The sequence below is a fragment of the Thermobia domestica genome, chromosome 16, assembly GCF_964235325.1.
Source record: "Thermobia domestica chromosome 16, izTheDome1.hap1.1, whole genome shotgun sequence".
Lineage (NCBI taxonomy): Eukaryota > Metazoa > Arthropoda > Insecta > Zygentoma > Lepismatidae > Thermobia > Thermobia domestica.
In genome coordinates this window covers 103,212,308-103,500,665 of record NC_137469.1, presented here as the reverse complement: position 1 = coordinate 103,500,665, position 288,358 = coordinate 103,212,308, and the positions used below count along the sequence as shown (strand labels likewise).

The window sequence follows — 288,358 nt, the reverse complement described above, 5'->3', positions numbered from 1 at the left end:
AATTACTTGTAGATTATATAACTAAGACCCCCCCCCCCCAAAAAAAAGCAGTTTTCTTTTTATAAAACAGAACAGCTTGCATTTTTCTTGGGATGCCAGACGAATTTCTGGAAAAAGGGACAATACCGTTAAAAAATGGAATGTCTTGTCACCTTAACATAACGTGACACTTGTCGCAAGGGGTGTACCGAGTTTTACAGCCAATGCAGAAAAAGTTCGTCGCAGTGAATCGTGATTGTTACAGACATGGTTAAGAGAAGTAACTTGGAAGTACGTAAGGTGTACTAAAACGTAAAGGTGAATACTGGCTTTTCCGTCAATCCATTATGACCCTAATCCCTCATTTGTACGAAGCCAACAAGAATAAGGTGCGGATTCACATGGAAAAGCGTCCACCCATCCTCTGTTTTTATCCTACATTAACCAGGAAACGGGAATCCGTGTTATTCCCTTTCATAACATTTCTGTCAAAAGCTCTGACGGAATCTTTGACTTCTGCGCATCTATACTGTTAAAATGACGTCTAGAGAAGGTTGTTCGCTGAATATCCGACTATTTTCGATTCGGTGCTGCCACCTGGCGTATCATGCTGGAACTATGGGTTTGCTGGCGGGAGCAGTGTTGTTTGACCTTGTGGGTACATGAGTATTATCGAATGGCGCCGAAAATCAACCGGTACTGGGAGGGTTACGTAATGGTCCTTTTCCATGTTAAGTTTTCGTACGGACGCATTGTGAAAACAGTATCTGGAGAATGGGTTAACACTCGGGGTGACTACAGTGAAAGATGATGTGGCCCGTTACACAAAACAGGCTCCCCTTGCAAAACATTCACTCATGAAAACCTCCAAGAGAAAGGCTGCAAGCAAAGTAACACCCGTAGTGCTAAAAGGGAATCCTTGGATTGGCGTGCCAAGAAAATTCTCCGACACATGGTGATAATAGCCACAGATTCCACCTCGCACCGTCAGCTGTGAACAAAACAATTCGCAAGCGCTTCAGATTGAAATGTGTGCGGAAGGCCCGTGTACACCACCTGCTACTGCGTCAAATTGCCGAACGTAAGACGAATTGCAGGAAACTACATGAAACCTACCTGAGAGGTTCCAAATGGAAGAAAGTTGTCACAGAATCGTATGCCCATCTACTGCTGGTGGTCACATTTGGGCGATCATATCGTGACATTGACGGCAAGTTCAGCAGCTTTGCTCGTCAGTCCAGGGAAAGTTTCCCTCCTGCCTTTATAGTTGTTACGGGATTCGGATATGAGGGTAAGTTGTTGATACGCAAGGTGGACAAAAACATAAAAATATTTCCAAGAATCCATTCTGACATTATCCATCAGATAAACATCCCACAATTGCATGGAATGGACGCGAACCAGATGATGAACCACAGGGGCCGCCGAACATCACTACGTTTTTATCAGGAAACGACATAAAAATTGGGAATTGTGTAATTCCGTTTGAAGACATTTCTGTGAAAAGCCCAGATGCAAGTCCAATTGATTTTAGCGCATTTGGACTGTTGAAACGATGTCTTCAATATCGCCGCCCGCGCACCCTGGATGTCTATGGAAAGCGTGCAGAGAGGAGGGGGACAGAATTACCATGCCTGTCCTGCGTCGGAGTTTGGATGGAAACTGCGATGCCATGTGATAGTCCACAATGCTGGGGGTCTAATAAAACATGAACGTGGCGGCGGCGCCGTATCTCTTAAGATGAGTACCTGTCAAAAAAAAATTAGACATTAAGCGAACAACCTTCTGTACAACATCGTTCCCACAGGCCTACGGAAAACTTGTAGGGAGGAATTCCTGTGTCTGTGCTCCAACGTAGTTTGTTACAGGCCAGGCGTTAATCCACAGTGCTGGGGGTCCAATAAAATACCATCAGTGGTGGCAGTGAAATTTCTCGTAAGGTGAGTACTGTTCAAAATCGGTCCGATATAAACCGAACAGCCTTCTTTATTATACACACACTGTTTTGACTCAAAATGTGACACAGTAGCGTGACGGAGCGTCCTTTTTCTTCTATACGTCATCTCTCTTCTTTGTATTCCGATACAAGACTTGAAAATTAAGTTTACAGCCCTCAGCGTGTAAATTTAGAGGGCTTTAGTCCACTTTTGCATGAAACAGGATATGCAGAATACAACAGTTAGAAAATGTAAGCCTTATACACACTCAGCGAACTGTCGCCTCAAGGATGGGAGGAGGAGGAAAGCAAGAAAAATGGGACTCCGTTATGGTATTTATTGTGTTTTGGCCTGCAGTCCATTAAAATTGGCTATCATTGCTCTAAACCAGCCTTTCCCGACCTGGGGTCTGCGGATCCCCACAGGTCCGCAAGACTGTCTCAGGGGGGTGCGCAAACCAATGAGAAAGACATACACAGTGGTGAGGAATACACCATTTTAAGTTAAATGATCAAATTAATAATGACATGTCAATTTGCATGAGAAATGATATTCGACCTACAAGAAGTTGCCTATACTCGAACGGCATTTTGTTTTTCTGACAGAGCCAAAAAAAAAAAAAAAAAAAGCGTGTAGAGATTCATGTACGTGTTTGTAAAATACGTTCAAACGAAAATCATCTTTGACATTAGAGGAAAGGAAAGGCGAATGAGAAACTTTGCTCTGCATCCTTTTATTTGTCAAAACCCCTTAACTATTATGATTTAGTTTTGTTTACGTACTGGATGTATTTATATAATTGCAACACCTTAGTCATGGTGTCGGACCCCAAGTTTGAAACCCAGGACCACCGAGTTACGGAGTAGGGATCATATCACTCTAACATGATTATACCAGTGAAAAAAAAAAATCCGTGTGTGTATATATACAGGGATTGGACAAAAAAATCTAAAACATTTGCAAAAGTGTGAAAATCATATCTAGTATTGTGTGGGGCTTCCTTTTGCGTCCAAAACAGCTTGGATCCGACGTGGAATGGAAGTATACAGCTCCTGAATCGTGGTGTGTGGAATTTTGTACCATTGTTCCTCCAAAACATGCTCCAGTTCCTTAAGGGATGCTGGTGGAGAGTAATGAGACCGAACACGCCTTTCTAACTCAGACCACAATGGCTCAATGATGTTCAGAACCGGTGATTGTGGGACCCAGGGGAGGTGTGATGGCTCCTGGTCATGCTCCTCAAACCATGATTTCACAGTTTTTGCAGCGCGACAGGATGCCAAATCATCTTGGTAGATGCCATAACCATCAGGGAACGATATTTGGGTCATGGGTAGAACCTGATCCCCCAAAATGGTCTCATACACCTTAGCATTCATCATTCCATGCAGGGCTATGATGGGACCTGCGGAAGACCACGATATCACTGCCCATACTGTAACAGAACCACCCCCATGCTTTACAGTTGGGAGCAGACAGTCTGTATCATAGGCCTGCGATGGTGTTCTCCATACGTAAACACGACCGGTTGTTGGAAACAAAGGGAAGGTCGATTCATCGGATCACATTACGTGTTTCCAGTGCTCATGAGTTCACGCCTTGTGGTCCTTGCACCACTGGATACGCCTCTTCGCATTTACTACTGTGACCATGGGTTTGGCGATAGCTGCCCTGCCATGAATTTTCATTTTATGAAGTTCCCGTCACACTGTTTTCGATGAAACCGGGTTCTGTAGGTCGGAATGAGTTCAGACGTAATTTTCATTGCAGTGGTCTTCTTTTTCGCTGCTACAACCCGTTTTAATGCCCTCCGGTCCCTATCTGACAGTTGCAGACGTCGTTTGCCCACGAATTGTATATGTCCTCGTGACATTGGACACAGTGCCTTTCCGATACCCCCACAATGTTCGCCACTGTTGCCACTGAAACTCCAACCAGATGGGCACCAGCAATCATGCCTCTTTGGAAGTCTGTCAGGTCGCCCATTTTACTGCACCATTTTCACACCACGACACTCAACAGGTGAACTGGTTACTGCTGACGAAAGAGAAAGGTCCACATGACACATTGAAGAAAGAAAAAAAAAAGATCGGCAACCGCAACACGCCGTTGTACAGTGGAGGGCCAAACTTACGTGTCCTGTATAAAGTGTTACATATATATATACTATGTGATCAAAAGTATCCGGACACCTGGCTGAAAATAACTTACAAGTTCGTGGCGCCCTCCAGCGGCGCTGCTGGAATTCAATATGGTACTGGCCCACCCTTATCCTTGATGACAGCTTCCACTCTCGCAGGCAACTGGGGAATGACAGCCCATTCTTCACGGACTGCTGAACTGAGGAGAGGTATCGATGTAGGTCGGTGAGGCCTGGCACGAAGTCGGCGTTCCAAAACATGCCAAAGGTGTTCTATAGGATTCAAGTCAGGACTCTGTGCAGGCCAGTCCATTACAGGGATGTTATGGTCGTATAACCACTCCGCCACAGGCCGTGCAGTATGAACAGTTGCTCGATCGTGTTGAAAGATCCAATCGCCATCTCCGAGTTGCTCTTCAACAGTGGGAAGCAAGATGGTGCTTAAAACATTAATCCAGGCCTGCGCTGTGAGAGTGCCACGCAAAACAACAAGGGCTGCAAGTCCCCTCCAAGAAAAACACGACCACATCATAACACCACCACCTCCGAATTTTAGTGTTGGCAGTACACACGCTGACAAATGACGTTCACCGTGCATTCGCCATACTCACACCTTGCCATCGGATCGTCACATTGTGTACCGTGATTCGTCACTCCACTGTTTAATCGTCCAATGTTTACGCTCCTTACACCAAGCAAGGCGTTGTTTGGCATTTACCTGCGTGATGTGTGGCTTGTGAGCAGCCGCTCGACCATGAAATCCCTAAGTTTTCTCACCTCATGCCTAACTGTCATAGTACTTGGAGTGGATCCTGATGCAATTTGGAATTCCTGTGTGATAGTCTGGATAGATGTCTGCCTATTACACTTTACGATCCTCTTCAACTGTCGACGGTCTCTGTTAGTCAACAGACGGGGTCGGCCTCTACGCTTTTGTGCTGTACGTATCCCTTCACGTTTCCACTTCACTATCACATCAGACACAGTGGATCTAGGAATGTTTAGGAGTGTGTAAATCTCGTGCACAAACTTCTGACACAAGTGACACCCAATCACCTGACCACGTTCGAAGTCCGTGAGTTCCGCAGAGCGCCCCATTCTGCTTTCTCATGATGTTTAATGACTACAGAGGTCGCTGGTAATGAGTACCTGGTAGTAGGTGGCAGCACAATGCACCTAATATGAAAAACGTATGTTTTTGGGGGTGTCTGGATACTTTTGATGGGGAAGAAATATAAATACTAACCATATATATTGCAAGGGGTCCTTCACACGTATTGAGACTAAAGGGGGCTGTAGTGTGGAAAAGGTTGGGAAAGGCTGCTCTAAACAATTATGTCGATTTTATGTTCATACTGAGATTCCTTTATTCTAACCACGTATAAGTTGTTAAAAGTAGAAATTTAAATTATTACTGTTTTCACTTTGTGTTTAAGTCTCTTTCCTAATTGTGCTTTTTCTTATTCTTATTTGCAGTTAATAACGAAGTTAAGAAGAAGCAGTACCTTTGTAAGAGATAAAGAAAATGTAGAACCAAGATTTTGAGACAGCTCCTCAGTAGAGTAATCAGAAAACTATAACCAATAACGTTATTGCTGTAGTCTAAAACTCCGTCCACGCGGCACCAAATGCAGCTTTATACACCTAGTAACGTATACACAAAAGTAGCGCCATTTATCTGCGTTAATGAATGAAGATATAGTATCTTCATATATTGATGCAGAAGAAACGCGCGTAATATGCTGATTCTTGATGATGATATATTTTTTTTTAACAGTATTAATCATAAAACAGTTATCAAATCATTTATATTATTTTAACATGGTATCCGTTGTTATGTTACTTCTGTGTATACGTTACTAGGTGTATAAAACTATATTTGGTGCCGCGTGGACGGAGTTTTAGACTACATCAATAACGTTATTGGTTATAGTTTTTCTGATTACTATATCCAGGACCTGTTTCGAAATTTTATTGTTTTTTTAACTTGTACAACTAATACAGAAACTGAACGTCAGTAATTAAAACTGGTAAAGGAATTTTTAATGAAAGGTATTATGGCATATTTTTATCATCTAAAATGATTTTTTCAAAAGGGTCCAAGCCGTTTAGTGTCAAGTAACTAGGGATTAGATATATGGTGGTGCATGACAAATTTTTTTGTTAAAAAAAGAAATGTAAGTTCTGTACTCGTTATCCTTTCCCTGTTTTAAAACATTAAGTAGCAGTTAACAGAATGAATTCTTGTTCATGTAAAATTTTTGGATGTTTTTTATAAATGTAATTTCTTGATTTTAACATTTATACATTTTTGTACGCTGGTAAATTCATAACATGTAAAAACATATTGAAAACAAATAAATTAATATATTAAAACGCATTTTTAAATTATTATTTCGGTTTTAGATTATTGTTTGTGATTTTGTAGCGCATTTTCCTCTAATGGGCGACAATTTTTGACGAAAAACTAACCAACAAAAAGATGTATACACACACACTGTTGTTTTTGTCAATATTCCCCAAACGAATTGATCAAATGGAATACTCTATAGAGAATTGCACACTCATTGTGTTAAAAAAAAAAAAAAAAAAATCAAAATTGACCGACCCCTTTTGGGTAGTTACTGTACGAACATACCCGTCTGAGTTATAAATTAGTTCGTTTTCTATTCCATCTGAATCTCTCTATTGTTCCTGTTATAGGGATGCTATATTTGAAACGTGAAAATCCGGAACACAGTTCTTTCATCTTTAATATGAGCGAAATAGAAGGGGCAAAGTTCCATTCACTCCCTGTAGTAAACATAAAAACCTAAAACCAAGTATTTAACCCCTATAAAATCATGATATGTTGATAAAAATACATAAAATCTCTCATTGATATGTTCCTGCTCCTCGTTCATTTATCTCGCTCTGGGTGCGAGTGTATGAGAACTTGCTTGAATCATGCAATTGTTTAAGTAATACCTTATCTAAGTATTTCCTGGTAAAACTGTACACATGACAAATCGATAAAACGGATCTCACACTCTTCAATGCTGTCGATGTCCGAGCATTCGGGAGGATCAAGAGCGAATTCTACCAGACGAAAATGCTAACATCGATTCCTACCTCATGAAATAGTCTTAGAAATTAATGGTAATTTATCTTCCATGAACAAATCATTTTAACTAAGGTTCCATAGATGTCTTTTGAGGTCAAAGAAAAGATTACGGTGTTGAGACCCACTTTTCAATATAACCTATCAGAAATACAAAGGAAATTAGTGCAAAACACTATTGTAATAAAACAAGCTTTAAATAATAACTTCTGTTCTTTAGACGAACGCAAAGAGAAATACTGATATTATTACAATAGATGATGTTATGAGTTTGTAAATAAAGGTGTTAAACTGAAGAGAATTTTTAAAAAATATTGAGAAAAAAACTTTTTTCTCTTCGACGAAAACCAGAACATTTACGCATCCCGAAATTTATTTTAAAGACGTCGGGACGCAGATGTCTATTCCGGTACGATCTCGGAAATTTCGGGACATACAGTAGATCTATCCTGTTAAGTGAGCGTAACCAGTGGTACTATGTGAATTTTGTAACAACCGGTTCAGTATATACTGGTATATGTATGTTTACTACAGAAATCAGTACCGTATGAAGCATACGTTATCCATATGCTACATAGAAAAATACATACTACCTTGTTTTCAGCTCAGATGTTGCATCATGCCGTTGCAGGATGTCTGAAATCTAACTGTCTTCCGTACATTACACACGTATACATATGTTACGTACGTAAGCTATATGTTACATACGTCCATCTGTATGTGAGGTCCTGACCGCCTATAGACAGGTCTTTCGTTCGTATGGAAAGTACGTTTATTCGGAACACTTATAGTGAAAGTATGTATAAAATATACTTCCTCAGTTATACGTTTGTTGTACGTTAAGTCCAAAAACTACAGTATTTACACATGTAACCTACGTTTTTACGTACGGCACATACTTTTTATCTCGGTGCAGCATACGAATACAAGGGAGAGTGATGAAATTATGAAGCACTTTGAGTATGTCGGGAAAGATTTCTCCAAGATAATTATTGTTTGAAAGTATTGGAAAGACCTTCATTCGGCAATGAATCGACAATTGTTAATGGTCTGTAGGTGTGTCAAATACGAATAAACAACTCGCACCACTTCACTAAAATGATCCCAGTTCTCATTCTTGATAACTGAGCATTTGAGATTAAAGAATAAACGCCTGTGCGTTGTTCTGAGATCTTGTATATTTAACCCTGTAGCGATAAGAATTTCTAAGAAGGAAGATACTTAAAATTTACAGTTTCCCCCATTCTCCATTAATCTTCGGGTATGTGCAAAGCAAAATAATGTTCTTTAAATATGTCAGTTGTTTTCTGCTGTGAAAATTTTGTATTCTAAAAGCTCTGAAATTTGCAATACACACACTTTCTATGCTAATAGAAATACAAAAGAAATAGAAATTTTATCTGCATAGTTTATTTTCCATTCCCGAAAGTGGGTTCTGCTACGTGAAGTTCGCACTGGTCAATTCGTTTTTGATATACATTGTTTAGAAATCGTGAACAATCAAATTTTATGAAAACATTCATGAACAAGCGATGAACAAAAGATGTGCATTGTTTATTTTCGATTTCCGAAAATGAGAGAGCTGCCAGGTTCACGCATATAGTTTGTTTGGTTTCTTTCTTTCACTCTTGGCTAAGTCATGTGTGTGTGTGTGTGTGTTTATGTCTAGGTATGACAGAAGGTTCTGTGAACTCGAAATAACAGCATAGGAATAGCACCACCGAGCGTAACCATTAGGAACGCATGTCATTCTCTTATCGGTACGCGGGACAGCACCTGTTCTCTCATCAAACTCGGAGCTTAAGTGGCTATTCCTATGCTGTTAAAACATTATTGGAAGAAGGAAGCTGTGGAGGATATCTGCTGGGAAGAGGAGAAAACTATGAATACTCAGACAGTTGAAAAATGATTTATGCGATTCAGGTCAAGCGACACAATCATTGAAGACAAATCTCGGCAGGGTGACCAACTGCCTTGAACTGGAACCTCCTGGAGTAGATGAGATCATCCTAAAACAACGTGTGAGGTTAAGTGGAGTTTGTCTGAAAACAGCCTCGACTTGTTCCGAATGAGCCGACACCACGAAACGACGTACACTGGATCAACAATTGCTACAGAAACATTATAACAAGTTTTGGCGTTATTATCGTCACAGGTGATAAAAATATATTTCTGTTATATTCTGCCGTGGTCATCAATAGATATGACCAGGCCAAGAAGCTCTAGCTAGTGTCGACAATCAGAAGTTTGGAACAAAGGTCAAGTTGTGCATATGATGGAAATCTATGATCCAGTGTTCTGGAAACTAGCTCTAGACTGCTAAGCTGTGGATGGGATCTTTTAGACTGAACGATACACAATTTTAAAGATAATTCTGCTTCATGTCAATAAGTTACGTCCCGTTCCACTCTTCTCGAGTACTTATCCAGGAACTCCAGGAATTGCTTGGATTTAGACTGGTACATCATCCTGCATAGAGCTCAGACGATTTTGTTTTGCTCCTATGCGCATTTCATCCAAAGACGACGTTTTCAAACACTTGACAATGTGGAAGACGGGGTGCGCAAGAATTTTGGCTTTCCAAATCCGCTGAATGGTATCACCGTAAGAATCTAGCTCTTGTGGAACAACGATAGAGGACTATCCAACACAATGGACTTTTAATTTGCACAATTAATATTAGGCAGACCTTCACGCTTTTTATATAGTACCAATGTTTCATACCAAAAACGAACGAATTTGTGACTCACCGTGGTAGTTGAGAAATACATTCAACTAAAATGACGAATTCATTTCTAGTAAGATTTATCTTTCTCTGTCTGACACACACAAAAGATTAATCTGATGGTTTTAATATTTTGTATTGTCAAGAAATAAACTCCAGCTTACTTCACACATCTTCCAACTTCTTTGCAGTATATTGTAAACTTCTGCGGAAAGCAGGTTGGCAGAGACAAATGATAGTACGTGGGATTGAACTTATAAAACTTCACTATGATACAGTATAGTACAATTCTAATGGTGATTCGAAGACCAATAGAGTCCCTTAATTTGGTGGTAGGTGATTAGGATTGTCCTAGGCCCAGTCGTAGCCAAGAGGTCGGTTTGCGGTCTCTCTCAGCAAGATGTCGGTTTGTGGTCTCTCAGAGCCCATATGTAGCCAAGAGAGAGGTAGAGAGGTTACGCTCTCACGGCCCAGTCGCAGCCAATAAGTCAGTGTATGGTGTCTCTCAGGTCCCCGTCTCAGCCAAGAAATTATGGTAAGGAGCTCTCAGGCCCTGAGGTAACCAAGAGAAAGAAAGGCAGTTCTCAAGGCCCAGTGCAGCCATACGGTAAGGAAGTGATCACTCTGATAAAACTGATGCCTTTGAAGATGCTGCAGCGTCTTTTATATCCTATCCTTAAGAGTCCTTATAGATACTCGTTGGTGATGTTACTCCTCTTCGGGTCACATGTTGAACAGTGGTGTTCATCCTCTTCAAGGGTGGATGTGTTTGAACACGTGGAGTGTCGTCGTATGCAGAGTGTAAAAAGCCACAGGATTTTTTAAAACGCACTGGAGTGGAGCGATATGCTCCATAAAGAAGCACTGTAATAGTATTGCAGGGTTGCAACTGAAAACACTTTTACACTGGATATGCACAAGGAACGTGCAGATGAAGTAAAATTAAAGTGAGTTTGACAGTTTTTCCTCTGTTCAAGGTATATTCAGTGGTCTACATTTTCTCCCTCAAGAGAGGCTGAAGGAACTTGGGCGTGTATAATTAATATTTATATATCAAACCACTGATGCTGACGGGTGTAGCATAAGGAGATAAAGTTTGGAATTTAGTGAATGTATTGGAAAGACACAATTCCAGTTGGCTTTGTCTAGATATTTTTGCGTCTTTTGCAGAGTCGTTTTGACATATGATTAGCGTCATACTAAATGCCTAACTACTGCAGGAAATGTATGTTAGTCGAACTCTTTAGTACGGTATTGATCACGCGTCAGAATGACTCTGCAAGTTTGAGATGATCTTTTGCCTGTCGTAAGGATAGTAGATGATACATTACGCACAAAAACAAAAAAACAGGATAACGATGAAGACCGCCAAAGCGATGGATACGATCAGTTTGTACATACTGGAAGAAATAGTCACTATTTACTATCACTAGTCGGCATCACTGTTTTAGGCACTATTATTAACCCGGGAAAGCCCGGTGTCCCCTACAGGGGACAGCAGTTTAAATGTCAATTATTATTCACCTGAAGGGAGTATTTCAGTTATGTTTGGAGTTTTGGAAAGTATCTAGTCTAAAGATCACCTGGCACTACTGTGCGATTTCAGATTCACCTAGCGGCAGAGATATGAAGTACAGAATTGTGCATTCTGCGGCGTGAGTGGCAGTTTGCCCACTTCACTGCATGAAAATGGCTGCCAAGAAAGGAAACAGATAACTATATTTTTTAAAACTCTTGATTCATTATCTTGAAACATTCATGTTCACATATAAAATATAAGGTTTGGTTACAAATGAATAAAAGTACTTATAATTTTGCAAAAAGAAGAAGGTGTCCCCTGTAGGGGACACTGGGCACTGTACGTACATAATCTCTTTCTTTGTATAATTTCCGATTTTGAGACCATAGTTTGAATATATTATGTCGTAGATTTCTGACATTGTATACAAAATAGATACTGATACTTTGCTTATTATATACTAAGTTTGATTTACGTCCAGTTTTCTTCGAAGGCGAAAAAGGCCTTTGAGAACGGTTCTTGTGTACAGAAAGGTTTTCAAGATGAATTTATCTAACTACTACATAACAATAATAATGATTGTTGTAAGTAAAGTAAAAAGTAAACAAAAATTATAAAAATTCAATTGTATTGTTGAAGTTTACATAATCAAACCAAAACCTAATAAAATCTCCCTAGCCCAATCTGTTTGATTACGTTTTCTATGTGTAAGTTAGTTGTGGTTTGTAATAATTTACGTGAAGCTAATTCTTTTTCAGCCTAAAACTCCATGAAATTGTAGAAATCCACTCAGATTTGACTATAAACTGTGGTCTCTGCCACCCGAACAGATTATTTGATTGCTTTTGAACCCTAGCACGGAGCGTAGTAGCGCAAGCTACCGTATCAAGAGATCTGGGTCTAGGTCCAATTCTTGTTTTAGATATGGAGTCTAGGTTACCGCAAAGCCTTGAAGCTTACAATTTTTATTTCGATAACATTTTCACAACATTGCCACTTATTGAAAATTTGTCAGCGCATTCAATAAATATATAGGGGAGTCGAGAGATTAGATGAAAATGCACACTAAATGCGAATTGCTTTCCAAGGAAACAAATGGTGGTTCCCTCTCTTCACGTTTAGTGTGGATGCCATTCTAATAATGCATGGCTAATGCTAAAATAATTGGCCAATAACTTACTTATCAATTTCGTAGAATGATTGTTAAACTTTACTGCGGTATTTATAGGAAACCACCTGTGAAGAGTGTCACTTGTAGTGCACCATTAGATCAACGAGTTCCGAATGGCGTTCGCCTCAACTCTCAACAGAAGTGCGCACAAAAGAGGTGTCGTTTGTGCCAAAAACACACAAGATTCATGTGTGAAAACTATGAGATTGGGTTACATGTTCGTTGTTTGTATGACTTTCACAGCCAAAAGTAAATATTGGAGGTCACTGTTGTAATTTGCGTTCTGTAATGCTATTGTTTTACTTTGCTTTTGGGTAGCGTATTGAAATGTTATAACCAGAATATCCGTATTTAATATTTTGCATTTTGTATAGTTATTCTATGTATAAGTGATATTTGTGTTCATTTATATTTTATTTACAATAAAACCTGTATCTTTTAAGTCAATAGTCGTTTCAATATATGCCCATTGTATTTCTAATGCCCAGTGTCCCCTACAGGGGACACCCCTATTTCTCCGCATTGGGTACACGTATGGAATTATTTTCCTCATAATCTCGATTTAGTGTTTATAAAGGACGCAAAAACACGAAAATTATTCAATACCCACTTTGTAGTAAGTATGGGCTTTCCCGGGTTAATAACACGTTTATGTAAATAGTACAGATATATGCCAATTCCGGTTAGCAGTAAAATAATCAGTATGATAGCAATTGCGATCACAGTCCAAAGGAATTTTTTAGAATACATTTCATAGTCTGTTTCTAAAATTTCGAATTTTGTTGGCAATCTTTGGTGAGATGCTGATATGTTCTCATGGCACGCAAAATCTAGCACATTAAATTCATTATAGAGTAGGTGTGTGTCTTCTTTGGGCTGGCTCTTGAATCAGGTTTTCTAAGACGTTGAAATAGAAGTTATAAAGGCGAAATTTGTTGTTTCCAATCATGCAATCCAATTACAAGGTCATCTGCAAACGAAATTATTCTGTCTAATAATTCTTCCAAAATTATTCGTGTTGCGATTGATAATGCTTGCGCCGAGGTGGAATGGCCCATTACACAACGTAAAAAACAATGGACATTATACAGAGTCGTTTTGATGCATGATTAGTGCCATACTAGAGAGTTCGACTAACATGTTTCCTGCAGTAGTCAGGCTTTCAGTATGACGCTAATCATACGTCAAAAGAACTCTGCATAGGGTCCAATATGATTTCCTTGTTTGATTAAGTGGAAAAGTCATGTACTTAGTACTGTTTGGATGGAATAATATTTGAAAATAGGATTGTAAACGTCGATAGTTGAAATTACGGACTTTTAACATATACAACACATCCTTCGTGGATTGAAACGGAATGATGAAATATTTCATGTATGAATTATATTTTTGAAGATTTAAAATGATGAAGTTAGAAATTTGGTTTCTTCATTGTAAATAAAGAAGAGTAGAATGAGCCATCATTTGTTTCTTCGATTATCTTCGTGTGTCTTTTATCCACTGAATCAATATCAACATGGCCTTTGGTGCAATCAGGCCGACAGTTCTATTAACAATTGTCTTTAACGATTTACAGGAAATAAATGCTCCTTATTCCCTTTCAGTACAGAAAAATACTCAACCTTCTTTTGAAGTACAATAAAAAATCCTTCAAAGCATTATAGATGTTATATCTACGCCTCTCTTACTTAGAAGTTCATCCAGAAACCGTTTTTAATGCGGCTTATTTTCTGTTTCAAGCGAAAAGGTGCTTACAGTAATGCTCATTGAACGCCAATGAGAAAAAAAAAAGTCAAACTTTATACGGGCAAATTTTTGTGATAGCAAACATAATAATGTCTTATTTTTTATTCGGTCTTAAGCTGCATTTTGGATTCGAATTTTTCAACAGTCGGTAAAATTATCTGTCAAGTTTGTCAAAAACAACAGCTGAAAAAAAAAAAAAAAAAAAAAAAAAAACACGTAAGAAATGTATCATTCATAGAAACAATGCCACAAGAAATAAAAGAAAATAGTCAATTCAGCCGTTTAATGCATCTATGAGAAGTCCTACGACAGATACTTTCAAATTGAAGCTGAGCGAAATATTTGTAACAGCAAATGTTCCTCGGAATGTACTGAAGAACGAGAATCTCAAGAAATTTCTCGAAGATTATACTATTCACAGAGTCCTGCATGAGTCTCCTTTGTGTAAGAAGTATTTGCAGCCTCTCTAGAAAAGAAGCTTCATATAATACAAACTGACATAACAATTATATATGGTTATGTGTAGACGAAACTCCAGATGGTTGCAACCGTTATATTGCCAATGTTGTGGTTGGGAAACTGGATCTAGTTCTTTGTAAAGAATTAAAGAAAACAAACAACAGCATAATTGCTTCCGTCGTTAGAGAAGCTCTACATATCTTGTGGCCTACAAAGAGAGATGAAAAGTTTTCTTCTTATGCTTACTGATAGTGTAGCCTACATGTTAACAGCAGGAGAGGTCCTAAGTTTCTGCAAACTTGTTCATGTACTGTATTTGGCACATAGTTTACATCAGTTGGTGGAAGAAGAAATAACTTCCCAGGAGTATATGATTTTTCTTTCAAGAAAGCTTTTCTAAAATCAACCAGTGGAATTCAGTCATTCAGAAAGATGATGCTAGCTGTACCTCCAGAATCAATCACTCGTTGGGGAATCGTTCATGGCATTTTATTACGCCGATCATGAGATAAAAAGCGTCGTGGAAAAATTAAACAACACTAAAGCTGCTTGTGTTTTCAAGGCAAATAATGCTTTTCAGGATAAGAGAAACATGTCTAATCTTGCATTCATCAAAGCCACTTCGCTGAGTTATCTGCTTCCATTGAACGCCTGAACGGTTAGCTCTTACTAGACGAAACAATGAATATAACTGAAGCAGTTTGTACCTGAGATAGCTTTCTCAAGTTTGTTATGACAGAATCTGCTATAGTTTTGGTTCACATGCTTTCTTTAAAAGAAAGAAAAAAAAGTAGAAGTTTGTGGAACATAGTTTGTAATAGAAGATGTGGTCTTGAAATTAGTTTTATACTGATAGTTTCTTGTGACACTGATTAATAGTTAAATATATACAAAAAGTATAACGCTGTTTAGTCAATATTATATAATTAATTTTTAGTATTGCTGTAGTTTAACAAAGTTCTGGAATGAAATTCGGAATAATCGAAATTGAAGGAAGTAAGGAAGTAACAGCAGCCCTTTAAATAGTAGTAGTACGTGGGAACCGAAAGGTGGCACCTACAAAGTATGCTGTAACTTCATGTAGTGTGGAGCGACAGTTTCTCGGTACAAAAATGTTTTAAGGAACAGTCTTTCACAGTAGGTAGTTTGAACACGTATATGGTTGTGTATGATATTGCGTTCTGAGTTTTGCATAAGTACTTCTGAATTAAACACATTAAAAATACAAACTTTGGTTCAAATTATGTTGTATAGATGCATTTTTTTTTTTTTTTTTTTTTTTAATGCAACAATTTCAGTGAAAGTAACAATATCGAGGAAATTGTGCAGATTTTTGTGTATGTGATTGAATACAATTTTGTAATGTCAGATTAACATTAAAAAAGAAAAAGCTAAACTGTTTAAAAAGGGTAATATGATCTTTATAAAAACAAAAATCCGGCCCTAGAATGAGTTTTCCGATTGCGGGAAAATATTCGTCCTTCATTGATCTTTTAATAACGACTTGGTTAGTACACATTCCATTTACTTAACGTTTAGCCCTAAATAGCAGTTTTTTATTTATTTTTCCTCGAATAGTTGAGCAAGTCCAAAATCCAACTTTAATGGCCAATAACTCGGAAACTAAAGATGTGCACAATAATATTCCATCTGCGAACTAAACAAATCCAAATTTTATGATATTTATGTCTTATATACGTTGTACCGTTACAACTTGTTTACGAGAATTAGATTTTTATTGTATCCAAAAGCTAGGTTTAAATTGCTTTCATTGTTGCGCCTGTATTATCGTGCATTTATTAATTATTTAAGGATTTAAAATTTAACATTAGTTTCGATGGAAATGTTTTGATACGGAGAGGTTTATTTTCTTTCTAACATTGTTGCCACTATAAAGAAGATCCTCATATAATATCAACACTTGATAGGAAGATTAATTACAATTTTTGTAAAGTATGAAGTGGACTTTTTTTTTTTTTTTTTTTCGAGAAAGCAGATGCACAAACTTATTCAAAATAATGCAGTATATTCTAGCTATACCAGTCAGTAATGCACATATCGAACGAGTGTTGAGTATACTGAAAGCTGTGTGGTCAGATGGAAGAAAAAGAATGTCGACTGAACTTATGATGTCCGAAATTCGCATCGAGATGAATCTGAAACTGGTATGTGAAGACTTCCACAAAAGGTTCTAGAAAATAAAACTTCTTGATTTAGCGAGCAACTCCAAAACGTATGAATAACAAGCTGGTATGTTATCAGTAATGTTTTGTCTTATTTTCATTTGCAAAGATTTGTCATAAGTTTTGCAATATTCTGGTACACAACGTATCTCTATTGATTACACTACAGTGAAAGCAGGCTAACATTCAAAGTATTTGTCCTTGTGTTGATTTGTTTGCAGCTATCTTCCTAACAGTTCCTCGATTCCACGTTCGATACCACACCCTGTCCTTAGAGGCAACAAAAGTCAGTGACTGCTGTTTCCACCTCCTGCTGGTTGATAAAGCATCGTGATTTCAGAAAGTAGGCCAGACCGAAACAGGTAGTAATCCAAAGGGGCAAGGACAGGACTATATGCCAGATGCGACATCAATTTGATGTCATGAAATTCCTGGTTTTTTGTTGCGTTTTTCGAGTCGATTGTGGTTTTGCATTATCCTATGGCAGCAGGGCGAGCTTTCGGTTCGCCAATGTAAGATATTTTTGATGCAGTGCAGCATTCATCCGCTCCAACTGTTCTAAATAAAGGTCGCCATTGTGGTACGACCATTAGGAACGAACTCGGAAGTGAATTAGCCCCTCGCGCACACATAACATGCTTGAAACGATCCTGTTTAATGAGCGGTTTTGGAAGCTGTCCCTGGCTCAACTACTGCTTTTACACATTTGGATTTCGGGAAAACACGAACTGTTCGTCCCATGTGACAATCCACTTCAGGAAACGCACATTACATGAATTTTAAAGCGGTTGTCGGCACACATCTACTGTCTCCTCTGACTGAGATGTGGTCAACTCATGTGACACTGCGACAACTCCTGGTGATTTTCCTAAATTCGTGAAGGATTGCAGTGGACTGGGACATACCGAGGTGGTGTGACAATCTTCGTGTGCTGGTGGATCGATTTTCTCCAATGGTCTGTTACCCAGGGGCGGCCGGACCTAGGCTGATCTGCAACATTTTCACAACTTGTACGAAATTTTTGGAACCAACAACTGCTGTGTTGTGGTTCACTGCACCTTCCCCTTTCGCAAGACAAATGTTTTGGGTTCCTGCCGCAGCGTTACGCCCGATTTTGAACTTTCACAATAACAGTTCACGTATCAGACATTGCTGAATACTCATCGTCACTGCCACTAAAAACTGACTGAAGATACTGACGGAGTGTCGGCCTCCGCGTTAAACTGTCTGCTTACTACGTGCTTACTATTGATCACGGCGTCTGATGTTGGGGTTCTGGACATATTGCAAGACTATGGCTCATCCTTGTAATTTGGTACACTATATGTTTGGTTAGTCGTAATGATAGTTGGTAGTTAGCAATAATTGTTATAAATATTTGAAGTAGCGGCGGTAATAACATGCAAAAATCTATTTCAAATTTGTCCCCCCAATTACGTAATTGCCGCTGCTCTGCGGGTTTTCTTTGAATTCAATTACGCAACCCGAACTGGAGTTCATAATTATGATTTTATATTCTTTAAGCCTGTTAAGAATTACGCAAAAATTTTAGGAGGTCTGACTTCGATAAATTACCAACTACATGCAAATAAAAGTAACAAACAATTTATAAGCCACATTTTTATTCTTTCAGTATTATGCAGATACAATTGTTGGTATCACCCCAACACTGTCCATACTGGCTTTTCTTACCACAACAAGTTCATTTTGTTTTATTTATGCAATATATATATATTTTACTGGTGAAGACGTTAGCTGGGGGATCACCATTTGTACTTTTAATATTAGCAAATGAATATAAAGTTAATTCTTTGGAAAGAACTGACAGTACATTGGAAATAACCAGTTGGTGACTCGTTCTTATCGGTTTTTTTATAAATAATACCTTAACACTTGATCACTTTATCAATTCTCGTTTACAGGCAGAGATATAAACGATTTGCTTTATGTAGTGCAACATCTAACATTCTGGCTTTCACAGCTACAACTAAGTAAAATGATTTCATGATAGTCAATGTTCAAACTTTGTTTTGCAACGTTTAACTACTAAGTTTCCGTGATTACTGTATATTGTATTGTTTATTTTATAACAATTTCATTGATAATCTTTAATATTCGTTTTAGATCGAAGGGTTACATTTATATTGGTAAGTTGTTCATTATGCTCCAACAAACAAAAAAGTACATTAACAGTAAATATAAATAAACTACGTATACGCACTTCGTCATCTGTACTACAGGACAAAAGAAAAATCCACACCATATTTTCAATTATTATAACTTATTAACTAAGATCCCAAGGCACTATGAGCTTAGAAAACCAAACTTTTTTTTTTTTTTTTTAATTTGGTGCGGAGCGCTTAAGCATTGGCTTCCATCACCACTGTGTATTCATTTTAGGTTGGATTTCCTAAAGTGAATTCCAAAGTGCTACTACGACACCGAATTTTTAAATAAGACCTGGAGTTTTCCTCGTATTCTGATGAAAAAGTTGCTGTAAGGACAGTAACCACATGAAACGCACGCTGTCTAACGTTTCAAAACACAACAATGTTCTCATCATCAGAGTACGGTAAGAAAGAATCAACAGAAATAAATTCATGTATAAGAATGGTTGGTTGTTTATCTTAACCCGTTCCCTAATAACAAGAACAATATCGTCAGTTCTCGAAACGTTGGACAGCTATATTTCACCTGACTATCATCCCGAGAACAACTATATTCAATACCGTATTTTGTTATCTCAACAGGAATTGAACCTGGGACCACGCACACGTTATAACTGAACAGAAAAATCTTATTTTACATTTAAAGACAAGTGTCTAGCTACCAAGTACCATGTTTTTATTCAAATATCAATTCAATGGAAGATTGCACAGTTTCAATAGATATCTGCGACAATTTGAGTACAACTCCCAGAGAGTTTTTGAATATTTTCAAAATATAATTCTACTTGTAAACAACCTTCTGCTTCACCTCTGCACCAAAAGATGGACAATAAACGGATTATTTCGTTGATTCTTAACGATATGAAACAAAACAGAAAAAAAAAGGGAAAATTACTGAGCCATGGTCCACTGGTATTATTCAATATAATGGCTCTTCCGAACCGTTAATAGTAGCTAAATTTGATAGCTAGCATAACTAATATTCACCTATCGTGTGTCCTGGACATCAATCAGAACCGACTTACTGTAATCTTAACATTTCGGCAATCAATTCTGTTATATTTGACAGTCAAACACGAATGAAGAGCTTCGGCTTATTTTTTTTTAAAACACTTTATTCAACTTTCCACAGAAATCAGCAATACATTTTTGTGTTGAATAAAATGTAAAATGATTTGTGATTTTATTAGGGTCTGGCTATTGAAGGCAACAGAACTGGTTGCCGAAATGATACCAGGAACACAATAATCCGATTCATATTGATTTTCAGGACACACTGTAAGTGAATGTTAGTTAATCTTAACAAAATATGCCAGATTGTATATGTGTTAAAAAGGGCTTCCGTAGTTTGTTATATATATCTTCTAATTTGAAAACAGGTAAAGAGTTTTCAGTCATCCCGTAACACAGATAGTGAGCTATCACATAGTAACTACTGCTTTATTCTGGTGGCGAATGCGAGTAACTACCACTTAACAGGGAAACTTAATGTATAGATGTAATAGATGAGTGTCCCCAGTTTTTTTTAAACTATTATATAATGTGTTGTAATTACAAGTTATATGTGAATACATACTGCTTTATCACCGTAAAGTAAGGTAATTTATTTAGTCGCGACGAGAAGATTGAGGAAACACTCATTAACAACATAGTTGTAAAACGGAATTTTAGAACCAAAGATATGCGACAAATGACAGTATAGATCCTTGCGATACTGCGTTATTAGTTTGGATAGTACCATGTGTTAAATTCACTAACACACTTTATATTTCACTAACCACATAAATATGACATACAAAAATTCAATATAAGAAATTATTCGACACTGATTATTATGTTGGTCAGTAGAAACCACAATAAAAGTACAGGGCCCGTCAAAAAAGATATACACACACTTCCAACAAATGACAACAAACGATACTCAGATATGAGAAACATTCCACATACACGTGCAACTCTCAATCGTATAAAAGGTTGTGTTGCAAACTCACGCCTCCGTTTGACAATGAATTTCAATAACATTCTTTAACTTTGAAATTCTACTTTACAATGCTCTTATCCTCCTCAAACGATAACTGTATGGCAGCCATTTTGATTCACTGCATTATATTACATCTTCATTATACAGCATCTGAGTACCATCTGTTGAGAGGAATCATATTCCATGCTGCTACCACTATTCGACACCCCCTTCCCCCCCAAAAAAAAGTATACAGATACCACCTGCTGAAAAGTGTGTACATTTTTTTACGGCATAGACATCATACGAATATACACATAAAACCAATATTGACAAAAGAAACTCATAGACATTTGAAACGGAGAAAATATTAAATTATAGGAAATACTCTTCCGAACTCACTCATACATAGAAATAAGTTTTAACGCAAGCATACCTCAAAACCCTATTTCATTTTTTCTTACTTTTTTTCTTTCTTTTTCAAAGTAGAATCACATTTTGTACAGAAAGTTTCGGCACCTGTTTAAATATTCTTTCAAATTTCTAGTTTTGATTACACCAAACGGAAAACTGCATCTTACAAAGCTACAAAACAATCACTCAATCAGCAACACATTTTTAGATTCTGACGCGCAATAAGAATGAAAATATTACAATACTTTTTAGATACGATACTGCAGTTCACTGAGATATAGATGTTCAACACTGACCTAGCTAAATACTTCCACACATTACCGTATTATGAAATTACAATATTTACCGTATTATGAAATAACTTCACATTACATTTTGTATTTTTGTTTTGGTCATTTGATTTTGCCTATAAATAATCTGAATCTGTTATAGGATTCTGTGATTCCAATTGAAATCCTAGTTTTCTATCATATCTAATCTAATGTATTCTTTCAAACTCGAAAATCGACAGAGTCAAAATACACACATTTTTGCAGGTTCTAGTACAGTCGCCAATAAAAACGTACACTACCCATGTTTGCAAACAACATCAAAGTGAATTAACTGATCTGAGTACATTATTCTCGATGGGGAAAGAACAGAATTCCCTAATCAACAATCATACTCTGATTCATTCGTTTTGTAGTTACTGGCAAAAGAAGGTAAGTGGTGTGAGTACACCATTACATTTAGATTCTAAGTAACAACTTTACTTAACATACAATGAATGCTCTCCATCAGATATAGTCACGTTCCAATAAGTAAACTGGAAAAATGTCATAAAAATATAATAAAAGTGCGAAGTAATTTTTTGTTTCTTTCTTCTCATAGTTCGACTTGTATCCTTCTCACTTCATCTTTATGCGGTGCCTTTTACTAAGGAGAAATCTCAAACTACTCTTGTACCGTAAATGAATGTTCTAACTTACCTTTGTATCTCTTGAAATGTTTATATATATATATCTATATCAGTATGTAATTCGGTTATCGTTGTGAGCTTCGTCAGCATCTATTCCTTCTTGATTCATTACATAACCGTTGAAAATGTTTTTTACCCTGAAATTTTTTTTTTTTGTGTGTGTGTGTGTGTGTAAACGAACAGCTGAACCACCTTTTAAAAGTTTCGCCTCTGTTCACACACTATTCGCTTCTTTTTGGAACATTTTTTTTTTTTTTTTAAATGAAAGTTTGTTTGCTTTTTTTGTAATTCCTCCTACCCAAATGCAGAAAAAGGTGGACGTCCCTCTTACCGAATCCTATGAATTGTATTTGATACACAAACCACTGTTCTTTTTGCCTATAAGTGTTACGTATTCTACAACATTCACTAATAAAGGCTCTATCACATTTCTTTCTTGCTCTTTATGCAGATGAGTAATAATACTATATTTTTGTTACTCGCCTGCATAAGAGAGAAAAAAAAAAAAGTGGCGCAAGAGCGATTCGAGATTTCTTAGAAAAAGGCATGTAATGAATATTTCAGGATGCAAGTCTAAATATTAGAGTGAAATGAAAATAATAACGCACAGAAAGATACAAACTTTAATGGTAGTGCGTAAGAAATAGAAATGAAAATTTTACAGACTTCTCAGTTCTGTATCCTCGTTATTAATACAACATGAAACAAGCTGAATATTCTTAGTCTCTTTGAAGCTGCTTTTACAATCTTATAAAGTGTGAAATTTACTTTATTATTATTATTATTCCTTTCTTTTAAAGCGTGACTATCCATGCCATGGGGCGAGGTTTACATATTGGTCTTGTCACCTTCCCCATTCTTTGATCACACATATATATCAAATATAAATTACACTGTGGTAGAGAAATATAGTACTGAAGGCACTTATGGTCGACAAGGTAAGTGATCAGTAAATAAAAGAGCATTCTCACTCTTATATGATATGAAAAAAATTCGGTCTTCGTTTATAATAGTACACACAAGTTTTGCTTTTAAAAGCAGCATCACATGTATTTTACAATGAAGACATACAGTACGTGCAAATGTATGTACATGGTAAGTAGAACATAAATAATAATCTGTAAATTACTCCAAAAAGAAAAGAAGTTCCGAAACAGTGCACATTTGAGATGCTAGAAGGATTTACTGGCACTAAGGCATTTCTAAACACTTTTTAGATTTTTTTGCAGTCATATTCTAATGCTTATAAAACATGGTTGGTAAAGAAACAAGCAATTTCAACATGGATTTCATACAGACAAACGCATTCGTACATCATTTAGAGATAAGACAATGAACTGCACTGATTTCACTATTCATCAATATTTATCATAATAATTTTCAATTGTTTGTGAGATCTCTGAGAAGATAATTCAAGCTTATTTTTCTTTTAGACAGGGATTTTCCCCTTAATTCAGTAAGGGATATTTGCTTTTGCTAAATAAATAGCCTCTTTATATATACTAGTGTATCATTTATCTTGATACAGACTTGTACTTCTAAACTAATGGTCAAAAAACGCTGAGATATTGTACTATGGAAATATCGGCAAGGGAACATTGTTCGGCATACTCTGTGAAATCACACGGTTATCAGTGTTGTCAATCTAACTTAAAAGTTGTATTTTTTTAAATGGCACTACGTGAGGTTATTACATATTTCCAATTTATATTTTAACGAAAACTTAAAATGTTACATTTATTATCCAATGTTGCAAACTAACGACACTACAGTCTCACAAACATCCAAATTCTGGTTGCCTCTACAGCAGTAGTAACACAAATACGTCAGAAGAGGGGAATACACATTCAAAGTACTTTAGTGTCTAATTCTATGATCATGAAATGAAGGATTTCTAATATACACGAAGAAAGTTACAAGGGATTGCGAAATCTAACTTTTTTCAAAATCCTTTATTTCGGAAAACTGCTTTGATAACTACCCCATCTAGTTGATGGTTTTCAATAAATGTGAAGATCATAATGCCGTTTGCAGCAATTTGTTATCTCAAACCGTTCTGGGAGATATGCTAAAAACTGTTAGAAAATTTGCAACATTGCTTAAAATTATGCAACTCCGAGAACTTATTGTAATTATATCTTACCAAAAAGTACTGTAATGTTGCAGAATCAAAGCAAATCAAAAATTGTTGTAAAAAGTTCCCACAAATGCGCCATTTTAAGCAATATACTACATTTTACATTTTTCGTCATATCTCCCGAATGGTTTTGAGATATCAAAACGGCATTATGATGTTTGTCTATACTCGCCGCGACCTTATCCTGATAGCCGAGATACGCAGCTTCAATGCGGGTCACTCCGCGCACGTTACATAGTTCTTCACGTTACACACAAAAAACATTACTTAGGAGATCAATTCAAAGAGCTAATCCAGAGTAAGTATATAAAAATGTCAATACTGGAACAATATTTAAAATAAAGGATACTAGATTTATTAGTAACGGGTTATAAAAATGACATCACGATTCAGAATCGGAAAGAGAGAAGGAAAGAAACGAGTGAAAAATCGACAGCTAAGTTGCGAGTCTCTTGCAAGTGTTGCAAGATTATAAACTTGAAAATCTTACAACAGTAAAATTAGTTGATTGATCAGTTGGAAATCTTCCATAATGGATAGAAAATGGCTTAATATTTTTTATATATAAATTAAATAGAATATCTATCCCGTAAGATACTTCTTTGCCTGCTGGTAAATAAAACAAAAGAAAGAACGGAACTCACGTGTAACTTCTGCAATTTTTGTGAAGATAGTAACACTACTCAGCCAAATATCGTCTGCTCGCGTGCGTTAGTGTGAGTACATGGGTGTATGAAACTAAAACCATGGAGAGTGTTGAGTGCAACATTGAAAATATGAATGAATCCGAATTATCACTTTCTCGGTATTATCGCAAACACGAGAAAGAAAACCTCTTCAAAGTCAAGCAAAGCAAATTGTCATCAATGTGTATGCTCGACTAAGAGAAAAATATGCAGACAAAACTATTGAGGAAATTGTTGAATTTATTATATGGGAGGGTGGCTGCTCGTGTGTTCCTGTTTATGATTGATCTTTTCCAGGTAGACATATGAAAGAAGATAACTTCACTTCTTCTCGTCTCTTAATCTTATTAATCTTACTTTAATGAATCGAAATGAATAAACAAAATAGTGTTCATGTTCTCGTGTTTTAATTGTAAGGATTCCAAAAAAAAAAATCACGTGCGAATTTCTAATGTATTTATTCCTGTTGTCGTGTCTTCATGAATTATTATAAACAAATGGGCCAATAAACATATTATTTTCGTTAGCGGCAAGAAATGGACGGAAAATCACCGCTCCGCGTTCTATCAGCTGAGACCCAGAGCAGCGTCAGTAGAAACAATTACTAGCGATTGGGAACCAACCAAGAAGAGGGTGCAAACCAAAACACACACACACAACACAAAGTCTTCCCTGTGAAAAGGTTCGCGCGCCACCATGTAGTAATGCGTTTGTGATCCGGCTTTCAGGATAACATTGCATTTAGTATAATGAAAACCATCTACGTTATTCGCTATGATACTTACCTAAACAATTTTCCGAAACTAAAATCCTTTGAAGAAAGTAAAATTTTCAATTCTTTTTAACTTTGTTTTGGCTTGTTTCAAATACATCATATGATAAGCGTAATATTAGACATTGAGCGTAATATTATACATTAAAGTACTTTGAAAGTGCATTACCCCATCCGTTTCACTTGCATTATTACTGTTGTAATATCCTCCAAAATGATGACGATGTTTGTGATACTGCAGCGTCCTTAGTTCGCAACACTGATTGACAAGTGTAATATTCTATGTTTTAGTTTTACATGTACATTTGAAGTATCTAATACCCTGACATAGTGTTAATTGAAACCATACAACTTTATGTTGAGCTGGCAACAATATTAATTTTGTGGTATCACAAAGTATACCAACAATGTTCCCTGCCAATATTTGCATAGTACAAAATTTCAGTGATTCTTTGTCTATTAATTTAAAAGTTACAAGGGCGTATCAAGATAAATGGTCCACTCTATATACGTATAAAACCATTTCGATATTTCAACTATATCCCGTGTCTCCAAATTTATATTTCACGAGTAAGCTTTTCAGTGTCACTGTATTTTCCAAATGAAACATCTACGTTGTGCTCCTCTTTTCGTAAAATTCCTGTTTTTCTGAAGAAAACGGTTCTCTGATTTTTATTTTTTTAAATCGAATTTCTCGGGGCGTAATAACGTGAACATTAAAAATGAGAACTCTTCTAATTCTGAACAACACCAAATGTATACGGGAGGCAGCGGTGATTCAGTGGCATTCAACTCTGGTGCGTGAGGTCTCGGGTTCGATCTCAGCCCACGACAAGGTTTGTGGTGGACAAACACCAAGTACAGGGTTCTCTCCTCCCCCCCCCCTCCTTTACTTCACCAATCAAACCCATAGCCTCGGTACATGATCGTGGAACGTTAGACTAAAATAATAATAATACGTGCGTAAATAAATACAATTAAACCGAAGACGTATATATATACAGATTTTCTGCCTCTTTTTCCCTTTTTGTTTCTCATCTATTCTTTATTCAAGAAATCAGTTTCTTTTCTGTGCGAAAATGCATTTATTCATATCATTTAAATTCATTCCTCCAGGGAAAGGTGTTCCTTTCACTGGATAAGCGTTTTTCTAATTAAAAAAAAAAAAAAAAACTTGTATCCCTATTGGACACAAAAGGTATTAGGTGAGTACTAAAAATATGTCGTCATTACAACTTTTAAGTGCTAGGCAGTATTCTAGTAGTACGGATCGGATATCACACGCATACGGCGAAGCAAGGAACATACGTTAAATCAACGAAGCATACGTTGATTAAAAATCTTAAACGGAATTCGGTTTAGTTAAGAAAGTAGAAACAGTATAATTGTACACAACAATAATGATCTCATATTTCATTCACACAGTTTACTCGTCATTTCATACATTTTTTACAATACAGACAAACTGAGCCATTAAACATTGGCACTGACCTAGAATAGTTTAACTCATACAATGAAGGCGGGCGAGAGACATTTCATTTTTACATGCAGATGATTTTAAAATCATCTTGTAATAATCAAGAATTACGTTTCAATATAGATGCTCCATCTACAACAGTCAACTTCTCAGAAACTACCAAGATTTGATCTCTGGTAAATTTACATACTAACAAGGGAGGGCACACAGATGTCCCAGGCCTTAACGATCAAACTCGTTGGGTAGGTAGACCTTGACCCCAAAAATCATAATCCGTTGAAATTGCAACTTTTGTGTGGACTAGGAGTTATAGGATTTTTGAAGTTTTGGTTTTTGTACCCTTATTAGGGAGATAAGTGGTCGTTTCTATATGTCACTAGATAGTACTCAATAAGTACTTTAATTTGATATCTCATATAACCTTATAGTACTCACGATATAGGCGTAAAACAATGAAATCTCCCAAATTTGGAACATCGGGTCTTGAGGGATGGGTATTCAAAATTACAAATACATTTAAAAGCTATTGCAATTATACACCTACAGATGATTTTTGGTGACCCTAGTGTCAACGGTTCTTAAAAAAACAGAATTTCAACTAGGTATCATAGGATATTGGGCTTTTATGCTCTAACTACAGACTTTCTCGAGCTGTATCTATAAACTATAGGTCATTCTACTCAGCTCAACATTCTGCGTATCTATCTATCTAATATATATAGGTTCTAATATATCTATCTATCTAATATATAAATAATAGGTCATTGTTTTTCTGCAAAGAATCATTTGTTCACGAGTCAGTAATCATCACGTATCTAAGTTTCAAATTGTTTCGTATTTGAGAAACATGTTTTACTTCACGTTACATAGCTACATGTCGAGTGACTTATAACTGTTATATTCCACAGGATTCATTTAAGTGGCAAGGGCTGACATGTTCAGTTATACAATTATTCCACGTAGTTTTTTATACTTGCATAGGAATGGATTAAGGTCTTTGAACCTTTGGACTTCGTGTGCTTATTTCTTACGAGTCGTGATTTTTGTAATTTTTCGGAAGTAATATCTTATGAATTCTTAAACTGATAGATCCATCTTTTGGGTGCTTGAAAGCGGGAAATACCATCAAATTCTTTCGCTTTCGTCAGTGCCTGGAGACGAATCTTAATATCATGAACAATTTCATTATTATCTCTTGCTTTCAAGAACGTGTTTATACACAGCTTTCAACTTCTCTTCACGATTTTCACCTTGCTTATTGTCTTTGATCCAGTAGTTTATTGTATGACGAGTGTTATCATGGTCATTTCCAAGACGACAATCCCTTATCATCACTTGTCTCAAATTTTTCCATGTACTTTTTTCGGGGTTATGTCATCTGTGTAATCTCAGATTGTTTTAATCCTCTTTTCAGAATCGATACCTTTACCCCAAGACCTACGACGCTTGGTTGAAAGCGCCTTCTATGACGAACTTTTAGGACAAGCAGTAAATTCATCTTTATCAAAAGTGATTTCAACTGTTTCTTTCGAATCACGACCACTGGGCTCAATATCCAATGTTTCTATGATGTCTACGGTGAACAAGTCACTAAAGTGCGCTGCTGAAATTGTATCCCAGATGTGATTGGCTAATTCCATTTCGATCGCATTTATTATCGTATTCCGGATATTTTCAAGTGTTCGAAGCCGCTTCTGGAGAAGCTTGACAATCTTTGCAGAATTGATGTTATCATCACCTTGAGTACGCATTTCGATTGGGCAGGGCCCTGTACAAGTCTAACAGAAAACGATAGTAGTTGTTTCCCGGCCAAAATCAAACGGAACACTGACTTTGAAGAGGCACTTTCCGAAAAACTCTAACAAAGTACGACATGATGTCCCATTACACTTTTTGCGTGAGGTTCAGGCATCTTCTCCACACACTCACAGACCTTTGAATCTAATTTGAAAAGTCCAACTACAAATAATACTGTATGCACACGGTTTACTCACAAACGTTAACAGTATAGAATATAATTAGTGGAAATGTTGAACAGCGACACACTATAATGGCAAAGAAGATAAACTAGTGCTATCCACTTTTGTTTCCTATAATGCCAGGGAGACTGCTGTGCGCGATGATACTTACAGAAGGTGAAAGTCAATAACTTCATTCACCAAGAACATTTACTCGATACGCCTAGAGTAAAGCCGAGTACGACTTTGGTACGGTTGGTAAATTCCTAACACCGAAGCAATTCTTTTCCAACTTGACTGGTGACGATTGTGCATTGTATGAAACACCGCAATTCACTATCTGTGTTGCTGGTGCGAGAAAAGCCTTTGCTTTAAACATTTTTATCGTGATTTTCATTTCCATGCAGATGTAAATGACTACATGCAATAATTGTGTAACTGAACATATCAATCCTTGTCATGTGAATGAATCTTGTGGAATATAACAATTATAAGTCGCTCAACACGTAGCTATATTACGTGAAATAAAATATGTTTCTCAAATACAGAACACTTTGAAACTTACATACGTGCTGATTACTGACTCATGAACAAATGATTCGTTGCAGATTTAAAAAAGGTATGACATATTATATATTTAACTATGCAAAACGCTGAGTTGAATAGAATGAGCTATAGTTCATAGATATAGCTTTAGAAGGTTAGTAATTAGAGTATAAAAATCCAATATCCTATAATAACTTTAAATTCAATATTGACCGTTGACCCTAGGGTCACCAAAAATCTCCTGCAAGCAGACGACCACAATAGCTCCTAAATGCATTTGCGATTTTTAATATTCATCCCTCAAGACCAGAGATATATATAGGTTCCAAATTTGAGACCTTCATTGTTTTACGCATATAACGTGAGTGCTATAGGGTCATATGGAGTATCAAATTAAAGTACTTACTGAGTGTTATCTACTGATATATAGAAACGACCCCTTATCTCTCTCAGAGGGTACAAAAAACAAAATTTTAAAAATCTTATAACTCCTACCCCACGCAAAAATTGGAAACAATTTCAACGAATTATAATTTTTGGGGCCAAAGTCTACCTACTCACTGAGTCTGATTGCGATAGGGCTTGAACACCTGCGTCCCCCTCTTTGTAAGTGAATTCAAATAAATCGAAAGCGTGGCTGCAAAGCAGAGTTTTCTTTTTTGACAATAATACACAGTAATTCGCACTTGTGTACAGTCGAGTAGTTCGGCGAAATAGAAAAGAAGAAATGAAATGAAATCTTTAAGTTTTACGTCCCACGGTTATGCCGGTTAGGCTAAGGGAGACGGTGATGATGAGAGATGAGTGAAATGGTGGAATGAAGAAAGTGGGAGGAAACGAGAGAACCCCGAGAAAACCCACGAGCACGTCCTTTGTCCACTACAAAGTCCACACGGCGCGAGCTGGGATCGAACCAGGGATCCCAAGCACTGGAGGTGAACACTCTACGAAATAGAAAAGAGGATCTCATTACTGTACAAATTGACAAGAGAACTGAAATACTGTACGCTGAAATGAAGTTAAGCCCTCCTATGCCAGTACTCCCGAATCGTATGTTCTAAGATGATAAGTTGTTGTGACAACACCTACCTAGGTAACATACCACTTTACGTTCATCATTGTTATTGTTTCGGCATTTAATATTCCATTTCGGCACCGAGGATACTACAAACATGGTTCTGCAGCTCACTGTGAGATCCAAACTACATAAGCAACCACCACGAATCGAAAGCGAGCCTGCGTCGGTACCCACAACCAATCTCTCTACTATTTAACGTTATTTTGTTCGACTTACATTTATCAGTGTTGCAAGTGAAGTTGCCCAGAAGGATATTAAAACTTTATTTTTAAACTGTACATTCTGCCGAACTACTTTGTTAAGCACAAGATCGACTCATTTGGCATAAAACTTGTCATCGTCAATTGAAAAATACAGCGAAGTTTATCAACATGAGATGTTTTAAATACACACTGAGTTATACAATAACAATACTACAGAAAATTCTATAACTACAGCAGAGATATGGTTTTAATGGCAGTGTCAAGTTTATGTTATGATGATAGGAAAATTACACTAACAAAATATTACAACCACCAACTGAAACCTACTCACTGTTAAAATAATTTATTTCCAACGAAAGTTGTGTTTCTAACATAAAAGAGCCTCAATTTATCAAACTATTCCAATACTTTTATCTCCTTCTTTACATAAACTATTTAAATATTGCACTCATCAGGAAAGAAAGTGAAAGAAAAAAAAAGCTAGTTCACTATAAACCACTCGACTATTCACCCAATTATTTAATTATTCTCATTATGTGCTATTACTATATTCACAGCTGTCGAAAGAAAGAAAGAAAGAAAAGAAACGAAAAACTGACATGCATTAGCAGAAACTGAACTCTGGTCTCCTGTTTGTTGAACAACTACCAATGATACGTTTCGTCTTGTATATTATTATTTACAAGTACCCCAATAGTTGAGTGTACACTCGGCATGTTGCGGAAGGGGGAGGGGGGAAACAGTAGGAATCGATTTTTTTTTGACAGTCCAGAGTAAAGTTCTTCAGTATTTTCCCAACAGTTTCAAACACACTGGCACAAGCATTAACACGACTTTGACGCGGGAGACCCGGATTCGATTCCTAGTGGGAGCTCTTGTGGTTTAGATCCCACATTGGGCTGTAGATTTGAGTCTCATATAGCTTCGGCTCTGAAATGGACGATAAACTCCAATTATAATAAAAACTTTACCAATGATGTAGTAATACGAATAGTAATACATATGAGTATTATTTCATAACTTTGTGCATAACTGTGCGTTTGTTTCAATGACTAGGTCAACATATCTGCCCTAATCGCTTCTACTTCTGGCTTTCTACGCCTCTTAATTCGAATAGCTCGCTGGCTGCTTCACCGAACCTGGGACCACGAACACTACAGAATACAGGCGTAACCTATCTGGTTACATGCGATATAAGCTAAGAAAAAACATAAGCAATGCAAAGACTGCTGGTCATCGTATATGAATACGCAAAATACATACCGATAAAATTAATATACGTAATGAACAGAAGCATATAAAATGTAATTATACATTCGCCTGTGACAAACTTAACATCTACCTCTCTTTCAGGCGCTTTATAAATTATTATTCTTATAAAGCTGCAACAAACATAGGTGTATATTATTAGCTCCTTGGAAGCCTTTCTTGTAGGGGAATGAATTAAAAATATGTTACCTACAGGCAAGTAGAACTTCAATAATGAAGCTTCTGAAATACACCTCATTCACTAATTATTGTATATGGATAAACTATATTACGCTTAAATAATAAAACTATATACAAATCAATGAGGAGATAAATCGATCAAACTCACATGAAATATTGGTAGTAATGACTTTTCCAGTGAATATTACAATTTCAACATGCATTTGTAATTTATTTAATCTGAAAGAGTACTACTAGTACAATATTTAATGTAAAATACACGTAGCTTCTCATTTCTTCATTTGGCAATTAATACATCAATAAACTAATGGTCATAAGTTGAAATGATTAATAAAAATGGATTTCATATATGAAGTTTCTTTTGTTACCTATAATGAGACAAAGGCAAATGTATGAATTCAACAATTTCAAGTTAAAATGATAAATGGAATGGATAAATGACCATTTTTTCCTCTTACATCGTATCCTCTATATATGCGAATTTTAACTACAGATGATATGCTGCGAAAAAAAATCACTTGTTCCCTCCATTTATCATATAACATCTAATTCGTCCGTCAGAGGTATTCTGTAGCATAGACATTAGGTTATCTGGGCCCAACAGGAGTTGTGGTACAGTCCATGTGGTCTGAATGGTTGACCTAAAATCTCAGAAGTGAGAAGATACGTGGCTGATGGGAGAGTGGGAAAGTAACGGTACGGTAAGCTGGAGATCAAGATTATATTTCCGGTCCAGTTGTACGTTATACTTTCATGTAAACTACTGTATATGCAAACTGCATATTTTCATGAAAAGCTATAGAATATACCTTTAAAAGAATGAATTCTTTAATTTAACGTTCCATGTGTACGCCCTTTAGACTAAAGAAATGATGATTAATGAAAGTGAATGATTATAAAAGAATTGGTAGAATGAAATATAGAAAACGGGAAAACACACGGACATGATGTAGTCCACCACAAACCCATATAGCCTGGGATAGAACCAAGGATCTGTCACACAAGAGGCGAGTACTCTACGACTGAGCCACAGCGCTCCCTAATACAATGAATTGTAAATGTGAGAGACCAAATGGCGAACAATAAAACACACGTGGGAAGTGAATGCGTCGTTTATTCTTAGCGAAAAAAGAAGAAAAAAAAATGAATTTTCACCCATTCTGTATTGATGCATAATATCGTTTTAATTTGCTGAAGTTTAATATCCATTTTCAGCACCATTGTTATATAAGACGTAGACTCAACAGCTTAATGTGAATTTAAGAATATATACTTCCCCCACTCGGAATCGAATCTAACTTTCCCGCATAAACAGCATAACAATATATCTGGAAAAAAATGTAATATTCATACTAGTCCCGTTAATTAGTTAATGAACTAATGGGTAAACAATAGGATAATAATTTGATATATTATCTGTAATCCTTACATCCGTTACCATGATAAATTTACATATCCGTTAACTGCTTAAAAACTGTTGTTCGCACATAACCATCACTACAACTTGTGGGGATTGATTTCCTATTTTTTAATTTTTTTTTCTTTCTTTGTGCTCACTTAGCAATGTATTGTTACAATCAACATAATAGTAAATCTGAGGTCTGTATACGGTGAAACTATTTCAACCCCTCGTAAAGCTTAAAAATATAGTATTCCAGGGTGTCTACTAAAATTCCAAAATGAAATTTCGTGACCTTTTCTTTCCCAAACCGGTAAAATTTAGTAACATTCTCAAGACCGAATTTGGGCGTGAATTGGGCCGAATCTTCATGCATGCGCTAGAAGAGTGCTTTACTTACGATTTATAGCGTCTAAAGCTGACCATAGACATTTTTGGTTGTGAATTTTGACGTTTTATAGAACAAAATTTTCCTGTCTATACTTATATTTGTACAGATAAAAAAAATCGTGATCCAAAAGCTAAATTTCGTGACTTTTTCTTGACTTTCATGACGGTTTTCTGATTTCGTGACTTTTCATGACTTTCATGACCGATAAGACATCTGTATTCTCAATACTGCACCATAAAGGGCTTCTCAAACTAAAAGAAACAGAAATGCTCAAATGAATGTCGCGATTACAGTGAAATTAATTAACAGTATTGACTAGAAAATTTAATTAGATTACTCATTAAAACGCTCTCAGAGCAAAACTTATTAACTTGTTGTATAATGATTATATTTAAAGTGCTTGCGCTTTTAGAACAAATTATATTTAATTTAGACACGTTTAATTAATAATCAGACATTATCAGCATTATATGCTAGATAAATAATAATTCCAATTTTGATGTATAACTTCGTTGCAAACACTTATTTTTGATACACCCATAATCTGGTGACGAGTTAGTATGTAAGAAAAATGTGTTAAAACGTGTAATTTAGGACTTAATGTAGAATTAAATCTGACAGATTGTCCTTGGGTTCGAACTCACCATTATTGACAGAAGATGTACAGTAACAGTGAATGCCCAAAGTTTTTGTCGTTCTGAGTCGGAATTCATGAGGAATAAGGAATTACTGGAAGCCCTTGAAGGCCAATACTCTGTGTTTTGAAAGTAAATAAGGAATTCCATTGTTTTTATTGATTTATTCGAATATTTCTTATTGAAGTGTTACGATTATACAGTATGTTTAGAAATTCGATCACCGAACTCAGGAAGGTGATTCGTTATATCAAATGAATGGAAAACAGTTTTAATAAACATGCGTTGAAAACGAATACTTTTAGAGTAATAAACAGAACAAAATGCGAAACATCACGTTCTAAAATGCTCTGGCTTGAAAACTACGGAACCTACCGCAAGGAATTACACAAAAATCATTAGGCTTTATCTAAATATCCATGTTTCACGATCCTCTGGTACTGGCGAAATGAACTATATGAAGGAAGTTGGAGTATGGGGAATACACTTCTAAGTACTAACTGAGCATTTGTTTCGCTGGTACGGAAAATTCTAAAACATGGTTATTTATAAAGTTTTACCATAGTATGCAGTCTTGTTTATAAAACATAGAGTGCACACAAGTTCTTTGTAATACCGTGAACCGCTTGCGATGGGTTCCAGTTTTTAAGCTTGGTAGTTTCAAGAAGTGATGTTTGGCATTTTCGGCGGTTTGTTAACTCTGAAAAAGGGTTGGCATTTTCGGCGGTTTGTTAACTCTGAAAAAGGGTGTTGTAAGACCCACGTTTATAAGAACTTTTTCCTTTTATCTGATTGAAGAAACCCTCTCAAAGTTTGATAACCGAATCTGTAAACATATGTACGAAAACAGCAAAGATGATAAATTATGAACATTTAATAGTCATTCATGAATAACCAACACGAACTTACCATCGATAAAACCTTTACTTTTTATTTATTTATTTAAAAGAATAAGGTTGTAAATACTAAATAATAAGGTTGTAATATACTAAAACGGTGCTCTTCATTCGAGATAGACAACAGTAGCTCCAAAGGATATGTGAAGGTAAGGCTCAACACTTTCTAGACTTAGACTGCGGCACATATGGGAGATGATGTACTCAGCCATCACGCTCCGACGCATTTTGCCACAAGGTTTCCCCTATATACCCATTTGACAGGGGTGGATATACCAATGAGCCGCATTGGAAGCAAGGTAGAAAGAGAGATAACAAGTCTCCCCAGCAAAGACTGAACCCAGGCCGCTAATTGGTAGGTACATGCCTTACTGACCACCATCATAGTTCGTGTGATATTACGTTAGTAACGTTTCGTATCTAAAAATTAAAACATGCTAAAATCGTTTTCGCGGTCCAGGAAGTATGTAGATGTAAAGATTTAATTAAAGAAAAAATATGTTCCTATACGTAAAAAGACGTTAAAAACACATCTCTTAATAGTATGTGACTATGGAACAGAAACGTGGGGAAATGTTTAAAATAAATAAATTATATGTAAAAACAATAAATTTCTCAGGACTCTTTTCCTTTCCTTAAACTGTAAGTGTACTTAGCTTTGAATATTTTCCAAAGCCCAATCACAATACCTATCTTATAGATACTCTACGTTCTTTCATGTGTACAAAAGATGACTTTCTGTCACCTTTTGTGGAAGCTACATTTTAAACAATTCCAAAAAGATTAAAAATATACTTGACTACTATAATACAGAAAATAAAATTTGACTGTTTAAGTCCACAATGACATTACAAAATATAACTCCTTTTAGTTTAATATACAGGTATGTATTTACACCTCAGTCCGTTCCCTTTTCATAATAACCTCAGCAGAAAATTTTGACTGATAAATTTGGTTTTCGAACGGATATACGACTTACAAACCTACATACATATATAGTTTGGTTACTTATGCTTAAATAAATTAAACTGATTCGTCATAAGGCCAACTGATTTTATCGTATTCATTCAATTAATCATAAAGCTCTGCTTAAGTGAACGCGAAATTTCTATTTCACGTAAAAATATATACTTTTAATCTAGACTAGTTCTTATTGCACTTTGATCAGGAGATCTGTATATTGCGTAGTATTAGTTGGAGTTAAGTTTAGTACGCCTTTCCGGAGCGAGGCTACATAAGACTTGGACATACAGCTTTTAAAGGTGGGAATAGACCACACTAAACTCCCACCGGGAATCGAACTCAGTCCTCCTGCGCCACAGGCGCGTACACTAACCATACAATTACCAGGAAGCTTAAATTGCATAGTATTCTACCAAGAACTGAAGCTAGTTTACGCTTAAAAAATTGTATCCTCTTTTAATCAAACCTTTTGAACTAAGTACACCTTTAACGTTAATACATATTTAATTAAATATTTAAGTTACAAATGTGTATTTTCAATAGAAAAAAAGAAGCATATAAACACAAGTATCAAAACAGTGTTAAAATATATTCTAATATTTCCATTATTCATCTCTATATTTCTTTGATGCCTATGCTTAATCTATTCATTTTCACAGTCAAGAAAATAAAAATGATTGCAAATTTCACTTGCTAAAGTAATCCTGATGATTATAAAATTATTTAAAATACATCAAAAAATTCAACTGTTTGACAATTTACATATCTGCTGATTTTATATTGTAAAGAACTACAGAATTTAAATCATAAATCCCGAGGGGTTAACTAAATTATTAACAAACCACAGGCGTCACAAGGAATAAGATGGTGTTAATTTTAGTATAATCAGGTATGGTTTAAATACAATACTTAATTTCTCGAATTACTCAAGGCAAATGAAACACACAATTTCAATCATAAAATATCGCTAAAAGATAAAATAATTAATAGAGAACTATAGACGTATTAAGAGGCAGCGAAGGATTAGATCACTATGTAATGGGTAAAAAAATTAAAAAGTAAATTTAACCATTATTTACTGATCCGATTCAATTGTCTTAAGCCTTGAGTAACAGCACTTCATGTCCAGAGCTGTGAATTCTCAGGATATGAGGGTTTGCAACACACTTCAATCATCTCGTAAAACGAACAATGACTGTGGTAAAATATCATGTCTCGTTATCGGTCATAACCCAAAATAGATATTATAACAGTATGTCATAACAATAAAGAAAAAGAGCGGAGGGAGGAGAAATGCTTAATTAAATAATAAGCACGCATTAGAAATATGATACATATACATAAATATTCTTAAATAATTTAAGGCACTCGAAATAATTCACCCCTCTCTCTTGATTAGTAAAACAAAAAACTTAAAGTGATAGAACATAGCATCCAAAGACTCAGATGGTATATAAAATACAGCAGTAAGATTCCCTGTAATATTTTAAAAATTGAATCATGTCATACTGAACAGATAATCGTTTCAGACTTATGGTTAACAAATTCGATCGCTACGTGAACACGTCTGAGAACTTATCGCGGGGAATTCGAGAGTGATGTGTGCTGACTTGTAGGGGAGATAGCTCTTATGAATATGAGTTGCCATATGTCTCCGAAAATTATGGGTTCTTAGGTGGGCTTCATTTGTGCCTTTTCCAGCACTGGATATAATTCTAGTCAACTAAACAGTGTATGATAAAAGATTTCCGTTTTTGAAACAAAGGAATCCAACACTGTGTTGAATCGCAAGAAAACAGCATCCCCACTGCTGCTGGGGCCTCCAATATTACGCATCGCAGGTATCAGAGGCTCGGGCATACCCCCGATGTGACGCAAATGTTGCAACGTGAGAAACCACTGTCTCAAAGAACAATATAGCGTTCAGCTGCGACCGTAAATCGCGTAACTGCACAATATTTACATTTGGTACAAAACAAAGTATAAGACCCGAGTTCACATGCTCCGCCCGTCACATAAAATGGAGATGAAAAAAAAAAAAAAAATCCGACTTATGAACGCTATCTTGCAAGAAGACAGGTTTGGACTAATTATGGGTGTATCTATCCGAATGTGATAATAAGAGGGTCATCTTTAATTGTTCCCGTGGTACCAGAGGACGTACTCACTGAAAACATGTGACAAGTACCCACCACGTTTTCACTGTTGTTGGTTACTGATATAATGGTAAACTTATGCTAAATAGAATGGACGAAAAAATTAAAATCAATGCATCTTATTACTAGGCGAACATCTGGGAGCCACTGTATTCCCAATGATATTCCATCCCTATATAGCAGCAACACATTTTGCATTGACATTCACCAAGAGAAGGCATCCAGTCATACGGCTAAGTTAATTGTCACATACGTGAAACGAGAATTTACGCAATCAATTTTTATATACATTCCTGTGTGAAATCCACTGATGCATCCTCCACAGATTTTTGTGGGTTCCCATAGTTGGAACGTGTGTTGGCCAGTCATCACACTTGACGGCGTTCGGAAGTTTGTATTTAAAAAAAAAAAAAGAAAAGAAAAAGAACAGGCTTGATCAAACTGTGCTTCAACCCTATCTCCTTTAGTCGAAACTGAGATGCAGGGCCATAGTTCACTAAAGACCTTGCACATCGAACAAAACCGTTGGTGGTGTCGCGGTATATCTTAAGGTGGTAAGGATGTCAAATTTGTAACCTAAAACGACTAACTGTAGTAACATCCTCGTAACATACTCTCAATCGTAATCATGATCTAAAGGGAACTAATCACTGCAATTAGTAGTACTACAGTCTCCAAACTATATTTTTGCCTTTATTTTACAATATAAAAAAAAAAGTAAGACTATCCATGGCTTTGGATTGATTATTTTGACAAAAGAAACACTGACCAAAGCTTAAAACACACTTTATTTTAAATTATAATAACGGTTTCGGATATCTAAGATATAATTTAAAATAAAGCGTGTTTTAAGCTTTAGTCAGTGTTTCTTTTGATTAAAAAAAAAAAAAAAAAAAAAACTATAATGGAACAAATTTATTTCTAATAACTCTTAACTTACTTTCAAGGTATCTTTGGTTTAATATTTCACTTAAACCAAGCTAAAATCTACAACTAGATCTGTAGCAAGAATGGAATTCACCAATTAATCTGTAACAACTTCATAGAACCATTTGGGTATCGAAGTCCTCACAAATTTCTTTCCTTGCAACAACTGTATCTCCGCATATTTTACAGTAGGACAAATAAACGTGAAATGAAAATATAAGGCTTTTGTAAGTCCAATTTGTACTTATTAGATTCCTAAAAGGATACTAAACTCCCTGGAACAAAGTTCGAAGGGTCTAAACCTACCGATGTGTGATTTTACGTTACGGGATGGGTAATCAAAGATCGCTTATCCCATCGTCGTAACCGAAGTTGGCTACCTCTTTCATTCTACTAATTCCTAAACTATCCTCACGTCCCGAGCGAACGCCGCGCTGTCAACATTATTGGGGGGTTTTCCAAGTACTGGCTAAGATCCAGAACTGACTTTTATGGTCTCCCGGGAATTGGTAGACCGCAACTATGGTGCTGACATTAAGCATTAACAAGGCGGAAGAAGATAAGATATTTAGATAAGTTACAAATCCCAACATATACATGTGTTATGTACTTCTTAGTAGCTTCTTCACGATATCGAAGGTAAACAGCTGAAACGAGTCCTCCATTTGAGACAGGCCACTTGAGGTTCAAAGACTGGGTGGAGGTAAGGTTGTTTCAAATACCTATTTCATAGGGATTAGTTGAACTGAGCTGCATTAGAACGAGAGAAAATTCCGGTCCCAACTGGGAATCCTACCCAGTTCGCCAGTTGATAAGTAGAAACCTTTCCGACTATGCCTCCGCGGCTTGTCCTTGGAAGTAGATCATATATCAACTTTTAACACTAGGAATACTAATTGCGTTAGTTGATTTAGAGTTTACTGTCCTGTTCTACACCGAGGCTATATGGGACGTGGACCTACAGCTTAACGTGGAATCCAAACCACAGGAATTCCCACTGAGAATCGAACTCCATGTCACACGCCGAAAGCTCGTAAGCTAACCATATAGCCACAATGAGGTTCTACACTAATAGGGATTTGTCACTCCATCATAATTGTGAAGTTAAACACATTCGCCAAGTAAACTACGCCATAAAAAGCTGTAGCGTATATCTATTGAATCCACCTAGTTGGCCACCACATTGACTTTCACCACCCTTTTTACCCCACACTTCGCTATTATTCCGCCTTACTTCTAGATTTGTACACTGTACACCTTAAATTCAAATAACTTCGTAAGTGTTTGACGATGTGAGATAACTTAGCTGGCAATCGAGTCCAGGATTATTGACATCAATCGGCTACACAGATTTCCATTATTTCGAAGAAAGAAAAAAAAGACTTCAAAGGTTACACTTTCTCTATAACCAGCGATATATAGGTATTAAGATTTTGAACCGGTATTAAGATATATAGGTATATGTACTGTGTTGCCTTAAGTTGTAGACTACAGTTCGAATCACAAGTTTACCGGAATGTATCTTCTGACAGGTTTAACGTCTGAGATGTAGCAGAAGTGTCATACTGTAATGATTTAAATGTTTTCTTTCCTACTGGCTGAAGTTATGAAATGGCGATGTCCTGGCGTCATGGTCTAGGGAGGTGTTAGGTATCAAGATGTCATTGGCCCCTCTACTTTGAAGATTGTGTCAATGGTGGGAATTACCTGAAGCTCATTATGAACTCTAACATAGAGATCACTTTGATCAATTGTGGTGGAAGCAGGATGGAGATCCCCCTCATTATGCCACAACAATAAGGAAATGGTTGGATTAGGCACTCCTGGACGTTGAATCGGACGTCACGGCTCAATTGAATGGCCGATATTCAGATTCTCTACTGTCGATATTTAGAAATGGCATGCAAATCGGAGAAAATAAATGTATAGTTACGACAATTTATTATTTCTCATGTTGATGTCTTAAATAAATAGATCGATTACGATAAAAGTTAATTTCAAAACGTTCACCAAACTCGATGTCTACTGTTTGAACTAGTAATTATAGCACGGCAATAAATACTTCATAAATTAACAGTGAATATGGTGCTACAGCACGGCTGGTTTTATTTTCTGGTTTTTACAGCAACATAAGTTTGTGTAATATTCAACTAATAACGTCTGAGTTCAAAATATTTGCCACTGAGCGGAGCACAAGTATCAGATCTTGAATTCTGTATTAAAAGTTGCCGTCAGACACAATAACGCTGCTTAAGAAAATATACAGTGATAAGGGAATTAAAAGCATATATGCTCAAATAAAACTAGAACAATGAAAACAGGATCACAAACGCGAAGAAACAGCTGAACAATTACCCTCAGAATAAATTCTGCAACAAATTAACGAATATTGTTGAAAGTGCTGTTTGCTGAAGGGTAACTATTTGTGTTTGAAGTAAAAATATTGTGCCATAAGTTACAGTGTTTAGTTAGGTACTAACAGTTTTCCGGTTTATGCAATGAACTCATTTGCAAATGAAATTAATATTAAAAAATAGGTGTTTGGATTGTGATTTAACACCGAGATTGCATGAGATATGAACCTACTGCTTAATGTGGAATCCGAAACGCATGAGCTTTAACCAAGAATCGAATCAAGGCCTCCAGGGCTGAAGGCAGAGAATGAAATGAAATCATTGAGTTTTACGTCCCACGGTTATGCCGGTTAGGCTAAAGGAGACGGTGATGATGAGTAATGAATGAAATGATGGAATGAAGAAAGTGGGAGGAAACGGGAGAACCCCGAGAAAACCCACGCACACGGTGTTTGTCCACCACAAAGTTCACTTGGCGGGGGCTGGGATAGAACCCGGGACCCCAAGCACCAGAGGTGAACGCTCTACCACTGAGCCGCCGCGGCCCCTAGGGCTGAAGGCAGGTATGCTACCCATATAATCCGGGAGGAGCTAGAAAATAAATCTTTACTTTGATGTTTCCAATAATGAAATAGTCAGTGGCGAAACTTGACTTTATACAGCAAGAGAGAGCCCTAGTAAAAAGAAAGAAAAAAGGCCTCAAAAGAACAATATCAGGAATATAAATATATCCTCTTTCCTGCATTTTTTTACTCCCATTCCGGCATCAGACAAAACAGACATGTTTCTGCTAAGCTTTTTCAATATGAGAGGTAACTACGATAAGATTTTTATTTTAATTTGTTTCCTGGGAATATTTTTTGACGATTCCTCATATGATATTCATCTTCAAGAAACATTATGTTTCCTTTAGACTATAAAATACAATTTCAACTAAGACCATTATCTGCTTTCTTCTTTCCTGACGATGAAACATTTAAAGTTTGAAATTCACATGTTTGATAGCAGTAAAAAACAAGGTGTTGTTATACTTCTTACGAGTGGGTCTCGATGGGATTCAATACTAAAGAGAAGGAAGTCTGAAGAATGCTCACATAAATAAAATACACTCGACAATAGGGTAAACACAACTATGATGGGCACTGTCTACTGATGGGCACACTGGTAGCGTTTGCCTCAATAACAAGCATTGTGTAAATGGCAACTTACTGAAAATCACTCTCGATTGTTGGTAGCCATGTCATCTTTTTGCGTTCAAAGTGTGGTAAGCCTTCTTGTTGGCGCGAACGCTCAGTATGCGATAAGGAGACATGAAGATTGACTGAATTTTCTTCGAATTCTAAAGAAATTGATAAGACTTAAGGTTTCTTAAGTTCATTTCAACTAGGCATACTTGGTCAGTGGAATTGTATTGGCAAAGTTTAGGCAACCATGGCTTAGTCCGTGACGGTGTAAAATGGAAATTGAATAGAGCAGTCGGAGCTTAAATTTCCGGAACTCGCCTGACAAAATTCCTAGAAAAATTCAAGACAAAACAATTTCCATTCTACGTATGTAATTTGGACCCCTTTTTGGAATATAATTTTTGCTTTTGAACATATTTTTGTCTTTGTGAAACTGACACATTTCGTGTAACTAAGCGTGCTTTATCATATATTTTTCAAATTAAACTCCGATGCCCAACAAGGAGAAAGTCATCTACACCAAGCAACAGCTTCAGAACGCTATTAGTGCAGTTCCTAAAGAAAAAAACGTTAAAACTGCTGCTCGAACATATAATGTACGTAGGTCAACAATGCAGCAGCACTTCAAGGGTCAAGAGAAGACTACAATTGGCCCCAGTCCCGTTTTGACAAAAGATGAAAAGTGGCTATTAACTTCAAGCAAGGAAGGTTTTCCTCGGCGTAAGGAAGATGTTCAAGTTAGTCTTCAGTCGTATGTTAGTCTACATGAAAGACCTAATCCGTTCACGAACAATTTACCAGGATCAGGGTGGTATAAATCGTTTCTACGCAGGCATCCAATATTATCTCAAATAGCCTCCGAAAGCGTTATACTAGCTAGTGCTAACGTGAGTGAATGTGATATCCGGAAATGGTTTCAAGAAATTAAAACATATTTAAAATCGGAGAATTTGTTTCAAGTCCAGGAAGATACTTCAAGAGTATATAATGCAGACGAAACAAGTGTTCAACTTTGCCCAAAAAGTCAGAGGGTTATTGCTCCAAAGGATACCCGGAATGTTTATGAGATGTCTATGGGTAATGAAAATGAAGCTCTTACAGTTTTATTCACCTTTGGAGCAAATGGTGTTACATGTCCACCAATGCTTGTTTATAATATAAAAGACTGCCGAGTGAAATAGTGGAATCTGTTTTCGATGGTTGCGGTGTTGGGTGTAGTGATTCCGAGTGGATGAAATCAGAATTTTTTTATGAGTACATTTCTAATATTTTCCATCCATATTTAGTTAAAAGAAATGTCAAATGTCCAGTAATCCTCTTTGTGGATGGACATAAAACCCACCTTACTTTAGAATTAAGTGAATGATATTCTGAGCTTCAGATTGTGTTAACTGCCCTGTGTCCAAATACAATCAGAATATTGCAACCCTCTGATGTTAGGGCTTTTCGCCCAATTAAAGCTGGATGGAATGATATTATGCATTAGCGTCGCGAACACCCATTCTCAGTTGTTACTAAAAAGAAGTTTGCTGAGTTATTACAAAACACAATTAAAAATTGCGTAAAGTCAGAAAGTCTGGTAAATAGCTTCAAAGCATGTGGTTTGTATCCTTGGAATCCTAATTCTATTGATTTATGTAAGTTTCCTGGTAAAATAGAAAGCAGACTTCCTCCAGGAGAATCAAACAGCAATTTTGAACACACTAGTGTCGGTAGCATTTTAAACCTCGAAATGTTTTCAAATTTGGTGGGGATTAGGAAATGTAAACAACTCAAACGTTTAATAGGTTGATAGACCATAAAACAAAGAGTGAAGATTTTCATATTCTACCCACATTTATGAGAAATTGACACAAACTTCCCCAATGGTCACGGACACACAAATAATGCAAACATCGCCTCAAGATAATGAGGAAGCTGCAAATGAACACCCGTAGTGGAAGACACAATTGAAAGCGGAAAGGAAAAGTCTAGTGAAGGAAATTCGGAAAGAGAGCCTAGTGTTGCTGTGCGTAGTAAACAGAGTTCAATAAGAAATGAAAAGAGAAGTCAGCTTACGCGTTCCACTACTTCAACATTGTTTGATTTGGCCTCAAACGTCTAAAAGAGAAAGTAAGAGAATCCCGAGAAGTGGAAGCTACTTTGTAAAGAAAAAGCTGAAAAGAAGAAACCAAAGGAAACAAGAAAAAAGAGAAAAGAAAACGACTCGAAAAGAAAGCTGCAGTGGAAGCTAGGAAGAAAATCAACGTTGTAGGTATCACAAACGAAGGAAGAATCCGTAAGAGAAATTGTCAGATTAAATATGGAGAACCATCGACAAGTGAAATAGTGAAACGACAGCTATTTGGAAATGATCAAGATCTTTATATGAAGAAAAGCGTCAGTTTGTACAGTGTGGCAGACCTAAATCAACAAATAGGCCAAACATTTTATTCCAAATTTCTACTATCTTCAGTCTTGTGCCATCAATGCGGACAGTCTCTGGGGCCTTACTTACCGTGTACAACTTGCAGTCTATGCAGTTTGCAGTTTCATGAGAAATGTCTTTTGCCCTTGAAGTCTACCAACGTCAAAGATGAAGACTGAATGTGACAGTAATGCCACAAGCATATATTATTGTATTCAGTGTCCGCAAATTGTGGAAGCTAGCGACAATGCAAGTGAGTAATATCAACTTTGTTGAACAATTACTGATTTCAACCGATGTTCTTAAAATAGGGATTATTTATGTACTTAATACACAGTGTTTTAAATGTCAAACACATTATATAAAACATATTTTTTGGTTATAGTTACTGGGTTAGCTTGAGGTGCCCATCACTGTAACTAAAAGTGTCCAAGTTAGAATTCTCGGTGCCCATCACTATATAGTCACACATCGTGACACTTTATATTTTAAGAAGTTGTAATTGAGTTTTATATTAGAAACATTGTACAATTAACGGTGAAAACACAATTTTGAAATATACAAAACTAATTGGTCTCTATTGTAATTACTAAAAAAATAGTCCTTAAGGTGCCCATCACTATATAGTTTACCCTATGAAGATTTAAAAAAAAAAAGTGACGACGCACGATCCAATGAACTGTGTTTCATATTTAACGACACATCCTCTCAAGGCAAATTAGCCCTCCCCCCCCCTTTTTTTTTAAAAAAATTCCATTCAATGAAATCATTATATCACTCCTTGTGGTTCTAATGTTGAGCAAGTTTTAATGTGTGTTCGATTTTCCACAATGAATACCTTCGATTCGCTGTGTATTTAAAATTAGTATTTTTTCTTCTTCTTTTTAAATTTCTTTTGACCTCAGCTTTCATTTGTTGAATTATATTGTAAATATAAACTATGAAATATAAATACTCAATTACGAACACACACACACATACATACACACATGTACGTACATACATACGAACGTACCACTTATACTGGTCCTCATACGTATCAGCTGAGATCTTCTGTATATACTAAACTTTATATTCTACTTAATTTTCTCAGTTTCACACGAACAGCAGTAATCAGTTTACTAACAACCGCACATCTGCCGCAAATAGTACAACAATATGTATTATGTTTATGCATTTCAATTGTCTTAATTAAAATTCAATGTAAAAATCACATATAAAGAAAATAATGTTTCGCGACGTATTCAACAATCTTTGCATTATGTTCTTCACAATCATATTTTGTTGTAAAATGATTCGTTTCCAAGTTACAGCGATGTCACAAGCAGTGATTACAGTGATATATATATTTTTAATATCTTCCAACTTAATTTTGGAGCAATCTTCTCGAGTTAAATTGTTTGAAATTTATTTGAAATTCATGGGTAAACTTTTACGTCTTACATGAAAACCAAACGATAATCTCAATTTAAAAAAATATCATTTCATTTTGCTTGTATACCGACTGCACGTCACAGTTAGATTTCGCTGGGTGGGAAATCATTTAAATGACAAGGACTTTTTCTATTAAATTTTTACCCTAATAAGTTACTTACTTTTTACACATATCAGTGTGGGAAAAATACGTTTCAATTGGTGATATGGAGTTTAACACCAAGGCTATATGAGCTGAGTTGAGTTAATTTTGAGTTTAACGTCCTTTCCAGCAGCGAAGCTATATGAGACAGGACCCACTGATTAACGTGGAATCCGAACCACATGATCTCCCGCCAGGAATCGAACCCGGGTCTCCTGCAATGAAGACATGTGCGCTAACCATATAACCAGGAGGGAGATCTTTTACGTTTAAATGTTTTCTGTATTATACACTTTATTTTCGATGATAAACTTCCATCGGGGGTCACTTTATTTCCTAAGTATTTACCAGTAAAGTAAAGACATCACCCATCTTATTCGTACATGAATAATCAATACGCAAAGTTTATTGAATAAGCCGTGAAGTGGCCTGTATATACAGTATACTTGCATTAGACTTTAAGTAGGATATATGATTAGGCAAAATATTAGTAGATTAAGTAACATTATGTTCATTACGATTATGTTTCATAAATCCACAATTTTTCTTCTAAGAACTGAAAATCAATTATGCAAAACTTTTCCTTTCTTGCCGAGGTACAAGGATACATATGGCCTCTTACAATACAAAACCTCTGATGTGTTGTTTAAATCACAATCTGTTATAAAAGATGAATATAACTCTGCTGTTAAATAACAAACGTTTTGCATACGGATTATGCAAACATTAACCTAGAATACGAGTCACCACTGGTTCCAATGAAAATTGTCCTCACAAATGGCCAAAGAAAAGACTCTGGTGACCTCTTCCATTCTAGCACCATTAGAGAAACATCATTCCAAATATCATATCTTAAGATTTTAACTATGTATTCCATACTGTAAGCGTAATTAAAACTCGAGATTATGTTCAAACTGTGTTCATGATTGTGTGCCGTCAAATTTTTCCTGTTGTTTGGAATTTACTCCAAGAACGAATGCATTGGACGAAACTGATTTGTAACTTTTCAACATTTTTTTTTTGTAAATCCATAATTCTTCCGAACTACGTTCGAGCATACCTTTATATCACATTCACTCTCAGCATTCATTCATCTTTACATACATTGCGATATCACACAAATTACTGTATCATCATATTTTAATCTAAAAGTTACGAAATCTTTCTAGAAGATGCATTCGTCTTGGAAAAACAAACAAACTACTAAGGACAATTACATAAGGAGGGCTAGTCGCGGTCTACATTTCTCATGTTTTCCAAACAAATACAATAAATTAAAAAAAAAAAAAAAAAAAAAAAAAACACTATCGCAATTTTGACTTTAAAACACTTTACCGTAGTACTTATAATATAAAATATATTAAGTTTTTGAATAGTCTAGAAGAGACGAAAACAATTCTCAACAATTAGAAATAATCCGAAAACTTCTCTTTGTTCTACGATAATCCGTAAGAAAAAAAAAAAGCTAAAAATCAAATCTGTAATTTTTTCAATGTTGCGTAACTTTGAAAACTGTTAAAATAAAAATTATTGCGAACTCTTTGCTGTATGCCTCGTCCTTTTCCCTTTATATTATTCAAGTATAAATGCAATTAGCTTATAGACATCTTGCCACATTTATAGCTTTTTCATTTCCCAGCTACGAAAAACCATCCCTATCAGTATTTTAGTTTATTCCAAACAATCGTCTTCATGAATGTAGCCTTTCTTTGTTCAAAACAGAATACACGTCACTCTTGTCAAATTTTAGAATGCTCTCGTTTAACAAATCTTTGTGTTATCAAGTTCAAAAATTGATGCTGAGAGCACTGAAAGATATATGTGACATCTTATTTCTCTACTTCTCGTTTTACCTTTTAGTTGACACAAATGTTAGAAACATTCGAATATTTTAGAAGATTGATTTGTTAAGTTCTGAATTTGAGAGACTGAAATGGTGATTCCTTTTCGCTTTTCTCTGTTCAAATAACTTTGCTTTCCAATGAAAAGAAAAATCACATGAAATAAACTAAACTAAACTAAAATAATATTTTTTAAAAAAATCAACGTTTTGCACAAACCGAATATCACTCAGACATCCAATAATTAAGTGGTAAATGGAAGTAGGATACTGGTAAGTTATGGACGTATTATTTCAAGTTTCTGGTGCTGATTATTTCTACCACACGTGTGATTAAATACCATTATATACTTAACCAAACGTTTTGTTTGAGTCAAATCATCTTTTTGACAGTTAACCAAATGCAGTGGTGTACCTTACGTTAACAACTCTACGTCCACCTTTTTCCAGAGCAATATTTCACGACTTTCAGCAACACTTTGAAAATTTCTCTACTTTATTCAAATTTCTTTTTCAAAATACTGAAATTAACATTTCATATTTGGTATAATCTGACTGTGTTAAGTGGTATTCAACTTCTACAATATTGCACATAGACTACTCGCATTTATAGCTAACTTACTATATGTTCAAAGAGCGCTCGTCATAATTTGCAGCAAATGTGAAAATGGCAGACAGTTTGTGAGGACCCTGGTTGACATATTTCACAATGCAATCTGAAGGAATAGAAATGTATGCAGTTGTGCAGAGAAACCGATATCGAAGTAGCGGTGCTACCCGAAAAAAAGGCTTATCCAATAAAAATATTTCCAAAATTGCAGTAATGGTTTGAAAATTCATCTTCTAAAAATTTCAATCAAAAAATTTGAAAATTAATTTTCTTGGCAAACTAATACAAAATTATTTCAATATTTCCAGTAGAGCGTAACAGACAATCGTTTGGATCATACAGCGATGCATTAATCCCTCCGACGATGCGGTAAAAGCAAAACTTAGCAGGCAGAAATTACTGAAATACTTCTGTAAAGTGTACTGTGACGAAAGTTACCTCTGAAAAAATAAATTTCGTTACGCCATTGATCAGAAGGATTAATGAAGAATACTTTGGTCAAAGTAAACATATTTTTAGTAGTTTCTCTATATTTATACTTGAACATAAAAAGAAAAATTCGATGGGCATAAGAACTACATGGTTCAAGGCTTAATCTATCTTTAAACGACCGAGACAGAGTTAGCACGATTTCTGATTTCCTTTTTGGAATGATGGTTTCATGGCACCAGAATCTTTCCAACAGATCAATGAGCTTAACAGTCTTTTTCTCTCTCTCTCTCTCTTTCATCCTCATTCTTACTTTGATGGTCTCAAGTGTTTCTTTTTTAAAAAAAAAAAGTTACAAGTAATTTTATCCTATTTTCTTTCTCCCTAGAACTTGCATTCGATAACATTTTTTTTTAAATACTACCTTAATGGAACACATACGCCATTTTAAGTTATTTCTGAATATATATATTTTCGTAATCACAACAATATATATATATATATAAAGTTCCAGAAATTAGAATGATTCACGCCAGTAATAAACAAATAACTACTCGTACGTTCATCATCTTCATTCTCTCTCTCTCTTTCATTTTCATTATTATATTTTGTTTCAATTAACATTGATTGTTTTAGTTTAAACCTTTGGCATGGAAGCATGGCACATCACACACATTCATACACAAACACACACACGCACACTTAAAATAATATTAACAGTAATAATAACGTAATTTAAAAAACAGTACGTCTGCACCTGTTTGTAAACACAGTGCTACAAACACACTGCTATCAATGGCATTATTTCCTTCGGGCTGCAAGTTACATAAGACTCCTACCCTTACCTTCTCATCCGTTCATAGCTTTGGATGCGATGAAACTGCCTTTCCCATGCTATTTCTCACTTATTCTTCAGCCTGGTCAGGTGGCAATTTTGTGATAAAGCATAACTTACTTTGTATTTTACTGCTGATGAACCATCACGATTGTTTGCAAGTGGAAAATTTCTTGACGCTAATGCATGAAATCGGCCTTCGCCACCGGCGCTTAGACTGACTGTGAATTCGCTTAGAATCTTCAGCCTCTGCAATGGCATACGCTTCCATTTCCTGAAGTTTTCTTTCTTCTACAAAAAAATAATAGAAAAAATAATATTTCAAAAAATATGATACACAAAGATAATACTATTTTAGTCCAAATATGATATGACTCCAAGTTTTTGAAATAATATTAATGAGAAAATACCCACTATAAAATATTGCATACTTTGGAAATACTGTAATGGAAAACTTACTAATTTAATAAAGAAATCAAATCAAATTAACATATCTTGTATATTCTTCATATTTATTATCAGGATGCGATAATTTCGATACCTTTAATACCCCTCTCGTGTTCATTTCAGTTGTTGAATTAGTAAGTAAACCTATTATTTGCTCCACAAATGACCGATATGAGTTCGTTTCTATTTCCACATTTTTAACCCCACACAAACTTATCGATTTATATTTTTAGATTTAAAACTTGTTTCGACGGCCACAACCTGGCATGGGAATTACCCTATCCCTGTAATTTCTACTGATGATAATTAGTATAAACCTTTATGTGTAAACTGACTGCAAGTAGGATTAGCCATTAAGCATTTTAATACGATCATTAATATAAGTACTTACCATTAAGCTGACGCTCCGTGAAGTACTGGCGTGCCTCAACGTCACTGTCTTCTCCATAATGGAAGTCCTGAAGGTAAGGGAGAACTGTCATGGAGTGCAGCTCATCACCTCGAAGCGGTGGGACTGGAACATACTCAAGAGTCCGAGGGGGCTTTTTGGTAAACCACCTATAACAATTCACACTTTTTTTATTACTATTCATAAAAAATAGAAAAAAAATAACACTTTCAAGTATACACGATTAAAATAGACTGTAGGTAATGCAAATAAAAAATAATTTGAAAACTAATATAATATTAATGATAATAAGAATCATATACAAATTCTTTATTATTAGCGTGTAATAAAAAAGAAAATCCAAAGATAAGACATATCGTCGCTGCGTCCTCAGCAACTGCTGTGTGTAAAATACAAAATTTTATAGGAGAGAGAAAAAACGAACGCGTTTTTTGTTAGGTTTCTGGAAGAAAATCAGATACGTGCCGCCGCTGGGCGAACATTATTGTTACCATTTTAACATAAAATCAGCTTATGTGTGTCTTTAAGAACATTTACCGAAAATGATGGGAGCAATTTGATCGCGACACCACATAGTGGATTTCGTTTTATTCATAATTATCTCTTATATGAACGATATGATATCAGGGTCTTTAAAGGTATATTCTCTACCAAACAGCTTCTATATGTGTTAAAAAAAATAAAATAAATAAATAAAAAAAAAAAAACTGAGCAGAAACTACATAGCGGTTTTTCAAGGCGCAACAACGATATGCTAATCGATGGATCTCATTAAGGTAAACGAAATTATATGAATGAGTGTAAATCCTTATGCGTAGTTTTCAACAAAATCGAGGAAAATTGATTTTGTATACTTAAATATATATATATATATATATATATATATATATATATATATATATATATATATATATATATATATATATATATATAATTACTAAAGGAACGTGAGGAACACTTATTGAAATTTTTCACACACACACGTTCGTTTTGTGCACAAGCTTCTTTGAGATTTCAAAAACTGTTTTTCTTCTTCCGCCTGTGCTCTTATTTTTTTCATTTCGTATTTACTACATTATTTATTTATTTTTGAGAAACCGTACAACATAATTGATATAACTACGCCTATAAAATTCACTTAAGCTCTTTATTGATATTAACTGACTGGCATTCAAATTTCAACACTTTTGTTTCTTTTTCAGATGCACTAAAATAACTTTATTTATGTATTTATACACATTTCTGGATATCACCAGCATCTATGGGCTTAAGTCCGTCACATTTGAAGGGTGACGTCCCTCCGCGAATACACTATCCAGGAGGGGAAAAGGAAGGAAGCGGCCTGGGATCTGTATGTTAGGTACCATCCCGACATTTGCCTAATATGAATGAGGAAAACCGAGGAAAAGCCTCACACAGGATCGCTGGCCTGAAAACGCTATTACATCTTTTGGACCCAGTTTCCCACCGGAAAGTACTCAAATAAGTAACCACCCATTTTTACACTTAGAAAACTTTATATTTTAGAAAATCCTTGCTTGAGCTCTTTTACGAGGTATTGTAGTTCCAATGCCTTTATATTTAAGCACGTAATCATCCATTTGATTTTACGTTCGCCATCTTCCATTTATGCAGTTTATACATATTATCTGTTTTCAGGAAACATAGATGTAAAAAAATGATACATACGATAACCTCGTCAAAATGAAACTGATATTTAAGTATACCCCAATCAAGCTTCTCATTACCACATTAGAACAAATAATACATACAACCAGTTAGGTTAACGAGGTATAGCCCAAATTATGGATACACCCTTAACCTTTAATTTCTGTTCAACTATAATATTGTGCAAAGTTAAGACATACAAGGAGTAATTAGGAAGTAAGATTACAAAGCCTGCAGAGAAACGTGTATATATTATATATTATATAGTATTTCATATAACCAACACAGCTAACAGATAGGACATGCATTAGGTTATTCTTTGACAGTCTCCATATCGGCTGAGGCACTTGTCGTATCGTTGGATGAATTTGAAGATTCCGTCCTGGTAAAAATCCTGTCCTCGTGTGTTCAGACATGTTGTCATGAAATGTTCCACCTCCTTGTCTGAAGCGAAGCGACGGCCTCTTAGGTGCGGAAACAGGTGAAAGTCGCTTAGAGCACGGTCCGTCTGTAGGGAGGAAGGTCGATGACGTCCCAGCGAAACTGTTTCAACAGCGTGGTGATCGGCCACTGCACACCTCGTCGGTGACGGTTTCTCTACCAGCCGCAAACTTCCGACACCACTCTGCGACATGCTGACGACACATTACGTCTCTCCATAAACCTCTACCAGTTGCTGGTGAATTTCAGCCGCGGTTACATGTTTCTCCCACAGAAATCGTGTAACTGAACGGAGACCAGTTTTCCAAACGACTCGCCATTTGTGTTTACCTACAAATAGCACCGTAGGTGATGGGTGACTGAAACTCTGCACAGTTGCCAACTCCATGTATTGAAACTATTGCACTCTCCTCATTCCTCCATAGCAGACGAAACTCCCAAAAATATCGGCCTTGGAACCTTAGTTTCTGATCCTCCCTCGTACATCAATTGATTACGATTTTGAGCTCAACTAAATGACATGGTTGAGGGGGGAAGGAAGAAAGGAAATGGTTTTTGGCATTTGGATGGTGTGAATGAGGAAAACTCAGGAAAAGCCTCAACACAGGGTTACTGGCCTGAAAATGATGTTATGCCTTTTTGACCGAGTGTGCCCACCGGGAAGCAATTAAATAAGTAACATTTTTTTTATACTTTGAACACACTATATTTTATAAGTACTAATGCATACTTTTCGAGAAAAATTAACTTTTATGGCTCTAAAAGGTACGCTATTCGTTACCAGTATTGATTGATAGTTTTCATTCTGCTGAAGCAGATTGATTATTTGCGAACTCTGTATCTATTATTATTTTTGTCTTCTAACAGTTACGCACATATTACTTGTAAGCAACAAAATACGAAAATATTTATTTAGTTTAATTACACAAAGAAGAGGTAAAGTAAAGAAGAAGAAAAAGGGAGAGCTCATGAGAAAATCGAGGATTTTTTTTTTTGTTGGTTCACTGGATTGGAATTCCCAACTTTGTAGTCTACAAAGAATATCATCTTCCAGGAGATCTTCCAGCAATAATAATAATAATAATAATAATAATAATAATAATAATAATAATAATAATAATAATAATAATAATAATAATAATAATAATAATAATAATAATACAACCGAAAGTATTCATCTTTCAGTTTAACGTCCTACGTTATGTCCTTGAGGTTAAGGGAGACGGTGATTAAAACACGGTATGATTATGGGAAAATTGGTGGAATGAGAAACTGGAAAGAAATGGAAATATCTCGAGAAAACCTACGGGCATGATGTTGCCCACCATAAACTTACTTGGCCGAGGATCGAACAAGGGACCCCACGCACCAGAAGTAAGCGTTCTACAACTGAGCCACCATGTTCCCCTCCGAAAGTATTCAGATTATCTGCATATACCTAGAGAGCTCTAAGTAATTCAATTTCCCTCTCTAATTTTCAGACGTTTTTAACAGTATGCAAGTCATCCAGAAAAAAGGGCGTTTAGGTATATATGATGTGTGCAAAAGATTATTAATAACAAAGCATTTTATTTAGTATTTATTAGTTTTTAAACCTCCTCCCTTTCCCTTGCCAATGTTCTAAAAAAAATAATGGAGTTCCTTTATATGAAATTATGCTTAAAATCTGTTGCAGTACATTTCCTCCTAGAAGATATCAAATAGGACTATTCATTTCTACAAATGATTTTTACTGGAGCATCAGATATAAATATCCGTTCAATTTTTATCAACAGAAAGTGAGACGAAAACAAGGAGCTGGAATTACGAAGTGTAAAAATCCATATCCGCTTAGAACGAGGAATTTTAGAACTTCATCGTGACTAACTTGTTAACGTTAATTTCGTCAGTATGGATGGTTCAAATTAGGCTTATATAGTTCGGATCCCATATTAAACTCAAATTATACTCTTAACTTTATCCAAATCTCTACGCGCCGAAAAGAAAATCACAAGGAAAGAACTAATCAAATATATCAGATAATAGCGGAAGTATTGTGTAAGTATTAGTTGATGTGAACGCGAAATAAACAGAAATGAATACAAAAGTTCAGCCTCTTTTTGTATACTTGAGAATTTCCGCTGTTGTGGATATAAAATTCTAAATCTTCGAACTTCAAAAGTGATACAAATTTCTCCGTGCGTTCTACAATAAATATGGCACAATGCTTTTTAAAGAAATGTACTTACGCGTGTTGTCTAATTTGCTGGACGGAGAACCTCTGTTCTGGATCCCTTTGCAACATTCCCTCAAGCAAACTATGAAGAAGATTGTCTACTTCGCTGGGAATGGTGAACTCTCCTTTCCCAATGTTTTCAAATAAAAGATATATGTTATCACCTTCAAATGGATAGGCTCCAGTTGTAATATTATACCTGAAATAATTGTAACAGTAATTACAGGATCATCACTACTATCATGAACAACTAGTTAACTTGTACAAGGATGGAGTTGGAATGCTGGTATATCCAACTCCTTCCTCGCATGATCTAGCACTTGCAGACTTGACTGCTTTCTGCTTTCAAAATAAAGATTCAATGCTCAAAGTTTTCAATACTTCCAGGCATCAAATCTACCGAAGCCTCATGTTAAAGTAGTTGGAACATGAAAAGACGTATTGTTGGGCGAGGAGCTTATGGAGTACTTGAATGATAGCGTATACGGGTGTTATATAATTACACAGCTACACAAACAAAAAACAAAAAAATAAATAAATAAATAAAATAAAATAAAATAAATAAATATAATAATAATAATAATAATAAAATAAAAAAATTAAAAAAATAAAAATAATATAAAATAAAACAAAAGTAATGTGCAGCAAACCTTAGGATATTAATTTCATGTACTTTCTTACACAATCCAAATTTCGAAACCCCAGGACGATTGACGGTTTTTTTTTTTTTTATGCGCGATTCTGGATAGGGAGGATACACGTAACACAGCCAAACATATTATAATATATATATATATATATATATATATATATATATATATATATATATATATATATACAAAAAAGTTCTATATAGCGGACCCCAACGTACGGATTAGGTGTATTTTGTTACGCCTAATCCAAATTTCAAACCCCCAGGATAATTGAGCCTGTCATTTTTTTTTATGGGCGAACAACTTGATCGATTTTGGATAAGAAGGACACACGCTTTTCGCCCATAAAACAAAACTGACACGGTCAATTGCCCTAGGGATTCGAAATTTGGAACAAAATACGTCATTGGCGTAACGAAATACATCAAATCCATATCCTGTGTTCGCTGCACAGAACTTTTGTTTTCTGTGTGGCTGTATTATGTGTATCCTCCTTATCCAAAATCGCTCACGTTTTTTCGCCCATAAAAAAATGACACGATCAATCGTCCTGGGGTTTCGAAATTTGCATTCTATGTAACATAATACATCGAATCCATGTCTCGGAGTCCACTGCACAGGTAGGTAAGTAGGTGTGAGGAAGGGGGAGGGGCTGTGTTATCTATACAACTTCAATTTGTAATAATAGCCGAATGAGATACAATCCTTTTTCTTTTTCTTTTTCTTTAATATTTTGTACATCATTCGTTACACGTAATAAATGAATAGAAAATTAGATTTCCTGCCATATTTATATAAGATTTCCACCTTATTTGTTGCAATGGTTGCAGTTATCCATCACTTCGTGTTTCCTAAACTCTAAACCTCAGTACCCAATATGTTTATTGTATCACCAAACGAAAATACTCAGAAGAATTATGGTGCGTACGAGCAAATGAATGCAACCTACTGCCAATAATGATAGAGTATCCCCTAAGCCGTATGAGTGCCCTACGTCACAATCCATTTAAAAGGATCGTGAATACTCAGTAGACACGTATACCAGTGACAGAGACAGCTATCAAAATAGACGGACGAAACAAGTTTAATGCGGAAGAACGGGACATTATTATTAGCGTCCACGGATTCAGGATTTAGGATTTTAGATTTCTGGGCTTTCGGCATCTATGACCATTTAGCCTGTCACGTACGAGGGATGACGTCCCTCGGCGAGCACACTATCCAGGGAAAGGGAAGGAAGAAGCGGCCTGGAACCTGTATCTGGGTACTATCCTGGCATTTGCCTGGTGTGAATGAGGAAAACCCAGGAAAACCTCATTCAGGATGGCTGGCCTGAAAAAGCTTTTTACATTTTCTCGACCGAGTGCCCCCATCGGGAATCGAATCCGGGACCGTCCACCGATTCAGTCATTCCATTCGGGAGACTTGGGATAAGATCCAGATATCAAACCTAACAGTCAGTGATGTAGTGGTAACAATTCCCTCGCGTTTCCTCTCACCAACTACTAGCGAAGTCAACAAAACACCTTTGACTTCGGTGACTTTCATGGTAAACGGTACTTCTTTTTTCACTATACGGCATCTATGTAATTACCTAGTTCGTCACTTATGGAACTCGGAAACTCGTATTAAAATTGCTTATTTTTAAGAAATTTTACTATATTCCCTACTTAACTTTAATTACAGGGTCATTTCACGTCATTTCAACCAAGGCTTTTAACCCACAATCTCAGATTTGGATGAAATTTGGTAGTGTTATAAAACCTTTTATGCTGATTAAAATGTGTAAATTTTATTGCAGTAGCATCAGTGGTTCAGAAGTTATTGCTTTTCAAAAATGAGGGAAAAAAAAAATCAATTTTTAACAGTCGCGACACGATATTTCCCCGTTTTGGAAGAACACTAAAACAATCATATTTCGGCTCCTATTAATGCCAGAAACATGATTCTTTTTTTAAATTCAAATTGTCTTGAAGTTGTTTAAGATTAAAAACATGAAAACTCCTTAGGGCTGATAGAAAATTTATAGAGTCATTTGAAAGGTAACATTTTGAGAAAAAAACTAGAACGCCATTTTGTAAATTTCAAACCTTTATTTCTCAAAATCCCATCATGGATTTCAATGAATTTGTTTTTGTTTGAAAGCTTATTACATCTAGTTTCACATACACAAAAATTGTGATGGGTCATTCAAGCATTGAGGAGATATCCCAGTCAGTGTTGCCAACTGATTGAGAAATAAACATTTTCCAATAACTTGCATACGATTTAACATATCCCCTCCCAAAAAAATATTGGTATAAGCAATCTTCGGTATCCTAGAAACACGCCTGTGACCATTACCACTTCTCCCAAGCAACCCAGTTGTCTGGGTTGCCAACCAATTTCAGGCTTGCCTGTCACCACGTTAGACGTACCTGTGCCACATTTTGCAGTAACCTTATTACTCTATTTTCACTATATTGTATTGTATTTTTGTATTTTTCCCATACCTATAAATTTTCGACACTCCCTATTTCTCCTCCGTGTTTGGATGGCCCATCACAATTTTTGTATAGTGAAAATAGATGTAATAAGGTTACTGCAAAATGTGGCACAGACACGTCTAACGCTGTGACAGGCAAGACTGAAACTGGATGGCAACCCTGATAACTGGGTTGCTTGGGAGGAGTGGTAATGCTTACAGGCATAATTCCAGGATACCGAAGAGTGTTTATACCAATATTTTTTGGGAGGGGATATGTTAAATCGTATGGAAGTTATTGGAAAATGTTTATTTCTCAATCAGTTGGCAACACTGACGGATGTCTCATCAATGCTTGAATGACCCTTCACATTTTTTTGTGTATGTGAAACTAGATGTAATAAGTTTCACTAGATGTAATAAGCTTTTGTGTATGTGAATTTGTTTTTCAAACAAAAACAAATTCATTGAAATCCATGATGGGATTTTGAGAAATAAAGGTTTGAAATTTACAGAATGGCGTTCTAGTTTTTTTTTTTCTCGAAATGTTACCTTTCAAATGACTTTATAAATTTTTTATCAGCTCTAAGGCAAGTTTTCATGTTTTTAATGGTAAACAACTTCAAGACAATCTGAATAAAAAAAATTTAAAAAAGAATCATGTTTCTGGCATTAATAGGAACCGAAATATGATTGTTTTAGTGTTCTTCCAAACGGGGAAAATATCATGTCGCGACCGTTAAACATGGATTTCTTCTAAAACGCTGATGCTATTTCAATAAAATTTACATACTTGCAATTAGCATAAAAAGTTTTATAACTGCCAAATTTCATCCAACTTTGAGATAGTGGGTTAAATTTCCCCAAAATTTTGGTTGAATTGACGTGGAATAGACCCTACAGCAATCAAGAATTTATGCTTTTGTTCTTTTAATGCTTTATATTTTGTAACCTACCACTATAAACAAAATTACAATAGTTACATTAATTTTTTTTCTTTTGGACTATAGAAGTACACAATAATAATAATAATAATAATAATAATAATAATAATAATAATAATAATAATAATAATAATAATAATAATAATAATAATAATAACAAATATGAAAAATATGACCGTTGTAATGGTGAGTAGTTAATGGTGTCAACATAAAAATGAACAAAACTTCTGCATTTTTTGTTTGGAAGAAATAATTTTACGCTCTGCTACAGTTGCAAGATGCCATTTCACCGAAACCAACTCCTATCACATTTACAACTAGTATCCAATGCGTTTTCCCTTGTTCTTACATTCTTTGCTACCAGTTACTATTTTATTTTATTTTATTTTTCTCAGAAGACATCACATTGTTTGTCAAATAGCAATGGTAAAAATAGTTTGGACTGAAAATTTATCAGAAAATGTTTCCCTTTAAATATTGCTAACCGCAGACATGAGTTTTGTTGGAAAAAGTTTGCTCCTCCCCCCCCCCCAAAAAAAAAACTGCAGAATGTAGACATTTTGTTTGTATGTAAGTGACAAATTTCATCAAGGAAGGGAAGACTTCACTCGTCCTTTGAATGACGTTTGGATTTATTACATTAACGACACTACATATTATTAAAAGAAATACTGATAAACGATATGAGACACACAAAATCTTCGCGAATAAAAATATTTAGGATTTTTTTTTCTTAAAGAGAGTAAAGTGGACTTCATTTTTGAAAACCATTATAAATTTCAAAGAAGAAAACCTTGATTTTTTGAAAGTATGCTGACTACCATTTCCTTTTTTTTTTTTTTTTTTTTTTTTTTAATTGATATGAATGAAATGTCCATGTTGACGGTGAGGAACTCATTTCAGCAACAATACAGGGGTGGACTAATGTCACGCATTTAACATCACATACTATGTACAAGGCAGGCTGGGGTATGCAGATAGGAAATAGTACGTTGCTGAACAGGGTCGTATGAAAGTGCACAATACAGAGGACAATTATGAGCGCTTTTTCTTTACGAACTCAAACTGGGGAATTATGCACAGCAAGCCGCAGAAAAACATTAACAGTAAATGCATTTGAGTCAAGAATAGCCAATGAACAAATCATTCGCCGTTGGTTTGGCAAATTTCGTTCCGCTGATATAGTATTGCAAAATGAGTCCTGTGGGTACTAACAAACATCATGTTTGGATGAGTTCCTCAGGAAGTGGACCATCGGAAAAGAGTTTGTGCTACTACGGTCGAGTCACGCATACACCATACCATACCACTGTAGTTCGGCAGCTCTGTGCAATCGGTAAGGTAAAACAGTTGGACTCTTGGACGCCATATGAGTTGACACCGACAAACAAGGATCGCCGTCTGGATGTTTGCAGTTCTCTGAGCGTAAGAAAGAACCGGAAAAGTTTTCTGAATCGGATTGTCACTTCAGATGAAAAATGGATCTGCTATGATAATAGTAAAATTTCAGAACAATGGTTAGATCGTGATCTACGTCCTGGTAAAACGGTTTCTAAACTATCTCTCCACCCACAAAAATGGTATTGCTAGTATGATGGTGCATGGTGGGATTAATGCATCATGTCTTTTTCGAGCGAAGTGAAACCATCAGTGCTACCACTACAATGCTGAATTCCATGAAATACATCGCAACTTGTCCGCATATATCCAACAATAGTCAACCAATATAGTGTTCTCATGTTGGCCGATAATGCTCACCCATATGTCGCACAAAGGACGGTGCAAACTTTCCATGAAATAGTTGCAATTTGCAACCCTTCCTCACTTTCTGTATTTCTCCCATTGACCACCGCCGTTTCCGGTATCTCGATTATTTCTTGGGAGGGAAAAAGTTCCCTGATGATCGAGCGGTGCAATGTGCGGTTGAGAAATTCTTCGCATCGCAAACTTCAGGTTTCTTTCGCCATGAAATTCTATCGTTGGCTGAGAGACGGAAAAAGTGTGTGACTACAGACGGCAATTATTCTGATTCGCTATGCAATCTTTTTTCTTTGCTTTTGTAAATGACGCATCTGGAGTGTATATTTCATTCGAACCTAATATTCCCTCAAAAACATGTGGTGTAGATACGATGTTCCCCTCAGAAACATGTGTAAACTTGAACATAGCTAATGCACCACTGTTTTATAGGCCGTACTTAGCCGTTTACAATGTATTGGTACAGTTTTGAGGAAAAAGCGAAAAATCTGGGCCAACCGGCAGAATGTTAATCAAGGTTAACAGTTATCTTTCTCACCAGTAAAATTACAACGTAATGGCACGACACCATATTGTATAAATCAATAGAAAGAAAGAAAGAAAAGATTGGTAATATATTTTTATCAAGTTTAAACGCTATATAAACTTAAGTGTATTTTCTAAAATCAAACCCAAGGAGAACACGGTTTAGTACTTACAACGTGACACCACTGCTCCAGACATCAACTTTAAAACCTGAGAATTTTTCTAACCCATTTGCTATTTCCGGCGGTTGGAATGCAGGAGATCCTTGACTTGTGTGGCACGTATCATCCTCTGCAAACATGTCTAATGCCTAAGAAGAAGAATATAACAATAGTATATTTCGAAATCATTTGTTAATTTGTTCATCTTATTTAAATACAATGAACATTTTTGATAAATTCTACTCTTACTTACCCATTCTTTAATATATACAGAATATTGTTCTGTTTATATTTGACCAATTTAGCACTGCTGCTGTCATCTGTGTAGCTGCGTCAGGAACATGAAACAGATGTCGCTATTATTGTACTGTCTTTCGTTGCTGGTGCCGAACTGTCGTGTAGGTGTTACTGAAATGTTGCCCAAAGTCAGCCGTTAATGCAAAGGTAAACGTTTAACCATTGGAATTACCATCCTGAAGATATCATGGCCAGACAAACATACAAATGGGGACCCATGCACAAACATTTAAATACAAAAACGGCCCGTTAGAGAGTACCAGTGATGTTGCCAAATGTGTTTTGTGAAATTTGTTGACTGGACGGCGTGAAGAATCCACCACCCTAATGTGACATACTCCAAAGACTGAATCCGGCGCAGCCCTCAGTTGCCACATTGCTGAACATAAAGCAAACTGTAAGAAAGACACCACCGTGACCCTCTACCAAAGGACGTATCGAGTTTTAACGCCACTGCAGAGAAGAGTTCTCGCACAGAATCATGATTGTCAATAGATCACAAAGGGAAGTTGAAAGTATGTAAAGTGGAGGATCAAAACGTAAAAGTGAATGCTGCCTACTTCCAGGAATCCATCATGACTCAAATCTATCAGACATAACAACTACGAGAACTCGATGTGGATCCATATGGACAAAGCATCCAACAATTCCCTCCGGTCTCATCACAACCTGTAGCAGAAAACGGGAATCTGCTATACCTTTTCAAAACATTCTTGTCAAAACCAGACACCCTGACCTGCAGCCCAATGGATTTCTTTATATCTGGACTGCTAAAACGACAAACATCACCGTCGGTACCTATGTACAACTTGCAGAGAGGAATGAGATGGAATTCCATTGGCTGTGCTCCAACGTAGTTCGAGTACAATCGAAGTACTGCAGTGACAATTGAAGTACTGCATAATGATGGTGGTCCGATAGAATACAATCGGTAGTGGTGGCATGGCTTTTCATACAATAGGTACACATCGAAAGTTGGTCGGATATAAACCGAACAGCCTTCTGTACAGGGTGTACGACTTGGAAGAACTACTGCATTATACAGATCAAGCTTTATTTCAGAAGTATACGACATAAACTACGACATGAGTTACAATTGTCCTCTTTGCTCCTTCCCTTATATAAGAAAAATACAACCTATAACTTAATTCATACTTTAAGACCTCTTAATCCTAAAATACATCACAACTGTTCGATTATTACAAAAAAGTACACCAAACACTATCATCACTGAAACATTCAAAAAAAAAAAAATAAAATAAAATATATATATATATATATATATATATATATATATATATATATATATATATATATATATATATATATAATCTATAATTTATATACCTAAAATGAAACGTTTTCGAATCCAAACAGCTCTTATCAGAACTAGTTTGGTCAATTTCACCACAGAAATTCTCTATTTCAGTTTGAACAATATTTTTTAAAACATCCTGCACACACACACACCTTTAAGATTTCCACTTTATATACACCTATAACAACTGCTATTTTTGGCAATATTATTTTCTGTCTTGATATGAACACTAATTATCCACTGCTTCATTTTCTCTAATAACTTTTTTTAAAGAGGTAATTAGTTTTAAATCAACACCTTTTACAATGAGATCGCATTTATCAATAAAAAGAAGTTCTACATATCTAAAACACTTTCAGTCTCCTATTAATCTTTCGCACCTCATGTTTAAAAAAGATCCTGCACATGCACCTCTTTTTCGCATATTTACCTACAACACTAACTATAATATTTTAAATACTTTGTTACGATCCTACTAAAAGTCTAACACACGGCATGAAAATATACTTCTGCTTGATTTAGTTCTACAAAGGAATAACAGAACACAATACTTCAGAAAGCAATATTCAGGTTGACTGAACATGACGGTGATCACTTTGAAATAACATAATACAACAGAATTTGACCTATATTAAATAGGTTTTGATCTACGCAAGTGATCCACAATTTGAGACCCTACAATTTGAGGAGGAGGAGGAGGAGGAGGAGGAGGAGGAGGAGGAGGAGGAGGAGGAGGAGGAGGAGGAGGAGGATGATGATGATGATGATGATGATGATGATGATGATGATGATGATGATGATGATGATGATGATGATGATGATGATGATGATGATGATGATGATGATGATGATGATGATGATGATGATGATGATGATGATGATGATGATGATGATGATGATGATGATGATGATGATGATGATGATGATGATGATGATGATGATGATAATAATAATAATAATAATAATAATAATAATAATAATAATAATAATAATAATAATAAAGTGTTTAAAATGGGAATTTATTGGATTAATATAAAATGGAGCTATAATATTTGGTCTAGGAATTAATTCGTGCGGTTGGTACGCACACATTGAAGCTGTAGTACAAACACAAAATACATAAATACCTTAAGAAAAATATTGTCCATCGCTAGCCACCACTTTCGCCCATCTGTCAGGCAATGTACGGATTCCGTGGCGAAAGAAGTCCTCATCCTTGGAAGCGTCCAGTCAGAGACCCATGTTTCGATATCTTCTGAAGAAGTAAACCGCTGTCCAATCAAATCGTTGTTCATGCAATCGAACAAGTAGTAGTCCGAAGGAGCAACGTCTGGTGAATACGGCAGGTGGGGTAAAACTTCCCATCCGACATTTTCTAAATAGGTTTTGACCGGTTTTGCAACATGTGGGCGAGCGTTATCATGTTGAACAATAAGTTTATCATGTCTGTTCTCCCATTCTGGTCGTGTTCTGGCCAGAGCTTGCTTCAAACGCATTAATTGTCGTCGATAACGTTCTCCATTCATAGTTTCACCCGGTTGCAGCAGCTCATAGTACACCACACCTTTCATATCCCACCATATGCACAGCATAACCTTTGCACAGTGAATATCTCGTTTTGGTTGTGATGGACCTGGTTCACCTGGTTTCACCCAGGCCTTTTTTCGTTTAGGGTTCTCGTAATGGATCCACTTCTCATCACCCGTAATAATTCGATGCAGAAACCCCTTTCTGCTCTGTCGTTGAAGCAGCAATTCGCAAATGGTTTTTCGTCTTTCAACGTCTCTGTCTTTCAATTCATGTGGAACCCAATGTGACATCTTTTGAATCATTCCCATGGCTTTCAAGCGTTTGGAGACTGTTGTTTGATCAACGCCTAATGCTGCTGCAAGTTGTTCCTGCGTTTGACACGAATCCTGCTCGAGCAATGCTGTCAATTCTTCGTCTTGAATTTTTTTTTGGCTGTCCAGCTCGCTCTTGGTCTGCCAAGCCGAAATCACCACTTCTAAACCGTGCAAACCACTTCTGACACGTTCGCTCAGCTAGAGCATAGTCAACATACACTTCCACCAAAATACGATGACTTTCAGTCGCACTTTTCTGCATGTTAAAGTAATGCAGCAGGACACCCCGCAAAAACACTTTATCAGGCACAAATTGCGCCATGTTCACTTAACTACAAACTGGTGTTGTTGACGCTTTAATCCACTGCCCTATACTACGAACGATACGCGATGACAGGGGTTTGCAACACATGTGTGGATACACGGAACTGTGGGACGCTCCGTTCGTTGCGCCATCTCTTGTCCACCCGCACGAATTAATTCCTAGACCAAATATTTTACCTTAAAGTTGCATGTTCTTTTTCTATTCTGACTTCAATTTGTACTTCTAATATTTTATTCACTGACATTTCTGGAAAAAACTTCCGGACGACGTAGTTTCAAACCAGATGCGTGCGATTCTTTTTAATTTTGTTTTAATATTTTAATACCCAAAATTACCATCAAAACTGTTAAAACACTAAAATTGTTTGTTCAAACTTCGATACTTTAACGCACTTAACATTCTAATTGAAAATTGCAGTTTTTATTTTTAATGTTTTCAGAATTTTGGTATGGATTTCAGATATTTAAGAAAGAAGACCTACTAAAATGATATTTAAGAATTCGCACGGACTGCTATTTGAAGTATCTTGCCCAGAAGAAATTTGCAGATCTCAGAAACAAAATACTGGAAGTACAAATTTAAGTCTGAATACGAAAGCGACATGCAGCTTTAAGGTAAAATTCATTTTATACTTGTTGTGTAAAATAAGTGAAATCATCTTGTAAAATAAATGAAATCATCATTTTATTAAAATACATGTGAAATTTTGAATTGAATTAACTGTATTACTCGGTTTTGGGTTTTAATATTCCTTTCACTACCGAAGCTCCAAGACGTGAATATAAGCTTACGGTGGGATCCGAACCACGAGCTCCCACCAGAAATCGAGCCCACAGCTCGTGCACGAAAGGTACATATACTAACCATTTAACCAGAAGGAAATTTTAAAAATTGCTACTATAACATATTAGGTAATAAGAAAATTCTAAATGCGGCTTTGTGTAAACCTAGCTACACGGAATGAATCTTAACTGGTTCAATTGAGATACATTTAGAAAAAAGAACAACACATATAACTAACAACTTACCTCTGCTACTCCGAGATCCGATATCTTTAAAGTTCCGTCTAGAGTAAGGAGTAAATTGCCAGGTTTGATATCTTTATGTATGATTCCCTGACTATGGAGATATTCTAACCCATCAATAAGTTGACAAAAATACCTACAAAGAGTATTAACGTATTTTTGAATCTGTAACAAGATTAAAATATTTGTAGAAAACAGGAAAAAATATTTTTTTTTACCCAAATTGGCAACTGAAAACTAGCAGTAGTTTTTACTATTTACACCCTCAAATTCTTTTATCTCAAAATACGGAAGAAATAAATAAATGCACTTTGAATACCAAAAGTTGAACGCAAACTTCCAAGTGTGAACATTACTCGAGCAGTCCATGTTAGCGTACTACGAAGAGCAACTGAATGCAGATGAAATACTTATACTTTACATAGTAAATTCAAGAGTTCGGAAATGTTTCACTACACAGCTTGTATTGTTCGCAGCAGTTTCTTTAACAAATACCGTAACTCATTACAGTTAGTTATCGACTTACGACTACTCAGTCTTAAGTCGATCAGGTGGTAACCTACAATACAGCGTAGTATATTTTGATTAATCGCCAGTCAATGATTAAGACTGCTATTACACTCGATCACATTTCGATCGATTAATCGTACAAAGTTTGGTTGTACAAACTCTCACGATTTAAACAAATTAACTGATGTTTACAGAACATCTCCAGAATAAATGGTAAAAGATAGCGCTGCTGCATTGAATGGTGAACGTAGACTGGAAGTTTGCGAGTCGATACAATAAGAGACCGAGAAATGGAGAGCCGAAAATTAGATGGTGGAGACTGAAAAAGCAGAAATTAAAAAGAAATGTTAAGGAAGAGGTAAACCTGGAAGAGAAAGATACGTAAAAATCGTGAAGTGTAAACAGTAGGACCATGCTAATGGGAGCAGAGAAGACTTTAAGTAAAACTTCAAGAAAAAAGCCCTCCCTGCAGGAAGAGAGACATGATGGAGAAACGAGGAAGCAAGTGCAAGAACCAATTAATGCAAAGAGAGAAGCAAAGAAAAAGCGGCATGCTCATGGAACAGAAAAGGAAAAATGTGGCTTCAGGCTGACTAATAAAGCAGCAAAAAGGGCAGTAGGCAGAGCATAGCAGAAGCCTGGAATGAAATGTATAAGGAGCATGAAACATCGGGTGGGGTGAAGAAGCAAAACAGGTTAGTCAAAACAAGGTTAGGATTAGGAATTAAGATTTTTGGGCTTTCGGCATCTATGGCCAAGTTAGGCCGTCACGTATGAGGGATGACGTCCCTCGGCGATCACACTGTCTGAGAAAAGGGAAGGAAGGAAGTAGCCTGGGACCTGAATGTTAGGTACCATCCCGCATCTGCGTTATGCAAATGAGGAAAACCCAGGAAATTCTCACTTAAGATGGTTGGCCTGAAAAGCTTTTACTTTTTTCGATCAAATGTCCCCACCGGGAATCGAAACCGGTACCGCTCGCACTGATGACGAGAGCACTAGAGACTACGCTACGCGGAACCATAGCAAAACAAGAGATAAAAGAACAAAGGATTTTATTCATATTACAAAGGTGAGTTGTAACTAGAGCTGGGACTTTTGGTGGAATGAAAAATATCTCAATTAATAATTATACTAGATCGCAAACAAAATTTTAATATTTCTGTACCAAATTCTATACATCTACATGATTTGTCACTTGAAAACTATGTCTTCAACTGAATATCGAAAAATATTTATGAATATCAGAATTTCACGACGACTGCGTGGACGAGTGAAATAGAAATGAACTGAATTTTACTATTTCATAATCTCAAGATTGGAAAATGACAGACTCTCTGAGTATGCCAGGAGTATTTTATACTGTGAGAAGGACCGTTCAATGTATACGGACACCAAGGAAGCAAAATTTGTTTTTACAACAAACTCGAGATCCGTCACATTAGTTGGATCTCCAACTTCTAAGATTCGGAGTTCTACGTCAAACTACTTTCAAGTCTGAATTTTGCTTATCCCTGCAGACTATCCTTTGCAGCTTGAAGTATGTTCAATTGTTCCTACTTGGAAATGCACTGTGCCTCCAACTTAGTTATGCCGTCGGCAAGAATTTTGTAACCATGAACCTGACACAGTTCCTAAATTGCCTTCAGCAAATATATTTCTGAGGACTGTTCACAGACTCTGCCTCTGACGGATAAGGTCTTCCAAGGAAGACTTTTTTATTATTATTTTCAAAATTTTCATAATAGAATACATATTTCTCAATCTAAGAGAAACCGAGAAACATTTTTTTTTCTTATTTTCCTGCGCTTATGTTTCGATATTTTTCTATGTTGCGACATTTTAAAATAAAATTACGCACATTGTTGTGGATAACATAAGTACTAAATAATTTTACATTAATACTGGCAGGAAACGAGAAAGATACATCCTACATCGTTACAATACGTACTAACGGATGAAAACTTGAAATGAATGTGGTAAAAAATCCTTAACTGGGTAGAGAAGGTTCCTTTTGATGGAATGTAGTGGACATAAATTTCGAGCTTGGAATCCGAAAAGTCACGTGCTAATTTGAAAACCATCCCCATCAAATTCTATGATTTGGTGGAACACCAAAAATCCGAGCCCTAGCCATAATTCTTACAATATTTCCACAACCTAAAGAGTAGGTGCGTGTATATTCGTGTGATCGAACGTAAGTAGAAAACCAAACTGGCCCAAGAGGTAGTGTGGCAAGTGGACTGTTTAACACGGAGGCCGCCATTACGTCAGTATCTTCAGTCAGTGTTTTGTGGCAGTGCGATGAGTGCTCAATAATGTATGATACATAAACTATTACTGTAAGTATGAGTTCGAACTTGGGCATAACGTGCGGCAGTAACCTGAAACATCTATCATGTGAAAGGGGAAGGAGCAGTGAATCACAGCAGAGCTACTAGCTGTTCTGCGTGCAGGTTGAAAATAAATCCCCCTCCCCCCTTACATTTCCACATTTTGATAACGCACATGATATTGGCCAATCCACGAAAACGTCAAAGTGCAAAAAGTTGAAACCTTCATGTGAAAATATTCGAAACTTGGATTTCTAATTCACGAAAGTAAATACATCACTTACAAGAAGCTAAGTTACTTTAACGATTCAGGAAGGACAATTTTTGCAATCTGCAATGGACATTTCTACTGATTTTCTTTTTATTGCTTAAAAAAACCTTCAGATCTAGCTGATTACGGAGAACACTTCTTTTCACTCATGCGACGATTCTAACCAGTCGAAGAGCTCCTTTGTGGCTAAGTGGTTAGCGTACGTGCCTTTGGCATGGGAGACCCGGGTTCAATTCCCGGTGGGAGCTCATGTGGTTCGGATTCTACGTTAATCAGTAGGTTCACGTCTCATATAGCCTCGCTGCTGAACGGGACGTTAAACTCAAAATCAACTCAACTCAACTAACCAGTCGAAATTTGCGACTGAATACTCGTGCGCTTAAGACAACGACCACCATGTTTGTACGTCACAGGTCGGTACAGGGGAAAAGGTCTGAACCGCCACTAGGGAAAGGGATTAGCGAAAGATACGATGTATGTTTTTCAAATGTGTACGACATTGCTAATAACACAAAGAATAAGAAAAGTAAGAGAATTTAAGGTTTATTTAAAAAGCAAGCTAATTATTTATTTATTTATTACCAACTATTTGAATATACTTAAATATTTTAGGACAAAGTTGAAGTGCACTAATTTGCTATATTATTGACAATGTTTGCAGCCTGACGTAAGAAACTAATTAACATTCTCATGTTTCGGTCACCCACCGACTTCACGAAGCAGATTTTATTCATTCTTAAGAAAAAATCAACAATATAAAAGCATAGTCATTTGATAGTAGAATGCTAATTTCTTATATGCAAGTTCATCGTAGATTCAACAGTTATGCACTCAGGGGGAAACTAAGGAAATTAATACATGAAAAAACATTTCTCCAAGTAAAAATAATCTAAATTCTTTACTGAGTTCAACACAAGGACGCACAAACTTACGATGATAATTACGTTCATGAGCATTCTGATAATTTACCAGTGCTATAATCGAATTACTTTACACATTAGCAATATTATTTCATCATAATATCTTCGCGCTTACTGTCGATTTCTTTAGCCCACGGAACATACTCGTAAATTGTTTATATTAGTCCATGTGAACATTTACAAATTGGCGGAAGTGCTTTGAGCACATGAGTTAACATTTAAACCAACAAATAACTAGATGTGGTCTCACAGTAATAACAAACTAGTTACAGAGGCTTATTACTGAATAAAATAAAATGAAATTTCTACTATTACGTTCTACGAATATGTCCTGTAGGCAAAGGGAGACGGATGGTCCTGTGGGAGGAAACGTCTGAATCGCAAGAAAACTCACGGACACAATGTTGTCCACTACAAATTCATACGGCTTGAATTCGAACCAGGGACCCTCACAACAGAAGTGAGCGCTCTACTATTGATCCACTGTGTCCTTTGATAAATGTTTGTGATATGTCATGACGAGTAATGAACACAATATTCTGTTCCAGTGAGTGGAATGATATAAGGGAAATCAATCTACTGGACGAAACTTAAAGGCTGAACTCTTCAAACGTTTGCTTTTTTTTTTTTTTAAATGGATTTCAGAACATGAAAAGCAATACTTTTACGATATAATCTTTTGCAAATATACTAAACATTAATCATCTAAGAACTGAGGGCAGGCTTGTAGCCACCCCAAAAATGTAGGGGGGCCCGGTAGAAGTTGGGGTGGGGGTAATCCAACCATATTATAGTTCATCACCATATTATAGTTTATTTGCAAGACTACCTCGAACATTTTAGAGGGCCAGTAAAAATTTGGGGGAGCTGCCTCCCGTGGATACGGGCCTGGCTGAAGGGGAGAAAGAATATAAATAAACTTTATGTTTGTATACTTAGAACACTTTTTCGTGTGAAGTGATTGAAAAGAAAAAGCTGAAGTTTCAAAGTAACAACATAAGTAACACATAATGAACTTCTGTCAATATCCCTCTTGTTCAGGCTCGAAAAATCCTGGACGCCAGGTAATCAAGGAGATTGGAAATAGAAGTCTGGCTCCTAAATAAGTTAAATCAAAAATAAAATTATGAAGGCCCATGTATGAAATTGTATGTATTGTATTGTATTGTATGTATTATGTATTTGAGAACCGGCGCAACAAAAATTCTCGAGCACTTATCTTGTTTATGATGGTCTTTCGGCAGCCTAACCATCTGTCTGCATTTATTCGCTACAGCTTTTTCAGCTTCAAACCATTGGGATTGCCACAAAAGCATTTCCCTTGTAGAAATATAGTAAGAAAGTAAAGCGCTATATAATACGATTCTTGTCGCATTAAGATCAGAATGGTTGTAGCAATTGTGGGGGGTGACCAATTGCTAATATGCAGAGTAAATAGTAGATAAAATGAAAGGACGTAATAGGATATGAATATTTTTGAAGGGGTTAAGAGCTTTTGGGTGCAGAAAGTGCTTATTTGCAGCCGTAGTATAATAGCATGGAGATTCACAAATCTTCAAAATAAAGGAAAGCTTTAATATGGTGGCCTAGATATTGTCAATCTGCACATGACTTAATGGATCTGATATAGTGCTTAGACTCTAATGTTTTTGGGATAATACTATAGTAAAGTAATCTTGCTTAAGTGTACAAATATCTAAAATATTTATAATGATAGATCATTACAAATAACCATTAATGTATTTCAAGCTAGGAAAATAGGTCTTATTAACACGTTACGTTTATATACACTACGCGTATTGCTTATTTTGCCCTTTTTCATTTAACTATTCTACTAAATTTATTTGCAGTTTGCAATAAGAAACTGTAATATGAAAAGATTCCCTGAAGCTTCCAATGCGACTCACAGGGCGATACGGACCTGTGACGTCACCCAAAACCCGTGTCATATTGCCGTGACGTAAGCAGCTCATTTTCCATTGTTTGAAGCGTTGCTCTCCGTAACGAAGAAGTATTTTTCTGAGATTTTTGGTATGTGGTATGATGAAGACTAGTTCTACACGATGGTGTCTTTAAATTACAATCTTTGGTCAAAAAGGAAATATGCATTCTAAATGGGAAACTGACTCTTTGAACTGTTCAGCTGCTAGTGTAAAATAGTTATTATTCCATCAGAAGATGTAAAGCAAATTTGCGGTAGGAATTTCTAATTCGCTGGCAAAGACAAGAGGTCCTGTCGAAACTTTTTTTTTAATCCACATGTATTAAAAGTTTTTGTTAAATATTGAACTCGACATTATTGTTTCTAGATCCCGGATTTATATGCACAATCAAACAACAAAATAAGCATATGCAAATACGCACAATAAATTGAAGAAAATCAACATACGCAAAAACAAATACATCAAAATAAAACGAAATATCTGTTTGGCTGAAATCGTAAATTATTCGACGAAGTTATGAAGCTCTTGCATCTGTAACTTGAAAAATGATTTCTACAGGCAAAATGTTTTCTGCGTCGCGTGACTAAAGTTGTCGATCACAATTTTAGTTAACATGATTAGTCTCTGAAGATAATGCGACTGAAATTTTTTCTATCGGAAAAAGTGAACGTTCTAAGGAATAATTTTAAACTTCAAACTGTTTTGTAAAATTGGATAGTTTGGAGAAGTCGTTATACAGGGTTATTATAAATGATTGAAGCGATTTCATAAATTTACTGAAGCTCTAGTAATTGAGATATTATAACAAAACTAAACAGCAAGGTAAAAAAAAAAAAAAAAAAATAAATAAATAAAACCACCTCAAAGTTTTGTTTGTTGCAGGTGTACTTCAGATTTCTTCCACGAGAACGCAGCAGTGAGGTAAGATGGCGACAGACGTCGAGAAAGCATTTCATGTCATGGCCTCCACGCTCTCCTGACCTAACCCTATGCGCAGACCTTTATTATTTTGTGTGGGGTTATGTGAAAGATTCAGTGTTTATACTTCCTCTACCAGCTCACCAGCCAGAACTGCGAGCCCGCATCAACAATGCTTTTGAAATCATTGATAAGAACACGCTGTGCCGAGCAGAGATGTTCACCCTCGCGAGGGTGGCCCTCTCGAGGATATCCTCACCCTCAAGTTTCCTCGCCCACAGTGACGCGAGGGCGAGAACAAGTTTTGGCCGCGAGGGCGAGGACAAGCTTCGATGGCGAGGACAAGTTTTGGCCGCGAGGGTGAGGGTGCGCGAGGGCGAGGACAAGCTTCGATGGCGAGGGTGAGTGTGCGCGAGGGCGAGGAAAAGCTTCGACGAAGAGGGCGAGGGTGCGCGAGGGCGAGGACAAGTTTCGGCAGCGAGGGTGAGGATGCGCGAGGGCGAGGAAAAGCTTCGACGAAGAGGGCGAGGGTGAACGAGGGTGAGGGCCAAGTGTTACTGCGGGAGCGAGGGTGCACGATGACTAGAGACAACTTCCTTCAGTAGAACGAGGGCACGCGAGGGAGGAGGACAAGCTTCCTTAAAAGCAACTGTTTTGGAGTTTGCTGTATGACAAAATTTAAAATATCATCTGCCATGTCCCCTAGATGAAAAGTTAGTGTCATAGCAAGGTTATACATTAATCGTATTTTTCCTTTCAATTAATTGCAGTAGACAATTTCTCGTGTGTACGTACATAATTATTAAAAATAATAATGCAAATAAGAATAATATTTGATTTTTCCCATGAAAGTTTCCGGGTAGAAATAGCGCTACATTAAGAAGTAAGTGTGCCTCATTGTTGCCCTCCCTGTGCTGGAGACGTTTTAAATAAGAAGTGTCTACTACACTGTCATGTTTAAAGAGTGTTGGTAGACAGACAGACAGTCACTCACGTCATCCTCACGTGCCTCCTGGAGGCGCTAAGCTCTGAGCGTGCCATTTAGGGAGGAATGGTGGCTCAGCGATAGAGAAATTACCTTTGTTCGAAGGGTCGCATATTCGATTCCCGTCCATGTAAGTTCGTGGTGGAGGACATCGTGTTCGTGGGTTTTCTGGAGATTCTCCAGTTTCCTACCACATTCTCATTCAACTATTTCTTTCATCATTCACTTCTGTCTCCTTTAGCATTTAGCTTGCATAATCGTGGGATCTTAAAGATTTCATTTTTCATTTGCCTTTACGTATTTGTAGTGTAAAGAATCCTTGAGACAACGTTTGAAAGATATCATTTCATAATTGTGGGAATTACTGAAAATAAACTTTCCAACAATGATAACTGCCAAAAATGAACCAAGACCAAAGTGATAAAGTGCACAAATTGGCCCCTAGGGTAGTTTCTTAAGACAAAGTTTCATATTTATGGCAATTATTGAAAAAAATTAAAAATTTTAACATTGTTAAGGTAGGACAAGTGTATCTCTATTAGTGGTGAATATTAACAATATTTGAGCATCGAAATTAACCTTACAAACACATTGACACATTTCAGTTTATATTTTAAAATACCAATTAACTTAGATTCACATTCAAATCAATGAAGTCATTCATGTTATAGGTTAGAGTGGGTATATAGTATTTCCGAGTGATAATTCAACAATAGTGTTCTGAAGTATTTTATTTGTTTGCTGACGGAGTTTCAAAATTAAGCTCTTTAGATCTTTCCCTTTGAATTTGTTCAAATTCCTCAGTTACGCTACGTACATCAGGGATGGCCAACGTGTTGACTGTCAAATTCTGACAGGTAGTCCGCGGCAGTCACTCTACCGCCACTCATCAAACCTTGATTTCACCCTCACCCTCATGAGAGCCGCTCTTGTGTGGCTGAATACTTATGCTTGCATCGTAGTTCAAGGAACATTTTGAACTAAAGGCATTGGATACTGTTGATAAATGATGTAAACGTCACTATCGACCGAGATCTCAATTGCAACAGTTGTTCCATTTTAGGTGTTCCACAGTAAGTTATACGATGATATGTTTAGTTTCCATTCTTTAGGACGTATGTTAAGCAAGGGCGGATCCAGGACGGACTTCTGGTGGGGCTGGTGGGTTGTAATACTGCTACTTAGAGCTACTTTTAAGAGCTCCAAACTCTGGGATACGTTTTATTTGTATATATAAAATAATCCCGCCCCCTGGATCCGCTACTGACGATAAGGAAATAATTCAACAAATAGGTTGAATAATTGATGCTCTGATCCTCACGAAGGAGGCCCTCTCGAGGCCTCCTCACCCTCAATTACCCTCGCCCTCAATGATATGTGAGGGTGCGCGAGGGCGAGGAAAAGCTTCGACAAAAGGGCGAGGATGTGCGAGGGCAAGGACACGCTTCAACAGCGAGGGTGAGGGTGCGCGAGGGCGAGGACAAGCTTCGATGGCGAGGGTGAGAGTGCGAGGACAAGTTTCGGCAGCGAGGGCGAGGGTGCGCGAGGACGAGGACAAGCTTCGATGGCGAGGGTGAGGGTGCGCGAGGGCGAGGACAAGCTTCAATGGCGAGGGTGAGGGTGCGCGAGGGCGAGGACAAGTTTTGGCCGCGAGGGCGATGGACAATTCCATTCGCGAGGGCGAGGGTGAACGAGGGCGAGGGCCAACTGCTACTGCGAGGGCGAGGGTGAGTGAGGTCGAAGTAAAATGAACATCTATGGTGCCGAGTATGGGAAGAACTTGATTTTCGGCTTAATGTCTGTCGAATCACTAAGGGGGCACATATCGAACACTTGTAATTGTTAACAAAAACTTTTTTGAGTTTCTCTACGTGTGTGAAAAAAAATATCACAATATATACAGTAATAGAGATATTATAGAGCTGTGAAATCGCTCCAATCCTTTATAATAACCCTGTAGATGTACTGAGGAAAATATGGAATCACTGGGAATAACGGCAGTGCATTATATAAAGTGATATTTTTGAGTAAAATATACTATTTTAATTGCAAATCGTAAAATAAGTACGCAAAATAATATTTTACCAGAATAAGCATTTGAATCACTATCAACCATGATTAAAATTCATTGTTAAGGTGTGTACTACGATGTACAATATTTCTGCATACCTTTAGAAGTGCTGGAAGAAACAAGCATTTTACTTAAAAATCTTAGTTCTATTACTAACTGGAATACTACCGTCAATATTGTCTCAAAGTGTCATCAGGTAGTTAACCTTATCTACATTCTAAATAGTAAGGATGCATACAGACTCATTCTTTACACGAAAATTCTGAGAATCCAGTATTACATTGTTCTTCCAATATCAATACTCTAAATAATAAATTGCAGAATATAATTGAAATGGAACTTTATTGCAACTCCAATTTACACAACGATATCGTACAGGTTTATAAATTTGTTTTAGTTTCTCTGTAACTTACCCGTGTGCCTGCCAAATAGGGAACTTCTTTTGAGGCGTACTTTCAAGCATATCTTGAAGACCTCCCACGCAATATTCTAAAATCATGTACATCTTTTGTTTCTCTTCATTGTACAGAACATCGATTAGACTGATAACATTTTTGTGCCTTAAGCGTTTCAGCAATCGTATCTCCCTGCAACGACAGTAGTAAATAATACACTTTGTTGGCTGAAATTAAAATTCATTAGATTACATCATCATCCTTAATCTCACATCAGCTATATTTTTACTACTCATCAAATCTATTAATAAAGGAAAATATATCTTCAATCCCTACGGATGATACTTTAAAGTGCGAACACAGTATTTTTCGATATTAAGTTAGTCGTAAGTCGACGACTAACTGCACTGTCAAAGTTCTACACATCTATGACAGGTGGTAAGAACGCAATACGCAAGATTATATCTCATTTTTAATTTTTTTCAACATTATTTGTTGTGTAACAATTATGATTTGCTAATTTAACGGTGTTTTTGTATTAAAAGCTACATTATAACGCCTTTTATATTAGAGTAACAAAATAATTTATCTTTACAAGTGCTGTATTAATTTTAATCCACAACATTTAATTTTTTACCTTGCTGGTACGTATATTTGGAATGATATGTGGATTGATTTTATTTTTCATCCTACAAGTATTTGCAAAATAAAAATTTCCACTTTTCACTTTGAAACATACTAAATAAAGGCAACGAACTGTAATATATTGATAAAAGTGAGAAGACAGAACCACTAACGTCATTCGTACAGCATACGGCAAAACAAACATGAAATCACAACGTTGACATTTATTTATTTGTTTGTTGTACAACATAATGAAACATAAGAAATGTTGTCAAATGGATGTCAACTAAATAGTGAGACTCAACATATATTATACATGTAAGAGGAATCGCGCCTGTACATCATGAGTTCAAAATTTTGAACACCGCTGCTAGAACGACAAAACAAATGACCGAATCTTCTCTCTTAACTCCGGTATAGTGGTAAGGGTTATCTGTTCAGAAAATTTAGAATCGTGAGATCAGGAGAATGGGAAAGTGTGTATATATATATATATATATATATATATATATATATATATATATATATATATATATATATATATATATATATATATATATATATATATACACAATAACACACCGAGCAAGGCTATGTGATAATATGTATAAAAAAAAAACTATCAACACTATCACGTAACAGTTTCAACACAGTAACTGTGTCTTCATCAGACTTCCACTCTATATATATATATATATATATAAATGTTCCACTGGAAACCAAGTGATCTCCAAACTCTCGTAGGTAGAAGGGCAAGTAACTCACTTGCAGTGTGGGCAATAGCTCCCTCTTGCTGCATCCATTGTTGTTGTAAGAACAGATTTTTGGTGCCGCAAAAACAGCGCGAATTATGCAAGCATGGGTCAATAATCAACTGTCGAACGATGTAGCGATTAAGGTACACATGGTATTCATCACTGTACTATATGTTGCTGATGAAATCATCATAATCGTAACTAACATTCCAAAGCAATACAGTAGACGTGAGCGTTCATCTTCTGCAATGAGATGTTGCCCTACACCGTATGAGCGGAAATATTGCTCTACAATAAACAAAAACAACTTTGCTGTAACATTATCTTCGCACCAACTGCACACTACGCTAGCTCACACATAACTGAGCGTGCATGTAGTGCTTACAGCTCGTACCACATGTCACCTGCTCGTCAATATATGCGCGCACGCGAATTTAAGTACAGCTTGTTTTGTCGCATACTGTGGTAGCCTCCCATTGGAGAAACTATCACTGTATGTCATGACTGTAAGTCTGTGTACCATTTAATTTTTACCTGCAGAGGAATTATCATTGTATGTCATATAAACTCTTTGTATAAAATTGTATTCTTACTCACAGAGGAATTAGTGTGATATAATATCGGTTATTTCCTCCAATTATCACATCTAATTCAACAATCAGAGGTGTTCTGTAATGCGGACATTGGATTGTATAAGCTCAGAAGTTGTGATACATTCCAAGTGGTTAAGCACCGACCTCAGGTGTCTATCAGGATTGTGGTTTTCCTTAGCCCAAAAATACTCGCTGGGTTTTTTTTGGGTAAAACCTACATAAAAAATCAACAATACTGAAAAAACACTCCACAAATATACCTCAAAACTTGGATTGTAATAACAACTTTAATGTGATTATAATCATTTTTCTTCAGTCATGTTTCTCAGTACACGCCTAATATCAGAACTGGCTTAAAATATGTATTTATCAAGAGATCTCCAGAGAATTCCACTAAAAATAGGGGGGGAGGGATCATGCATAACAAATTTTGTTCGCGCTCGAAAAAAATCGCTGTAACGATGTTCAATCGTAATCTGGAACGCAAAGAAATGCGACTACATTTCCTTTATTCGTGTAGTATATACTCGCGTATTACCACAAACAAGTAATAAAATGTCTTTTTCTATGTGTCAGTTAATTCAGTTAAAATGGGAAATTACTAGATATGGATAATTACACGCATACTAACGAAAAAGTTTCATTACAAAGAAAACCAAATTTCGTATTACAGCTGCAAATGCAAAATTAGACTTTTCCTTAACGTATACCTCTCAATAACGGACAACTCCTATAATACGGACAAACTCTTTTGTTGTGGCAAAAATATATGTATTATTATGGGAAACAATCCTCCCTTTTACGGACACGGACAGTCTTCTTTTCCCTCCAACGTTCTAGTAACCTCTTAATAACTGACAGGAATTATTCTCAACTCATTTGTATTTAACAGAGAAAATACTTAACGCAATTTGAAGAAAGAAAAAAAAAATCTTAAGATTGATTCTTTCAACTGATCTATCAATTACAAGCAGATTTCGTTCAGAAACTAGTGTCTACAGGATTATACGGCAGGAAACTACTAGATTTTTGTCCAAGAAATTCATAAATCGCTATGATTGGTTAATACGTATATTACGTATATTAATGACATGGGATACGTATATTAATGAAAGGCGGAAACAACCATTTAAACCTGTTTTTACACACTAGATCCTCCGTAGGTGCAAATTCACCAACACACGAAGTGAAAAATTAGAGCGAAAAAGTGAATGACTGGACCGCGAAATGAACCCAGAATCTCTGGCATAAGCTGCTAATGCGTTAACCGCTGCGCGACCCAGCCTGCTTCCCACAACAGCAGGGTTTGAAAAAAACCAACCCACCTGGGCCCATGTGAGTTTTTCGGGTATTTTCGGGTTTAATTGTTTTTTTTTTCGAAATATTTCAATGTTTTTTGGGCTAAAAATGTTAAAATATGATTTACATTTCAAGATTATCATTGTCACAACTTGCAACAATTTTCACTGCTTGTTTGAAAAAATGGCCGTCATTTTGAAATTTTATATTGGATAGCCGAAAAATTCTATACAGCAAATTTAGAATGTCTTGTGCTTCTACCCTCAAAATTTCAACTTAAAAAGTCCTAAAATTGCACCCTGTAGCATGGATACCTGCTATTTTGAATAATGGCCGCAATTTTAAAATTTTATGCCGCCAAAATATATACAGCTAATTTAATCTCTCGTGCTTCTACTTTGAAAATTTTAACTTGAAAGACCGAAAACTGCCCTTTGTAGCGTGGGTATCCGCTATTTTGGAAAAAAAAAAAAAAAGCGCCATTTTGTAATTTTACGTTGGTATGCCGAAAAATCTATACAGAAAATTTAGAGTGTCTCCAGCTTGTATCCTGAAATTTAAAAGACCAAAAGTTGAACACTGTGGTACAGACACACAAACGAACAAATGTAGATCGAGTCATCCCAGGAGCCTGTGACGTTCGCCAAATATGAATACCAAATAGCTATATTAATTTAAGACATAATTCATCAAAATGTCTTATATGAAATAAATATTTTTTAACGTAAAATAAATGGTTTTATTGTTGAAGTTCACTTTCGATGCTTTGTGCGTTTAATTACGGGAATTTCCCGAGCACTTGTTGCTAGACGCTTTCCTGAAAATTAATTTAAAACAATTAACAAAGATAGAAATGATTTATATTTTATTAAAGTAAATGTTTCAAAATGTCATAAATGAAATTAAATATCTTCCAGCGTAAAATAAATAGTTTTATTGTTGAAGTATTCCCTTCCGATGCCTTGTGGATTCAATTGCGGGAATTTCCCGAACACTTCTTTCACGACGGGTTTACCTTGAAAATGCAGCTTGCTTTACTGTACTTTGAAACTTCTATTAATAATAAAGTTTGAATTCAGCACTTAAAATAGTAAGCGTTACGTAGTCTTGGGAGCTCCGAGCATTAAGCTTCTTAATTTTGACAAGAATTTTTACGCTATTGCTGGTGTTGATTCTACAGAATGCTTATTTGAAGAGTAGCAACAAATGACTGAACTGTTGTTGGAAAACCAAATTTTACTGAATACTTTTGTTACCGTGAAAGGTAAGAAATAATACTAATAGTTTTACTAATGTATTGACATATTTATTGACATCAGGGGGGGGGGGGGGGCAAGGTAGGGCGCTCGTCTCACCCTTGAGGAAATTGTACTTCGGAATATCGAAAACCCAATATAATTTTTAGAACAGTTTCATCAAAAGTTGAAACTATATTTGAAATATCGCTTATACTTGTCCCCCTTGGAAACCACAACATGGGCGCCATTGTTTACTGCTAGTACCGGCACCTATGATCTTAAACGTGTCAACGTATGAGGGATAACGTCTCTCGGCGGTGCCGAGTCAGGAGGCACACTATTCACGGAAAGTATTTTCTAAAATACAAAATTGCTTACTTTACTTCAAATAGGCTATAATCATAATCCACACATTAATTTGTTCTATAATTATCTCAAGCTGAGGTTGTTTTTTTTTTTTTTTTTTTTTTTTTTTTTTTTTTTTTTTTTTTAAATTCATTCATTCAGTGCATTCAGAATCTTATAAAGATCTTATATTGAATATTGTTGTATACCTTAACGTGAAGACATCAAATTCGCCCAAAGAGTGTTCAAAATCTGATAAAAAATAACTTTTAATGTGATCACCTTAGTTGTACCAATAATATACTAACAGAAAGGTCAAAAACCCAGGTGGGTTTTTTCAGGTGGGTTCAACCCTGCACAACAGCCACACAGTCTCTCAGTTCTGAAGTCGGTATTCTCCGGATTCGGAGTTCGAGATCCGGTCCATCATTCACGTTTTCATTTTTTGTGTGTTATAGGATACAGTACTTCAATATTAGCCCATATTTACATTCATAATTACTTAAATTATTAATTATATACTGCAAACAATTATCAATGAACTGTGAGTAATATAACTTCTCACTTATGAACAAATAATCATGTGCCATCGGTGTCCGTTATTTAAAGGTTTTACAGTACAATTTGAATCAAAGACACTACAAAAACTAAAAATGTTATTACATTGGTTTTGCTAGTTTCATTATTTCAAAGCCCGAGTCACAGTCTTTTTTCCTGAATCAGTGCATCTTTGCTAATTTTAGTGCTGTGTCCATACATAATTTCCTTCGACTTCTGGACCATATCAGCCGATTATAGTAGATTACAAGGTCCTTTAATCTATTGTAAAAAAGAAAATTGATAACTGGAGATGTGAGTTTTTAAAATAGTTTTTCAAGATATCATTTTATCCAGAAAAGCCGAATTTTTATTTTAAAAGCCCCATTTAATAAACTATTTTTTTTTCCCTTTTTGTCTGGCTCATGACCTTCAGGTGCTATCCCAGTATTTACTTGACGGTATGAAGGAAACTAAATGAATTTTCAGTCATGTGGTTTCTCTTTTACATTCAGTGTCCTTCATTCTATGTCTTTCTGCTCTGCCTTCCATGCATTACTTCAGTTGCTTAAGTCTCTCCGCTGATCTAATGGCTACCGCGTGCGTCCAGACCGGAAATAATCTCTCTTTCTCTCTCTCTCTCTCTATATATATATATATATATATATATATATATTATATACATATATATATATATACAGGAGTTGGACAAAAAAATCTAAAACGTTTGCAAAAGTGTGAAAATCATACCTAGTATGATGTGGGGCCTCCTTTTGCATCCAAAACAGCTTGGATCCGACTTGGAATGGACATATACAGCTTCTGAATCGTGGTGCGTGGAATTTTGTACCATTGTTCCTCCAAAACATGCTCCAGTTCCTTAAGGGATGTTGGTGGAGGGTAATGAGACCGAACACGCCTTTCTAACTCAGACCACAATGGCTCAATGATGTTGAGATCTGGTGATTATGGGACCCAGGGAAGGTGTGATAGCTCCTGGTCATGCTCCTCAAACCATGATTTCACCGTTTTTGCAGCGTGACAGTGTGCCAAATCATCTTGGTAGATGCCATCACCATCAGGGAACAATATTTGGGCCATGGGTAGAACCTGGTCCCCCAAAATGACCTCATACGCCTTAGCATTCATCATTCCATGCAGAGCTATGATGGGACCTGCGGAAGGCCACGATATCACTGCCCATACTGTAACAGAACTACCCCCATGCTTTACAGTTGGGAGCAGACAGTCTGTATCATAGGCCTGCGTAGATGTTCTCCATACGTAACCACGACCGGTTGTTGGAAACAAGGTGAAGGTCGATTCATCGGACCACATTACGTGTTTCCACTGCTCATGAGTCCACGCATTGTGGTCCTTGCACCACTGGATACGCCTCTTCGCATTTACTGCTGTGACCAGGGGTTTGGCAATAGCGACCCTGCCATGAATTTTCAATTTCATGAAGTTCCCATCGCACGATTTTCGATGAAACCGGGTTCTGTAGGCCGGAATTGAGTTCAGACGTAATTTTCATTGCAGAGGTCTTCTTTTTACCTGCTACAATCCGTTTTAATGCTCTCCAGTCTCTATCTGACAGGACTGTCTTTCGACCACTGTTGTGCTTTGCAGACGTCGTTTACCCATGAATTGTGTATGTCCTCGTGACATTGGACACAGTGCCTTTCAATACCCCTATAATGTTCGCCACTGTTGCTACTGAAGCTCCAACCAGACGGGCACCAATGATAATGCCTCTTTGGAAGTCTGTCAGGTTGCCCATTTAACCGCACCACTTTCACATCACGACACTCACAGGTGAACTGATTACTGCTGACGGAAGAGGAAAATCCACATGACACATCGAGAAAAAAAAAAAAAGCAACCGCAACACATATTGTACAGTGGAGGCCAAACTTACGTGTTCTGTATGAAGTGTTTTTAGATTATTTTGTCTACCCCATATATATATAGTATTCTTTACAAATTCTCTGAAAGCCTCAGATACTCGTGGGCTGTTAGTGCTTCACATATTTACTAGGTACCGGTTTGCTTGCACAGGGTTTTTTTTTTTTTTTTTTTTTGTTTTGTTTTGTTTTGTTTCTTCATCCGACCTTTGAATTCAAAAACAGCATAAACAGGTATGTAGGAAATGAAATGAAATCTTTAAGTTTTATGTCTCACGATTGAATATATGTGGAAAATAAGGCAGACCACGAGAGAAATTAAAGGGGGTTCTAACTGAAACCAATAATTGCATAGAGCGCGGCTGATGTTTAGTATTCCCCCCCGCCAATCATGCACATATAAGATCTCCAGCGTTACTTCATAAAATATAGCTGAGCGAGCGAATGGGGTTGGGTTAGAAGCCCCGCAAGTCCCGTTTTTCTCTACCTTTATCACAATTTAGACAAAAACAAGGTACTCGATTCTGCAGCCCTGAAACGAATTCTGGGATGCCATCCCAGAGCGCGACTGAGTTTTCACGTTACGACGTTATTGGCGATAGAAAGAGCTCCCAGTGTAATCCATTTATTTTGTTCTGTACGCCACGCCCCATTGCTGGTGGGTCAATTTAAGTGAACGCGGCTAATTTGTTGCTGTAATGAATTCGAACAAATAGAGGGGAGAGATCCTAAAATTTTATTGGGCTTAAGGGTGTAAAATGCATGATTCTGCTTATATCATAATCTCTGGTGGTTATATGTATCTTTGCTTGTTATACCACAAGAAGTTAATATAAAATGACTGATCAGAAGCTTGACTTCCTTCTGAGGTATTTCTAGTTTGATTTCATGACTTGGTTATTCTCGATCTACACTCACATACATAAAAGGCCTTATGCAGAGTCGATCTGAAGCGTGATTAGTGCCATACAGGGTTGGCAAAAACCATGGTTTTTATTGAAAAAACACACAAAAAAGTTATTTTGTTTAAACCATTTTTTTTTCTTTTAAATAATTTGCTCTATGTATTTATATCGCATATGAACAGAAATAAGTTTGTTTTGCCTTGGTGTTCTTTTGCAACATCCGGGTTATGCTGAAAGGGGTCACATAAGCTTAAAGCGGAATCCAAACCGCTTCTCGACTTATATCCGAAAGAAATTGTCTTCCATTTGAACTCGAAACCGGGACTAACTGGCCACAAATGCGATACGTCTGCCAACTCACTCACGAAGGACTCCTGATAAAAATACATTCTACTTATCTTCACATACTTGTTAATATAGCTGTCTAATTGTCAAGAGTCATTACAAAAGGACAAAAAGATAAACTACTGCACAAGTAAAACCATAGTACAGAAGAACTAATTCAGTCCAAGTGGGTTAACTTTACAACGCCCGCTCCAGCAGGTATTCTCACTCAGAAACGAAAAATTACACACTAATAATTTTATGAAAATGGATCAAAACTTACTTAACCTTAAGCTAACCCGTTACTCTACTCTACTGTACTTTTTAAAAGGGTCCTACTTATCGATGCGCAGCTGGAGCGTGTCTTGTAAAGTTTACCCGAAAAGTGAATAAAGATACGAATTATTTGAGTCCGTTTTGGCTCTGACCCATTTATACATAAATAAATACAAAAGATACTTCTGATTTCAATAAATGCTTCTCGTCGGGTTTGTATGACCCCCACACCCAAAAAAGTACGGCATTTCAATGTATTTTATCAATAGTAAACTAAACATTATTAAAATGACACAATATTTAGAATTTTTCTTTGATTGCAGTTGCACAAAAATAATAACAAACTATAAAAAAATCACAAAAGAAACATTCATAAACTTTTATATAAAAAAAGTTGCTTTTGTACTATAATCTCTATAATGAATGAGGAATTTAGGTCTGAATATAATACGATAATTATACGGGAGTGAAACATGATAACCCACAAATGTGTATTCATCAAGATTTTACGAACATTTCTCGTTTTTGGTTTAAACCAGCCAACCCTGGTGCCATACAAAGAGTTCGACTAACTGTTTCTTGTAGCAGTTAGGCCTTTAGAATGACACTAATCATACGTCGACACGACTCTGCATAAGGCGGAAAGTGTCCTTGATAATTAATTAACATCCGGTTACCTACTACATTTTGCGATAAAGTACAAACCTGATTATGGTTTCTTCTTGGATAAAACGCTACTTTAGAAAAAGTTCTCGTTTGATTATGAAGGTTCGGAATAATTTTGTGATTCCTTCGGACTACAGTGATTAAATAATTCCCTTTTTGAAAAAGACTATTTCCGGTTTCATTCTTTCACTGATTACTATCACCGTCAATAGTCAACTTTGAAAAAAATGAAATGAAATCTTTTAGTTTTACGTCCTGCGGTTATGCCGATTAGGCTAAAGGAGACGGTGATGATGAGTAATGAATGAAAATGGTGATATGAAGAAAGTGGGTGGAAACGGGAGAGCCCCGAGAAAACCCACGAGCACGGTGTGACGATACAATAGACGTGAACAATGTGAGGCAATGGGTACGGCATTTTCAAGATGAAAAGGGTGTTCATGACAAGCCATGGCCCGGTCGAACCCCGAAAAAACCCACGCACACGGTGTTTGTCCACCACAAAGTTCATTTGGCGGGGGCTAGGATCGAACCCGGGACTCCAAGCACCAGAGGTGAACGCTCTACCACTGAGCCACCGCGGCCCCAATAGTCAACTTTGAAAGAAAAAGAGTATTTAGTCTTCTGCTTTTCAAGTTTTAATATATGCCTGAAATAAGCGTATATGCAGACTTCTACCAACGCATAAATGCACAATGCTTTTAAAAGAGCCCTAGATATTAAGGTTCCTTCGAACATTAATTATAGAAATTTCACATTTACATACCTTTCAGGATACCTGCAATCATCACATTTGAGCTTAGATCTAACTACCGGCAGCTTACGGACTCATATCTACGTTTATTCCAACAAGTATCTACATTATTATTACAACTTTAATTTGACAAAGGCTTATACTAAATGTTTCCTTTTAAATACGCACTTCGCCGGTTAATTTTAGATTGTTGAACATGTGTCTCATAATGTTGTATATATGCATATGATAACTGTAAAGTTATCGATATGCCTCCGCCAAAATGTTATAAGATCAAAAAACTACAGTTACAATTAATTCTCTTCAATTACTGTACCACATTTAACGATAAAAGCTTTACAAATAAACATCAAATGACACCAGAGAATAGCGAATGCTTATCACCTTTGAACATTTTGTTCCCCATTTGGAATTTTTCTGAGCTTCTTTTTCTTTAATATTTTTACTGCTCTTCTACATAAAGTTTCTGAGTCCAACATTTCTTTCACTTTACCATAGCTACCTTCCCCTAAGAGATCTCCCATTACGTATTTTCCTATCATCTTGCATTTTTTCTTCTTGGCTTGATAAATGATTTGATCTGAATCAACCCTCCGAAAAATCATTCCTTCCGGGTCTTCTGTTAACCATGTCACTGGTTCTAAATCACTGAAAATATTAGTACTAAAGTCGTCCTCTAACCGAAAATCATCACCTAATTCCATTTCTTCGTCCATTTTTTATATTAATTCTTGTACGATTACCCTATCCAAAAACCGACGTATATACCACCATCTTGATTTCACCCATCATTCTGCTGTACACAAATAAAAGATTACGAGAAACATGGCGGATGCAGAGAATACAGCTGTGTTAGAGGTTTCGTCTGAATGTAAACCTCCTGTGAATAAACAGGATAGTCGTGATAATGATGTTATTTCAAACTATAGTACGTCATTAGAGGGTTCCGTTGTAAGTATTTAAAATAATTTTCCTTTTTCTTAAATGTGAAACATGCACTGTCGAAATTGACGTTACTGCGGAGTATGAGACTTCAAAAACATTCAGAAACAATATATTTTGATATTGTGTTTAGCAATGTTTCGATATGTATATAATGTAGATAACGGATATAGTATATGTAAGACCGTCTGAGTTCCAGAAGAAGCTGGACGCTCATACTTTTAGGGATTATTCATTGAGTATCTACGAACTTACAAAGGGGGTAACAAACCCACTTTCATTTACTTATCCACTGATACGAAAATAAAAAAGAACGTACCTATTTGCCCTTGTACTTTATATGCTATAGCGCATTACATTATATGCAACAAGGATTTTGGTCTGCATCATGATATAAATTTAAAAATATTTAACATTTTTCGAATCGAAATCAACAAAATTTATTCTAGAAAGTAAAAATAGAATGTTAAGCACATATAATGTAGTGTATATACGAACCTTGATGAAGACAACGCAGTGATTTAATTTGGTAACGTATAAATATATAATATGAAGTATCCTCGCGCACGGAAGACAGGGGGTTCTCATATATACTATTACCTTTTGTTCCGGTTATTTCAATAACAAGTAAATGTCGAAGAATTTTAATTTGAGTTTAAAACGAAAGTTATTCAGATTATGACTAAAGAGAAGTGGGCGCAAGAGGTGAAACCTAAGCATGAGTAAGATTTATAATTTAAAGTCTGTGTTGCAAAGTTCGCCCAGAATTTTGAGCCTTAAAAACGTTAAACATTTTCTGAATTATCAGGAAATTGGTACAATTTTACTATACGGATCCACAGATTGTAAAATGCACGGAAAAATGTGTGAAATGTATAATTTGCCCATTTTATGTCGAGAACAGAACCCAACGAACCCCTGCGGAGCTTCTAAGCCGTTCCTACTATTGCTATCCCTACTCCTACTTCTTTTACTACTTATACTATAGATCCGTATAGTAAAACTACAGAAGGAAATTTAGTGTTAGTACGTTAGTATTTGCTGATGTAGTTTTGACGCACCAAATTGTGCAAGATTTACAGGTAAAATTGAATACTTCGTGTGAAAAGACAGATTTATAAGGAACACATTTCTGCAGGCGACAAAATTTTATACCAAGTAATACAGCTGTAGTTTAGGTTTACAAGTGTAGGGTTACTAGTGAAAAATCATTACGAGTTCTTTACGATGGATGAAATAAGTGAGTGCATATGAAAGATGGCTGTTAGTTATTTTTCAACGACAGTGTATTCGTGCACAGTGTGCAGAAGCTGTATTTTATGTTTACAAGTGGAGTGTTTCTAGTGTGAAACCATGACAAGTGCTATTGAAACCTGTATCTTTGCCAAAATCCATTTGTTTTCACTGATCATCGCTTATGCGTGTACCCACCATCGCTGATGCGCGTGCTTCTTTCCGACGCATCCCCGCGTCTGTCCACCAGCTTCAGCCTGCACTGACTTGATTGTATAGTATTAGTGTTTTTTATTGGTCACCTATCGCAGGTAGATTTGTGCTTTTGCACTGAAGTTGTTATGCCACACTACCAGAAGCCGTATTTGTAAGCAAATCGAAAAAGAATTCTAATATTTCAACAATTCTGGTGGCTTCATTGAATTTTATCTATGCCAAATGACATATTTTCATGTTTTCCAGTGGAAATCTTTTAGGAGCCAATAAGAAGGAAATTAATAAAAATATTATTTTTCAACAATTATTTCGTGTGGTGCGCCAAAAGTAGACCTGCACGCGGAAATATGTCAAAAACTAACTCTTCCTCCATTTCTTTGTTTATAATGTCTTCCTACATTTGCCACAGTTTCTGCGCAATTTCAGTAATCTCTGTTGCTCGTCAAAACGTAATACTCTTCACCAACATACGTTCTAATGAAACTCAAAAATTAAAATGTCTTTTCCGTCAACTGCCATCTTTCAATACGGGGAACTAATTTCCTAATTTCATAATGTTACACTGTTATGTCTGCCGCCATCATGCCTCCACTCAAAATACTACCAACAAAACGCAGCTTTTCACATTTTAAAATACTTCATTAAACATGTCAAACATGGTTGAATTTCATGAAAAACAACTAATTCAACATTTCTTTCCTGTAAATTTGAGGTATTTTTCATTTTTCTGGACTACTTCGCGGCACTTAACCCGAAAAATGTTATGAACAGTACTGTTGTGCTGAAACTTTTTAAGTGCAAGGAAGATTAAGTTCATTCTTTGCTATGGCAGACTAATTCGATTTCTGTGATAGTATACGTGGCTAGAACACCATTTTACGTACAAAAGTACAAGTAAAGTTTAGGTTTACCACTTGAAATAATTTTTCAAAAAGTATAATTCTTCCATTAACTTTATTCTTCTACTCATCCAAAACATGTACGCTGGGTGACATGACAACACCTGACTTAGCATAGGTGAAATTCAAGGAGCCACGTGAAATAATTGTTGAAAAATTACAATAATTGCACGATTTGCATATAAATACGGTGTCCAAAAATGTGCCACAAAATCTGTAGTAAAAGAAACACAAACAGCCACTAAAAAGCACGAATGCTATCAAACCGAATCAGAGCAGTGTGAAGCTAGTGGTTTCGTGCGGGGGTTTGTCCTAAGGGAGCATGCGCGTCAGCGACGGTGGGTCTACCCGTAAGCTTAGGGTAGTGAGAACACGTGGGTTTTCGCATTGATTCGAGTTTGTATAGTTCTTTTAATGGTTTCACACTAGTAATACTTGGAGACATACTACACCGGCGGAAAATTGTACCCAATACAATCATCTTTTATGTGCACTTGCCTATTTCAACTGTCGTATAAATTTTTTTATGATTTTACACTATTAACCTTAGATTTGTAAACATAAAATACAGCTGCATTACTTGCTTTTTAATTCTCTCGTCTGCAGAAATTTATTCCTTATATATGTGTCTTTGCATGCCGAGTGTTGAATTTTAGCTGTAAATTTTGAAAAATGTGGTGTGCCTAAATTTGATCAGCACCCTAGTTTAGACCATAGGACCCTGTTTCATATAGGCTTAGTTTTGAAAAGATGTGTACACCTACAAGAAAACAAATGCGAGAAGTTACAACTCGGTGACATCGAAATTTGTAACCAAATTTATGTGTATATTTATATATGTATAGCCCTAGTTTAACCTTACCTGGTTATGCACCAACACAAAGGGAAACGGTGATGATGAGATAGATGATAACAATGGAATGATGAAAGTGAGGGGGCGGGAGAATTGAGAGTAACCACGCTTGTTCACTACTAATCTGACTTGGAAAAAACTGGGATCGAACAAGCGACCCCACGCGCCAGAGGTGATCACTGAGTCACTGCGGCTTTCATTTTTTGTACAATTAAAACAAGGTAACGGGCGTTCAATGAATAAGACTTTTGATATTCCGTTCGTGGTTATTTTATCTGACTGTCGTTTCAAGCGCATTTACTGTATATATCTTCAGAGCTACCGAAAAATCAACAATCTTATTAGGCCTAATTGAATTACAGAATGTCCGTGAAAACTGTGGAACATATAGGTCTAAGGTAACGGGCAGTTGACCTGAAAGGGAGGTTGATTATGTCTATGGTTTATTTTACTCTAAAATTCTTGCAGTGAGTATGCTACTTGTCACTGACAACTTTTCCAAAACGACTTAGTAAATGACGCTGAAGGCATTATCTTAACAAAATACACTAACAAGATCTTGCTTATTTATAAGTAGTCAGCAGTGTAACTCCATTTATTCTTTGCTTTAAGGATGTATCGGATGCCATTTTCAATATATTTATTAATAATTCTGTAGCTCTCTCTTTATGTGTTTGAACAAAAGTTTATTAATCAGTTCGGCACTTAAACCAGATAAATTATTCATTGAAAAGTATAAAACTTGTAGTTTAACACCTTCATAAATTTGTGAATGTTTAAGAGAAAGATAAAAAATATATGTATATTTAGAATCTAGATTTAATAATAATATTTATGGAATTGATTGCCCTATATGTGAAGTAATTTAATTGTTTTTCAAGTTACACAACGATATGCTTATTAATATGAAAATCTACTCTATCACTCAATTTTGTTAAGTGTACACGTATTATCTAATTGATTCTTGTATTTCAGCAACAAGTAGTATAACTATGAATATGCTATACATTTTCATAGGATGTCCTACCTATTTAGTCTGAATATCTGGGAGCTCTAGACCTGTGGCTGTCAATCTTTGCGAGCCAAGTATTCCTTGAGCGAATGTGAATGTCCTGAACTCCCGCCATCATCTTAACTCAATCCACCCATACATAAGGCTGAACGTAAGACTTCGACGATGCAATCAAAGTACCAGAAAAAAAAATACTTCAATTCTTAAAATTAGACTTGAATATATATATATATATATATATATATATACCTAGGTATATATAGCGTGAGACAGCTAAAAGTACCACCTGAAATAGCGAAGGGCCGCGGTGGCTCAGTGGTAGAGCGTTCACCTCTGGTGCTTGGGGTCCCGGGTTCGATCCTAGCCCCCGCCAAGTGAACTTTGTGGTGGACAAACACCGTGTGCGTGGGTTTTCTCGGGGTTCTCCCGTTTCCTCCCACTTTCTTCATTCCACCATTTCATTCATTACTCATCATCACCGTCTCCTTTAACCTAACCGGCATAACCGTGGGACGTAAAACTCAAAGATTTCATTTTCTGAAATAGCTAAGAAACTAGAAACACGAGCGATGTAAGGTTTGTGAGAAACAATAATAGCAGTAGGGGTTCGTAAAATGGAGGTATGGGGTAGTTCGAAAAGAGCGACAAATCTGGAGCAAAGTTATATTTTGTTTAATGGAACGATATACATTAATATGCATAATATAAAAGAGCACACACAGAGACGCACAACGCCGTTGGTCCCATGTGTGTACTGCACATAGGAACGAAGATATGGCCATGTAAATAGGTGTAAACAAAATAATAAGTGGCCCACTTGACCGTCAGTACCACGGCATGTATGTATGAGCTGTCAGAACAAATAGAACAAGATGAAAAAAGGGCGTGTTAACAGGGAAGAAAAAACAGAGGAGATATCATCCTCACCATTTATGTGACAGTGTTATAGCATAATGACAATGACCATTACAGTATGTGGCAGAACCACTGTGTAATAAGCGAAAACCTGTCAAAGTGTATGTTCAAAATGATGGTCATCAGCTGCGATACAGGTATCGAGGCGCCCACGCAAAGATCGTTGCTCAGAATGTAGCATCGCAGAGGGAATGTCCCTACAGGCGGCAGTAATGCTGTGTTGCATATCTTCTGGTGTTGGCACATCCCGGTAGACAATGTCCTTCAGCGTTTCTCACAGGAAAAAGTCTAACGGTGTTAAATCTGGGGAACGAGCCGGCCATTTGACAGGCCCGGCACGTCCAATCTTCCGATTGTGAAACATTTTCCACACATGCTGTAGCGCGTCGTGCACTGTGAGCTGAGCACCCGTCATGTTGGTACCACATTTCCCTCCTTGTCTGAGGTGGTATATCCTCTAATAGTACAGGCAGTTCATGTTGTAAAAACTGCATGTATTGGTCAACATTCAGTGTTCCTTGTATGAAAAAAAGGCCAATGACATGTTCACCCACCATACCACACCAGACGTTCACACTCCATGGGCGCTATCGTTCCACTGGCGAGGCCAATGTGGATTTGTCACAGACCAATAGTGCATGTTCCTTAGGTTGACCTTTCCATGATTGGTAAAAGTTGCCTCGTCGGTGAACGGGATACTTGACAAATCTGGTGCGTCGTGTCGTAATATCCATGTATAAAACTGAACACAGTCCACAAAATCATTCCCGTGCAGTTGCTGATGGAGGGAGATATGGATGAAACTTGTGTGTGTGCAGAATGCATAATACACTTCGCTGACTCATACCAACATCCCTAGCAATTTCACGGGAGCTAATGTGCGGATTCACAGCAACAGCGGCGAGAACATTTGTTGCACCTGTCTCACCTGTAATTGGCTTGTTCCGCACACGTTGTCATGGTGTTACACTTCCAGTTTCTCTTAATTTACTAAATAACTTACCAAACAGACGTCGAGATGGATGTCGTCTGTCCGGATATCTCTCTGCGTACACACGGTAGGTTTCTGAGGCATTTTTTCGGCATTTCCCATAAATCAGGATGATGTCCGCTTTTTCTATGTTCGTAAACACCATACTCCTCGCTCTTACCACCACCACTGCCTGCTATGAACTAACACGATCTCGTGGCTCTGCAATCAAAACTTGCTCTGCGTCAAGACTGTTCTGTCAGGCACCTGAGACGTCTTACATGCCGTGGTACTGACGTTCAAGTGGGCCACTTCTTATTTTGTTTACACCTATTTTACATTTAGTTGCCTCACGCTGTATATATATATATATATATATATATATATATATATATATATATATATATGCAACATTGTCTCCTTCCAAGAAATTGCTTTGGGAAGCCACACAGCGTTGAAGATGGTTCTTCCACTCCTCATAGCAGTGCACATGTTGGAATAGCACTGGTCGGTTACATCCTTTTAATGCTGTCCACATCCCTAAACCGACGTCCCTTTAGGTGTGCAATCTTGGGAACAGGAAAAAAGTGACAAGGACTCAAGTCGGACAATTGAATAAGAAGGCTGAGGAGCCATAGAAATGTTCTTACTGGTCAAAAAAAGTGTTTACTGAAATATCTGTGTGACAAGGGGCATTGTCGTAATGCAACACTCAGTTCATTTTGATGTTTGGTCGCACACGCATGATCCTTTTTCGCAGTCTTCCGAAAACCTCGTGGTAAAGGTGTTGATTAATCCCTTGACCTGGAGGCAAAAGCTATTTGTTAATGATTACCTGGCTATTAAAGAAGCAAGCCAACATGCTTTTGATCTTTTGAATTGATCGTTCTTGCCTTTTTTGGACCTTGGAGAGTTTGGAGTGTTCCATTTCAAGCTCTGGCGCTTGGTTTCCGGGTCGTATTGGAACACCAAAATCTCGTCACCCATAATGAAACGTTCCAGAAAATTGGGATCATTTAAAGTCGAATCCAAAAAAATTAATACACTTGTTCTGCATGTTCTTTTTTCCTGCGTGAGGAATTCCGGAACTAGTTTGGATCAGATTTTTCACATCCTCAATTCATTCGTCAACAGCTGATGAACGATGGTGTGACTCAAATTTAATTCTGCTCTGATAATTCTGACTGTCAACTAATGATCAGAACGCACAAGCTCCCGAACTCTTTCGACAATGGAGTTAATTCTTGAACTGAAGTCCTTTTATAAGTGCCTTAAACCAACAAAACATCTGGACATTTGACAAAAGTCTCCGTAGGCCTCTCGAAGTTTTGCAGATGTTTCCGTTGCACTTTGTCCAGATCTGAAGCAAAACCTGGATTGTATACCGTTGCTCGATATTCGTGTCAGAACGCACAAGTAATCTGTTCCACTAAAACAACCGCTACAGACAACCAACATGACGCTAGTGAATTCTCACTTACAATGGTAGTGTATCACATGTTCATCCACCTCCCCTCCAAGTCCCACGTCACCAGATTTGCCGGTTCGGGCGCTGTGTTGCCAGTCTCATTACTTTATCTACATATACTTTATCTACATATCTTTTCAGTATATGTATGTGTAAAGTGAATGGACATTTTGTTTCTTTAATATGGCTTAAATTAGCAGTTTTTCCCCGAAAAATGCCAGTTTTTCGATTATTTTTTTAACACTTTTGCCCTTCTTACTTTTACAAAGAAATAGATAAATAAGCATTTCATTTGACTGATTTTTTAAAGCTTTAATAACCGTATTTTTATGTCTGTTAGATATTTTTCATCATTACAAAAATGATATAAAACTCAGAATAAAATCAAATTACCCCCAAATAGTCTACCCATTCCTTTTTGTTTCAGGGCCCCCTTTGAAAACGCGAATGTCCGTTGGGGGGCGTTAACGCTCACGTTAAGAACCATTGTTCTAGATAAACCTATGAGGAACAAATAAGATTAGTTTTTTTTGTTAAGAGAGGGATGGAAAAGAAACTATTATTTTATGAGTAGACTTTTTTTTTATTTTTTTTCCTAAAAAATTCTTACGTTGCTTCCAGTAAAGTAGAGCTTAATTCAAGTTCTTTCAGTATTCACAAACACATTTTTCAGTTACTCCTCTACGATTCTAGATCGGTGGCATGTGTGGAGGTTTTTGTCTTCTACTAGAACCCTGTCCAGAGAAAAAGGAATGAAATCTGTTCTCAAAACTGTGTTGGACTTGGCCTTTTAAAAAATATCCATTACATAGTTGGTAGGTATTACATTGTATGGAAGTAGTTGTATTCTTCCTAACATGTTTATTTATTTGTTTCTTGATGACATTGATTCACTTTTCTGCCAACTGAAGATGTGTATATATAAATTTAAATACTGTACATAAAATTAAAGTGATTTCATTGTTGTTCATCTGTTTATTTCAGGTTGCCTCTCCATCGATCGAAAGTTTCTCGACATTACCTGAGCATGAAAGTTCAGATTTTGGTTTAGATACAAGAGATCTCCAAGTACGGGTAGATAATCCTCAAAAGCATGTAACTACGTTAGAAACTTACATTACTTTCAGGATTACAACAAGGGTAAGTGTTCACAGAAATGAGAGTGTAATGGAAGTGAATACATTCATGTAAGCGTAATAGCAACAATAGGCACGAAACCTACGAGAATATCAAGTGCAGATTAATGACCGGTGGGACTGCGGAGTGCATCTTGTTGCTCCACACAAAATCTTTCATCATTACAGTTAGTACCAAGGAAATTAGAAATAATAATTTTCAAAGGAATGATTTTGACCTTGCATAATGATGAAAGGGCTCTTTTAAATTCGAGAAGTTACACAATTTAAAGGACTGTTTCAAATATATCGATACAATATAGGAGTAAAGAATAATGTAACTACCTATGTTTCTAGGTTTATAATCAATTCAAAATGAAAGTTAATTTCTTTAATTTTGCTTGCGAAACCCACATTTAGTCTTGAAACAAAATGTGTGAAGCTCATTGAGGAGTGTCTCTTGAGCTAAGGATATGATGTAGACATACGCAGTGCGGGAAGAAGGAAATGAGACCTTTTTATCTGCGAATTTAGTTTTTACATGAAAGATCTCAATAGTGACGAATCTTGGGTGTGACCTTGGAAACACACCCAGAATTTCCAACTCAGCCGGTTGCCAGTGTGGCGCCTGACACGGCTATGTCTAAACTGGTACTGTGCTATCTCGCCGTCATCGTTTCAACAATGAAACAAAGAGTAAATGTCAAGAGTGAGTGGGATGAATCAAGCCCTTCTACTCAACACTGCCGCATAGTTTTCGGATGGTAGTTAAAAACTCATTTTTCATCCTCTATAATTTTCAACAGTGGTCATCATTTCCTTACAACGATATACTCTTTGCAAATTTTGCTTCTCTGTTAAACAATGGAACACGAAAGGTGCTCGCAGCTTCTGTTTCTTACATCAACGTACTTTTCTTTGACGAACAGTCGCTTTATTCATCCCGAGAGATTTAATATTCATCTGATACTTCAGTTACCGGCACTCAAAATGGTATTCCGAACTTTGTCAATGATTTCAGTTTTCTGACAGATCTGCTTGGGCATGAGCGCTCGCCACCTTCCACAGACACAATCACTATAAAAAGCTTCCATGGAAAAACTAAATTGACAGAAAAAAATATCAGTGCCGTTTCCTAGTTGTCGCACGTAGTGTTTACTGTTGGATGTTGTAGAATGCATATTTAATATCTAGAAAGAAAAGAAAACATCTTACCGTACATCTTTGTAATAAATTGTAACACATATTACAAATAGTCAGTTTTTTTTTTTTTTTTTCATCATTGGATTGTGTGATTAGGAAAGTTTGTCGCTCACTTGCAGGGAGGGTGAAATTTTCGAAAATATTTTTAAAAAAATTTAAAATTTAATACGTGGAGAGAATTAATTGCTAAATTTACAAAATGCACAATTTCACGAGAGACGTGTCAGTGGGTATTTTCATATAACAAGCTCGAGATACATAAACTAACACAACTGAAGAAGAATATGGTGTGTATAGAGTTCCGGTTTAAAAGCCTGGAGAAAAAACCTCTTGGGGATCCAAAATAATGGTAGGGTAATGGAAAGATAGATTTTATGGATTGGATTGTGTTGGGACATGATGGAATCTGGCGACAGGCTTTTTATTTTGATGTCTTTCAATCTTGGATTATCTTTAAGCTATAGAGTTAGTTAATATAAAAATTGCGAATAATTGTAAATACAATTATTGGCAATAGTATTTTCCGTATCGACTCTGTATTAATAATCTAAATTGCTTAAACGTTCACAAGCACAACATATACACAATACGGCAGTTAGGAAATGAGATTAGGTCTGTGAAAAATAATTGAATAACAACTACCTCGATTTATTCAAAGTAGAGACTTCTTTTGCCCGCATACCATTTTGGTCGAAAATTTCACGAACTACAATGATGCACTCTTTCTAGTTTCTGCTCCACCGTTATGGAATGGGGTACGAAACGTGCACAGAGCTTTCATTTATTTAAATATTCCGTTATTTGGCGAACAGTTTCGTTATTCACCCCATGAGATCCAGTATTACCCTGAGTCTTACATTTTGGTCATTCGAATCGATATCCCGAACTTGATTATTTCAGTTGTTCTAACAGACCTGCTTGGAGCTGAGCGTTCGTCATCTTACACATAATCCTGTCCAACACTGAACCTCTTATGCCATTCGAAAACACAGTGACGAGAAAGATAGCTACGCACCTGCTTTTTGCTGAAATGTCAGAATTAACTAAATAATAGGTGAACACTTACCAAAGCAAGGACAGAGGAGATTTTTCCTATTAGTTGAATACCGATGACTAATAAAAGTGGGATTTAAAAAAAAAATATATCGCACGAATAATAATAACTTACGTTTTGGAGAAAAAACGGGACATTTGGAGTATTGATCAATTTTGGGAGAGAGGGAAAAGATGATGTAAATTTGGGATTATTTCGGCTAAACTTGATAGTCTGGGAGCCCTGCTTATGTATCTTCTTGTCCATTAATGGAGAAAGCAATTAATATAAATAAAATTAAGTGGACCTACTACCTCTTTCCCCTCAGGACAGCACAGAAACGACCACAAATAACCGTGAATCATGAGATGAGCAAATTTACAAGCACAGTAAAATCTTGAGGTATATATGTAGGTAACAAATTATCATGTCAAGAATACGCAGACAAACTAAGAAAGAAAATATATCAGATTATGTGCATAATGCAAAATCGAGACTTCCATAAGCGTTTTCCACATTTCAAATGTTTCCGTTGGAATTTTCCTTAAGGACTTGATACTCATTCTTTGTTCCATTGATGATACAGTGGCGAGATACCACAACGCCTGTCTATACTTAGCCGTGTCACGCGCCGCATTGGCGACCGACCAATCAAGGTGGAAATCACTGCAAATGTACACAAGCTAACATGTAAAATTCACCCTATGAAAAACTGCCATGCCACACCCAATTTTGCAGAAAGAAAGAAAAAATATATACAGGGTGTTAATGAACTATACCGACAAACTATAGGATGTGATTCTTCACATCAAAATAAGAGAAAAAGTTCATATGGACCTATGGCGAAAAGTGCATAGTTTCAGAGTTAAGGCTGTCCAAAATCACGAAAAAGCTAAATTTGTAGAGGCCCTAGTGTGAATTCTAGAAGAAGTGGATGGTGGTCCTTATCAGCATAAAGGAAGTGGTCCTTATCCGCACATACAATCCAAAAGTGTATATTTTATCCATTTTCAATAGGTGTACAGGGTATTCCCCACAGGGTGTAATTCTCTAATATACTCTCAATAGAGTTTTCAGATATACCCTGATTTCAAGGAGGGTCCAAAGTAGACAGGAGATAAGCCTTAACAACAATGGACACCCAGTACTTCGGAGGGAAGTCGGAAGTGTTAGGAACCCGCAGTTCCATGTATTTTTGTGTTCGGAATAATGTGTGCTGCGATGTATTTCTTCACGGTATATTTCACGTTTTTTTCACTAATAAGCGTGAAAGAAAACATCACACCATGCGTTTTTCCGATTACGAGAGACCGTGCTGCTGACGATCCTTAACATTTCCAACATTCTACCAAAGGATTGCGTGTTCATTGCTGTCAAGGCTTTATTATTTGCCTACTTTGGACCTATCATAAAGTCAGAGCATATCTCGAAATTCGGTTGATGGCATGTCTGGGAATTTCAGCCTGCAGAGAATACTCAGTACTCATTGAACATTAATGAAATATGCATTTTTGGATTGCGCATGAGAGACTTTCTTTGCGCTGATAAGGACCACCATCCATAGTTTCTCGAATTCGAACTAGGGCCTCTTGAAATTTGGATTTTTCGCGATTTTGGAAAGCCCTAGCTCTGAAACTGCATTTTTCCCTACAGGTCGATATGAACTTTTCCTCTTATTTTGATGTAAGGAATCACCTCTTACAGTTTGTCGGTATAGTTCATTAACACCCTGTGTATATGTATATATATATCCTAATTGCCGCATTGTGTATCTTCGGATATTGATAGGTCAGGGATGCAAATAAGCAACAAAATTTTACTAGCCCAAGAAAAAAAGCTACTAGCTCACATCCCCCAATAGAAATCATTTACTTATCTTCGGTATGATATTATTTACTCGCCCGCACCGATGAACCACTCAACTCGGGAGAGTAGTTATTTGCATCCCTGTAATGGGTGATCTTGTGTAGTAATAGTGCCACTTTTTGATTTGCAGACTTCACGAGCAGAATTTGATGAGACTGAATACGTTGTTAGAAGACGTTATAATGATTTTATTTGGCTACGTCAAAAGTTAGTTGAAGCCTTTCCTACTCACTTGATTCCAGTAAGTACTGTATTTTATGGTTTGTAGTTTCATGTTTCCGTTTTGTGTCTCCAGTATTAATTTGACATTTTACTGTCTCTTGAACTTTTATATATATTTGTTTGTTTTATATATATATATATACTAGCAGCGTTCCCCCCGCTTCGCTGGGGTCACCCCGGAACGCAATAAACTTTGTTACTTAGATAATTTTTACTTTTTCGCTTTCAAGTGATATGATAAAAACCATAGTAGATTGCAGTAAATGTTAACATTATATCGCCTGTCATTTATGTTAACCCGCCGAGTGACACGGTCATGCGGGTTGCATATAAATACGTTTATTTTTACCTATGATGAACTAACAAAGGATTTGTACGTTATGGACACTTGAATGGTCAATTATCTCAAGACACTGGTAATTGAAAATTAAAGTGATATGATAAAAACCATCTAGGGTCCAAATCCTAATAACCCCCCAAAAATGAAAGAAATTGGTTCAGCCGTATTAGCGTGATGAGGGAACAAAGGATTTGTGCGTTCTCTTTTATATATAAGATATATATATATATATATATATATATGCCTTTGTAACTTTTAAACTAACAAATAAAAAAAAATGATGTAATTTTGTACTATACAGATTGATATAGGGAAATTATCCCTCATTTTTATTTATTATCTCTTGTTTTCAATTTAACAAAGAGATAAGACAATAAAAAATGAGTACGAGAAATAATGTAAATATTCATAATATAAATTGACGAAGATTTAAAAAAAAATATGCGGGAAACGAAATGAGTGTACTGAAACAAGATGTTACACATGGTTATGACCGAATGGTTGGTTTGCTGACAGAATGGTAATCCGTAAGAGGGGAAGGATTTTGAGGATACTTATGTGGAAGTGTGGTCAATACATTCTTATTATGAGCTGTGTTCTGGAAGTATCTGTGATTGTTGATCGGAATCGAAATTGTGAAGTTTTGCTGATATAAGAGACTAGTATAGTAGGTACATTAAACTCGTAATCGAAGTAGGAGAAATCACATCTACCGGAATGGTGGGAAGTAGGTTGTCTGTGTGATGAGGTGTTGGAAGGTCAAATTGCTATTTGATATCGAACAAGTTTTCTATCTGAGTTTCTGGTGTTTTTTCGGTGAAAGGACCAGTTCTCGTTATGAGAATGTGATTGTTGGAGTGTCCTCAATAAAGATTTTTAGGACGAGTAGAGAACGTCTTCCGTTTTAAGTGGGGTGGTTAGTATAGAGTAAACAAGATTTATTATTTTCTGTTGGATTAGAGGCTGGAATAGTATTGAATAAGGAAGTTGGAAGTAGAGTATTTTACAACGACTGGTTTTCTGTTTTCGGTAGGGTTTCTGCGTGGCTGGATTGTTTGCTGATGAGGTTGGAGGGTTATTTTTTTCTGCTTATAAGTACACACGAGACGATTTTCAGATAAATTTTATGGAACGATATGATGGAACAGACACAGGTTTGCATAAACTAGGGAATGTTTTATGTGAGAGTAGATCTTGGAGCGGAAATATTTTTTACGGTTGGTGGGTTTGATATCTACGCCTCGAGTCCTCCCCATCCAGAAGACTTACTGTGTAGTTGGAGAAAGATCAGATTAATTTGACTGAACGCTTGCTGCTGTAGTAGTGTAGGAATTAGTGTTGTAAAAAAACGTTTTTTTTTTTCTGTGAAGTTTTTTTTCAATAAAAAACATCGTTCTTTTTCATGTTTTTTTTCAAATGTCTGTTTTTTTCTGGCAACTATTATTTATTGATTTACGTTGCAGATTATTGAAATAATCAACAGAACTTGAGTCGAAGCCCTCGTAACTTACAAATCTTTTGTTTCTTTATACGTATATACTAGCAAAATTGTGTGATTATTCCTTTCGGCCCCAGGTCATTTTTGGCGTTTTCCTACATTTCCAGTTAGTGACTTATTGCTCAAAAACCATTCATTCGATTGATATGGTTAAGGCCTTGTTTTTTAGAAAATAGATGTGACTATTTTTTGGTGTAAGTTGCATTGCAGTGTTGCTAATGGGTAGGAAATTATTGAGGAAAATGTAGGGGTGAAAATTTACAAAAAAATTCCTAACCGAATTTCAATTTTTTTGTATCTAGTACCACTCCTGCTATATGGGTTCAAATCACCAAAAAGAATCTTTGGTGTGTTGACAAGGTACAGTGAAATCCTGTAGTCGCTTGCTTTCATCCAAAGAGAGAAAGAAAAAATTCTGTCATACACATGAAATTTTGACACTTTTTACGCCTCACAAGCAAAAATCAAATATGCCGGGGCTACAACTTCTCTAATTATCCTATTGAAACTTTTTATCATGCGTTCTGTAGGGCAAAGAGGAAGCTTTCAGGTAGTGGTACGCTTGTTTCAATGTAGCCAGTAAGAGGGTAATATTAGAGGGGAAAAGGGAATTTTTTCCGAATTTTTCACCTAAAAGCGGGAATTAATTGTTTTGGCTGGAAACACTGCCATCAGAAAGACGAAAACTATCTAAAAATAAACCTTAGTACTCCAAGAATATATCCTACAAGTATCATGGCGATATATAACAAAGTAAGCATGAAATTTAAAAAAAATCTCATTCTACCTCAGAAATTCACCATTTTCTTACCACTTACAGAACATGGTTTATTATAAACCTCAACTGTACTTTCCCTAATTATTCTAGTGAAACTTTTTATGGTGCACTGCTTAGGCTAAGAATGAGGCTCCTAGACACTGCTACGTTTGTTCGAATGTAGCCAACAAGAAGGAAATAATAGAAATAAAAAAGGGAATTTTTTCCAAAATTTGCCCCTAAAATCTGGAATTAAAATTTTCTGTATCTGGCAACACTGCTATCAGACACACACACAAACTATCTTAAAATAAGATTTGGTATCCCTCTAATATATCCTACAAGTAGTATGACATCTAATAAAGTAAGCATGTCAATAAAAAAATATCTCATTCTACCTTTAAAAAAATCACATCTTCCCAATTAGAGAACAAGGTCTACTGTAAACCTCAACTGTACTTCCCCTAATTACCCTATTGAAACTTTCTATAGTGCGTTGTGTAGAGCAAAGACGAGACTTCCAGATACTGGTACGTTTGGTCCGATATAGCCAACAAGAGGGAAATAATAGAGACAAAACAGATATTTTTTCCAAAATTTCCCCCTAAAATCTGGAATTAAAATTTTCTGTATCTGGTAATACTGCTACCAGACAGACGTAAACTATCTTAAATTAAACATTGGTACACCACTAATATATTCTACAAGTGTTATGACGATATTTAAGGAACAAAACTTGTAATTACCAAAAATATATTACGGTAAACAGAAAAGTAGGGAAAAATTAGAAAAATCAAGGGTTAGAACCTAAATATGAATTCTTCGTGCGTTCCCTAATTATCCCATTGTAACGATCTGAACTTGCGTTTCTTAAGTAAGGACAAATGTTCGATTGGCGTAAGTTGACTTGCACTCGGACGTATAGGTACGGATTTATAAATAAAAATTTCTAATTTTTGCCCAAATTTAGGAAAATTTTAATTTCCCTAATTGGCAACACTGCGCGCTGGCCCATCCAATTGATGTCATCAGTTAGGTATCCATCCGAGGTAACTACTTGGCAAGTCTTAAGGAGGTTTTTCTACAACGAAGGAAGCTACAGGGAAAAAAGTAGTAAAGGAAATTTGTAATCAGAAAATTCTCGCATTTTTGACTGGGGTGAAATTTGAGAAGGAAATTCGACACCAGAAGAAAAAAATTAATATAATAAACTATAGTCCAACCATATTTTGCAAGAATAATATCCCGATATCTTAATTAGTGTCCACACAGGAGTGGATTAAACAAATGACACACCCGTGTGTGCCACTTTGGCCACCTGGGCCACTGAGTATACATTTGATTACATTTTGTTTTACTACTAACTCGTGTTGTTGTTGTAGTTATAGTCTCGACTAATAATACTATCGTAGTTGTAAACAATAACTTTATAAGGAAAATTTTCTCCTTTTTACATCTTAGTTCCAACACTGTTGGTGAGAAATGCAGGGTGTTTCAAAATGAATTTTGGGGTTTTAAGTCTTCGTAGTACTTATTACATTTTACGTACAATTATAAACAATGCATCAAGTAAAAGAGCACCTCAAACAGTCTTTGCTACAAGTGTTCAATGTGAGATTCATTCGTCACACGGCACACATCTAGTCGATAGGCGAGAAAGGCCCATAAACTTTCCGCCATATGGCACAAAACACATTCAATTTAGGAGAGTCTCGTTTCAGGTGTACCATCTCCTGAGGATTTGCTGACGGCCAGATACAAACATTATGAGTGTTCACATTAGCTCTTAGGTCAAATGTCGATTTACCACTGAAGACGACACGATCCAGAAAATCTTCATTGTTATGCAGCAATATTTCACTTGCGAAATTGGCATGTAAACCGTAGTCTGTAGACTTTAGACCTGTAGCAACTGCAAACGATAAGGATGTAGTTGCAAGCGTCTCCTTAATATTCTTCACACAGACCGTTGCACTGTACAGATTCAGTCTTTATTAAAACACAAAAAAACTTTCTGCTCTCCAGTTTACATCTTTGCTGCTTGAAGTTTCTAACGGCAGACAGAAGAAACAATGCATGTACATGCGTGCGTACAAAACTGTTTGAGTTGCTCTTTCATTTTATATAATATTTATAATTGTAAGTTAATTGTAATAGATACTACAAAGTTTCAAAACCCTAATATTAATTTTGAAACATCCTGCATTGCTTCAATTTGAGTCATCCTATATTCGTGTCTTTTATATACATATCATCAGGGCCGGTCCTAGTCAATTTGTCGCCTCATGCAATGGCATAATTTGCCACCTCCCCCTTTCTCCAGAAAGAACAAATCTTAAAAGTCATGATTTTAAGTATGCTACTCCAGCATGAACAACAAAGGTGAGGGTAAGTGCAGTTGCACTCAGAAAGGCTTAACCCTTATCCGGGCAAGACATTTTTGTAACGTAAACGGGCAACCGGGGCCTGTGAGGCCCAGTATATATTTTAAGTGCAGAATACACAAAATCAATGCCTATTGTCACTTACTGTTCAGACTAGTCTAGAATGTACCGGTATATATTTTTGTCAAGTAGCGAAACTTCGTGTCACGCTTTTGTAAGCCGACCAAACAGAATAGCAAATCCGGTCCAGACATTTTTGTAACGTAAACGGGCAACCGGGCCCTGTCTGGCCCAGTATATATTTTAAGTGCAGAACACTCAAAATTCAATGTCTGTTGCCGCATACTGTTCCGACTAAAGGTTACAATAGTCACGTGTTCAATATATAATTATGTGACAATTTGATCTAATATTTGACAGGAATTTCACTAAAGTTATACGGGGCCTCCTAGGCGCCGGTTGCCCGGTTACGTCAGAAAAAGATTTTCAAATTAAAAAAAAAAAAAAAGCTTTACCAACTCGATATGTTCATGATTTTAACTTCAATGAAAGATAGAAGAATTCAGTATTTTATGTCTTCTAAATATGTATGGTTATTGAGAAATTTTAGAAAAATGAAGCTACTGGGCCTGGGAGGCCCCGGTTGCCCGGATAAGGGTTAAATATCACTAAAAATGCAATCCCGTTGTGTGTGTGTTTTTTTTTAAATATTACTCTATTATGTTAGCGAAACATAAAGCAAACACACCTGCAGAGGATAGATGGTAATCCTTTTTATAGAATTCACTATCGAGCTTCAATCTCAATGTAACAGTTTGCAATTCCAGTGCAACTGGTTCTTTTATCTTTATTTCTTGATTTCTCTTCTATATCTGTTAACATTTTCTAAAAAAACTTGTTTCTATCTTCAATGATAAGGAACTTGTTTCTGACAAAAACAAGACTAGTTGTCATATCAAAACTGTGATAACTTACTAAATGGAACAGATATTCACTACTATTCGAGAATTGAATTCTTGCATTTGGCAACAATCAAGCAATTTGTGCTCGGATTTATTCGACTATTTGCTTTAGCATTGTCCATGTGGCCTTAAACTAATGCATCCTAAACAATTTATGAATGTAGTATTCAAATAGAAGGTCAGCTTAGTAAATGTAACTACCATCATCATAAAGTCTGTTTCCAACAAGAAATATTTAATTTAAATAATATACTTATGACAAATTTTGCCGGACCATCCAAACTTGCTACTCCATGCAAATGCACGTTTTGCATATATGGTAGAGCCGGCTCTGCATATCATATGTATCTAGTCGACAAATTATTTATATATGACATTTAGAAAAATACTATTAGGCAAATTAGTATTAGTTTTTATCTTTAGACAAGTTATATGAATTTTATACTGTTCGTGACATTATTTTCGTACTTATTAAAGACCTGCTTTCACGAAAAAACAAAATTTCATTTCTACTTTTATTTCTTAGTTGATATTGATGAAAACTGCTGAAACCCGAATTGTTAATAGGTATGGTATTCATGTAAATTGTAAAATATTTGTAGCGTATCAGTATCTAGCGTTTAATTTATGTTGCATTTTACGGTGATTATACCTACATAAAAATATTTAATACTTAAATAGACATAAGATGCATTAGAAATGACTATTTGAAAAAAAACGAAATTTAGAAAAAAAACGAGAGGCAATGTTATTTTTTCTAAAAAAAAACGTACATTTCTGAAAAAAAAACGAACGGTTTTTTTTCTATTTACAACACTAGTAGGAATTGTTCCAGTGCTGATTGGCTGTAGATTCGTGTTAGAAATTTGTCGTCTATGAAACAAAGCTAAAGAGAGGTTGAAGTGGTAAGTGAATATTTGTTGTTCCATGCGTCCTTTCAATAGGCTGGTGTGTGAGAAGGCTATGCAAGCGTCTGTGACAATATCCTTAATTTAAAGATAGTAATAGTTTTCATTTTCATTGTTAGAACTGAGTAAGTGTTCTTGATTGTTGAGTTTCGAGGCGTGTGTTTAGGTAATTGTTCAAGAGCGTTAAAATCGTGTGAAAGTGGGATATCAGGAAAGTTTGTATAGGACGGGAATTGCAGCAGGAATTAGTTGTTTATTTTTACAAATATTTTAATTATTGTACAAGGTATCAGTAAAGTTACAGTGCACGTATGCATACATGCTTGTATGTCTTGTAATGTATGACCTATAAACTAAATTGCGTTTATGTATGAAGCGTTCTGGATCTAAGGGCAAACTCAACAAAATGTTCTACCTCTATCAATTAGTTGTTAGTAATGTTGCTATTATTATTATTATTATTATTATTATTATTATTATTATTATTATTATTATTATTATTATTATTATTATTATTATTATTATTATAGTGGTAGTAGTTGTTGTTGTTCTTCTTCTTCTTTGGGTAAATAAAAATCATTGATCTGAATTTGAGTTGGCCCCTCATATATCTACGAAAGATCGTCGTTACACTTATGCAGACACGTTTGTACGTTCGAAGAGATCTGTTTTAACATATTTATACATAGTTTAGTACTTAAATGTGACAACATCGGTATAGAGCAGTGTTGGAATAATACAGAAAAAAACGTACCGTTGCATCTTACTCAATGAGTACATGAGAAAAAAACATCAGGATTCGAGTCCCGGCCAATGCAGTGATCAGATTGTTCAGTATATTATTATAAGATTTATGGTTGGTTTACGTGTAAATTCTCATTCGGCTATGTGATGGTTCCTGACTGATTTTGCTAATGATGTATATGCTATACGAAAGTGTTGGAAAGCTAGTAATGAACATAACAAGTGCAGGCTATAAAACTCATATAATTAAATCCATTCGACTACTGAAAAGCACGTGTTATATTTCAGCCTCTGCCAGAGAAGCATACTCTGTTAGGACAGCTGGATCGTTATTCTAAGGACTTCATTGTGGCTCGGATGGCTCTTTTGCATCGATTTCTTAATCGAGTAGCTGATCATCCAGTGTTAAGTTGCAATGCTAGTGTTAAGGTGTTTCTCACAGCTAAACCATCTGTAAGTATAACAGTTGTTGAATTTTGTAGTTATTTTACAGTACTTATACTTTTATTTAGAGCTACATTGGCTGCGGACACACCAAAGCATGAAATAACTTCACTATCTGTTAGGTTGCACAGAGTACATATGTTACTTACTATATTTTCTTCTTCAAACGTGTTCCAGTGTATTTTCGGCAAATCGTATGAGCTTAATAAGTAGATTAAAGTTCAGAAAAATTAAACGACGTTCGTCCAGAAAGTAAAGAACGTTTTGGCATAGTTAAATAAAAATAAAGGATATCAGCATCAAACTTTATTTACTACTTCAAAGCCACGGGACCTTATTCTACTTAAGCGCCATAGTTGTCAAGACATTTGTTAATAACGTGGGACCAGTTTTTCAATACCGATGGCATACTCATCTGCCGCCAAAGATTTGAGCCAGGCTGTCATTGCTTGCTTGAGTTTCTCATCGTTTGCGAACTGTTTTCCACCTAAAATTTCGGGAATAAGTGAAACGTCAGTTTTCCTGAATTTTTTCTTCGACATTTTCTTCAGTTCTTCCGTAGTAAGTGATGGCCTCCCACTCCGATCTTCTTACCATGCACGCTGGTCCGTTCTTAATTAACATAATGCACCATTTCCTCACTGATGACTCATTCATTGCAATAGAACTTTTATTTGTTTATAAACATCAATAGGCTTAACTTTTTGCGCGTTCATAAAACGAATGACACTCAGTACTTCACATTTGGCGGGATTTTCGATTGGCGCCGCCATCTTGAAACGCTGCAAAAACAAGTAGCGTGACCGTACAGCATTGACACTCGGCTCACACTGAGGTGAAAAAAGGAGCTAACCGCCGCGTACGCGATCGCAGTGGTGGGGTTTGGCGCCGCGCGCGATGCGCAATCATTCTTATTCTTTACATTCTAGACGGCCCTCGTAAAAAAATTGTGGAAAGACTATACATATTATTACGGTCTCTAGGTTCGGGCGCTATCAAGTTAATAAAATGAGGTTTTGTCGTATACCCACCGTCGCTGACAAGCCAATCGTACCGCAAAAGTAGGGTTAGAACTTTTCTCGTCAACAGTCTCATATAAATTATATTTGTGTTTTTGAACGTCTCTTATAGCCTCAGGAAGGAAATTCATGAGAAACATAAGGCGTAAAGTTGAGCACCAGATGATTGTACAGAGTAACTAATGTACCCTTGCACTGTGCTACGTTAACTGCATTATCACTATGACAAGAATACAATATTAAAACATGCATGCAATATACGACATTACTTATCCTGTTAAAGAAAATATTACTTACGATAAACACACAATTATACTACGTATTAGCATGTTGTCACTTGACACAGAGATTAACACTCACGATGAATATTTTCAATGCATATATTTTAATCTTTAGGAAATCACAAGCACATTCGTTTTACACAAAATAATATATTCTTGTAAAGGAAATATTGGCCCAAGACGACAATTTGTGGACAAACGCGCACGTAACTGTACCAATTAAAACGCACGAATATCACGATTTCGGTAGTTCATTCATTGAAACACGCAATCATCCTTCGATGCAAGATATATTCGTCTTCTACGACCATTTGGGAAATTAATTCCTTCAGGAGGGTCCTTGGATGCTCTTCCATTGTTCCATAGCTTTTGACGTCGCTGGGAGAAAAAGTTTATCCACTATTTCTTTCAACTGGCTGGTAATTCCGCAATCACATTTTGAGTATTCAGTTGTTAAAACGTTACGATCCTTTTAAGTTTTACATTTTATGAACTGCTTTTGACTTCAAATCACTTCCCTAATTGAGGTATTTAGGCGTTACATATCCACTATTCATAGAAGCATGTTCTGCTTTTCTCGGATCTCACTCCTCGCGTCTCTCCTGCGCGTCACCATTCTTTGTCACCCTGAAGGCGTATGAATACAGTAGTGGAACAAAAGATAGTTCCCACACAACACTTAGTTTTTAAGTAGTTTCTTCCCTGATAAAAGTTGATTAACTGATTATTGTCTTATTGGGAACACATTAACCACATTTAAACACATAATAATGTAAATAATAAAAGATTATTATTAAAAATGCACATTATAACGTATAGTCCAACGCTGCCTTTTAGTTTAGGAATTCAGCTTTGGGTAGGAGGGAGAAGAGAGTTAAGCTGAGTTGAATTTTTTGTCCGTATTTGGTCGTACGAAGAGAAGAGTAGGTGGGCAGACGCACACACACGCATAGAAACTTGTGAGGAAGAGAGTTCGCAGTATTTCGAATTCTTAGAATTTTGTCCTGGTGTGCACTAATTCCAAGAAATCCTCTTCCGTATACGAGGGTTGATTAAGAGATATATAACGATAGTGTTATAATATGTAAAGAAATTATTACATAAGTTATGTAAGTAATGGCAGTTATTCAGCAAGAGATCACAATATACTGAAATAATTAGGGAGCTTTGTGCGTATTTGGTCAATGTACACACCTTTAGCGCAGGAGACCCAAGTTTGATTGCCCATGGGAATTCAAAGGATTCTGATCCCGCTTTTTACGTTCAGCAGTAGGTCCGCGTCTGATATAGCCTTGGTGCTCAAAGAGACCTAAACTCCAATCTAACAAACTGCAATAATTAGGAGGATTTAGTAATGCCATTGAATTCACTTTGTGTTTTGTTAATAAACAAGCTTAAATATTATAAATACATGATCTCTCATGTCCCATAATATAATGTATTTCGAATATCAAGTTGGAAAATTGCTGCAAACGGTGGCGCAGTCCTGTAATAAAGGCGAGATAGTGTGGTGGGAAACTGCTGATACTCTTAGGATTGGTCTACATGTTGTTATCTGCACCAGGTTCAAGCCTCGGCCGTGGTTTGATTTTCACGTTAAATAGTAGGTCCCGTCCTTCTTAACCTTGGTATTGGTTAAGGACAAAGAACATAAAAACTCGTTACAAATTGGCCAAATGGCTGCCAGCATTTAAAAGTAGAGTTGTTAATAATAGCTATGAATTTTAAATAAAAATACTGTCTGTTTAATTTTGTACACGCTATCTTGATTTAGAAATAATAAATTCTCAGAAAATATACAACTGCTATAGGTGTGTTTAGATACCAGATATTTTTATTTGAGTAACAAGTATACATATTCGAAGATTTGATCATTTGGAGTCTCTTGAATTCCCTTAGTAGAAAATACGGCAGTTTGAAAGGGAAATCTTAAAATCAAACGAATTATAAAACACAAAATTCCATCTGTTCTTGGAAGTTCAGATTATTTACACATCATTGTTTATTATATTATCCAAGTTTAGCATAAAACTATGTCTGTTAGTTGGTATTTCTACAAACATGCAGCGCACTTGGCTTTACATATATATATATATATATATATATATATATATATATATATATATAGGTAGATAGATAGATATAGATATAGATATAGATATATATAAAGTTTGGAAAAAATCTTTAAAAGATATTACATTTATATCACAAAAATTCAAAGTGTAACTTTGCAAATAAATCTTCAGTAATCTTCCAGATGAGCAATAAAAAAAAGTCTTACAGAAGAAATCTCTCGTAGTTTCCAAGTGTTTCACTCTTTAAACTTCTAATCGATGTCAAAAGGTTATTGACGCTTTGTAAAAATCATGTCACACGTGAGTGTAGTGGCATTTATATAGAAAAATGATTAACAGAAACATAAAATGTAGAATGATCAGAACATACACAAAATTCTAGAGACGTTGATATCTGAATTGCAGGGCTCTCGAAGCATTAGTTTGAAAATATCCATATTTCAAATTTTGCATCAATTAAAATCCCCAATTAAAAGAAATACAAATCATGTCACATACGTATTAGAAATCCGTGTAAAAGTAATCTGAGGAGGATATTGAATTATTTAGGTATGATGATTCGTCTCATAATTTTAAAGGTATTAGTTATTCGTATTTTAAAAATATTCTGACGAATTTTTGTTCCATTTATTTGTCTTCCACCGTGTTCCCACTACGGACCATGAAAGTTTGTCTGAAACAGGATCCATTGTTTGCCACCAATTTGAAAAAGATTCCCCATATTGTTTCTTGCCACAGTTGTTCCGCTTTCCAAGATGTATTAAAGGAGGTATCACTCGACCTACGTTGGCATTTGAAATTGGCCCCCGGACCCTTCTCAGAGAGGTCCCTTGAAGTCCCCACAATACTACATTTCGATGTGCCGTATTCAATGTGCCTACTCCAGTTTTTGTTTCATTGATTTTTTTCTCCCACCGTGTTGCTACTACGGATCATATAAGTTTATTCGAAACAGGACCCTTTTTTGACATCTATTTTGGAAAGTGTTCCCCAGATTGATGCGTGTTTCCTTTCCAAGTTGTTTCGTTTTACCACAGTGTCTTGAACAAGGTATCAGTTGACTCAGTGGCCATTTAAAATTTTCAAGTGAGCCCCAGGGCACTTGCTTTTCACAGACTTTTATCGGCCTCTCTGTGCTATTCATTTTTCGTCCTTATTACTTTGCTCTTCCGATGCATACTTCACGGGAAATTGGCTTGTAACACTAAATTTGACCTACCCTTTGAATAAAATACGTTAATGTGCAGACACTTATTATTTGTTTATGTAATATGTTTTAGAGAGATAAGTTTAGCTTTAACTTGAAAATTTCTAGTTAAAGAAAACCCACTCCTTATTAAATATGGAATAGAATGTGATTTGTTTTTTCTCTTTGTCTTTGTATGTAGGAGTTTTCAATTCATCGTAAATCTCGTCAGGGACTTCTTGGGAGGATGTCAGATTCTTTCCATAACCTGGCAGCTGTTTACATGATGCGTAACAGAACAGCCGAATTCGAACAAGTTCACGAGTATGTGTCTGCCCTTGGGGATAAGCTGGCTAATGTTGAGAAAATCAGTCAGCGAATCCAAAAGGAAAGGCAAGGTAAGACTATTGAGTGCATTCAAACATTTCTGTTTCTAATCTTCGCTTTGTGTTTCTCTGCTTTTTTGCTGTTAAATTAGAATAACTAGAGTTGTAAAACAGTATTTGCTTTAATTATTTGACTGCTTTGTTTTCATTTATCTTATTTGCGTACTATTTAGTCGTACACGAACGCTAGTGTAATGCCACAAAGTTTTGCTTGTAGAAAAGTCAAAACGTACAATCTATTGTAGCTCGGTAATGGTAAACTTTAGAAATTTTGTGGATAGAATCATTGGTCTTTTGGGAATATCACTTAATATATGATCCGTTTTCCTTACTGCACTACAACTATCTTTGTTTCGGTGACACGAATGCACGTTCTTAAAAGTCATGACATTCGTCATTACACTAGTTTTTCACTTCGTGGCGGAGATCCTGAATGCTTCCGTTCCATCGATTGCCTTGTGCTCTGAGGATCGAAATGAAACAGACAGGTTTCATAACGTGAAGACTCAATGAAAGCATTCTGGACAGTTCCTGGAAAAACTTTGCAGAGATCATCACACACAGTTTTACTTATTTGCATCACTTCCCTTGTCAAGAGCCATGAAACTCAAGCGAGCATAGGTGTTACACATTCCAGTCCTTGAATTAGCATTAACACAGATCCTTTTGTAATACTTATGTGCTCCATGATCTGTCTCGTGGTCATGCATGTCTTTTTGGATGAGTTCCTCAACGACTCTTGTACTTTTATCGGTTGTGACGGTCTACCTGACCGTAGCTGGTCTGAATGCTACAATTACTAGGCCGAAACCTCTGAACCCATCGACAAACATTACTCTTATTCATTGTGTTCTCCCAATAGACTGACAACAGCTTACTGTGGATCAGTGTTGCTGAATTATTTCCTGATTTGTAGAGGAAATCGACTACTGCACATTGAAGTAGTAGGGCTTCACGTTGATCATCCATGGTGGCTTATCAGCAAAAACAAAATGAAATTAGGTATGCGTTAGGGGGTAAAGGACCAATGCTTCTACGTACAATATTTCATTTCTCTTGTGCTTACCAGTATCAAACTACAGTGGTATCCTGCATTACTTTTTGACCGACTTTTGAGTAGTCAATAATGTACTCATCATTATAGGTATTCTGCCCTTACTGGCAGGTCACTTGCAGCAGCTGAAAAGCTTCCATGCTCCACGGTCCTCTGCTAACCTCTTCGTCTCCACGTATGATCTTTCTGTTTTTATATCATCCATTAATTGTAGTCTCCTTCGCCTTCTGCCTCTCTTTCCCGCCTCCATACCCTCTATGACGTCCCTCATGATACAATTTCTTCTTAGGCAATGCCCCAACCAGTTTCTCTTCCTCTTCTTAACAATATCTAAAAGTGTTCTTTTCTCCCCCACTATTTCTAACATCCACTCATTCGTTTTCCGCTCGACCGAACTAATTCTTTCCATCCTTCTCCACACCCACATTTCGAATGCTTCCAGTCTTTTTTCATCACTTTTACGTAATGTCCACGTTTCCGCCCCAAACATTACAACACTCCACACGAAGCATTTTATGAGTCTTTTTCTCAACTCTCTATACAAGGTCCCACAAAACAGACTTTTCTTCCTCTTAAAGGCTTCTTTCGCCATTCCTATTCTTGCTTTCATTTCACGTTCTTACTTCATGTCATTACTAAGAATACTACCCAGATATCGAAAACTATTCTCTTGTTCTATTTGCTCCCCTCATACTTTTATATTTGACATAGATCCCATCGTTCCAATCACCATTTTTTTTTTCTTGTCTTTCTAACATTTATTTTCATCCTATATTCTTCAAAACCCATCCTCAGGTTTTCTAACGTTTTATTGATTTCCTTTTCAGATTCTGCAACAAGCGCCATATTGTCTGCAAATCTTATGCTTCTAATCATTCTACCTCCTACCGAAATGCCATCATCATTATGTAAACTCTTTTTCATATCTCTTCTAGATAGACATTAAATAGTGTTGGCAAGAGGCAGCATCCGTGTCGAACTCCCCTTCCAATTGCACTCTCTTCCGTCAGATCTTCCCCTATCCTAACACTTACTTGTTGGTTCATGTATAAGTTCCTTATGAGTCTTCGATCTTTCCATTCCAACCCTATCTTCTTTAGAACTGCCAACAATAATTCCCAATTCACGTGGTCAATAGCCTTTTCTAGATCGATAAATACAACATACACCTCTTTCCCTTTTTCTATAAATCTTTCACCGATCGCCCTTAATAATCCAATAGTTGATATCAATAATGTACTGGATATTGAAATAGTTGATAAAATGAAGAGAAAAAACGCAGAAAATGATGTCGTTGACTGGAATTTATATGGCGTAAAATTTTCAAAATTCGTGCAAATTGAGTGAAATGTTTGTATTCTGTGTATCAAGAAACCAATATACCAGATTTCATACTTATATTTCCAGCTGTTCGACAAGGACCCCTCTTCTCTTCTGTACCGTCATTGCGAATGATGTACATATTCCTATTCTGTAAGCCAAAAAATGTCCTTATATAACCATTAGACAAAGGAAGGGATTGGAGGTACAATGGCTCATGGTAGAGTGCTCCCCTCTGGTGCAGGGATTCCTGGATCGATCCCCGACCACGCGAATTTATAGTAGACAATATTGTCTGTTCTCGATATTCTTCAGTTTCCTTCTACATTCTTATTCTCTACGTCTTTCATAATTATTCACTTCCATTATTCACTCTGTCCCCTTTACCGTAAAGGTCATAATCGTGGAACGTAAGACAAGAACTTCATTTAGTTTTGAAAGGACAAATTGTAATTGGGAAATTTCTTTTTTATGGAATAGGAATATGTAATTTACTCTGGAGGCGGTTACAGAGGAGTCGCGAAGATTTATTTTTGGAAGCCAGAATAGTGAATGAAGCTCCGAACGCCTTTCTTACACCTTCAGGAGCACTTAATTTCATAAAACCTCGCCTTAGCTATAGTCTTGGGTTTGAAGAGAGCTCTTATACAACATTCCAAGCCCCTGGTTGCACCAGTTTCGGAGTTATGGTGATAAGTAAGTTATTGGATTTACTCTTAAAAACATTTGAAAAACTGAAATGAAATCTTTCAGTTTAACGTCCCACGTTTATGCCCTTTAGGCTAAGGGAGACAATGATTAATGTAAGTGAATGATGATGGAAGAATTGGTGGAATGAAATGTGGGAGGAAACGGGAATACCCCAAGAAAACCCACGGACACGATATGGTCCACCACAAGTGTACTTAACTGGGGATCGAATCAGGGACTCCACGTACCAGAGGTAAGCGCTGTACCACTGAGCCACCGCGCCCTCCTTTAGAAACATTGAAAACACTGTGTGTCTTTATCATGATAAGTCCTGAGATCGTTAACATACTTGTAGCGAAAAATGACTTTTTGCTTCAACCTTGAATAGTCGTATCTTTTCTTGTATTGAAAACGTGCACTGCTCCATTTCTTCCTCGAATTCGTCTCATCTTTTAACTTCCGACTTCTAAGGTTTCTTATGCTGATCTATTCTGCTAGCTATTTCTTTAAGATCGACTCAAATATGAGTAGTTGTCCATATTACCATGCTGTAGTTTCGGTCGAATACCCAGCTTTTGAAAATAAAGTAGAAAGCAAGCACACTTTCTGATTTTTTTTTAAACCTTATTTAACCAGAACTTCTAGAGAAGATGGCGCGGAGCCAACTGATACATTTGGGGGTAAAAAAGCAATACAGTCTATAAATATGTCTAAGTGCACTTGTAATTGCCTACAAGCTACTTTCTTTCTTTCTTTCTTTCTTTCCTTTATTTATTAATTTATTTTTTTTAATATATCAGGCAGATAACCTTCGTTTACATTAGTGTTTTGTTTTAAGCATGTTTGAAAGTTGCCGTACACGCTGGATATCAATTGTCCAGATCATTGTCTTCGGTTATACAAGTAGAATACTACTATTGGCTAATCAAATAACTGCCGTAATATGATTGGCTCATGTTCCAAAGTTGAAATTTCGAGATTATACTACTTTGAGTCAAAGATATATTACATTACTACAAAGGAATAATGCGTACACACAAAGGCGTAATAATAATAATAGCTATTACGTCCTAAGTAAGAAAATTATCTTTCATTTCATCACTCTCCGTCCCAATCTCATTACATAAGTATATTTTAGTTGAACGGTAAATAATAAAAATGAAATGAGTGAAACCATAAAAGATATGACTATGCCTTCAGTTACTGTGAAGGCATTGAATAGCTCACTACGTGACGATGTCCTTCGTCCTTTATATTTTGAATTTGTAATACTCTTGATTTCTCCATGTCAGTTTTTAGTGTAAAATTCAATTTGAGTTTGAATTATGTCAGCAATTAAATAATTTGACAGAATGATTTTGAGCCAGGATGCAAAATTATGGGGAGGTCGGAAATTCCTCCTATGCAATATTTATGAAATAAAATCTCCCTCCCCCTCACAACTAGCTTCCTGGAGTGGTGAATGAAGCTACACTATTGTCAGAACTTTACAAATTAACTACATCAATTCATAGTAATTAATATGTATCTCATATATAATTAATGAGTAAACTAGTGATACCTCTAATCTTCCGTAGCTTAATAACTGTGGATATTCAAACATGTGAACTATGTTGAAACACACTAGCAGTATAAAGTTTTTTTTTTCACTCTTTCTTTCTCCCCTTCACACACTTCGACTGTTATCATTTGTACCCTGGTCCTGGCATCCAGTTCTTATTTATATAATTTTAGTATACTTTGTAATGAGTATACTTGCCATTATCAAGGTTCTGATTCTTAGATCTTTCAAAGTGTCAATGATCTATAAAACAAATGAAGAGTACCGTCAGTTCTTATATTCGTAGCATCCTAATTTTCAATGTCCCTTCAATCTAGTTCTCTGATTTCCGATTTTCCTCTTATTGTTTAGAACCAAATGAGAAATGAACTGTCTGCTGGCTTAAGGCGGGCGCATATTGACCAGAGAAAGACCAGCTAAGCCAAGACATGGAAGCATGAGAGGATGGGGGCAGGGAGAGACCTGAGTGCAGTAAGTGTGTGTCATAACGTTGAAGAGACCTTTGTCTAGCACGTGTTCGAATGAATATGCGATGGAGACTTCGTTGCATTAATCACAATACTGAACTTCGGCTTAGCTGTCATGTTCTCTGGTCAATGTGCGACCGGCCTAACTACAGTATAGGGAAAAGGGCCTTTGAATAGAACATTTAGACGCAAATATATATTATGAGAAATGAAGAACCAACCGATTGTTCATTTCGCCATATCTTCTAAAGGTACGAATTAAATAAATAAATGAATTAAGAGTATGACTGGCCGAATCTGTGTTAATTTACCTAGTTTTGTAACTCCTGATAAATATTATAGGATACATAATACCAGTCTTACCTGACATTATCACGAAGTAGTTAAAATTTAGTCAGACAGTTTCATTTTGCACTGACATCTTTTTCGATGACTACTAAATATTGCTAAACTGAAGACATATGCTGAAGACTGGTGACACAAAGGTTCGTGCATCTTGTGGAACTTTTCTGGGACAAACGGTAAATCTCACTTCCCAAAACTCTAACAGACTGGAGTTTTTGGAAAAAGTAGTGTACAGTTTATAGACTTAAGTGATAAACCGATCCATTGTACTTTTTCCAAGAAGATTAGTATGTTACAGTTTTTATTATTATTATTATTATTATTATTATTATTATTATTATTATTTTCTCTCTCACAAAAGTTCCGCAAAAGTGCGCGAATCTTTGTGTCTCCGGGATTCAGCATATGTTACTTTGTCTTACACAAAAGTTCCACAAGAATACGCGAATCCATGTTTTCGGTTTTCAGTATATGTCTAGTTTACCAATATTTAGAAGTAATCGAAAATGTGTCAGCACATATTGAAACTGATTATAGTTCAACTACTTTGTGATATAAGATACGACTGTTTATATTTGAATTATCTAGTTTTGATTTGTGTTGGTGTTTGTTACAGAGTATTTGACAGAGTTACATCAAATGCATCCCATTTTCACTTTGTGGTCAGCTTCGGAGCCAGAGTTGAGCCCGTCACTGTTGGCCATAGCGTCTGCTGTGGAACGTTGTGCTCAGACGCAACAAGATGTTGTGGATACTTATCCTCAAAATGTCGCTCAGGTAATTCTTGTTTGCTTCTGTGTAGATATGACAAGATAGGTTAGCTGCTTCATATAAGGAAGAATGCCGTAGAATTTGTACGTACAAGTGGATTCTTTCTGGGAAAGAGTCTACTAATAAAGTGAAAGTTCAGTTCAAATGTACTTGAATGAAAAATGTCTGTACCCCCATTTGTAGTTAACATGCTTTGACAACCACATAATTCAAAGGAAAATAAAATACTCATCTGTTTTTGAGAAGATTTTTTTCTTTTTTTTTAATTATTGTCTTCGAGTGGACCAAGAAGTTAAGATTATAATACTGTGTTAAGCAAAATTTGAGATGAAGAACCATAGGGGTTCAGTGAAAGAGCGCTCTGGTGCATACGGTTATTGGTTCGATTTCAGGCGTACAAAGTGGGCTTTGTGGTAGACAAACATCGCGTGCATGAGTTTTCTCGTGATTCGCCCGTTTCTTCCATTTTCTTCATTCCACCAGTATCATCGATCTTATCACCTCATCACCACCTCTCCCTTAGCTTCGGTACATAATTGTGACAAAAAAAAAAAAAAGTGTAGTAATCCAAATTTGTTTGGCTCGATAGAGAATAGAATCCAATGATATGTTTTTCTCTCTGTTGCGATTAATCGTGTCATAATTTTAGGTCGTTAGTTTTTAAGAGGCAGTGAACTCTGCACTACTCATTGAGTAATGTTACAAATTGTGGATATTACGTGACACAAACGTTCCTTTGGACCGATAGAAATGACACACATGACGTAAAATGTTCAGCATTTTGTTTCTCACTTTATGAATATTGATCAAGCATTGTAGTGTTGAACTGTTTTCTTACCTGACTCCAGCTGCACGAAATACTGAAGTACTAATTTGAAAGATGAACAGAACATCTTTCTATATTGATTTCTGTTCAAGAGTACATAAAAAGAAGGAGTTGTGAGTTTGTTTATATAAAATATGTATGTTGTTATCTATTATATTACGTAAGTATATAGTACATACTATGTCACTTTTTTTTTTAATTGTTACGTTCAAAACAGTAAAAAAAAAAAAAAAAAAAAAATACTTTCATATTCTAAATTCAGGCATTCAAAATAATAAAATGAGCTCCTTTCTAAATACCGTATTTACGCGAATCTAAGACGCCCTCAAATGTAAGATGCATCCTTGGCGAAAATGGAAAAATCTTGAAAACTGCACCTGCAAATCTTCGGGGAAGCAGGTTGTTATTTCCAAACAATGACTCTCTCACCCGCGCCACCCCTTCCATTGCAAACTTGTTTGTGCCTCCAACTTCCTAATTTGCAGCATTTTAAACTCCTTATTTTGTTATCAGTTGTCGAACTTCAAGATGTGTGACTCACTCGTTTGAACTCTTGAAACGGAGCAAGGCACCAGCCACAGTATGTGGGAGGGGAAGGAAGACTTCGCTGTTGTAAATTGACAAGAATGATTCATCTCTTTCATTTGCCACTGGTTTGCGGACTGATTTTAAAAGGTTTATATTTCGCATAAAATGCACAATTTTAGTTCTGCATTCTGTTCGTACATGCAAAATACACATTCTTTACAGAATCGTAACAATTTTTGGCAAAACTCCCATCTAATCTGGCCTAAATTTGCATAACTCAAATCTAAGACGCACCTTGATTTTGGAGGCAAAAAATCGACAAAAAAGTGTGTCTTTCAATCGCGTAAATACGGTAGTTACTTTCTCTTTTCTATCTTTGGGTTCGATTCCTAGTGAAAATATATGAAATTCGGATCCCATATTAAAGTGTATATAGCCTCAGTTTTGGAGAGAGTTGTTGACCTCCAAGCATTCAACACAGAAAACATAAACAGAGAACGGGTATCATTCTTATTCAAATTTAAGATCATAGTTTTAAAAGTTGTAATATTGTTTGCCGTAAGAATTTGTCAAATATTAAATACTGGATAAAGATTTGTTTAGAAGTTTCCGGAAGTTCGACTACGCGTGTTCTGAAATGAAAGATCAAGGAGTTCTATTAAATTTTCTTTAACCATAAAGAGATGGTGCTGCTGTATTACACTATCCCAATAGACCAATGCTAGAATTAGATACCTATTTCCTTTATAGTTTCTGTCTTGATAATGACTTAATTAATCGCATTATAATATTCTGAAAAGAAATCGCAATGTCTTCAAAGATTCATAATGCACAATATGTTTTGAACTTATTATTGCATATATACACGACTAACTAATCAGATTTGTGTGTATTATATTGCATATTGAGGTCTGCATTTCCTTCCTGGTAAAAATAAAGATAGAACTAAGGGTATGAGTTGGAACAGAAATGCATGATTTTTCTCTCTCATGAACATTTATATTTAAATGGAAGTTGATATAAATAAAGGGAACTTGTAATTAATGAGTTAGATACTTCGTTCTCTCAGTGTTATATGTGTATGTATAATTTTACTTCATGTATTGAGGAATATATTTTCCTGTTATTTACTTATTTTCCATTGCAGCCCTTAAAGGAATACCTGTTGTATATTGATGCTGTGAAAGAGGCGTTGACTCGAAGAGACTCTGTTCAGATTGAATACGAATTGACAATAGATGAACTGAAAAAGAAGAAGATAGAACGCGAACAGGTAGGATTTAAGAAGTACTATAATTTTCTTTGAACCGAATCAAGTGAAATGTGGAGAAAAGGTCAGTGTTCTATATATTTAGAATGTAATTTGAAATTACTTGTTTAAACTATTCGACTTCATAACTTTTATTGTTCTCTTTGATTAATGGCTTACCTAATGAGAAAATAGAATAGTGGTTGACAATGCTGAATGAAAAGGGTAAATACCTTCACCGTCCCACCTTAGCATTTCTAAACAAAGTATTGTGTATGTGTAGAAAGGGAGGGGGTCAATCAAAGTCAGATAATATTGTGTATGCTGATGAGTAAGGTTGGTGACAAAATGTTTCGATGAAAGTGATATAGAACATCTGCTGTTACCTAAATAGTTATCTCTTGTGTACACTATTCAGCTATTTTGGAGCAGTTTCAGGAAACTTTTTCCTCTACAATGTCTTGCTGCTGCATTGGCTACTAAAGTAGTCCCAACACGAATAATACGTAGTTGTGTTCTGAAAATAAGTTTTAAAGTTTCGTTGTTCATCCGATGTATTGCTCTGTTTAAGTATTGATTTTAGTTCATATTTAAAACATGTTTTATTATATCAACACTTGTATTGTAATCTAAAGAAAATAATCGTTTTTTTTTTTTTTTTTTTTTTTTTTTTTTTTTTTTTTTTTTTTTTTTTTTTTAATAAACTTCAATTTAAAATTCAAACATTACATTTTTTACTATAGGGTGTCGAAAAATTTGTGCTATAAACAGAAAATTCCTTGATTTTTCTGTCTAGCATCAATCACCTAGAATCGTACTCGTTGTCTGTATACTGATCCCACCATAATCAACCTACTAATAATAGAATACAGCATCAACTTAATTTATTGTTATAACAGAAGTAATTTCAGATAAACTAATACTATGTCCTATTAAACCTAGACAGGGTGTCTATCGGTCACGAAAATCACGAATGTCACGAAAAAGTCACGAAATCAGAAAACGGTCATGAAAGGCACGAAATTTAGGTTTTGGGTCACGATTTTTTTAAACTGTACAAATGTAAGTACAGATTGGAAAATTTTGTTCTATAAAACGTCAAAATTCACCACCAAAAATGTCTATGATCGACTTTAGACGCTACCAAATCGCAAGCAAAGTGCGTTTCTATCGTATGGATGCAAATTCGGCCTAATTCGCACACAAATTCACTCTTGAAAATGTTAGGCAATTTTATGATTTGGTAAAGAAAAGGTCACGAAAAAGTCACGAAATTTCATTTTGGAATTTTAGTAGACACCCTGCTAGAGGTTCAATCCGTATTCACAAAAGCTGTCCATTGACTTCTGACTGTAGCCAACTGGATCCAGTTTCTACTTTGTATTCCTATTTCTACGAGATCCATTTTAATATTGTCCTCTCATTTGCAGCTAAATCGTCCTAATGGTCTTTTTTCCGATTGATTTTCCAGTTAAAAATTTAAAAACGATCTTCCCACCTGAGCGTCCTAGACTTACTGACTCTAACAGTATTACGTAAATGGTATAAATCATGCAGTTCCTTGTTATGAAGTTTCCACCATTCCCCATTCCCGTCCCTCTAGAGTCCGAATATTCGCCTTAGGATTTTGTTTTCAAGTACTTTCAGACTACATTCTTCCCTTAAAGTAAGCGACTGAGCTCCTTCGTGGCTAAACGGTTAGCGTACGCGCCTTTGGTGTGGGAGACTCGGGTTCGATCCTGGCGGCAACTTATGTGGTTCGGATTACACGTCAATCAGTAGGTCCCGTCTCATACAGCCTCGCTGCTGAAAGGGACGTTAAAATCAAAGTAAGCGACTATGTTTCGCAACCGTACAATACAACAAGCATAATTACCGTATTATACATTCTGAGCTTCAAATTCTTCGACAGGATTCACGAGATTTTGTCTGAATAATAAGGCAGATTTTCTGCTGTCAGTCGACATTTATTATTATTTTTTTTTTTTCTAGATATGGTTTTGGTTTGTTAATGTTGATCCTAGATATTTAAAAGTACCCACCTTGCCGAACATATCATTTGATACTTTAACGTATCCATAATTTGCAGTGTTACGGTCACGGCGAATTTCCATGTATTTAGTTTTCTCTGCATTTACTTCTAAGCTCATGTCCCTACAGGCGTTTAATAAAACTTCTACATTTTTTCTATTGTCCTTATATTATCTCCCATGAGCTTTACATCATCAGCATAAGCCATAACCTGATGAATGCTGTTCAGCTCTAGACCCTGGTTGCTATCTTTGATTTTCCTTATCTGGAACAAGGAGGAATTGCCACAAGTGGAAAGAATCAATCATTGTTCCAATTTACAAGAAAGGCGACAAAATTGATTGGACATCGTATTCTAGGATAAAATGGAATAATAATGGAGGCAATGCATCTCCTTGTTTTAGACCATTCTCGGCGTGAAAACACGTGGACAAGGATTTTCCTATTTAGACTTTTCTTTGGGATTCATTTAAACACATGTTAATTAATTTAACTAGCTTTTTCGGTATTCCAAATTCGGTAAGAATGGTAGACAATGTTTCCTTCCTAAAACAGTCATAGGCCTTTCTGAAATCAATGAATAATTGAAGTACTGGAATCTTTTATTTCCATCTCTTTAGAGTATTTGACGAATGGTAAATATCTGGTCGATAATTGATCGATTTCGCGTAAATCTGCCCGGGTTCGATTCCCGGCGGGAGCTCATGTGGTTCGGATTCCACGTTAATTAGTAGGTCCACGTCTCATATAGCCTCGCTGCTGAACGGGACGTTAAACTCAAAATCAATCAATCAATCGCGTAAATCTGCACTGATAAATTCCAATAATTCCATCTGCATATGGTTGATGCTAGCTAAGATGTGCAGATCAATCTTACCAACAGTATGTTTAAGAGGTTATTATAGGATGTTAACAAAATAAAGATGCCTCGATAATTATTACAATCAATTTTGTCGCCTTTCTTGTAAATTGGAACAATGATTGATTCTTTACACTTGTGGCAATTCCTCCTTGTTCCAGATAAGGAGAATGAATTTGTGTACCTCGTTCTTTAGCTTTTTGCCTCCAGCTAAAATTAATTTGGGGCTCTTTAATTTCTTTTGAGCAATTAAAGGGTTAGATTCTGAAATATATGGTTCTGCGATATGCATTTCACTTTCTCCACGTATATTATTTTTTGGCCACGTGTTGAGTAAACTGTCAATGAAATCTTTCCATTTATTCAAAATACTATCCGTATCTGTGAGAATGGATGCCGTCTGCATTTTTATTGTTATTATTATTATTTGCTTTTTTTTTATTATAAATAAGTACGCGCGAGTTTGATAACCTTTCTTAAATTCGTTGATGCCTTTACAAATGTACCAAATGTTTTTGCGTGTGCTATTACCTGTAAGTTCAATAATTTTAGCTTTCAAGAAGTCACGTCTCTGTGTTTAAAAGTTTGTGAAGTTTTGTGCAATTCTGTCTTTCGCATTTCGTAGCCAACGCAATTTTGCCTGTTTTCTCTAGTAGCGTAGTGCATTCCTGGTCGAACTATGGTTTATTCCTACGTATTTCCGTGCGCCCTATTTTTTTTCTGAAATTTTAACGCTATCTCTAATTTTAATCCTAGTATTCTCAACATTAATGTATTCCGAACTTTCTAAAACCGAAAATCTATTCGATACTTCAATCTGGTATTCCTTTCTCGCCTAATCTTCCTATAATTTCTTTAAATTAATTTCGTTTTCAGATGTTGAAGATTTGCTTTCTCCAATAAGAATCTCTCTCTTATAACCGGTGCTGCCAGGTAGTGGTCAGTCAATTCCTCTAAACGACCGAATATTAGTTGTGCTAGACTGTCTTCTTCCATCTGCTTATTCGCAATTCTTTTATTTTATCTTTTTGATAATTTCTTCATTGTTCTCAACTATTCTGCTTTCTTGTCTACTTCTCATTACTTCCCTCTTTCAGTTTTTCTCAAATAATTCTATAGTGTTGCCTCTACAATTCATTACCGGTCTCAGTTTAACTACCTTCTTGTGTATCCTGGGGAAACCTTTCATCTTTGGAATCCTTTCTTTGGATTTACGAGCTTCCAAATCCATTTTTCTGGCAGTTCGCTGTAATACTTTTTCATTACTTCCTTTTCTTCCTTCTTATCACTATATTCCTTTTATATATATTATCATCTTTTAATCTTTCTAGTTTCTGTTCATAGCATGTCTTTTCCATTACCACAATCGTATCTCTTTTTCCGCTTGTTCTATCACAATTTCCCTTCTATTTTTATTTTTGTCATTCTTGTTTGTTCGTCTTGTTCTAGACTCCCTATTCTTTCGTTCATTTTTTTATTATATGTATTGCTTTCTTCCTTATCATCTTCTACCTTAAGCGAAGGAAAAGAAAGAGCGTCTGAATTGTGTATGAGGGATAAGATCCCTTAGTTTTTCAGGAGGGAGAACTATCTGAGAAATGCTTGCTGCTGAGAAATTGAGGAATCTGAAATGTTCCTTATAACATATTTTTTAATATAACATTTTATATATTTTTAAGCTTAACATAATCAGATTCTCATACATAAAAGGTACAGGAAATATGAATATTATATGACTTCACATACGTAATTTTATATCTTCTTGGTATGAAAACGTTATGCGCTAACTGATCTGCTGGTGTTTCAGTTGCAGACAACTGAGCAACAGGGTGGCTTCAACATTGGCTCTTCTTTATGGAAATCTTCTGATGAAGCAAAAGAAGAAAAGATACAGAAGCTAAATCAAGCGATACCAGAGCTTGTCAAGCAAGTAGAGGTAAGCGTAGAGGATTTTTTAAATTTTACTATTAATCTTCTAGATTGCATTAAAGAGAACAGATACTGTGAAACTTGTGAATAATGGTTACCGATCGTACATTATTATTTCTCCATAAATGAGATGTGTCCTTTATAAAAAGATTATACAAGTATTGATTACTCGCAGCTCATACGGTAATCGTATGCAGTGTACAAAAAATAAATTTATTATAAACGTATAAATAGGCCCAATTACTGGAGAGATAGGGGGAGATCCTCCTCTGTAAAGAAACATAAGAATCGATGGTGTATGTGTTTTAAATGAGCATGTACTGCAAAATATATTGCATATGTGGTAATTTTCTTCTAAAGTACATACTGTTTTCTCGCTAAAATCTCTTAATCCGCATGCTGAATATATTAAAAGTAAAAGTAACTCATTGAATGTTTTCTGGAACTCCCACAAAAACGCAGTTTGTTGACAGAGAAAAGAAGAAATTCTAATTAGTTTAGCTTTCAACTGTCCTTTGTGACATCAGGTATTAGATTTTTGACAAAGACATTGTGTAAAGTTGAAATTTTCTGTCTACTTCATTTGTAACGTGAAATATTAAGGTTGAGGTAAAGCAACAGATGGTAGTTTATTGTTTAAGATTAATTAAGCTAATAGAATGGGGGCGTTTTCCATTAACCGTAAAAGTAGACATAATAAATTGTAACAAACAAACTAATATTTAGAGAATTAAATACTAGAAGTTTATTTTATTACTAACAAATACATTTTAACCTTTTTTTTTAACACACCTGGCAGCAGCTATTGTAGGTATATGAGGTTTAGGGAAATTACGACTATTTTTATTTTTTTCACCTACTTAATATATGAGTAGTATATGTTTGAGTTTCAGTTTCACACTTGAATTTATTTTTATGAGTAAAAACACTTCTATTGTTTACACGAGACAAAGTCAAATCTCTTTTTAAAGTTCAAGTTAATCAGTTTGAACAATTTTGTTTGGCTTGAGTTGTGACGTATGATGATGGAGCAGGAAGGAGTGACGTTGGGTTTGTGCTTTTACACCATGGAAAATTTATCTTCAAACTTCAAATTGCAGAAAGCATTTTGTACTAAATATGTATGAACTGATAATAATTCTAGTCCGTTATTAAGAGGTGCGATTCCACCAAATTCAAGTGCGATTCATAAAATGACACAGTGTGAACTACATGATCTTATACGGGATTTAGAATTGTCGAAAAGGAAAGCAGAACTACTTGCCTCTAGGATACAACAATATAATTGCTGGAAAAAAGATGTGAAAATTTCGATATATCGTTATCGTGAGAAAGAATTGGTACAATTCTTTTCCACAAGTGACAGTGTTTCTTATTGTAACAACATTGATGGCCTATTCAGTGTGTTAGGATATGAGCATAAGCCAGAGGAATAGTGTCTTTTCATTGATTCATCGAAGGAAAGCTTAAAAGTTGTCCTTCATATTTTCTGTTATTTACCTTCCATTCCTATTGGATATTCCACATGCATGAAAGAATCCTACGGAAAACTTAAGATTCTCTTGATTGTGTGCAGTACAGCAAATACTCGTGGAAAGTATGTGGAGATTTTAAAGTTATTGCTCTGTTACTAGGAATGCAAACAGGCTATACAAAATTTTGCTGTTATCTATGTGAATGGGACAGTCGTGCAATATACGATTACCTTGTAAAAGACTTGCCTCGTAGAGAATACTATCAAGTGGAAGAAAAAAATGTGACACATCAACCTCTTGTTGAGCCACAAAACATTATTTTGCCTCTTTTACATATTAAACTTGGGGTAATGAAAAATTTTGTGAAGGCAATGGATCAAAACAGTGAAGCCTTTGAATACATTGGACGGAAATTTCCTGGTATTAGTAGCATGAAGCTCAAAGAAGGAATCTTCATTGGTCCTCAAGTCAGAAAACTTATGCACGATATGACATTTTATGAATTCTTGGAAGGCACTGAGAAGTTTGCATGGGAAGCATTCTGTGTAGTTGCTGAAAATTTCCTCGGTAGAAAAAAAGATTCAAACACTAAAGAAATGGTTCAAAACCTAATCGATGCCTACCGGACGATGGGTTGTAACATGTCTTTAAAGATTCACTTTCTGAATAGTCATATTGATTGTTTCCATTCTAACTTAGACCATGTGGGTGATGAACATGGTGAAAGGTTCCACAAAGACAGCTACCATTGAGAAGAGGTACAAGGGTAAATGGACACCTTCAATGTTAGCAGACTTTTGTTGGTTCTTAAAAAGGGAGACAAAACAAGATCACAATAGGTCCGCTTCTTGTTCAAAGTGGTTTCATTAAAGCAACAAGAGTTTTAGAATGTATGACAATAACGTTCAGATATTTCCAACTACCTGATTTGAATAAGGAATGCAATAGCACAAATAAATGTAGAATTAAATATTTCTTTTGTTTTGTGACTGCTTTGTAATGTACCTATTTTTCTTAGTTTCCCTTACAAAATGCAAAACTTTGCTCTAATCTAAGTGTAATTTTAAAAATAAATTGAATTTAAAAAATGAAATATTGTATTGTACTTCATGTTACCCATAAAATTTTCTATTGATTCATGTACAAAGGTATATTGAGATACTACTTAATACACTAACCTTTACTGTTTCTCGAAAACTGTGGGAGATATAGCAAAACTAAGAACAGATCCTGGGTCAGGAGGTCAAAATATATAAAGATCACCTTTCATCGAGGAAGTAAAAAAAGCTTTGAAATTTGTAACACAGTGAGGGGCGGAAGTAGAGCCACCTTCAAGTTGGGACAGTATTTATAAGATTAGGTGTACGTTTTCGTTTGTGTATAATATACATTCAAAAATGCATTGAATTGTTTTTCTTGTTAACGTAGGAAAATCAAGACAAGGTAGAATGCGCTAATGAGAACCTTCGTGCTGACTTGGACCGATGGCATATAGAGAAAAAGAAGGATCTGAAGAAGTTGTTCCTTACTCTAGCTAATCAACAGATCAAATATTATGAACAGGTAAAGTATGCCCTGTCTTTGAATCAATATGATTTTGAGTTTGTTGCGCATGAAAGACAATTTAACTTAAATGGCTGTGAATTGGAAAATATATTAACACTCTTACTACCAAGAGTTACACAATGTATTTAAATGCCCAGGGCACTTTTTTTAATGCCTATTCCAGTCGCTCCTTATTAAGATCATCCTCAATAGAAATTGATCTTACTGCCATACTATAAATTAGAAATATCTTAAATTTTGTACATACTTTCAGGTGATGTAGTATGATTTGACTTATTTCTCGGTAACTGCTGATCGCATCTGAACGAAAACCGGTGGCCAAGTAGCCTATCGTCACAAGGAATAAGGAATAAATATTGCTATATTTGGTAGCCGGTCTCGGCTCGCCTTGTATTTGGTACTTTTTTTTCTCGATAACTACTGCCCGTATTGGAACTAAATTTGTTAGGCGAATAGCTCATGGTCTAGGGAATAAAAATTATTATATTTGGTGGCCGTGATCAGCCAGGGACAAGCTTCGTTCGTGTTGTATGTTGTACTTTGTTTCTCAGTAACTACTGGCCGGATCTGAATGAAATTCGGTGACCATGTAACCTATCGCCTAGGAACTAAAGATCCCTATGTTTGGTGCACAGCCTTGGTTCGACAACAGAGGCTGTGTTCCACAGCTTTGCACGCCAGGAATTTCTGAGTTCACCTGCGGGGAAAACAACGAAAATACGTACTTTAACAATTTACATAACTTCATTAGATAAACAATAGTAATGCTTGATAACGTTTTCATTTTGATTACGCAATCATATATGTGTGTGATCATGTGTTATTTCTTTTTTAACAATAATTTGGGGTTGCAGTTTTTCATCAGCATACAAATACGAGGTGCGCCCATAAAATAAAGAACTTCTACAAAAAGAATCAACTTTCCTAACATTGTTACCATAGTGCAACAACACTTGAAAGACTGTCTAAGCTTCCTATTAATGCCTGTTTAAACCAGTTTGATGCAGTTTGCATGTGGATAAGCGTGCAACAAATTCATGTAGTGTGAAGTCGTACGAAACTATTAAAGGCCAGGCTTCATCGCCTGCCACGATGCACTTTAGGAAGTTGTCCCGAATTGTTGTAGCCACCAAATCCATTACTTTTCCCTGTTGGATTGTTGCCGTTCTGCAACAGATCCGAGGTATTTTGCAAAACAAGCACACACTTTCCACATTTTGAGGTCCTTCGTTAAAATTAACCTAAACGTTTTTATTTATTTATTTATTTATTTATAATCTGGAGCATGGTTGACAGTTAGTGCATGGTTACGTGTCTTATCAGCTTTCACCAGTGCACGAAAATGTTCCATGTTTCCGTCATTCCTTACGTTCAAGGAAGTTCTGAAATTGAATCACCCTTAATGTTTTGCATCTATATTTGAAACTGTTGTATCACCACACAGTGACCTCACTACCTCCAATGTTTCAGTAAAAGATTTACCTAACTTGTAACAAAATTTTACTTTAGAATGTTATTATATTTCAATGCATGTGTCCCGTACGACAACTTCACACTACATGCATTTTTTCACAGGCTTACTCAGGTATAAACCACATCAGACACTTTAAACATTCACTAATAGGAAGCTTAGACAAAAATCTTTCTAGTGTTCTCATAGTCGGCTGTTTTCGTAGAAGTTCGGTTACTTTATGGGTACACCTTATTTATTAGATGAAGATCTTAAACAGATAATTTGACTCATATTTTTGTCCTTAAACTACGAGGGAAAATTAAATGAAAACCACAAGTATTTTTTTGCATTATTTTACTGCAGGGAGTTTTTTTTCGTAGTCCTCTCCCAATTCAATACACTTATGCCATCGGATAGGAAGTGCTTCGATATCACGTAAGAAAAATTATTTTGGTTGACGCTGTAGCCACTCGACACCACCGATTGAACGTATTTATCATATTTAAACTTCTACCCCCAATGCGCTCCTTTAATAGACCAAAGATGTAGAAATCTGATGCTACCAAATCTAGTATGCCGGTTGTGGGAAGCACTTGAAGTGTAGGTCGTCGATGGGTTTCATGGTGCATGAGTAGAATCATATTGGAGCAAAACACTTGCACACAGCAATCCCCTTCGCTTCGTGCTTATTGCTGGCTACAAATTGTTCTTGAGAAGGTTGGTGTAGGTGGCACTTGTCACTGTGGTACGTGTGGTACGTATATAGTGTTCTAGAATAGGACCATTCTTATTCCAGAATAAAGTCAACAACATGAATTTCCCTGCAGAGGGCTGACTGCGAAACTTCTTTTGTTTCGGCAAAGACGAATGTCGCCACTCTTTGCGTGTCCGTTTCATCTCTGGTTGAAAATGGTGAACCCAGCTTTCATCCCCAGTGACAATGTGAGCTAGAAAATCTCCACCCTCCTCTTCATAAGACCTCAGCAGCTCTTGATATATGTCAACCCGACGATCTTTCAGTTTCTACGTCTGCTGTCGAGGAATCCACCTGCAGACACCTTTCTGTAGCAGAGTTCGTCATGCACTATGTGCTGTACTGAACCAAAGTTCGTATTCACCAAAGAAGTCATTTCAGCCAGGATAACACGCCGGCTTTCCTGAATAATCCGATCTGCTATGGCTATGGACTCCTCTGTTACAACTCAATAAGTGTGAGCCGAACGGAGCATCAGCCGGACGAAGTAGTATTTTCTGTATATTTCTTGTAGACTTGCCGCTGTGACAGATGTCCCCATACTTCGTCTTCATTCTCCAATGAATATCAACCGGTTTCATACCTTCCCTCCTTAAAAATCGAATAACTTAACGCTGTTCTTCCTTGGTGTAACTGCGTAGTGGTGCCGCCATATTGAATCAGCTGTTACTCAGCTCCAACCCCATCTACCATAACGGTTTCTACTACCAGCTTGGAAAGACGTCAAGGACCGTCTTCAAATTTCCAAACGCATAGAAAACAGAACAGATTTTTAATGACACTTTTGCAGTTTTCATTCTGTTCTTCCTCGTACGTATTTACGTATATCTTGAGAATTGTTTTGAATTATTCTGGAGGATAAGTTAATAAAAAATTGTAGTTGTTTCAGCGTATATACAACCACTAACAGCATCATATTAATCGTCCACATTAGAAACAGTGTGGCCAATTCCCAAGGTTAACCTACTACTTATGAATGTGTAGAAAATTCCCAATATTGAGACTTACGTTGAATTTTGACTTCTTTATATACTTAAACATTTCTGTGATTTTTCGCTTGATAGTTTATTATATAATCCCATTGTTTATTGTGAAAATTTGTTTTTTTTTTATTACATTATCTATATGCAGTTTGTTTTTTAAAAAAGGTCGATCTTAAAGTAAAGCGTCATTTTTCCTTTCTCTTTCAGGTAAATGTATCAATCTTCACGGGGAGCCATACAAAGTGTTAGCTCTGCATGCCAAGGAAATAATCCGGCTGCGCAAGGTCAACCAATAGATGGTGCCGTACACTTCGGAGCAACGGATTTTAATAGTCCAACAGTACCGCAAATGCAACATCAACCTGCGTATGATGTCGACCTTGCCTAGTTGGCCATTGTTTCACCCCATATTGCGTACAGAATGCTCGGTGAACTGTTTCCGGGCTGTTATTGCATTTGTAATACTGTTGGACTATCAAAATCCGTTCCTCCAGAGTGTATGGCGCCATTAATTGATTGACCTTAAGAATGCCGGATTATTTATTTATTCTCTTCACATGCAGAGCTGAAATTCTAACATTTTATATGGTTGTCCGTGAAGCGTGATATCTTCATTTGCAAAGAAAAAGAAAATATATGGCTTTGCTTTTGGATAGTCATTTTTTGCCCCTCCCTACGTAAACTTCCAAGTTGATGATAAATTTATCTCCATATCCTTGATTCATTTCAAAGGAAGCACACGCCAATTTCAATTAAAATCGGATAAATTTCACAAATTTTCGCGGAAGAACCACATGCACACAAAAAATGCATACCATTTCGAATGGCAGATGCTACGTTTAATGAAGTATTGTAGGTTTTAAGTGCTTATTTCCAAGTATATTTTTTACTTCAATGTCATAGCTATCCAAAAATAATAGTTACGTCGCTGCTTAATCTGTTTCTTGATCGAAATTTACTTAAGAAGTTTTAAAAATTTTTATTTTGCAAATCTATTATGTAACTAATTTTGTGGCTTAATAAATATGGAAATCCAACGCTGCAGGAATCAAAAGACTACAAGTAGATTATACCTTGTATCAATTTAATCCAGTCAAGGTATTAGTGCTCACCTCACCTAAGTTTTTTTCTGTTTTTCTTCCTTAAACACTTCATAATTAGATTTTCTGATACTTTGCGAATGAGAAAACGTATCCAACCAATATAGATATTTCAGCGGTTATTTCTGTGCGTGATCATCTTGTATGTAAATTAATAATTTATTCTGTATTATTATTGGTTACAATTGTTTCATTGTTTCCACTAACACTATTTCAGTTTACTGGTCATGTACTTTTTTAAAAAAAAAAAAAAATATTTACATTCCATTGTTATATACTGGAGGCTAGGCTAAAGGATCGGGTGATTAATGAAAGTGAATTAGTGAGAATGTGGGAGGAAACCCATGAACCATGGAGTTGTCCACCTCAAACTCACATAATCTGGGATCGAACCAGGGAGTTCTCACGTCAGAGGTGAGCGCTGTACCATGAGACACGATGCCCCAAAATAAAATCTTTAATATTCTAAGCTTATGATATTGTAGCTAAAGGGGATGAATAATTAATGGGAAAACGAGAGATTATGAAAGAGTTGGTTTAATAAGGATGTGGGAGGAAACGAAAGAACCCATGTATACGATGTTGTCCAAACAAATTATATATTAAATTTCAGACTGATTTATATACGTACTGTAGGAAATATCTAGTCAGGAATATCTTGCATCATACGTATGTTGCATTCTCATCAGGTATACGTTGTTAAGATTCTTCAGACCTCTGTCCCTGTCTGTGCAGAATTGCGTATGAAATGCAAAATAAGATAAAAGGCTTTCCGCTGTTTCAATCTTAGATATTCTGATATATCTGTTGTTCTTCAGTATAAAATTATTCCCGTCACGTGTCGCCTTTCTCGTATTTCTTTAGTCCCAGTTAAGTTAATAAACTACATTTTTTTACAAAATGAAGGGTTTTGAAAATATTTATACCATTTTCTTCATTTGATTATATTTTAGTGTCTAGGTGCTTGGGAAGAAGTGCTCCCGGAAATGCAGGAAGGCAACTTAAACGGGGATACTTCTTCGTTCCCATCATCTCCTCAAGTGCCAAGTTGATTTGATGGAAGTCAACAACCAGATGGAACCAGGTGCAAAATGACCTGCTTTACTGCTTTATGTGTAGCTGTTGTCTTGTAACATTGCTTCAATTTTACTCTACCACCATGCAGCTGCAGTTGAGGCACACTAACAGGCATTGGGTCCTGTTCGTAAGACACACAAGATCAAGAGTGTTTGCAAAGAGAGTTCTTCATGTGGTATTCTACTATGAACTGGCGTGAGAGTAGTGTGACAGTATTTTAAATTCGATTATTGTACATTTGTTTCTTGAGATCCGTATTTACGTGTGTGTGTGCGCAAATATTTATATGTGTAAAAAAAAATAATAATAATAATAACAATCAAGGATTTGGTTATATGCAAGCCTACATATACATAACTGATATATGAAGTCTCTGCCAAATGTTCCCGTATTTCACGAGATTGTGATATATATATATATCGTCTTTTACTGTTTCACTGTGGTAGTTATAAAGAAATATCAACATTCTACATTAATTTATTCTGCTGAAAATAAAAATAGAAGTCAGTCAGCTGTTAAAACGAAAGTCTGGAATCAAATAGTCGTTATTGTACTGAGTATTTGAACTAAACAAACACACACACACACACAAAGAAGTGTATCCTTAAAGTTTATAATTTTCCAAACGTTGAAACAAGTAGCTATTGTGATCAACTAGAGCTTAGACAGTGTTATTACAGAAAAAAAATGCATTGCAGTGGAAATAGTTTGGCTGACTAGTTAATTTTCTGGTTTAGGGAAAGAACCCATTAGAGGAGAAAAATAGGTAAAAGGAACTTTGAAAAATGTTCCTAGTAGTCTCGTCCCGGAAGTCAGAAGATGAACTAGTCGCTTGAAACGTTAATATTGTAGTGTTCTTGCATTTTGTTTCTGCTTGCATTCGTATTAGCTACCTAAAACTATGATAAAGTTCATAATATTGTAGTGCCTCTATGTTTGGAGACACCATGTTTAATCCGTACTTCCTGTAGTCGTCTTTACTTTTGTCACAGGTTACGTTGTCTAAGGAAGATGGTATAGGTCAGAAATTGGTAAGGAGGGAATAATTAGCAATATGAATAAGTCTCCATAACTAAAAACGTATTGTAGCTTAAAATCTGCACTTGTTAACACAGCTTCTTGCTTACTTCACTTATTATTTGAAGACTAACATCCCTTTTTCGACACCGAGGCATTATGAGACCTACTGATTTAAGTCGGATCCGAATTATTACTCGGGTTTGTATTCGAGGGGAGGACCTGTCCCCCTCTGGGAATCGAACTCAAGACCACTAAAAGTACATTCGACCACGAAGGAGCACTAATACAGCTTTAATAAAGCACTAATACAGCAACTTTATATTAGAAACAGTGCAATGAAGTAGATGGAGAAGTTTGCCAGGACCTATATTAACAAAGATACTATACCACCATTCGCCTACTTAAGACTGAAGAGAGAAATTTTGGCAAAACTCCAGTTACAGTGATCAGGCGCGAGACGGAATCAAGGTAAAGAAACATATTCGCTATCAAAAACATTTTGAAAGCTAACAAACACCATATTAAAGACACGGAAGTTTTATCTACATCCAAGTTTGCTTTGTCAGAACTAGAATCCTGAAATTAAGAGGAAGCAGGAGTGGATACAGCTAGTATGGATTAAGAACTTCGATTAACATGGACCATGAATAATTTTCATTATATATCTCGGGTTTATAAACAGTGGCGGTTCTAAAGGGAAAAAACTGGGGGCCTAAATAAGATGATTTCAAGAAGGAAAAAAAAACAGCAACAAAGATTTCTACTTTTTACTTATAGGTCGGACTAGAATTTCCAGTATTATTTTTATAGTAAGAAGTAAGTCGGACAACGATTAGCATTGTGTCGTTTTCGGTATAAGCTACTGGTGGTATAATTTCGAAATAACACCGCATTGCCTATAAGCAATAAATTAAATTTTTAGATGATGTGGTCTTCCTTTTGTTACAACGTTGTTGATAGTGCCGACTTCTAAAAGGTTTTAAAAACAACAAATACTGTGCTACATAACCAGAAAACAATAAAATAACTACTTGAAACTTGTTCTAAGAAATTAAAAAAACGTTTAAAACTCGACAAAATGCAGTTTCTAACATACACTGCGACTCCCTCCCCCATCTCATGTTTATAAAAGAAGCTTATCATGGTACACACTTTCATTTCATGTTTAAGAATCGATAACATGAAACTTCTTGCAAAATAAATATTAATTATACTAAATATTTCAAGATAATTGAAAATATTAGTTTATGTTCGCTGCAAAAAACTTGGGGGCAGGCCCCAGCTTTTTTATGGCACAATGCTTTAATTTAAATACAGATACATTAATGCAGCAGTACTAGGGTGACCATAAAATTTTCAGCTGCAAACGGAACAGGTTCCTGCTTTTTAATAATCATGAGATATGAGAAACAAGTCCGTGCGTAAATTAGTTCAAAAACAAACAAGCAACTGCTAAAATCTCTGCTGCCATTCGAGCAGTACTAAGAGATCATGTTTAATATAGGAAATTTCAATTCAATTCTTGCCTCTTTATCATTAATACCTTTACAAGGAGTAAAGGTACTGGATTGGTGTGTTACTTTTTGCACTTGCATAAGACGCAACAAGTACTGCTTTTTCCTTCTACTGACGGGACGTATTGTCGCCCTAAGCTGTACCGATAGGGGCATTAAAGTTGTTTGGATATTAATAATCGATTTCCTTAAGGAATTTTCGATTCGTAATATAAGAAGTTACAACTTGAATAATCCCATAAAGATTCTGTCGTATAGCTACATTAACGTATTCGTCTTTTACTTTTTTTTGTTTGTTTGTTTGTTTAATTTTGCCGATCCAAGATATACAATGTATCATGACCCATGTTAAATCGAAGGTCTTAATAATGTTCCCTCTTGAATACAGACTATGGAAGTCTAACGCAAGTTAAACATGGTATAATACAATATGTAATATTAGAATCTAAGATACATTAAGTATTTTGTGATGCATTTATAAATATTTTAATGGTAAATGATAGTAAAATCTCTAAGCAACATTCCTTAATCTATTGCTTCGTTACAGAAGTGGCCGTAACTATCGGATATATATGTATGGAGGTGTTTCCAGCGAAGGAAGTAAACACGATATTATATTTATAAAGATCACATAAATAAATAAATTATGTTAAAACTCCTTTATTGTTATACTTAAAATTTAATTTTTTCAGGCTAAGCAAGAACATTCCTTTGTGATAATCTCAGGTGTACAATTGTATGTTAAGTACTTGAGTCTATACATTCCAGCATTAATGTGTACAAAGCAGTGTTACAAATTTTGTTATATATATATATTTTCACTTGTTGATTCTTCTGTTGTACTTTTATTTTTTGTGTATATATATTTATTTCGTGTTCGCTGGGTGTATTTTTTGAATGAATTTGTATTATTTTGATTGGAAATAATAAAAATGTTGCCAGCTTCTTTACGGTTTTAGTGCTTTCTAGGAACTATGGATGAGTGAAGAAATACTGTAACGACAAAAATCGAATTAGATTTTGTCCGATTAAAGATAAAGTGGTTCAGGATTGCATACCGAAAAAGCTTAGGAGCGCGAAGCTATATAGTGCCTTCAATATTCATCGATGATTATGCACATTTTTGGGGAGTAATACCGTGTCACTCAACACGTCAATCTTCTGTGGTGATGATATATGTTCATACATTGTACACACAGCGATCTCTTCTCAAAAATGTACGAGGGAGGATCGGAAACTAAGGTTACAAGGCCGATATTTCTGTAGTTTCGTCTGTTATAGAGGAATGAGGAGTGTACGGTAATTTCAATGCATGTAGTTGGCAATTGTGCAAAGTTTCAGCCACCCGCCAAATATGGCGCTAGTTGTAGGTAAACACAAATGGTGACTCGTTTGAAAAACTCGTCTTGCACAGAAGCCCACTCAGTTATTCGATATTCGATTTCTGTGGGCGAAACATGTAACCGCGACTGAAATTCATCGGTAACTGGTAGAGGTTTACGGAGAAATTTAATATCTCGTCAGCATGTCGCAGAATGGTGTCGAAAGTTTGCACTGGCAGAGAAAACGTCACCGGCGAGGAACTCAGTTGCTGACCCAGCACGGCATCAACAGTTTTGAACACAGCTTTCGTGGAGGATACAGACCCCTCGTCCTTACAGGTCGGACCTCGCTCCATGCGACTTTCACCTGTTCCTTCACTTCGGAGACCGTCCCTTCGCTTGTGACGAGGAGGTGAAACAGTTCGTGACAACGTAGCTAAACACGCAAGGACAGGATTTTTACCAGGCGAGAATCTTCAAACTCCTCCCACGATGTGATAAGTGCCTTAACCGATATGGGGACTATGTCGAATAATAATCTAATGTATATACTATCTGTTGGCAGTATTGGTTGTATAAAATAATGTATACATGTTTCACGGTAGGCTTTTTAATCTTATGACGCGAGTTGACACACCTTTTATATAATTCTGATTTACTAACCAGAATCTTTCCTTTATGTAGCATTGAAAACACATATGGTTAAGAACTTCCCAGAATTGTATATAAGCATTGTAATGTTACGACATGGCAACACGTACCTGATCATCTTCAAAGTAAGACCTTTGCACACATACCTAGTTGTGCCATCAATTCTGTCATCGTTGAAAGCTTCGGTGGAAGACTTTTGGAATCTTTCGGAGTTTGAGAGTTGCGTCATTTGATCTGTTGGTTTCCGTAGTTCGAAACACGTCCTCTTTCAGAAATACTTTTATCCGACGCTACACACGTGGTGAATGACTTGAACCACCATCCTTGCTGCTTGCAGTTCCCTTCGAACTGGCAAGCCTTGCAAAACCTCGATGTAGAGTTAATCATTAACTGTCCTTCCAAATAGAACGAACTGATGGAATTCACGTTTGTATTTCACGAGACGTACACCAAAAGGATTTGTCACCACTGACTACTTTTATGAGAAAGTTCGGGTCTTGCATAGTTTTCTCAAGGGTATCTCCAGTCATTCTATCTGATCCACAGTTAACTGCTTCGACATAAACGTTGTACTGATGTGCTCATCAAACCGTTAGATAGAATCGGGGGAATGGAACCATGAGAGAGACCAACTTTTCTTTTTACATTCGCTTCCTCTATGGTCATTCTTGATTATGTATAATCATTGTCACTAGAGCAACCCAAAAACACATTATTTTAGACATATGGGGCCTTATGCAGACTCGTTCTGATGTATGATTAGCGTCATACTAAAGGTCTGACTACTGCAGGAAACATTAGTCGAACTTTTTAGTATAGTACTAATCACGCGTCAGAACGACTCTGCATAAGACCCACGGTTGCTGTCTCGAACAAGATTTTGGTTATTTAAGGGTTCAGATAAAATTACTTTTAAAAAGCATAAATGAAAAATAAGGCATAATTCTCAGAAAAGTAAATGCCGATTTAGTTGTTAGTCTGATTATTGTAACCAAGAATTAAATTCATTGGGCCTTATGCAGACATTGACACGTGACTAGTGTCATACTAAAGAGTTCAACTAACATGTTTCCTGCAGTAGTCATGCCTTTAGTATTGACGCTAATCATACGTCAAAACGACTCTGCATAAGGCCCAGTAAGTTTTACTTCCAACAACAGTGAAAAGCCTGACAACACACCTATATTGAAGTTCCAAATTTTAAGGACTTAAAAATACAACTTTGTGACAAAAAGGCAACAATAAGTTTTCATAGTTCAGCGCACACTTTGAATCAAACAGTTAATCATCTGCTTCATTCGAGAGAAGCTTTTCTACGCTCAATTGGATTTTGAATTTTAAAAGGTTGACAGAAGGGAATAGAGGCTCACCTAAAACTTCTAATTGCCATCTTTTTAAGGTACTGCGATGAAGAGAGTTACTTAAGTAACTAGATCATCATTCTTAATCATTGGATTATTATTTTTATTGCAATGTACACTTATGTGACTTCATGTTATGAGGCTATTTTCTTTTGAACCTCCGCTAGGCCTCCAGGAAGATCCCCGTGAGATGACGAAGCAGGAATAAAACTCAGTTGTTTAATGGACATCTTTTCCTTCCCGATAACACTTTGCTGTTCAATCGTAAAGTAGCGAGCTTTAAAACGTATGGAATGCACTTGAAGCTCCCGCCAAGTTTAAATTATATGATGTAATTCGATTGCTCCAATCGCTGATCTTGAAATTTTAGGAAACAGTTTAGAAATCGTAATTATATCCTTCATGAACCACGTGATTTTGTCGTTGAGCAAGGTCGTCTGTCGCCACCTCCACTCTTGACCACACTTGTCGTCGTGCACACAACTATCATATGAATTCTCGCCGTAATCTTTACTTATTCGACAATGACGTGCGGCTATATTATGCCCTTTTGCCTGGAGAAATTGAATTACACTACTTGGTAGGCGCTTCGATTACATTCGGTATTTCCTTTCTTGATACTCCACGGTGATTGGATGGCAGTCAGTCTATTGGTATCGGGTGGACGACATCCAATAAACAGTTTCGTCCTATCTCCGTTTCGGCATGTTACGTGGTTCTCTCGTGGTGGCTTAGAGGACGTTGAAAACATAAAATAGCATAGGGCATTATTTAACTGTCACAAAAAATCAGTTTATGATATTGGTGAACAGCGTTTGATTTCAATTTATTGATATGAAAGATAATGGTACGTGTAAAGTATTAATAAATAGAGAAAGGTATATAAGAATATTTGCGTTCCATTATTTGTGAAAACAAATTTAATATGAGAGAGTGCTGGGAAGTCTTTAGCTCTGCTCCCTTCCCATTGTCCGATTTGAATAAATTTTGTTTTGCTTGAAAGCTACATATTTCTATATGGTTGTGACCCAAAAATCATAGACCTATTTTTGTTGCAGGTAAGGAATGAATATGACGGATCAGTAAGTGGAGTTCAATGACGTTGAAACTAGAGCAGCAAAGTTCCTCTCTCTCTTGGGGAGTCTGTAAAGATCACCTGTGATGACATGCTACAAACAGCGAGGGTCTATGTCTCCTGTGCTATGCCACTGTTAAGAACTGGGTTGTCAAATTTAAGACATTTTGACGCTAAAGATGAACCTGGCCCTGGGAAACCCTCCGTAGTGAACGTGTCCGAAAAAATTGAAAAGGTGCATGAAATGACTCTCTCAGACCAACGCTTTTCTACTACAAAGATAGCAGAGGATTTAGGTATCTCCTGTGAACGCGTTGGTGTCATGCTTTATAATCTTGAGATGAGAAAACTTTCCGCTAAGTGGCAGAAGCATGCAAGGGTGCTTCGCTCCCAGAGACATTTTGAACAGGATGCCACTAATTTTGTTGCATGTTTAGTCACGTAGGATGAAATATGGATTTATTTGTATGAGCCAGAGACAAAATAGTATCATCGCAGTGGTTTCCTGAGGCCAAAGAAGCTTCAGGTGCAGAAGTCCAGTTCAAAGGTTTTTGCTAGTGAATTCTGGAATCAGAATGGGTAATCTTTGTTGATTATCTATAAGGTACAGTCATGACTGAGGCTTACTGCATCATTACTAGATAGGCACTCAGAGCTGAAGAAAAACCGTTTTGGAAAGTTGTCTACCTTCATGATAATGCATCCTCTCACTAAAGCAATGTTGCAGTGTAAAATCAGCTACATTAGGGTTTGAAACCTTGAATCACCCACCCTATTCACCTGACCTAGCCTCATCTACGACCTATTCCCAAATAATAATAATAATAATAAATTTGCAACATTACTGAAGCGAGTGCAGATGCGGATGACACCCAACTTTTTTTAAGAAGGGATTACAGAAAATGCATCGAATTGAAGCTACAGACTTTTCAGTACTTCCTCGTATAAAACAAATTAGGTTACTGTAGTTTAGTTAAAAAAAAAAAAAAAAAAAGTTTCTTTGCAACTTATATTTTAGTGTCTTCCTTAGGTCCTTAACCCTCTCCTCTCCCTTCAAAAAATAAATATTGCGGAATTCTTGAGTAGATACTAACTATAAATTTGTTACAGGACCGATAGCATCATTGAAACAAATTTGCTTCTTTGCATATGAACTTCAGATACACATGCTGTTAAAACAAAAGGCCTTGGACTGACCAGCCAACGCTCATGTATAAGGTAGAAGGAACCATGGTACTAAAATCTTCACTTCATCATGCGTGCACAATACTTGGAAAAATAATACCAAGTACCGGTATTGTACTTCTTTTAAGAGTCTATCAGAACGTGATTTGTACCAGTTTTCTTTGATTTATCCTATATTGTGTCTATCTACAAATAATGTAGAGAGGCTCTACTTATAGTTTTGAAATGATTACAAGAAAATATTCTCTATTGAATTTTATTGAATAATTTTTAAAACAATCTACAAACACTACTACATCCAATTACAAAATAAAATTTCATATCTCGCTTTTCACAACTGTAATATCAACACTAATTTCAATACGCCAAGCTTCAGTTTCTTCGTATTACTCACTGTTCATTTTTTGTAGCCTTACTCTTACATAATTATTTTTCTGAAACGGACGTACCATAAACACACACTTTTGTTCACATAAATGGAAACTATTAATTTTCGATCTGAATAGTGCAATATAATCTAGTATCCATTTTGAGTGGAAATAAATAAAAATTCCTAAACAATTCCCGTTTCTCATTCCAATCGAACAATTGAAAGCTTCGTTATCACTATCGATGGAAGTTTATTTCCCTAAATGTTTTCCTGTGAAGTTCCGCACTGAGCAAGTGGATTATTTTTTTCAAGCCTTACAATTGCTATTAGTTACATTTCTTACATTGAATGGTTAATTTCGTAAGTAAAATTGAAATCAAGTACTTAGTTTAACATCATAATCGAAAGGTCATCATGTTCTTTCTTAGCTTATACACAGAAATAGTGCAATGTTAAGCTAAATAATTAATTCGATTTCACTCAGGAAGCAGCAGTTTACTGAAAGGTTTATTTTCCTCAGATTTGTACCGCCAAGAACAAAAATAGGTATACACACTCTATAATCACACATTTTGTCAAATAACTTCGAAACAGGTCGCCCAATTTTAATTTTTTATGATGCAGAGAGAATTCCCTGTATATTACTGAAATTCCGATATATATATATATATATATATATATATAATACTGACTTCTAATTATAAATTCATTCGTAAAGTATTGACAAAAGATAGAAAGGCTGTAAACATATACTGTAACCTTTATGTTAAGTTTTAAATTACTTTAAATATATTATGCGAAAGCAGTATTTGTATTTGAATTTCCATAAATAGCTACCTTTGTTCAATGAAAGAATGCTTACTTTTCGGAGATATAATACGAAGATTGTCCAGAAAAAGTTTTATTAACTTGAAAACTGAGGCCATATTTTCAAATACTCACTCTGAACATTAAGGCAAACATCACATCTTAACAAAATATTCTGTATTTCTTTCATTTATTCAGCCGCTCACTCACTCAGAAAATCCTTCAGTTTTATTTCAAAAATGAGGGAAGACCATAAGAGTGGTTTATGGCATACACAGTTCTGACGATTTGATTTCTGAACGAGTCTAAAGCCAGATTTGGCTCCCTGTAAATTTAATCTCTTCATAAAACTTAAGGACTGCTAGTAAAACAGTTGACGGAAGTAGGAAGTAAGTTTTTGTAATAAATTAGCTGTAAAAAACCTATAATGGGGAATACAAACTTTTATGACATCCGATACGATTCCTCAAATGTCTAAGATGACTATGTGGGGAAAAGCTACCGTATGCACACATGTGAATTTGAAAAGGCTTTTCGCGGTTCGTTTGCAATTCTACACCAGGCACCATTCTATCGATGATCTTCGTAATTTAATCAGACACTCAATTTACAATCTTGAACGTTCTAAGAATTATGCTGAAGCCACGAAATATTCAATCTCCACATAAGCCACGATACATATATAAACGCACTGCACAATAACATTTTTAGGACGCCACGTTTTCAAAAATTTAATTTGGTTTTACCTTAACAATTGAAAAAGTTTACTTGAATGACCCTCAACTTCAATCTTCTCATAACGTAAACCATTTGAAGAACAATCTTATCAATAAATTCAAAAGGCTCTTTTGTATCTTGTTATAGTTAAGTTCAAATAAATGTGTTAAACGTCGTTTTGCTGGCAGATGTCAGCATTAAGACAGGTGAGAAAGAGTTTTAATGGGGAAAAGAATTTTTGGAAATTAATTACCCGGATACCTTCACCGTCGATACCAACCACAGAAGAAGCAGCACAAAGATTTCAAATTTGTATTGTGGAGCCTCAACAAATTTTTGTTGACTAGTGTAATTATTTTTAAAATGTTTATTATTTCCCATACAGGCTATCTCCACTAAAACAACCTTCTCTATGTCTTGACAATGCTAACAGCTGTCAGCGAAAATTCGACGTTTAATACGTTCATTTGAACTTCACTGTAACATGATACAAAACAGAACACGAAGTTGTACCTTTTGAGTTTATTGTTAAATATAAACTGTTTTGATATTTTCATTGTTCAAGATACTTAGACCGAAGTACATAACATAAAATACGATGGAAGCCCTCAATTTATTATCCTAATATCTTTTGATATATCCAATTTACCAGTGTTGAACGTGGACGGCCTGATCCTACCAGCAAGATCTCTCTCTCTAATAAACTCCCCGAAAAGACGACGTTTCACTTAATTAAAAATTTGAATTATGCAAAGAAACTGTAGTATATCAGACTATTCAGATACGAAATTAATAAGCCTCCTCAAGAACTCATATTAAATAGAACCATCCCTGTTCCTTTTTTAATCTTTGAGATTTTTGTTTAATATCTGAAAAGTTAAACTGTCTAATAATTCAAGTTTTATCATGTCTCACATTGCATCAACATAATAATATGTAACGCACTGTGAAAAATATGTTCATATGTACGTATAAAAAATATTACCTTACTGCACCACGACACACCTTTCAAAACTACAAGCAATATACTGCATACTCGTAACAAATACTGTTTTGTAGAGGAGGGAGATGGGAAATCACATGGAAACACTAAACCTTCAACATACACACACATGTACACTTGTATTTACATTTTTTTTTACCTCACGTAAACACGATCATTGATACAAATAAGGAGTTATTTTATTTTATTTTATTTGATAAGTACAGCATGTGGTTGTACAGAACACTAATAAATACAGGAAGTAAGTAGAAGAGAGAGAGAAATATTTTAATTGGAGCAAAGTAATGTAAGGGAACTGTAAGAATGACTGAAAAATAATATTCTTTTGTACTCACAACTATAACCTTGCACTGGTGACTCGACACATCTTATTTGCTATTTTAAAAGTCACTTTGTTTTTCTTTATGTTAATTGTCCGTAATGGTTATAATACACTTTGCTGATTGATAATTAACGAAAATCATAGAAAACTATAAAGACGGAATTCTAATTTACTTGTACGATCTTTTAACAGCGTTCCTGAACTTACAAGATATACTAGCAGTACAAAATCTCATTTTATAAGTCTTTAGCACTGTTACATCTTAACATAGTAAATTTTTGACATTAACTTAAAGATATAAATTGACGTGTTATAAAATTAAATTATTAAAACAGTATTTCGTTGACTGTGTCTGGAAGAGTTTTCCTGTACAGTTTCCACCACTTATTATGTGGCTTTATTCACTAGGAGCCTATTTATTAAAATCAGTTGTCTTGTAATATGTTTTTTGTAGGTCGTAAGATATCGTGAAGTAGAAATACTAGAAGTTATTTCTAAATACTAGAGCTGATACCTCTGTTTCTGTTTTTATGGTATATACAGTTGTAAAATATTTGATTTGAAGAAGTTATACACTAATATTAGAAGACTAGTAGTTCTGAGAAATAGGCCCCAAGTATCTCACTTAATCACATGATGAACAAATTACTTTGCACTATTAGACCTCTGAATAAAATGGTTCTTTATGTAGGAGGAAAAAAACATACGTCGATTTCCTCATAAAAACTTTAGACAACATTTCTTCACTGTCACTTCGTTAGTACTTACGAAAAAAAAAAAATATTCATACTTATTAATTAGTGCTATTTAAATTCTAAATGTGGATTAAAACATTTAATATAAACTTTTGGTAAATAATGATATAAAAAATGCAATGAATGTATTCACTTTTGCACTATAAATTTTCAATTCTGAATTTTATTTTACCACAACTACTGGTTTTTAATAATAGAATCCAACTTGTGAACCCGCTTTATACAGAAAACTTTGGAAAAAATAAAAAGTAATTCCGCAATCGACATATAATCCGACAAAGGTTCACCAATTAATTTCAGATAACGCTCGAGTAAACAGTAATTATTAACATCCTTCAGCATTATCCTATATTCTTCAGCAAAGTGCAACACAACCTCATCTCAAAATATGCACAAGTCACACAGTATCTCTGCACTGTCAGTTTTTATGTCATGAAACACACTGTATACTTAACGATCCGAGAAACAACTAAAATGGTTTTCATGATTTCAACGAAACAATTTCAATATTTTCAAACACCGGCAGAAAAACAATGAGATTATTGTTGTAGAAATTGTTCCAAATTAGATTCAACTTAAGTGAATCCTACAACTCTACAATACTCATTCATTTGTTTCACTCATCAACAAGACTAGCTAATAACGATTTGTTTTAATGTACTACCTAATTGGTTTTCATAGCAAATATTACATGCTATAAAAATGTAGAACTGGAATAATGTTGTAATTATCTTTATATGCTTTAAAAAAATCACTCATATTTCTGCCAAAGCCTAACAATTCATTCGTAACACACACTTTAATAGTAATAATTTAATGTGATGCATACAAGACTCATTCTACTACAAGATTTTTTTCATTTATCGTCCACTAAATATCACACGTTCCAAATAATATTTTATTAAATTAATTAAATTTTAGATCCCACAAATGATTATGTTCGTTATTCTAATTCTTTATCACAGATGATTAAAGAACCTTTCACACCAAAAGAATATTTGTGTTATTCTTTTTCGCTCAAATGTCTTATTTCGAGCACACCAAGTATTGCTTTGTTTTGCACTTGTCCCAATAATTAACTAATACCTAGCATCATCACAGCATAAGCGACAAGACTAAAGTTTCTTGTTATAACCACGAATAAGAAATTAAAAGACATTTGGTAATTTTCATTATTTTTTTCAGAGCACATTTCTCTCCTTTCAAAATGGCACTTTAGTCTTGAGGAAAATGTTCATCCCTTAGCATATAACACGTAGTGAAACGGAAAAACAGACCCAGGCATTCGTACAAGGAAAGAATAACACACTGAAATCTGAGAAGGAAGTGTCGGTACTACTTTGGTGTAATTACATTTCATTACAATACATAATGCAATATTGCATATAAGCAAGTATCCAGTTGAAAAAGAAAGAAAAAAAAAAGTTCTTACGGGCTATTAAATGCTACAAGTAACCTGAGACGCCTATAATTATAAATCACTGTCCTGAGTGGTAGGGGGGGGGGGAAAGCTATGGGCAATTATTTTACAATTAGTAAAGCTTACATTTTACGGCTTTTAAGTGAGATAGAAACAAAAAAATAAAAATTGATAGATTACTTGACAAAAGGGTCGATCATAAAGGAAACTGCCACTTAAATATTAAAAGTTCTAATCTAGTAAAGTGCCCGGCAAGCAGATCGGAGATCGAGTCCCCATCAATCGACTGGCCAGAGTTTTCTGTTATTCCAATATTTTTATTTATATACTACAGGATATTGGCATTTGCAGGAGTATTCATATCCAATGAAAAGTGAATAATCGCAATTCAAACTGGTTGCATGTGTGGTAAAGGGTTTTCAATCTTAGCTTTTATATCAGGAAATTTCGTCAAAATGTTTTAAGATTTGCAACCATAATAGTCAGTGTAGAATTTAGTCAACTTGTTTCATACAAGCTTGATGAAGAATAAAGAGGTTATTACATTCTTGAAAGACCAAAGTCAATTTTAGTGGAAGTCAATCTGCAGAAGCCCGGAGTACAGAACAGAAACGCACCACGTTAACAGAAAAGTATTTAATTTGTATTGTACATTTAAAGAAAGAAAAATCATTACTATGCGTTTCTTCATATGTCATTGTGCTACCTAGGTTTGTTTATCATATTTCCAATTGGACCCTATCAAGATAGATGCTTCGAAAGTTGAATCGGAATTTGGAATGATTCAAAACCACCAATATTGTGAAAAACTATTAAATTTATGACTGTATTATGTTGACACCTAAGGAATACAGGATTTATTGTGTGATTCGTAATCATTTTTTGTGAATAGGTAATTTTCTTGATAAATTCTCTATAAAAGTAAATACAAATTGATACTGAAACATTTAAGACGCTACGAAAATATTTGAGAGCGTCATTTTGTTCCATTTTTACAGTATATTTATAAACAATAGATACTATTTATCTTAACTGGCGAACTGTTTGTTACAATATACACTTATTGTAGAACGTAAGACACAAATTCAATTTTTCCACATAATGTTGACACAGTACGACCTCAACATATCCATGTATATTTTCACCACACGAAATTAATTTACATTTTAGAACGGTTAAATCTAATTTGAAAATCCAAAGTAATAGAGAGCGGCTCAAAGAGCATTATCTCAAAATTACAATCTTACCTTTGTATTCAACCCGATGCTCTTATTTAGGATTTCATTTCCACAATAATTTGGCCCTCTCTGTGGACGTGTATTCGTGCATGTAAAATGTCGAATGTCCAAAATGATTGTCGCACATCTATAACTGTCTTCTTGTAAGAATATAATTTGATAAGGATTTTGTAGGGTACTTTTAACACTAATACTATGTGTATAATCGGGAAATGTATATTTGTGATAAATTTCATAGGAAAAGATTATAAATACGAAAATGAGGATGAGTAAAACAAAATGTTGCTAAATGGACAAGAAAGTTTTTTTTTTTTTTTTTTTTTTTCGTTTTATTGTTCTTATTTACTGCTCTTTTGACATGAAATTTGTCACACACCTGTCTTTGCCGATTATACACATAGTAACATAAGAAATACCGGGTAAATTCGTTATCAAATTATATACCTACAACAACATATTTATAGACATGCGACAATAATTTTGGACATGAGTGTACATTCCAGATTACATTTTACAGGCACAAGTACATGGCTCCAGAGATGGCCGAAATATTGTAGATATGAAATCCTAAATAAAGACACCGGGTTGGGTACAAAGGTAAGATTGTAGTTTTAATATATACCCTATAGCATCTATTAGTAACTATAAATCTCAAGTTTATTTCATAACTTACACCCATATCATTACTGCTAAACTTTATGACTGTGTTTGAAGCATTAAGTTATTTCCCAAATGCCAATTTCTTGGACAGACATCTACTGTTATTATTGAGTCAGCAGTAATATTATTCGTACAGAAATAAAATAAACTACTGTGGTAATTGAATTAAAATCGCACAGGAAAATACACGAACTAACGTAATAAGTGCTTATTGGATACGTCCTCCAATTTTCATATACAAAAATCAGATATTTGAATAAAATAGTCTTTATTATTTACCTTTTTTAGTGCATTTTACTATTCTATCATCCAACATTTGCAACTCTAATTGTTCTGAGGTCTTCTTCTGAGCTGACTGTTTCTAAACTGCTTCCTGTGATCACATATCTCTGATTTCTAACTATGTTCTGAATCTGTAAATCTTAAGAGGTGATGACTGGTAATAGTGATGTACAAACTTGGAAAAGGGCTATAGAAGAGTTTTCCAGGAGAAACGACATTCTATGGGAAAGGATGAAGAATCTAGCGCAGAACAGAAGTGGAGAGCTCTCTGGAAAACTTCATACCCAAGTGGGAGAAGAGGACCGTATTAAGTAAGTAAAGACAAAATCAAGGATTTTTTTTTTTTTTTTTTTTTTTTTTTAATCGTCAGTCAAAGAAAAATATTAAGGTATGTAGTTACAAGAAACACTTTGAGTTTTCCTTTTAGAAACAATTTATCTCAGAAAAAGACCTCATAACCATTAAAGGTTGAAATATTGTATAGTAAAATAATGAAACATACTAAAAGAAATAAATATAAATTATTACATTACGAGTACGTACAATCAAAATGAAAACTTTGCTATAAAAGCGAATATGAGTTTTTGTCTGATCTTATCACGTAATAACTACTGAACCAATTTTGATATCATGATACTTGACATGATTATCAACCTTCTCCCATTCCTCTTTTCCAAACGGTCATATAAATTTGTTAAAATGCATATTCTAAGGGGAGCGGGAGTCATAATTTATGCGAAAAACTGAATGGTGATATGTAAAAATAATCGAAAACGGCCTATACTTGTATCCATTTTTCTAGGTTGCTGAGATGAATGATGACATTCTCATGTCGTTTAAGTCCACATTCATTCCCCATCGGTATGGGGTTTAAGGGGTGGAAAGCAGTTGACATTACGGGTTTTATTATTACACTTTCATTGTAATGCGTATTCTAAGGAGGAAAAGGAGTTCAAATATTTCCATAAACCTAATCTCCCCGTTTGAAGAAGAGTCATTTAGGCTAGTAGATACTATCTTTCTGTAAGTGAAAACTAGTTGAATCATTATTAAAAAAAACGAAAATCACTTGGCCGTTAATTGTATGCATTTTGAAAGTAGAAATCCTTACACGGAAAAAACAGTTCAATATTTTCTGGATTTTTTTCAACATATATTTAGGTTATGAAACATTTGCCGTATAACATCCGTTACTACTGGGCAAGTTCATATTGTAGAAAAAGCACACAATTTTTCTCTTAATACAAATACAAATCACTGCATTGTTAGTTTGAGCTGCAAGAATCATAAGTTCAGTACTAACAACTGTACTGCACAAAGAAAGACAATGCTTACATACCGTATAGAAAAGAATAGCACTTCTTATTAAATACATAGCTTTTCATAATTAGCTCCACGGTTTCACACCTCGATAGTACAATAACAAAGGGGGACAAGACAGAGAGAAAATATCTATGTTTTAACGTGTAATAGGTGCCAAACATAGTTGCACATTTTATCATCAGAAACTAGTCGTGACGAAGTATGGCGTTCACTATTGAGAAGCAAGCTTTTAGCTTTTGTCGTCTTAGAATTTGCTAAATTTGAGATTGTTATGAAAATGAGGGGTAGATTTTTGTCTGTATGTACTTCTGTTTGAAATTTGCATATATACGAAATCTGCATATCTAGACTGTCACAGTAGATTAGATATAGCTACATTGTAATCAAGTCTTCCTATCCTCAGTGCGACTCGCGCTAGCTCGAGCTGGAGCTCACAAAATGTCATTTAGCTCGTGATCACCAAGGATTCAGCCTCGCTATTTTCAATGAGGCTCGCATTTATTGAGCCCAAAGCCGGGCTCGCGTGTCTGGAAATTTCTGCATTAGACACATTTAGCAAACTCAGTTTCACATAGAGATGCTTCTTACCAGTGAACGCCATGTTTCGTCACGACTATCCTTTGGTAGTCCCGAATATTCAGGACTGTGTGCTGCATCCACCGAATATTCAAGTACATACGATAATTAATAAAAAGACGAAGACTGAAATTATTTTAACATTTTCTTTCCCCCACGTAGTAATAAACTTAGTAGTTGAAAAAAAAAAAATATTAACTAAATGCAACGTCAACGAATATTGCAGAAAAACATGATATTTCTTTTAAAACTCATTTACTTTCTTCATAATGACATACAAAACAAAACAATTGTATAACTGAATTTGAATTTGTCACTCGTGCTAAGCATTTACTTCTAGCTTTTATATGAGTTCTTTTATTTTTCAAGTCAATATTATATCATATATATATGAATTACATGAAAATCACTAATACTTGTTCTTACAGATTTAACAATATGGGGTTAACACCTCGATGCACAATGTGGAAGTAACAATCAATTTTCATCATTCTCATAATTTTATAGTTGACCGACCCATGATGATTCATTCGATGTGAAAATCTAAAACTAGTAGTTCTATGTAGCTAATGATCAGGCTGTTTTTTAGCTCTGCCTCCAGCAACAGAACTCTACATATAAAATGTACGTCTATGTTGTCATCCTATATACAACATAACAAAAATATATAACCAGAATATCGCGATTATTATTAGTACTTGCTATTTCATTTTGATAAAGTGGACAGATGAGCAAAACAAAAGCAAAATTCATTCTTGTTCTGGTCACATAAAAACAAGAATACACAGTCGCCACCAATACATAATACCAGTAGAATATACGTATTCTCTTGTCTTAGTACAAACTGGTACGAAAGATATGTTACCAGTATTTATTGTTCTGATTTCCTTCGCCGCAAACGAACTCCTGCTCTGAGAATTTGTGCAACTTCGCATAAGAAAAGGAAGTCAAGTTTTTCGTTGGCACACGGATTAAAGTTTAACGTTTTTCTTCAACATCGACGATATAAAGTTCAGAATGATTAAACCGTGTGTAACATTTTAGTTATGACGTAGAGAAAAGTAATTTGCCGTAGGTTACAGAAAGCCTTATTCAAAATAGTTCACATGTACCAATATTAATGACAAAAGAACACGTATAAAATGAGCATACTTTTCCTGGCGACTATACATAAAAGTGCTTTAAATAACAGTTGAATAAAACAGTAAACATCTTTTTATTTAATCTTCAAATTAATTTTATCTGATCACATATTCTCTGTCACAAACATAAAGACATTTTGTTTTTAAGAGAAAAGTCTCAGAGTAAAAATGAAACAATATAACAATTGACAAGCGTATAGAATGAAATCAAACAAGAAAATGGTACTGCAGTATATACTTTTGTTGAGGCATTTCATTAGCATTCGAGTTGATGTCGTGTTTTGTATATAGCTAAATTACACGATGTGATATTTATTAACTCTTAAATTAAATTCCATTTCTCATTTTAGAAAGAATAAATAAATAAACGAAATTAATAGCACAGTATTGACGAACGGGTACGAAAGATAGTTACCAGTATTTAATGTTCTTATTTCCTTCGCCGCAAACGAACTCCTGCTCCGAGAATTTATGCAACTTAGCATAAGAAAAGGAAGTCAAGTTTTTCGTTGACATAGGGATTAAAGTTTAACGTTTTTTTTTTTGTTTTTTTTTTCAATATCGAGGCTAAAAGTTGCTGCTTAATGTGAGATCCGAGCCAGTACTCCTGATTGTACTTGAACCAAGTACCTTTCACCGGAGACTGAACCATGCACAAAAAGAACGCACATTAGCAACTTGGCTGTCAAGGAGGGGGGGGGGGTCTTTTATTCAAGAAAGATAAAGTATTATTTAAAATAAATTCTGCACAATGGATCCGTTCTTGAAGAACAATGATTTTAACTGTTGTTCAGAACAACACAATGGTAGGAAATAATAACCACGTTCTTGTTCAATGCGAATATTATGCTGTGTTGGGAAAAAAACAACTTAAAAAGTCACTCGTTTATGACTTTGAGGTTAAATAAGACGAATGCTTTTAGTGAATGACTATAAAATAATCAGTGAAATTAGAATGACAGAAGAAACGGGAGAACCTTAAAGAAAAAACTAGACCCGATTTTGTCCACAAGATCAAGTAATCTAAGATCGACCCAAGGACTTCTCGCATCAGAGGTCAGCGAATTCCACTTAACCAATGTCCCCTCACGTCAGTTTTCGAAACTTTGGCGACTTCATTTGATCTAATCTGACTGTTGACTCGAGCGCTGTTAATATCTCATCAACAAACTTATTATTTACACGTAAGATATGTAAGGAAATCTCATGTGAAAATTGCTTTTTGAGTTGCTTATTAGGAAGATTTTGCACCTTTGTTGATAGACTTTGATAATCCAGTTTAGAAGGAGAGCATGATCTGTAAAATTTAGTAGGAAGACAGAACACAACTGTGAAAAAGAGATGACGTCGAAATACGATATTAAGTGTGAAGAACATTCCAAAAACACTTAAACTTGTTCTGAGCATGCAACTCAGGAGAAAAATATCTTCCGTTTCATCAAAGTCCGAAACTACAATGGTGGAAGAAACCGTACAAGTATAAATGATGAGATACCGGCAGTAGATACGCCTCAACCTCGTGAAATACTTATTTTCTGCTTGTAATTTAGTTTTGGTTGTTTTTAACGAGACTTTTCAGATATTACGTTTTAAACACTAGTCTTATGTTAAAATTTTGTGTATGAAATTTTTTCAAAGAGGGAACAGAATCAACAACATATTAGTATAATTGAGGGCCACCGAGAGTCCCATCTATAATTCAAGGATATAGTAATCGTTGTCAATATTATGCAATACCAATAATGATAACGAAACTCAAGAACTTTATTTAAGAATAAAGTATACCTTGGTATCACTGCACCGCAGCATTTTAAATTAGACTTTGGTATACCAAGTTTTTGAAAAGTAGAAAAATTGTGCTGTGGAGAATTACTTTCTATTTGAAGACGCAGGAAAGTAGTTGCCAGTTTCTATGACTATTTTACTATTATATATTACCATTATTATTCGTTTCTTTGAATAATAGCTTGTCTTTCATTAGGATTATCTTAATCTGTATTTAGTTTTGGACTGTTGATCTCACGAAATAGGCCTCAGATTCCTTATTCCTTTCTTCTTCTGATTTAAATTTGAAAAGAATGGATTTGTTTAATCTGGGATTGTCACAATACATTAGAAAAGACATAGAAATATTATGCAATGGTTTATGTTACAGATATACTCCTAAATGTTTTATTATGCTTCATTCATGTCAGTAGCAACACAGTTTTCAAATAAAAAAATGTTCTCCTACAGGAAAAGAAACGAGAAATTTTCACGTTATCCTCTACAAATTATGTGTGTTGTATCAAATATGAAAATTAGTGTTGCTATTTCACTAAAAGAAGTTACTGTTAAGATGATGCGATTTAATTTTGTGGGGAGTATAAATAGTTAATGTAATACAAATGATACGATCGTGAGTCTGAAGAAGTTAGAGAAAAATTTTATTAATCATTCTTTACTTACCTTGCTCTAACCGAACTTACCCTAAAGAAGGAACCGAGTAGATGAAACAACAGTTCGTTCACGCCGAAAGAGGAAAACATAGTAAACTCTGAAGTTGAAATTTATTTGAAAAAGTAAAAAAAGGCAATCGTTTTCTAACAGTTTGAAAAATGAATAAAGGCTTAAAATTATCGAACATTATCGATATTAAACATCATTAAAGAACTTGATTCTTAACTTGGAAAAATAAAACATAATTCAAAACAAATAATGCAATATGTCACTGGTATTACTCAGCAACGTTATTTTGATTTCAACGAGGAAAACTTATTCGGTATTTTGTTTGAGAGAACATTTTTAAAGTACACTCCCCTCTTTATCGACTCAAGCATACATAATACGCACGCACATCCACATACGTCACATACATCCATATATATACAATTGCCACCACATATCACACTGTACAGACAATACAGTATAGAGAAACAGCAAGATCAAATACAGACATTACTTAATACTCTACAGGCTATGGAAATTTACTACCATATAAATCAGTCTTAATCTATATAAGAACATACATACATATATTTTCACTTCCTGCTGTATAATATCCTAGATATTTATATATTTAAAAAAAAAGTAACACAAAGGAAGAAAAACCCCTAGCTGTGTCAGATTATCAGTTCATTTGCTACTAAACAGTTCAATATACTGCAAATAAGCCATCTGAAATACAGCTAGTCTCACTAATAACGAATATCCCTGCACAAAAAATATCAGTTAAAGAGTATGTAATACTCTTCTACCTGGTCATTTGTGTACATTCATTTCTAATACAAAAGTGGTATTTATACGCTATTACGCCTACCGTAACCCACGTATCCACAATGTATAAAAGCTCTAAATTTTGTTTTTTTTAAGTGATTGCTAGATATTATGTGCCAAATCAGATTGCAATGACAATGATGCAAATGTTTATAATTTACACACCATGATCCGAATGATGCAAATGTTTATAATTTACACACCATGATCCGAACATATTTCTATATGTTCCTAGTTTTCAATAAGCCAATCATTTTGAATTATATTCATTCAGACAACTACCAAAAGAAGTAGTGTATTGCTTCCTATTACAGCTAGCATTATGTAGCTGTGTAACATGATGCATTTTAGGAACGCTCAATTCATCTAAAAAATCAAATATACATTATTGTGGATACATGTCAACCGTGAAATCTTTTAACCCAATAGTATTATTGATAAATTATCGAAAGAACATAAATAAATGGCATCTGCAAAGCGTAAAAAAAGGAGCTTACAACCAGTCATCCCCTTTCTTCAATACAATAGCTATTAGGTGATCTGTGTCAACTATGGTTTTCAACGAAAGTCCTGTAAAAAGAAACGTTACGTAAATAGCAGAACTATTTAAGCAAATCTTAAAGAAATAATACCTACTAGTGCAATCCTTACATTTAATAGAGTTTGTCTTGATATTATTTAAAACCCTCCTGAAGTCCTTGAAACATGGCATTCTTACCCTCAATTTTAGTGACTGACATTGTCTCTCAGATTTATATTTACGAGGTTTGACAATCAAGTTCCAGGATTGATACTAGTATTCTATAACTGTTAATGACAAAATTATTTATCATGTGAGATTCATGCTCATGATAGCTTCTTCTTCGGCAGGACATGAAGATTTGGCATCTGCATCCTTTTAAACATTGGTGATCAAAGACATCTGGTTCCCATTGTCAAGTATTCTTACATTAAACAAAGGCAAACATTCAGATTTGCTGTAAGTGAGAGAAATCAGCAACAGAGACTTACGAGATGATTACAACTGTTACCATCAGAATACATTATCTCCTGATCCTGTTTTTGAATGCTACACCTGATTTCGTAATGGACGTGAAGACATTTCTGATTACCCAGGAACTGCAGTCAAGCAGTTGCTTAGAGGAACATGTGCAGCGTGTTTGCGACCTGCTGCAATCAGCCCGCCGTATCATGAATGATGTGCTGCACATCAACCACGAAAAGATCCGGTAGATCCTAAAAAATCTGGGAAAAAGAAAGATTTGTGCGAAGTTTGTGCCTGAGCAAACATCTCGGAGTTAATTAAATCCGTGAAGTCATACCCTTTACTGCTGGATCACACTGTCCCAGCGATGAAACTTGGCGCTATCAATATAAGAATAATGACAATGAGAACCAAGGTGTCTTCGATGACTGATGTCAAGAAGAGCACTGATACTCTCTTTACCAAATCTTCACGTCCTAGAAAAGAAGAATATGACAGTATCAGTCTCACGTAATAAATAAGTTTCTGTCATTGGCAATTGCAGAACCAGCCATCAATCTGAAACTTCTCTGTAACCTTATAGCTGAACATCCAGCAGTAGAGCCTTGTGACCCAAAGAATGCGGACGATAAATGAATATGTTATTATGAAAGAGTACGTAAAATGGCTACAGGAAATACCTCTGATATATTGACCCGACATTGTAACTCACCAGAACGTATGATCAAAATAAGAACCTTTCTCACCAGAGGTGAGCGGTATATTACTGAAAACCCGTCCTCCCTATAAACGATCCAAAAACAGATGGAGAAGCTAGAGTAGAGAAACAATAATATGCTTCCATTCCATATTTCAATGGCACTCTTACAAAATTACTCGACTGCGAAACGAAAACATCCTGATTGTGCATGCATCACCTAAAGAAAAAATCATTGCAGCGTTTACATCACACAAGATCTTGATGCGTCAGCAAAATATAAATTGCTTGTAAATTGGATTCCTTTTCACCCCCTTGTATATCCGTTCTTCACTACCATTCCCATCATCTATTGTACATGTCTTCGTAATTATATGCTATTCCATAATTTCGTCTATCAAAAGCACCCATATTTTAAAAAAACATCTGTAAAAAATGAAATGAAATCTTTAGGTTTTACGTCCCACGGTTATGCCGGTTAGGCTAAAGGAGACGGTGATTATGAGAAACGAATGAAATGGTGGAATGAAGAAAGTGGGAGGAAACGGGAGAATCCCGAGAAAACCCACGAACACGATGTTTGTCCACCACGAAGTTCACACGGCGCGAGCTGGGATCGAACTAGGGACCCCAAGCACCGGAGGTGAACGCTCTACCACTAAGCTACCGTTAAAGAACATTTGTCTTGATAAACTGCTTCCTATTTGTCTAATAAGAATTTTATTCCGCAATAAAACTTAGAACGTTATCAGAAGAGTAATATCAGTAAATAAACAAATCCCGCTAAAGATAGTAAAGATGACCACGCCCAGAAGTTTCAATTTCGTCCGGTAGATGTCAGCCGCTGATGGATGTTTGCTGCTATTTAACGCCGCAATGTGTTTACTTCAAAAATTCTAGAAATATACACTTTGGCTTCAAAAGAAGAAAATGGGATATCGATAGTCACCATTATCCGCGAAGTTAACGGATTGACTAAATTAACGAACTATCCACTGCAAATAATAATAATAATAATAATAATAATAATAATAATAATAATAATAATAATAATAATAATAATAATAATAATAATAAATCAAAAATTCGCTTTCGTTCAAGAATTGGGTGGAGGAGTAAGGACGTAGTAACTTAAAATCTTGTAAGTCCTACTTCCGTGAACCTAATAAATAAAAGAAAAGATTATACTTCTGGAAAGTGTATCCGATGTATCGTCCCGGACGTTAAACTCACAATCAACTCAACTCAACTCAACTCAACTCGGACATACCATTCCCCTACATCAGTGCTATTCAACATGTTTTCCCCACGAACTCCTAACAATATTTTTTCATTCAAACTGTAACCGTCCCTCCCCCTTCCGATTTAATATATTTATCCATATCAAAAATTTAATATATATATCAAAAATAAATTATAAAATTTATTAATTAAATACCCAGTTTTACTATAAACAGGAGAACCATGCTATAAATGGTACAGATTAGAACTATGTTACAATAGGACTATGTTACAGATTAGAACCATGTTAATTTAAATTCTAAATACTCCTTAAGAAGTCATCGCCTACTCCAGATTCAGTATCACTGCTCTACAAGATCAGCTACCACATAATTTTTGTTAGTTCTGTCATGGTGAGTAGTCTATTTGATAATAAAAAAGAAGAGTGCGAATCTAAAACCAACGTACCTCTTAACACAGCTGAATTAGTTACAACTCGCACTGTGGGACTTGCAAGTGACGCTGGAATGTATTTGCGAAGCTGATGACATACAGGTCGCGCTGGATGCCACATTCCATGCCAATCTCTCCAATCTTTATATGGATCAACTTCCTTCAAGCAGTCTGTATCCACAACTGAATAATTTCCAGATTCCAAATTCCACACAAACTTAAAACCTGCCTGATAGTAGCGCCTTTGTAAACTGCTTACCGGACTCCTGTAAATATACAACACAATCAGTTAGCTGTACACTTATATACATATCCTCAACATGTGTCATATGTATAAATACAGGTACGAAGAAACTCAACTCTTTACATACGACAAAAGATTCAATTTAATTATACAACTAAATAATAATTAAAAAAAAAAAAAACTTTCCTCAAATTTCTTTTGACTGTTAATACACGCCTTATACCCTAAAAGGCTTGGCTTTATTGAAACTTTTGACTACACAAGAATTAACCTTATATGATGTTTCATGAGCGGTAAGTACTCTGTATATACGGAAGAAACTGCACCCTCTCACTGTAGTTCTGAACATCTCTTATTTGGGGAACCATTACTAGGTAATAACGTATTTAACTTTCTTGTTTCTCATGGTAAAAAAAAAAAAAAAAAAAAAAAAAAAAAAAAAAGAGTAATGTACTGATAATACATGATAAGGAAAAGAATAGCAATTATAAGTTAAGGTTCTTATTTTGTATAGTACGTATTATGTATAAATAATAGTAAAATAAAATAATGGACATTCCTTGCGTATATTTTCCTTGTTTCGTAGGTCAATTTCGTTACCTGCAAGGATTCCTGGTATCTTTTTCAAGTCCACTTTACCTTGAAGACAAAGAAACCCAGTTATCACCTATATCTTGAGTTGCTCTTCTATACATTCTGTTTACCTCTGGTGGTTGGGGTTCCGGGTTCGATCCCAGCCTCCACCACGTGAACTTTGTGGTGGACAAACACCGTGTGCGTGGGTTTCCTCGGGGTTCTCCTGTTTCCTCCCACTTTCTTCATTTCATTCATTTCTCATCATCACCGTCTCCTTTAGCCTATCCCGCATAAGCTTGGGACGTAAAACTCCAGGATTTCATTTCATTTTTTCTATATATTCTGTATACTTCAACACTGACTTACACTGCAACAATATCCACACTAAATAGTTAATGAATTATTTGCTAAATTCATGCACTAATTCACTCAAAACCATGAATTTTAAATATGGAAGTCTTGTTTTGTAATAAACAGCGTGCAATCTGAGTCCTATTACACAAACTGAATCAGGATTGCTACACCCTGTATTATTATTATCCTCTTGTGCAGATCTTTGGGATAAAGAAAAAGTTGTGAATACGATACTTCTATTTGAATGTAGAAAGGGCTTGAGTTCAATGAACCTATTTTTAATAGTATTTCGTAGGTATCAGCAGTTTTTATTATTATTATTATTATTTAAATAAATGTTAATCCATCTTTAGTTCTTTATCAATCACTATGTTGGAATGTTCGTAGTGGCTAAGAAGATTTGCGAATGAATTGCTTCAACTAAAATATGATTTTGCGTTCACCCAAAACATACGATTGATGACTAGTCAATTCGCTGCTCAATGTCAAAACATGTTTCGCAAATTCTATATTAAAATATTTCTTGTGCGTCTGGAAATTACGATTATGAAATTTTGCAATGCGAACAGTTACTATAAAGGATTAACTCGCAAATTAAAAGATTGACTTGCTACTCATACTTTATCAGAACTAAAACACTGCTGTGAGGGACCTGGGTTTGATTCTCAGCGGAAACTCACGTGGTTCGGATCTCGCGTTAAAGTTGTAGGTCCACGTCTCACATAGCCTCACTGTTGAAAAGGACGCTAAATTAAGATCAAATCTTGATCAAGGTTAACTGGACAAAAGCTGAAATCACTTACTCAAGCTTCTGAACACTATTCAAAGCAACTATCAAAAGGCTAGATGAACACAAACCATTTAAATAATACGCAACTTTGTGCAAAGCATTCGCAAAAATTTCATTCCACAAGAACCGATCAATATAAAATCAAATTTTTAATTTATACTCAACACAAATAATTAATACAGTAATCAACAACTGTCATAAGTAAGGTGAAATAGTGAATTCACAAAATTTAATCACAAATTTCCACAATCGTAATTTGCAGACGCAGAAGTATTACTTATTTATACACTGCCTGAACCTGTATGGTAGGTACCATTCCGGCATTTGCCTGGTGTGAATGAGGAAAAACCTCACTCTTAGGATAACCGGCCTAAGAAATATGTTACAACTTCTCGACCGAGTTTCTCCATCGGGAATCGAACCCGGGGCTGCTCGCACCAAAGGTAAAAGGCACAAGAAGTATTGTAAGATGCTGTTTGGCAACTATGTTTTGACACTGAGAAGCGAGTTGACTAGTTATCAACAAGCGGGATGGTCGCAAAATCATATTTTAGTTGGAGCAAAACATTCACAAATTTTCTTATACACTAGGAACATTTCGCCATAGTGACTGACAAAGAACTAAAAATGGATTGCCCAACGACTAATCATTAAAAATCTGTAATCCCCATTAAATACTAAAACATCTGTTAAACCCTACTAAATACTAAAAAAGTTAATTCCTTGTAAATACCATCAAAAATAGATTGATTAAGCATTTTCCACATTTAAATAGAAGTATCGCATTAGCAATTTTTCTTTATTGCAAACATCGAATACACACGAATAATATTAACATAAGCTTTATCAACTCTGATTCAGTTAGTATGATAGGATAGGACTTTTGTTATATGCTGTTTGTTACAAAACAAGACTTTCATATTTGAAATTCATAGTTTTTGAGTGAATTAGTATATGAATCCAATGCATTCATTAGTGCACTGCATTAGTAGCAAGGAATTAGTGCATTAATTAACTACTTAGTGTAGACATTGTTACAATGTAAGTCAGTACTGAATTATACTCAGAATATATAGAACACCATCACATGGTGTAGGTGACAACTAGATTTCGTCGTCTTCAAGATAAAGTGGATTTAAAGAAGTAGTAGAAATCTTTACGGATGCCAAAACGATTGTATTCAAGGATGTTCAATATTTTATTTTACTTGTAATCAATAGCTATTATGTCTAATATAGCAATGTTCCTTATGTTTGTACTAAAGTGAGGCGGAACAGTTAATTCCTTTAGCGTCTTAGTATTAATCCATAGCTTGTTTCCAGGAACAATTGCCTACCCCACCGTTATCATTAAATAGCACGTCATATGCATATTAAGTAATTATATCCTACTTTATTTTTCCTATTGCCATATTAAGTGGTTCGTAATACTTGTAACAAAAACTATCAATTACATTATTCTGAAAAATAACATTGCATGTCATTATTTACATTTAAAATGTATATTAACTACTGAACAGAACCCCTGTCAGCCCGGAGTTCATATACTTTTTTTTTCAGGAGTTTTAAAGGACTTACAATTTAGCCAGAATAAATCATCACAACATAGCACGTTACGTATCAGAACAACAGACATACAACAAAAATTATCTCAGACGATTAATTGATGATTAAAGCAGACAAGTATCGATATAAGGGAACAACTAATTTTAATATTAGCACTAAAAATACCTGTATAAAATTTTTAAAATCAATTTACGATTGTAAGCTAGAAGAAATAGTGTTGTTAAAATCTTGAGTCAATGACAGATTTTCTCTTCTGCGTTTGCAATTACAAAACAATTATTAAAAAAAAAAAAAAAAAAAAAAAAAAAAAAAAAAAAAAAACTTAAGTCGTCCATCTCGTGCTTTTTCTGATTATGTTTCATTCTACATTTCGTACAATACAAAAACAGTGAGCTTGTTGCCTGCAACCAAGGACGCTCTATCTGATGTATTCTGGCACTTCTAACTTTGGTGTGGATCTCACACATACAAAAATAAATTTACAAAAGATCTAACACACAAAACACACGCTCTAGTTATACATTACCTCTGGCTTTTCGCGAGTCCCTTAGTGTTTACCGCAGCTTGTATAAGCATCACAGCAACTGATATCACATCACCAGAGTTTGGACATACCTATAAATGAAATAAATTTTTTAAAACTAACTGAATCGACTTTCAGCTTGTCATTGCTTTTTTTATGAGAAAAGCATTCTATTAATAAATATACATTTTGAGTAACAATAAAAAACTGCGCACAAGCATTTGATAATATTATACAATTCAAAAACCTATAAAATGATTGACCTTATTTCTTTTTTAAAAAACGACTGACTAATAAGAGGAAAAAAAAAACAGGTTTCTTGGTTGAATCATATGATATTTTCGCAGATTACGAAAAAGAAAAGAAAGTATGACCAACGTCTTCGTCCCACTAGTCTACAGTTCCAGTGAAATCATAAAAGCCAAGCAGTCCTGGGTCTCATCAGTACTTAGATCGGTGATCGCTGGGAAAAAAGAAACGGTGTTGGCAATGTTTTGTGGAGTTCACTCGGCATCATGGGAATAATAATGGAGAACTGTGTGAAACATAGTAGACTATGTTCACGGAAACCAGCGTCAATTGTGCTGACTATGCATTTTTGAATTTCAAATCGCCAAAAAGCAACGTCTATTGTGCTGACCAGCATCCTCCTATTTCAAATCGCCGGAATGTATGCTTAGGTTCATTGAGGCTTCGTACTGGGGAGTTTAATTTTAGTTTAACGCATTCCTGATAAGTTTCATCTCGCTCTCCTTTCCTACCGGAAAACTTATAAAAGCGTCTCCAAAGATGCGATAAACGGCTCAGCTAAAGTTTTCGATACAGATTCTAGCTACGTGTCAATAATGAACACTTTAAAAGTAACAATCTAATATTTTATACAGCACATTTAAAAGTAAATAATCCAAAATAACATTTACTAATATTAATGATGAGTAACTCATGAACTTGATCTTGATTTTAAACAGCAAAATATTTAACACAAAATTAATGTTGTAGCAACAATGAACATGTCGTTTACTAGAGTAAAAAAATGGCGATTAAACCTACGTACATATATATGTAGCAGACCGTTCATCCTGTAAATAAAAAATAAGACAGACTCTTTAAAATGTAATAAAATTGAAATAACTAGAATAAATTGTAGATCTCTTTATGACAATTCACGAAGCAAAATGGTAAAAAAGGAATAATATATGCTTAGCGGATATGATGATAACGATGATTATACATTATGTATTTGTATAACATGCAAGTGAACTGCGATTAATAATGAGAGTACTGCACACAGAATACAGAAAACTGTTAAAGAAATTATGCTATAACTTCTTATAATAAGAAACTACACCAAATAAACCACTATAACTTACGCATGGGAAAATTTAATCTACAAACTCCAAAATTAGCGGGGGAAAATGTCCACAGAATCTTTAAAAGCAAGTCTGATTCTTTTCTCGTCATTACAATTACCAGGGATCACATTTGATTTTATATATATATATATATATATATATATATATATATATATATATATATATATAGCTATATGCATATATCTAATACACTACAAGGATATCTATTCATACAGAAATAAAAGGATTAAAATAAACTCCGATCAATTTCGTCCGGTAGATGTCAACCGCTGAAGGATGTTTGCTGCCATCTAACGGCGAGATGTGTAAATTTGTTCCACGAGTACAATAAGGGACGTGGAGAGCTACCGTTAAAGTCATCATTACCAATGAAGATGTTAACACATTCACTCATTCGACCAAAATAATCAATCAATCTATCTAATGTTAAAAAAAAAAAAAACATTCAAAAATTCGCTTTTTATCATGAGGTATTGTGTAAACTAAGGGACGGTCTTAAGTTACCGTTACCCGTTAAAATGTTAACTGATTCCATTAACGAACTCGGCCGAGGTAACTACTGTAGCTATCTATTACAAAAAAATCAATTCAAAAATTCACTTTCATCCAAAAGTTATCGTGTGGACTAACGAAGGATTAAGTCACCGTCGTCCATTACGATGTTAACGGGTGACTCTATTAACGAACTCGGCTGATATAATTACTGCAGCTATCTATTGGAAAAAAAAAAAAAATCACAAACTCGCTTCCGTTCAAGAGTTATGATGTGGGGTAACGGAGGATGTGTCACCATCGTCCACAGGCGCCGGAACCTAGGGTCTCAGCCCCCCAATATTACCGATGAGGGGGGCTGAGCTTCCTATATTTCAGTTATAAATGTTTTCGTATCCTTATTTCTTCAAAGGATATATCCTTCGTATCCTTCTTAGTTTTAAAAAATATCTACTCAGATGCATTTTCATTTTCAGAACATTTAGTTTTCTTTAGTAAAATTAGTGTCGCCAAACAACTATTTTTCCGTTTCAGAACTTATTGAAAAGAGGAAAGAGAGTATTTTTCTTCTCCCACTCCCAGCTACAATTCTTTACTGGTGACTAGACTGGTGAGCACTGTCGTCCTGGAGCATGAAAACAAACAGAGAGAGAGAATTGCCGTCGTTTTATAACTATATGAGCGGATGTAAAGGACAAGTATAGTAGGCCTTTTTTCTAGGAATTCTGGAAGGCCTCTGAACATTCCCTGCTAGCAGTTGCAACACATGGTAGTTTATATAGGGATTTATGACCCCTGGCTGCAGAAAATCGACCCTGTCGCTCTTATTTTCTTCTGATTTTTTTCTTTCTATATTTTCAAATATTGAGTTTTGGTCATTTTGTGGAGAAAACGCAGTCAGTAACAACGTATAAATCGATGTTTTTTTGTTCCAAAGCCTGTCATATTTCATAAAGTATCTTGAGCAACCAAGCTAAGAGAGTGAGCAAAGCAATGTACATAAGGAGCCCTCGATTCTAATTGAGACATTTTTGCTTGAAGTCCTCCACGTTCGCCAGTCATATTGGAAGCGCCATCATAATACTGGCCTCTTCAATATATTATTTCCAGACTAAAACGTAGAACATCTTGAATTATTTTGAAAAGAGTTTCTGAATGTGTCATTTATTGAGTAAAAGCCTAGAAAAATTTTATCGATTTCAAGATCGTTGGTGTCTATTCTAAAGCAAAAGGAAATCTGTTTTTGAGATATCTGCTGTTTTGTCAATAATCATAACGTAATACTTTGTGGATTTTATAGTGGACACAAGTTGCATCACTACAGCATTACTCATAATTGATAGCATTTCGTTACATATATCGTGTGATATCCATTTTTTTTTTTCTCTCTCTCTCTCGTTCGTTAAAGCCACAACTTAAGGATAGGGCTGTCTTCACTTCTCAATAGGAGCAAATGATTGAAATTGCTTTTGTCGTCAATATGACCCCTTATAGCTAGCCCTTGAACAGCCAAATAACGCAAAGAAGAAAGTAACTTCAGTAGGGCAATTCTACTCACTTCCATCTGAATTCTTTTACCATCAGAGAGCTGGGAAGATACACTTGAAGAGCATGAAGGTTTGAAAACGAGTCTCCTGCTGTTCAGAACATGAAGTTTTGAAAACGAATCTCGATGACAATCAGAGCTTTCATGTTTTCTAATTCTTTTCGATGCTTTCTTCCAATTACAGAAACCAGTTTCAATAAAGGTTAACTCCATTTTTTGTGAAAACCTCAAAAGTTCTTTCTCATATTCGTCTTTGTAAATTTTACAAAATGCAGCGTCTACTTTAGCGTCATAAAACAACCCAGGAAACTTCTCACCCCAATGTACCTGAAAGGTTCTTTTATTTGATATAGGTCTGTCTGTAGATGAAGATGGCATTGAAATTTCCTCTTACATTCCCTCAGTAATAGAAGCACTACTATCTATATTGTCAATCAGTGAAATAGAAAATTCGTTTTGCACTTTTTTTTTTTTTTTTCGTTCTCACTACAAAACGATCATTTTTTCAAATGTGCAGTTAATACTATTTACCCACAAATAATGAATGAATAAATAAATAAATAAAACTAAAACACTTCACTAAAACTCACGTTCCGCTTCTTCCAGAAAACATAAATAAATAAAATTAAAACACTTCACTAAAACTCACGCTCCGCTTCTTCCAGAAACTATACGCCACCACAATAATGTTCTGCTAGGAAATTCTGCAAAGTGAGCTGTAGGCTTGAAATCATATTTACACCATCTTGAATACATAAAGTTTTCTTTTGTAATGCTGTATTTGCGCTATCTATGTGACAAAACAGTTTCATTAGCAATGCGAGATGAAAAGAGAAATCGAACGAGTGCATTTGAACTAGGAAGTCATGCGCTTTGGCACCAGCGTCTGACTTATCTAATAAAGATTGCTCTGACATGAAGTCCATAAGCTCATGGTAGTTAAGGTAACACGACTGAAAAGAGACATGCCGTACTTTCATTCTTGTTGGACAAAACGGTCGTAAATTAATCGACTTATTTTCACTTTGCAGTTGATGAAAGAAAGCCAGTCTCTTAGAGGAATGTTTTACAAAAACAATTATTTCCCTAACCAGGTTGAGGACATTTCGACTGGTCGATATATATAAACAAACCTGTCGTAAAGTATCTAATGCGAAAAGAGAATAATATTTATACTTACATCTACGATTTCAACATCATAGTCATGACAGAACCAATATTTCTTGCCGGCTTCCGCGCACATCTTTTGAGCCATTTCGTGACAGAACTGTTCAACGTCAAAGCTCATCTGATGAATAAGTACACATGGAGCCATCTGAAATTTAATAATAACAGATGCCGTATAATATATATGTATGTAGTATATGTAGTATTTTATGAAGTTAATACGACACATGAAAATACACACATTGGCTTGTTCTATATTTGATGCTATGATTAAGTTCCTATCAATATTTACACCTGATGCCATACAAAACAACTAGTACAGTCTTACTGGAACCAAAATTTTCAGAATTAAATAATAATACAAGAAGAAGAAAAGGTTACGCCAGAAGAATGATGAAACTATACCTTAGACTGATATTCAAAACTTCCTTTCTATGTGAATTTACACGGAATATCTATTCATGAAGAAAAGTTATCGTGAAAGAAGTTATGTTATTAATCAATTCAAATTAGAACTTTAGAAAGCAATCCTGCAATAGTTATTTCTCAACTTACCAACTTTTCAGCTTTGGAGTTGGAAATCATTTGTAACTGAGCATATCCTGCTCCATGAACTTCCAAAGGCAGAGCGCTATGGTAGCCAGTACTAGTACTAAGATCGTCATCTGAGGGAAAATAAAATCATAATTAATAATTATTTGTTAGATTAATCATTACGTATACGAATAAAATAAAACAGACAATAAACCCACTGACACACTCACCACCAATCCTCTGAAGCCATTGGGCGTAGGAATTCGAAAGTTTGTATATACGTTATGTTCTTATATCATAAGATTTTAGGTAGGACAAAGTTTTGACAAATTTTACTTAAAAGTGAGGGCACGAAGATTAAAAGAATTTCCATTTTCACCACGTTTCCTTTGAAATCCTGTGCATACAGCCAGAAAATTTGGATATTAACATTTTTTGATATACGGAATATAAATATTTCATGAGGGCTAAAAAATTTTAGTAATAACTGCCGGGAAACGAGGAGAATTTTCCAATTTCGGGTCCTCAACTAATATGAAACTCATCTACAAGAGTCTATGGGAAAATGAATTTCGGGAGGATGAAAACAGACTAAGATTTGCCTTACGATTTGTAAGAGTTAGAGCGTATCCACCATTTCCCCATACGAGAAAACTATCTGACTCGGTCCTGACGTTGTGAATAGTTTCTATACATATCAACAAACACTATTCTTCCCGTGCGAAAATCAGGCACATTTACTTATATATATACTAGCTGAATTACTCTAAATATCAACATGAAGTCCCGCTGACGTCACGGCATTTTCTCCGTTCTCTTTCTTTTCTACCTACTTCTTCCCTATCCTATTTGATGAAGCATTTTAACGAAAAGGTTTAAAGTGTGCGTTCTTAAGTGTGTGTGATTATATTTTCAATATTCTCTGATATGCACTTCATTTTCTAACACCGCTTCAGGATTCCTTTGTTCCATATTATATACAATGAATCGGGAGATTATGAATATATCATAACGAATATTTACTTATCGACGCTACAGGATACAATAGTGAATAAGGTAAGAGGTTCTATTCATTTATACCATAAGAAAGTTAAAAATTACTCTTATATTGATGAAAATTACACTACATGAAAATAAAATCCTTACAATTTTACATCAATAACTTGATTTCTATTTTGTTTCACGCTCTATACGAGTCAGTCTTCCGGATAGGTCACACATCACTTTGCGCAGTATGAGCACAGGAATCTGAGCGTCTTCCTGGATCCGATCTTCAACTTCAGTTGGGGTTGTTGACAGACATGTTCTTTCAAACACCTCCCAAGGAAATAGTTACATGTGTACGGATGGCCAACACATATCTTGTTTTTTGAGATAACATGATTTGGAAAAATGTGTACGTACACTTTTTACAATGTCAACTCTTTCCTTCAATACCAAGGATAGACGGTATCGGATCATTACGTCGAATATTACAATGTTCCGAAATGCACGCTGATTGAACACTTAAAACGTTTTTGAAATACTCTTCTACAGTAAGCACGCACTGTTGCAGGATTCTATTACAGTGAAATGGTAAAAAACAGTCTGCAAGGTGGCGGTGGTGTCACGTAACATCTGACGTAACAATTAACTGTATCTAATGTTGCCAAATCGTTGTATATGTTCCACCACATTGTCTGTCAACAATTACCTCAAGATGATCTTGTCAGCACTCTCCAACTGGGAATACCGCTTCAACCTTACCAATTCAGTAGTAAGGATATATATATATATATATAAATGTATGCGTAGGTTCCAGCATATGCAAGGGGCACTTCGTTACCTTGCTTGATTATGCATGGTATATTTTAATATATTATATATATATATATATATATATATATATATATATATATATATATATATATATATATGTAAAATTAAGATGTGTATATTAATTAGTAAGTCAGGCCTGACGCATGACGCATTTATCTGACACTATTTATTTAATATAAGTATAGCGTAATATATATAATTTTACTATGTTCATAATATGTAAATGTATGTAAATATTAATTAGAGAATTATCCCAATCATTTATACTAATTTTTTTAAAGATTAAGTTTCAGTTAGTTAGATCGAATATTACTCTCGCGCCCACTTGATTATAGACTTGGTAGAGAGCTAGTTTTTTGAAAATTTCTCTTTGTTGCTTGCTTTTCCAATAATTTTCCATTGCTGTAGAAGTTTCCAGAACCGTTGCTAAGTTAAATTTTTTCTTCATTTTTTCTGTTCCCGGCAAAACATATAAAAAGGCGGATTTTTTTTTATGGCTTTGGCTGTTTCAGCTAGGGAGGCCTGTAGGGTAGAGGTCTCTATACTGGTGGCTGTTCAGTCCGAAGGAAATTAGCAAGTAAGCTTTTTTTCCGGGAGTTGCCTTTTAGAGTAGTTACTGGATGTCCAGTGGATATGTTAGTCCTTGGCTTGCAGTCCCGCTAGAGAAGGAGGTCTCTGGCCATAACTTAGGTGAATTCCCGAGATATGAGTAAGAATTAAAGAATTAAGTAGGGTTTTTGAGCTCTACGTTAGTGTAATGGCTTAAATGGGCTCTAGTTTAATGGTTAGAAAGAGTGAAAAGTAATTTGCTCTTGGGGTGATCCTAGGGAGAGAGTGAACCCAGAACACTTAGGTTTTTGAAATCTCCAGGTGCTGAAGGCTTTCCCCATGGAATCAGAATTCAGGTTGCGATTTTGGTTCGATCTCCTTACAGTCAGGCGATAGTGAAGCCTGGCTGGTGTTTCTATTTTCACACTGCGACTTTCGTGTACGAAAGTATTAGTGTGCGGTTTACCTTTCTAACCTAGAGTCTTAAATAATAGACGTAATATAATAGCTGGGCCATAAGTGACGGCTGCTACTCTTAATTTCCTAAGTTTTCCTATCCTTTAAGATTTTAGTTAGTTTCCTATCAGGATTTCTCTGCGTGTTGAAAGTGCAAACCAGGTGTAGGCCAGACTGTTACTGTAATGAAGTTTAACAGTCTTTGAAAGCAAGGAATATGGACCTAGAATAGAGAGAGTACTAGTTTCCATTTTACCGCAGTTCCCAAAGAAATCTTAGAGAAGTTTTATTGTTTAAGTTTAGATATTGAAATTAGAGTCTGTGCTCCTTGAACTCTCTCGTTGAGTTCTTTGGATAGCCGAGCAAGATATTAAAGTTCTTTTACAAGGGCAAAGTTACGTCCTTTGAATCTAAAAATTACTAGTCACTCACCTTATCCAAATTAGAGGAATTTTAGTTATAATAAACTATTTATCCACTATAAATTCCTCGAATTTTCATTTTAACTGAATCGTATTTAGAACCTGTTACCTAGACGACAGCGAGCGGACGATTTATTTTCTTGAGGAATTTATTTCTTTTGTTGTAAGGTAAAAATGGCAGACTCATTTCTTTGAGTGGTGATAAAGAATCTCGATTAGATTTATAATTTCATATAAGTATAAAGAGATCCCAAACGGAGAAATAAAAACCAAAAGTAAATAGTATTTTTTTATTTTTTTTTTTTATATCTTACACAACTTTGGAACGCCTTCAGTCATTTTAACCAAACTTGTTACACAATCTGGAAAAAAAATATTGTGGGGATAGGACATATCTAGCATTCTTTGGATGACAGGTGGGAACGGCTCGAATGTAAAAATAATAGAAAACGACCTTTATTAATAATGAATCCACACTTTTCGGGATAGCTGAGATAAACAATCACACACCTGATGCCGTTTAAGTCCAAGTTAAGCCTCCATTAGAATAAGAGGTGAAAAAATGAAGAAAAAAAAACAATTAGATTAGTGTCGAATCCGTAGAATTTGGGGTCGGAAAAACGGCTGATACGTTTGAAAGGCTTTCGGAACATAATTAATACCAATCTCAAACTGGATTTTTATAATGTCACTTTGATTAAATGGAATATTCTAGGGTGAGAAGGTGTTTCAAAATTTATGCCAAAAGTAGTGTATCATGAATTTTTATCATTACACTTTCATTGAAATGCGTACAACTAAGAAAGATGGAGATTCAGATATTTTCCAGAAACCTATTCTCCCCATGCGAAGAAAGGTATATTAGCTAATTAATTAATCTCTCTAAATAAAATGTAATAAATCTCTAAATAATATGTAAGGTATATACAAGGTGTGTGAGAAAAGTAATGAGACTGGCAACACTGCGGGCGATCTGGCAACGTTGTGTCTACCGGCCTGTGCTAGACCGGTTTGTTTATCCCTTCTACTTCTTCAGTCCGAGTTACAATTCTGTACAGCTAACACAGTTATTTTTGACAGCGCTATCAGTGAAGTTGTGTTTTTGTTGTGTGTTACAGAAATGAAGCATTGGAATTTAGAGCAACGTTGTGCAATAAAGTTTTGTGTTAAACTTGATGAATCCGCGAGTGTGACTTTTGAAAAGTTGAAACAGGCCTATGGGGAACATTGCTTATCAAGAGCAAAAGTTTTCCGCTAGCACAAACCATTTTTGGAAGGCCGAGAACACGTTGAAAATGAACCTCGCTCAGGAAGACCTTCAACTTCAAAAACTGACGAAAACGTTGAACGTGTGAGGGCTCTTGTGAGACCAGACCGTCCTTTAACAATAAGGATGATGAATGAACAGTTAAATTTAAACACTTTCACCGCACATCAAAGTTTGACAGATGACTTGAACAGCGAAAGATTTGTGCCAAAATGGTACCGAAAAACCTCACAGCTGAAGGGAAGAACAATCGAAAAAATGTGTGCGTTGATCTTCTTGAGAGGATTGCCAATGACCAAGAATTCTTCAATTGTGTGATCACAGGTGATGAATCCTGGATATTTGAGTACGATCCTGAAACAAAGCGGCAAAGCGAAGAATGACACACTCCGTCATCTCCTCGACCGAAGAAATGTGGAATGAGCAAATCAAAGATCAAGACGATGCTGATTTGTTTTTTCGATAGTAAGGGTATAGTGCACAAAGAATTTGCTCCACCAGGACAAACTGTCAACCAAGTGTTTTATAAAAGTGTCCTTGAAAGGCTCAGGAAAAGAGTGATTCGTGTGAGACCAGACATTGCAGACAAGTGATGCTTCATCATGATAATGCCCCGTGTCACACGGCCATTTCCATCAGTGAATTTTTGACCCCAAAACGCATTACTGTTGTTTCTCAACCCCCCTATTCACCTGATTTGAGTCCTTGTGACTTTTTCCTTTTCCCAAAATTGAAACATGTCCTAAAAGGACGTCATCTTGGAACTCTGGGGAACATTCAAAAGACTGACCGACCAGTTAAAAGCCATACCAGTTGAAGACTTCCAGCGCTACTACCAAGAGTGTGAATAACGACTCCGCCGGTGTATAGCTGCCCAAGGGAACTACTTTAAAGGAGATAACATTGTCGTTTGAAAAACATAAAAACTTTAGTTAGTACAAAATCAGTCTCATTAGTTTTCTAACCTCGTATGTATGTAAGCATGTTCCAGCATAACTCTGGAACGCTTGCAGTAATTTCAACCACACTTAGTATGCATATTATTTACAATCTGGAAAAGAATATGTAGGAGTAAGAACCCCCTAGCACATTTAGGGGGAGGAGGAGGAAACTTACACGAATGACCAATAGTTTTTGAGAGCGCTGAGGTGAATTATGACACACTCGATGCCATTTAAGTACAAGTTCAGCTTACAGTGGGTGTAAAAACCCCTAATGCTCCTAGGGGTGTGTGAAAAGGGAAGAACGTGCAAAAATAATAATAATAAAAAATGATCAAATATTAGGTCGAATCACTAGTTTTCGGAGTCGCTGAGATGAATAGTGACACTTCGGTGCATTTAAATCAAATTCGACCGCATTAGCACCAGGGGTAACATATAAAAATAATCGAAAAAGACCGATATTAGTGTCGTATCCCTAGTTTTTTGGGATCGCTGAGATGAATAGTCACACATCCGATACTGTTAAAATCCAAATTCACGCTCTATCGGCATGGAAGTGAGAAAGGAGGGGAAAATAAGATGACCGAGATTAGTATCGAGTCTTTTATTTTCCAGTCGCTTGAAAAATTTCACATTTCCACTCAAGAAATGCCAGAAATTTACATGTAATCGATATTCGATATCAGTTTGCCTCTCCAACACCCCATTACACATTCTACTACTCTGCTAGTAGCGATTCTTCTAATTGAAGTTATATCCTTAAATAAATTCACTTCTACATTGGTGCAAATTCACTTCTACATTCGATTTGCACCAATATTAACGTTCTGCAACGCTCTTTATTATTATTATTATTATTATTATTATTATACATATTTTTGGGCATTACCTGCATCTATGATCTTAAGCCCGTCTCGTATAAGGAATGACGTCCCTCGACGAACACACTAGCCGGGGAAGGGAGAAGGAAGCAGCCTGGGACCTGTATGTTAGGTATCATTCCGGCATTTGCTTCGTGTGAATGGGGAAAACCCAGAAAAGCCTCACTCAGGATGACTGGCCTATAAAAGCTATTACACTTTTTCGACCGAGTGTCCCCAACGGAAATTGAATCCGGTATCGCTCGCACCAAAGAAGAGAGCGTTAGCGACTACGCTACGCGGGCTACTACAACGCTCAAAATATACAACCCATTACAACAGTACATTTGACACCTTCCACGGGAAAAATATTCAAAATTCTTCCCTCAAACTCTTATATACTCCTCAGGAAAAAAAAAAAAAAAAAAAAAAAAAAAATGGGAACACACTTTACAATCCTGTTCGCGAACTTCCCCGTCATCTCAACCGTCTGTAATGCCCTGTCTCATTACACTTACTACATTGCAGTCGTTTTCTTCACTTACGGATAACTAACGTAAAATAAAATAAATTTACCAATAAATAAAATTGTAACATGATGGTACCTATCCAGATATTACAGTCAAATGATCACAATTCGCTGATTAAACGCGGAATAATCTTAAAACATTAGGTTTACGTTTCTTTCAATAAATAGAGTACTTAACTGTATAGATACTCTCTTAAAAATTTGCAGAATACTGTATACTTTTTTGTAGAAAACTAAATAAGACTATGGAAAAGTTATCCTTTCTTTCCTTAGGAACCAATCAGATAATTATGACGCAAGTGCACAAAGAAAATTCTGAATTACGCTGAAAACTTCAGGAAGTCATCCATTACTACAAATGCAATGAAAAATGTTCTAATATACATGATCGGAAATTGTTCCAGTCAGAGTTTGAGGTTTCGGAATACGCTCTTATGCCCTGGAAAGAAGTTGGCTAAAGTCGATATTTAAAGATATTATCCCAATACTGGTCTTGTGAGATTGAGGAGAACACTACAAAGAACTGTCAAAATGGTGATTACAGGAGTAAATCCAGAACACTCAGACGACTGCGAAACAAAAATTCTAACTATATTTTCGGTTAAAGCCACTTTCAAAAATCCAGAAAAGTATTCATTTGATTCGAATTTTAAAAAAAAGTTAATAGTTGTTAATTTTAACAAAAATGTACAAGACTTAATCTTTGGTAAAGTACAACTTTTTAAGTTTTTTGGCCAAGAACATAGCTTTCAATTGCTCTAGTTGCTAAACTTTTCTCTTTTTTTATTATCATTTACTCTCAATTGATTTAGAAATCATTTTCCGAAGTTTGATAGAATTAATAATTATTTTCATGTTAATACTACTCTTTATATTGTACGCACTCCGTTCGCCCTCGCGCGAGTGTTGTGTTATTGTTATGAGAGTTTGATCTTAATTGCTTCATTTTTCTTTATCCGGTTGCAGAGACAACATGGTCGATTCACTGACAGTGTGCATTCATGAATAAAGAACAGAAACCAGTGACCTGATTTTGGTTCCGATCTTGTTGAAACTTTATGAAAACCAAGTTTTCGCGGATGACTTCGTCTGTAGAATCATAAGTGATTTGCAAAGCGAATATCATAGAACGCGCTGTCCTCGTATTGTGCTGTACGCCTGTAATGAATTGAGATCCTGCCATATGAGGCGCGTACAAAAAGTATGTGCCGGTTTGATGTAAGTCCAAAACGCTTGACAGTATTTTCGTGAACCTGCAGACGATCGAACTTGAGACTTTAAGGTATAACTGTGCCAAATTGCAAATTTCTAATCGATTTTATTTTTTTTTTATTATTTTTTTTTTTCAGCTGTGTTGTTAAAGAGAAGTCTTTTTGGATACTGGTGATACGGATTTTACTGTGGAGGAGCTTGTCATAAAGATTTTGTCTGCACGAAGTAAGAAGACTGGATATTCATCAGTAGCTGAAGGAGTGTGGAGACAGTGCATTTGCAAATAATACTCTTTCGAAGTGAGAACGTAAATTCATGAGTGGGAGGGGAGGGGGGACATCAATGGATGGTTTGCCGAGGATTGGACGCCCAAGTTGTGTGACCACCTCTGAAAATATTGTCCTATTGAGAATCTGGTAATGGAGGACAGATGGCGAACTGTGAATGACATCTGCAAACTACAGGATTCTCGCACGGCGCCATGCAACACATACTAACCACCTGACGATGAGAAAGGTCACTTCACGTTAGGTCCTGGTGAAGAAGATACCCCGTAATACAACTGCCAGTGACTTGCTGACAAGAAACAGTGCTGCTAATGGATAACTGTTCAACTCCGTGATAAATCTGTATTAAACTTTTGTTGCCATGTTCAATCCCGAAACAAAATGGCACTCAAAACAGTGGAAATATACCTCCTCACATTACCCAAAAAAATTTGCATTGTTCCCTCCAACTAAAAAGTTCTCTACGCCATATTCTGGGATGGGGGTGAGAGTATCTAGCTGATCCCGTGTCAAAAGGAACCACGATCTCTAGGCAAGTACTGTGTACAAATTTTGGAGAAGAGATTGCCTCCTGCATTGCAAGAGAAGCAATTACAGCTCGCAAGTTCAGGATTTCTCTTTGCACCGCTTCACAGAGCTGGCATTGTCTTCGACTTCAAGCAGCACAAACACATTGACTCTCTCCCATACCTACCCTGCTCCCAGTGACTTCTATTTCCCAAGCTGATGATTCCTGTCGGGGCAGACATTTTTAACCCAAAAGTTCCCTCGGAAGTACCGTATACCAATTTCTCACACACACATTCAAAATTGATTTCGCAGATGCTTTTAAAAGCTAGATACACAAAGTGCGACAACGTGTGAAAATGGACAGAGATTATGCTGAAAAGGACAGAAAGATCGCACCCAAATATTGAACACAATCGGAGTTACGTGTTGCCGGTACGAACTTTTCGTACGAACCTCGTACCTTCAAACCACAAAATTCGAATCAATGGTCTTAGTTCTTTCTTGGTGCACAATGTCAGCGAAGAGCCACGTTCTCCCTCCATCAGAAGAAAAAAATAGAGCAATTAATACCAAACTCTCCTAATATTACCACAACAATATAACCTTGTAATAATGCAATAATAGAATGCGGCAATGTGCACAATATTAAGAGAGTCATGGCGAAAGTAAAGATAATTTTTAACTTGTATCGTACAATTTAAGACTAGAGTAAGTCACATTTTCTTTATGAAACTTGACATCATTCAGGCTCTGTTTACGGAATTATTTTAAAAAACAAAGTTGGCTAACTTCATTCTTCTGTTACCTAAAAAATGCACTTATATACAGTATTATTAATATGAATGCTGAGCTTACCTTCAATATCTGTGATCACAGATATCAATTCATCATCAACTTCAATATACCGTCTTTTAAATTGCACCATACACCTTGTCGAGATCTAAAGCAAAAAGAAAACATCTCATAATCCATGCAGTAATTTGTAAAAGATGATTGTTTCACACTATGTGGTCAAGTTTATATTGCGAAGACTAAAACTGATACATTTTAAAACATATGTCTATACTGTATGATATCTAGAACATATAATTTGGGCAATTTACTATTCGAAACTTGTCCTGATGAGGATAATGCCAAACGTAGCCGGAACGTCCACTGAAAACTACAATTTTCTGGAATTAAATCGCTGCTTTATATACACATATACTACAAACAAAATCCTTCTGAAGTACTCATATGTTGCATGATTCACCTAAAACTTGTACTGCAAACAGGTCGGAAATGGAATATACGATCGATGAGTTGTTTTCACAGATGTCGAGTGTGTAGAAGGCTAATACTTGTAACTCATTAAAAAAAATAGTCGAATATATATATATATATATATATATATATATATATATTAATTGAGAAAAGCGGAAAGGTTACTACTCATCGCAAAAAATATGTAGCAGAATATTCTTCTACATGCAACAGGTAGCGCTTTCGGAAAATGCTACTTCCTTCATCAGCCTGTGGTAGACTTCAAAAAGGATTTTAAAAAATTGAATCCTTTTTTATCCTTTTTGAAGTCTACCACAGGCTGATGAAGGAAGTAGTATCTTCCGAAAGCGCTACCTGTTGAATAAAGAATATTCTGTTACATATTTTTTGCGGTGAGTAATAGCTTTTCCGCTTTTTCTCATTGAATATAATCACCGCTCGCAATATTGTGATATTATTTTTTTTCAGTTTAACGTCCCACAATTATGCCCTTTAGGCTAGAGAAGATGGATGATTAAGGCAAGTGAATGATAAAGGAAGAATTGGTGAAATTAGAATGTGGGAAGAAAAGGAAGAACCTCGAGAAAACCCACAGACACGATTGAAATGTCAAGTAAAGGTAAGCACAAGCGATGACAATATCAGTAGTATTTATTGTGCGCGTCTGGTTCAAATACATCCAAATATTGTCGAAAGAACCTAAAGATGAGTATTAATTGCCCTTTCAACAGTGTGAGATAGGCACCATGCTCCAAATGTTGCCCATACTATGGTTTGGAGTCGAATGTGTGTGCTTCGTAGTACGTGAAGACATCCTCATCACTAGTTGTGAGAGTTCAGTTCAAGGATGTGCTGCATTTGCTGGAGATGATGATTGATAATGCTGAAAAATCTGATATGCTGTTAGTATATGGCGAATCTAGGAAGAATGTTCGTTGTCGCGTACAGTGTACGCCGAGAGATAACTACAACAGACGTAAACGAAGCCGACAATTATTCGTGAAAATATTTAACAAACAACGGGAAATTGGAAATATAACGCCTCGTCGTATTACTTGAAATAAACCACAGATTACCATAGCGAATAAAATAGTATTCTAGCTGCTGCTATCGTAGATCCCCACATTAGCACACGTTCCATCTCAAGGGATTCTGGCTTGAATCAGACAATGTCGTATGTAACCGTCAAGTTCCACGCTATCATGTCTCACTCCACCTACCTAGGTATATAAAAGCGATTATCATGTTCGTCAATAATTTTGTGAATGGTCATTAGGTCAGAATTCACTTGATCTGTCTTCCATCTTGTTTTCTGACTGAATAGCATTTATTAACTATGGACAGGTAAACGTCCGAAACATGCGTTATTGGTCTGTCGACAATCCCTATTGAATGTGTCAAGTGGAAAGACAGAGTCCATGGTGTGCAGCTGTGTAGCGTGGAATAGTAGGCCAACATATGGGACCGTTTTTCGTTAAAGACGTACTAGATTCCCGAAAGTATAATAGGTCAATACATTATAGACTTTTTCGTTAAAGACGTACTAGGCCTTTCACTGCTTACGAGAAAAAAAACCCTCCCTATCTTGGACTTGTCGAGAGTAGTCGCCAAAGGTGTTCTGTGCGATTTTTTGGTTTCTATTGTTTTGGAACAGAATTTTCTTTCCGTCGACAAAAGTCGACTTACGCAGTGAAAGGGGTAGATTCCGAAAGTATGTAGACTATAAAGGAACAAGCGCTTCCACCGCGACGACTGTCCAGCCCACAGTGCACAAGCACATACAGTCTGTCTTATCGAAATTATTACACATCGTTGGATTAGAACAAGACTGTCAATTGACTAATCCATTCCCCCAATTTCACCCTTTAGAGTTTATCTATGGGGAATGATAAAACACATACCAATGACTCCGGACGATATATATGAAACGTTGTATTACTGCAGCCTATTCTACCATTTCGACTGAAATGCTACATGTACAAGAATGCTACACTGAAAGCATGTCGTGCAGCTAATAAGACAATTTTGAACATAACTTGTGAATGTGTGTGTGTTGCTAACGTTAGAATATAGTTTGGTCCATGGTGCTTATCTCATATTTGTACTGTCAAATGGAGCATTAGCCCGTATAACCCGACTCCTTATGTCCACGTCATTAACACGCGGCGGAATGTGATTGTCGACCAGGCAGTGCAATATGCCGCTTCAGTTCGTCCGTCACTTACACCGCAGTCGCAGGATGGTTCCGAGTGACAATCCGCTTTAATGCTCGGCGGGATCTGTCATTGAGGATTTTCTTCCGAGGACTGTCTCTTTTCGCCGATGTAGTTTTGCCGTGAACATTTTAGGCTGCCATCACCCTGGACATTGTCCCTCGCGACAACATCCAACACACTACTTTCATCATGCTCGTACCATACAACCGAATGCAAACAATCTGCCTTTTTGGAAATCAGAGAGGTCGCCCATTGTGCACTATTACTGTTTGCTCAGTTCACTGCCCATTGTCGTTCTACTGTTCCTCACGGAGTACTGAATTTTCCCTGACACATCACCATTAAGAGTCCGACGCTGCGGTCCGTTGCCAACCCACTCATCTGCTGTGTTTCTAACTCCGTGTTTTTTCATTAATTGATATGTATATACATATTTCGCACTCCTCTTACGACGCTACAGCCTACCAAAAATTTTATGACGTGGCAACGTCATAGATAAATGTTATGCCATAAAATTACTGTACGAATCCACCAAGTAGTTACACCAATTGTTTCCAAATGGCAGTTAAAGCCGGTAGATGTTGATATTAATCAACGTTTGAAAAAACCAGGCAGTTTTTTTTAAAAAATACAATACGTGCGCTTTTTTCAGGTTTAATAGTTTTTTCGGGTTCTCCTTCTTCTTCTGTCTTCTTTCGATTCTCTTAAGTTTCTTTGGCGCAAAAATGTTAAAATCTGATGTATATATGAAGATAACATTATCGTAGTTTACAACTATTTTCTGTTCGCTGATAGGTGAACTTCTCCCAAGAGTTTATCTTTTTCACTCTAGTGGTTGATTTCGTGCTACTCTGGTGTTCAGCATTTGTTTGTTTACTTATTGAAGTTTACCGTCCCTTTGTCAGCATCAAGGCTATACGAGACATGGACCTAAAAATTAAAGTTAAATCCGAGCCACCGTAACACATTCAAATTTCAATGTGTTTCCACCGGGAATCGAAGCCGGAATGACGCACAAAAGGCGCGCGCTAGACACTAGACTAGCAGGGAGAACTGTTCAGTGTTTTTAATATGGCTTGTAGAAAGGACAAAGAAGTTTATTCCGCACCGTGTCACTGTGCGTCCAACTCAATACACTTAATTTTGCCATGGCTTAAGACCAAATTTTGTTCAGAAAAGCTAAAAGCAAAAAGCTGTTTTCGTTTCACACTATTTCGTGAACCCTGTCTATGCTGGCCACCACTAGTCCCATTGAAAAGTCCAAACTTAGAAAATAAATGTAGCAATAACTATTATAGGTGCCTTCCATTTCAATTCAGGCAGAGCATGTACCATCACCATCTCAGATATTGTTGAAACTTTTTTTATAGCAACTAGACATGTTTTTAAGAGACCCATATTTTTTTGTTTTGTCGAAAAAAATTTTCCCGCCAAGTAATGGGCCATCAAAGACGGGGAGTACAATTTATGAATTGTAGAAGACATAGAAAATGGTCAACTTCGGAGCCTCACCATTCGGCTATGGAGACAGGTAGAGCTATAATTCTTGTTGTGGTATGTACATAGGGATATAAATAAACTATATTTTATTATAGATTGGTTTGCGCATGCGTATCTTTTTGTACATAAATTAACAAATGAACGTAAATTTATCTGAAAAGTCGAAGTTTGCGAATTTTTTTCGAGCACTTCCGGTTCGAATTTTAAAATTCTGTTTTCACGGTTGGTAAGACCTGGTTACCCGCTTTCCGAAAAAAATTTTGTATCTCTTCTGTGTGCAACCGTTTTGTCGCAAAAAATTCGAGAAATTGTAAAATTTTCAAAAATCGCCATTTTTGGGCGCCATTTTCTCGAAAACACCATCTTTTAAAATTCTGAAATTTTGTCAGATGGTTCAACTTTACATGAATAATAAACACACCAAATACCATTCTCGACCAATGCTTCATGAATTAACTGCAGCCTTTTAAAGTTAGCGAAGTTTCGTTAACTTTAATGTCACAGTTAGCAACACTGGGAACGATAAAAGTGCAATGATTTGATTATGTTTGTGGTTGACATTCATTAAATGAAGAATAAAAGGTTTTCTTGACTGTTTTTTTTTTCTTTTTTGATCAAAAAAGGCTCTCTGAAATAGTAAAATGGGCCTCCCCCTACTCCTCCGTTTTCTTAAACCGAAATAATCTGAGGTGGAAATTACGATTACGAAAAACACAAATTTTAAGTTTACTTGAAATGGCCATCCAATAAATTCTGATGATCTACAAAAAGCCTGAACTATTACCTCAATGATGATTTGTAATGCTCCAGACAAAGTCACAATTAAGTGCGATGTCATTACAGTGATTGAAAAAGGACAAAAAGTTTTAAAAAATCGAAACGTTTTCTTACGCGTTCTAAAGAAATTTACTGACTTTTTAAACAGAACAATCCCAACACAAGAATGGGTCACTCGGAATTTTACAGTATTCGACTAAAGTGGGTCAGTCCGCAACCTGCGAGGGAAGTGTGTGTGTGTGTGTGTGTGTGTGTGTGTATTGTGCAAATTTTAAGTTAGCTGCTACTGCGTTGCTACAAATCAAAGGTGCTGCCTGTATTGAAGCTGTCATGAGTGACTTATTTCCTTTAGTAGTATGATCCGTAGAAAATGACAACTGTCTTCTTCAAGAATGTGGTGAATGTCCTGGAGTGGAAGGAGTAAGTGTGGAATCTTTAATTATTGATCCTGATGAAAATGAAAGTGTTACGTATGCCATATGGGAAAACAATAATCTCGTTAAAAAAACTGACAGTTTCTGTTTTTGTATCGTACATTGCTTATTTAACAGTAAGAATTGTAATTCATGACTACATCAAGAATTAATTGCTACCGAAAAGCACCGTATAAAATTTCAAGATACAAATTCTATTTTACTTCATGTGGACTTCACTGAAAACTGGACTGTTATTCTGCAAAGTGACATTCAGAGTTATCACCGGAATATGAAACACCTGACAGTTTTGTTGTAATAAACGGCGATAAAACACACGATTCGGCTCATATACTCATAACCATAGACAAGGTTCTAAAAATACTCGAAGAAAAGCGAAAATATACTTTATAGAAAAAGGTTTGAATACGAGAAAATAAGTGTCTACAATTTCCCAAACCGTGTCAGTGATTTCTGATGGCGCTGCATCCCACTTTAAAAATCGATTTAAGATGTTCGAGATGCAGACAGGTCCAATAAAGCAGTGAAACCGGCCATGCAAGGGTCTCTGCGACGGTATTGAGGGGGGGGGGAGGTGTAAAGAATGTGGCAACGTGGCATAACCTTAGGCAAATACAGATACACAGTATTAAAACCGCAGAAGACAAAAAATGAAATGAAATCTTTTAAGTTTTACGTCTCACGATTATGCCGGTTAGGCTAAAGGAGACTGTGATTATGAGAAATGAATGAAATGCAGTAAGTGGGAGGAAACGGGATAACCCCAAGAAAACCCACGAGCACGATGTTTGTCCACCACAAAGCCCACACGGCACGATCTGGGATCGAACCAGGGATCCCAAGCACCGGAGATGAACGCTCTATCACTGAGCCACCGCGCCCCCACTAAAACCGCAGAAGAATTCGTGAGTATAGTGCAAGTACAAACTCCGGGTATTACTCTCGTTTTGTTGCCTGGAACTGAATTCGACGACTTCCGGAAGAAAAAAGGGAAAGTATGCGACCGGTAACTGGTATTCAACGAAGTCATCTTTGGCTTTCAGAAATGGCGAAGTTTTTATGGCAGTAATGGGTCACCATGAACTAACTTCATGCTTTCCCCAAAATCGAACTTCTGCAATTCAAAGTATAGATTTAAGAAATCTGCAAAAAGGAACTTTTGTTACATACATATATGTATGATAACCAGTGGTGCGTAGCAGAAATATTATGAATAAATCATGAATTACGTGAAGTTGAAGTGCTGTGATGCTTCCACATGGACGTTCAGCATTTGTGACTATAGACAATGTGCTACGCAGAGGCGGATCCAGGACGGACTTCTGGAAGGAGGGGGGGGGTATACTGCTACTTAGAGCTACGAGCTCCAAACTCTAAGATCGGTTTCATTTATATTTAAAATAAAAAAAGTTTCTTCCCCCTAGATCCACTCCTGGACAAGTTGTGAGTGAGCCAACACCTATGGAGCACCTGCACGGTTACATGCTATTAGACACCAACCAAGCAAATGATTGGTCCATGTAAAAAATAAAAAAATAAAAAAATCAGTGAAATTTTGTTTCCGAAGACCATTTTAGGTAAGTGAACTTGAAATTTGTGCGTTTCGCAATCGTAATTTCCACCTCAGATTATTTCGGTTTAAGAAAACGGAGGAGTAGGGGGAGGCCCATTTTACTATTTGAGAGCCTTCTTGATCAAAATAATGAAAAAAAAAACAGTCAAGAAAACCTTTTATTCTTCATTTAATGAATGTGAACCACAAACATCATCAAATCATTGCACTTTTATTGTTCCCAGTGTTGCTAACTGTGACATCAAAGTTAACGAAACTTCGCTAACTTTAAAAGGCTGCAGTTAATTCATGAAGCATTGGTCGAGAATGGTATTTGGTGTGTTTATTATTCATGTAAAGTTGAACCATCTGACAAAATTTCAGAATTTTAAAAGATGGTGTTTTCGAGAAAATGGCGCCCAAAAATGGCGATTTTTGAAAATTTTACAATTTCTCGAATTTTTTGCGACAAAACGGTTGCACACAGAAGAGATACAAAATTTTTTTCGGAAAGCGGGTAACCAGGTCTTACCAACCGTGAAAACAGAATTTTAAAATTCGAACCGGAAGTGCTCGAAAAAAATTCGCAAACTTCGACTTTTCAGATAAATTTACGTTCATTTGTTAATTTATGTACAAAAAGATACGCATGCGCAAACCAAACTATAATAAAATATAGTTTATTTATATCCCTATGTACATACCACAACAAGAATTATAGCTCTACCTGTCTCCATAGCCGAATGGTGAGGCTCCGAAGTTGACCATTTTCCATGTCTTCTACAATTCATAAATTGTACTCCCCGTCTTTGATGGCCCATTACTTGGCGGGAAAATTTTTTTCGACAAAACAAAAAAATATGGGTCTCTTAAAAACATGTCTAGTTGCTACAAAAAAAGTTTCAACAATATCTGAGATGGTGATGGTACAATTTTGTATTTTTTTGCCTGAGTTGAAATGGAAGGCACCTATAGATCATTACTAAAGACTGGCAATTGTGCCAAATTGTCATAAATGCCGTGTTTACAAGAAACCGTGAATAAATGTCATTTATTATGATCATTGGCCATATTAATGGTTACCTTTTAAGTTTTGTCCACCTTTCTACCGGAAATGCAAGTCACATTGCTTGCCGTTGTCATGGCAGACAGCTAACTTGTGATATGAAATTTAAGCTTCTCATCAGAATTGGCACTGTCTTCGACTATAACATTGTTGCCACTATTTCTTACCCAGCCTAGGTATAAACAGACCTGATTATTGGGTTTAAAAGTGTGAAATTGTATTCTACAAACTCTATTGCATGTAATAATTAATTTAGAGTTGTAGATCAACCGAAATAAGTACCATGTATTGTTAACTATCAACCTCTTGGGACTCTTAATTGCTATCACGATGAGATATCAAAATTGATGTAAATTTTTTGACTTCTGTAACTCACGTAAGTTCATTTAAGTACATTCTTAAATATCAAGGATTATGTTATGAGTGCTATTTACGATCTCTTTGTTATTGCTTTTGATGACCAGAAGATATCTTTGTAAATGTGTTCTTGTAGAGACTGTCTGAAAATGGAATTATCGACTCTGAGGCTTTATTACTAATTCAATAAATTATGCTATTGAAAGATAAATGCTTCGATAATATTAAATAAAATATGATTGTACTTACGATGATGTATTTTATAATAGATTCGTCGAGTAATGTATTTATTGAGCAGTTATGAATTAGAGATGGCCAATTTTCCGGAATCGGAAATTTCACTTTCCGGATTTTGGAAAAATCCCGAATTCAGAAAACGGAATTCGAAAAACCTGGGATTTTTCCGAAATCGGAAGTTTTTAAAATTACGGTTTTCTTCTGAATTCCGGATTCTTTCCTATTTTACTTTCCGGATTCTGGAGAGTCAAAATTCCGGAATTAGCCATCCCTATTGTGAATGTGTTATGTTATAACAATGTAATAGATTCGTCGATTAATGTATTTATTGAATAGTTATGAATGCATTATGTTACGGCAGTAATTTTACGTACATATGAAGGTCTTTACAAAAATGCATTTTCAACCAGATGTACTACTATCCATTTCATAAAGCTTTGGCGCGGAAGACCCGGGTTCGATTCCCGGCGGGAGCACATGTGGTTCGGATTCCACGTTAATCAGTAGGTCCACGTCTCACATAGCCTCGCTGCTGAAAGGAACGCTAAACTAAAATCAACTCCATTTCATAAAGATAGGCCCTGACTTCGCGGTGCTCCCCAGACGTTCACTCAAGACATATTGCATTGCCGTACCTCGTTAGAATTGTTGGAATGTTGTCTTTTCAATACTTAAGACACAAAAATTTTCTTTGTACTGTGTAATAAGAAAAAAATAGAAATTAATGAAAAAGTGCGTATTTTATAGTATTTTTTTGGTAAATCAATGTTCATAGGACTATATCTCGAAAACGAGATCGCTTAAAATAATTTCCTGTGTACGATATGTAGATGCATCCATTAACTGTAAGTTGTGAAAAGTTCAATTTTCATCACTTAATACTTTTTGTGTAATTAAAATAAATGTATGACGCTATGATCTCCTTTACCGTGGTAGGTAGAGAAACGTACAAAACATAGTTCGAAAATTTGGAACTCTAGTGTTCCAAATATTTGAAACTTTTAACGAAAAAGGGTTTAGTTGGTAGAGTATTTATTTTTTTAACAAAAATGTTTATTCGAACATATTCTACGCGTTAAGCGGAGAGCCATGTTGTAGCCCAGCCTTTAAATTCCCCGCGCTTATATGAAAAAACAGCATACAGTAACTGCAAGTGTGGCAACGGTGTTGTGCTATGTTGTCACGTTCCGAAAGCTTGCAGCGCGAAGCCTACTTCATAAGAATGTAATAGGAAAAAGTATTTGAGATCTCATAACCTTTCACATCTTAATAATAATAACAATGCATGTACGTAACTCAATGTAATCGAAATAAAACGTTGAAGTAACACATCCAAAAACTCATCTCTTAATCTACTTATCTCATTCACTTTCGTCACTTGCTGACTCGTCATAGCTCCTGTTATCTTCCTGGACACTTATTAACAATGGATCCATTTCTACCTCAGGATCTATCAATATACAAACTTTCCAGCCTATGAACATAAAGGGAAAAAAGAAATTTAGCCTTGGCAATCACGCGTTCACCCAAGTTGTTCTGCGATGAATTCTCCTGCCGAATGTAATAGAAAATCCTGGGTCCTTTGTTTCCTTCCAACGAAAGAAAACTATGCAATGCGTAGGTTACGAGGGCTGTTTTTGCGTCTAATCACGTCGCACTCATTACGTTTTCAACACTTCCCTTCAGTTTGTAGACATCAAAAACTTACACACTCACATCACATGTACTCATTGGAGTGAGACGGGCGAACGTGCATTTATATTTTTCCTAAGTATTTCTCGTGTTTTTTTATTGAAAAAAAAATATGAATATTCCTTCTACGAGCGGCAACATTACAGAAGGAAGTGGCAAATTGATTGATTGATTGATTTATAGTTTAGCGTCCCTTTCAGCAGCGAGGCTATATGAGACGTGGACCTACTGATTAACGTGGATTCCGAACCACATGAGCTCCCGCCGGGAACCGAACCCGGGTCTCTCACGACAAAGGCGAGTACGCTAACCGAGGAAGTGGCAAAATTTTGAGCGATAATGAAATTGCAGAACTGATGAATGACTCCGACACAGATGGTTATGAGTTAGATAGTAATGACATTGATTATTCTGTGCTCAGTGGCGGCACATCCGTGAGTGAACAAGATAGTAACTCTATGTTTCAAGTGAACCTGAGGTTATGCCCTGAAAGAAGAAAAAGAATTGCGTCGTTCCTATTTGAAGGCAGATTGTGATGTAGTTTGGAGCGACAAAACTCAAGTAAATGCAAAACCCCTGTTTAGTGGTGTCCCAGGAATTAATCAAAATGCTAGGCTATCTACAGAGTATTCCCCACATAACGTGTTTCAGCTATTTTTACCGATGAAGTTTTATAGTAAAAAAGTTGAGTTCATTTTGAGTTTAACGTCCCATTTAGCAGAGGCGATATGAGACGTGGACCTACTGATTAACGTGGAATCCAAAGCACATAAGCTCCCGCCGGGAACAGTAGAAAAAGAAGTGAATAACTACGCAAAACAGCAGATTGAGAAAATGAAAAATTACTGAAACAATTTGTTTTCTAAGTAAAAGCGTGTTACTTCAATTGAAAACAAGAAATCTTCTATATGCTTTTTAGTCAGCTTTACGCGATTTTTACAAATCAACTACGTAAAAGCTATTAGTAAAAATACATCTATCAAATGATGGAAGAAGATGTTTTTTTCTGGTGTTTGACTCATCACTGTCAATGCTCACATACTGTACAGGAAGAAAGTAGGAAAACAAATCGCACTTCGAACTTTTTATCTGAACGTAGCAGAAAAACTGCTGCACTCAGTAGGAACTGAACTACAGGGACTATCCCAGTCTTTACCCATGGAAGACTCGTAGCAAGGGGCCATTACCCATACAAAGTTCCCCTAATATCCGCAAATCCTAATAGAGTAGGACAAAGGAGATGTAACGTGCGTAGCATCCGCACGGTGAAAGAAGATTTTAATAAAAATATTAGCGTTTATTGTCTGATATATGAAGCTGAACTTTGTGTGGGGAAGTGCTTCGAAATGTACAACATTAAAGAGAAATACTTGGACTCCTAGATCTGAAAACAGATTTTCTGTGAAGTGTAAACTCACTATTACATATTAACTAAGATTATTTCATATCATAAACTTCGTGAGTATATTTGTTTCGGTGTAAATGTATTTTGTATTGCGTGCAATAAGTGAAAAAACTGACAAAAAGCAACATATTTTCGAGGACCATCACATGCAAATCTAAACAAGGTAAACAGTTCGTTTCTCTAATTTTAAACAATAGGTATGTTTACTGTATACCCTGTTAATTTCACAGAAATTAGTTTAAAGTCTTTGGAGATCTGAAATTTTAAAAATACCTCTGCAAAGTGCTGGACAGTGTGAGTGACAAGTTTAAATACCCGTCGGGCTGAGAGTATATACGCGCCAGGAAAATGTGGCAACGTGGTACTCCGAATAACCTGCGATAGCGATAGGCGCAGAACAGAGAAAATCATAATGTCATATTTGTTATTGTTTATCTTTTCAAAATAGTTCGAAACAGTTTGGTTGAAAAAGGTACTTTAAGATCTTTCTAAAAGTTTTTTTCAGATAGATAATACACCGCAGCAATTCAGAGATAATGATGTATCACTTTTTACTGAATAACAAGAAAATTCGTGTTGAGTAATGAAATTTTCAGAACTTCAGGTAATAGATGCACCTACATATCGTGCACAGGAATTATTTCATGTGATCTCCTTTGCGAGATATAGTCCTATAAACATTAGTCTACCAAAAAAAGTACGATAAAATACGCACTTTTTCATTAATTTCTATTTGTTTCTCACTACACAGTACAAAGAAAATTTTTATGTCTTAGGTATTGAAAGGACAACATTCCAACAATTCTAACGAGGTACGACAATGCAATATAAGTCTTGAGTGAACGTCAGGGCAGCACTGCGAAGTCAGGGGCCTATCTTTATGAAATGGATAGTAGTTTGATCCTGAGGTAGAACAGTTATGCCATAACCTGTTCATTTGGTAGCGAACCATAACCTCACTAGTATCTTAATTATACTCGGATCGTACTTGATGATCATATACTCGTATCTGGTAGTGTGTATCTGCTGTTAATGGATTCACATAACCAAGATTTAATGAAAAGAAGTACTGTTGAGTAGTCATTTTATGTCAATATGATTTCTGCGCATAATTATTTAAGCACTTTAGTATTTTTCTTTCGAATATCCTCACTTCTCACTCGGGGGCAGTTACCTTGTCATCCAGGCCTACACTCTACGGTCGAAATCTACTTTTAAAATTACATTTATGGCGATATGCAAGAGAAATGAAATCCGTCAATCAAAACTGTCGTCACATGAAGCTACAAAGCACCAAGAAAGTTCAAAATTGGTCACACGGTTTTTGAATAGTACTGCTGAAATTGAATTTTAAGCTTCCTCAGTCGTGTGTCTCCTTTGTTTCCTGCGACACAAACAGACACACACACATACATACGTCACTCGTTCCCTGCGTCAAATTAATATACCTAAGTTTCTCGAAGTTGAAGAACTCACCTTGTAACAAAAATGTTCCAAATTGTCCAGACCGTTGTGTGATGTTAAGTTCAAATTTCGCCCCCTCCTCCCACCCCCTTATTCACTAAGCGAATAATATATATATCATATCCACACCTGCTCTTATGCTACGAATGGTCCAAATCGACAATTCTAAAGGGTGTCCAATATACAATGCAACCCGGAGTTTGGAATAGTAGGACTTTTGAACCTGAAGTGATACACAAATAATAGTTATACCAAAATGAAGCTTTGTTCATGCATATATTTTTAAACTAGAAAGCAACGATTGAAGTACACTAGTAACCACACAGTGTTGCCAGATGTAACCGAAGGTGTAAATCAATTTTCTTTTTGGAAAACCTGTAAATTGAATCGTAACTCATACGTATGGATGTTCTGTCGTTAATTTTCAGTTTGTTTAGTTGGAGTTGCTTGGAAACTATGGATCAGAAAAAAGAATTTTTCATTTCCACCGATGACTAATCGAATGAAGCCTCTTTAAGGGGGAACTAGGGAAATCGTAGTTTTCATAAATTAACACTCTGAATTGGCAACCCTGCTGATGTTTCAGTGCATTAAAAGGTGTATTAAGGATCTGTCTACTTATGCAATTTCTGAAAACAATGAAAAAAGAACTCTGAAATTATCATGATAAAACTTTTACTTACATGTACCCGGCAACACTGATATTTATTTCTATAGGGCTAAGTAAAGTAAGAGGTATACAAAACAATTCTCGAACTATTCAAGACCTGAAACGAACATTCGCAGTGCCATTGAGAACATTAACACTTCTAATCTTCGTAAAGTTGCTGACAACCTGGTGAAACGTGTGAACCAGTTTTAAATCAAAACAGGGGACGCTTCCAGCATCTCTTGTAGAGCTGGTAACTCATTTCTGATAGTAGCAGTGTTGCCGAGTGTATGTAAATAGAAGTTTTATCACGGTAATTTCAAAGTTACTTTTTCATTGTTTTCAGGAATTGCATAATGTAGACGGAACCTTAACACACCTTTTGATACACAGAAACAGCAGGGTTGCCAATTCAATGTTAATTTATGAAAACTATGAATTCCCTAGTTCAACCTTACAGAGGCCTCGTCCGATTAGTTATCGGTGGAAATGAAAAATTCTCTTTTCTGATCCATATTTTCCAAGCTACTCCAACTACACAAACTGAAAATTAATTAAAAAAAAAAAAAAAAACTGATTTACACCTTCGGGTACATCTAGCAACACTGTGTGGTTACTAGTGTACTTCAATCGTTGCTTCCTAGTTTAAAAATATATACATGAATAAAGTTTCATTTTGGTAACCAGTGGTTGAAGTGAGACGGTATGCGGTGGTATGCCATACCGCATCTGGTTTTCCAGTGATGAAGGCCTGTGGTTTTTTAATGATTAAAACATACCGTCACTGGAAAGTAGATGCTAAATACCTTTGATAAATCCATTTTTATACACAGTAATTGACGAATAGCTTTGCAAGTAAAAGGTTTTATTTCTTATGTAGAAATAATTTCTAAGTTGACAACACCGACATTTTTCTTACCTTTTGTTTTTAAAATGAGGTGTCTGCCAAGAAGTTCACCTAGTTTATATTTTGATGTGCTATATTGAATTGTTTCTTTGTTGTATATCTCCTTAGCTTAATACATATAAATACCGTATTTTGAACATCGACGGGTTTATGGGTTATCTGTTGTGGGAACGGACTTTCCGGGTGTTTGGAATACTCCACGGTCGAGTGGGGGACCGGGAGTTTTCCCGTAGGAAATTATCCTCATTCGGTTTTTGAGCATTTTCATGTATAATTCTCTATAATACAACATAAGATTTTTTTTTCTGAAAGTTGGAAGGGATTACAGTCTCTACTATCCTCCTCTCCGTTACTACAGAGATGCTGTTCACTGGTTTTCAATCATTATGTAAACAAAAGTGCAATCTGTTAGGCAATATACCCTCGCTGCATTTCAACAATAGGTAACCGGTATGTCGAATCAAAATTGTAATAAAACATACCGCTTTTTTTTTTTTTTTTTTTTTTTCACTTCGAACACTGGGTATAACCACTATCACTTCAGGTTCAAAAGTTCTATATTCCAAACTCCGGGTTGCATTGTATATTGGACACCCTGTATTATTTCGTTTTGCTTTACAGATTTCTATCTCTCTTAACGTAATATTGCGTATGTTATTTCAAATACATCAAGTGTTCTAAAATGATGCCCATGACCTACAGAGCATTATTCCTCGTCTGAAGACAAATTGCACTACGTGCTACTGTCACAGATAAAGAACCATGAAGTACAACTACCAATCCATTAAATAGTTACAACAATTATCAACAATTATTTCCAGATAGCAATTAAAATCGATACACGTTGACAATAGAACCATTACCACCTATTACCGTAACAATCGATGTAATTGTTTAATGGATTCGTAGAGCAATACGAATGGATCCAAGTTAAACTGCGACGTTGACACATAGTGAATTTTTTTATTCCCTATAGCAGCTTAAGGAGGCCCCATAGGGTATTCTGTTATATAATGCTTTCGCTTTCGACCTAGAATAACGCTCTGTTGTCCATGGTCACCATTTATAAAACACCCGATATACATAATTCATCTTTCATCAATTTGTTCTTTAGTTATCTCAAGGTATGGTCAGATTATTGTTTTATATATTCTTTCAGTGTATTTAGAATTTCATGATGGTCTATGAATAGTCTCAGTACCTATTAAATGTACGTAATATATTGTGGTGTGTTAAACTAGCTAATTCGTCCAATGGAAGTCCAAAATCTCGTATAAAAATAAACAGATAAAAAACACACACACACACAATGTGATTCAACTTGATTGGACCAATAATATAAAATAAAAAAATTCAAAAACTCATGTAAGCATTTTTTTTTTTTTTTTTTTTTCATGTGGGTCCAACTCGGACAGAAGAAAAAGGCTCCTTTGGATAAACTCTGATACTAATCCCATCTATTAGCATTGGTACAAGTTACTTATATGAATACAATATATATCACCTGCTAACTAACAGAGAAGCAAACAAACACCCAGACACAAATTGTAGAAATGTGACTTTTCACGGAGCATGCCATAAACTGTATCAATAGACGAGGTTCGTATCAACGCCTGCCAGCTTTAACTACCATCTGGCGAGAATCCACGTAAATGCTTGATGGGTTCACAGAGTACTGCTAATGGTTTAAAATTTAAGACGTTGTCATACCATCATATTTTCAGTTACTCCTAGCGCCTGAAGGGGGCACAGGAGTATATACTACATCTACAATGCATCATTTTCGTTTAATTTTCGGCTGTAGAATAGCGCTTCGTAGTGGTGCGGTTTTTGGAATACCTTATTTTATTTTATTTTATATATAATTGCACGAGGATCACTTATTACGCGGTACAAAAATAACAGGCGGGAAGCTGAATGAAAAATGACCTAATATGATCAGCAGAAGATGCAACTAAAATCAAGATATTGTATTCTATTCATAATTCCAAAAGAAAAAGAACAGGGAAGAAAATAAATAAACCTACCTGATTCACAATTTGTTCCTTACACTCATTCCCTGAATTCGGAGTATTATTACTGGACAGTGAAGGACTAGATTGATCTTTCTTTATCCTTCCACCAGGAGAACCCAGCTCCAGCCGATGAGAAACGTCATGTGGACTAGAAACTAGTTCAAGGTCTCGAGATATGGTTAAGCTACCATTTGGACATCTAATCGGATGAGGATTATCACTTTTTTGTTCAGAGGCAAACACATCCACCCGTTTAGTATCTCTACCAGGTTTCCAATCTAAGTCCCGAGGTTCTTTTGGTGAAAGCAATGCACCTCCAGACCCAGTAGTCGTCGTGTTGCGATTGAGTGGACGAAGAACTTTGTCCTCCTGTCCTTCTATTGGAGGAGAGGCAGCTGGAAGACTTGAAAGAAGAGGACGAGAATTTCGATCACCCACAGTAACCGTCAGTTCTTGAGCCGTTTCTAGAAGTTCACCCGTACCAGCTCTCTCTTGGTAGCGCCTACGCAGTGTATTAGTCAAATTCGTACCCATGACATGATCAAACAGAGTGACTTGTGCAGAAGCCATGGAAGATATAGCAGATAAATGTGTCGGAGCATGGTTTTCTTGATCAGAACTTCTTCGAAGAACACGAAACGGTACAATATTTTCCGAGTCTTCGTCTTCATCACAGAATTCGTACTTTTTATCTGCTAACCGTCTCTTGCGAAAGGCACTCAATTTCTCACACGCAGATTCCGGACTTTCATCAATAAATTCATATGCCATTTCAGCCATTTTACGCTTCGAATTTATCACTCTAGAATCCTGGGATGAGGAATTAGAAACTGTAACACATTTTTCATCTTGTTTCACTTCTGCACGTTTGAGTCTTTCGTCTACGTTAAAAGATCCATGTTTGGTTTCTTTGGACAATGATTTGGACTCGGGTTTTGCTTGTGAAATATTACTGCTAGCACACAAAGTGAGTTCAGATGCCGGTAAACTTTCATCACTTTCTGAATCTATAGAATTCTGTGCCGTATTATTATCCGTTTGTTTACGTGAATGAACTTCTGAGTCATCGTAAAGTTGCGCAGAATAAGAATAAAAAGTCACGGACGAGGTAGGGGCATTTGTGGAAGAACCACCACACGTAATATTCAATTCCTGGCTTACATCTGCCATCACTCTACTACTGGAACTACAATTAACTAAATTTTCGGTTAATAGATGGGATACTTCCCTCCTCCCAGAGAAAGTATCATCACATGAATGGGGAAAAGGAATACTATCACAATTTCTCTCTAACACTGGTTCTGCATGAGCACCTTTCCCAGGGCCTATAGTTTCTCCTCCTGATTGTATACAGCTAGCAGCTGTTAAGGAACTACAACAATGATTAGTCCTTTTCTTACTACAACACTCATCCACAGTTTTGCAAACACTTATCGATATTTTGTTATTATCATTTACGCTTTCATCCACACAAATATCACAAGGTTTGACATCTTGAGCACAAGAATCACTTATCACTTCGTGATTACAACTTAACTCTGCATCATCTAGAATACATGATTTATACCTATTATTTTGCCTTTCTTTAGGTACAGAACAGTCAGTATCACTTAAATTATCCGTATCCTCATTACTCTTCTCCTTATCTATGACATTTTTACATGAAACGGGGAACCCATCACTTGACATTATTACTTCATCACTTGTTTTACTTTTAAGAATCGTAGTCACGTCTTTGGGAGGGGAAGACGTTAGGCTCCTCTCACCACTTTCAAGCATAGTTGAGCAATTGCTGAGAGCAGACTGATGAACATCACAACCATTTTCTTCATCAGCTGAGACTTTACGTCGATCTATAGTTTCTTCATCCTCATCATCCTTTTTCACTTCTTCGTAATCGTCTCGTTTCGAAGGCGTCAAATGTTCTAATTCAGTACGAAGCACATGGAGAAAATTCCCTGTATTGATCACTACCACGCCATCTTTCTTCATGCTTACTTGTGGTTCGAACTTTGGAAATGGAGGAACAATCTCACACGATGTATGAATTGTCATACCATGTTTTAAACAGCTGAAGCGTACACAACTGTCCCAGCTGGCGGCCAAATCTGCAATAAATAAAGCCAAAAATAATTATATAAGCATCTCTAAAGTTATTTTTTCAATATAATATTATTGTTATTGGGTACAATTTTAAAAACTGATTTTTAGCTCTATGAATTTTTATGACCTATCGAAAAGTCTATTACAAAAATTACGAACAAACTTTGCTTGTCTATGTAATGAATGAGTTACGTGTGAAATAAAATTTTACCTGATGGACTAGATAAATTAAACAAATATTTTAGAAAAGCTTAGTTTGATTTTACTATAATTTTCAAATATATGGGCAACAGCAATTTGCATCATCTGATTCTTGGTCATACCGATGAAGTCAGTCAAGATCAAATTTTGATCACTGTAATAACAGACTAATATCTAATCAGCATTGATTCTGAAAGGTATCACACATAACAAACGGCCTTCGAAACTAAAGGAGTAAACTTATTGGGTGACCGTTAAGAAAGGTACATGATTGGTTTTTGACAAAACACAAGATATTCTTATCTAAAATTTCATCTTTCTACACTAAACAATCTTCAAATAGCAATAAAACAAACGAAAATAGTAATGGCCTGAATGTAAAGTACTTTGCAAAATTATGAAACAAGAGAAACATTTACTGAAGCAACACAGATTACTAACTCAATTTTATTTGCACAGTAGAGTCGTCGTACCTGAAACGGACACATTCTAAGATCAACTATAAATGGTCGGAACTGCAGATACAAATGGAATAAAACTTTTCTTTGTATACAATATGATTTTCTTATTTATAAATGTATAATCCAATTTAATTAATAAGTGAAACAATTGGGAAAACATTACTAATACTAAATTAAATAAGGATGAAGTACATAATTATTCAATATTGTATTTTTTCTCTCTACAATAAAAATAATTCTGGAGTTTTGTCCTAATTTTCAAAAGATCATAGAATAATAAAAGCATGACACATGTCAAGTGATCATGAAACATACACAATAATGAATTGTGATTATATTGAAAAACTGAATCAGCAGATCAGGATTTAAGCTATATTATGTCCTTTAAAACACACAACCAATAATATGCAACACATGATTTTAATCGACAACGTGTTTCTGATAAGCGAATTTCAATTAATTACAAAAGAACACGTTCTCCAAATTAGTTTATAAATTGTGTTAATTCATGCTGAGTGGCAGACCATTGGCTCAGTGCATAAAATCAAGATTTGACATCCGGAGTTTGTTACTTTCCAGCTGAACCCCAAAGACTTTTATAGCCTGCCACAATATTTATTCCTGCAGTTTTTCTTTGCAGAATTGTTACCGTATTTAACTAACATTTAAACAACAGGATTATAATTTCGTGATGAAACAAGCAGCAAATAGTATTGTTGCTGTTAAACCAATTTTTAAAATGTTAAAAAGTGTCAGGCTTCAGCTTAATTCCTGATTCCAACGATCACATTTTCTGCGACACTTCAAAAGTAAGTTGGCATTAGTGCCTGAAAGTATAAATCGTGATGAGGGAAATATGACACTTAATTCCAGGGCTATCCTCGAAAATCAGGACAAATGGAAATCTTAGCGTAAACTAAAGAAATATATCATACCTTCTTCTTCGTACGATGCAGCCACTTTGAGACAATCCTGACAATTATTTAGAGAAGGTACTGTAGTAATAGTAATAAAACAATGCTGGCTGGTTGGCAAGTCGGATTGTTCCTCACTAGAAAAGAAATACACAATAGTCATGGTATTAATGTTAATTCTAAAGCATTCGTTAAATATAAATGGTGGTTAAATCGCCATGAACACAAATAAGTGTCTGTCACTGGTTAATTTAAATTAAAGCAAATGTTCCTTGTAATGTAAACCCGCATGAAAAACAATCTTACCAATAAACTCAAAAGGAATTAACTTTCGTTCCTCCTAATTATTACAGATTGTTAGAAAAAAAAATATACGTACTAAACGTCGATTTTTTGCTGATAGCTGTAAGCATTTTCAAAACTAAGAATATCTAGCTGCTCCACAGAATAAACGTCTTAAGACTGAAGAATATACTTGGGATGCCAAATACCAAGATGCCTCAACATCGGGCCTTTCGAAACACTTGAAAGACAAAGTACATCGAAAAAGTCCAATTCATAAAATAAATAAACAAATAATAATAATAATAATAATAATAATAATAAAAACCTTGATCATTCACAGACACCTATGCGAGACTTTTTTTCATTCAAGTGAGGGGATCAAAGTTAAATTTCGATATAGGAACTTTGCACAAAGGGTGGAATACCAACACTGACGCCACCCACTGAAGAAGAACAAAAATTGATATGTATTATATGGAGCAGCTAAAGGTTTTTATTTATGAATGTAAACGGGCCTAGGACGTTTCGATGTAGGGCGCATGGTGTATGGATGTTTCGGCTGCAAAGGACGTTTCGGTGCATAAAAAATTTGTTGAGAATTACTTTTGACGTACTTCCGTGGTGTGTGTGTGTATTCACGATTTCATGAAAACCAATTTTCGAGTACGAGAAAGCGATTTACCTAGGTTTCATCTTTAGAAAAATTCATATTATATAGCCATTTACATATATACTCGTATATATGTAAACGGCTATGAAATTCTCGTAATATATGAATCTTCTAATTGCGTTTTAAAGCACGTAAATAAAATTTGAAATTAAAAAAAAAAAAAAAAATATTTGAATTTTTCGATCTGATATTCGAAGTGCCATCATGAAGTTACTGTGCCATAGTATAAACTGTTTAGCATTGTTAGCTCTATTGAGACCATTACAGAATGATAACACAATGCTTTCATAATCATATTTTCGATTTACAACAGTCTATACAAAAATGCACGAGGAATAATAGACAAATTTAATTTCAAACTCTAATTTAATTTTTAAAAGTGTTCGTGCGTAATATATACAATTTATACGTCACTTACATGTATATATAGTGAAATATAAAATATACAGCATCAATAAATAAATCTATTCCACAACGTTCGTAAGAAACACATTACAAACTGAATAGTACCTTATAACAATTCTCTTAGATATTCAAAGACAATGCAATTCTCCTACTACTATTTATTCTATTTACGCGTAGTATATACACTATTTGCTGTAAATTATTCAGCGTCAACAAATAAATCTATTGCACAACGTTCCTGAGACACACATTTCCAACTGAATAATATCTCACAGGTATTCTATTGAAAAAATCGAAACATCTTCAGTATCTATACCACCACCAAATTTAGAATTTACAATTGTATGCAACCCCCTTTAAAAATGTAATTACATAATCAATTACAAATTATTATTTCTCAATTAACACTTCCACTAATACATGTTATACATTGTACGCCTATACTCGTATTAAAAAATGCACATCTTCTCTTAGTAGCAACATAAAGAGAACATTAATTATGTGCTTCTAACTAATATTCGTGAAATGAGCAAAAAAGAGAATTAGTTCACGCAGAATACGTATGGCAGCATTATTTTTTTTATTTTATTCATTAATTTTTTTATCTTTTATTTTTTCATGAATTTATTTCTTCCTAACGGATAACCTTCGTTAGAAAGCACGAATATTTAGGTGTAAAGATTGGAATTTTTACACCGAACCAACCTCACATCTCAAAGTCCTTACACCGAAACAGCCGTATCCCAGTGTAAATACACAATTTCTACACACCTTACCCTTAGTAAATACTCCTTTCTACTTTAATCTTGACAATGCTGACAGCTGTCAGCGAAATTCGACGTTTAATATAAGTTTTTAAACCATCTAAAATAATTCTGAGTGTATCTGCAAGTTTTGAAAGTGATATATATACCATTAGTCACCAACATCCCTTCTCAAAACATTTTTGCTTTTTCCAAACTAAAAATTTAAATATATATATATATATATATATATATATATATATATATATATATATATATATATATATATATATATATATATATATATATATATATATATATATCGACGTTCCACAACAGAACTAGCAAGTAGTAAGAATGAGATATACTTTTTAATCTTGTTCACATTTGAATATTCGTCGTCTTCGGACGTATTCTGTAAGATATACATATGAAATTGTGAATTTACACGCCATTCGAAAGCAAAATCGAGATTTTTCCAGTACAGTAAAAGCCATTCGTCCATCAAAGCGACTACGAAAATTTTAAAATACTATATTATTTCTAAACAGCTTATTTCTTTTCATACTGCCTTTAACTACAGACAGAAAAAAGCATTTCAGATTCAACTTCTCAGAAACTTACAATATTTCCATATGCATGAAAATATTTCTCACACCTTCAAACTTTGCTGCAAAATTAGCAGTTAAAATTCAGATATAACCGCTAAAAATGAAAGGAAAGCTTTTTGAAACTGTTCAGTAATTTAAGATTAATACACAGTCTGAGGCATCATTAACATTTAATTAAGAGTCAATTCATGTTTTGAAGTAATGGTGAGTTAGGACTCAAAAAATACGGTGAACTTGGTGACCATGACGACTGGAAATACGAATCTGCTCTCTGCCTTTTTCGGCAATAACATTCCCAGTTTTTACCTGCAAATCAGTACTTCTGATTTTCATTTGTTTGGATGGATTAAAAACAAATTATAATAAACCTGTTATGAAGTTCAAAGCTTCCAATTTACCTTGCACATTAACATGAATAACTCATCACTTAGGGAGGATTTTCATCCATCCAGAAAAAGTATTCAATCGGTATTTATGTGCTCAAACTACAAGATATATTCATGGCTAAAAAAACAGAAGCTGTAGCTTTGTAAAACCTCCTTACATTTCCTTCACTTGCTGTTATCTTAGAGAGGTATCCTGTAGATTGAGGTAAGTTTGTATAAATACACTAGCATTGCAATTTACTACCAAAACATGTAGTCCTTTGAATCAAATTGGATTTATTATTGTGGTGCCTGGTCTTCAGAACTGGCGCATAGGACAGAAGAAAAAATTTCGAGACCTATGATAACCGATAATTACATTTTCTATAATATACCTCATGTGCTATCATAAGTTTAATTCATAAAAAAATATCTTGCACACACAAGGGAAAGTGATGCAATCTACAGTGACAAATATGCCTTTCACCTTACTTTAATTCAAAATTAATATAATAAGTGAAATGCATTGATTACTTTTTAAAAATCTTAAAAACAGATTAAACTTACCCATAACCATACACTAATACTTTCGTCAAATCCAACGGCCACTGACAAACAGCTATAAAAAGATTGAAGTGAACTCCTTGATCACTAAAGAGCGTGACTTCTGCAACCTTTTTAGCTCGTTGATATGGAATGAAAGCCCACCAATGCAAGCGATATTTGTACACAATACTAAGTGAGTTATCGTCTGTTTCTGTGCTATGGGTGTAAGACAGCAGGAACTGGCCACATTTCGAAAGCCCGAGGAAAACATGTCTGAAAAAAAATATATAAACATATTAAAAGTTAATGTTACGACCGAGTCTAATGATCCTTGCTGCAGTCAAACAAAGAACTGTCACTTGATAATCACCGTCAATCAACATTGGTTGCAAGATAAACATCCCGTAGAGGCATTAACGTAGGTTTTATGCATTTACATGCATTATAAAAGTCTGTTGTGATGAAAAATATTCAACAATGACTGTAATGGAATGAAAAAAAAAAAACTGGTACAAAGGCTAATCCGTTTCCATTCGAACAACTTGCAGGGCAGTAACACCTGTCAAACCGGGTTTCACAGTGCAACATAACTATACATATATATGTAACTGTCTCTCAGTTGTGTGTAGAAGAGTGGAGCTGCTTGTAGAGGGTAAAATGCTGTTGAAAAAAGAAATCACTTTTTGAAGGGAACGTCGCACTTTGCCATGCAAATTAACATTTCACGCAAAGCAGAAGTATTGGAACAATGGTTTCGTAGTGGGACAGGCCGCTGTTAGTGTAATTAAATGTTACGCACAGCAGCCTCCTCAAACCCATATCCAAAGATGGCGCCAGTGACACTCACAAGACTTGTGATAAAGAAGATACGGGGTATGAATGCCCGTGAATATCCATTATCACAGCGTGTTATGGCCAAACAATTACGTGTAGCCTTATCAAAAGTGAACCGTCAATCCATCACGAATTAAAGTTGCAAACTGTCCACAAGGCCAACGTGCGTGGATTCACACCACAGCATACCGCGGAGCAAAGGAACAACAGGCAGAAAGCTGTACGAGCGCCACCTAGGTGGTGTCTACTGGAAATTTGTTGTGGCAATGGACGAAGAATGGATTTACCTGAGTTACTGTGAAAATTTTGGACAGGCTACACAGGTACCGATATAACTGTGAGTCAATGCAAAGGAAATTTCTTAAAAGGTTTTATGGCTGAAAGAGCTTACTAGTTTTTTTCTACAGACGGTAGAGACCTGCACGGGCCGGGCCAACTCTATTTCTTTGGGCCGGGCCGGACTTGGGAGGGCCGACACTGTTATTTCTTAAGGTTGGGCCGGGCTGGGGCCGATCAATTGCAATTCTCTAATAATTATTGACTTTCGTTAAACGATAATTGGAATAAAGCCAAACGTTGAAGAAGTGTGTCCGTGAAAAATGTTACAAAGAATGCAATAGCTATTTACAGTTTGTGTTGCTTAGCGGCTCAACTTTCACTATAGAGGATTGCACGCATTATGCGGTAAATTGAGCTCTGACCTTGACCTTCACTGAACTCAAAATATAACAAGAAGGTGTGGGAATGTTTTGCCTGTCGTTAAACAATATTGCCATCTTCACTTTATGCTAAAAATCAATTAAGTTAGATTTTTGTTACAGGGAATGGAGTTTTTGTTCTCTCGATGACAGGCAGTTCTAGGAGGCAATGGTACCATTCGGGAGGCAAGCGTTAGGTTGTGAACCAGAGTTTAGAAAATGTTTCTGAGAGTTAGGTCAAATTTAGTACTAAATTTTGAGAAAGACTGGGGCTAGAGCTAATTTTTTAAAAAATTTGTCGGGCCGGAGTCGGGCCGAAAATTCGGCCCGTGCAGGTCTCTAACAGACGGAAGTTCAAGATACGGTCGAAAAATATGTCAAAATCAATACCAAGAATATGTCTTATCCCCGGTTTACAAAGACGAAATCCCAGCACTGAATGGTGACGACACCCATTGTATGGAACTACACAAGGAAAAAGCTTCAAGTTATACAAAGAAAACATCTCTGGCCTTCTACCAAAGCATGGTAGCTACAACTGGTCTTAAATTGCAGCTACAACTGTTATATGGTATTCCGCCCTGGTACAACTATAACAGTCTGCTACAGTGGAAACTGCAATGTTGTGCAATGACCAATATCGGAGCCATCACATCGAGTATGATCGATGGTGGTGGGGTGGAATACTTTAGGTAAACAACAAATTTAATTTGCTCGAATTGAAACGAATCAGCCCATGTACGTAAACACACCAGAACTACTATTAAATGTCTATTATTGATGGAAAACTTTCACCAATGATGTTCATTGCTTAAAGGAGTACTGCATAAGCAAGCCAGAAGTACTGTTTTTTCTGAGCTCTGGAACATTGCTTGCTAAGCTAATCTGGTAATCTACAATTAGCATATCTAACTCTATTCACACGGCCAGCACACTTCATTCTCGACAGTATTTTTGATAACTAGCTTTCATATAGCAGTGTGTGTGTGTGTGTGTGTGTGTGTGTGGAACTAATGGAAAGTCAGAAAAACCTTATGGCTAAACAAGCACACCTCGAACACTGATCACCCACTTGCTAAATTATAACATTACTTGATCTATCAGGTAATACATCCAGTTTTCTGTTTTTGTTGGTTACTTTTCGGATCTCAACAAACGAAACACCTGCTTTGCACAGACAATCCTTACCTTACGCTATGGAAATTATGCTTCAGCGTACTGCACTTTCCAAAATTTTCAATTAGTTTTCTGGCAATACTAATGTAAATAAAACTATTCAGAAGTTAATAATAATTATATTTATTTCTTTGCTGCTAAAAGCTTTTGAGGGTCATTACATATCAATTCAACAGTGACTTAACCTCATCATCTCAGATTTTAATGAAATTTGGTACATAAATGCCCTCTAGATAGACTAACAAAAATACCAAATTTCAACTTTATATACCGACCGGTATTGAAGATAGGGCTATGTAAAGTTTGGAAATAATGCCCAAAATAGCATGTTCAATGTATTTTGAAATTGGAATTGCAGATCTCCTAATTGAGCTAGCGAGCTGTTTGAAGTGTCATTTTACAGCATTTTTCATGCCCTTTCCTGTGGTATACAACACCATGTAGGCTAATACAAATTTTTATTTTCAAAATCAAAATCAAAATTTTACTTCAAAAAGAACATATTTTAAAATTTTGAAATTAATTCCATGAATAGATGATATTGTTGTAAAGCACCTTGCAAAATATGAATTTGGGATGGTAATAGATTCATTGTAAAAAAAAAAAAAAAAAAAAAAAAAAAAAAAAAAAAAACTAATACTTATTTTTAAGAAATACTCTGTACGTAGGGTAATAACACAAGAATACTGCTTTACACTTCTGTAAAAATAAAAATGAACACTAATCTGAAGAAAGAGTACAGATGATTCCATAGTAAAACTTTTCAATAAGTAATAGGATATGTTTATCACTTGAAATTTGAAAAAGCCACATTTGTTCGGCCTACATCACTTTCAAGGAGAACATAACTTCTTCCATCGGGAGTTACAGGATTCACTTTTGTCATTTTGTCAGAACGTCCACCACGGCTGGATTAACGTATCTGAAGGCTAAAAAAGCCCCTGCTGACTTCACCTAATATATTTCTGTGAAAGTACAGCAGGAAATTTAAGGGATTATGTTTCATATTTTTGGTCATATTTTATTTTATGATGATGATTGTATTTTCATGATTCCTTTTAGATAGCCAGTTGAGATTTTGATCAGAGTGGAGGCCCGGTGCTATAGTCCCCCTAAGCCTCCCCCCTCCCTTAATCCGGTCCTGACGTCCACTACAGATATCCACACATCAGCGTTTCTTGGATATGAGAATGATGAAGATGGCCCAGGTGGATGAAGAACATTTATCTTTACTTCATCAAGTTCTTCATTTTTCTGTAAAACATACCCAAACCACTAATTTCCTTCACAGACAGCGGTGACATAGCTTGATATTTCTTTTAATTGAAGTTTATTTGGTGATTTTGACACTTCCTTTTCCCAACCCTGCAAACCATCTGAAAAGTATTTCACGAATAATGGTGATGTAGTTTTCGGAATGAATGCATGATTTGTTGTGTTCCTTTGATAGTCAATGCTTGATCGAAACGACTTTCCAGGAACATTTCAGCTACAGTATATTCCTCTTGGGTTGAGTAGGCAAAATTTACTTTGGTCATGTTTTCTACTGTCCACTCAAAAAGTTGTCTTAGGGTCTGAATTTGATTATCATAGGATCTTTGTAAACTAGCACAAGCTGCCAGTCTCTTTACTGAACCGCCTACCCCATCGCTAGGCCCTTTGCCATGTGCTATAGCCGAGAAGCACCACCCTCCTTTCACTTTAAAAGCTGCCTCATGAAAGCAGAGGCTCAATAAGTTTTTCCTATTTTTGTATTGTCAATTTGAGCGGTAGACCTGTCGGAAAAAATTAAAAAAAAAAAAAAAAAAACCTGTAGGTTTTTTAAATTTGGATATCAGATTTTTTTTTTTTATTCAGGTGTAAACAGCAACTGTATTGTGTTCTGCGCAATCGGAAACAACTACATATTTAACATGTTCAACTTTGTTTTCCTATTAGAAATATAAAACAAAAGGATGGATTATGACCTGTTAGCTTGTCCAGTGGTAGCTCTGTGCTTCATCTTGTAGCGCTGTACTATAATTTTCAGAAAAATCACAGATGACAGCAAATTCTGATTCTTTGAGATTTTCTTTTGTATAGTTAAGGAAGGCTCCCTGTTGCTTGCAAATGAACTCATGCCTACCCGCTAAAGCTGCTTCAACTCGTTTGGTTTGTTTAGGCTTAACGTCCTTATGAAACAGTGAGGTTATGAAGGATTCGACATATTACTTGAAGTGGCATCTAAACCACTATGAAATTCACGTGGCATTTGTGATTACGATTTGTGGCATTTTTTTAGCATTTTTGTTTTTTTAAACACTTGGTTTAAACCAGCCAACCCTGTTGTTGTACCAGTGCTATCTGCATACTTTTTACAAACCACGTTTATTTACAGTAACATTTTTAATTGTGAAACTTGTATTAATATTATTTTGTAAACGAAAAGAAAATTTCAAAAATAATTGGTGATTTTTCTGTTATTATTATTATTATCCAACATTGTCATACCAACTGGAATAAACGATGAGATTTGTTTCGCTTTTACTATTGTTATTTGTAAATTGAATATTTATATAATCGAGCACTTATACGTTGGTGGTTGTGCTTTCTAAAACTGCGGTATTCTAACGAATTATTATATCTTTTTTTTTTTTTTCTTTAACTGTAGAAACGTAGAACGCTCTTCACAGGACCAGTACGGTTTCCTAATATGAATCCCAGAATCTATCTTCAGAGACATATATTGACTGAGCAATGTAACATCTTGACCCGAAACAGAAATTGTGTAACATTTATAATCTGGACTGAACAGACACTACTTCAAAGTCCATCTTCTACACAGATCGATAATTCACATATTCGATTTTGGAAATATTGCTTAATGTTTACAGATAATAATTGCAATATGGATACATATTAGAGCAGTGATTCTCAAAGTGGGGTCCGTGGGATCTAGCCAGGAGGTCCGCGAGTTTTAAAAATTGAAATGTGTCGTAATAAAATGGAACTCACAGCTGTTATGCAAGAAGTATTTTTAAGATTAAGAAACTGCAGTTGTGGACACTACGAGTAAAAAACAATAACTATTCATCATTTCCAGTGCTGAAGGATTTCATTGACTCTTCATGTGAAAACTCTCTGCGCTGAAATGCAGAAAACCTTTGAAGGACACTTGAAACCATAAGCTGCAAATTTTCGAGAATATTTCTCTGTCCCACAACCTGGTAATGTAGAAATCCACGATATACGAGGTATGAATCTCTTTACCACAGAACAAGAACAGCTATTGGAACTACCCTGTGATACTTCATGGAAAAACGTTTTCAGAGAAAATGAACTTCGTAGCTTTTGGTTGCTGTGAGTATGAAGAGCTGTATAAAAAAGGCATTGCAACATTTGATGCCTTTTCTTACCTCTTACTTATGTGAGCAAACCTTTTCTGCTCCTTTCAGTGCTCGAACCTTAAAGCGAAATCATCTTCATGTGGAATCGGACCTAAGATTGATGGTGAAAAAATTTATTCCAGATTTGAATGCAATTATGGAAAAATACAAAGAACTTTAATGACCCCACATTTAAGAATTTATCAAATGGATTTCCTTAAAAGAAAAAAAAAACCTTGATTTTCAGTCTTCTCAATAGAAATTTCTTTCACTACGAAGCAATCATGTATTTTTATAATAAATTCCTTATTGCAATATTTTTCTTGATCTTTTTATTGTCAGTGGTAATTCAAATTAGTACATATTTTCAATATCTTGTGAAATTGCAGATAGCGTTGCAAGGGGTACACAGATCACTATCCGAATGAACAGGGATCCGCGTAATCTAAATTTTGAGAACCACTGTATTAGAGAATAAGACTAGCCCATTTAGAAGCAGAGAAGACTTAAAGTAACATAGATAACAGATAACAGATAGTAGATAACAAAAACAACTATTACGCAACGGAATTTCTATGTTCATTTGGCCGAAATTTATCATAGTTTAAAAGAATACTAAAGCCGTTCCAAATTCTTGTCGGGGACAGAACTCCCCCGTCCACTGGATCATTGCTTTCTTCATTAAACACAACAAAAATTTCGTTTCATTTCAGTAATACCTAATATTTGAGTTTTATTGTATATTAGTTAAGTAATTCAATGCACTAATACCTACGAAATGAATAAGAAACCTTTAGCTTCATTTCTGGATTATTTTAATTATAATTTGGTTTATTAATTCGGAATTACAAATTGATACCTCGGACATGGTACGTCCGCGGAAAGAAAAAAAAAATCTTTCATACAACTTTCAGTAAATATTAGAAACTTCTGAACAGGGTTGGCTGGTTTAAACCAAGGTGGTTTAAACCATGGTTTAAACCAAGGTTTAAACCAGCTGGTTTTTTCAAAAAAACCAACTGGTTTAAACCAAAAAACAAAAAAATGTTCGTAAAAGTGTAAGTGTTTGTAAAATCTTGATGAACACACATTTGTGGGTTATCACGTTTTACTCCCGTATATTATCCGTATTATATTCAGACCTAAATTCCCCATTCATTACTCAAAAAGATTATACTACAAAAGCAACTTTTTTTTATATAAGTTTATAATGTTTATTTTGTGATTTTTTGTAGTTGTTATTATTATGTAATTGCAATCGAAGAAAAATTCTAAATATTGTTTCGTTTCAATGTTTACTATTGATAAAAAACATCGAAAATGCCGTACTTTTGTGTGTGTGTGTGGGGGGGGGGTCATACAGACCTCACGAGAGGCATTTAGTGAAATAAGTATCTTTGGTATCTATTTATGTATAAATGAGTCTGAGCCAAAGTGGACTCAAATGATTCGTATCTTTATTCACTTTTCTTATTGATATGCAGATTAAGTCGGTGTATTTCTTTAATTTCGACCAATAAAAGTCGTTGTTAACTAACTTGAACTAAATTAGTTCTTCTGTACTCCGTAGTACTTTGAAATTGTTCATATGTAATTCTGTGTAATGGTTTCACTTGTGCAACTGTTTATCTTTTTGTCCTTCTGAAATGACTCTTGACAGTTATATTAAGAAGCATGTAAAGATCAGTACAACGTTTTTTTTTTTTTTTTTTTTTTTTAATCAGGATTCCTTCGTGAGTGAGTCGGCAGACGTATCGCATTTGTGGCCAATTAGTCCTGGTTCCGAGTTCAAATGGAGGACAATTTCTCTCGGATGTAACTCGAGAAGCGGTTTTTATTCCGCTTTAAGCTTATGTAACCCCTTCCAGCATAACCCGGTTGTTGCATAATAACACCAAGGTGAAACAAACTTATTTCTGTCCATATATGATGTGAATATATAGAGCAAATTATTTAAACCATATAAACCTGGTTTAAACCAAAAAAACCTGGTTTAAACCAAAAAACCGGTTTTTTTGGTTTTTTTAATAAAAACCATGGTTTTTGCCAACCCTGCTTCTGAATGATCAGATTAACAAAATATTTATGTAGCATACTCAAATAACTTCTACAATATTGAATCAGCATAGTTAAAGGTTCATAGTTACGTTAATAGACTCTTTTTAATTGATTCACATGCATTACTTGGTTAGTATCATAAAGATATAAACACATGCATAATTACACAATATACTCCTTAACCTAACATGCACTGTAATTAGTGAATATGGGGAAAGTGATATGCACAACTACTCTACTTATAGTACACACACACACACACACACCAAAAAAACAACTATTTATTGGCATTTTCTCACTTTTCTTGATAATTCTAATTTGTTTAATAAAATCTCCAACGAATTTTGTCTTGAACTTGGTACTAGGTTGCTTCCTTACTGATGTAAACAAACATCAACCATCTTGATGAACTATTGAATATAAACCGATTTTCTCCCTTGCTAGCTCAAGAAATAAATGCTTCCCCAGCTCACAAAGCTTTCAAATAATGACCACATAATGCCTGAAGCTTTCACTTCAAACTGATATAGTGTCATTACTAGACTTCGGATTTTAAGGCAAATGCCTATTTTGTTCCCTTTATAGGAAGTAAAAAATACTTCGGATCTTTACGAATCATGAGGAATTAAGCCTATTAAAACACTTTATAAGTGCCCTAAAAATGCCTAAAATGGAGTTTAGCGCCTATTTTGGCCGTTTTGGCCTAAAAATGCCTAAAACTGCAAAAAATACAAAATTCCTGTATTTTTTAAATAAACTTTTTTTTTAGTGTTGAGTGAAATTTAATTGACAAATCTGAAGGCAGAGTGAGTGTGTTTGTCGAGGCTAATTTTAGTCTAACTCGTATGAAGAAGTGAAACGCAGAGGGTGGTTGTATGTAAAAAATTGTTTCTAAAAGTTGAGCTATTTCTGCTCAAGGTCAAGCCCATTTGTGAAAGACAAAGACAAACCATCCCTTTGCATCCTGCAGACACTGTACTGAAAGATCTCTATCTCTTTCTGTCTGTCTCTCTTTCCCCAGGGGCAAAACCAAAGCTATTGCTAAGTGCATATCGCAGTAACCAATATTCCCCTCCCTGCCGTTCTGCATTCTTGGAACTATTCCACCTTTTCTCTTCTGTAGCGGCTCACTTCAGCTCTTCTGTGATCCGTTCAGCTCTCTGGAATTTGGACAATAGTTTACACACACACATTCACAAATCAACACACAGCTCTATTGAAGCAAGAATCTCTTCGGGTCTTCGCTTTCAATATTTGGGAAAAACCAAAGTCCACGAACAGAAACGATTCATGAAGTGACGCGGTTCAGTTGACTGGAGTATCCATCCATGTATCATTTTCGGGTCAGTGCAGTGATTTATCTTAAACACGTAGTTCAAGAACGATACATCGTCTCTACAACGCATGAACAATTGGACTCAACGGCTTACAGCCCAGTCACAGATCTTGAGGATTCTTAAAAAGAAGTTTTGTATCATACGCAACAATGCCAAAGGAGAAGTCTTCAAAAAGTACCTTGATTCGCCAGTGGTTGCAAGAATTTCCAGATCTAACATACGATGGAAGAATAATCTTTTGTCCATTGTGCAGCAAGCAGGTAAGAAAAGCTATTTTTATTTACAGAATTTATAAATTTAATTAAATCAATTGTACACCCCCCCCCCTCCTTGTTTCTGTATAGCTAGCTAAAGTAAAACCTTTATCAATGGGAGGTTAACTATTTTAAGAGACAACGTTACTGAGCTGCTGAACTCGTGAAAATCTAATTTACATGGAATTTAGATCAGTTAAGAAAAAACATAAAAATAATCCTGTAACACAGGAAAATCTTTAAAATGTAAAGACTTCTAGCAGCCTGCTTAAATGAAATATATGAACGATGGTTTTGAAAGTGCTAATGGAAGAAAGTGTCTAGACTTACACATTCAACAGTTTTAGGGATTCTCGGGGATCTTGAGAAAAGCGGACATGGCATTCTCGGTTCTTTCCGAAGGACTCCCCCCCCCCCGAAAAAAAGCGGTAAAGGTTAAAAACAATGTAAGTTAAAGTTGACATATTGTGTCAGTAACTCCAAAAGGGGTCCTCTTTTCGGAGAAAAATGTTTAATGCCAGCAATTACTCGACAGTTTCAGGAGCTTAAGAAAACATATTTTTGCTATCTCGTTTTTCAAAAGAAAAAAAAAAATACGAAAGAAGTTAAGAAAGGCGGGATTCAATTTTTTTTAAATGCCAACAGTTCCAAAAGTTTGAAAGAAGAAATGTGCAATGCCAATATTGATTATCTTTAAAAAGTTAAGGAAACTGGATATATCCTTTCATCCCGAAAATATCTAAAAACGAGGATTTCAGTTTGAAAGAAAAACTAGAAATGTCAATATCTTGAAAAGCATAAAAGATAGGAAAAATGTTTAAAGGCCATTTTTTTTTTTTTTTTTTTTTGTTATTTTTCTCGAAAAAGAAAGAAAAGATCTGTTAATAGTTAAATAACGGCGTTTGAGGTTCATAGATTGTCTCAGAACTTGTTTTACGAAGCAGAAACTTGTTTGTCTCTTTGTTTTTTTATTTATCAATTTTGCTCGAGGTGCTACTGTCTATTGTCTTAAGATGCTATTGATTTCCATCCATAGTTACAGACAAATAAATTCCACACAGGGGCAAGAAAAGAACAGTCTGACACTCGTCTAACAAGAATTACAATTGCGGATAATTTTATTTTAGGACAGATCTTAAGAAAGGAAGAATTTGTCTCTGATGTTCTCTCCCCAAAGCCAAAAAAAAAAAAAAAAAAAAGGAATTCTAATCGATTGCTCTCTCTCTCTCTCTCCTGATGAAGAATATCCATACACCTTTTGTCGCAGGGCCGCAAGAGACAACTAATTTCCAAAAAAAAAAAAATTAAAAAACGCCAATTTTATTTATTGTATCATGCTGATGTTCACGCTCAACTAAGGCATTGCTAATACTTTATTTTCGTTCTAACTTTGGTTTCTGTCAGTTGATAGTTGCAAAAATTTTGAATTTTTGAAATTTTAAAACGGCCCTTATTTTAAATTTTTGACAGGTCACTGATTTTCACACTGAAACATTTTAATCATATTTTGGGGAAAATTTGGTTCAAATCAGTTAAAAATTTTGTAAATTACAGTTTTAAAGAAAATTTTAAAGGGACGATATTTTGAAATTTTTCATGCAATTATTTTGGCATCCAAATCTCAAACAAAATATTGCCAAATTATGTTTTAATTTTTGCCAAGTTGGAGTGTGTCAGCATTCGAAATTAAATAAAATATAGTGCTTAAAATTAAATTAGTTACAGTGCTTAAAATTAAATATTATTTCTCAGATATTGATATACAATTTTATTGCTTCTGTCTGTAAATTGGGGATTATTCTGAAGTAAAATGCTCATCGATTAGTCTTTTATTTGATCTGTTCTGATTCGAAATGGGACTGGGGTATATTGGTCTTTAACGAGGTAGACCAACAAGTTTGCCTTTTTGTCAACTTTAAATCAATAATGTAACGTTCACCGATTAAAAAAAAAAAAAAAGCACATTACGACCAGAAAGGCAAGCAAACAGTGATGGTAGTTGTCGCAATTAGTGCTCTCAATCGGGTCAGTTCGGGTCGACTTTTGGTTGGACACCCTCGAGTAACGGGTCGGGTCAGGTCAGCCTAACTCGGGTCACGGGTCGGGTAGCGTTAGACCAACTCAGTTCACCGGTCGAGTCGGGTCACCCGAGATAGTTTGACCCGACCCGACTGGTGAACTGAGTTGGTCTAACGATACCAGACTCGTGACCCGAGTTAGGCTGACCTGACCCGACCCGTTACTGAGGGTGTCCAACAATAAGCTGACCCGAACTGACCCGTTTGAAAATACTAGTCGCAATGTACACGAAGAAAATTAGAGAATTTGAAACCGAAATTAAAGTTAAAACGCCACCATCTTCACTAGTTTTGTAAGAAGCATTTGAAAATATATTTCTAAGCGTTTTTTTTTTTTTTTTTTTTTTTTTTTAAGGTTTCTCAGGAAAAGAAGTGCCACTTAAAGCAACACATTGATGGTGCTGGACATCTTGCCAAATCTAAAGCGAAGAAACAACAGAAACAGACACAGTTAACTCAGCCTTCTGGATCTGGATCTGAATCTGGAACTGCGAACACATTTAATGCGGATCTTGCTAGAGCCCTTGTCGCTGCCAACATCCCATGGAACACACTTCAAAATGAAACATTCCGACAGTTTTTACAGAAGTGGTGCCAGCAATCGATACCGTGTGAGTCAACACTCAGGAAAACGTGTTTGGATTCTGAATACAACAATACACTTGATACAATCAGAAAGGATATTGGCGATTCCAGCATTTGGGTAGGCGTCGATGAGACTACTGATGCATGCAATAGATACATAGTGAATGTTGTTGTAGGAAAACTTGATGAAGATGGACCTTCAACTCCTCACTTGTTAAGTAGCAAGGAAATTAAGAAAGTGAGTGCCCAGACAATTGCTTACACCGTGAACAAAAGTTTGCAACTTCTGTATCCTAGTGGTGTGGATGATTCTAAAATTCTTCTTCTTTGCACAGATGCAGCTTCTTACATGATTGCTGCGTTTAAGAACCTAAAACCTTTCTACCCCAACCTCATCCATGTTACCTGTGTAGCACATGCTTTTCATAGAATTTCTGAAACAATCAGGAACGAATTTCCTCAAGTCAATGCCCTCATTTCTAACATGAAAAAAACTTTTTGCAAAGCCCCATCGAGAATCGCTGTCTTTAAAGAAAAACTGCCTGGCATTTCTCTTCCTCCACAACCTGTCCTAACGCGCTGGGGAACATGGCTTGAAGCAGCTTTGTATTACGCAGAGAACTTGGACGCTATTGCTGGTGTTGTTGGCGAACTTCCTGGTGTGGAAAACATTGCAAGTGTTTCAGTTTTGAAGGAACTTTTCAAAGATCCCATTCTCAAAAGAGATCTTGTATATATCAAGTCAAATTTTTCATTCTTACCTACGACGATCACTAAGTTGGAAGCTACGGGAAAGCCACTTAGTGAACAGGTGTCAGTAGTTAACGAAGCCGAAAAGAAAATCCAAAGTGCTACGGGGAAAGTTGGGGAAAAAGTGCAGTGTAAGTGGGAAAGTGTAGTGAAGAAGAATGAGGGATTTCTTGTGTTGGCTCGTATAGGGAAAGTTTTGATGGGAGAGGATGAAACCATCCCCGACGAAGTGGAAATGAAAAATGTACCGAAATTTAAGTATGCTCCTGTAACATCTGTCTCAGTGGAAAGATCGTTTTCGGCAGCAAAGATGATCCTTACAGACAAAAGAGAGAGATTGACAGTCGAAAACTTTGAGAAACTGTTGGTAATTTATTGTTTCCAAAATTACGAATGAGCAAGTTGTGTACTGAATGAATCACCTGATTCACTGAAAACAAAAGATGTTAATAAAAAGGGGTATGTAATAATTTATACTATTATTTTTAGAGCCTATTTTTAATTTTTAGCGCCTATTTTCCTATTTTTAGTACCTATTTTAGGCGCCTAAAATTAAACTTTTTGGTGCCTAAAATTCCGAAGTCTAGTCATTACTTATTTCTCTGTGGTTTATTTAAGTTGTACTAAATCTTACTGCTATTGTTCAGTGTTTACGTGTGTTTGGATATAGTTACTCCACATAGCAGATAGTAATCTAATGCTTGAAACGGAGTTGAGTTGATTTTAGTTTAGCGTCCCGTTCAGCAGCGAGGCTATATGAGACGTGGACCTACTGATTAACGTGGAATCCAAACCACATGAGCTCCCATGCTTGAAACGGAAATTATATTTAACAGAATTGTTATTGATATGCCTCTCGTAACTCATAGTTTGCATAACCTCTCTCTAGAGACCTGCACGGGCCGGGCCCGATTAATTGCAATTCTTTAATAATTATTGACTTTCGTTAAACGATAATTGGAATAAAGCCAAACGTTGAAGAAGTGTGTCCGTGAAAAATGTCACAAGGAATGCAATAGCTATTTACAGTTTGTGTTGCTTAGCGGCTCCACTTTCACTATAGAGGATTGCAGGCATTATGCGGTAAATTAACTCGGACCTTGACCTTCACTGAACTCAAAATATAAGAAGAAGGGATGGGAATGTTTTGCCTGTCGCTAAACAATATTGCCATTTTCACTTTATGCTTAAAATCAATTAAGTTCGAACTTTGTTACAGGGAATGGAGTTTTTGTTCTCTCGATGACAGGCAAAATTCTAGGAGGCAATGGTACCATTCGGGAGGCAAGCGTCAGGTTGTGAACCAGAGTTTAGAAAATGTTTCTGAGGGTCAGGTCAAATTTAGTACTAAATTTTGAGAAAGATTGGGGCTCGAGCTAATTTTTTTAAAAATTTATCGGGCCGGGATCGGGCCAAAAACTTTTAAAATTTATCGGGCCCGGGCCGGGCCAAGAATTTTAAAAAACTTATCGGGCCGGGCCGGGCCGAAAATCTCCAAAACTTTTCGGGTCCGGGCTGGGCCGGGCCTAGGTACGTTCGGGCTGGATTGGGCTCGGGCCGAAAAATTTGGCCCGTGCGGGTCTCTACCTCTCTCCCGCCGCGTAAATATATTGTTCCTTGGTAAAATACATAGATTTAGAAAACAGGCCTAACGATACAGGTATACAATACACACACCACTATTCTGGTTTGTAAACGGGGTTTCAAACCACGGTTACAATTTTAAAGTTCAAAAATATCAGCACTTTAACTTCCTCTAAGTTATGTTTAAAGTATGAGGTAATAAGAATAGCCAATAGATTACAGTCGGTATGATATATTTTAGACCCATTACTGTACTCTTTATGTTAGTGTTCATATTTATTCCCACAAGTTAAAAAAAAAATAAAATTAAATTAAAAAAATAAAAATAAAAAATAAATACACAGTGTTAGTTTTAAAATGAAAACTATAGTATTAGTTTAAAATTTTTTAACAATGAACCCATTATCATCCCAAACTCATATTTTGTCAGGTGCTTTACAACAATGCTATCTATTCATGAAATTAATTTCAAAATTTTAAAATATGTACTTTTTGAAAAATTTTGATTTTAATTTTGAAAATAAAAATTCGTATTAGCCTATATGATGATGTATGCCACATGAAAGTGCATGAAAAATGCTGTAAAATGACATCTCAACCAGCTCGCTAGCTCAATTAGGAGATCTGCAATTCCTATTTCAAAATACATTGAACATGCTATTTTGGGCACTTTTTCCAAACTTTACATAGCCCTATCTTCAATAGCGGTCGATATATAAAGTTGAAATTTGGTATTTTTCTTAGTCTATAGGAATAGTACCCCTGTGTAAAATTTCATGACAATCGGAGATGGTAAGGTAAATTTTGTTCTCAAATTGTGTTGATTTGACCTTGGAATGGCGCTCTTGAACAAAAATACATTACATTGTATGTATCAGAATACCACTTTACGATACAAAATAACAATAATAAAAGTTAGATAGGCGTAAAAGAAAAGGAACACTGATGTAAAACATAACGTGAACAAAAGTCAATTAAAAGAGAAAATATGTTGTCCCGCTGTTAAAATTCTCAAGCTTTCAATCTAATAAAAACAAAGAAAAGAAAAAGATACGAACAGTAGTCTTAAAATTACGTTTTAGCTTAATGCTGCTACAGTTATAGCTTAAAAACAATCAGTTAGGTCTCATTAAATTTTACTTGCTTAATACAGTTGGTCTATGTTTATATACTTAAATAATAATTTTTTTATTATTATTTCCTATTTCGAGTGAAAAGATTTAAATTTATACAGTTTCTTATGCTGTGATTTGGTACTCTAAAACCAATGTTTCGTAAAAGTATTCACTAGTGCAGTATATTCACTATCAAAATTCTTTTCTATGCATATTTTGTCAATTTTTTTCTTCTATTTATTAAGTTCCGTAAACCCTAGTAATTAATCCAATAGTCATAACTATGTGAACTGTACCTCTCTCTTATTTTAAAACATGGTATTCTAATAAAAATTGTTGCACTAATTCTATCCTGTTTGTCAAAAATGTTGTTCCATATTATCGAGCCAAATTCTTCATAGTTTTGTCTTACAAGTAATATGTATAGATACACATATGTTTTATCTCCAAAAACAGGGCACTGCTTAAAAACAAAACCTACTATTCCTCTTGCAGCTTGTACAGTCAACGACAAAAATTCTTTCCGTTTCGAAAAAAATACTTTGGGAAAAACGGTGGTTCGGCAGGAACGTACAGAAAACTACATTCTTTTTAACTTACTTGAAACTGTACTCAAATTATCCTTCCATTATGAAGTTATTTACGAAACTAATTTCATCAAGGGAAAGAACTTTTGTCGCTGACTGTACAATAGAATCTATATTGTAACAAAACTTTAACTGAAATTCATAATAGTGCAAGTTTCCCCGTGGCTATATGTTTAACGCACACGGAAGACCCAGGTACGATTCCCAGAGAGAGCTCATGTGGTTCGGATCCCACGTTAAACCGTTAAGTCCACGTCTCTATATAGTCTCGCTGTTGAAAGGCATGCTGAGCCCCAAATCAATAAACCAATTAATAAAACGCGTGGTCATATGATAGTGTTACACGACAGTAAGTAGATCAAAATGAGTATTAAAAGGATGATCTTCATCTACTTACTATCTGACCACACAACATCATGTGATGCTGCATTCCTAACATGGCGTGCACCTGAACGCTTTTCAGTATTTCTCTGTTCTTTAATTTTTCTTTCCTCCCTCCCATTCTGATGAATCATTCTAGCGAAAGAGCTTCTAGTGTACTTTTTACATCTTTTTTAACTTACAACTGTAGCTCTTTTTTAAAAATTAAGATGAAGGAAGTAATTATTATTTTGTCTACTAATTAGTGATGTCGAAAACTTAACCAAAACTTTATTAAAGGTGCATATAAATAAGGCCAAATATTTTTATGGTTGTGTTCCTTGCCAACAAATAATAAAAACAAATTTACATATAGTTCGGAAAACTTATTTTATTTTCATTGAAATTACAAATATCATTCAATACCCCGCACTCTTTCCTATGTAAAGAGTTAAAAAAAAAAAAAAAGACTAACAATTAAAGCATTGCGAGACTCGTCTGTGACCCCTTTACTTAAATATTTCACTGTTTGGTACATATTTGAAGATACCGTTCAAATGTTTCTAAACAGAACGAGTATTCAATAAGTAGTATAGGCCTGCAATGTTGGCAGTGTCAAAAGGAGAGCTTGCATTCGTCAAAGCTCACTTCAATAAACTTCCAAAACGAATAACACAATCGGAAGGATGTGGTTTGCATGAAACTATTTCAATTAGTAATAATGTAAATTTCTCCACAGGTAACTGAAGAAGCATTTATGCAAAATGCAGCCAACTGTAGAACACACGGGGCTAAAATTTGTATCAGATATAAACCGAGTCCTTCAAGGAACAAAGAATGAATCAAGAATTTTCCCTGTTTCTCAGTAAGCGATATTTTATCTTTGGAATACTGTCTCCTCCTAATAATTTGTCCGGCAGAAAGAACATTTTCTGTAACAAAAGTGTGTTAAATGGCAGGAGAAAATGAAAAACATCTAGTTATTTATGGCAATTTCATAATTCAGTAACTACGCATGTGAGTTTGAGTCCAACTGTTGTTTTAATGTTAATAAAAGAAGTCAGTCAGTCATATGTCTTAACTTATTTTGCAATACACCAATTTCTTGTCTGTAATTCATTTACATTGAAAAAATCTTTAAATTTTACGACTCACGGTTATACCGACTAGGCTAAAGGAGACGGTGATGATGAGACATGAATGAAATGGTGGAATGAAGGAAGTGGGAGGAAACGGGAGAACCGCAAGAAAACCCATGCACACGGTGTTTGTCCACCACAAAGCTCACTTGGCACGAGCTGGAATCGAACCAAGAACCCCATGCATCACAGGTGAATGCTCTACCACTAAGCTACCGTGGCCCCCTAATTTTTATTAGCTTATATCATAAAATTGCTCAATAAAAGGACCTCTCCACCATATATTTTAAGTGCACTCTTAACCTCTTCAGTGCATATTTTGGCAATTTTTAGTTGATGATGTTGGATAATTTGACGAATTTTTCAGTGCATATTAATCGAAAGTCTACCTATTTCATACTCAGTTTTGATAACTTCGTCAAGTGTTATTATGCCCACATGTTTTTCAGGATTGTCCATCTTCGTCTTAGGTCGGCCGCACAATGATGGAGCAAACGAGTGGAAATAGATATTGTGCATTATTTTCGCCTCACTGAGGTTCATCGGAAAACAGTTCTCCATGTTTCCAAATAAGTCGGCCACACACTGAGCGAGCGCGTGCTCCAAAGTTACTCGGAATGCCGAGTGGCACTTGGAGCACTGTCGGATACCTAACCCTCATTTCTCTGTTGGGAAGCAAACTTACAGGAGTATTTCGAATGCGTATGCGTAGACCGAGACCTAAATTGACTATCGTCTGTTTTTGTGTTTTGCTATGAATTATGTTGGGCGGTTGGATGTCTACAGAGTTGTTAAGTACAATGGTCACGCCTGAAGAATTTGACATAATGAACAGTAAGAGTCTGGCAAGTGTCATAGGCGACCTGGCAGATGTAGATAAACTATTAGTACTTAAAGCTGTGCCTGAAATTTACGATATCAAGAGCAAAGACCATCACCACCAGGTTATTATTACTGCCAAAGGTTGGTAAATCATAGGTCAGTCGATGAAAACATGCACTTACTACAAACACTCAAAGTGATCTCATGACATTCTACTTCATTTGGGTCTAAATATGCTGTGAATGAAATACAACTACGCACACTGAAGGAGCAAATATGAATTTCTCTGGACAAAACTGATTCGCAACACTTGATTCTACCAGTCGGCTCCCTCAGTATGCGGTCAGCTATAGCATTGTTATAATTATTTGAATAGTTTCTTGTGATTGGAAAAATTGTTTGAAGGCTTATCGGGATATCTGCTTGAATTAACTATTCATTATCGGAACATCTAACTGAATAATGATTTGTTATCAGGGTAATCGTTTGAATAACTATTCGTTATCGAAATAATTGTTTTATCATTTGTTATCCAAGTAACTGTTTCAGTAACTATTTGTTATCGGAATAGTTGTTTGAATACAAATATTCGAATTTTAACAACTCTTACCTGTTTTTCATAACCTTCACCATCTGCCTTACGCCAGTCAGCAAAACACTGTCTCAGAACTTATTAAAGTACACTCTGAGGTTAATGAATTTATGGATAGAAAAATAAACATGTATTTAACAATCCAGTAATGTACTTTACTTACCCAGCTGTTAGGGCTGAGGAAGGAACAAGTTCTCGCAGGCAGAAGACAAGGCGACCAGGTAATCGTGAAAATAATCGTTCAATTGGAGCATGAGGATGTGGAGCAAAATTTCCCCGAAGCTAAAACGAAAATAAACAAAATATACAGAAACATCAACAATAACAAATTAAATTATATTTTTAAGCCACAATGGCAATACCAGGGTGGAAAAAAATCATGATTTTTCCAAAAAAATCATTTTTGTTGATTTTTTTTATTTAAATCAATTTTTTTTATTTAAATCAAACCCTTTTCTTCGTATAATACAAGTCATGAACTGAAGAAAAAACATTAGGAATTAGTATTAAATGTTAATTATGCCATTTAAGTGAAAGTATGGCGTTTTAATTTTGAATTAATTCCCAATCGTTAACCTATTTCAATCCCAAACAATGTTTCTTAAGCATTAAGGAAAAAGTACAGCAATGTATATCAAATGACACTTTTCTTTTCACGAAAGTTACTGATATTTGGCAGGGGCATATTTTTAAGCAATTGGAACTAGCTAGCGGCAGGAAATACATATAAAGTATATAAATTTCGCCTAAAGTTAATTAACTCACTCTATGACCTATGGGAGGTTCAATGCCATGTTCACAAAAGCTCTCCTGACTTTTATCCTTAGTCAACTGAATCCAGTTTCTACTTTGTATTCTTATCTCTGCGAGATCCATCTTAATATTGTCCTCCCATTTGCGCCTAGGTCTTCCTAATGGTCGTTTTCCGATTGGACTTCCAGTTAAACCTGAAAGCGTTCCTACTTTCTTCCATTCTCGCTACATGCCCTGCCCACCTGAGCCTCCAAGATTTGATGACCCTAACAATGTTTTGGTTAACGGTATAAATTATGCAGTTCCTCATCATGAAGTTTTCGCCATTCCTCATTACCGTTCCTTTTGGTTCCGAATATTCGTTTCAGGATTTTATTCTCAAATACTTTCAGTCTGCGTTCTTCCCTCAGCGTAAGCGACCATGTTTCACAACCATACAGCATAACAGGCATAATTATCATTTTATATATTTTAAAGCTTGAAATTCCTCGACAGAATTCGCGACGATAAGAGATTTTGAACTGAATAATAACACGAATTCCCTGCTTTTAGTCGATATTTAATTTCTTCGTGAATATAGTTTTCTGATCCTATATATTAGCCGATGGCAGAAATTTCTTTGTCTTTATGCGATGAGTTTTTGTAAGTCAAAAATTTTCTGCAGGAATTCCAAAATAAAAAATCAAGATGATCAGTTCCAGAAGAAGAAACACTTGTGATAGTTAAAAATATGCTTTATGTGACGTGAAAAACAGTTCAAATGCGAGTTGTCCGTGCATTTAAGACATCTATACACAGCAAGCACGTTTTTATACTTTTCTGTTAGCTATTTTATTTGCTCTGACAATTTTTCCTGCACGGGCACGACAAATTTTCTACGATCACATCGCAGATCGCAGCATGTTCTGCAATGGGGTCAAATATCCACTTTATCAAAAGTATTATTCGATATTTTAATGCATCCAAAATTTGTCGTATTACGATCCCGAGGAACTTCTATGTATTTAGTACATAAATTTCGCCCAAAATTTTAAAATCTTTTTTTTTTCTTTCTTTGTTTCGGAGAGGGGATCGGACCCCTCTAAATACGTCCCTATTATCTGGAAACAAACAAATAGACGTGGACACAAAAGAGTTTTCATCTTAAATGTCCATGGTGATTTCCCCTTTGGAATAGAAATTTTAAAACCCTGTGTAAAAAAAAAAGAAAGTAGGGTTCACCCGTTACCCGTTCAAACGGGATTTTCCCTGATCGTTCTCTGCATGATACTCGTTTTCATACTGTACTTACATACATTTGAGTCTCATTGTATTATGATTTTCGGAATTTGATTTAAATCAACGATTTTTATTGAAAAAATCAAGTGATTTAAATCTTGATTAAAATCGTGATTTAAATCAGACTGATTTAAATCAATCCACCCTGGGCAATACACTGTGAAAATGTTTCACTAGATTCAAAATCATCTCAAATATAGTGGAGTAGTTCTACACATTCTGTAAGACACTAACTAGGATTCACAACTAAAATGTAAAACTGAGTTTTGAATTAGGGGTGTGAAAAACACGAAGGTTCACCAATCGAAGGAGGTAGCATCCACCGAGACTGTCTCAGTACAAAATAAGTAAGCTGACAAAGTAGCTACTTAATGTTTTTCATAACAACGGGTGTTTGCTAGGAGGTTTCTCAATGAATTCCGCACTATAATACGTTGTTCACAAAAAATAAAAATAAAATAAAACAAAATAAAAAATAAATAATAATTTGTATTAAAATATACCTCTAATATTTTATTTCATGTATTCTCATTTTTAGGCCCGAAAATTTATTATGAAACATAAAAGATTGTATGCAAAAAAATGTTCATTAAAATAGCATAAAGGTAAATGTCCAAAACGTAAATGAAGTGGAATTTCTACTTTTACGTTCCACGTTCATGCCCTTTAGCTTGAAGGAGACGGATACTTAATTATGAAAGAACTGCCTATCATTGAGCCACCGCGCCTCTGGAGTAAATGTCCAATATGTCAATAACTAAAACACATAAAATATCAAGTAGTAATAGAAAAATGTTTTGAATACAGAAATCTGATCTTAGTGTTGGCTACACGCATAAAGACGGCTATACTGACAGAAAAGAATATCAGAATAGGTATTTTCCCAGTCAAATCGATTTTTAAAAAACCAGTACAAAATATATTGTTCCAACTCTATTTTATTTAGTTTGATGACCAAAAAAAAAAAAAAAAAAAAAAACTAAAAACTACAAGTTCAGGTGAGTATGAGGCCACAGATATGAATACGAAGAAAAAATATATACGTATGATTAAACACATGCCCCATAGCAGAATATGGCGCGATCTGCGATGTCATCGCAGAAAATTTGCCGCGCCTGTGAAGCAAAATTGCCAGAGGGGAAAAAAAAACAGCCAACAGAAAAGTATAAAAACATGCCTGCTATGTGTAGATGTCTTAAATGCACAGACGACTCGCATAAATATAGTTTGAACTGATCTTTACGTCGCGTAAAGCGTATTCTTAACAATCACTGGTGTTTATTCTGCAGAAAAGTTTTGCAAACTCCTGCAGGATATTTTTGACTTACAAAAGCTCACCGCAGAAAGAGAAAGAAAGTCCTGCCATCAGGTATACATGTAATGTCATAAGTGAAAAATTCTAAGAACAGTGACACGGCCATTTTAGATGAATTCGAAAATCAAAATAGTATCAAAAGTGTCCGGTCGTCATACAAATCTAAAATACAACGCTGAAAGATATACAATCGAATCTTTTTACATTAACAAAGAACCCATCTTTATATCTGGACCAAAGTAACCTACATAAAAACTGATATATCTAGTTATTACGGTTTTACAAAGTTACACAACAATAACAATTTTATAAGATTTGTAAATATTAATTTTTTTTCAGAAAATATATACCAACATCAGGGTTGGCTGGTTTAAACCAGCTGTTTAAAAAAAAAAAAAAAAAAAAACAACTGGTGTAAACCAAAAAAACGAAAAACGTTCGTAAAAGTGTAAGTGTTCGTAAAATTTTGATGAACACACATTTGTGGGTTATCACGTTTCATTCCCGTATTTTATTCGTATCATATTCAGACCTAAATTCCCCATTCAGTACTCAAAGAGATTATGCTACAAAAGCAACTTTTGTTCTTTTTATAAGTTTATGAATGTTTCTTTTGTGACTTTTTTTTATAGTTTATACGAAGAACTTAGCAACAATATAACATCAAGTAAAATGCAAGTTTATCAATAAGAAGAACAACTGTCAACACAATTATAACAATATTTAAGTTCATTTTCGGAACAGAAAATCACAAACAATACGAGTAAAACTACGATAAGGATATAATCACAAGGATTATAAAATAACCGACAAAACTCAATAAATTATTGGTGATCAACCTACATTAGCATCGCGAGTTGGTGTCGTCCAGTTGCAGAAAGTACCACTGGTGTACAACCATCCGTTTTCTGATAAATTGACTGTGTTGTAGTAGTCATGATGTCGGTTGTAGACATTGATAACCGTTCTGATTTGCCTTTTGTGGAGGATGCGATAATACTATTTTTTTCTCTCTGCAATGTATTATACAGATGACGAATTGTATGTAATCAAGGGGCACGGTTTGCTTAACTCATTAGCTGTTCAAAAAATTTTAGGAATGGAGGTTATTATGTCTTTGTTGTAACTGACAGGTGTTTGTGTATGGCCGTGCAAAAAGACGCATTGTACACGATATTTGCTCGGGTGTTGTTAATTTACTTTTTTTATAAAATCTTATCAACCCCCCTTTTTGTGTTAATTTGTTTATTATATTCTGGCAGAATGTAGGTTACAATTATACAAAACATTAGTGATGCGACGGTAACAGAGATTTACCTACAAGTGAAACAAAAGAACTAACCTGTGCTAACTGGTCATTACAAACTAGTTTTGCATTTATTGGTTCCTGAAAAAGGCGAAGCTGACGACACCGTTCGAGTAGTCCATACGGATGATGAAGACGCACGTAAAGAGTGTTGTGTGATATGAGTGCATAACTAAGGATACCAACTGCTGATGCTAATATACACTAGACTCCATTCTATTAATATGGGATCTGAGTCGTACTTCCAGCACGGTAAGAATCTGTAACCACGTGCACCAAAAGTACTACTCTAGCGCTGACCATTGTGCTATGGGGAGACCACTATGGTACCTTGTTCTCCACATGCTCATTTAAAATTAATTTAGCTTTCCTTAAGTTATTTAAATCAAATCTTTACTAAATGAACTGAATTAAAATACCTCTACAGCTAACACGCATTACTGCTATATCGCCTGACCAATTTGAAAATCGAAAAAAGCATCAAAATGTACTGCATTCGTTTATATTTGGTTGGATTACATTACGTTACGTTAGATTACGTTATTAGACGTGTAGTTTTACTATACGGATTCATAATATAAGTAGTAGTAGTAGGAACGTGTTAGAAGCCCCGAAGGGGTTAGTTGGGTTCTGTTCTCGATATGAAATGGGCAAATTAAAGAATTGCCCAAATTTTTCTTGCCCCTTTTACAATTTATGGATCCGTATAGTAAAACAAGTGTACATCTCCGCGGGAAGGTTCTAGATTACTGGGCCCCCTTGTAGATTGGTTTCTTTCTGTACTAAGGTTTATACATTTAATTTGCACAGTATTGCCGAGCGAGCGTAAGCGAGTGAAGGCGGGTTAGGGCCCCGCAGGGCACGTTGTTTTCTGTCTTTATTACTGCTCAATGGGAAGGGGGACCAGTAATCTAGAACCTTGCCCTCTCCGCGAAATAGTCCATCCGCTTCCACATACAGTGCCGCTTATAACATCAAAAACAACCAAAAAATACAACCATTTTCTTTACTTTTATTATTCCCTTTACCTGACTTTCACTCATTCTCCCTCACAAACTTAAATAAATTCTCCAATTGACCCAGTAAATTTCCTAAAATTGGTTCGGCGATACAGCAGTTAACCCCAGCCTTAAGTAAGACCCTACATAAGCACGGACGATATCTTGTTTATTCATAATCAGGTCATCAGTGGAAAATCCTTAAATTTTATTAATTACGGTAATGACAGATTACCCTGCAATGAAAACATTAGTAATGTCAATGTGCCAATTAAGGGAGAAGATTAAATGTAACTGAGAAGCAAATGACAACATTACATTATACCTTGTATCTTACACTCATACAAAGAGGTGCCTTCAGTGATGCATTAAACTTTCGCAAGTCCTATCTTCACCTATTACAGAGGAAAAAATTTCAGTCACGATAGAGATATATTTCCCCTATTAACTGGTTATATTTTATGTAGTTGGAAGACTACCTTAACACTACTACCTCCACTTCGCTGACTGAGAAAGTGCAAGGGGGAAAAAATCTAGCCACCTAGAGATTTACCTATTAAAACTGATTATTGCACCTTATTTGGGGATTAAAGCAAATAAGACACTCCATTAATCCAATTAAATATTGTATTATAATAATTTACTATAGTTCCACATTAAATACAATATTTTGAAATATAATCATTTAACCGCCTTGTGAGGTTTACTGCAGGAAAATGTATGACAAAAAGTACTAAAATATGAAATTAGCTAAGCTTTTCGCCGCCTGAAAACTGAAATAATAAACGTTATTTTGGAAGTAAACAAAACTGTCCCATTCATTCGTAAGTTTATTTCTTATTTGTCCACTTATCTTATGAATTTAATATTGATATCCCATCATTCGTCAAAGAATTGTTTTGTAAAACATATTGACATGTCTCATAATATCATTCACTGAAAATTGAAATTATATAAACAAATCTGCTTGTATGAGATTCTCTCCAGGTGCAAGATCATTTGAAGATCTCTCGCATTGACATCTGACAACGTCGAACGACGATCGTCTTCACGAAAACAGCCTTTCTCTTAATACAAAATCGTAAGGGTAACTCTCAAATTTATATTTGAAAAAAATACATTTACTTACCTCTCTGTGGTACAACTTTTGTAGTAGGCTTGATTTTTTATTTTTATTGCTTGGCTTCTGTGGAGATGAGTAGAGGGACCATACCCCCTCCATGTTTGCCGTACCTACTTTGTGTACTTCTCGGACTCGCTCAACAGACGCCCTCTCTCGTCTGCAAAACACTTCAGTAAGAAACAAAAGTGAAACGAAATGCGTTTTTGCCGGTTAAGCAAAACCTATTTTCGCAAATCTTATTTCAAAAATTGATCGAAGATTCGTAACGCGTCAAGTCCGCACCAAAGAAAGGGGAAATATGGAGCACATATCTAGATATGAAGCTGATAAAGAGCAACAAAAATAGGTATTAAATGTATTTGTAGAATACATTTACAAAAATAACAATTTAATATTTCGAATTTATTATTATTAAAAGTAGAAATAAAGAAAGTTGCTATTGTGTGAATATGAAATAATAACATAAGAAGCAAGCAAAGAAGAAGGTTGAATTTATCTAATTTCACACTTGTAAAGTTCTGTGGTCTTGTAGATATTGTATGATGAATTGATAATAAAATGGATTGATAACTAAGTAGTAATACTGAAAGTTTTGTTAAAAGAAAAAGCAATCCCACTTTTTATTAATAAGAAACAACAAAAAATAGAAATAGCATCCATATTAAAGAATGATAAGTTATCTTTGTGGGGTAGGGAGAAAGGAAGAATATACTACAATAACTATGCTTGAAAAGAGAAAAAATATAAATGAAGTGCTCAGTAAAGGATCTAGCGCGGGGCAGAGGGGCTAAGCCCCCAATTTTTTGAGTGATAACAATAATTGAAGCTATTTTTATATATTTTGGAAGGTTTATAGTACACTCATGATATAGTATCATAGTCTGGATTCCAGGGGGGCGATCGCCCCCCTCAGAAGAGAAAACTTTCTCATTTTATACATATAAATCAAACCCATCCCAAAATTTGGAGCCCTTAAATGTAGCAGTATGACAACTCACCGCCCCCCCCCTCAGAAGTCGGTCCTGGATCCGCCCCTGCTGGATTCTGACTGTTCCTCCCCAACCTTCTACCTTATTACCTTCTAGATCTGCTCCTGGAAGTGGCTTACATGGTTCATATTGGCAATTAGTTTTTCAAATTGAGAATTTAATCAAGTAATGAAATCAGGTAGACCACATTAGGAAGAAAAGCAGTGATTTTCAACTGTGGACCGCGAAATAATTTTTGCTTGGTGTCGCTAGGACTGTAGTGCTTTCTACGTATTTTACCATTCTCCAACATACAGTATCTCTGTCTTCTGCTGGTCTTCGAATATTTAAAAGTCGAAAATTACTGGGCGAGCTAGTAAGATATTCCAACAAATAAAATCTATGAAGTTTTGAATCTTGGTATTTGTCATGGGTAATTTATCATTGTTTTCTTATTGGATAACTTCGCTATTCAATGGCATTTAAGCCAAGTAAGTGTCATTTCAACCTTCGCTTATCTCTATACTGTTTATAAAAACAGACAGCAACTTATTTGACTATTCTGTTTATTAATGGATTTCTTTCTCTTTTCATAAATAAATATACGAGAGCTTCAATTGTTCTTGTCCATGAATTTAGATATTTCTTGTGAGTTGGTGGAACAACTAGTCTTTTGTTCACAGGATTTTTCAATGCCAAGGTTGTTTTGTGGGAAATGGGGCAGTCGCTCAGCCCCATATCAAGTGAGGAAGGAGTTAGACTCTACAAGAAAAGTAACAGGTTTACTATTTCTAATCCACTCTTCTCATTCAAGATGTTTAGTGATGATAAACCATCATTTTGCAAGGTATTTTTACGACAGTATACTATTAATGTCGAGAAGTGCACTCATAGTGCTGTTAGTTGGTTGATTGAATTTTGGTTTAGCCTCTGTTTCAGCACCGAGGTTATATGAGGCATCAACCCGTTAGGAATCGAACCCAGGCTCCCGCGCCGAAGACGCGTACGGTAACCATATATCCACAACGGGTCTCCCTCATTATTGATATGACAAAGTTAAAGTTGCAGAAAACAATGTTTTTATGCTGTATATGGAATTCTCACCTACATCATTGGGCCTGTAATTTACTTTCGACTAAGTACCAAAATAGATGGGAAGGTTATGTCATGTTCAATGCTACCGATTTTTCATAGTAGTTCACAATTTTGTCCAAGGATTTCTCTTATATATATATTCGGAATAACTGTTGAACAGGGTTCAGCGAAAAAATAAGATTTTCGAGTATCGAATTCTAATAGGGCTCAAAAGTTGCGTATTTGCATGCTAATCGACAAAAAGATGAGAAATAAAAACACTTTGGATCTTCAGTTCGCGCAAATGGCCTAAAGTAAAAAAAAAAAAAAAAACGACAAAAACCACCAAGATTTACCTTTATGCAAAATATATACAGATTACTTTTTTTTAAAAAAAATCTGTAGAGTCTAAGAACTTTATTTCAGTTGTATGAGGTCATGTTTGTTAATAATTCATTAATGTGAGTGATTTTATACATTTTATTTTCATAACTTCTTTTTCAGCTCTTTGCCCATTTCTTATTTTTTTATTTCATTTTTTTTTATGAAAGGGTCCAAAACACACCACGAGGAGGTGGCTGCAATTCGAGTTCCACCCACACCCTACCCAACCATTCTACCAATTAGAGTGTGCTAAATTATGTTGATTTATCCAAGGACATTGTTTTAAATTCAGATGTTTTAAATCAAATTTTAACGTTTTGAGTCTTGAGAAAAAGTTGTTCTAATGTAGTCATCTATGTTTTCTTATCCGCACACTTTTCCTGCAGACTCTATGATAAGTTTGACACATTTTTCAACTTCCTGAGTATGACATGGAAAATTTAAGAAGCCAAACTCATGAGCAGATTTGCCATGCATAAGTGATAAGATGTTGTTTCTGTTGTCAAGCTTTCGAGCACTGGAGGGAGAAACAGCTTATATTTTCTCCAATCTATCAGCTCACTGTAGTCTGTGGCATCAAAATTTATTGAAGGTGCCAGATAAAAGTTCTAACAGATTTCTCCTTCGGATCTTGATTTCGTGCCTCTAGCACTCTCCTGTAACCCAACTCTCATACGTGTTGTCTCTCATCCACTGTCATAACCAACAATATGTTCTCTGGATGACAGAAGAACGCGCTTCTCTCAATCAAAGGATCTCTTATAGCCCCGACTGGAACACACTGTCCTGTCTGAATTGCTCTGTTAGAACCTTTTATGGCACCTTCAATAAATTTTGATGCCACGGACTACAGTGATCTGATAGATTGGAGAAAATGTAAGCTGTCTCCCCCCCCCCCTCGAGTCCTCGAAAGCTTTAAACAGAAACAACATCTTATCATTTATGCATGGCACATCTGATCATGAGTTTGTCTTGTTAAATTTTTCATGGCATACTCAGGAAGTTGAAAGATGTGTCGAACTTGTCACAGAGTCTGCAGGGAAAGTATGCGGATAAGAAAACAGAGATGGCTACACTGGAGCAACTTTGCTCTCAAGACTCACAAAGCCAAAATTTGATTTTAAAAAAACTGAATTTAAAACAACGTCCTTGGCTAAATCAACATAATTTAGCACACACTAATTGGTAGGATGGTTGGATAAGGTGTGGGTGGAACTCGAATTGCAGCCACCTCCTCATGGTGAGTTCTGAGCAATTTCATGAAAAATAAATAAATAAATGAGAACTTTAACTTTAGGCCGTTTACGGGAAGTGAAGGTCCAAAGTGTGATTATTCTCGTTATTTTTCATTGATTAGCATGTAAGTACGTAACTTTTGAGCCCTATTAGAATTCGATACTCGAAAATCTGATCTTTTCGCTCCACTCTACTGTTGAATGGTGTTAAAGCACTTCGATTTTTTGAGTCAATTCATAAGCATCTATTTTGGTGCTGCATTCATTTCTTATGTTAATGAGAATGTAAGGTTACCAGATTACACGTTTTTACACGGTATCACCTTCTTTTAAGATTATTTTCTCGTTACCCGTACAACTGTCGTTAAAACGGTAAAACGAAGTTTTCCTGAAAGCCAAAAAAAAAAAAAAGTTTCTCTTGATTTCCAAGAAACAGACGATAAAGAAAGAAAACAAGAACCTATTACACTCTTTGCTTGTATAGTTAATTTTAACTCCTTTTCATTTCTATTTCTTCACTTCTCTTTCAGACGTTGCCAAGTGTGATGATAAGATCACTACAGGGTGATGATTAAATATATGACTAATCGAGTTTGAAAGGACTGTATTTTAAAATGTAGCTATAACATACATGAAAATACAGGGTGTTTCAAAACAACACCAGGGGTGCCCACAAGGGGGGGGGCTATGACGCAAAGTGCGTCATTGAAATATTGGGGGGGGTAAAAATCTGTATAACTATGTTTGAGGGAGTGTAAAAATTAATCGAAAAGAAGATTTTTTCATGGAAGAACACCTACGGATAGACAATTAGGGGGGGTGCGTCATGGACATAAGGGGGGGTGGGCACCACTGACAACACTGGCAACGTTTGGGAGATGATTCCTGACACCAAGATAAGACAAAAAGTATAGACCAACCTGGGTGCACAAATGCTCCCTTCCGGAGTTATAGGCTACCGAAAATCTTTTTTTTTTTTTAAAAAAAAAAAAAAAAAAAAAAAAAGAACTTTAAAGGCTCATAACTCCAAAAGTAAGGAACCTACCGTTGTCGGATTAAGATTTCACTTAGGAACTAGTACGTGCACTATCCAAATATCCAAGTTTCAGAATCCTGCTGTACTTCCGCAACAATTTTTATAGAGGTAGTTAGTGAGCACTTCAAATTAAATGTCCGTACTCAAACTGCATCTAAAATAATTGTTGCGTGAGTACCTTAGGATTCTGAAACATGTATTGTGGATAGCGCACATATTAGTTCCTAAGTCTTGACCCGACTACAGTAGGTCCCATAGTTTTGGAGCTATGGACCTTTAAAGTTCATTTTTTTTCATGTATTCGGTAGCCTATAACTCCGAAAGGAAGCATTTGTGCACCCAGGTTGGTCTATACTTTTTGTCTTATCTTGGTGTCAGGAATCACCTCCCAAACGTTGTCGGTGTTGTTTTGAAACACCCTGTACACGGAACCTATCCAAGTTTCAGACATGCTGTTTCGAGTATTTGACGTGGTTCCTTTCGTTACAGACACACATCTATGTGGTAATCTAATTCACCCCAGACGCAATCTAGCATATTTCTGATAACGGTCGTAAATGCAGCTGTAATGCGATTTTTGAGATCACTCAAAGTTGTTGGTAGTGGAGGCACATAAACTGTATGTTTCGCATGTCCCCAAATCGAAGGGGGGTGGGGAATCACAAAGAATCAGATCAGGAGATCTAGGAGGATGTGGGAATTCCGCTATGGCCCAATTCACCGACGCCACTTTGAAAACTAGATTTGTGCTGTCATCTATCGCCACGAGGCTAGATTACGAATATAAGAAATACAATTTTAAAATACATGATTTCATTTCATTAGCATAAACGCATTATATTAGTAGTTTCTGACATATTTAAAATCTCATTAATCATTTATATTGTTGCACATACAGTTTAAACCACAATAGTTACTGGTATTTCTTCAGTTTTACAATATGGCTGTGCTCGTTAAATGCGCTACACAAATATGAAAGTTTTAGTAGGAGTAGAATGGCATTTCCTCTCTTATGTATTAACAATATATTCTTTATATTTATGTTGGAATATTAAAATAATAACTACGCCTAAAGATAATTGTGAATGAAAGTTCAAAAGAATTACAGAACTGAGTTAAATTTTCCGTAGATGGACGATAGAAGTATCGTGAATGTTAACACTATAAAATTGATATCAATATGTTTTTATAACCCTGAAACACATAATAACATGTACAGATCACTATGATAGTATAGTAAGACATATCTCCTGAAGAAAGGAAGAGATAGTGAAAAAGAAATCTGCAAAGTATGTCATACGTATATGTCATTAAAAAATTGTTCACGATTCCCCCTTCCTCCCAGCTCGCTTGATTTTAATTTGAAATTATGGTGAGCTTAAGAAGATGTACTGTTACTTATCAGACGGTACTTGGATACTTTATATTCATTATGGGAGGCATGGTGGTTCAGTGATAGAGTGAGTAGCTCTGCTGTGAGGGTTCCTGGTTTGATCTCAGAGCATGTGAGTTACTAGTGGACAACATCATATCTGTGAGCTTTCTAGGGCTTCTCCTGTTTCCTTCCACAATTTTAATTTTGTCACTTTTATCATGCCCCATTTTTTCACCTTTTATAATATACATTGCGACAAGAGAAAATAATATATTGGAAACATACAATATCTATCTATCTATCTATCTATCTATCTATCTATCTATCTATCTATCTATCTATATCTATATATGGTCAATTCCGCGGTAAGTGACCCTACGAAGGGAAAATTTGAAGTTTCACCTTGGCCTAGATAAATATTAAAATTCATTTTTAGGAATGCTGAATTTTTCATACATGAACAAGATGATACCAATGTTGACCTGTAGATGGCTCTGCAGGAGGTAAAATATGGCCACTTTTATGTCGCAGAATATCGCACCTACATTTGGATTTTAACACAAAGTTTTTTTCCTGCTAATTCCTATAGGTAAGTGAAGATCGCGTATGGTAATTATTAAGATAATGTTTGTGTTTACATCAGTGACATTGTTCTGCACATAATTTAATAATAGCAAGAAAATTACAATAATTGATTTATTCAAGTAGGCTGTCGTGTAAGTCACAAGAAAACATAAATAAGTTTATGAATTTATATACATAATTAAACAAAAGAGCTGTAATTCTAAATTTTCTTCATTTGGACAGACGGTAATCAAAGGCCGTGCAGAAAGTCCCGAAATAATATGTGTAACTCTTTTAAATACAAAATATAATATGTCGTGTAAGTCACATTTCTTTCCCTGTCGTGTAATTCACATTATACGTGTCGTGTAAGTCACATTTTGTTGCAATGTTCCCATATTGCCAATAGTAGCTAACTGCAGTAAAACATATAAACAATGAATTGATAACTCAATTAATGTATTAGGTACCATGTTTAGTGTAAGAGAATGAAAGATAAGGAGGATAAAAGCAATATTATGAAGTATGGGTATAAAGTATACTTGACTGGAATATAAATGTAACAAATGAATGAAAAATTAAACAATATGAATCAATGTGATCTAGAAAGAAGTTTTTTTTTATTTTATTTTATTTATTATTATTATTATTATTTTTAAGTGACAGAAAGTATCTACTGTCTCTTGAATAATGCCGGCATATGTGGTTCCGAAGCTTCAAGCTTCACATACTTTTAATACTGTAATTGGTTTTCTCGTACTCTTTCGTTGTTTTGGAAACATGCTTGTAAATTGGTATTTATTGCCTTTAGGCATCTAAAGCTCAGGCCGGTATAGAACGGAGGTGGGCATGTGGGCATTCGTTCAGACCTATTAAAAGGATATCATCTCGGCATTTACCTGGTGTGAATGAGGAACACCTCAGTCAGGATTGCCAGCTATATGTTTTAAACCCGCAACCTACCGAGCCAAATCTAGCACGTTACTACTCTGTCACGCTTCCTTGATAGAAAACATGCTTATTCAAATGAAAATATGAGCTCATCCGTGGCTAAGCGGTTAGCGTACGCGCCTTTGGCGTGGGAGACCCGGGTTCGATTCCCGGCCTGAGCTCATGTTCGGATTCCACGTTAATCAGTAGGTCCACGTCTCGTATAGCCTCGCTGCTGAAAGGGACGCTAAACTAAAATAAACTCAAACTCAAATGAAAATATGTAAGTCACAACAAAGTTTACTTTAAGATTATGAAATTAGGACATGTCAGATATGTAACACTCGTCTTTTCTATTGCATTTTCAGATATGTCTAGTTCAGAAGCTGAATGGAAGCGGAAATAGAGAAGTTGCAAAGAATGATATTGCATCAAATGGATTTTAGTGGAAGTTACTGTTTTATGTACCAAGAAAAGATACAAACCGCTCACTGGATATCACACAGTTATACTATGTAAACTGCAATAATATATTTTCCTGAAGACAATGAAACCACAGAACATGATTCGTGCGTAATTATATCTGATTGTATGCATCAAGATATGTTTACAGTTTCTTGTTTCAATTCTACACTTATGGAAGATTTTCAAGGGCGTCATCCGGTTTTCCGATCAACAATGTGAATTATCAGTCTGATGATGGTGTACAACATTATTCACTTCGCTTAATAACATTGCAGAAAGTTGAAATGTCTTGGCATTTTTCGGCTACGAACTATGGAAAAGGCTCTCAAAGACAAATTGATCCTCAATCTGCTTTAGAATTTATTGAGAGAGCACGCAAGTTATGTCCGAACATTAATGTAATATACTGTAGTAAAGAGTATTACTTCAAAAATTTTTGAGTTGATGCGCCAATGGAAACATCATAAGAAAGAAATATGTAATATTCCAAAAACACGAAACTATCACTACTTTTATTGTTTCAGCGTATACTATTGAATGTCCTCTCATCTAAGATATTTCTTCACCACGAAGGAAGTTGATTTCATTCCAGAACAGTTCATTGGCGCATATGAAGGAAATAAACGCAGCGAAGAAGTGATGAAAATACTCTACTGAAGACAGGGTATTGGTACCCTTCGTCGGAAAAAGAACTATTAAGTATTTGTTACATGTCGAGAAAAGAATCAGAAGAACTGTATGTAACATTTCTTCGCCGTTACCATCAAGATAAAGAATTTTTTGGCCGCAACAGAAAGATTAGGCCTATGTTGCATTAACAGACGTCGATCACAGACATAAATTAGAATTTGACAAATTTTGATCGAATAAAAGAACTGTTAACTTCCTTTTATCTTTCTAAATCATTAGTGCCACTCTGTCTGCCAATAGATTTTGAAAGTGTAATTAAACGAAGACATGATGTTAGACTTGTCGTGTAAGTCACAAATTTATGTCGTGTACGTCACGTTATATTTGTGGCATATATTTTAAAATAAATACAGAAAATATAATAATTTTCTTTTCGTCTTGTAGCTTGGTATCTACTTAATATATACAAAAAGTTTTAGTTTCCTTGAAGCAATAGAAGAACAGAATTTTCAAATAGTTAACCGTTATTCAAAACACGATGTCTCCTACTGTCGTGTAAGTCACGAATATGTTTAGAGACTTGTTTCAGCCATTTTGTTTACATATTTAAAAGCTGCAAATAAAAATGAATAAAGGACTTATTGCGCCTTATTTAAAACCTAAAACTTGCCCATGAAAATATCTTATAACTTTTCTAATACATAATATTTACTGCCGTCTGGCGTCTTTTGTCGTGTAAGTCACAAATGGAATTAGCCATATATATATTTGTAAATGATCCAGGAGTCTGCACGGGCTCGAGCTGAGCTCGCGCGCTTAAGTCCGACCCGGCCCGCGGGCTGGATTCGGGCATACACAACATAGACCACTTCGGGCCCGGTCCGAGCTCGGACCATAAATTTTTAAATATAAAACCATATTTCTCTTGCCTTTTCGGGCCTAACTTTGTAAATATACTATAGAACGATATTTATAGGACCGTTCTTTCTGAAGATCTTTTAAAGAACAACTGCAAAATTAGACCTCAACCGTTGAAAATAAAAATACTATTTTGTGTTAATAATTTTCTGTAATTCGGGCTTATTTCCGGCTTCATTTGATCGTGACACGAGCTCGGGCCGTGCTCGGCCCTAAATGCTAAAACATATTTCGGACTCGGGTCGGGTCTCATTATAAATTCACGGGCCGGGCCGGACTCGGTGCTAAAAATTTCAGCTCGTGCAGATCTCTAGAATGATCATACATATAAATTTGGACTGGATTCTCACTCATAATTGAAGCCTTTAATATCAAAACCTGCTGAATTCATTTATTTTGATACGTATATTACAGAGATAAAAAAAAAAAATAATAATAATAATAATAAAGACAAAGGAATCTGCCCTTTGACATCAGTGATGGGATTGAAGCGGAATTAGACTAACCCGCTCTACTGGATGATAAAATACATAATCTAACTTTTGAAACTTTTAAAAACATACATTTCAAATAAAAAAAAAGAAAAAAAAGAAAGAAAGAAAGAAAAATAAAAAAGTGTTTTCACGCAAAATGTCTCAATTTTTGTATTATTTTTACTTTATATTCTTTGATTGTAATTGAATTTATAATTATCAGATTAAACTACATGTAATTATTACGTTATAGATGCTTTCTTTTGTTTCCAAATTTTTGTATTACGTAGAATAATTCAATTTGAAGTAAATCAAATCAAATGTAGAGTCTATTCTGTCTTAATTTAATTTTAACCTGTTATTTTAAAAATAATTTAATTTGAAGCATATAGAGGTTGTTTCAAAACAACACCGACAACGTTTGGGAGGTAATTTCTGACACCAAGATAAGACAAAAAGTATAGACCAACTTGGGTGCACAAATGCTTCTTTTCGGAGTTATAGGCTCCCGAAAACATGAAAAATGAACTTCAAAGGTCCATAGCTCCAAAACTATGGGACCTACCGTAGTCGGGTCAAGACTTCACTTAGGAACTAATATGTGCGCTATCCACATTACATGTTTTTGAATCCTGTGGTACTCAAGCAACAATTTTTATGGAGGCAGTTTGGCTATGGGCTTATAATTTGAAGTATTAACCAACTATTTCTATAAAAATTATTGCGGAAGTACCGCAGGATTCTGCAACTTGGATATTTGGATAGCACACATATTAGTTCCTGAGTGAAGTCTTGACCCGATTACGGTAGATCCCATAGTATTTGTGTTATGGATCTTTAAGCTTCATTTTTTTCATGTTTTCGGCAGCCTATAACTCCAAAAGGAAACATTTGTGCACCCAGGTTGGTCTATACTTTTCGTCTTATCTTGGTGTCAGAAATCATCTCCTAAATGTTGTCGATGTTGTCTTTAAACACCCTGTATATACAGGGCGCATCTTTATAATGTCAACCGTGATAATGGAGAAATCAAAGAGGGAGGAAAGCGAAAATTTTCACGAAGCAACTATAAGGAGGGGGACATCTTCGCACATATTAAACAGAAACACGCAACAGTGTTGCCAACTCAACGTAGAGTTACGGTTTTCCAATGGTACTCAACATGTCAAACGAAAACTTAAAATACAACATTTATTATTCAATGTTGCAAACTAAGGATGTTATAGTATCACAAACATACTAAATTTGGAAATCTCTATCACACATACAGCACAACGAAAATGTACAGGATGGGAGCAGGAAAATTCGGTGTAGGAAAACGGTGTAAGAAAATTCTGTGCACGGAAAATTTGGTGTACGGAAAATTCGGTGTGGGCAATGCTAGATGTGTAAAGGAAGATTTGTTGTAGTAGACCGTAGAATCCATTAGAAACTTAAATTTGAAGATAAAGGAGCGTATTAGTTTTAAGTTCAAACTTTGTGTAGAACATACTTTTACTGTCCACTATAAGGAATTTTTTTTAAAAAAAATGTGTTCCTGAAATAATTTGAATTCTAGATTTCGATGGATTTCATGCCCCTTACATGACGAGCAATTTGTTTTTTGATGTCCGTTCGTGTGATTTAGCGAAGCGACTATCGCTACCAATCGACATTTAATTTAAAACTTAAGTTTTTATTCTGTTTTAGAGGGTCTCCTAGAATTTTTCTACTTCCAAAAATAAATGTAGGTTGTTGGACGGGTAAAGTTGAAAATTGCAGATTTTTCAAAAATGTTCTGATGATTTTATGTCTATTTTATAAATAAATATTTAAATTTAAAGTCTTCAAAAACGACATAGTTTACGTTAGTCAAAGGTGTAAAAATAAATGCCTCAACTAAAGTATCTACGCCTGATTGGAGGATAAGTCAATAAGGAGTCAATAGGGTTGCAGTACATGTTTACCTTAACTTAAGGCAAACAAACTGAAGTGTCTGATTGGAGAAGTCAACTATTTGTATATACAACTACAATCTGATAAAACCATCCTGCGTTATATTTCCCGTTCCACTAAAACTTTTTTGATCAATATATTTTTGCATCTTACATACATACATATATATATACAAAAATATATATATACAGAATATACAGACTGATTCTTTTAAAATTCACGGATTTCATTTGGCTCTAGAATTTCTAACTGAAGTCCGATTTTCATGCGGTTTGTTGCAAATCATCAAGGAAGGATGGAATATTTATGGGACTATGTTTACTGGTTTAAATTCATTCGGAGTAATATCGAGCAGGCCGCAAGAAAAACATCAAATATTCGCCAATGTACCTTACAGTTTGAATGAGATGTTGGATATTTGAAGCAAAATTGAAGAATACAAATTAAGTGTTAGTGAGAATACAAATTAAGTGTTAGTGGTAACACCATAAATCACATGTTGAATAGCTATAGCCTGTTTCTCGCTACAAACGACAGAAAGATTTCTTAGGCGACTTAAAGAGTCGGTAACTAACATTTTCCACAACATCCGTCAGCGGGGACCGATACTTCCCAGTCTCATTCAGAAGCGATCCTGTTTCTTGCTATTTATTCACTTACGACCATATTATGTTCCTGTCTGGGGCAGAACCTGAGGCAAAGTTGCGTGTAAATGCCCTTTGCGTAGCAACAAATAAGAAAACTGGAATATTTTCCATATTTCTCTACAGTGAATAAGACCTTTAGGATATATAGGACTACATCATATTATACTCATACAAAATTTTCGTTCCAACTCAATTCCTCGAAGTCCAAAAAGTAATGGAATGAATATGATGGAATGCAAGTATTTCATACTACTCTTTATATGTGTTTTATATATGTTATAATCTTTGCTGATTCCTAACAACTCAGAAAATCAACTCAAAATCTTACGTCGTCTAAAATTTCTCTTTCTGTAAAACAATTTTCAAAATTTTCAAAGATACTAAAAAGAAATGCAATTATACTTATCCTACTGATTACTTCACACTAAAAAGTCTATATTCGCTAAAAATATATATTCGCTGACCACAAGTAGTCAGGCTTGCGCTTGAGGTACTCTTAGTTTGAGCATTAGTCTACCTAGGTAGAAAAGACCAAAAATAAAAAAGATCAAGTAAATTGCGTACTACACACATTATGGTTAAGAATCTGAAACAGGTATATACGCGAGTAATACATTTGTATTGTTATAAAATATTACTGATAGCCTTCAATTACTAAACAATATGCTATTAATACCAATATAAAATTAAGAACAATTTATTTAACTAACTGAACCTGCGCTCTCTACACAGCGCACCAAGCATGAATCTCCTTGTCATTACTCACAACATCTGTACATGTCCCTTTACAGACACAAGTGAAAGACGTCTTGATAAAAATCGGCAAGGAGTACCATAAAGGGGAGATTTTTTTCGAATATTTTTTTTCAATATCTCGTACCGTTTGCAAAATTTGATCCTACTTCCTGTTGGAGCTTCTAACTCGTGTATGATCATTGCTTTCTTTCTTCTTGCATGCAGTATATAATAAGCAAAAACATTACATTCATAATTAATTATAATGTCAGTAATATATCGTGTTCATTGAGCAAAACACTTCAAACAATAAAGATTCATCTTACGTTAGCATAAAGAATTTGTTATCCTTCGTTTTTCATTATTATTTGACCATGAAACAAACGCCTGAGAGACATACAATTCCTGTATACAATAATGTGGTGTTGGAATGTATAACTCGTAGGATATGATGCTTTACTTTTTTAAAATGTCAGCACTTCCAGTATACCCCTATAAAATGTAATAAAGAAATAACGGCCATGTTTTTTAAATATTCAATTAGAACTGAACAATCTACACAAAATCTGTAATCGACCAGTGCAAACGGTACGTTTCTAGCACTTTTGGTTTTCGAGATCTTATTGTCGAAAGTATTGGAGACAAAGATATAAACCTACTTATTATATATTTGATTTCAATTAAACGTTTATTTTACGTATTTTTATTTTTTGACCATTATTATTATTATTATTATTATTATTATTATTATTATTATTATTATTATTATTATTATTATTATTATTATTACAAAATTATATTTTCTTCTTATCCGAGTGCCTTTTGTGTGCTAATGCCTTATTTAATATAAAATGCGTAGTTAATAACACTTCTTTACTAATGAATGTGTACGGTTTTCTAAGGAGCGATTCATGCAAGAAATAAGCACGCTTTGTTAAACTCATGACCTTGCACGAGCGTTAACAGCACGTATACCACAATGTTATTTCCTCTCGTTATGGAAATCCTTCCATGTACACTATATTGAGAAAAAAGAAAAAAAACTGTTTATAACTAACTTCAATTTTTTTCAGACATTTTAATGCAGTTGTACACTTATATTACAGAAGGTGGAATAATTGTTATCAGCAGCTAGTAGCATATAAACTGGAAAGAAAAAATAACTTGAAAAACATATAATGTATGATATTTAAATGTTGATAGCAGCTATAGTAGCTATAGAAGAGAATGTGTTTTGTTTTCCATATCAAAGACAATTAATAATTTTGAGTTAATATTAAGCTTTTCTCGATGAGATAATAAGGCATACTGCTGGTGTTGCTAAATAATTTTCTTACACAAGATTCACCATAATTTATAAAAATCATTGGCGCTATTTTCAAAATTTTCAACCAAAGAGTCAAGAGTGCTTATTTTAGATAACTTGAAACAATTTTATGTGCCAGAGCCATTGAAGCAGTGGCGGCCGGTGGTTTGTGGTTTCAGGTGTTGCAGTACGAACGATCGGAGACAGAAGATATAAAGTGGACTCATTGACTAATCAGCATAAATTTAGATGCAAATGCTATGTGACATATTAAATTAAATAAAAATCTGTTTTTAAAAAATAAAAAATGCAGAACATTCTCACCAGCCCCTTTATAACCATTTTTTTTTTTTCAAATTTGTATCTAGTTCGAAGTATAGATATTGAAAAGTAGCTGTCATTCTGTAAACTCAAAACTGTTACCTTTCACCATGTATCAACGATTAATATATTTTGTTCACCTGTTTAGAAAATTTTAGAGAGATGACAGGGACTGTACCAGGGAAAATTTGAAATTTACTTTCAAGGAAATTTATGCATTTATTAAGAGTGGAAAAGAACTTCTTAAAGCAATTTCCTATAGTTGAAATAGAGACTATATGTTTAAAGAGTGAATTTTATTTTCCAAATCCAAAATTGTCACGTAAAGATTATTATACTTTTGTTCATCTGTTTCGATAATTTTAAAGGAATGGTAGTTAATGGTAAATACAATAAATTGATCAATGCCGATTGATCAATTTCAGTTTCTCATTTATAGCACAATGTATCTATTAAGGTTATTAGTGAATGTTCTAAGGACATACAGAATATATGTGTTAATGCACTTTCGTTCACGATAGTACATTTCCTTTCCATGGATAGGTCCGTACAGAGATACTTCACGCTGAGACCTAAATTACAGAGAATTTTGAGGAAGTGTCGGTTCTTTACATTTTACAGAGTTGGCAACCCTATTCATATATCAACACACACACACACCAACATACTTGTGCGTAAAAGAAAAAAAAACTACATTCCAAATCATCCGTCTTGGTTGTTACGCAATGCACGATGAACACAATATACTTCCACATGAGGCGAAACAATGTTTATAACGTTCTGGAAAGCAACCTTGAAACCCGCCAGATATAGGAACAACATGTTAGCTGGGAGGGGTCCAAAGTATTTGAGGAAGGTCCAATACGTCTACGTAATAACGAACCTGTCTTTTACTGTACCCGAAAAGATAAGTAATTCTTAATTACTGTCACCTATATTTTTAGAAAAAATGATAGAACGATTATTTCTATAAGAAAAGAAAGAGTACATGATGAGGCGTAAAATAAAATATTTAGCTTACATCAATCATTTCTCTGTTAAACAAGTATAGTTCGTTAAGAAAGTCTACAAATGCTAGTCGAGTTTCGAAATTTTTGGTGAGGTCCGGACCCGGTGCCCCCCCTTCTCGTGGCTACGCCTCTGATCATTGCTAACTAGTCCCAAATTCAATGTGGCGTTCCCCACCATACAGTTCTATCAAGAGTATAAAATATACTTATTTTATAAAAGAAAAATGAATATACTAAAGTACTATCCACAGAGGGGGGGGATTCTGCATATTAAATTATTAATATTTGGTTCACAAATTACTGTAGAAGAAATTTTCATTATCTATATAAGCTAAGAATTAACTTGTAAATGCGGATCTACTTTCATTTGTTTTCTCCTCTACTAGATATTTTCTTTCTTATTTTGTAATTCTGCAATCACTTTTTTTTTAATTGTCATTATATTGATTTGCTTCAGTATGGTCCCGTAATTTAAAAATATGAATGCATAAAAACAAATTCCATTTGTTAATTTCTAGTGAAAGAAAATTCAGAAATCTTATTTAGCGCGAAAAATCTTCTCGTTCACTGGAAACCGTGCTGTGTTGCAGAAGCACTGCAACGACCAGTCCCTTTAACTTCTGAGATAGGGGAAAGGAGACTTAACATTTGCTCCAATTCCCGCGCTGAAGGAATCTGGTCGTTGCATGCTCGCTGCAACACAATATAAATTAGAGACTCTGTGACGGATTATTTTTCGCTTTTTAAAACGGATTAACGAAACGGACAGTTAGAGAAGTAAAAAAAAATATGTTATTTAAAGTATATATGGGAGTATTAGAAAGTATTTTTTTCTGTTCTTTACTACTATTGCTAATAGTATTTTTTTTTTCTTGAAATACTTTGGTCGTTGCGCAACGCTGCAACACTAACATTAGCCGCCACTGCATTGAAGCCGATTTTTTTTCAATCGTTGCTCACGCTTCGATCCTTATAAAATAAATCACATCTTGTATTCTAATTGTTTTTAAAAATCCAATAGACCAGGATTTCTCAACGAGTACGAGTACCACTGGTAATACGCGAACTACTGTTGGTGGTACACACGGAAAAGAAAGTATTTGACAGTTGACAAATTTTCTTTTCCCAATAACTCGGGAACAAATGAATTAATTTCGATCTTTTTGTCGTTATTCTTAGAATATTTATAACTTGATAACTTGCCAAAAATCGGTACTCTAATAGATTAATTTATTCTTGAGTTATTAGGAAAAGAAATTTTATGAACTGAAGAATATTTTCTTTCGTAACTGTACGTGTGGTACGCCAGTGGAAAATGTTGAGAACTCCTCGAATACACCAATAGTTCTCAAACTGGCGAGTTCCTCTGGCAAGCAGGATAGACCATCAAGAAAGCATAGACTAATGAAATAAAATGGACTGCAAACGTATAATACATTAAAAAAAAAAAAAAAGAGAGAGAGAGAGAGAGAGAGAGAGATTTCCTAAACTTCGTGTTGAATAAAATTGAAACTTAACATTGGGATTTTGTTTCTCATTTCAAACCTGTATAGTAGTATTAGTCAAAGGAAAGAAGAATATTAAAATACTACTTCTACTACTACTACTACTACTACTACTACTACTACTACTACTACTACTACTACTACTAATAATAATAATAATAATAATAATAATAATATGATTATAAACGAACTTCTAAAATGTTTTAAAATAATTTCAGTGAAAAATGAAAAAAATCAAATGTCTTGTAATTTAGATAAATTAAATTTAAGTAAACACATATTGTTGTTATTATTATTATTATTATTATTATTATTATTATTAAATAACGACATCATACCCTAAGTTACTTTTTTTTTTAGAAAAAATCTACAAAATTACATTCCTTGTGAATATGGATTATTTATTATTATTATTATCACATCATGAAAGTGCAATTTCAAAATAAATTCCAACGTGAAAATCCAATAGGTGCTGAGTTTTCATTATAAATTTCCAATGAGTGCTTAAGCTCTGGAGCTGAGTTTATTATTTGTAATATGGAATTGCATATTAAGAAACTCATTGGGTAAATTTTAAGCAAAGGTTTCATTCTGCAAGTTTTTGGCTAAGCGAGATTTTGGTTCACTAGGTTTTGGATGGCGAGGTTTTTACCAGGCGAGATTTTGGCTCACGAAGTTTTGGGCGGCGAGGTTTTGGCCCGGTGAGATTTTATCCCGTGAGGTTTTGGGCGGGGAGATTTTGACCACGCGAGATTTGGGGCGGCGGAGTTTTGGTCACGCGAGGTTTTGGCCTGCGAGATTTTGGGCGGTGATGTTTCGGCCAGATTTTGTCCGTATCCCATAATTCAGCTGCAGCGCATTGGGAACTTTGACATCAGACAATAGTCAGTAGAGGTGGCCTACAGATCGAACACAACCGGTGGTATCCTTGAATTACATAATTAAAATTCCAGTTTTATTCAAAAGAAATGAAAATAATTCCTGGTATAAATTAACCTGCTAAAAAAAATAAAGATGACATAGGTACTCTACTCAACACTGTAAAGATAGTAGGCCTACATAACATGGTCAGAAAGAAAGTTGTGTTCCTATTCACAGCACGGGCTTATAAGTGTAGGTGACAATTGTGTTGATATTGTATTACGCAAGTATATGTGGTGGAAGTACAAATAACTGAAAATAAAGGTGAAGTCTACTTGAAATGACGTTCTTTATTCGTTAGGCCTAATGTGATTCATGTATAATGGTAAGGGATCATATTGATTTGATGTATTCACCGCACAAGGGAGTTACTCGTAAGTCCACTTTTTGGTCATTTTGCATATATTTTATTATAAAATTCTCTTCAGACCTTAATAGATTTATGTTCAGATATTGGAAATAACTTTTATAATGTGAACTAGAAAATTTTCCCATAGCAGGGTAAGATCGTTCCTTTTCTTTTCCTTTTTTCTTTCTTTTTTAGCAAACCTTGATTATAAATATACCCTGTACTTAACTTCCTGTAACAGGTTTATTAAGCCCAAAAGACGAAATTCGGTTTTGTCAATAACTTGAAAACCAAAGGCTCTCCATTTGACTAAATTTGAAATGTTGGTAAACTGGACAAATTTAATACGTGTATGAAATATTGTGGTCCACTAGCAAGGACGTCCATAAAGGGGGCGAAAGCGGACAATCGCACCACTTGGCACTCCAATTTTTTTTTAAAATTACATACCGGTATAGGGAAATGAAAACAATACAAGCAAAATAAATGTTCTCATTTTCATATATCAAACATATAACTTGTCAATTGGTTTGGAATAGCAATATTGATGTGCTATCAGAACCGCATGTACTCAAGTCCAGTGCCTTGATCACTACTTGATTACACAAGATATTTATGTAAAATAATATCGCAATTCTTTGAAATAGATTTTTTAAAATTTATTATTCATGAAAACAGGTATATCAAAGCGACCATCCATTATACAGGATGATTCTTTATAGGGTTTACAACTTCAAACAGTTATAATTCTTTATTGGAACCACATACAGACTTGGTTTATATATCATTATACTGAAAAAAAAAAACTTCAACTTTTTTTGCTGTGACAAATCCATTATGGCTCTCAGTGGTAGATCGTTCACCTCTGGTGCTTGGGGTCCCGGGTTCGATCCCAGCCCCCGCGAAGTGAACTTTGTGGTGGATAAACATCGTGTGCGTGGGTTTTCTCGGAGTTCTCCCGTTTCCTCCCACTTTCTTCATTCCACCATTTCATTCATTACTCATCATCACCGTCTCCTTTAGCCTAACCGGCATAATCGTGGGACGTAAAACAAAGATTTCATTTCATTTTTTTCCATTATGGCTCACCGTGTGCAACCTGCGGTCATCCTGGACACATCCCAACGAAAGTCGATTTCCTGCCAAACAGTAGCCAGCATGCCTGGGGTAACGTCCGCGATGGCTGTTGTGATGTGATGTTTCATTTCATTAACATTATGAGGTAGGGGAGAGGTGTACACCTTATCTTTCACAAACCCCCACAGAAGGAAGTCAAGTGGAGTGTAATCTGAAGAGCGTGGCGGCCAGGCAGAGTCGTTTCGCTTAGCGTCATACTAAAGGCCTGAGTACTGCAGAAAACATACGATGGCACTAATCACGCGTCAGAACGTGTCTGCATAAGGCCCAATTAATATTGCACAGAATAAATCACTTGCCTACTAGAAACACCCGGCCAGCAGGCAATCATAAAAAAACCAAACAACACAATCATACTCAATGTTGCTAATCAAAGAAAGGGGAGTATGCCGCTCGCAACGAAAATGAGAACCTAAAGTTTGTGTATAGGGTTGGCCAGGGGAGAGTTCTCTGGAGTTGGCGAGCCTGTATATACGCGCGCATCGTTGAACAAAGCAGATGAACACAAAATGAAAAGAACGCGCTTGCGCAAACTGTCAAACATCCAGAAGGATTGCGTGTAAGTAAAGCAGTTCACACGTTATCAGTAAGGCCCGGTTTTTTATGTTTTTACATATTTTTTCCTTTGTATGTACGCTGGTGAAAATATGAAATGTTCGCAAATTACGAAGTAAAGAGCCATATAAGCCAAAATCACGTTACATATTTTTACATATTTTGAAGTCTATTACATATTTTCCGTCTACTGTACATATTTTTACATAAATTCAGTTTCCTTGCTCCTTTTCGCTAATTTTCTTTAAATAATACGCAAATAAAAATAGGCCTATATATGGAACAATAACTCAAAAAGTACTTTATTTAATTATCTGTATTTTTTTCCCACTTTGTTCAACCGATTTGCATTGCGGGAAAGCTGGGTTAAAACAAATCATACACCCTACAATATGCAAAGAAACGTAGTCAGTTATCGCTTACAATCCTAAAAAAAAAAATCTGTTTTTTTATATATAAAGAAAGAAAACAATATAAGGATTTTTGTGCTTATTGCCTTTGCAAGCAGACGCCACTCGGATATGTGCCGACAAAACAAACTAAAACGCACACAGTAGACTGGCTCTCTCTGATTTTTTTTTTTTTTTTTTTTTTTTTTTTTGTATGTGCAACCTCTACGGGTGTGGGTAGGGGTGGCGGTGAGAGAGAGGTGATTGGAGCGGCTAGGCTTTATCACTTGTTTCTTAAATCGAATAAAAAATCGCTTTTGTATAACTCGATGGCTACTTCACCACTTCTTCCTTCAAACAAAGGGAAAAAAGATTCAGTTTCGCAACCGGTTTGTTAGTGTGCAGCTTGTGACCGAGTCAGTTTGTTTCTTGTTTTCAATGATAGCTTCCTCTTTAGCGTCAAAATTGGAATCGTGGATAGCTGTGGATGACGCTTATACCACAGACGGTAAAATTGTATTTTGTCAAGTATTCGATAAGAAAGTGGGTTGTTCAAAAAAGTCGCAATTGGACCAGAACACGAAAACAGCTATTCACATGAAAAACAAGGTGTTACAGCGTGCCACAAAGCAAAAACTTTTAACCCAAACAAAACCAGCATCTGAAAACAGCAGTGAATTTTACAAAGGCCTTGCCAATGCGTTCATAGCAGCAGACATACCGTGGTATAAATTGCAAGTCTCACAGTTCGCGTCCTTTTTTAAAGAATATTGCAAGAGACACATTCCTGACGAATCTACTATCCGCAAGAATTATTTGGATATGTGCTATGAAGATACTATCAAACACATTCGAGCTGAAATTGGTGATTCGCATATATGGTTTACGGTGGATGAAACTACAGACGTATTAGGACGTTTCATTGCCAATCTGGTAGCAGGAAAGCTTGACCCTGATTCTCCATCACGACCATTTCTGATCTGTTCAAAAGTTTTGGACAAAACAAACCATTCCACAGTTGCACGTTTCGTAAATGATGGACTGAGAGTGTTATGGCCAGAAAGTGTTCCTGCAGAAAAAGTGCTTCTGATGTGTTCTGATGCTGCGGCGTACATGTTAAGAGCTGCCGATGCGATTAAAGTGTTCTACCCAAGCCTCATTCATATGTGCTGTTTGGTCCATGGATTACATCGTGTAGCAGAGGAAGTGCAGATCAACTTCCCTGAAGTCAATGAGCTTGTGTCTTCTACTAAGAGAGTTTTTGTGAAAGCCCCTGGTCGTGTGCAGTGCTACAACAGCATTCTACCAAATATGTTGCTACCACCGCAGCCTGTACTGACACGGTGGGGCACCTGGATACAGGCTGTTAACTTCTACAATGAAAATTTTGATGCTGTAAAGTCAGTTGCCACCACATTTCCTGCAGAGTCCAGTGCAGCAGTGCGTGATTCTCAAAGTGCGTTCAAAAATCTTGTTGTTCAATGTTCACTAACGTACATTGCAAGTAATTTCGGGTGGATTGCAAATGTTAGCGAGAAGCTAGAAAAAAATCAATATTTTTTATGTTCAATAATGTGATTTTTTTACTTTCTTGATACATATTTTCATTTGTTTCTCTTGAAAATTTGTACGTATCTGTCGGAAGTTATTACAGAAAGATGTTACAGTATATTTATTAGCTAAAAAAAAATAGCTCAGACATAAAATAAACACGAAAAAATATTTTTACATATTTTCATATTTTTAACATATTTCTTACATATTTCATTGATTTTTGTTACATATTTATGTACATATTTCGGTACTTTGCAGTACATAAAAATCCGAGCCTTAGTTATCAGTAAAGACTAAAAACAGGAGGAAGTGGAGTCACAACATCGTAAGAAAGGCCTGGATATTGTACTGACAGTCTCATGGGGTGAAGTGGAACAACAAATTTGCTTAAAGCAGGCGAAAAATTGAACAACGAAACGCGCGTAAAAAGGGCATGAATATGAAAATTGATTATTAAATCTCTGATCGGAATATGAAATTAGTTTGGGGGGTGAAGGCTGCAGTCCTGTAGCCTTCCCCTACGAGCCGCTGCTGGCAACAAGTTATTCACGTGTAACAACGTGTGTAACTTCCAGACACTAGATAAGATGGTTAGGCAATCAACACGGCACTTGTGATATAGTGGATATATATATATATATATATATATATATATATATATATATATAGATAGATAGATAGATAGATAGATAGATAGATAGATAGATAGATAGATAGATAGATAGATAGATAGATAGATATAGATATAGATAGATAGATAGATAGGGTGGTAGGTAACTCAACCGACAAACTTTGGGAGGTGATTACCTTATATGAAATGAAAGAAAAAACGTTCTAATAAACATGGGACAAAAAACGTTTCCTTTCAGAGTAATAAACCGCCGAAAATTTACGTTTCGAAATGCCCTGCCTTAGAAACTATAGGACCTATCCCAAGCGGTTTAAGAAATTACACAGAAACTAGTATGCGATCTATCTAAATATCCATGTTTTACCATTCTCCGTTATCGGTGAAATGAACGCGCCATTAGTACTTAAAGGAATATCTCTATACCTCAACTTCCTTTTTACAGTTCGTTTCGCCGATAACGGACCACGGTAGAACATAGATATTTAGATAGAGCGCATACTAGTTCCTTTGTAATTCCTTAAACCGTTTGGGATCGGTTCTGTAGTTTCTAAGCCAGAGCGTTTCGAAACGTGAATTTTCGGCGGTTCATAACTCTGAAAGCAAACGTTTTTTGTCCCAAACTTTTTTATTTCATTTCATATAAGGCAATCACCTCCCAAAGTTTGTCGGTGGAGTTACCTACCACCTTATATATATATATATATATATATATATATATATATATATATATATATATATATATATATATATATATATATATATATATATACAGGGGTAGACAAAAATCTAAAAACACTTCATACAGGACACGTAAGTTTGGACCTTAACTGTACAGCGGTGGACACTTCTAAATGGTACACCTTAGCCGTAAATCTCCATATGGCTGTACCATTTAGAAGTGTCCACCGCTGTACAACACGTGTTGCGGTTGCCAACCGTTTTTTGTTTTCAATGTATCATGTGGACCTTGCTCTTCCGTCAGCATGAGTGTCGTGGTGTGAAAGTGGTGCGGTAAAATGGGCGATCTGACAAACTTCCAAAGAGGCATGATCGTTGGTACCCGTCTGGTTGGAGCTTCTGTGGCAACAGTGGTGAACATTGTGGGGGTATCGATAGGCACTGTATCCAATGTCACGAGGGCATACACAATTCATGGGCAAACGACGTCTGCAAAGCACAACAGTGGTCGAAAGACAATCCTGTCAGATAGAGACCGGAGGGCATTAAAACGGATTGTAGCAGCTAAAAAGAAGACCACTGCTATGGAAAATTGGAAATTACATCTGAACTCAATTCTGGCCTATAGAACCCGGTTCATCGAAAACAGTGCGGCGGGAACTTCATAAAATGAAAATTCATGGCAGGGCTGCTATCGCCAAACCCCTGGTCATAGCAGTAAATGCGAAGAGGCCTATCCAGTGGTGCAAGAACCACAAGGCGTAGATTCATGAGTAGTGAAAGCACGTAATGTGGTCCGATGAATCGACCTTCACCTTGTTTCCAACAACCGATCGTGTTTACATATGGAGAACACCGTCGCACGCCTATGATACAGACTGTCTGCTCCCAACTGTAAAGCATGGGGTGGTTCTGTTACAGTATGGGCAGTGATATCGTGGTTTTCTGCAGGTCCCATCACAGCCCTGCATAGAATGATGAATGCTAAGGCGTATGAGGCCATTTGGGGGGGGGACCAGGTTCTACCCATGTCCCAAATATTGTTCCCTGATGGTGATGGCATGTACCAAGATGATTTGGCACCCTGTCACGCTGCAAAAACGGTGAAATCATGGTTTGAGTAACATGACCAGGAGCTATCACACCTTTCCTGGGTCCCACAATCATCAGATCTGAACATTATTGAGCCATTGTGGTCTGTGTTAGAAAGGCGTGTTGTATCTCATTATCCTCCACCAGCATCCCTTAAGGAACTGGAGCATGTTTTGGAAGACCAATGGTACAAAATTCCACACACTACAATTCAGGAGCTGCATACGTCCATTCCACGTCGGATCCAAGCTGTTTTGGACGCAAAAGGAGGCCCCAAACCATATTAGGTATGATTTTCACACTTTTGCAAACGTTTTAGATTTTTTTGTCCAGCCCATATATATCAACGAACTTCCTTGATAGTAAAATTCCATACAGGGACACAACAGTAGCACTTGAATAAGAAAATATAAAAATGTCAAGATCCCCCTCTTTTTTTAAAAAAAAAAGTTTTTTTTTTTTTTTTTTTTTTTTATATAGAGAAGAAAACGTCGTCACAAAAAGCCCGACTCTTTTACATCCCTAAAGCTGAGGAAAAACAAGTTATTCTGTTTAAAATGTATCGATGAACAATTAGCGTTCTTACTTTGGAACCGGAAGATCCGAGAATCATATCACGCGGCTGGTTATCCTGTTTGAGGAGTTACTTTTTCACTAGACGTATGCTAAAATGGTACCTTTAGTATAGAGAGACTAACCGACTTCTTTTTGTTATATTCCATGGTTCATTAGTAATTGTGTAAATTCACGTATAAAATACCTGCTCAGGAGCAAATATCTGGAAATACATTAAAATAAGCTTATGTTATAAAAATGAGTGTATATCTGTATATTTGTTTGCTATACAAAACCATACTGTTGGTTTGGCATACTTTTAGATGACTGTAGACATGGAATCGTTTGCTATTTAGGCTTTTTTTTTTCAGTCACGTGCTATCATAATATGAATTTAAATTGGATTGGATTCGGAGCGACGCCAGGCACTTTAGGAAGTACATCTATAAAAACGGAATGACTGATTGTTTTTTGCTACAAGACCGTCCATACACGCCTCCAATTTTAATAGAACTAGGGACCATAAACACACAGCTCACATGCGACATACTCAATTATTTAATTTTTTCTCAATATTTAAGATCTTACTTTTCTGTAAACACAATAATCCGTGTTGTAAAAAAAAGAAAGAAAGAAAGAAAGAAAGAAAGAAAAATGTTTATTAATTGTGAAAAGAAAGCAAAGTTCAACGCCTATTACGAGATAAGATAAAACTTCTAAACCTACAAATGAACACATAAATTTCAATTATTTTCGCGAAGATTAAAATTATATTTACTATTTACTTTTATATGTTTGTTTGATGCTGTCCAACAACGAATATGGCTATGTTCCCTGCTGTATACAGGTGGCAGAAAAAGATAAAAAATATTGGATAATGAAATGACTGTTACATAGTGTCAAGACAATTATGAAACAGACGAGACTCGCCTGAAGATGAGGTCCAGCATAAAGTTAAACGCCGACAGTCCGGACCACAGATCAATACTTGGGTCTGGAGTAACATAGAACTTAGCTGTCGGCGGAAGCCAGAACGACGATCCCATTTTATATGGCAATAATAGGTGTTCTTATTCCCTCCTTTTCCCATTCTTTACGTCATCTTGAATTGTAGCATTTCATTTTAGTAATTGTGAAGAATTTTTCATATTTAAAAACAACACACAGACAACTTTAATTATTTACGCATATTAGAATAGATGCTTATGTAGCACTTAATGATGAATGTTTATGTTAACTCCATGTCCTAAAAAAACATGAATGTTTATCGCCACAGGAACAAAAAATACCTTGCATGTATCAGCTCAATACATTCACCCTAACGCTAAGATCTTGCTTCATGTTATTCCCTACCATTTTCTGAAGCTACTGGAGTTCCCTCGTGACTGTTATAAGCATCTTCAGCGCGGAAGGTCCGGGTTCGATTTATGATGGAAGCTCATGTGATTCAGATCCTACGTTGAGCTATCAACGTCTCACAGAGCCTCAGTGCTGAAAGAGACTTAAACTGAAAGCTTACCCGTTGAGCTATCTTCTCAATTACCGGAAAGTATCTCCCTCCCCCCACACAAGAGCTTCTCACCGAAAATTCTGTGAACTCCAAGCGTAGTTTCTATTGGAGCGATAATTGTAGATGTCTGGATGCAATTATATTTGTGGTATTTCCTCGAAGAATAAAAATTGTGAAGTTATTAATGTGTAACAGTATTCATTCATCATTTTCTTAATCTCTATGGGCTCTTCTGTTCTAAAAAACCATCCATTTACTTTCCTTTCTGCAAATGTGCGCCTAACTTTCGTATTCGCACAGTACTATATTAATGGCTGCGGATAGAAAAAGAGAAATATGGTCTATTTAAGTAGTTAAAGATATCAATATTACTTTTCTCTCTATGATTTGCTTCTTTAAAACATGATGAAACTTCGAAGGTTCTCTTTCATAAACCTTGCAAGTTGAATGATAGCCTACCCTCATCGGTCTGCTATCATACGTGTTCATCATCTTCAATAGCAAAACGATTTGACCAATAGTGCTGAATGGTTGATCAGTGGAAGGAAAACGGAAGAACCCGGAGAAAATCCACATACACGGTGTTTGTCCACTACAAAATTCACTTGGCGTGAGCTGGGATAGAACCAGGGACCCATACACCAAAAGTGAACGCTCTACCACTTTCTTTTTTTTAAGTTCACTGACTCACCGAATGTGTCTCAGTAAGTTACTTGAACTACTTATTACTAATTTCACTTGCTTTACTCGTTTAACAGTAACCTAGAACGACAGAGACACGAACACAGAAACATCAAGGTCAGTTAAAATCACAAAGGCTCTCCCACCGGGAATCGAACCCGGGACCCCGTACACCAAAGGCGCATGTGCTAGCCACTAGGCCAGCAAGGAGGGCTAACTACTGACCCACCGTGGCATTTTCCTAGGTTCGATTTCAGATGGGAATTCATTAAATAATTTTATAGGTTACATTTTTTACTTTCTCTTCGCTGACCTTTCAATCCCCTCTTCTGTCAGTTTGGGGCATACTGTAATGCAACACTTTTAAGCATAACCCACATTTCATTGGCAAGTTGTAGGTCTAAAATTGCCAACCAGCACATCATTGGCCCTATATCTGTCGAAAATAGTAAACAAAAGGTAGTCAACAATTCTCTAGGACAGTCCTGTACGTGTATGGAAAACGGACAGTATTATAGTTCTTAGTGTTGGATCTAATTAAATCAAACAAAACAACAAAAATGGTTTTAAAATCAAATTAAATCGAGATAAGTTATTATAAATGGTTTAAAGCTACCTTTCACATCTAACCCTAATTTTGATTCTTTATCTTCACTTGGCTCCAGCTTGATAAAACTTATATATATATATATATATATATATATATATATATATATATATATATATATATATATATATATATATATATATATATATAGTCATAATTTTAATTCTTTCTTTCTTTATTCCTTCAACCATGGAAAAGCGGATCTAGAAGGTAAAAACTGGGGGGGGGGGGCAACCAGAACCCATGCTATGGTAGGTATATTATGAGTTTCCTATAACCTTTCAAAAATATATAAATAATAGCTTCAAATTATTTTTGTCATTCAAAAAATTGAGAGCCTACGCCACCGGGCCCCGTCTAGAACCGCCACTGACACGAAACTTTTTCTTATCTAGCTCTGACTCTAATTCTTTATCTATTCCTAAATTCTAGCTAGATAAAACTTTTCTTGTCTAATACTAATTGAAATTGTTTATCTATGGTTTCATTTTAGCTAGATAAAACTTTTCTTGTTTTAACCCTAATTAAAATTATTTATCTATGGTTTCACTTCAGCTAGATAAAACTTTTCTTGTTTAACCCTAATTAAAATTATTTATCTATGGTTTCACTTCAGCTAGATAAAACTTTTCTTGTTTAATCCTAATTAAAATTATTTATCTACGGTTTCACTTCAGCTAGATAAAACTTTTCTTGTCTAACCCTATTTAAAATATTTTATCTATGGTTTCACTTCAACTAGATAAAACGTATATTATTGCCTCATGGATTAAAATGTATACAAATATTAAATTTAGGGAGGGGAATTGCTCACTGGAGCCCCAAATGACGTCCCTGACCACAATGAAAAAGAAATAGCCACCAAATCCATTGACTTTATGGCCTCGCTTGGCTACGCTAGGTAAACAACCTATAAACTGCCAAATACTCAAGACAAGTTTATTATTATTATTATTATTATTATTATTATTATTATTATTATTATTATTATTATTATTATTATTATTATTATTATTATTATTATTATTATTATTATTATTAAGGGAATCTGCTAAGTTACCTACATCTATAACTTGATGGTCGGCTTTAATTTGGCAACATAGGCAACATGGTCAAGGCGATAAACAAGAAAAATAAAGTTCAAAAATTCATCTAGTAGAAGAAATGCAAAGATTCTGTTGCTTACGAGTAAAATATCAAGCATCGGTACAGTGCGTTCAAAAAGTCACTTCGCAATGGATTATTGCAAAGAAAATGAAATGTAATTAAATCTGACACTTTAACGTCCCACAATAATATTCTTCAGGCTATGGAAGATTATGATTAAGGTAAGTAAATGATGATGGACGAATTGGTGGAATGAGAATGTGAGATGAAACATCCACAAACTTACTTGGCCTGGGATCGACTCAGAGACTCCCACGATTATGGCAAAGAGATACATAGTTTCATTACAGTGAATGTTAATAATGATTTATCTAAGGTTAAAGCCACGGTAAATCCTTCTATATATTTTTGCAAACACTCTAAGTAAAAATTGGTGATCGATAAATTGTATGTAACATACATGTGATAGCGTCCCTCGGTACTTTAATGTTTTAGGTCGTAGATATAATTTCTAAATTCCTTTAACGGTTTTCGGTCGATCATAATACTGTTCAACGAAAACTGTTGAACTGCTTTTCAATGAATAGTGTTTCACGTGTTCTCTACACTTGTCTCCCGCACGTAACATGTGTTTAACAACAACAACAACAACAAACTTGTTGCTTGCTCCGTTGTTAACATCATAACACACACGTGTATTACTCGATACTCAACAGAAAAAAAACTGATCGTCCTTTGAACACAACTGATTACACTATACTGCGAAGTCTCTTGATTGTGTATTATACATTTCAGTTGAGTTGAAAGTTAAAATCTAGCTTTACTGCTGTCTCTGTGGGACATTTGCATAACATATACATACAAAAAGAAAAGTAAATGTTTCAATTCTTTTCTCACAATAAGTACCTACATCCACTGCAGAGCGACTTTTTGAACGCACTGTAGGAACAAGGCATAAAATCAAAAATAGCTCAGGAGAAGACATTTGAGGGAAGAAAAAGTTTGACCAGAAGAACCGATAGAAAACTGAATTAAAATCCAATAGAAGCATATGTGGAGTGTGGCGTTACATTAATGTAAAACATGGATTCTAGGAGAGGAATAAAAAGGTGAATTAGAAGTTTTTGAAATGTGTAGATATATAAAAATGTTGAAAATAAGGCATTAAATGAAAGCGTGATGAAAAGAGTAAAAGAAAAAAAGAAGTATATTAAAGACAATCCTAAAAGATATAGGATGTAAAGAAATGAAATGAAATCTTTACGATTCACGTCCCACGGTTATGCCGGCTAGGCTAAAGCAGAGGATTGATGATGAGAGATGAATGAAGTGGTGGAATGAAGAAAATGGGAGGAAACAGGAAAACCCCGAGAAAACTCAGGGACAAAAAAACTGTAGCTAACTTCCTTGAAACATATTTTTTCCTCAAAACAATTTATTCCAGATCCCGAAACTATTTCCAAGCAGTTATTTGTTTGCGAGAAACCACATTCCTCTCTTCATGCAGGTACTGTTCAACTAGTAAATATCTATTTAAAAAAAAAAATGTTATTTTTTTTTATTCTTGTACCTGAACCTTCCGCAAGGGAATCGAGAGACTAGTCTTTCTCATTATAGTATTTCCCTTTGGGAGGACGTTTGGCGAGCGGCAAGCTAAGAAAACCGTTTTTTATCAAAGCCACAAATCGGACAGACTTGGCGGGCGCGGTGTTGCCTCTCTTTGCACCTGGTTGTGTTGCTGAGCTTTGCTGTTATAGACTAGTCAATCGTGTGTCCTTGAAGAATAACGAAGGGCGTTCAACCTCTTCTGCTGGCACAGTTCACGGTCCAGCAATGCCACACACAAGCATTCACAGATCGCACACACACAGAAACTTTTAATTCACTTGCCACATTTATTATACGCGCGAACGGCAAAAGGCTTGGCTGTGACGTAATCTTGAAAAGATGCAAGGGAGGAAATTCTTCCATTTAATTGTTTTCTTTGTTCTTATGGCTAATCCAGTTTGTGGAGTTAATTCACCTGAATCACAGGACGTCCTCAAATATTAGTAATAGTAATTGTAAAAGTTCATTACTTCTCGTATGGCGGGCGTTCATATGTGAACACCTTATAGCCTATAGACCAGCGATTCCCAACCTTTTTCAACTTGCGGCTAGTGTTGTAAAAAAACGGTTTTTTTTCTGTGAAGTTTTTTTTTCAATAAAAAACATCGTTCTTTTTCATGTTTTTTTTCAAAAGTCTGTTTTTTTTCTGGCAACTATTATTTATTGATTTATGTTGCAGATTATTGAAATAATCAACAGAACTTGAGTCGAAGCCCTCGTAACTTACAAATCGTTTGTTTCTTTGTACCTATACGGGCAAAATTGTGTGATTATTCCTTTCGACCCCAGGTCATTTTTGGCGTTTTCCTACATTTCCAGTTAGTGACTTATTGCTCAAAAACTATTCATTTGATTGATATGGTTAAGGCCTTGTTTTTAAGAAAATGGATGTGGCTATTTTTTGGTGTAAGTTGTATTGCAGTGTTGCCCACGGGTGGGAAATTATTGAGGGAAATGTAGGGGTGAAAATTTACAAAAAATTCCCTAACCGAAATTCAAAAAAAAAATTTTCTAGCACCACTGCTGCTATATGGGTTCAAGTCCCCTAAACAAATCTTTGGTGTGTTGTCAAAGTACAGTGAAATCCTGAAGTCGCTGGCTTCCATTCAAAGAGGGAAAGAAAAAATTCTGTCATACACACGAAATTTTGACACTTTTTACGCCTCAGAAGCAAAAATCAAATATGCCGGGGTACAGCTTCTATAATTATCCTATTGAAACTTTTTATGGTGCGTTCTGTAGGGCAAAGAGGAAGCTTTCAGGCAGTGGTAAGTTTGTTTCAATGGAGCCAGTAAGAGGGTAATAATAGAGGGAAAAAGGGAAATTTTTCGAATTTTTTACCTAATAGCGGGAATTAATTGTTTTGGCTGGAAACGCTGCCATCAGACAGACAAAAACTATCTGAAAATAAATCTTAGTATTCAAAGAATATATCCTACAAGTATCATGGCGATATATAACAAAGTAAGCATGAAATTTTCAAAAAAATCTCATTCTACCTCAGAAATTCACCATTTTCTTACCATTTCCAGAACATGGTTTATTATAAACCTCAACTGTACTTCCCCTAATTATTCTAGTAAAATTTTTATGGTGCGCTGTGTAGGCTAAGGATGAGGCTGTTAGACACTGGTACATTTGTTCGAATGTAGCCAACAAGAAGTAAATAATAGAAATAAAAAAGATATTTTTTTCCAAAATTTGCCCCTAAAATCTGGAATTAAAATTTTTTGTAGCTAGCAACACTACTATCAGACACACACAAACTATCTTAAAATAAGCTTTGGTATCCCTCTAATATATCCTACAAATATTGTGACGATATCTAATAAAGTAAGTATGTCAATAAAAAATATCTCATTCTACCTTTAAAAAAATCACAGTTATCTTTCCAATTAGAGAACAAGGTCCACTGTAAACCTCAACTATACTTCCCCTAATTATCCTATTGAAACTTTCTATAGTGGGTTGTGTAGAGCAAAGACGAGACTTCTAGATATTGGTACGTTTGTTCCGATATAGCCAACAAGAGGGAAATAATAAAACAAAACATATAATTTTTCCAAAATTTCCCCCTAAAATCTGAAATTAAAATATTCTGTAGCTGGCAACACTGCTACCAAACAAACGCAAACTATCTTAAATTAAACATTGGTACTCCAATAATATATCCTACAAGTATTATGGCGATATTTAAGGAACAAAGCTTCTAATTACCAAAAATATATTACGGTAAACAGAAAAGTATGGGAAAATTAGAAAAATCAAGGGCTAGAACGTAAATACGAATTTTACGTGCGCCCCCTAATTACCCCATTGTAACGATCTGTACTTTCATTTGCTAAGTAAGGACAAATGTTCGATCGGCGTAAGTTGACTTGCACTCGGACGTATAGGTACGGATTTATAAACAAAAATTTCTAATTTTTTGCCCAAATATAGGAGAATTTTAATTTCCCTAATTGGCAACACTGAGCGCAGGCCCGTCCAATTGATGTCAACAGTTAGGTATCCAGGATGTCTTTTTACAACGAAGGAAGCTAGGGTATACAGGGGAAAAAAGTAAAGGAATCTCGAGATTAGAAAATTATCGAATTTTTGACTGGGGTGAAATTTGAGAAGGAAATTCGACACCAGAAGAAAAAGAAATTAATATGTTAAACTATAGTACACCACATTTTGCAAGAATAATATCCCGATATCTTAATTAGTGTTCACACTGGAGCGGATTAAACAAGTGACACACCTGTGTGTGCCACTTTCGCCACCTGGGCCACCGAGTATACATTTGATTACATTTTTTTGACTACTAACTCGTGTTGTTGTTGTAGTTATAGTCTCGACTAACAATAATATCGTTGTAAACAATAACTTTATAAGGAAAATTTTCTCTCCTTTTTACATCTTAGTTCCAACACTGTGGTGAGAAATGTAGGGTGTTTCAAAATAAATTTTGGGGTTTTAAGTCTTCGTAGTACTTATTACATTTTACGTACAATTATAAGCAATGCATGAAGTAAAAGAGCACCTCAAACAGTCTGCTACAAGTGTTCAATGTGAGATTCATTCGTCACACGGCACACATCTGGTCGATAGGCGAGAAAGGCCCATAAACTTTCCGCCACATAGCACAAAACACATTCAATTTAGGGGAGTTTCGTTTCAATTGTACCATCTCCTGAGGATTTGCTGACGGTCAGATGCAAACATTATGAGTGTTCACATTAGCTCTTAGGTGAAAAGTCGATTTATCACTGAAGACGACACGATCCAGAAAATCTTCATTGTTATGCAGGAATATTTCACTTGCGAAATTGGCACGTAAACCGTAGTCTGTAGGCTTTAGACCTGTAGCAACTGCAAACAATAAAGACGTAGTTGCAAGCGTCTCCTTAATATTCTTCATACAGACGGTTGCACTATACAGGTTCAGTCTTTATTAAAACACAAAATGCTTTCTCCTCTCTAGTTTCCATCTTTGCTACTTGCTCTTTCTAACGGCAGACAGAAGAAACAATGCATATACATGCGTGCGTACAAAACTGTTTGAGTTGCTCTTTCAGTCGATATAATATTTATAATTGTAAGTTAATTGTAATAGATACTACAAAGTTTCAAAACCCTAATATTAATTTTGAAACACCCTGCATTACTTCAAATTGAGTCATCCTATATTCAGGTCCTAGTCAATTTGTCGCCTCGTGCAATGGCATAATATGCCGCCTCCCCCTTTCTCCAGAAAGAACAAATCTTAGAAGTCATGATTTTAAGTATGCTACTCCAGCATGAACAACAAAGGTGAGCGTAAGTGCAGTCGCACTCAGAAAGGCTTAAACACTTACTAAAAATGCAATTCCGTTGTGTCTGTTTTTTTCTTTAAATGTTAATCTATTATGATAGTGAAAGATAAAGCAAACACACCTGCAGAGGAAAGATGGTAATCCTTTTTATAGAATTCACTATCGAGCTTCAATCTCAATGTATCAGTTTGCAATTCCAGTGCAACTAGCTCTTTTATCTTTATTTCTTGATTTTTCTTCTACATCTAACATTTTTTTTTTTTTAATGTTTCTATCTTCAATGATAAGGAACTTGCTTCTGACAAAAACAAGACTACTTTCATATCAAAACTGTGATAACTTAATAAATGGAACAGATATTCACTACTATTCTAGAATTGAATTCTTGCATTTGACAACAATCAAGCAATTTGTGCTCGGATTTATTCGACCATTTCCTTCAGCATTGTCCATGTGGCCTTAAACTAATGCAACATAAACATAATTTATGAATGTTGTATTCAAATAGAAGGTCAGCTTAGTAAATGTAACTACCACCATCATGAAGTCTGTTTCAAACAAGAAATATTTAATTTAAATAATATACTTATGACAGATTTTGCCGGACCATCCAATCTTGCCGTTCCACGCAAATGCACGTGTTGCATATATACAGTGGCGTATTTAGGGGAGCTTCCGGGCTTAAGCCCCCCCCCCGAAATCTTACTTACTATAGTAAAGTATATGAAATATCTTGCAGAATTTTCACATTTTCAGGCAAATCCCCCCGAAAGTTAGCAAAACCCCTCCCGAAACAAAATCGTAAATACGCCGCTGCATATATGGTAGAGCCGGCTCTGCATATCATATATATCTAGTCGACAAATTATTTATATATGACATTTAGAAAAATACAATTAGGCAAATTAGTATTGGTTTTTACCTTTAGACAAGTTATTTTAATTTTATATTGCTCGTGACATTATTTTCGTACTTATTAAAGGCCTGCATTCACGAAAAAACAAAATTTCATTTCTACTTTTATTTCTTAGTTGATATTGATGAAAACTGCTGAAACCCGAATTGTTAATAGGTATGGTATTCATGTAAATTGTAAAATATTTGTAGCGTATCAGTATCTAGTGTTTAATTTATGTTGCATTTTACGGTGATTACCCCTACATAAAAATATTTCATACTTAAATAGACGTAAGATGCATTACAAATGACTGTTTGAAAAAAAACGAAATTTAGAAAAAAAACGAGAGCCAATGTTTTTTTTCTAAAAAAAACGTACATTTCTGAAAAAATACGAACCGTTTTTTTTCTATTTACAACACTACTTGCGGCACACTACGGATGTAACTTGGATTCTCGCGGCACACTTATATATATTATTATTTATAAATATAAAACACAGTGGTATTTTTTCTTTGATTGCTGATCTCCTTCGCACAGAGAAGAAAGTTCGATCGCTGTTTTTTCCCCCGTGGTAAATCACTATGTTTACTTTTCATCCTAATTTAAAAAACAGAAAACAATTGCAATGAAATATTGGACTGAGTTTTTTAAAAATACGCTTTCTTTTTCGAAAACTGTATTCAACCTTTTACGAGGAAAGATCACTAAATAAAGAACAAACAAACAGATCTCATTTACTTTTAAAACACAAATGTAGGTAATTTGTCGAAAGGATTGAATGATATTTTAAATTTTCAAGTTACCAAATAGTCTGCAACAATAAGGAAGCAATAATGGTCATAACAATAACAAATACTTTTTTCAACATCAGAAATGTACAGAAAAGTAACACGGCATGAAACTTTAATTTGTAGATTCATAGTAGAGGTTCACAGTAATGTGCAATACAAATATACATTTTCCCCTACGTTTTCCTATTTGATTGCTATAGAATTAATAATTTTGTTTCGATTTCCTCGCGGCACACCAGCGGTCCATTCACGGCACACCAGTGCACAGTGGTCCGAAACGCCGCAAAACCTGCGCAAAAATCCAAAATGTCAAGTACTGGAGTATGGAGTATGAGTAGCATACACGTTTAGTCCATACAATAGTGCATTCAAAAACAGCATTAAATATTTTTTAAATACAAATAGAACGAACATGTAGAGAAGTAAAGTTTGTGTAATGTGTAGTTAGAAGTTTGCTGTACAGGAACTGGAAGCAATACTACAGCACCAATCAGCGTCTCCGTTTGAGAACACAAGTGAACGAAAGGGGAAACCCAATGAAACAGAAACTATAGGGAAGTAGCAATGAGAGGAAGTATATAACTGCTCTCCAGAAACGAACCTGGAGTCATAATGTCATATAAAATCTTAGCATATAAATAGTAGGAGAAATGCACTGTAGTGGTGATAAATCGTTGAGTTATAAAAAAAGTACCAAGAGGTACCAGTAAGATTCCTGCCTGAGTGTGAAGGACAACATGTATAGGTAACGTACATAACAAAAATTGTTGCACATGTTTGCACATTTTCAGACTAGTCACCTGTTAACAAGGTCAGTACATAAAACAATGCATAATTTGACCCATAGTAGATCCGCATATGTACTTACACGTTTCGCTTTTCATTTGGTCTTTATCAGAAGGAAGATAGGTGAATTACTAAACTGCACGTCGTTCGCTGTACTTTCGAGGGAGAATGGTTTGAGAACAGTATGCATAGGACGTGCAACAGTGGAAATCGCAATCTAACGCAGATTTTCTTTTCAGGCCTAATTGCTTTGATATTGTACACATTAGCCTTTGTGATTATACCCAATGTGCTTGTTAAATTCAGAAACTGTTGTTTATTATCTACTTTTTTCAGAATAATGAAGAAAAGTGCAAGGAGATAAAGACAGCTATTAAATTGTTCTGCACCAAGATTTTCCAGCGACTAGGTAGTTGTTCCAGAATGGTTGATAGGTTTCTTGAACGATATTCTGATTGGCTTAATGCACTTGCAAAGTTACCATTTCTGGAGCTGGCAACTGAAGCTGAAGAAAGTGCAACTACGTCTGGCAGCGGGAGACCTGTTAAATGTTTTCAAGAAAGTAGTGAATCTGTTAAGAGGAGGAAAACCGTTGAACTTCGTGAGTCGTATGGTTCTGACGTTCTGTCTTATGGAACACAAATGAAACTCAGTAAAGAAGGAAAGGTCACACCATCAAACCTGGTGAAAGAAATAACACTATCATCGCAAACAAGACCGAAAAAAATAAAAGAGGCTTAGAAGACTGTTACGGCTGATCAGCGAATGGTATCGTATAACCCAGATGAAGCCTTGTCACTAATAGTAGAAGCAAAGCTCACCAAACACCAATACAACTTACTTCGGACCCAAGCTAAGGCGAAAGCTGCTGACCTGTATCCATCCTACCACCAAGTTCTCGAAGCAAAAAAAGAATGTTATCCTCTGTCTGTCTCTGCAATTGAAGTCAGTCTACAAGATCTTTTAGATCACACAGCTAATCGACTTTTGGAAGTTCAGATGGCTGTTATCACTCAGATGGAAGAGAGTGAAGTAAGAAATCTCACCCTTTTATGTAATGGGGCTTCGATGGTAGTAGTGGACAGTCTGCGTACAAGCAGAAAGGTGTTGAAGGGACTATAATTGACAGTGATATATTTGTTACATCTCTTGTTCCGTTGCAGTTATACGCTACGTCATCAAACGCAAAGCAGAAAACAATCATTTGGCAAAATCCCAGGCCATCATCTGTACGCTTCTGACAGCGCGACACAAAGATGTCAAAAGCTTCATAGAAGACCATACCAGAAAGACATCAAGAACGGAAGGAAATGTGGACCTCTTTCATCGGTTGCTTTTAACATCAGATCCTGTTATTTCCACTCTTCGGAAGCTACCCCATAAGAAGCTTGCTACACTTTCTTCTTATATTATTCAGCTACTAATTTCACCTACACAGCAGAAAAGTACATGCATGTAGTTCCAGTTCTGTGGACGTAATGGATACACGCCTCTCTGCAGACAGTTCTCACAGTAGTGAGAGTGATTAAGGTAAAGTAAGTAGGTCCAAACTTCTTAGATACATATATATCTATTTCTGTTTATTTCTATTCATTTCGTCTATATGGGGCCACGTGCCCCGTACCTCTCCCATGGCTACGGACCTGGTTCTCGGACATAATTTACGATTTTGTTTGTTGGGTTTATGTTGTAGTACCATGTTTTTCACATAGGAACAACATACACCATGATTTGAATTTCGCTCACATAATAATGCCTTTCGGACCACTGTGCAGTGTGCCGCGGCACACCGGTTGGCAAACGCTGCTATAGACTATACTACAGAGGTAATACATACAATGAGTCAGATAGTCCTGTGCATAACAGAAAGAACATTTTAAGTTTTAAATTGTTCTTTTGGTCTTTAAAAAGTTCATGTTACTTACCAAGGAATTTCGTTAATTTTATCTTTTCTTCAACAATAATTCGACCCGCGACCCATTTTACACATAGGCCTCACAGGGGCGTCATTTAGGGGGGCAGGAGGGGGCGATTGACCCCCCCAAGAGTTTGAGGAATCAATTGTCTACTAATTTACTAATACGAAACGTGAAAATCTTATGTCGGTGGCGCTCTTGTCCCCCTCAAGCGAAGTCTGAAATGACGCTCCTGAGGCCTAAGTTTAGTCGTTATTCCTTAACATGGGACATAGTCCACAGCAGTGATGAAGCCAGAGGGGAAGCAATGGGGCACCCTCTGGTGGCTACGTCTCCTTCCAGACATGTGAAGTAACGTTAAGCTATTCTTTTGGGTATAGAATAAATAGCTGCTCTCCCAATCTTTCCTTCCCCTGCGTTTACCCTTCCATAAGAAATTAAAGCTAGCGTCGTCACTGTTCTATAACCGTTTCGTGTAACTCAGTTCATTATTACTACTAATCAGTGTCGAAGTCAGTTTTAATTTCTTGTGGGGCAAGTGGAGGACCAGAGACATTTTTGGGGGGCATGAAGAGTAATAGTTTTCTAAGTTACAATACATCATCTCGGGGGAAGACGATCCCAGTGGAGGCGCCCGTCCTCTCTAGCATCGTCAACTAATTTTATGACTCAAGGAACTCAGATTAATTGCCACAGAAACAAAATAACGGCACTGAGTCCTAAACTGTGTGAAACTATTTCAGTTTTAATTGGTATTCGAATTATTGTAGGCAATTAATTAGGTTATCATAAATTTAAATAAACTAGCTCTCCCCGTCTTCCCCGTCGAATTAAAAAAAAAAGACATTCCTTAGTCGGACCTTACATCACAAATTCTATACCTTAACCAAATTTCAAGTTTCAAGCTTAACTGGTTTGGCCTGGGCGTTGATCGATCAGTCAGTCAGTCAGGACTTTTTCTTTTATATAGAGAGATTATGTGTCAAATTATTTTAAATGAGAAATCTATGTACCAAATTTCATGTATCTAACATTGAGAGCTTCCAAGATATGGACATTTAAGATTATAATTATCACTCCTCTTTCCAGGGCCGACTCTACCATATGGGAACATGTGCATTTGCATGGGCGGCAAGAAATAAATATTCCTTCGTGATCACGGTAGTTAAATTTACTAGGTTGATCTTCCATTTGAATACCACATTCATAAATCATGTTTAGGTCACATTAGTTTAGTCATGTGGACAGTGCAAAAGCAAACGGTCAAACAAATCCCAACAAGAATTGCTCGATTGTTTCAAATACAAGAACTCAACTCTTGAACAGTAGCGAGCACCTGTTCTATTTAGTTAGTTATAACAGTTTTGATATGAAACTACTTTTATGTTTGTCACAATCAAGTTCCTGATCGTTGAAGATGGAAACAAGTTTTAAAAAAATAACAGATATAGAAGGAAAATCAAGATACAAACTGATATATTGAAATTGAAGCTTGATACTGAATTCTACAAAAAGCATTACCATCTTTCCACTGCATATGTGTCTGCTTTATCTTTCAGTACATAATAGATTAGTTAAAGAGAGGAAAAACAGACACATAAAGATTGTATTTGTAATATTTAGGCATTTTTTAAGAGCGAGTGCGCTTTCCCTCCACTTCGTTGTTCATGCAGTCTTCACTTTTAAGATTTGTTCTTTCTGGAGAAAGGAAGCCGGCGGGAAATGAAGCCATTGCACGGGCCGGCAAATTGCCTAGGATCGGCAGTCTCTTTCTCCCACCTTCCATGTCGAATTTCCAAAAATCCATCCTGAGTGATACCTACACGAGATTTGACTAAATCCAAACCCCAACATTAATGTCCCATAAAACAAGAATCAATGATATGCAGAGGAAAATACTTCATATGCTTATTAGGTCGGGATCTACCCTCAGGGCAAGCTAGAGAAATTATAGATATTTTCTGATATAGAGTATACGTTAAGACCAAATCCTATCCTTGGTCAATAAGGCCAATGATTTACACAAGAAAATATTTCACATACATACTGAGCAAGTGAAAATTGACCTATATACAGTGGTACTTTGGTATACGTCCTTAATCCGTTCTACAGGATGCCCCGCAAAAAAGCAGGAAATTTATTGTAGATTCTGTAATATAAGGTGGACACACATATTTTCATTTATATTTTACTTGAATGTTCATAATTAATGCAAGTGCTCAAAATGATTCCCTTTGGCTTCCACACAGCGGCGTAGACGTTGTAACCAATTTCCGGTGGCATTCTGGATAGTTTGAAGTGTAACGTTGTTCCAGGCGTCTGTCAGTACAGCTTTCAGGCCATCAATGTTTGTGATGTCTCTCCTGTGTTCTTGAACCTTCTGTAGCAGTATACCCCAAATGCAATAATCCATCACGTTGAGATCTGGACTTTTAGACGGCCAGTCGTTAGGTTCGATGAAGTCAGGAGTATTAATTCTTATCCATGTCACAGTATCGATTGCTGTATGGGCCTTCGCACCGTCTTGTTGCCATGTCCATTCGTGATCACCCAGAACTGTGTTAATGTCTTGGAACATCTGGATGCACATACGTAATATACATAATGGAACACAAAACTATACAACTGCACATAACACACATTATTGCATATACAATCGCTCTTATTGTAGAAAATCCAAATTTCCTGCTTTTTTGTGGGGCACGCTGTAGATCCTTGAACTTATGCCAAATAGGACCTATATACCAAAAGAATTTTCCCCGGGTGTATGTATTAAACACTGTGCTTATTCTATGGTAATGGTTCCCATTTTTTTTTTTTTGACTAACAACACATTTTACTAAACACCCATAACATCGAGACCCATTTCTTTTCTTTCTTTTTTTTATTAACATAATATTGAAAGACTGTAAGTTTCTATAAAATAGTGACCTCTACGTAGTTCTGAGCATTGTTGTTGACGCTGAAAACGTTGACTGGTACAAAATTGATTTTTTATCTATAGTGGTCGCAAGGAATCGTGAAGCTTGACCTCGATCTACCAATTCCAGTACCTAGTAGAACGCGAGAATATGTCACGGTCGTCAACCCCCACCAATGAAATTTGGCCAGTGTCATCTCTTGCGTTATACAGAAAACATCTTCTGAGGGTGCAGTATTGTCGGATTCATTTCATTTGATTTATTTTCGTTGTTGTTTTGTATTTTCGCTATTATTATTGTTACAGTTTAATTCGAATAATTGTTAGTATTCTTATTATAGTTCTTTAAGCGCTTTCTTTTGTTGCTCGTTTGCCATGTCTTCTAAGTTTGACAACATTGTTGGTGCGCTTCTGTTGTTTGACGTTTTCTCAAGTGTGCGTTCAGAAGACAGCTCCACGAATCATTCCGAATCCCTCCAATGTATCACACGAGGCAAAGCACATCTATTTTACTAGTCGTTGCGATTATTATAATTGCAGTATTAAATGCTTCAATATTTTAAACTTATATAGTTTCATCAGACACCCTACTGCGCGATACACCGGTTGGGAACCACTGCTCTATGATACTGACGCTCGTGAGCAGTTGTGGCTTTGTCTCGTAAACAAGAGTAGCGCGCGGTGTCGTGACTCATTTTTGACTCATACTACATGTAGTTTTAACACGCGACTCGTATTCCAAAGGTCATCTTCCAAGCAAAATTGTTCGTATCCAATAGGACATATGCAAAGTTGATCTTATTCCAAAGCGGACGTATACCGAGGTACCAACGTGCATGTTTCGTCAAGATCGAATGAGTTCATTAGAGTTTATACTGTGTTTATAATTGATTTTTCCTTTTAAAAACTCAAAGGAGGAGAACAAGAAAATCAGATCTTGATTTGATATTGGGTTTAGCGTTCCTTTCACACGCGAAGATAAAAGAGACGTGGACCTACAACGCGATGTCCGAACAACATGAACTCCCGCCGGGAATCAAACTTGGATTTTCCACACCAAAGGCACGTACGCTAATCCCTTAGGATTTTAAATTAGAAATACAAATGAATTTACTAACATAAGAGCTTGTACTGTTTTGTTTAATAGCTGAGTACGTAGCAAATTAGAGTATGCGTCAATAGTATGGAGCCCTTACTATAAACAACATGAAAGAAATATTGAAAGAATACAAAACAAGTATTTACGATATTTGTATTTTAAAATGTACAGGGTGAATTCCTATGACATAAGAGTTTCTTACAACAAATTATTAGACATTTTTAAATACTCGCCATTAACTAAACGAAGGGAAATGGCAATTGATTTTCTTATTTAAATTGGTGAATGGCATTATAGATAATCATGAATGAATAAGTATGTTAAATTTTAATACTGCCGAAACGAACTTAAGGACTAGAACGCTATTTTATACTATAAAATCTAGAACTTCTATGCATATGAATTTCCCCCTAATTCGAATTTGTCGAAATTATAATAATGTATCTAAGGAAAGTCCAGAGATTGATCTTTCTTTGTCATACACTTTATATTTGAAATTGTTAAAACGAACATTAGATAAGAGGTGTGTCAGATGATCATTAAAATATTGTATATTGTATAATTTTTCTTTATTATATCCTTTACATTTGCAATTGTTGAAACAAATATCAGACAAGCAATTATCAGATGATTATTGGAACATTCTATATATATAGTTCTTTTCTTATATTACGTTATAGATGTAACATTGTTTTTGTTTTTCTTTACACCAATGCCAATCAAATATATCCTTCTTTATTTTATTTTATTTTTTATTTACTTGTCTTTCTTTCTATTTTCTTCTATCTTTTAGTTTTATTTTATTTTTATTTTTTAATTTTTGTTATTGTACACGTATATAAGTATTTCAATATAATTTAATTATTGTAAGCCTATCGTAATTGGGACAGCAATCCTGTTATAGGTGACAAATAAATAAATAAATAAGAAGCTCAACGAAAAAAAAAAAAAATCAGAAAAGATGTTCCGAACTACCCTATTTACAAATAGTACACTAATTCTATTATATTTTCAAATTTTGAATTATTTGTAAAACATTTTCTTAAGTTTTGTTTTAAAATAGGCCAAAGTAATAATAATCTACATTTTTTTTATTATTATGTATGAAATAACATGTATAGTTTCCTTATTATTTATAGAAGAATATCTTTCAAACTATTCCTCGAAAAATATTGGGTGAACATGGTAATTTTCTTTTCTTCAATTTAATATCATTTTTCACCAAGGCTATGTGATGTGAGATGTGGATCTTTATCTGACATGGAAACTGAATGTGGATCTTTATGTGACATGTGAAACGAACAAAACCATAAGCGTAGGAAGCAATGACAATTTTAAAGGAGATAATCCCCCGGTGGTTCACCTTCCCCCAAGATATGTTATATTGTTAATGTACGTCAAGTAACATGAAACTATTATTTTCAATAAACAGAAAAATAGGTGCCTCCCCTCCCCCCCCCAAAAAGAAAGCTTGCGTCGATACTGCATAGAAGTCAAGCAAGCAAACAGTTTCGTTAGTCGGATATTCAACTGTGCCACTTATGCTATCCTGCGCATAAGGTAACAATAACTTCAATATTAGCTATATTAAAAAAAAAAATAAAAAATAAATAATCGAAAGAAAGTATCCAACAAACTTGAGCAAAGAAAATAATTTACAAACACGTGAAAATGTTTTTGAAGAAATTTCTTTCGGGAATGGTCTACTGCAACAGAAGAATAACGTTTTGCCTGACATCCATTCAATAGATTTTTTCAAGTGTGCAAAACATTTCCTTTGCTCTCCCTTCCCACCCTATTTCTTCCATTTCCTCCTCTGCCCCCTCTTCAAACTCAGTCATTTCCTCCTCAACCCTCTAACGCTGGTTTGGTCTAGTCCTTTCCCCAACCTCAACTTGCACCCTGTATTCAGCAGGAGAAAAGAACTCAGAATTGTAAATTGGAAAATGACGATATCTTTTATGATAGGGAGAGAGACTTACAGCTTTCAATCTCATTGAAGTAGCTACAATTAGATCTAACTCCACTTTGTTGATAATGAAATATGTAATTATCATTATTGTATTATAGCTGTAGAGACTATTTCTAGACACACACACTGCAAATATTAGTGTAAATATAATTTCATGAATTCAATGAATAAAGCACCAAATACAATCATGGAAAAATTAATAGCAACTCTGGAATTTTAAGCATTTATGTGGATTTCAAAGAAGTTCCTACCTAAATATGCACAAACATACAAAAAATGAAATGAAATCTTTGAGTTTTACGTCCCACGGTTATGCCGGTTAGACTAAAGGAGACGGTGATGATGAGTAATGAATGAAATGGTGGAATGAAGAAAGTGGGAGGAAACGGGAGAACCCCAAGAAAACCAACGAGCACGGTGTTTGCCCACCACAAAGTTCACTTGGCGAGGGCTGGGATCGAACCCTGGACCACAAGCACCAGAGGTGAACGCTCTACCACTGAGCCACCGCGCCCCCCGCACAAACATACAATGATATATATATTAAATTAAAGGAAATTTTATATAGAGTCCAAATCTCCTCACAGAAGTTACGTATCTTTACAACAATTGAACGATATTAAACAAAATATGACGTCAGTTGTTAGGTGCAGGGAAAATAAATTAAGTGAAACGCATCCAATTGATTTTGGCTCAAGCTAATACTAATACTAATTGGATGTCCACTCTTAGTATTGTTTTACTGCCATCTGTTGCTCAGATCTGTAATTAGTGTTCCGCATAGAAATGTAGAGCTCTCGTATGTTAGGGAATAGTATACTATTTCCAATTTTGCATAAAAACGTTCATTTATTAATATTCGTGACCATTGTCATCTATGGAAAGTTGGAACATTGGTATGTTATTAGAGTGAAAGTAGGAAGAATTCTTTTTGTATGACTTCTAATAAAGCTAACAACTTGACACCTCACCTGGAACTTCGGTATACAGTATTATTTTCCACTAGTTAGATACTGTTTCTCTAGCCACAGTGTTTCCACTCAAGACTAGTGCAAAATTATTTTAAAAAGGGAATTTTATAGGGAAACTCGAAAAATTTCCCTTCGTTACTTCCCTCTTGTATGTAGTACTGGTACAATCTGTATACCACCTGGAAGCCTGTTTCATTAGCTTTCAAACGAGGTATATGTAACATAACTCCAACTACAGGGTGTGCTAGAATGTTTCAAACGAAAATAGGCAAGTGCATGAGGCAAACCCCCACCCCTATCTCTGGAACGAAGGGGAATAGACCATATGTTCCCATAAGCATTTTTGCTTAGAATGACCTCCCCTATCATCTCCTAAAATCTTTGACTTTCCTCACCGGACACCCTGGATATATATATATATATATATATATATATATATATATATATATATATATATATATATATATATATATATATATATATATATATATATATATATATATGTAAGATGTCCCAAAAGTAATGGCGAAGAATGAAACCACAGATTCCTGGCACCAAAACAAGAAAAAAAGTTTATGTGACATATTGTCCGGAAATGGACAGGGGCGGAGCTAGACAGCTTCGAATGTGGGGGAGGAAGGAACTTTACACTTAGGGAAAGGAACTTGCCGATTTACAAAACCGCATTAAAGATGCACTGAGAAAAAAAGTGTAGGTGGCGTACTTAAAAAGGTAGGTTACATGCGTAATTCCTGTAGTTTTTGGACTTAACGTACAGCAGACGTATAACTGAAAACGCGTGTTTTATAATACTTTCTGTATAAGTGTTCCATCTGTACGTACTTTCCGTATTAAACAATATACGTGGTTAGGATCTCACACACAAATGGACGTATATAACATATAGCTGAGGAATGTGACATAAGTATATGCATGTGATGTACGGAAAACTGTTAAATGTCAGACATCCCGCAACGGCATGATGTAACATCTAAGGGCAGCGCATATGTAGCATATAGATAACGTGTGCTCCACACTGATTTCTTTAGTAAGTAAGAGGATTTCGTAGCTATATTTGTACAATATACCGCTGTCCGGAGAACGAATTTTTCTCAGTGTGCTTCTGAACAGTTACGCAATACACCGGAAGTGATGGAATGCATTCGAAACTCACGATTAGCACGTTGCATGGATGTGAGAGGACAGCACTTTGAACATCTTCTATAGGTACGTTTGTTGTTATAAATAGCACGTATGAGCTAGTAGTTTGTATTGCTACTCTGTGTAATATATTATGTTACAAATACAGTACGTTGTTGTGTATTGTACCTGTTATTTCATTACACGGCACAACTAGTTACGCTTGTTTTTATTTCTACCCTCTCTCTGCAAGTTTCTATCTGGCATACCACTTTTCATTGTCACTGAGATTATGCTACCATGATAAGTGATCTTTGCTTTGACTCCCATTGCACATGTGCGTGCAATTGTGCGCCGATAACGACTTTTTTCTGTATGGTTTCATCTGTTTTCATCTTTACTGCTCTGTTTCATTACTCTGCCGTACAGACATTCGGTGAATCTCTAAATGAAGTATGGAGAATCTGTGGCGCAGTTATGTAACATGTGTTTAACATGTCAAGCCTATATGAGTTTTATGTCTTTCTGAACCTCCTTCCTAACCCCTATCATTATCCCGCTGTCAGGTGCGAAATTTATTTCCCCCCACATTCGAAGCTGTCTAGCTCCGCCCCTGTCCATTTCCGGACTATAAGTCATGTACATATTTTTTTTCTTGTTTTGATGCCAGGAATCCGTAGTTTCATTTTTCGCCATTACTTTTGGGATACTCTATATATATGGTTATCAAAATAATAGACAGGGCCGGCTCTACCAAATGTGCAGCACGCATTTACACGGGCGGCAAAATCTGTCATAACTATATTATTTAAAATAAATATTTGTTGTTGGGAAAAGACATCATGATGATGGCAGTAAAATTTACTAAGCTGACCTAAATCATGTTTAGGTCGCATTAGTTTAAGGTTACATGCACAGTATAATACTAAAGCAATTGGTCGAACAAATCCCAGCATGAATTGCTTGATTGTTGTCAAATACAAGAATTCAATTCTCGAACACTAGCGAACACCTGTTCCATTTAGTTAGTTATCACAATTTTGATATGAAAACTAGTCATAACAAGTTCCTTATTATTGAAGGTGGAAATAAGTTTTCTAATTTTTAAACAAATGTAGAGGAAAAATCAAGGAATAAAAATAAAAGAGCTAGTTGCACTGGACATGCAAACTGATATACTGAAATTCAAGCTCGATATTAAAAAAAAAAAAAAAAAAAAAAAAAAAAAAAAAAAAAAAAAAAAAAAAAAAGATTACCATCTTTCCTCTGCAGGTGCAGTTGTGTTTGCTTTATTTTTCGCTAACATAAAAGATTATTATTATTATTATTTTAAAACACACACACATATATATACGCAAGAAGATTGTATTTGTAGTGTTTAGGTCCTTGTGAGCGCGAGTGGACTTTCCCTCCCCTTCGTCGTTCAGTAGTGCAGTGATAATTAATTTTCTGTGACAAAATAACAATTAATAGGTGTAAATTTTTCACTTTGTAATATATTACGGAACAAAATATCGAGTACCGAATATGATTCTTCAATCCACAAGATCAGAAGTCAAACATGGAACTGTAAGTAACTTTATTTCTGTTCGTTTTCAAATTGCAATGTCGGTGAGAGAGCTTGATGCGGTACGTTTGACTTGGCAAAATTTTCATATTTTTTTTATTTCAGTTTGTATCGTGATAAATAAAGAAGTCCAGTAATTTCACCGATGTTATAACTCTTGGTAATAGTATACAACAGTGCCTCATGATCTGTGCGCGTGGATACTTCCTACTGTTGCACTACGTATAAAAATGATTTTATTACATTTAGAAGTAGTAAGAAGCATCCACGTGCACGTGACATGCGATATGTGTTTCAAATCCCCCACATATACTCATACACTACGTACAAGGGCACATTATTATTCTTCGCATACCATAAAACACAACGAAACGCAACGCAAACCGACGTACATTTTATTTTATATTACTCAGTAATTAAATGAAAGTCGCATTTTTACCTCATTTTCAAGTTCCTATATCCTCAATGAATAATCCTTAAAAGACTGCACTTCGTGAGTCCTCGCTAAATGATGAGGCACTCTCGTATACTATATCCTAACTCTTTATAGGCCTATTAATAGTTTACTATTATTATTATTCAGTGAATTGTATATTTTCATTAACGCTACAGTAAATTAAGTTATGATGGTGTATTATACTTAAAATCTTGGCTTTTAAGATTTGTTCTTTCTAGAGAAAGGGGGCGGCAAATGCCATTGGACGGGGTGGTAAATTGCCTAAGGGCCGGCCCTAATAATAGAAACACGTCATATGTCTGGATTAGCAATAATCAGGAGCAGGGGTAAAATGGCAAACTTTCGCCTACCTGGCTTAACTACAAAGTTGACCCACCGTCAGACTGTTTGCCACGAATGCAGATTTTGGACGCTCTGCTGTAAGACACAAGGACAAATTATACCTAATGGTTAAAAAAAAAAAAAAGTATCATAAAAAGGGCTCGGCATTGTATGTAAGTATTGGTTGCATGTAACGATCAGTTCTCGTACGTACATATAATTTACATGCAGAGAACAAATGTAACAAATGAATTGACAGTATTCCCGATAATCTAAACGCCGTCCTCCTCTGACTTTTAACGAAATATTCTAGAATTTTACCAAGTCTACCACTAGAAGATGTTGAAAGCATCTATCGGGCAATATTTTCCACAGAAATAGAAATATATAACGGTTTCAGGCAATTCCACCAAAATCCAGAATAACATTTTCGGCTGTTTTTAAAAAAAAGTGGTACTGCAGTGGCCAAACGATCAGTGATAAGCAGTTGTGTCCAGCGGCGCAAAACTGTCTTCAACACTGGGGGGTCAATTAAGACAGTTTCTTTTTTCTTTCTTTCTTTCTTTTTTATTTTATTTTATTTTTATTTATTTATTTATTTTTTGTTAAGCGATGCTCAAAACATTTGTGAAGTTGAAAAACAATTCTGTGGAGGATCAGGGAGCAGGGAGCAGAGGGAGTCTTCAACATTGGGAGACGGATATATTTAAGGCTTATTCTGGAGGGACATAAATTTCATCTCACTTTCCTTTGTGGCAATCGGACACAAATCATCACATTTTTTCCCCAAAAAACACATTTCAAATTGGATTATTGGGAGGACAGTCCCCCAATTTCATTGAGTGGTTGTGTCCATTGAGACTTTTTCTCAGAATCACAATATCTAAACACATCACAGTTTCAAGCAATTCCACCGGAATCCAATTTCCATAAGGATTGTGTGGGATCCTTTCTCTTCTCGCCTCGATTCACGTCTCGAAAATGAGACGAAAATGACGAAAGGTGTTTCGTCTCTAATCTCGATTTCTGTATTGCCTCGCAGGCAACACTATATACACGATGAAACAACTCCTTTCATCTTCTATAAACCTATTTTTCTTTCTTGGTTGCAGTTTTCCCTTGTTTTTAAGTTATTCTATATAAGATAGTATTTTTCGTGGTTATAGTTAAGGAGCCGTACTTCCCATTTAGGGAAGGACGAGAAACGCCATACTTTCAGGAATTATTCATTGACTATGTAGGATGTTAAAAAGTAGGTAATAGACTGAGTTCTTGCCCTTGTACTTAGGGTGTTTAGGTAGTGCAACAGTAAGATGTATCCTCGTGCACGGGAGATGAGAAGTAGGTGTTCTTAACTATTACCTTTTTCGTTATTGTATTAAAGTTTATTATTGCGATAAGTTATGATGATATTGAATGAAAGATATTTAAAAACTGTAAAAGTATTAGAAATTACAGTGGTAGACAAACACCGTATGCGTGGGCTTTCTCAGAGTTCCCTTGTTTCTTCACATTTTCACCATTCCATCATTATCGTCCATTTCATCACTACCGTCTCCCTTAGCCTTGGCATACACGTGGGATGCTTAACTACTATTACCACTATTACTACTACTACTATTACTACTACTACTACTACTATTACTACTACTACTACTATTACTATTACTACTACTACTATTACTATTACTACTACTACTACTACTACTACTACTACTACTAATAATAATAATAATAATAATAATAATAATAATAATGTGTGTTGTGTACAGTACTACGCCGATGAAGAGGTCATGATGTTTTTGAATGGTTTACAAAGAGAAGCACCAGCTGGAAAGGGTCGTAATTCAACGATCTACACAAAATGAGAAGAGGACACTTCAATGCTTATAGCGCTATATATTGATTTCTTTCTCATTTTAGCTCGCTCTCTACTACACTTCCTCGTTTCTCGGTTTTTGTTTGTTTCAGTTTCTCTTTCAGGTATCCGAAAAAAAAAAAACTGAGGACAGCCTTGCTCTTAATTATCCTATACCCATATAAACTACACGGGACTTTTCACATAATGTTCTCTTTTTTTCCCTTTCTTTTATCTGAAAGAAAGCAACCTTTACTTAAAAAAAAAAAAAAAAAAATCCTACGTAATAATTTAAGAATAAGACAAATGTATCTGTATAATAGAATCTGATTAGGTCTGAGGCAATAGCATTCTGCCCACAGATAATCTGCCCCTGACCCGATTATCTGCCCCATAGTGGCGGATCCAGGATATGATCAAGGGAGGGGCTAAGCCATAATTTGCAACTTTATCCAGTATAAAGCAGGTTTGAAGCCCATTTTATCCAGTGTATACCTGAAAGTCAAGGGGGAGCTATAGCACCCCTTGGATCCACGCATATATATATATATATATATATATATATATATATATATATATATATATATATATATATATATATATATATATATATATATATATATATATATATATATATAGGGTGTTTCAAAACAGCACTGACAACGTTTGTAAGGTGATTCCTGACACCAAGATAAGACAAAAAGTATAGTTTGTGAGAGTTAGTGAGTATAGAGGTAATTGGTAAGTAGTTCAAATTATATGACTGTAGCAAAACTCCTTCTATAAAAATTGTTGCATGAATCCGTTAGGTTTCTTAAACATGTATTTTTGGAGAGCACATATTAGTTCCTAAGTAAAGTCTTAACCCGACTACGGTAGGTCCCATAGTTTTGGAGCTGTGGACCTCTAAAGGTCATTTTTTCAGGTTTTCGGCAACCTATAACTCTGAAAGAAAGCATTTGTGCATCGAGGTTGGATTTTATCTTATCTTGGTGTCAGGAATTAGCTCCCAAACGTTGTTGGTGTTGTTTTGAAACACCATGTATATATGTTTTCAAAAAGAAAATCTTTATTACAAGTACACAACATAGCAAATCAAGCATCTTATTACTTACTTTCTTATACCTCTGATTAACGTTAATAAACAAGTTTGTTAAGCATATCTTTGCCATTAATAGTAATTGAAGACCTGAATTGAAAACCTCCCATTGTACCACTTGTATAAAACCTTTCTATAATTCACAAATTGTGTAAAACATCTGCATAGTTCAATTTGAAGTCACTTGCTTTTCTATTTTTTAATTGGAATATATAGGCTGCGTGGCCAGTCTGGATATTCTTATATTCTTTCACTTTGGTGCTGCGATGACGGCCGGCATCATCACAAAACGCCTCGGACATTTTTTTTCTTTTTTTTCTTTCTTTTCTTTCTTTCTTTTTTTTTTTTTTTTGCACAAGTCAGACTGGCCTCAAAAGTGCAAAAGCTTGAAACGTTTTGAAAAATATAAAAACTTGAGGGTATTAGGTAGTTCGTAATAACAATACTTGAGGATATTAGGTAGTTCGTAATAACAATACTTGAGGATATTAGGTAGTTCGTAATAACAATACTTGAGGATATTAGGTAGTTTGTAATAACAATACTTGAGGATATTAGGTAGTTCGTAATAACAATACTTGAGGATATTAGGTAGTTCGTAATAACAATACTTGAGGATATTAGGTAGTTCGTAATAACAACACTTGAGGATAGTAGGTAGTTCGTAATAACAATACTTGAGGATATTAGGTAGTTCGTAATAACAATAATTTAGGACAGATTATTGTTCTAATACTCGTATATTGACAGAAATAATACTCTTGCCAGCTTGTCTCGAAATAACACAAAATGAATTGTATTTTCCATTAAAGGGCGCATGCCTCCGGACCCACTTCTGGTTCCGCCACCTTCCTGAGCTGACGAGTATATTATTTTATTGCAATTTGGATGACACAATGTAGGCACTAGTAATTTTTTTTTATGGAAATTTCACTCGATTTCAAAATTCACAATTGCAAAATTACTTACATTATTCACATTGACCTTGCAGTAAGTTCACCAGTACACTAGCATGAATGTATTTTACATTTTAAAATTACAAAACGGTAATAGAGAGCAAGTTAATGGACGTATAGTTTCAATAAACTTTTTATAACTTTTGTGTCTTAACTTAAACAAAAAATGTTTGAAACTTATGTATATACTAAGAAAAAATATATTTAAAAGCTTTGTATGTTCTACAAAAATATAACAGAAAAATATATATCCTTAAGAAGGGGATGTGTGTTCCCCGCGCCTCCTTCTGGATCCACCACTGTTCGAAACTCACGCACATCTAACCTCAACTTTACGAAGTGGGGATAAGATTAAGTGAGAACGTTGTCGAAATGACGTGATCATGAGGCTGAACGAATGTAATACCTGACTGGTGAAATTAGTGTGAGCTAGATGAACAAAATGGTCAAGTGACCGTGAGGGTGAGTGAGCATGATGTCTAATATTGTGATCGTGAGGTCGATTAAGCGTGATGTGGAAGTGATGATGTGATCGTGAAGTTGAGTGATCAAATTTTGAACATAGATTAAGTTGACGGTACAACGTAAGGGAGGGGGAGATACAGTATATAAAAATAAATAAAACTTAATAACTCTTGAATCACGCGATCGATCTCGATCAATTTTGCCACGTAGATGAGGTTGGTCCTGAGATGTTTTTATCATTTCACTTTAACTGTGCAACGTAGGTGAGGGAGGGAGAGATATTTAAAAATAATCGAAAACGACCGATATTAGTCTCGAATCCATGCTTTTTGGACTCACTGAGATGAACAGTGACACTTCCGATGTCGCTTAAATCCGAATCCAGCCCCACAACTTGAGAGAGGGGAATATATATAAAATGATCGAAAATGACTGATATTATAGTGTCGAATCCATAGTTTTCGGTTGCGCTGAGATGAACAGTGACACTTCCGATGCCGTTTAAATCCAAATTCAGCCTTTATGTCCAAAATGAAACGTATTCTCTCAGTACGAAGAACGGGTATTCTGCTAATAACTATATAAATATGGTACTAGAATTTAAAAACATGTGAGATTCCCTTTCCTCCATGAAACTCTATGTACTGAATACACAACACGTTTGAGAGCGCTGCCTCGTGGCTATGTGGATGGATAGCCTTTGGCGTGCGGTTGTGTCTTTCAAAGCATTTAAGAACCGGTTTTGGCTGATTACTATAGTGAATTTGACTTACTCCAAGATGCTAGTAAGTCATGCAGCGTGCTTATTTATATTGGCAAAACTCACAATGACAGAATTAAGTTTCCATACTAAAGATCCCCCCCCCCCCGTAAGTACTGGATCTGAAGTGAAAAGATAATTTTAACAACCGGTTTCGGAACCTGAGAAATTTTAACGACACGTTCGAGCGAACCGATTGAATCCTATCGTAAGGTTGAATGAGTTAGGTCAAGATGAATCTTGTTACAATACGTATAAATACAGTACAGACATTCAAAAACACATGCAATTCCTCTGCCTCCCCCTGATACACACGTTCTGAATACGCAACATGTCTGAACGTATAGTATAAATCAAGCCCTACGTTCCTGTAGATACGAAAACCCTACATATAATACAACAAAATATTTTTCTCGTTCACGAGACAATGACATATATTTTATTATGGATTGAAATGAAATCTTTATTCTTTTCAGTTGGTTGTTCTTTTTGTTTAAAAAAAAAATAATAGATAGGTTTGTGGAAAATCCGCTTTTGTATATAATTTAATATTTATCTCTGAATCGTGAGCGGACGTAGATTTATTCTTGCTCGGTTTGGGCTTTACGTGAACTCAAACTCATATAAAATAAAATCACTAATTCCCACTTCTCTTCTCCTATGGTTGACGGAGTGCAACAGAACAGCATTCTCTGCGTTCGATAAAAGAGAAGCCGGGCGAAGTGGGGGAGGGGGTTGAAGGGTAAATCCAAGGTGGGAGAAAGGCAGAAAATAGAAGAATGGGGGGAGTCAGTTGCCACGGTAGAGAGCTTGAAAGTTGAAACAACCTATATGGATGGAAGGGGGGACAAGGAAGATAATTTTGCTGCAAATGGTAACTGCTCAGTCCTATAGATAGCAGCACATCACAAGTAACAATTGCAATGAGTCGCACTGCGTGTGTCTGTGTGTACTCCGTATGTTACTGTCATTGGCCTTTTGATGGTTTACGCGGCTGTCTTACGTTTTAAATTGGAATGTTGCTTCTTGAGGAAGAAAAAGAAAACAAAAGATTAAATAAATAAATAACAAAGTATTCTACGAGGCAGTCTATAATTAGATGTTTGTGACTACGATTTGCGTAAGTGCAATACCAGATTAATTTTTTCCAAGTGAATTTTAAGCTTGCTAAAAAATTTCTAAGGCTTCCTCATGGCTGCAAAAAGGAAGTCTAAGGGGGGTCCGGGAAGATGGGACGAAATTCCAACCCGGGAGTCTGATCGTGCTTAACGTAGGTTACAGTAATTTCACAATACTACTTTCACTCCCGTGCAGGGGCGCAAATAAGGGCCCCCCAGACCCCTCATTGCGAGGGATTGGCCTCAAGCCATCGGGGGCCCCCAAATCATGAAGTAGGAAGTAGGGAAGGGGTCCACTCCACGTTGTCTGCGGGAGGGTCCCCAAGCCTTTTGTTACGCCACTGCTCCGGTGTATTGAAAGTAGTGTTGAATACGAGGCGAGACAAGACAAGAAATAAGAAGTTCTCGTCTCATTTCGTAAATTTTGCAAATATCTCGTCTCGATTCTTGTAGGATTGTTTCTTACCTTGTCTCAATTCTCGAAACTCTTTTCTACTCTTCTGTTCTTTTTTGTAAATTTATTTGAATTTTTGGAAGCAGTCTTGATAGAATATTACACTTATAGTTAATTCAAATGTATAAAGGAATAACTGTTGCATAATTAGCGTTAATAATAAAAAATGATACATATTCTTCAGATTCTTTAATCAATGTTCCTACACAAACGAATATAAAATTTGTTCACGTCACAGAACTACTAGTAAACAGGTCCGTATTTAGGTAAGTGCTATTCTGTGCTCGAGCACAGGGCGGCAGAATTTAGGAGGCGGCAAAATTTTGGATTTTTTAAAGATTCCAATAAAGTAATATTTAACCCGAGACAGCCCAAGGGGTGCCTCAGAGGTACCCTGGTCAACTTTT

At 35.6% G+C, this 288,358-nt stretch overlaps 4 protein-coding genes across 4 annotated transcripts in view; 2 read left to right on the top strand and 2 right to left on the bottom strand.

Annotated features, from left to right (window-relative positions):
- Positions 1–6,450, top strand: part of LOC145673292 (uncharacterized) — a gene marked incomplete in the record, with an annotated part of 76,083 nt that extends 69,633 nt beyond the window's left edge. Inside the window, 1 exon segment of the mRNA XM_081742862.1 lies at positions 5,533–6,450. Coding sequence (XP_081598988.1) covers positions 5,533–5,601 — 69 coding nt within the window.
- Positions 6,451–50,371: 43,921 nt separating this feature from the next.
- Positions 50,372–89,146, bottom strand: Lkb1 (Lkb1/serine/threonine kinase 11). Its single transcript, XM_081742861.1, has 7 exons — positions 88,815–89,146; positions 78,226–78,399; positions 67,865–67,997; positions 63,065–63,201; positions 56,561–56,746; positions 52,206–52,372; positions 50,372–51,658 (listed from the first exon to the last, which is right to left on the bottom strand). Exons 1-7 carry the CDS (start codon positions 89,144–89,146, stop codon positions 51,513–51,515), a joined length of 1,275 nt encoding a protein of 424 aa, XP_081598987.1. The 3' UTR covers positions 50,372–51,512.
- A 62-nt stretch (positions 89,147–89,208) lies between these two features.
- Positions 89,209–139,650, top strand: LOC145673289 (sorting nexin-7-like). Its single transcript, XM_081742860.1, has 10 exons — positions 89,209–89,381; positions 97,923–98,078; positions 102,286–102,396; positions 110,259–110,423; positions 115,178–115,373; positions 121,415–121,575; positions 124,071–124,196; positions 128,870–128,998; positions 131,895–132,029; positions 137,276–139,650. Exons 1-10 carry the CDS (start codon positions 89,256–89,258, stop codon positions 137,372–137,374), a joined length of 1,404 nt encoding a protein of 467 aa, XP_081598986.1. The 5' UTR covers positions 89,209–89,255; the 3' UTR covers positions 137,375–139,650.
- Positions 139,651–146,678: 7,028 nt separating this feature from the next.
- On the bottom strand, positions 146,679–231,852 carry LOC145673288 (uncharacterized). Its single transcript, XM_081742859.1, has 11 exons — positions 231,723–231,852; positions 225,107–225,225; positions 205,631–205,882; positions 202,006–202,121; positions 198,318–200,413; positions 181,627–181,711; positions 171,939–172,048; positions 171,397–171,531; positions 166,809–166,897; positions 162,769–163,019; positions 146,679–159,967 (listed from the first exon to the last, which is right to left on the bottom strand). Exons 1-11 carry the CDS (start codon positions 231,813–231,815, stop codon positions 159,891–159,893), a joined length of 3,423 nt encoding a protein of 1,140 aa, XP_081598985.1. The 5' UTR covers positions 231,816–231,852; the 3' UTR covers positions 146,679–159,890.
- Positions 231,853–288,358: the final 56,506 nt, after the last annotated feature.

Coding starts and splice junctions, on each gene's coding strand:
- Lkb1 (XM_081742861.1), bottom strand. CDS start 89,146: ATGGACGAAGAAATGGAATTAGGTGATGATTTTCGGTTAGAGGACGAC. Junction 63,202..67,864: donor CGGATCTCGGAGTAGCAGAG/GTAAGTTGTTAG, acceptor TCTTCTTCTTAG/GCATTAGACATGTTTGCAGA. Junction 52,373..56,560: donor CAGCAAATTAGACAACACGC/GTAAGTACATTT, acceptor GAATTGTTATAG/GTGGTTTACCAAAAAGCCCC.
- LOC145673289 (XM_081742860.1), top strand. CDS start 89,256: ATGGCGGATGCAGAGAATACAGCTGTGTTAGAGGTTTCGTCTGAATGT. Junction 89,382..97,922: donor CGTCATTAGAGGGTTCCGTT/GTAAGTATTTAA, acceptor TGTTTATTTCAG/GTTGCCTCTCCATCGATCGA. Junction 128,999..131,894: donor AGCTTGTCAAGCAAGTAGAG/GTAAGCGTAGAG, acceptor TTGTTAACGTAG/GAAAATCAAGACAAGGTAGA.
- LOC145673288 (XM_081742859.1), bottom strand. CDS start 231,815: ATGGAGGGGGTATGGTCCCTCTACTCATCTCCACAGAAGCCAAGCAAT. Junction 225,226..231,722: donor AAAAGTTGTACCACAGAGAG/GTAAGTAAATGT, acceptor TTTTCGTTTTAG/CTTCGGGGAAATTTTGCTCC. Junction 159,968..162,768: donor TAATTCAGCTGTGTTAAGAG/GTACGTTGGTTT, acceptor TTCTTTTTACAG/GACTTTCGTTGAAAACCATA.